Source organism: Urocampus carinirostris, chromosome 2, assembly GCF_059441175.1.
Source record: "Urocampus carinirostris isolate Australia breed hairy pipefish chromosome 2, RoL_Ucar_1.0, whole genome shotgun sequence".
Lineage (NCBI taxonomy): Eukaryota > Metazoa > Chordata > Actinopteri > Syngnathiformes > Syngnathidae > Urocampus > Urocampus carinirostris.
In genome coordinates this window covers 10,518,142-10,806,499 of record NC_142350.1, presented here as the reverse complement: position 1 = coordinate 10,806,499, position 288,358 = coordinate 10,518,142, and the positions used below count along the sequence as shown (strand labels likewise).

Below are 288,358 nucleotides of genomic sequence, written 5' to 3'. Positions count from 1 at the left end.
TTTGTATCGGGAAGGACAAAGAGTTTCTACTGGTCTAAAAAGCAAATCTTCTTTAGAAAAATATTTTTTGTTCAACAAATAATATCAGAAGCATAAAACAATAGACGTTTTTTTCCTCAAAACATTAATGCAAAAACTGTACATGTCATTGGGGCGGCAGAGGCTCAGGAGGCAGAGCGCTCGTCTTGGGATCAAGAGATCACAGTTCGAATCCCGGCTCCAAAGGTGTGATATCATCTTGATACAATATTTAGTCTCAATACACGCCCACCCAGTTACCACAATATCATAAGGTACCTAATCATACTCTCATAAGTGTTGTGGATAATACCTATATAGATGGCTGATATGACAAAAGTATACCTAGATGCCATTTTGATATTGATATTTAGTATCTGTACTAGCCCACCCAGAAATCACAAAATAAGACTGTTGTTGGGAGACATACGTCCCTAGTATTACACTTATAGGTGTGATACTAATATTGAAAACTGACATCACAGAATACAACCATACTGTATATCATCTTCATATGATAACTAATATTGGTACTCCACCACACAGAAATCACAAATTTGAAAGACTCACATGCCCAAATGCTGCGCCTGTAAGTGTTGTGAACTATATTGATAAATTATATCACAGAATATACACAGATATTATTGCGGTAACGAATACTAGTATCTGTACTCTCCCACCCAGAAAGACACAATTTCAAAAGATTAAAAATAGATTTTAAAAATTTTGTTTGGCACCATGTAATATTACACAATTGTTTGGTACTTTGATAGTACTGCCAATCCAATGTGGTTTGCTGTATACAGTACTCATTATCGCAACTGACAGTAAAAAAATAAAGTTTTACCTGACCAACAAAGGAAACGAAATAACAAGGAAAGCATTTGCATAAGCCCGAGGGAGAATACAGTGACAGTGGAACCGATACTCGGATGTGGACGACATCCTATTTGCGTCGAATACGAAGCTCGGATTAGCTCCGATAAATATATAATTGAAAGAAAAACACAGAGATGCGCCGTGACGTGTCTGATCCAGAGTCCGATTCTTTTGAAAGAGGCCTTCATTAGCTGCTGAATTTTGCTTTACTGTGCATACCTGTGCTGCATTTTTTTGATCTATGAAACCAGGATTATAAAGCCTCAAGTGAAGGATACGGGGGGAGAAGAAAGGGATATAAATAAGGGTTGATGGGATTTTTATGCGTAGGAGGAACTCCCCCGGGGCTAATAAACTCTGTTAATTATGAGCGGCCTTGTTAATTCGCGCGGAGGATCTGAAAATCCTGCAGAGGGAGTATCTGGATGTTCTGCTGAACTCTGCGTGGCCCCTTCTCCGAGTCCTCCCGAGTATAAGATTTATGGCCATGCTACGCTTTTAATGTGGTTATATTTTGAGGGCTTTGGTATTATTAGAGCGCTTGGTTACAAGGCTGGAAAGGTCAGGGGGAAAAGGAGAAAGATGTCACGGGTCCCAAGTTGTTGCAGTTGTTAACTCTTTCACAGTTTCAGTTTGACGCAGGGTTCATAACAGGTGCTTGAAACCCTCATAAATGCTTGAATTGTAATACTATGTTTTCATGTTTTGAAGAGTGCTTGAATTTTGGGTAAAGTTCTTGTAATTACGGAAAAATATTGCCATGTTTCTCAATAAGTCTGCTTAAAATTTTAGGTCAACAATTCTCTCTCACTGCATTATTTATTTCCTGGCGATTAACGGCAGCCGGCATTAGTTTTTATGGCATTGTCAGCAACCAAAAGGATGTGTGCATGCTACAACGAAACTGGGAACTATGAAACGTGTATTAATGCAAGGATTATCATTAATCACTAGTCATGCAAAAAACCTCAAAATACCTCAAATATATAGTGCGGGGGAGATTTGTCTATAAATATATATGTATATTTTTTTAATTTAATCAAAAAATCATATTTTAATGCATACACACGAGATCAAAAATCAATAATGCAAATTCCAGAAATATTTCTGGCTCTGCAAAATACAAGATTCACACCAAATTTCTGCATTTATGGATGATGGACAATATGAAACATTGGTTCTGAAAGTCCTTAAAATGATTAAATTTGGCCATGAAAAAGGCTGTCTGACATGTATAGCCATCTTTGGGAGCGGATGAGGTGATGCATTTTAGTTTTAGTCCATTTTGTAATCTCTGAGTGCCGTTTAGTTTGTATACGATCTGAAGAAGAATACATCAACCTATGTTTTCAAATGTAACTTGGTTTATCAGATTAAAGAGAATTGCCATACATTCCGGACTATAAGGTGCACCTAAAACCCCCACATTTTTCAGAAGTTTGATAGTGAGCTTTATCATCCAGTACAATAACCCCTCTCAATAACGCAATTTACTTTTCAGAGGTCATGGATTAGCATTGTGCATTATATTTTGCATTCTGATTGTCTAAACAATCTTCCCCCATATTATTTTGTCATGGCATAACAAACAGTTGAGCCTGTAAAAGGGTTTGTTCTTTAGTTTGAGTGTATTTAAATCTATAATAATTGTAAAGGTTTCTACTTCATAGATTCTGCCTATCACGGGTTATTTTTGGAACGTATGTCATGATTACCGATGTGAATCACCTGTGCCCGCTCTTTTGGCGCCAACCACTGATTGGCCCCCTGTCCCTATTTAAACCCAGTCGTGTCACTCTCCTGTTGTCAGTCCGTCTGCGAGCCTCTGTTGATACAAGGCAAGCCTTTTTGACCCTGTCTCCCGCCTGTCCCGTTTTTGCTCCCGTTTGTCTCCGGCTACGACCTGTTTTGATCCGGCCACGTCTGCTTCCCCGTCCCGGCTTACGACCCATTTTTGATCCTGACTACATCTACTCTCCCGTCCTGGCTTACGACTCGTTTCCAACCCCGACCACGTTTTTCCTCTCCCTCTCCCGGCTACCGACCTGTTTTTTCGTTAACTGACACCGCCATCGCTCGCTACGGAAGATTCACTTCCGTATTCGGATCACAATCCGAGTGCAAGAGCGACTTGCTTACCACGTCCTGCGAACACTGGATCGTGGGCGCAGCCCTTCCTCTTTCTTTCAATAAAACTTGTGGTAAACGTTACGCAATTGGGTCCTGATTCCGTTCTGGTCCTGACAACGTAACCTTCTCTGTAAACTAGGGGTTACTATAGTCTGGAAAAAAACACACTAGGTTTGAATTTGAATTTCAAGAATATAATTATAAAATGGGAAATGCAAAAGTAATCTACATTACCTCAGCAAATTACACAGTTTAAAAATCCATATGCAGTATTGAAACTTTTCTCTCATTTTCCAGACACTGTCTCTATTTCACTAAAATCACTGGAATATATTTAGCGTATTTTTCGGACTAAAATCCGCACCTAAAAACACAAAACATAATGCCAGAAATTCAAAAGTGCACCTGTACACTTTACAATCCAGAAAATATGTTTTTTGTTTTTTTTCAAAGTCCATTATTTATTGATTATTTTAATAATTGTTTTGTCATGTAAGAGCAAAATCAGATAAATATTTTTGGGGGTTATTTATATATAATCTTTGTCAAGTCAAGCAATAGATTTCTACAATTTTTTTAATTTATTCAACAAATCAATGTCAACGCTTATTTTAGTGTTTCATTATGAAGTCTTTTTTTGTTTGCTTATATTAAAGTTAATATTTATTATTATCTTTCAAAGGTTGTTTTTACATAATATTCTGGGCACAAATGAACGACAGACAATAGAAAGTCACAAGTGCACTAACCAAATGGCCTACTATCATTCTAATAATAATAGGGCGGTACATTAGCTGAAACAAAACCTAAACTAAAAAGAGTGGAAATATCCAGCTATAAACTAGCCTAAACTGGTTCTGTGATGACACTCATGCTTCTGGCTGCAAAATAAAACACAACTGATCAAAGAAGAAGCTAAATGAACGTGAATATTGGAAGAAGTTACACAATTTTGTCTACCTAAATAAAGATGTGTAACATTTTAAATGAACATGTCCTATAATCATTACTATATATGGGCAGTGACACATTTTGTTATTACACTAGTTAGAAAGTCGCCAATTATAGCAAGTGGTTATGATCTTCGCACTGCCAAAAACTTCTTCAGAATTGTCTTGCTGCTGTATTGACTCAAAATAAAGGCAACAGCTCTGTTATCGTCGAGACAACAATGCATATTATTACGTGGTAATTTTACCGTTTCCAGGGTGACTGCCAAAACCGAACATTTTTACAAACAAAGCATTTTAAGATAATTGACACTTTTTTATACCAGAGAAAAATCATTTTTCGACGAAGCAATCAAAGTAAAATACAACGCTGCTTTTGGTAAGTAATGGTTGAGTGACACATTCCAAACACTGTAAACTCCTCTCAGAGTTTAAAGTCTAAACATTATTACCGTATGTTGTTTTTTCGGAGGTCATTCATATTACGACGCATCGCTACACAAATAAAAACTGCCACAGAGGAAGCAGAGAGGCATTTAAAATATAGAAGGAGAGCCATTGATTAAACGCCGCAAAGTGAGAGTAATTTGGCGAGCGTTGGGAATACACACGCCGCGCTGCCTCCATTATTCATGCCGCCGCGTTCTCTTTCTTCGCCTGCTTTTGATTGGTTGGCGAGCAGACCGTCGATGGCCGATGATAGATGGCGGCCGGCTCTGAACTTGCGTTTAGTTGTGTCATTATTCAATAACAGGTGCGTCAGGAATCAAGGCGGCTTGGCAGTTATTGTGCTGCTGCCGGCGCTGCGTGATTATTCGCCATAATTCACTTTGGCGCTTTGCCCCCGTTGAGCCCGGACCGGCATACGTTGTTTGTCTAACGAGAGGGAGCGATGGTTTTCCCGCCACGTTTGACAGACTAAAAATACTCGGCGGGTTGCCAATAATGACGAAGTTTGCATCTACTTGGAGGCTAAATTGATTTTGGGTCTCTTTAGTGGAATCGGCAACGAAGTTACAACTTGCCAGACCAAAGACAAAACTTAAAGAGCCTTAAATAAAATGACATTTGAATTCCGTCAAATAGCCACAGTGTGGAGTTCCTCTAGGGTCAATCCTTAGACCCATCTGGTTCAGTTTTTACCATACACACAGAGAGTGTGAGAGTTTGTGTGAGATAGAAGGTGATTGATTGATTGATTGATTGATTGATATTAAAGAGTGGGGCATTATTGTACTGATGCCTACTGTAGAGTTTAAAATTAATTAATATTAATTGATATCCGTCTAAAAAAAACTAGTACTATTTCTATTAATATGATTAAAGAAATTCGTTGGAGCTCTAGCAGATATATTGATATATTATTTTTGGAGGGGTAAGGTTTTTTTTACTTGTGGTATCAGCCATGAAAAACCCATATCATTTAATCTCTAATCCTGATACAGTCACATATATATGGTAGGTTCGGTAGCCATGTATTTAAAAAGTATTTAGTTCGTGCATATAACTACTATTTAGCCAGATGGGTAGAGAACTTCATAGCTAGAAAGCTGTTCAATCAGCTAGATGTACAACTAGCCAGCAAGCTAACTAGGTAATACAACTAGTCGCTGCCTATTGTAGCTAAATTTATTTATGTAATTCATAGTTAGTTGGCTGGATAAGGGAGTTATATACTATTTTATCCGCTGATTTATTGCACTTATACTCAAAAATACTTGTCCTAAGTTTGACCTCAGCCTTGAGTGTAACTCTTCAGAAGGGTGTCGTAAACCGCGTTTGTTTTGGAATGTGTATTTGATTTCAGTCTGTGAAGATAACAATGACTTATCACCTCACCTGGGGGGTAGGGCGATGACCTATCACCCTTCTCCCAAGCTTCAAAGGACTATTGGGAAATTTGCATCGACACGGCGCGGAACAATCAGCCAGAGCCTTGGTCATGGGGCGTGAACGTTCCATCGGCATGGGTGATAAGATAGGGAGACCCCGGAACCTCGCCGTCTTTCTCCACACAATTGTAATTGGCAAGGAAGAAAGAACCGATTTGTTCAACTCTTTGATTCGACTAAATAAATTAATATGTGGACTATATTCGGCGCTCGGCTCAATAATTTCTCTGACATCAGAACATGCTCAAACTGTAAGGGATTACACAAGACACGGGAAGTGTCTTCGAAGTCAGATTTCTGTTTAACAAATGTTAATAACTGTACGCTTTACTCTTGGTATCTGTATTCATGACTACAGAAGGGTTTAGCATTGGTATTGATGTCCATGTCAAACATTTCTAATATTATGTTTACTGAATTTTGGTACCACTATCAGCAGCCATTGGAAGTGAATGAGTTAAAGTACCAAAGAAAGTTTGAAAAATAACTTTTTCTCTTATGCAAAATGGATGACATTCATCACCACATCTGATTGTGTTGCCTTGACAATCCCGGACACACGAGCATGCTTGCTGTAAAACACTTAGATATGTGAGGGGATTTCAGCTATGATTATCTGGCCAGTTCCGTCCTGTTGATTTAGGAACTGAGGACACCAGATTTGGGCCTCGGCTACTAATGGCAGAAGGGAGAGATTTATTTTAGATTTGGGGAAGGAATAAGGCTGTGGCTGTACAGTAGGGGGTGCTCGATTTGGGCCAAACGGGACAAAACTCTGAGATATTTAAATGATATAAATACATACAGAGACCCCTTGCTACTTCGCGCTTCTGTTATTGCTGGTTTACTGCTTCGCATATTTTGAATCTTGTGGTCTTTATTCTTATATCAATGTACCATGCATTGTGTTTGCAGCAGACAGCACACAGCAATTGCTGTAATGTGGGCAGGTTAGGGAGGGCTTTGTGTGCTGGGTACGCGTAATTGTCTGTGTGTGTGACTGTCATGGGCTGGTGTATGCAGTCAGTCAAACAGCGGAACGGGCGCACAAGTCAATATGTTGAACCCTTCTCCCCCAAAAAACTGCAGAGCACGGCTACTGCAGCCGAGCTAATGTTATAGAGGCTCGTTACATTGAAAATAAATTCATTAATTAAATCTGACTCTGAGGAAAGTCAGAGTGCAAAGAAATGGTTATTACCATTGGCTACTCCGTGGATTATTATCGGGTTTCGGAAGTAATAAAGGTGTGAAACTAATAGCGAGGCACCAGATTTATTACCGGTGGAACGGATGACCTAGGGCTACAACTCAAGGGGAACTGCTACATTCGTTATCGTTGTATTTTAATTATCACGAAACCTGGCTGGAAGTTAAAGATACCTGTTTCCCGCCTGCAGCTAGCCAGACACTTTCTAAATTGTTTTCTAACACTGAAAGGAGAAGCCTGACAATCCTGTTGTACTTTTTGTATAATGACAATAAATCCTTTTCGTTCAATTGAATTCTGTGTTTTTATTCGAGATCTATAACTGTTATTGTTTTAGTCATACACTCTCAGTCTGAGGACATCATTTTTGATAAGTTTGCATCTTGGGAGTTTTTTTTTTAACCTTCTTAGTGGATTTTTACTTTTTGTGGAGAGTTCTGGTCTCCATTGACCACGATAACCGAGGTATTACTGCATATTATTGATTCATTTATGTTTATTTTTATGCATTTTCCGATCCAGAGAACATTTTGTTTGTGTAAATTTAACCAGCACTTATTTGTGCCAAAATTACTGCCAAGCTTTTCGTCTAAAAATCATCTGAAACTGGAGGTCTGCTGTGGGGGTAGGCAGGTCCCTATCCGCAGGGGCAAAGTGAGACCGGTGTGGATAGAGGTTAGAGTGACAAAACAAATAATTAAAGTGACAGAGCCGCCAGGGTTTATCTTTCATTTTAATGAAGCCACTCCAGTAAAACAGCAGGGGGGTGCCAGGGCATCTGACGCCCCCGCTGGCACAACATGGATGGTTAGGTGAGTGTCGGAATTTCGGGCTTGACCTAGACGTGAGCTGTAGAGTAAATATGATCCAAGCATTTTCATCTTGATTAATTGAGATTAATGCCTGAATTGAGATTGATCTAGGTTGTACCCTTTAGTTTGTGTGGTTAAAAGAATAATAAGAAAAAAAAACAATGTTCTATGCCATGATTGGCCCAAGATTAATGTGGATGAAATATTTGACCAGCAGTGTTGGGTAGGGTTACTTTAACTGGATTACTTTCGATTACTTTTGGATTACTCCAATATCAAATATGCTAATAAAAGAAAAAAGAAACTAAATATGAATAAAATGATGACTCACAACATGTGGTAATCTTTCTCTCCTGGCTTTGATCTCTTTGATCTTCGGCAAAACTAACATAAAATGCGACAGATACAAAATGAAAATAAATCCAAACAGCTTGCCAACATAATTTTTGCCGTTCCATGTATTCCGTTACTCCCCAAGCCTGCACAAAATTTAGTAATTTTAACCATATAAATAGATAGATAAATAGATAGATACTTTATTCATCCCCGCAGGGAAATTCACATATGTAGTTTATTTTGTCTTTTATAAGCATATTTGGTATTGGAGTAATCCAAAAGTAATTGAAAGTAATCCAGTTAAAGTAACCCTACCCAACTCTGTTGACCAGTAATAGTAAATAATTTGTACAGTTTCACTTGTGTGCTTGAAGTAATTCAAAATCTGTGATCGAAGCATTTTATCTTCATTTATTTGGATTAAATCTAGAAGAGGCGCAAAATTATTCTAGATTAAACATTTGAAAGAATGAAACATCTCTAATCTAAGCGTTTCAAAATAGAAGAATCCAGACTATTGCCAGAATTTGAGTAATATTTATCTAGATTAAACATTAGACCACTATCAGTCTGTATAGTTTAGCCTATGTGGTTAAAAGAATAAACTATCTAGAATTTAAGCATTTTAGTGAAGATTATTCAAGATTAACGCTAGAATTGGTGTGAGAATAATCTAGATTAAACAATTGAGCAGCACTAGTAAATAATTAGTACGGTTTATATTGTGTGATTAAAAGGAGGAAAATGCTATGATTTTATCATTTTGATCTAGATTAACCATGATTAATGCCAGAATTGGCCTGCAATTCTTCTACATTTAAAATTTGACCAGCAGTAGGAAATGTTTTGTATGTTTTAGTTTGTGTGGGTGAAATAATGAATAATCTATGATCCAATCGTTTTATATAAAATAATATAGATTCATGTGAGGATTAGTGCGATATTAGTCTAGAATAAAAAATGTGACCCGCATTAGTTTGTTTAGTTTGTTTGGGGGCAAAAAATGTCAAATATGAGGGTTTTTTTATGTTTGTTTTAAGAGTTAATTCAGAGCCTCTCCATTATGCTTTTTGATTAACTCACAAAGTACATAAAATTCAACAAAGAGAAAGACAATTCATGGTATGAGATGAAGATTAAAATATTGTCACTGTTATGTGAAAACCACATATTCCTGTGAAGGGAAGATTAACGAAAATGAAGTGAAATCTTTCTTTGGATAGTCAGTGTTTTATTTTTGTGTGGGCGAAAATCGATTAAGCTATACTAAAAAAAACTTTAAGAAAAAAATGATTGTCACAAACCCTCACCTAAAAAGGGCATTCCAGTTGTTTTTTCAGAAGTAATTTTTAGTTGACCGCATGGACGAATTCCCGCCCTCCAAGTTGGATAAAAAAGTGTTGTATTTTGATAAATAATCAACATTAACAAAAAAAATAGTGTAATGTGTTCCCATTACGGCAACGTTTTGTTTTAATAAAAAAGTAACTTTGTTTAAAACGTATTACAAGGCTAAAAACAGACATACGTTTATTAAGAACCTTTCCACATAGATATATTGTGTCTATTTGAGTTGGAAGATTGCAAAAATAACAGTAATTCCAGGTTTTTCGCATCCCTTCAGCTTCTGCAATCTGGTTGTCATCAGTAGTCTCACACAAGAGCCGACAGAAGGGTTGCATGTCCACTCAATCTCCATCCATGTTGAAGGATTAATACGGCAATGTTGTACTTTTCTAAAAGTGTTTATATGATAAATAAACACTTCATCTTGTAATAGTTTAGATAGATGTTAATATTATGAACTTTATTTTTGTGAAGTTATTGCCACATGGTCCCAATGCATTGTTATGTACCTGCTCACTATCCGTAGAAGGAATTCTTCAAATACATATCCCCTGTGGCCACAGTTCTTTTTTGGTGGTTTAGCTCTGTGTTCGATGGTACACAAATACTATGCACAATTCTGTAAAATAACTAAGTAACCAGTTTTTGTATAACAAGCTAACATTCGGGCGGTGACATCAGGTAGCTAGCCTGTCCGGGAAGCAGGTTCATTTGTTGTAAACACGACTCGCTGATTAAGGCGTTGTCCCTGGTGATGTGGAATCAGCCGTGATTAGGAAGGATGTTACACACTTGTCATGGGCTCAAGGATCATTAACAGGCCAACACAAGCTCGAGCAAATTTGCCTTTTACGTTCTCAATTGAAAAAAACAAACAATAATTAGACAACTGGAAACAGACGTCTTTTGCAAAATTCAAATTTGGGCTGAATGTGGTCCAGTCGCTTAGATATTTGATTTGGTTAAAAATAGACCTATACAACTGGGTAGTGTTGAGTACATATCCAGCACAAACTTGTTGAAAATATGTTTTTTCAAATAGTCCTATGGACACACTGCATATCTTTAGAAGTCTTCTGGCCAATTTTAGACATTTTCTGGACGCCTTTTTAAATGCCTTTTAAATTATTATTTTATGTCTTGTCAAAATCATCTTTTCATATGTAATTTTTCCACCAAATAAAGACGTCTTTAGATGGCAACACTCTATTTTCAGACATCCTTAGTTTGTCCTTAAGATAAACATCTCTTAAACGTCTTTAGATGTGTTTTTAACCAGTTTTATGCTAGGTTATTTGCCTCATGCCAGCCCCCCCTCCTTGCCTGGCTGATAGTTTTAATAAAGAGTACATTTGTCCCACTGGTGCCCTCTACGCTTTTATTTTATTTTTATTTTTGCTAAACATACAATCATGCAGCTGACGATAACAAGGTGCTTTTGGGCAGTCTTATTTATCAATAAAACCATTTGCATCGACATATCCCTTTATATCTCTTTGCTCTAGGTCATTTTTACCTTCAAACCTAAAATATTCCTCCTTTTTTAGCCGACTGGCTGGCTATCAAAAGCTCTATCTTGATGCCCGGTAATGATGCACTAATGAGACGAGCTCCATCTTAATCTCGGGCTGAAAATCGGCGCTAGGAAATCCAGCGGGTTTACCAGGACGCCAGGGCGTGAGAGGGGAGAAAACAGGAATCTTGAGGGAAGCAAAGGTGAGAAGAAATGGGCGTCCTCCGCCTGTTTTGCGCTAATGACTGCAAAACAGGAGTGGGTGGCGGGAGGTGGGCTACGAGTGGCCGTCTTGATGGGAAACAAATAATGAGGCAGTTGTTGTGCTCACACTTAACACCCACGTTTTCTTATTGAACAGTAAAAAAGCCTAAAGTGCAGTCTTGATACTTTCAAGTCTGGTCTCATTTCAAGTTGACTCGAGTCCAGACTATGCATCTTCAGGCCATCTTTTCAGCGCTAGCAAAGATGAAAGGATGTCCTTTATCCTTCCAAATGAAATACTCACTTTTGATGTTCTATCACCTCTACATCTTCACCGGCAGGAAAACAATCAATCATCTGACTTTTTTCATAGAAAACACATATAACAGTTCTTAGCTTCAGCTATTTTGTGCTTTGAGATAGCATTGTTTTATTCAGTGCTAAAATCAAGTGTACTCTTCTATGTCAGAAATTAATGTTGTCTTTGTCGCTATTAAATATACAAAGATAAATTTGACTGCGCCAAAACTAACATTGTTTTTCTTCTATCCTAAAAATAAACTTTATCTTCTATGCCAGAAGCTAGCATGGATATATTTACCCAAATTAGGAGTTTTTGTTGTCTTCAAGGCCAAAATCTAGTGTATTTCTTGTCATTTAAATGATACATAGCCTATATCTAGCTTTGCTTTCCTGTATGCTAATGAAAAGCTTTATTTTCTATGTCAGGGTCTAGCATAATTTTATGTGCCTGAATTTAGTGTTTTTGTCTTCAAGGTAAAAAAAATGTCTTTTTCGTTCCTGAAAAATGGTGTTGATCAGTATCATTGTATTCTTCAATACTAAAAATGAGGTTAATTTTTTCTGTATTAGAAATTAGCATACTTTTTGCCTAAATTTAGTTGTCATTGTTTTTAACGCAAACAATGTGCTATTTTCCATTGCCCAAAAGTATACTGTTGGTGACTATCCTTTTTTTCTTAACTAAAAATGTGTGTCACTGTTTTATGTGCTGGAAGATTGCATATTTATTCAATTACGACTGTGCTGAAAACTAGCCTTGCACCAACCAAACATTAAGCATCATTTTCACATGTTTCCAAAGGGGACTTAGTCTTTGTCAATCAATAGACAAAAAAAGTGTCTTTTTCGTCTTTGAAAAGTACAGCCCTGTTTTTGAAGACATCAATTTTTAGCTAGTTTTCTCCTGCATTAAAAAACAAGTGTCATCTTCTTGTGGCGCCGTCGTGGGAACTCTAGCTACAGGCCGGGCTGGGTAGCAACCCAAAACCAAAGAAGGGCGAAAGCCTATCCAGGACGGAGTTCGTCCTGAGGTGGAAGCCAGCACTTCAGCAGAGCTCTGGGCATGAGCAAGTAAGGCGCCTGCACTGAGTGGGAGCACATTGCTGGCAGGAAGATCACCTGGACTGAACTTTGGAAAGCAAAGCCACACCACCTTAAAGTCCTGGTCAAATCGATGTCCTCCCAAGCCCTGCCAACCTGTTCACCTGTGTGTTAGCTTTGTCAGAAAAGAGGATCATTAGAACACATCCACAGCTGTTGCTCAAAGGCCTTGGGAGATGGCAGGTATCGGTGGCGCCACGACAGGGTCCTGCGGGCAATAGCAGACAAAATATGCACTGCCATCTACACCAGCAAGCAGCAACATCAAACCTGAAGCTCAATTTCTTTTGTCCGAGCAGGAGAGAAACCTAAACTCTCCAAGAAGACCCATGGGGGGCTGCTCACAACTGCAAGGGACTAGCAGCTTCTGGTGGACTTATGTAAGCAGTTGCGATTCCCAGACATCATCGCAACTACAACACTCCGGCCAGACTAGGTGCTAATGTCTGTAGCCAGCAAGAAGAATGTGCTCCTTGAGCTGAAGTTTCCCTGGAAAACCGGATTTATAAAGCGCAAGAGAGGAAGAGGGCAGAGTTTGCCGATCTAGTGGATGAATGGGAATGGGTGAAGGGCCCGCTGCGAGCCTATTGAGGTGGGCAGCAGGGGTTTTGCTGGCAGGTCCTTCCACCGTGTCTTTGGGCTTCTTGGTATTTGTGGACTGCATGGGCAAAGAGCCAACAACAAAATCATGGAAGCAGCTGAAAAGGCTTCATGCTGGCACTGGTTGAAGAGGGGAGGGGCGTGGCGTAGTGCACTACCTGGACCCAAGTCGAAAGCAATTGGGTCCAAGATTCCATTCTGGGTCGTGATCACCCTCGGGTGGGTCGCCTGGACGAGGGAATATGACTAAGACCTGAAACACCCGATGACACTGGGAGAGTCACCTTCTATGTGTCCAGGTTGCACCATAAGGCGTTTCATCTAAAAAACTATATATTGGCTCATTTTGAAAATGTTGACGTATCGAGGGGAAGGAATGCGTTGAAGGTCTTCCACTTAGAGTGACAAAAATAAGGGACATTTCTCCCTGTCCTCCCAATTTAAATGTGACTACATTTTCTCTCCACCCGTCCATAAATGGCTTATACTGTTTGGTGTCTTACTTTAAATTGCCAATTGTTAAAAACTGGCTTTATATTTCGATGACCTAGTCTGAACTGCGTCTGTCAAGTTTTTGTGTGTTTTTAACATATGCTAGCGCTGTTTTTAACCAAGATTTTCTCCACTGGGATTATCCGGGATTAAGTGAAAGTTCTCCAATCTCGGTTTTGACTGCAGACCTAAATTTGGAATCCTCTGTCAGCAGAAAGCTTGCTCCGGTTTTGAGTGTCTGTCCTAGTAACAATTTCTTTATTTATTTGGCATTTGCTTTTTTGTCATATTTTATTGAAATGAAAAAGTCCATAAAACGTATAGAGATTGTGCAAAAAGGCATCAGTTTATTAATGACTACAAGTCACGACATGCCACTCGGCATCGCTCGGATGGGTGTCACACTCTTCTGTGGTTTTCCTGCTGGAATATTTAGGCCATGCGCACGCCACAAATGGGATTTATGGCCGCTGCGGCGTGCATGCTAACGTGGAAATGCACGCGCCGCTGAATGGCTTTGGGGCCGTTGAGAGCAGATGCTTTCGGTACGTTCACTTTTTTTTTTTTTTACTTCCAATCACGCAAGTCGACCATCCTGCAGATCGTCCGGGCACTTAAGGGGTGTTTAGTGTAGGCACGCTAACCGCTACTCGAATTCACTCAGGAGATAAGTGACAGAAAACTCCACTGCAGATATAACTTGTATCTTGTTCCTTAAAAAATGTGAATGTCCTTATGCAATAAATGACATAAAATTACTTCAAAGTGAAATTTAGGTGTTCTCAGTTAAAAAGGGGAAAAAAAAAAAAAACAATCCTAGCATCAGTATTTGAGTCTTGAAATAAGTAACAACCTGATACCAGTACAATATAACTAATGTTTTTGAGATTCACCCATCACTATTTTTTTTACTAAAACAACTGAGAAAATTTATGTGAAAATAACTTTATACAGATTCTTGTTTTTTTCACTTTCACATTTTCTGTTCATATTTTTTTCTAAATTTGGAGTAGCTAACATTTTGAACTGTTTTACTATCAGACTTTTTTCATTTATTTAAATTATTTTTCTCAAAATTTGGAGCAGAGAGAATTAAGGGGAAATTTAAACTATATATTTCAATTTACTATAACACAATACACCATAACATCTTTACATTATCCTAGATTATACCTTTATATATATATATATATATATATATATATATATATATATATATATATATATATATATATATATATATATATATATATATATATATATATATATATATATATATATATATATATATATATATATATATATATATATATATATATATAAGGGCAGCACGGCGGTGCAGTGGTTAGCGCTTGTGCGGCACAGTTCATGTCATGGGAACCTGTCGTGGGTTCAAATCCAGCTCCAGACTTTCTGTGCGGAGTTTGTATGTTCTCCCCGTGCTTGCGTGGGTTTCCTCCGGGCACTCCGGTTTCCTCCCACATTCCAAAGACATGCATTTCAGGTGAATTGGCCGGTCCAAATTGTCCCTAGGTGTAAATGAGCGAATGAGTTGTCTGTCCCTGTGTGCCCTGCGATTGGCTGGCAACCAGTTCAGGGTGTCCCCCGCCCACTGCCCGATGATTGCTGGGATGGGCTCCAGCCCCCCCGCGACCCTACTGAGGATAAGCGGTACGGCTAATGAGATGAGATGAGATATATATATATATATATATATATATATATATATATACATATAATATATGTTGTGGATGTTGTTATATATGTTGTATATCTTGTGCCTAATTGGATTAAATTTAGATCAGCTCAAAAAAATAATAATAATAAAATAGAATAAAAAAAAAAAAAAAATAGGTTGTATATGTTGTTATATATGTTGTATATGTTGTACCTAATTGGATTAAATTTAGATCAGTTCAATTTGATTTGAATTAGTTTAATTTAGTATAAATATAATACAACATATAATGATAATAAGACATTATACAGTACGTAATATAATATTACACAACATAACATTGCACTGTATTATTTATATTATTATAATTTAAATTAATTTAACATAACCTGAAATAATATTGCAGGACTGTGTAATAAATGTTGTCACCTGGAATAGACATATCTCTTTTTTTTATGTATTCCATTTTTGACATGACAACGACAATTTTCTAATGTAATTTATCAAATGTATTCGTTATTTTGTTCTCATATCAGTGACACTGGTGTGTATCAAACATGAACATGAGTTCAAAATGAATAGCCACAAGAGTGTCCAGTTAGCTTGTGTGGACAACAGATAATTAACTCACAGAACATGTTAAACTGAGTCCCCAACACCTCCCCCTCCCTGCAGTTTGCTCTCCCACATCGGCGCTGACAGTCATTACACGTAAAGCATCGTAACGCAATATTCATCTAAATTAAAGTCACGCAACAGTTTATACCCAGAGCGGAACTAAGCGATATTTCACAGCCATCCATCCATCTTCTCTGCAGCTTGTCTTGTGCGGTGTTGCGGAGAGCTCATGCCCATGTCAGCTGACAAGGGGGTGGAGGGTCACCACTGAGGGGAATTTACATGCCGCTGCTATTCTGGTTGCTATGTATGGTCCGTCACTGATTATAAAAGTGGCTGTGGATAATCCTATTGTAATTGTTGCCTGTCATATACAGTGAAATAGGCACCAGATAACTGCTGTCGTGGCTTCAGAGGAAAATGACTCCAAGCTGTACATGTATTGTCCTAATTGGACACCATCATTGTATGTGTTGACCAGAATTTTAGACTCGGGTTAAAACAATAGTGTCAAATAAAACAAAATTATCCAAGTTAAATGTACGCGCTTTTTTCCGCATTATAAGAAACACTGGATTATAAGGCACACCTCCTAAAATATTACTTTGTCAAATATTTTTTATGCAAAAGGCGCATCGGACTATAAGGTGCATGAAATTGAACCATTCAACGGCTGGGTTCTTTGTACATTCATGGTATAATTAATGCAATGGTATTTAAATAGTATTTCCCCAGTATTATTATTGTCATACGCCACTGCTTATCTCTGAAGAGTAGGATGACATTTTACACTGAAAAAAACAGTGACCCGATGATGGTGCTGCATCTAATCCAAATCAGGAGGCTTCTCCTGCTACTGGTATCCATGAAAACAGTATTATCTGTTGTGGGAGGGGCAAACCCCTTCTCAAACCAGCCTAAGACACACGACAGGAAGTGGTGCCCTTACGCCTCTAGCGGTCAACGGATCCGTGGACTGTGAAATTTAATACAATGTTGATCAGAGTGTCACCAACCGAAATCGCAAAACATTGTGTGCAATGGGATTCAAATCAGAGTAGTGATGGTGAAGTCGCTGACACTTTACCACTAGACCACCAGTGGTAAAGGATATGTATCAAAAGGCAATAGAGCTTATCTCATTATAACACTCATTATTTCACTTTTACTGGTGCCACAAACATTAATTTGCATAGAGCATTCTGATGGTTTATACAGTCTCTGTCATGATTGCCAAAATGAAGACACCTGGGGCACTGGCAGGAGCACGCTCTCTGATTGGCTGGCACTCTCCTCCTAAGCGCCCAGAGAAGAGTGTCAGACCGTACTTGTGTCTCTGTGTGGTAGTATCAAAGACCTCTCCTGTTTGATTCCTGCCTGCCTCGGTTTTGACCTGTTTCTATCCCACGTTTACGGCCTGCTATCCTGCCCTGGCCATCGACCTGCCCGCCAAGCCGTATCGATTCTGCCTACCTGTCACGGAACTGCCATTTCGTCCAACGCTGCTAGCGACCGACAACCATCGGCTTCTAAAGCAGGTTCTGTCAGCTCAATCCTATAAAGATTCCTTTAAAACAAACGCAATTGGTTCCGAGATTCCATTCTGGGTCTTGACAGTCTCTCCACTTCTTTACCTGTGCGTCAATAATACTGTTGTTTAATATTTATACGTATGTAAAAAAGTATCAGAATCCAATATGAGTAAAAAACGTGTATTAATGAGTTGAGTTCTAATGCTTTTTGTATGTTACTCGTACCACTAGTGGTGAAGTGTAGGTGCTCTCACCTTCACCACTCTGGTTCAATTCCAGTTGCATACAATGTTAAGATGTTATTGATTGATCAATCATTGCACAATTATTGCTCAACTACATTAATATATGTCTACAAGTCTTTTATGCACATAACACAAACTTATGACTCCTGTATGCATTTCCAATTTTATTCAACACATTCTGGGGTATAGAAGGTAATAAGTCCCTTTTAAATTTCTTGCCAAATTGGGTTTTTTAGGTGCGTCTTATAGTCCAGAAATTATGTTGTTTGTGTATTATATATTTTTGCCCATTTCATACATTATTTTTCTTTTTTCGTAATTATTTTTCTGCTGTCTTCGTCACTACTTCAGTCAGCTGGGAGTTGCAAATACGCTGAAATGATCAACGTTCTAAAACGATTTATTGTGAAAAGCACGAACACACGCGCGCACGCACACACACACACACACACACACACACACACACACACACACACACACAGAAATAGGGTGCAACCGTGCTATGACAATTCTACATTTTTAACCAGGTTGTAAACATATAGTAAAAAAGATCCAACTCAACAGAAATTGTTTTTTCTCATATATATTTACCTATCTTTGTACAGTTCCACTTTGCTTGAAGTTTCAGTTGAAATCTGTTTTTCACTGCAAATATTCAGCTAAAATGTAAAAAAAAGTACGATTTACATTAGAAAAAAAGTCCAATAAAATTTTTTGAAGAAAATTCCTGATCTGTATCCAAATGTTTTTGGACAATTTTAAGAGAAATATTTTACATTATTTTATTATTTTTTTATTTTACGTATTTTCATACAGACGCCTCCTGACTTGCGTAAATTCAGTTTACGGATTCCGGCAGATACGATCATTTTTTTCGGGATGTCGCAAACTATCCGGACATTGCTGTAAGTTACATTTTGTATTGTGTGCACATTTAGCCGAGTAGAGGACAGTACTGCCGTGCTTCTTTCCGCAGTGTGGCGCTGAGAGGTCACCCAGCATCCACACCGAAGAAGAAATCTGGCTTCTACTTCCTGGTTCGTGTGTAATCATAACAACGTATACTGTATCGCTAGCGCGCTAAGAATGTTGACGTTTTTATTGTTTAATATCTCGTGCATCCATCCAATATAGTTCGTGTATAGTGTAAGGAACAGGCGATCTGTTTCCTTTGAAACAAAAGTGGAATAAGAAAGCTTGATGCGGTTGAGAAAATGGTGGGAATGTTTTTTTCTGCTACTTTTTACCACGGAGGAGGACCTCATGAAGGGCATGTCCCAAAAGTAAGATCACTTTATCTATCTTTATAGAGCCTATTATTTTATGAAATGTTTATTTTTTAGCACAAAACAATTCATGTTACTTTTACAAGCCTTAAACATACTTATACGAACCATAAACTTACAAAATATAGCACTGAAGCAACGTATTAACAAATTCAACTTACGATCGTCCGAAACGTAACTCTTTCGTAGGTCACGCAGCATCTGTATTGGGAAAAATCATGTTCAAATTCAAAGAAAACATTGATTGAAAATGTGTTAAATTAAAAAAAAAAATCTCAAATGATCAAAACAGCATTTATTTTTGCATATACAAATAAAAAATCCTGAAAATTATAAGTTTGTTGATAGGATCTTTGTTGCCAAATCATTTTGGTTATTTTACATTGTACTCATTTTTTTCCGCTCCACAAAGGAAAAAGCAGTTAAAATTTCTCGACACAACCGGTTTAAAAATGGAATACACTAAAAAAAAACTGCCCAAATAAAAAAATTCATATTTTAGAATTCAATAACAACATTAAAAAAATAACAGTGTACACATTCAACACCGTTAAAAAAAACTAATTAAATCGGACTTCCTTTTCGGCACACTTTGGGATTTTGTCCACACCAAGGCGAGAAAAGAATTATAACGAACGGCGTAACGATTTTCACCTTGCTGCCCTCTTGAAAACGTCCGTGTAGTAATGAAGGATTTTTCCTGTAAAATAATTTGGCCAGGCCCAAGGTAGACGCTCTCCGTTCTTGGGGGTTGCTAATTAAATACCTGTCTTATGAGCGCTGATTATGGTAATAGAGTGGCAAGCCAGCAGATCAGACTGCGGATGTCCTTGTGATTAGAAGTGTAGCAGAGTTGGAGAAAAACCTGGGAGCTGCTCATTAGTACCTCTAAATGTAGTCGCGGCACTCGGGTAGGCGGATTGAATGACTCCTGGGAGAGCGCTTGGCCGACAGAAAGCCCAAATATTCAGGTTCCTGCATGCCTTTTTTCCTTCTGCGGGAAATTAGATTCATTTTCACGTCGAGCGGATTGATATCCGGTCGTGGTTTGGTGAGACCTGCAATTTAGTTCAAAGCCGTTGCTAGATATTGGTAGTCGAGGTGGTCCGAAAGTGCCAACTGAAACTATTTTCTTTTCACCAAAAAACATATTATATACCTACTTAGTTATCTAGGTAGTATCTTGTATGTCTATCTAGCTATGTAGTTCTCTAGCCGTATAGATAGCTACTACTTTTATACCCAGCTACCCACCGTGTTGCTTTTGACTAATAGATGTCACTGTGCTGTATAGTGCAACTAAAACGAGTGCTACAAAGCACAAGGAAGAAATCAAACCAAAAAAAAAAAAGTAAAAATTAAAAAAGTTGATGGAAGATGGGAGAACCAATGAAGAGGTGCTTACAATAGTTGGCTGTTCAATTAGAATGATCACTAACGCCTTAAAATGAAAAAAAGGAGAAAACAGAATACGACTATTAAAATGGACCGGAAAAAAAACTGTAATGGCAATGGCTCAGCCAATGATCAGCTCCAGGACAAAAGTCAAACAAAGTCTCCAGTTTCCTGTAAGGGCTATGACAGTTACAAGACATCTGTGTGAAACAAATTTATCTTTAAGAATATCACGCAAAATCCCTCTGTTAAAAAAGGCATATACAGAAGAGGTTAGAATTGCCAGAGAATGCATAAACTGTTCTAAAGAGAAATGGAGGAACCTTTTGTGGACTGATGAAAGTAAAATAGTCCCTTTTAGGTCCAGGGGACGCAGACTGTGTGTGACACGACCCCCAAACTCTGAATTCTAACTTCAGTACACATTAAAGCCAGTGAAGCATGGTGGTGCAAGTATCATTGTGCGGGCATTTTTCTGGGCCCATTTATCACGTAGCAGGGATCATGGGTCACTTTGTGTATGTCAAGATATTTGAAGAGGTTATGTTGCCTTATGCCTTTATAATGGGTGTTTTAACAGGACAACAAACCCCAACACACCAGTAGATGAGCAAAGTCTTTGTTCCAAACTATACATTTTATGGAGTGGCAACCGCATTCCTAGATCTCAATCCGATCAAGAACTTGTAAGGTGATATCAAATATGCTTTTTGTGAAGCAAAACCAAGAAATATAAACAAATTGTTAAATGTTGTTAAGCAATCATGGAGTGAAATAACAACTGAAATGTGCCACAAGTTGGTTGACTCTGTGCCACACAGATGTGAAACAGTTATATAAAACTGTGGTCATGCAACTACATCTTAGGGATCACTAAATCCTTTTTTGGGGGAAATACAAAATAGTTTTGAGTTTGTACAGACAACAGCAGACACTGCTACTTATTTGAACACACCCCATTGAACTATTTGCCCAATTGCACAGCCTTCAGAGCGTGCCTATAATGAATGCTGGGTCTTGTTTGTTTTTTTAAGAATCTACTGTTAACTTGTCTGGCCTGTAACAATGAAAAATATACTCAAACCTGAGATATTTTGGTCAGTCAAATGGCACTGCCATTATTTTGAACATCACTGTATATTTTCTCACACAGCAATACAATAATAGGTAATCCAGGTTGCACTTCTTTATCTGACTTAAAACACATTATTTGTTCTTCTTAAAATAAATATCAGTCACTTTTTCCAATTTCCTTACCTGGCAATATGACGGTGTCTACACAGTGTCTTCTTGGAGTGTGCTCGGTGTCCGCTGAGCCATGTTTGACACCGTATTAAATTTGGCCGGGTTGAGGACGGGCTGTTTGCCGAAGCTAATTTACACGGGGTGGGCCTCACCAAAGGAGGGGCTGATAATTAAAATGGCCTGTTACTTCCAGGATAGAATATTCATGGGAGATTACTTCCTCTTCCTCAAACAACCCGCCACCACTCTGAGTGTGTGTGTATAGAGGACGGTGGTATTTCTGTTTGTGATTGTCTACACTCTTCTGTTCTCCCCCGTTACGTAAACTTGTCACATGCCGCAGGAGATATTTAGGTCAGCGGCAGGCCCGAAATGAGATGAAAGACAGGAAAGGAGAAGGGAAATAATGAAATTGACGGCTCCCGTGAGCCCCTGACAGCGGGCCGTCTCCTCTGCTTGACGGATGACAAATGCTCTCCGTCCGTGCAGATGACGCCTCGAGTTGAGGTGAACGTGACGGATGTTTAAAACCGCCGCGATCCCAACATCATGTTGAATATTTTGTTTTCAAATGACCTGTATTTGTCCACTACAGTTGACGCATAAGGAGGTCAATTTTGTCGATTTGAGTGAGTTGACTGAATAAGGTAAACAAAGTGCTGACAGTTTGCAAAAAGGTTTTTCAATTCTCAACCCGCAAAAAATGCATCTATTTTCGGCATTTAAATGTTCTTCTTATTTTACTTGATTTCAAGTAAAATATATCCATCCATCCATTATCTGCACCGCTTATCCTCAGTAGGGTCGCGGAGGTGCTGGAGACTATCCCAGCTATCTTCGGGCAGTGGGTAGAGAACTCCCTGAACTGGTTGCCATCCAGTCGCAGGGCACACAGTGACAGACAATTCACTCACACCTATTTGAACCAGCCAGTTAACCTGACATGCATGCTTTTGAAATGCGGGAGGAAACCGGAGTGCCCGTAGGGAACCCACACTGGCACAGAGAGAACATGCAATCTGCACACGGGAGGCTGCGGTAGCTGGACTTGAACGCTGAACCTCTCCACCGTGGGCTGCGCGCTAGCCGCCGTGCCGCCCAATTCTATAACCCCTCACTGATTTGTGCCTCATACTTCAAGACCTCAAAGTTTGATAAACAATCAAAAGAAAGAAAAAAAACAATCCTGCGATCCAGAGCATATTTGTCAGGCCTGACGACATTTTAGCTGGTCTGCCCACCAAAAAGTAAACTTTATTCGTGCAGCTGCATTCCATTATCCTTCATCACACTTTTGCTGTTATTGTATTTCCGCCTCAAAGGAACTGTGGTTGAAAGTACAGATCAATAAGCCCAATTTTTAGGATAATCAAGGACTTACCTTATAGCGTGCCAGAATGTAAAATATCTCTGCCCAGAACCAAGAACAGTTTGCTGCGTTATATTTTTTTCATTTTACTTTTCGTCAGTCAAAGCATCACATGGGGGAAAGGTCCCATATGGATAATAAAACAAAAAACAAAAAAAACATATTTTCTTTGAGCCGATGGAGAAGGAGAGAAAGAACCATGAACCATCCAAGCCTCGTGGTTGCACCAGGCTTCCTTGCCGAGGGGCCACGACCCTGAGCTTCAGCCTTATTCTTCCCTATTGTCCAAGGGGGTAAAGGCCATAAATATTGATCTTAGTAATTTTGGTTTTTAAAAAAAAACACATTTCACTGCTGTTTTTATTTTCTTAAATTGTTTTGCTCCATATTGGGAAAGGCGGGTTAAAAAAATTGTGGAGAAAATCATTTAAGATATCAAAAGTGAAAAACATACAAATAATGAAAATGCTTGGTTAAAATTTTATTTTCAAGAAAATGTTCATACTGCACCTATGCTATATGTATGCTGAAATAAACGAAAACCCAATTTCTCTTTTATTTTACTATGTTTGGGATTCTCGATTGTGAATCTGAAAGAGATATTGCCACTATGCATGAGTAAAAAAGAAAAACGACAATTTTGTGCTCACAGATTTCCAAAATAAATTTAAATTGTTGTGGATTTTTTTTTAAAAGCTGTTATGTCGTTATTGTGTGTTGACACCTCTGGACCACCAGTTGGCGCCAGAGATTATTTTGCAATCGTCACATTAACACCACCGGCTACTGATCCCGGTTTTACTTTTCACCCAGATACGGATACTCATTTGAATCTAATGCGACCTGTCTGCAAAACAGAGCAGATTTAGCTATTTGTTATCACAGTTTATCTCAGCACCAGGGATGCTTGCTATTTTCCCTGCCAAGCTTGCAATGGCGGGTGGGAAAAGGGATTCATTCCACCTCTCGCTTATTTTGACTGGATTAGACCATTTTCTCACCATTCTTCCCTGTGATGGAATAGTAATGCACCACCTCCCTCCCTGCTCAAAAATGTGCATTTTGCTAAGGTGATGGAGGCGAGGGCACCGATTTTTGAGCAAAGCGGTTAGCAGCGAGGTGGAGGTGAGGGTGCTTGACATGCCGATAGGGAGAGATAAGCATTTTTCTGCCGCTGTGTTCCTAGGTGAGCCAATGACCTCCCTGGCTCGTTGATTACAGTGTTTGGCCGAGCCGTTATCTCTCCGCCGCAGAGCCTGAGTGCGTACTGTCTGGAATATGAAACTCGTGTTAGCTAAACAAAGACAACGCATAAGTATGTTAGCATTTTTGTTGCCAGAAATGCCTGCACGTATTGTGTTGAATTGAGCGAGGTATAGGAGAGAAATTGTAGGCATTGTCGAGGTATAAAGCACGGTTGATCAACCGGTGTGACAGCACCCCTAAAGTGCCGTCAGACCTCGACTAGTGTGATGCAGGCAATCGCCAAAGTTCATCTTTCCAAGGAAAGCATGCCAGTGTTCATTATCTTTGCTTTCTTCCAGTCATCAGCCCAATAACTGTAACATTTATCCATATCAGTAGGTGGCAGCAGATCACTTTTTTATCTTTTTATATTGACTCCTTTATTATCTGCTAATGTATGGAGTGCTGATCTTGCCACATGTAGAAAAAAATGAATAAATACCTACAAATAAATGTCATGTAAATAATTGAGGCTGTTTTTTCATGTATTCATTTGTAATATTTTATGCCATTTATTTCGGTATATATTTCATCGTGTATTTCTGTTTGTGCTTTGTCATGTTTTTTTTTCATTTAATTTGCAATTTATTTTGGTTCTTATTTTGTCATTCATTTTGTCATGTATGGTTGTGTATTTTCTCATGTATTTATTTACTTTGTCTTTAGTTTTTTTAAGTTTTGCCTGTCATCTATTTATTTCAGTAGTTTGTTGTATACTTTGTCGTCATTTGTACTGTATTTGTATGTATTCTGTCTTGCATTTGTGTTGTATATTTGTTGTGTATTTTTGTCATGTATTTGGTCAGGCATCTATTTCAGTATTTATTTTATCATGTATTTGTTTGTATTTTTATTTTGTCATTTACTTATTTCGCTATTTCAACGTTAGTTTTGTCGTGTACTTTGGCGTTCATTTACATTGGTATTTATTTTCTCCTGTATTCTCGTGTTTTCTCATACATTTACTTCAGCATTTCGTTGAATACTTTATGGTGTGCTTTTTTTTGTCGTACAATTTGTCTTTTATTTTTGTGAATATTGATTTTCTTGTTTATTTTGTTGTTCATTTTGTCCTTTGCTCTGTCATTTATTTTAGTATTTTGTTGAATAATTTGTGGTTTATTTTTATACATATTTATTTTGTTGTGTATTTTGGTTTGTATTTGTTAAGGTATTTTGTTATATATTTGATCATTTAAGCTTAAAATATTAAACTGGCGCGAGGAATAATTTTTTATTGATCAACAAATACACTGTCATAATTCACTGGAATATGTCAAGCCACACATCCTTGGAAAGTATTTCCTTGGGATTCAAGCTATGCTGACTATTTAAACATGTAAATATCACAGTCACAGTCCGAAACAAGATACCTGAAAACTGTTAAGCCGCCCTAACTCATTATTTACATCCCCTGGCCATGATCAAATAAGTTGAACTTCCACCAAAATGGTTTTGTTACATACAGTACAATCCAGATAATCCAACCGTGTAAAATATGTACTCCATAACACATGGTGATTCTGACAAATAAAATAAAAAAATCCACCTAAAAGTATTTCTGCTTTGTTGGACAATCATGGTTGAATGCTGTTTGTTTCACTCCAAAACTCCCCTTTTAAAATTGTGAAATTATTCTCAATATGGTGGTTGGCCTCTGACTTTTTGATTGACACCAATGGCGGGCTTTTTTCACAGTCCACAGCACGCATTAGCCCATACAGGCCTGTTTGATAAGACAGATATATTCAGCCAGTAGTAATTGACTTCTAGCTATTGTCTCACCTGTTTTCCAGCTAAGATGCACATGCTACACTCATCTGAAGGCATTTAATTGCTGAACAAAATCAGGCAAGATTAAATACCTTCTATTTCTGTGTGTTCTGACCTAGATTACTCAATGTTTGTAGCACTTGCAACGATTATTTCAGTTTGGAATCAAACTTTAGAGTCCTACCTTTTAAAAGAGACCACTACTGTCCATATTCTCTTAAGGGTTGAATATAAGCATTTAATTTACTTTGGGTACGTCTTGATTCGCATTTTAGGCAGATTTAACAATTTCTGAGGACGTGTGCTTCAAGATTTCTTGTAAAAACAAGTGTGCCTTGCCTGAAAAAAAAAAAATGAGAATAGCTGCGATAACGTACAGAGAATTTTTTCTTTCTGTTGCACTGCTGTGCGTGCCTTTACCTCCTGAGGTCAGCTCATGGTGGGGGCGAGGCAGGGGATGGGGAGGCTCGGTTGCGAGGATTAAACGTAGCGTTGAAGTGGATTCATTATTCATCCATCCACTTTCACCTGCCTCCGCCACACCACTCACCTCCCTGTGGGGGTGTGCAAAGCAATTAGATCTCTGCAAATGAAGATGTGCGCCAGTTGGGACACAATATTAGGTACACATTTGACTCTAATGTGATCTAATGCGGGAGCTGCCACGTTGACTCATTCGCCTTCTGTTTGGAACGAAACTGAATATTTGGTAAGAGTCTATAACCATCAAGGAAATTCACAAGAAACATTACAATCAGATTCGTACGGGTACTTGAAATCCTTGAAAAACCTCAAATTTTAATGTTGTGTTTTCAAGGATGGAATAGTGCTTGAATTTTGTGTGAAGTGAGATGCGTATGAAAGGTTTAAAATGAAGAAAAGGTTGATAAAAGTGGTTGTTGAAGCAGCGAAAAGGAAAGCAAATGATGAATGGTGTCGAAAGATAGGAGTGAACTTTGAGAAAAGGAGAAAAGTGTTCTGGAAAGAAGTGAAAAGAGTAAGAAAAAGCGAGTCTGGAAAGGAAGAGAAAGTGAAAGATAGGGACGGTAGATTGCTGGTTAGTGGTAGTGCAGTCAGGACGAGATGGGCAGAGTATTTTGAGGAGTTTCTGAATGTGAAGGATGGGAGAGAAGTGAGAGGCGGGGCGATCGGTCGTCTGTGGAGAATGCCTATTGGGTGATTTAAATGTGAAGCCTGTGGAAACACGGGAGGTGCAAGAGGCAGTAAAAGAAATGAAAGGGGGGTAGGCGCCTGGGTTGGATGGTTGTACTGCTGAATGAAGAGCGTGTTATAGGTATAAGTTATGTGTGAATGTTGGGAAGAGTAAGGTGATGAATTGTTCACGGGATGGAGTGGGCATGGTGTTGGAAATAAGGTTGATTTGACAGGTGCTGGAAGAAGTTGAACGCTTTTTTTACTTGGGTTCTGATGTGGCTGCAGTTGGTGGAATGGAGTGCGGGGCACACAGTGAATCAGGAAGCAAGGTTTTGGGTGCTCTGAAGAGAGTGATGAGTATGAATGTGGATGTTAAAAGAGGACTGGCTGAGAGTGTGATTGTGCCGACTGTGTTGTATGGTGCTGAGACTTGGAGCCTGAACGCAGATTTGGAAAGTAAATTTAATGTTTTTGAGATGAAGCGTTTGAGGAGTATGTTAGGAGTGACACGATTGGATGGATTGAGAAATGAAATTGTGAGAGACAGAACTTGAGTAGTAGTGGAACTGAGCAAGTGCGTGGATATGAGAGTACTCTGTTGGTTTCGACACATGGAGAGGATGGGTGAGGAACGAATGTTGAAGAGTATCTACAGAGCAGAGGTAAATGGAAGGCGACCAAGAGGAAGGCCGCGATTGACCTGGACGAATGGTGTCGTGAGGAGGAAAGAGGTCTAAATGTAGTGGAAGCTAGTGCTCTTGTTGGTGATAGGAATGAGTGGAGAGGTGTTGTGAAAGGATAGTGGGATGTTTGGTAGCATTCTGAGAGATGGGTAGGGCACCTGTATGATGCGGCAGGGGTAAACCAGTGAAAGCTGTCAGGCCCTGCTGTTGAACAGAAGAGTGTGCTGTGTCACACTGACCCGAGTGACATGGCCGCTTTCTTGTGTCCCGTTTCACCTGGAGGGACGAAAGCATGACCAACATGGGTGCCGAGGTGCTTAATTTGTTTGTGTGTTTGGACATTTGGGTTGGCCATGGTCAAATTTTTTTGTGGTTTTTGCTCCTTATTCCTTTGTTCTTTTCTTTGTTTTTGTGTATGTGTTAGTCTTGCTGTCTGTCACCCCTCGCGAGGGATATGACCAGGGTAGATAGACTGCTGTTCAGAGTAAAATCAAATCCACATGGTATATACATTTTTTCAACATATGTTAATTTGACTCTAATGAGATCTACCACCAGACCAACAGATGCCATTGTATTGCGTGGTGCAACCGAAAATGAGTCCTTAAAGCACAAGGAAGAATACATTCTACGGAGACACAAAGTGACCAAACATTTTTATTTTTTACCAAGCCTTCCATAAGGTTTTTGGCTTTTCAGGTAGCAAACAATCATTTCACTTCTCTGCATTTCAAAATAAAAATACAGTTGTTTTTTTTAAACCAACAGTATTTTTTTAAAAAAAAGCATAATTGCATGATAGTTAATGTATTTTTGCAAATTTCCTCAAGGTTTTTTTCATCACTCAGAGTCATTGGATAACACAAACTGTCTCTTAAACAAACATCCCAACTCTTATTACATGTTACCAATACTAATGTATGAAAACAAACATTAAATCAATTTTCAAACAGTTATTGTATTTTTATTGGTGTTATCTAATTAATACTCTTTCCTTGTGCAATAGTTAAGAGACTTAAACATATTTAGGACCAAAACTGCTAAAGTAAAAGTAAATAAGTAAATACATACTGTAGATCAAAGTGAAAAACAGAATCCTATATATAATATTAATTCAGAAATTACACACACATTAACGTACATAAAGAACAATATTTCATCTCATCTCATTAGCTGCACCGCTTATCCTCAGTAGGGTCTCAGGGGTGCTGGAGCCCATCCCAGCAATCATCGGGCAGTGGGCAGGGGACACCCTGAACTGGTTGCCAGCCAATCGCAGGGCACACAGGGACAGACTAAACAACAATATATCATAATATAAATTAATAAATGAATCAATGTGAAAATAATTACTGAAATATCAAATTAATTTAAAACGTGTAAAATAACACAAATAATGCAATAAATATGCAATTAAATTTCAACTTGAGTTTTTATATGTTGAGCATACATGTACAAGAATGAAAAGTGCAGAGGGCCAAATCAACCAAAATAAAAAAAAAATCATGAAAGTGAAAATCTATTCCGATGTAAATGATTAATTCAGAAATTAAATATAAAAGAAAGGAAAATAAAAAAACAACAATATACTATTAAAAGAACCAATTAATGTAAAAATAAATACATGTATTTTAAATTAAATTCACAATCGAAAAAGAAACATCGAAGTAAGCTCTAAAAATAAATTCACATATGTAATTACTCATCAATCAGTAAATGTGTTCATTTCATGCTGCAAACTTGTTACCATAGTACGCTATTCAAATGAGGGGGTACTTTTAAGTGTTTTTAACTCTTCCCTTATTAGTTGATCAACTTGGAAGTACATGGATCGGCGTAGTGTCGTTGAATTTTTCAGTTTTGGTCCCTTTGGATAAATAAACTGAAGGAAACACATTTATAAATGAATTGAGGGTAATGCAAAAATGTATCAATAAAACAAAATTAACTGGCACATAAGTATGCCATTCTCACTGCAAATATTTTTGTTTGTTTATATTTTTTCCACTTTTTAAGATACAAATTAAGGAGTGTAACAGAATTGTACAAATAAACAAGGACCGATACCAGTATCAATACGGGCTGCTATCGACATCTTTAGATGAAAATAAAACTTACATTATTTAAAGAGCAGAAAATTTTCACTATTGACACTTTCAATATCAAAAGTACAAGTGATATTGGTACTTGCTTGTTAAAATGTGCGTATTGTTTTGAAAAAAGAAAAAAAAGGATCAAACGTGCCTAGCAACATTGCCTGGTATGTCACGATAAAGAAATGCAATACGTGCAGGATTTACATGATAGCGTGTTCTGATAGCGTGAAGGAGATTTAGCATGCGGAATATGCGTGCTTAAAAGAAAAACGGATGGGGGTGTTATGGAATAAAAAATGGCATGTGGATTTGTGTCATCTGTGAGTGGACTTAAAGCGTGTCATGATGGTCATGTGTGCAAGAGGAAATGAGGGCACATGTGCATTATTGCATGCAACCGTGGCGTCAGGGTATCTCCAGCTTGCGGTTAACACTAGACTTTGGTTGTATTACCCCCACACCCGTGTCAGCATTTTGGGTTCAGTTTGCAACACCCAAAAATCGAGGAAAAAAAACGAAACAAAAAACAACCATACCGCTCCTCAAACTGTTTGGCGATCGTTTTCAGGCTAACCTTTAAGCCAGCTTTCACCGAAAGAGCTAAAGTTAGGGGGTGGGTAGCAAGTGGGGGTTTCATGCGTGTAGAAGCCGTGACGAAAATACTGGATTGACAACAACGGGGATTTGCAGATGATTTGGAATAAAAGAAGCGATTGGGCGGGTTGTAACTGAGAGAGAGAATTGACGGGATAAATACAAGGGGGTATGTTGGCTGGAATCGGGCGGGGGGGGCCTTTTATGCTGATTCTCGTAAATTTGCATCATGAAATCTGTCAGGTTGTGATGACCAGATGTTTATAAAAAACATACAAAACACTACATTTGTTTGTCAATCTGGTGACGAGGTGCTGTTAATGCTAATTGCTATCTTGGTAATGTACAAAGATGCGTAATGCTGTCTTCGTCAATGATAAATACAATAATCAACTGCAATTGTGGGGCTGCCATCCATTATCCCCAATCTCATATTTCTGCAAGCGGGGACTGGCAGAAGGCACTTTTGTTGGGAAGTGTGCTGTTCTGCACCGGCTTAAAATAAATGCACGGTTGTTCATCCATAATCCCCGGGAAACTATTGCTAAAAGCCAGAGTGTATTTTTATGGTTTGTTTCTTTATTTTGAACTTGATTTCAAGTAAAATAATTATTCCCAATCGCCAATATTGCTTCAAGCTTGGAACAGCAGAACATAATTTTGTCAGCAATCGCACCATGGTATTCCATTGTGCTGCATTTGAAAAAAGTGAGACGTCTGTTTTTTTTTCACTCTCCGTCATCATGAAATGGAAAAACATTTGTGAGAATCGACTGTCTTTGTTGTTTTTACATTCGTCTTGAATACTTTGAGGTCAGAACCGGGAGACGCCAAGTGGGATAAATCCGACTTGTTATTGTCCTGACTTTATTTTGTGTGGTGAAAAAAAAAAGAAAAACAACACAAATTTGCGACATGAAAACATTCATGTTTTGATGACCAGATGTTCTAACTTAAAACACACACATTCACACACAGACACACATGCCACCACAATTACTTGCTAAACTAGTGACACGGTTCTATTTCATGCTTAATAGAAATAGCTTTCTTAGCTATATGAATTCGCAAATATGCTAATTGATATATTTGATTAATGCTAATTGTTTTATTGTCCAAATGAATATCCAATGATTCTGAATTTCTATCTTTCTTTTTTGCTCTTTTTCTTAATGCAAATTGCTATCTATCCTAATATCTGAATCGATCACATTTTTTGTAATGCATTCGAGGGAAGTGGCACGTCATTTCTTTTGACATATACATATGGGAGAATTGGCCATCTTTGTTGGTTACATTTGTTTCAAATGCTTTGAGGTCAGAACTGGGACATTCCAAGTTGGATAAATCCAACTTCCCACTTTCCTTGAATGCAGCATTACACAACACGGCTTTATGATTCGGGGGGAAAAAAGAAAAAAAAAAGCTTTTTATAATAAAGCAATAAGCGCTATAACTCGACAGCTTTAAAAAAGATTCCAAAAATGAAAAAAAGTGATTCATCTGCAATCATATCCCCCAATCTGGGTTCCTCTCCACGTAGTATTACATATTTAATGCCGACAGAGGGAGAAGAGAAGTTCAGAGAAAGTTTGCCCAACAATTTTTCATTTGTGAGATCCCAGAGTGAGGGACCCCGATAGGAGAACATGAATATTCCACTTTGGATTTGCATATGTTTAGCTCTTCATCTTTTGGCCTGCTCACCTTACATCACGTTTTTTTCCTCTCTTTTTTGCTCATCTGGCAGACGGCTTGCTAGAACAAATGTCATTGCGGCGCCCGTGTTTGCGCTCGTCTCTGCAAGAAGTCGGTCTAATCAATTATGTAAATAGGCGCTGTTGTCCCAACAAAATTGAAGATGGAGCATGTTAACGTTCCCCCTGCAGGAGGGGTGGGAATTCATGAAAATGACATTGTTTGATTTATAATGAATTAATTTGCAAATGATTAGAAAATTGAAGACTATCAAGATCCTTGATATCTCTTTCCATCTCTGTGGTGTTGACATGATCTCCAAAACGGCGAGCAAAAAAATCCTTGAGACACACAGTAGGCGCTAGATAATGACCTAAGGAGATTTGGGACTGAAGCAGAGGCGGCAACATCTAGTAACACTACCCTGCCCTTATGTAGTTTGCTAGAGAGAACTTGAATGATCCATCAGGAAACTAGGATCATTTTCTATGGTCAGAATAACCCATAGATTCAGATTCAGATTCAGATATACTTTATTGTCATTCTAGTATACGTGTATACAGAACGAAATGTCAATACATCTGACCCGCACAGTTTCCTTGAATGTACAGATATAAATAAAATGTTGTATTGAGTTGTAGTATGGAAGTACTAATAATATACTAAATAATTATGGCTATGTATAGTATCATACAGTAGTGCAAAGAGTGCAAGAGGAGCAGCTAACCAGAGTATAGTATAGCTCTGGGATACAATGTTAATTTGTTCTAATATAGTGATCGCAAAGTGAAATTGCCATATAGCGGGGGATAAAAACTAAAAATGTTATTTAATTCTGAACCACCTCTAAAATAGATAAAAACATTAAACTCACAAATTAGTTTATAAGTTCTTCCTATGTGTAATATACACACATTTGATTAATAACATTATAAATAAATATACAGGGAGAATGAAATATTATTTACTTTTGGTGTAACGTGACTTGGTTGGTTCAGATAAGTAGCGGGTAGATGCGACGGTGGGTTCCTTTTCATGTTAGGATCACAAAGTGAAATAGCTTTTTAGCGGGGGATGAAAACCTATATTAACTTGCTAATGCATTGCAAACCTATGGTACCCATAATAAAAACACTAAAACAACAAAACATAATATAATAACTACTTTTTTATATGTATAACATATGTGTATATTTCACTAACCTTTTGAATCAATATATCTGTAAAGGATAGATGGGATTTTATCATTGGTGTGACTTGAGCTGATATAGTAGTGGATGGCGAAGGGGGAGAGGCCTCAGACTGTGGCAGTAAATGAAAAATGAAACGTGTTGGAAAAAAAGTCTATGGCAGTTAGCTAATAATAATCACGATCTTTGGTTATGGCCATGGAACTAGCAGGGGTAGCAATGTGTTTGCCTTAGTCATATTCTTAATAAACACAATCTTTTTATCCATGGTTATCAGGTTTTTGTCTTTCCTCTTTAGCATCACTGCAAACCTTGGACCCATAGCAAATACATTACAAAAAGTATAGTATATTGCCAATTCGCTGCGTCTTCATGAAGTGCTCTAGATTTTGAACTGAACAAAGTAAAGGGCATTGTGGGCTGTAGTTAAGCCACCAATTGCAGACAATCGTTGTTCATTTTGTATGGTGGGTAAAATGCCGTAAAGAGGAGCCAAAAAAAACATCTTATTCCACACAGAAACGTAAAATCGTTGTAAGGCAGAAGAGATGGAATTTCCAGTAACCTGCTACCTCAATTGAACTTCCATAAAGCAATTGAACTACTTGAGCTACAACCCCCTCCGAGATGATCCAAAAGCTAACACGCGATTTGCTCTGGACCTCGAGTCGAATCTCCTCCCACATTTTTTTTTCTTTTCGTCTCTTTATTGTCTCTTCCTCGAGATTTCCCATAATGATGTTTTGCGAACTTATCAAGAGTTTGAAAAAAGAACGATTCATATCTGCCGAGGTTCATTACGCGCAGCGTTCGGAGGGTCGGGGAGTCGATTACTCGCCCGTCTCTATGACGACGGCGAATCATGCGGCCTAATTGCAACACAAGAGATATTATTAAACTTAGTTTGATTCGAGCATCCTTAATCTAATCAAAGCACCGTGTGCACTTTGTTGGTAGCTTAATTACGCAGCGCGCCAGACACGTAACGGGATGTGCTCATTAGGTTGTTTTATTATGACGGGGGGAGGCGATGACAAGGTGTCACACGGCGAGATGACAATTTCTAAAAATGAAATCCTGTCTTCTTTATAGCTCTAACAAGATGGGCGCCCTGAACTTAGAGTTACTATCAATCCAAGATGCTTACAGCCTAATTCTCAGAAGCAACCATTGACTTTATGTTAGCGCACTTTGCAGAACACATTTCCCTCGATTCCCCAGTCATGTTTGTGAAGCTCATCGGATTTTGCTTGCACGGAATGTGCAGTAGCTTACAGCTTTGAAGTTTGCAACTTGATCCTGATAAAAAAATGGCAAAATACGTTCTACGAACCTGGTTTTGTTTGTTTTATAAAGGGAAAATATTTAAACGGTTTGGAAAAGATGGCGCACATTTACTGACCTGTCTCAGTTACTAGTGCTCAAATACGCTTATATTATAAAGCAGTCCAATTTTCTTAGGCAGCAATCGACTTTATGTATGTAGTGCTTTGCCCAAAACACTACCCTTGATTCTCTGGTTGAATTTGTGAAGCTAATACTACCTTGTTTTGTGTTAGTTATGGGGAGGAATGTTTTAAAATTGACTCGGAATAGACGTTGCAAAATTACATAATATACACTGACCTGTTAATAGCGATCAGTTGATTTTCTGAGGCAGCCGTTACCTTCCTCTCGATTCCTCTATTGTGTTTGTGGAGCTAATACTAATTTGCTTGCGCAAAATGTACAGTTGCTTAAAGCTTTTGGGTTTTCTGTTTTTTTCCTGAAAACAAGCAAAACTTTAACATACGGTATAAATTGAGCTGAAATAATTTTTACTAACCTGAGTTTGTTTTGGGTGAGTAATGTGTAATAAATGTCGCAAAGGTGCTTTAAGTTACTGACTGTCGTATTTGTTGGCATTCGAAGACACTTAAATTCAAAAAACATTTTTTTTTCTCAGAGACAGCAATTGACTATGGTCACGTAGCACTTTGCCAAGAACACTTTCGATTCCATGTGTTTATGAAGCTAATGCTAATTTTCTAGCTGAAAATGTAGCTCGTAGCTTTTAAGATTTAAAATATTCACCGGGATATATTTCACTGGCCTAAGTTTATTTTGAATGATGAATGAGCGAAAACGCTATAAAACTTTTCAGAATGAGTCACAGATTTTGGGATTTCCACATGTTCATCTTGTATAATCTTGGAAATGGACCTTATTTCCTTCTCTTTATCACTGACCATGGGTCACCAACACCTAATTAGCCTGTGGACTGTTTATGAATATATCTCCCCATTGAATGGTTACTGTAATTTTTTTAGGAAATATGATCTCTACCCTATTTTTTCCTATTTTACCACATTTCTAATAATTACAACTTGGTATTAATATAATAGTAAAATAAAAAAAATGGTTATAATATTTTTATTTTAGAAATACTATGTAGCTATGTATTTCAGGTACAGTATGACCGTTGCTGTTTCTGTTTGTACAATTTGTGTGACCTTACAATTTATTTATAAAGGTAGACTTTCGAGCTAATAATTAGCCAAAAAGTATCTCTCGTCTTCAAGAAGGTTGGTTACCTAGTTACATACATTCTTTATAGAATAAAAGGAAAACATTTTTTTTTGTATCTCATATATGCAATATATTGGATTCAATGTGTGCGTTTCCATTACATGCTACATGAAGGTGATTGCAGAGGTTTGGATGACCTTGATGACACGCACCTAACCCGCAACTAATTTCATCACAAGGACTCATTAGCGATAATTTCCCAGTCGGCTCTTTAGCATTTTCACAGGACACGCCACACGGGCTCCTCACTTCCTCAAATGTGAAGAATACAAACAAATAAAGCTTCGATTTGAGGCTCCACGGAACAAACAACTTTCAAAATGTCGTCGTGTTTTGTTTTTTTTACGTATTACATATTAATGTCAGATTTATAATGAAATCCCGGGTAAAGGTCATAACCTTTGTTGTGATAATAAAGTGGAATCTGGTTGCATGTTTTTTGATGGAATAGCACATTATTTAATAAAAAAAAACATAGATACTGTCATCCCTCGGTTTTAGCGCATCGTACTTCATTGCATTGTGGGTTGAAAAAAACTTCCCGATACATTATCCTCGATTGCATGTACTGGAGCGGGGGCTGGCACAGCACATTTCTGTCGGGCCTGGTCTTAGTCTGTTTTGCCATTATGTTCAACAAAAATAAATTGTACTGCAATCTGTTATCACTGATCGAATATTTCTGCGAACTTGGACCAGTTGAGCACAATTTATTTTTCTTTTTTTCTTTATCCTTTAATGTATTTCCGCCTAACATGAACTGCACGCGTGTGGACGCAATCCATTATCGTCAATCCCATATTGTTGCCAGCAAGGACGAGCAGAAGGTACCTTTGTCGGGAGCTTCTAGTCCACCTAAAATAAAACTCACGGCTGTGGCCAAGATCCATTAACCTCAATTGTATAGTGCAAGCGGGGACCAGCACAGCACATTTTTCCTAGGTCTGGAAGATTTTTGTTTTTGTTGTCCACCATAAAGTTAACTTGATTGTTCAGCTCTGATCCAGTATCCCCAAACGCACGTTGTCGCAAAGGCGTACAGACGCTGCCCTACTTACGAACGATACTATATGCTGGGTGATTCCAGGATTTGCTATCAGGTTGATATGACATATTTTGAGGTATCAGTATTGATATTATTAACAGCCACCAATATATTTTTAGTTACTATCGATACTGTGTGTGCTCGGGACGATCGTTCGTAAGTTGAATTTGTTTGTAAGTCGCTTAAGTGCTATATTTTGTATTTTTAAGGTTTATCTAAGTATGTTTAAGGCTTGTTTAAGTAACCTGTATTTTTGTACTAAAAATAGACTTTTCATAAAATAATATACTATATAAAGATAAATTAAGTTATAGTGCATCTTCCTGAAGTAAATTAAACGTAAGAGGTCCTCCTCCGTGGTAAAAAGTGGCCCCGAAAAGCGTTCTGACCATTTTCTCAACTGCATCAAGCTTTCCTATTCCACTTTTATTTAAAAAAAGAATGGCTTGCCTCTTCTTTACACTTTACACCAACTATATTGAATGGATGCACGAGATACGAGATACGAGATAATAAACAATAAGTTCTTCTCATGGTGGAGATACAGTATAGCATGTTTACACACAAACTAGGAAGAGGAAGCGGATTTATTTTCCTCCCGGGTGGATGCTGGGTGACCTTTCACAGCGCTACCACACGCCAGTAGCGGCAGAAAGAAGCACTACAGTAATGTCCTGTACATGGAAAAAGATGCATACAATACAAAATCTAACTTGCAGCCCTGTCCAGGTATTTAACGACATCTCGAAAAAAACGTTTGTATCTACCGTTTTTCTTAAGTTAAATGGTTGTAAGTAGGGGAGCGTCTGTACTGACATTGCACACTTTTGTCCGGCAGCTCTTTTTTGCCTCTTTTTTTATTTTTGCCTAAAATCAACCGATTCAGACAGCTGCAACCTTTGTATTGCAGATAACTTATTTCCACCTAAAATGAAATGTACTCGTGCAGCAATTATCCCCTATCCACTATCCCATATTTGTGTCATGCATGGCAGATATTTTTTCTGTTTTTTTCCAGCTAAAATAAACAGCACCATGCAGCCGCGAACCATTATGTACTGTCAACTATTGCTGCAAATGGGGGCCAGTAGAGAGCTTTATGCAAATGGGGGAGGGGGTATTTAGTTACTTAGCGGAGTCTCATACGCCATAGGAGTTTCTGGTCTCCATTAACCGCGATAAATGAGGGGTTACAGTCTTTTCCAGAAAAAATGTTACATTCCAAAAGTGACCCTTAGCAGAATGAAGCAGCATTAATTAACAGGAGGGTGACTTGTACCACTTCACTTGGTTACCGTGTATATGTCAAATATGTCTCGTTATATTCCTGTGATTGACTGGTGACCAGAAAGGAGTGCAGCCATCTTGCGATGTCAGCCAGGCTTGCTTGGCCACAGCTCGCCAGCTGCCTCGGCCTTCCAAGCGAAAAAGCCCTCGGAAAAAAATTGATTGCCGTTGTCACAAGTATGCTTTGTTACTTCGAAAATAACATAAATGAATATACAGTAATCCCTCAATGATTGTGGTTAATGGGGACCAAAAACCCCCACTAAAAGGGAAAATCTGTGAAGAAACGTTACATCTCTATGAAATTCCCCAAGGTTTGAACTTACCTTGACATAGCCTCCTTACCAACTGAGCGTAAATGACTGTAACACAAAAAAGTAAATAGGACAGCAAATAAAACACAAAACTCCAGTTTAATGAATGTTCTTTACTGTCATTATACAAAAGTACAAATAATTCTGGCATTATTGAGATACAAGCTAGACAGGGATGGCTTATGAGGGTTGTTACATAGTTCAGCCGTAGCAGTAGGCCGGACTTGCAGCCTCCGTATTTCCTTGTCTGCCAACACCACGACTGTCGCTTCCCAGACCCGTTAAAGGACTATGGAGCACCCGCTGGTGATCACGATTTCTTTGCGCTCTTCTGACTTCCCTTGGTGTCCAATTTAATGGATACATTTCTTTTCTATGTAACAAGCCGTTTAAAGCTAGCTGTTGCCATATTGTCTAGTTTGTCTTGGGTTAACACATTAACTTGTGCAGCTGCCTCACTGTTCGATTCACAGCATACACCAGCTTATCACAGGCGTGCACACGGTCACGCCTACCCAACACACAAAGCCAAACCCTAACCTGCTCCTGTGATAGCATTTGCAGTGTGCTGTCTATCAGAACACAATGCACGATACGTTGATATCAATGACAATAAAGAATGTTCAATTAAAAAAGCAGTGATAATCAAAATAGCGAGGGGTCTCTGCAATAATATACAATTTTTTTGTTGATATATCCTACTTCACATATTTTTTCACAATAGCAGGTTCTAACCCACAATAACAGTGATGCACAAGGACTTTTTCCTCATCATAACCCTATCATACACAAAATATATTGCATGAACACACAGCAAGTCCCCCGTCTGCTTTTGACAGGTAAAAATGTGAGGGAGGGGCAAGGAAAGAACACGTGAGAAGTGAGGTTATAGTTGGAGCGTCCGTCGGAGTGCATAAGCATGAAATTGTCCCATAATGAAGCCCGAGTCTGAGCTGCATGTATATGTGCTGAGTGTGTGTGATGCTCGGGCTAGAATTGACATCTATTACTGCTTCACCTCTAAGCGCTGTCAGGCTGTCTTTTTTTTTTTTGGTCTGCTGTGGCCCCATTCGTTTCTTGTTCCATGTGATTATAACCACCTATTACAAATAACAATGCTAATAATAGGTTTATTAGTAATATAGCAATGACATATATGTATACTCATGAAACACTGTTGTAATACTAGCAAGCTGGTCATTTTAGATGTAATTGTTATTGATTTGTGCATTGCTCTACTATATGCTGGGTGATTCCAGGATTTGCTATCAGGTTAATATGACATATTTTGAGGTATCAGTATTGATATTATTAACAGCCACCAATATATTTTTAGTTACTATCGATACTGTGTGTGCACTTTGTTTTAGTTATCAATGTGTTCTCCCCCATGAAACATGGTCTATTTGATAATAAGTAGTGATACCAGAACTAGCTGATACCAAGAACTATTTTTGAGGTATTACTATTAGGGGGGTTATCGTCTATGTATAGTTACCATCGATTTGTGCATTGCCCTAATGCTGTACATACTGTATGTAAGGAGTGATAAGTGAGGTACTGTATTGATATTCTCTTTGCAGGTATTGTCTGCTTTGCTTGTGATTTTATGTTTAGAAACTGAATATTTTTGGGGGTAAAAACACTCTACTATATTTTCTATACAGAATACATCATAAAGTTATGTTGGAAACATAGAAACAAAAAAAACATTAATATGATATTAAATAAGCTTTTCCTATAATAGTATATGTAGATCTTTTTTTTCCTGAGATTTTATATATCAAAAATACCAATGATATTGCACGGTACAGTATCGACATGGCAGTGTTGTTAGCGTTTTTGCGATTTTCGTTCAACACAGTAAGACAGAGTGGCTGGCCTGCAAGATGGGCCACATGATGCAAACCTTTGCAACAACGTCCTCTCTCTCCAAACTGTCATGATGGGATAAAGAGATAGATATTCTCAATGATATTACCCTAATCGGTAATATGTTTCTATGTTTCACAATAGCAATAGTCTTGGGCACTGTTTTTTTTTGGTCATACATAAACATTATGTAACAAATTTAATATTTGTTATTATAAGCATTTTAGAATTGTTGTGACTCATGTGGATATTGCTGAATATTCACTCTCCTGATCCAACATTCAATGTTATCTTTTTTCAGGAACAAATGTATCCACATCCATTAGTTCATTTTCAGTTATCAGCTGTAGAAGTTTGTACCTAAAATATCTCACTAAATGATCACAAACTTTTTGCATCTTTTCTTGGGATAATTTACAGGAAACGGGACACTATGACCCAAATGAATAATGATACTGGAGTGTGAATGTGCCGTTCCCTTGAATACATAACAAAAAAAAATGTTTGCAGAAATATTTTGTTGGTATAGCTATATTTACGACAATTAAAAAAAATTGTCTTTCTTCGATGATTTTTGTATTTTTGCTTATTCATATCAAAATACCGTATTTTCTAGAGCCACACCACACATTTTAAGACACAATTCAACAAAACTGTTAAACCCGCTCTCCAGACTAAAGCTTATTTTTAACACAGTTTATTTCACTGTGTTTGATGATTTAATCAAATCTATGAAAGTGCGAGCAGATGTCTTTTGTAAAAATGTCACAACTTTCTGTAAACGAGGATCCAGACGAGCGATTGTGCTCTTTGCATAGCTCCACCCGTCCCTACCCAATTTAGTTACTCTAGCTAAAGGTAAAATGGGGGCGGCAGTGGCTCAGGAGGTAAAGCGCTCGTCTTGTGATCAAGAGATCGCATTTCGAATCCCGGCTCCTCCGTGTTACATGTCGAAGTGTCCTTGGGTAAGACACTGAACCCCTAATACCCCCAATAACCAAGTTAGCGCCTTACACGGCTGCACGGCCGCTATTGGGAAATGTGAAGCACAATGTAAAGCGCTTTGGGAAGTCTTGACTCGAAAAGCGCTATATAAATGCAGATCATTTCATTTCATTTCATTCTCCACAAGTGCATCACTGGCGTTTTGGTGTATTTACAGTTAGTCCTGTGGATTTTCATCATAAAGGTGCCTCAACAGTAAACATAGATTATTTGATAAGCTTCCATATAAAGGATCCCTTTGTGATGTACAGCTAAAACATTTTTTTGGGGTGTGACACCTTGAATGTAAACAGGAGTTAAAAATGTGCCCTAGAAATACTGCACAGTACCATTAACAAGTTTGGCGTTGGTTTGATTTTGCTTGCTTTACCATCATTTTTGCTCACACAAATTTGGGAAAGCATCTGCATGGAATCAATATTGTCTCTGACCGATGCGTACTCATGAAAAGAGCCATATTAGGCTCATGAGCCACCGGTCCCCAACCCCAGCTCTAGCATAATACCATGCATCAGCTTTACTCCAAACCATTAAATCCAATGAAATTTGCATAATCTGTGTCACTTTTACCGGTAAACAATTCCGCCAAGACCATACGCCGCACATCAACTTTCCGCTTCGAAAAATGTTCACCACAACAGGGCAAGGTTAAACTTATCAACACAGGCACAGAGTGCACTCTTTCATTTTAGTGTGAAAATAATACGTCAAGTGATATACAGTTACCGGTAACAGAAATGATCCAATAGTGTGGTAATATTTTCGCATATAAGTGTGACTGGAGTATATGTTCCACACCCAGCCCAGCTAGAAAAAAAAAAAAAAAAAAACTTCAACTTATGGTCCAGGAAAAAAAAAATTCTTCAACGGATGAAGGCTTTTTTTCTACCACTAGGATGTGCTGAATAATAGTCGAGTGATGTTTATCTGTATAGCCCAAGAAGCTCAAAGGGCTGTGCAGACTATTAATACACAATCCCCTGATCTAAAACCTAAACGAGGGCAAGGAAAAATTCAAAAACCTCAGCGTGAGAAAATAAGGAAACCATGAGAAGGGGCCACCAGGCTATTGTCATTTATTTCTCATCTCATTAGCTTCACCGCTTATCCTCAGTAGGGTTGCGGGGGTGCTGGAGCCCATTGTCACAATCACCCGGATCGGGAACACCTGTGTTCAGGATTTGGCGCCAACAGCCAGGACAGCTGATTGGCGCACCCTGTACATTTAAATCCCCAGCTTCCGGTAACACTTTGTTCGATTGTACTATGCGATCTGTTGCCATCTGCTCAGAAAGCCCGTACCTCCGACTCTTTGCCTGCCTCCTGTTTTTCTACCTGATCTCCGTTGCCGACCCGTTTCCGAATTTGCCTACGACCTGCCCTGCCCGCCTGACTCCTGATCTCTCTTCCGCACACAACGACGCCCTTCTTCTCCAGCCCCGGCCAACAACACGATTCCTGCCAAGCCTTCACCCGCCTGTCAAGTTCCGTCAATCCGCCAACCAACGGATCGAAGAATCCCACCTTGTCATTTCCTTCCTTTCAATAAAACCAAGAAACGAGCGCAAGTGATCTCAGTCTTCCTTAGGTCCTGTCTGACACCCATCCCAGCAATCATCGGGCAGTAGGCAGGGGACACCCTGAACTGGTTGCCAGCCAATCGCAGGGCACACAGGGACAGACAACTCGCTCGCTCATTCACACCTAGGGACAATTTGGACCGGCCAATCCACCTGAAATGCATGTCTTTGGAATGTGGGACGCAAGCGAGGGGAGAACATACTAACTCCGCACAGGTAGTCCGGTAGCTAGATTTGAACCCACACAGGAGGTTCCCAAGACCTTAGAACTGTGCCTGCACACGCACTAACCACTTCCCCACCGTGCTGCCCCTCTGTCATTTATTTATTTCAGTTTTTATTTTGTCATGTTTTTTGTCATAATACCGATATTACACATTGAAAACAATAGCACATACAGTTCCTGATATAGTTAAAGCAGTACTTTTGAATTTTATCAATAATTTTCCTAAATAGAGCATACATTTAATGTAGTTTCTCAAATTTAAAGTTCCCTTTGGTAAAATGGCCACTAGAAGGTTGCTGATGCTGGCTTCTGCCACTATCTCGAAAACTGACACTTGGAAAAAGCCGGTATCAGCAATGATACCTTCTTTTGGTACTCACTGATCATAATATAGTTCTACAAATACAGTGGAAACTCGGTTTTCGAACGCCTCTCAGTTTGAACAAATCGGTTGTCGACCAAAAATTTCGAGAAATTCTTGCTTCGCTTTTCGTTCAAAAGATCGGAGTTCGAACGACGGTACGCTCGGGTGCGATGCTGAGCGGCGTACGAGTGTAGATTGCCCCCACCCCTCGTGAAAAACTGTTATGACGTGCGCGCGCACTTCTTTTTGCTTTCGCTTTAGATATCGGTGAACTGAGTGTTTTAGCCCCTAATTATGCCTCCGAAGAAGGTCGGTGCAAGAGCAAAGTTGCTACAGGTGATAAAAGAAGGGTAGTGCGTACAACTATTGCATTTAAGAAAGAAATAATAGCAAAATATGAAGAAGGTGTGCGAGTTTCCGATCTTGCTATACATACAGCATGTATGGTAAGAAATCCTATTCATAATTATTTTCTTTATCCTTTAACCGCTCACCACTTTTTATGGAGACCCGGGTGCTAAATGACGTGTAAACGACCTGATTTTTTTTTAGTTGTACATGTTCATGTTAGCATAATCTTTCGTACAGAAGAGTGACATCTTTCGTACAGAAGATTACGCTAACGCGAATGTACGATTAACCTGGGTTAGCTTCATGTTTACGTTCATTGTAAGCGTTCAGGGTGTTGGAACGGATTAAAATGATTTGACATTACTTTTAATGGCAAAAACGATTTTCGGTCATCGACCAAATCGGTTTACGAACAGGGTTCTGGAACGGATTATGGTCGAGAACCGAGGTTCCACTGTAATAATATTGGTCACATTGTCTCTAAAATAGAAATGCTCCAAATTTGGATTAAGGAATCGATATGCTATTAAAAATAATCCTTAAATTGTATCTGCTTATAGGCTTTTTCTGTTGTTTTAAAATGATCCCGATGTGGGCATCGGTGGAATTTACGCTGCGCTTGATTCTTCCGACACCTGGCGCCGACGTAACGGCGCGCCTCCTTGCCATTGGTCTGTCACCCTTCCAAGCCCCGCCCCCGAGTTTACAAATAAGCCCCGCGCCTGCCTCACTGGAGCACAATTTACCCGGACGGCGACCGGGAGCGCGCTTGGAAGGAAGCTTTACGCGCGAGACATGACAAGAACCTCGCGGAAGCTTCCACACCGAAATGGATCTCCCTAAAAACATGATTGGGCTGCTATGGATTTTATTGCTCAACAATTTGGGGGACTCGCGCGCGGAGGAAGGTACGTGCACGCATGCGTTCGCGCGTGCTCGCCCCTCAGCTCCAAATCCGAAACCTGCTTAATTTCTCGAAGCGACTCGTACGCATTTGCGCTGCGCGTGCACGCGTTGTTTAAAGAGCATGCTATGAGTTCGATAGCAAAAGTGCACTGGAATTAATTTCCTGATTTTGTGTTTTCTTGTGCATCAGAATTCAACCAGATGTAAATCGAGCGTTTTGATTGAGTGAGAGCATCTTTTGTGCAACTGGTTTCTTTGTCTGCTTCTCATTGGCTGGTCTGCGTTCTTGAACGCTTGTCCAGTTTTTTGGGCATGGGGGCGCGTGGGTGAGGGTGGGGATGTGATGTTGTATTTATTATAACGCTTTTGTGGGTGTTTTTACGTGTGTTGTTGTTAAATGCTTGGTAATATGAGCACTTTGAAATGATCGATCAACTTGGTTTGTCTGATTTTGCCTTTTTGCTCTTCTACATACAGTACATACAGTAAAAGTAATACCCCTCCCTCGAATAAAACCAAAAGCTGACATTTGAGATCTGCGTATTCAAAAGTCCCGTCTCATAATTGTCCGGATTGTCAGAAAACAGATTCACCTACAGTACAGTAAAATAGTTATTTTGCAGATACATTTTGCTTATATCTTGCGACTTATGTCATTGCACTACATTTAATTGCACTTTTGTTACAGTATAATATTTTTCTTTGTGCTATTTTTCATCAGTTGGGCCAGTCTCTAAGCACTTTAATGTCATGTTTACCCTGGAGTGTCATGTTTAATCTCGCTGAATATAATTGATATGAACATTGATATCAACGACCATAAAGAGTATTCAAATATACAAAATGGTACCTGTTACCCCTTTTGTTGTTTGCAACTAAAGGAATCTTAGTTTGGAGGTCAACATATCAAAAATATCAGTGCTTAAGAGCTTGGTATTGATAGATAATTCATATTAAGTTTAGTACAGTAATGGTATTGATTTGGGAATAAATGAAATGTATTCCAGATACCAGTATCAGACGGATTCAATTTTTGTTGACAGCTCAACTATAACTTATATATATGGGTATTGAAAATATTTATTGAAGCCAATACCTGTGTTTAATATTGCTACTTACAAAAATGGCCGATACCCATGCCTACTTATTTATTTTCTTCAAGATGGTGCCCGATAATATCAACTGCTCTCCTCTTTTTAATCGTGTACAAATAAAATAATCATATGATTGGAGCCCACATTATAACAATTGAAGTGGTGTCAGTGTTAAGTGGTATTGGCATGAGTCCCATATTTTCTTCCCTGAGATATTATTCAGGGAAGAAAAAAAATAAATTTCTGGCACCTGTATCAGACAGACAACACTCATAGTTTTTTTGGACAACTCAACTATTAAGTACCGAAGTGGTATCAAGAAATACCACATATTGGCCAATACCATGTTTGATATATCTACTTGAACTGCCCGATACTTTTTTTCTTAATAGTCAGGAGTTAAACATTAGAAAAGCATATTAGCATCAGAAGTATCAGAATCCGTAACTATCAGTACTTTGGTTTGTTGACTACTCAAGCTGCTTAATGGCAATAGTTTCATATGGATAAAAGAAATCCTATATCTATATGATTATATAGCATTTATCCTAGTCATGTTATCAAAATGGTATCCAAACAGGCTCTATATGATTATCAAAGTATTTATACGCATTGTGGTGCCTAATATCATCCATTGTCCTATTGTGACTGTAATCTAATTAGGAACTAGAAATAATTATAATATGAGGTTAATATCAGAAGTAGATACTTGTGGGTTCAGTGTTTAGTAGGGTTTTCAGTTATTTTTCAAGAGTTGTGTACTGGTAGTAGTATCGGACTGAAATTAAATCACATATCAAAATCTTGCTTTTGAGTGATACTTGGCCTTATTTTAAGGTCTTGGTAATACTTAATTGGTAGCAGAAGTATCAAAATCATTAGTGGAAACTATTGAAGAGTGAGAACTCATTGTGGTGTGTTTCTGTTTATAATATTAATAATCATCATGCAGATTTTCCAGATATTTGGATGGCGGCGATACAAATACTTGGCATTTTTAAGGCGTACTGGTAGAAATTGTATCATGTGGGTTTTGTACAGGGACTCCATATTACAAGATCAGATTGTTTAAAGAAGTCGACTGCAACTGATATCAATATGCGATCATGCTTGTCTACTGAAGTTTAATTGTTTCACTCTGGGGGAAAATATCACACAGTATTCCCCTTGAATGTTTTTTTTTATCACAATCATAAAGTAGACGTTTGAGTAGTAGCTGAATAGTTTCTGATTCATCAAAATACAAAGCAGTATCCTTAACGATAATATACGGTATCATTGAAACTACTTAAGTGTGAATACTTTTGCTTTATCAGTCTGTAAATGATAATAGTAATCATAAAAGTTCCACATCAAATTATTAGTATTGGGTTTATACTAATATACGAAATGCATCAACATACTTAACAAAATCTGAACCCAGTATTTCTATTGGTGACTGTTATTGGTCTAAAGTAAACGGAAAAGTACCCCTGATATCAAACTTGTGTTACCAGTATCATTCACATTCAGGAAGTTCAAAAAGAGAAAATTGTGTTAAATGAATTGAAGCCTTATGGGAAAATGCTGTACTACTGTATTTTTTTCCTTATTGGGGATAAGGTTTTCATTTCAGTTATCATACTGGTATCATTCTGAAGAACCCAACAGTAACTTTGGACTAAAACCCTTCCTTACCAACGTCAACTATTTTTCTGATTGTAAAATTAAATCCCTCCGTTTCGAGCGGCATTTTTAATTTACTGGCCTTCTTTTTTCCTATCTGGTGCGTGCTCACGCATGCCTGCTTCAAGTAGCGTCGGACGTCTTAACTCAGGCGAGCAGATGCTAAAACATATCTACATCACTTGACAGCCGCTATACCGCTAGCACTTCAAGACGCACGTGCAAGCTAACGAATCCGCGCGCGTACTTGACACGCACAGTACGGCAAACGTGAGTACTACGAGCGCAATCGCAAGTGAAATATATAATTTCCGAGTGGACGCTGAAGTGACCTCTTGTTGGGAGGAGCAATCAAGCCGCACTTTTGCACGCAGTCGCTTCCGTTTGTTGCCAGATGGAGGCGTGCCAATCCCTGGAGGATCACCTCAGACTTTTTCAGCATGTGAGCTTCCTATAAAAATGACCAGGTCCAAATAATGTACCCACCACGCAACATAAAGATTCAAGAGCAGTCTACAGGGTTCTTACAGGTGCTTGAAATCCTTGAAAATGCTTAAATTTTAAAGTTTGGTTTCCAAAGTTTGAAAAGTGTATGAAATGCTTGAAAATATTGGTATGTTTCTCAACATGTCTGACTAAAAACAACGCCAACACTGTTCTCTGGTGGTTTTCCACAGCACTTATTTCCTTTTGATTAACTGCAGCTGGCATTGGTCTGTATATCCTTGTCCAATGAAGCATCATTGCCTCTTACGGGTCGCGCCCATAAGGATAGGTGCATGCTACACCTAAACGGAGCACTCCGAAATTTGTATTACTTTAAGGATTAGATAGCTTTCCCAGTGGTAAATTTTAATGAGTAGAACTTGCATCAACTGAAAATTTTAACTACATATTAATTTAATTTATACCAAACCATGAGAGATTTGTCTATATTTCCTCAAGATCTGAAAACCATATGTCTTTATGAATGCGTATGCAAGATTAAAAATCGTATTTGCAAATACATTTATCACCAGATTTTTTCTTTTAATGGGACTGGAGAAATTCGAAATTTGGCTTTAAAAGTCTTTAAAAAATGCTTGTACAGTATTTGGCAATGAAAAGGCCGTACAAACCATGTATAAGCCACATTGGATTATGTGGCGCAACCCCCAAACATATTCTTCTCATTTATTTTCTTATATGAGGCGCACTGGACTGTAAGGCGCATGAATTGAAACTACAGCAAAAGCTACCACATTTAATCATGAATAACCACTGCGCATTTTGTATACTTATTAGTGCTACGATTGATCAGTCGAAAACTAGCGCAAATCATAACCTCATAATATTGCATGAATCAGGGATCAAATCCAGGCCACCAGATCACATACAGAATTGGGATTCCATTTTATATCATTATCACACTGTTTTTTACTCATAGTGTCAGAAATGAATTTTAGAGCATGGAGAAAACAGAAAGTCTCCCTGAATCAATTATCCTTGATCACATATTGCTGCGAGTATAGACCTGCACAGCACCTTTTTTTTCAGCTTAGCGGTTCTTATTTTGTCGTTACCTTATTTCCACCTAGAACTTAATGCACTCGTGCAGCTATATTCCATTATCCCCAAACCCATATTACTGCTAGTGGGGACTAGCTGAAGGTGTGCGGCAGGTGGGCATTCTGGCCAACTGAAAACTAAATGCACATTTGTGGTCGTAATCCATTATTCCCAGTCTACTCTTCCTAAGAACAAGGGCTGCCAGAGCACATTTTTCCATTGTGGCCCGCCTAACATGAACGGCACTATTTTGGCTGCAATCCATTAGCACGAGTTGGCTATTGCTGATCGTGGTGGCACATAGGGCAATTTTATGTCATGCGTGTCAGCTCTTTTTTAAATTCTTTTTGCCTAAAATAAACAGCACTCCGTGGCCGCGATCCATTATCCCCGGTAAACTTTTGTTAAAAGGGGGGTGACTTTTCCCAGGGTCTGATTCAAATGATGACTTCATTTTCAATGTAACGAGCCACTGAAACACTAGCTCATCTGTATCTAGTCTCAGCAGATTGTTTTTTGAGGGGGGCGGGACTATACACGTTTCCTTGTTCGCATGCCCACCAAGGCTGTTTGACTCATAGCATACACTAGCCTATCACCCTTACGCACACACTGTGGCATAATTGGGCAATCCAACACACAAAGCCCCCCTAATCTGCCGCCGTGATACCACTTGCTGTGTGCTGTCTGCTCAGTGCACAATGCACAATACACTGATATCAATTACAATACGACGATTTAGTTTAAAATCCACAAAAGCAGTGAAGTAGCGAGGGGTCTCCTTTCTACAATGCTTCTAAGATGAAAATAGGTTTTTGTTTTTCCACCTTTTCCCTATTTATACGTTCCCCCTCTCCAACAAAATGACCCCCACGAAGTGAGGTGGCGTAGAACCCCCACAGAGTCGACCCAGCCACTCCCCCTCTCCCTTTCCGGCGGGCTTTTCTCATTCCCGGCGCTTCACCGCTAACACACCTTGGCATCTCATCGGGCTCTCATTTACTTCCACATGCCTCCTTGCTTGCCCTACTCCCCCCAACCCCCATCAAAATCCTTCGCTTGCAGAACAATAAATGCACAACCGAGGCGAGATTGTGACGTGTTTGCATGATGCCTGGCTTGTCATGCATTTGTGGGATTTTACCCGGCTTTGCATGCAATGCAATGGTGATCATTTCCATTGGGGATCTTTGATACCACTTTTCCAAACTGACCTCAATTCTATAGAACTGTAAATTCCAGACAACAAACCGCTACTTTTTTCCGACAAATGTATTCCTCACGGCTTTAAATGCTGCGCGGCTTGTTTGGTGGCGTGTCCCTGGCGGTTCATATCGTCTGCAGAGAGCAACTGGCTTAGAACTGGTGCGGACCAGGGAATCCGACTGTTTGAATAATACAAAGCATGTTTTCTGCCAAGTTCTCTGAATGTCAGAGTGAAGAAATTCAATGAAGCATGGGTGAACGCGAGTAACTATGTTGATAGCCAAATGCCTCCATCTAATTCGTGATGTGCATTAGACAGTCCACAAATGGGCGTCTTAATTTTTTTAATTTCCTCTTTTTTTTTTTTTAAATGTAAAACATGGACGTGAAGGATTTAATACTATGGCTGCTTAAGCCTGCAGCTTAAAAAGCATTGCTTCCTGTACAAAAACAAAGTTGAGTTTCTTCTGTATAATTTGCACATTCGACTTTTAATCGTAGTTTAGTCTGTAGTCCAGAATTTACGGTAATTGCTTATACAAGATAACAACGACAATAGAACCAAGATACCAAAAAACACTAGCAATAAATCAATAACAATAGAAAGCAAATAAATTATAACATTTCTCCTAATTTTTGCAATTGAAGTAAGATATGGCTGGTATCAACCCTAGTACCTGGTATCGTACTTATTCATCCCTAATTTCCACCAGGATATATTGCGGCGTCATGACCTATTATTCCACACGAGGGGTCTCTAATGTGGTGCCTATGGCCACCAGGTAGCCCCCTAAGAGCACCTCAGTAGCTCTGGGACCGCTTCTGAAAACAGCTCACGAGTGATGGGTCATAGTCATTTTGCAGGTAATTTGATTTCTAACCGGCATGATCAGTGTCTTTACAAACAATGTTTAAGTGTATTTAGTTTAACCCCACTTCTTATATTTACAACCAGGTAATAACATAGCAATAACATTATAAGAGCTAACTAATTATATGAGTTGCTAATGTATGCCCTTTGTGGTAATCAGTAACAAAAAAGTAGCTCTCAGCTTAAAAAAGGTTTTGCACCCACTGATTTGCACTATAACTTCTAGTTCCTGTTTGTAAATCGCCCCAAAGAGTTGCGAGTAATAATACTTTCAAATATGTTTTTGAACCGATGCCAACTTCTGGTAATGGTTTTCACTCATACGACACGACAAACTGGTATCGTTACTTGCCCATCCTCCCTTTAAACTAATGCTTATAATTGGTATTGGTTTCGGCCCTGAAAAAACTCATGTTTTTTGGGTCTGATACTGATGTTTGGTCTAAGTACTCACTCATCTGTATTCATGACTTTGAGGCATTGTGACTACAAATGAAGACACAAAGTATTCCTTTAAAAAACTTCCGCCAAAGTCCTAAAAGTCCAACTTGTGGGGTCAGGGGTTCGACCTAAAGCCGACTTGTAATTGTTTTGGCTGGCGAGGTGAGCCAGGCTGCTCGCTCTCACAACGGGGACATCTTTGCCGCAGCGTACAGTATTTCCATATAAGCCTCGCTATCGTGTCTCATCTGACAGAAATGATCCCACTGTGGGAATATTTTTAGCCCCGGAATATATATATTTCCTTCTTTCCTTGAATGCATCTTCTTGTTCATAAAAAAATCAAATAAATCAGTGGGGAAATAAGAATTAGTTTTGGGGTCTGTACATAGATTGAAATGTCCTTAATTTTTGTTAATTAAATACTTTTGGTGTGGATTATTCATATCTCTTGAAAAGGTTATTTCTCCTGTGGCAACCATTGAGTTTTTATAAAATATTTTATAATAACTTAGTAAATTTTATATTTTTAAATATCTATATAATGGTTAAGCAGCAGCACGGTAGTGCAGAGGTTAGTTCTGAGGTCATGGGATCAAACCTTCCTGTGTGGAGTTTACATGTTCTCCCTGTGCCTGCGTGGGTTTCCTCCGGGCATTCCAAAAACATGCATGTCAGGTTAATTGGCCGCTCCAAATTGTCCCTAGGTGTGAATGAGTGAGCAAACTGTCTGTCTGTCCCTGTGTGCCCTGCGAGTGGCTGGCAACCAGTTCAGGGTGTCCCCTGCCCACTGCCCGAAGATAGCTGGGATGGGCTCCAGCACCCCCGCGACCCCTCCGTGGGAGGAAACCGGAGTGCCCGGAGGACATAAGGATAAGTGGTGCAGAAAATGGATGGATGGATAAGCAACTTATGTGTGTACGTCATTTTGGAAATCAGCAATACTCAACTGGGTATACTGGATCACGGCTACAAACCGTACAGTTCATTTAAGATTGACCACAATATCACGCTTCAGCGTTTTAAACCAAAAAAAAAAACATCCACTGCCAGCCCCTGCTTTCGGCAATGGTTGAATGGTGATACTGTATTGTGGCCATAACAATGCAGTTCATTTTTGGCGGGCCACTACTCCACGCTTCAGCAACCTGAACCGAAAGCAAATGTGCTCTGCCAGCCCCTGTTCTCAGCAATAGTCGTATGGGGATTATCAATTGCGGCCAAACGAGTGCAGTTTATTTTAGGCGGGCCACAATGCCATATTTGAGCAACCCAAAACTGAAAGACACATGTGCCCTCAGTTCTCAGCAATAGTCGACTGTGGATAATGGATTGCGCTATAAGGAAGGCCAGAACAGCTTGCATTCCAACAAAAGTGCCTTCTGCCTTTTATTTTAAGTTGAACTAAAACTAGTTAGCTTAGCAATTAGCATTACTTCTCTATTTTTCCTAGTCATCCTTCGATGAATACGATGAATCGTTTTTATTGCCACATATGTTAATTTTTTACTGACTATTGACCTATTGTATGACATTTTTGTTTATTTTCTGGAATTTTAGCTTGCTAGCTAACAATTACCCACAGGTATCTACCACTGCACAGTACGGAATTGTATCTATGGCTGTTTAAAAATATTTTCATATAGAGATGACTAGGAAAGACAGTACTAGCTACTGCAGTGCACCTAGCCAGAACATCTTTGTCAGCCTAATTGTCTGTTTGCATTTTTTTTAAAGTTACTACTGTAATTAAGAAATAAAGAAAATCATTGCTTAGTAAATTCTTCTTTAAAGATGAACTTAGATTGTTATTTCAGCTCTATGAATTAGTCATTTAACTAGCTTTCTTCTACGTCAAAAGAACATAATTCCGTCACTGAGACTACTATTTTGTAAACTTAAACAAACTTAAGAAACCGGAGGCAGCAATACAGGATATCGATCCTGCACTTTTCAGTCATTATTTTCTTGTTCTAGCAGCTAATTGAAACCGTGATTGAAGCAGTCTTGCTCTTTCCTCTTTGTGCTGAGTTATTTTTTTTTCCTTCTGTACTTTTGTCGCCTAGCCTTCCTGTTCTTGTTGCTAAGAAATGCCTGGCTTCTTTTCTTGTAGTTTCTGTTTTTCTTATTAAACTTGCGTTGGTAAGATTTCTCCAGATCGGTATTTGAATTAAAAAAATAGTTAAACTGGAAAAAAACACAGTAAAATGAAGTTAGAAACAAATATTTAAGATGGTTTCAAGCTTCTAAGAAGTATAATATACGTTTTGAATGTTAGAAAAATAGAAAATTTAATACTTGATGTATACAATATAATTAAAATATATCAAGTATATTTTATATTGTGTTTTTTCGATATTATTTTTTTCAATGTTTTTTTATTTAACTTTTCACAATGTTTATCTGAGCACTAAAAATGAAATGAGAATGAAAACTCAGTCACTCTTCAATTTACGCTTCACCAATGATATTTCAAGGGCCAAAGTTAAGTTGCAGCAGATTTAAAGCTTTAACTTGAGTTAACGTAAATGTCACGGTTGCCATGGCGCCCAATTGGCCCCGCCCGTCTCGCGCCATCTGCGGCTCGTTGACGGATTGGCTTTCCGTCTATTTAAGCTCAGTGTTCTCACTCTTCCTTTGTCAGTCCGTCAACGAACCTCTGCCCCGCAAGATGTGGGTTTTGACTCGGTCCTGTTTCCTGTTGTTATTTCCTGTCCGGTATGGTTCCCGTTTATTTTGTCCTTTTTAATATAGGTTTCCAGTTTTGTTCCCGTCTAGTTTGTCCTGTTTAATTTTGATACCCTGTTTTGATATCAATCATGTCTTTTCCGTTGTTTAATATTGGTTTCCAGTTTTGTTCCCGTCTAGTTTGTCCTATTTAATTTTGATACCCTGTTTTGATATCAATCATGTCTTTTCCGTTGTTTAATATTGGTTTCCAGTTTTGTTCCCGTCTAGTTTGTCCTATTTAATTTCGATATCGTGTTTTGATATCAATCCTGTCCGTCCCGTCCTCTACGGTATCGACCCCATCCGTCTGATATCTGCTCGGGCAATTGGTATCGATCTCGTCGGCCTCTGGCTTCCTATCCTTCCACGCCAGACTGCTGCTTAACGTGGATGACTCCCTTTTACCCGTAAAATAAAAGGCTTTTGTGAGAAACGTCACACATTTGGGTCCTGATCCTGTTTCGGTTCTTGACAGTAAAGCCACTTTGAAGATTAACCTGCATAATGTTAGTCAAGTTGTTGTGTCTTGAAAGTTTTACCTGAAGTTTAATCCAAGTTGTTTTCAAGCTTTACCTAAGTGGCGATTTGTTAGTAAAGGTCAAATCAAAGAATTGTGACAGATTTAACTTGTGTTAACTTGAAGCCACTTAAAAGCTTTACCTCTGTAATGCCAATTAAATGTCCAAATTGAAGTCAAAGCAGCTTTAAAGCTTTAACTTGAGTTAACTTAAAGCCACTTTGAATCTTTAGCTACATAAAGATGGCTCCATGGGCAAAGTCAATCCAAAGTGTGTTGCAAAAGGTAAGTTAACTCAATGTTTTGTTTTTTTTGAAGCGTTGCCCGAAGAAACTGCTATTCAATGGCCAAAGTCGAATCAAATAGGCTTAAATGCTATAGCCACTTTCAAGTTTTACCTACAGTATGTAAAGCCTTTTCAAAGCCCAATGTCAAGTTGAAATGGCTTTGAAGCCCTAACTTGAGTTAACTAAGCCAATTTCAAGTTTTACTTCATCAAAGGTAATTCAAAGCCCAAAGTCAAGTCGAAGCAGCTCTAACACTTTAACTTGAGCTAACTCAAAGTACTGTAGTTTTTAAGCCTTATCCAATGATTTCCAAAGTCTAGTTAAAGCAACTTTGAATTGATGCAAAGCCACTTTGAAGCTTAACCTACCTAAAGCCATTTTTTAAGGATAATGTCAAGATGAAGCAGCTTGAACTTGAGTTAACTCAAAGCCAGCAACTTTCAAGCGTAACACAAGTCACCAGTAACTTAATCCTTTAATTGGCATTTCTGAATTAGTTTGGATATTTGTACTAGAGTGTAAGAAATTCTTCAAAAATGATTGGTTGTTGTTTTTAATGAAAAGTTGGATGAAAAAGAAATCCTAATTTTAGCAGCACTCCATGTTCAGCGGTCATGCCATGCCGGGTCGAAATGTATGCACACAGCAAAGCAAGGAGTTGCTTTTAGACACTGCCAGGAAAGGTTATCAATAAATGTGGACTATAGATTTTGGAGCACCGTATTGATTCGTGTAGGGTGACTAACGCCACGGCAATCTATTACTGTTTTTTTTGTAATCCCTACTAAATCCTGTCCAAAGGGAAAACCAAAATCGGAAATGTAGCAGACATATATGGTTGGTTGGTTGGTTCCCTTCAACACTACGGTCGTAGAGGCACCATTTACTGTGGTGTGTCTTGGGCAAGCACAGCCTGGGGGCGCCCCATCCCTCCCTGCTCAGTACACAATGCACAATACACTGATATCAATTACAATAAAGACAATTTATTCTAAAATCAGCAAAAGCAGTGAACCAGTGAAGACCGAAGCGTGAAGTAGCGAGGGGTGTCCTTTCTGCAATGCTTCTAAGGTCTTAAGCAAGGGACCTTTTAAGTGTTAGGTGAATGTCCTAATTCTCTCCCTCCCACTCTCTCTCTCGCTCTCTCTCTCTCTGTCTGTCTCTCTGTCTCTCTGTCTCTCTCTCTCTCTGTAACAATGACAATAAAGGTATATTCTATTCTATTCTATTCTATTCTATTCTATTCTCTCTCTCTCTCTCTCCCTCTCTCTCTCTCTCTCTCTCTCTCTCTCTCTCTCTCTCGCTCCCTCCCTCCCTCTAATCTTGTCAAACGTAAACAAAATCCTGATCTCAAAAAATGAAAGATAGTCTCTTGGGTCTCTTACAATTTCTGTTTTGTTCTGGCAATACTTCCCGAGATTAAGCTGATATTTACGCTGACACTGCCCCTAACCGCATCAAGCAATAGCATCATGTCGGTGGCTAGCTTAGCTTTTGCCACTATTATCACTTCAGTGGTTCATACTCGTGAAATTTATTTTATTTGACCACCTTTCTCTTACTGTTGTGTTTTTGTGTGTTCTTATGAGGAACTACATATTGCATTTAGCTTCTATCTATCTGGCCAGTTCCTTCTACCTTAACTATGTACGCTTGTGAAATTCCCTGCGGGGATGAATAAAGTATCTATCTATCTATCTATCTATCTATCTATCTATCTATCTATCTATCTATCTATCTATCTATCTATCTATCTATCTATCTATCTATCTATCTATCTATCTATCTATCTATCTATCTATCTATCTATCTATCTATCTATCTATCTATCTATCTATCTATCTATCTATCTATCTATCTATCCATCTATCCATCCATCTATCTATCTATCTATCTATCTATCTATCTATCTATCTATCTATCTATCTATCTATCTATCTATCTATCTATCTATCTATCTATCTATCTATCTATCTATCTATCTATCTATCTATCTATCTATCTATCTATCTATCTATCTATCTATCTATCTATCTAGTGCTAGTATTTTGGGCAAGATCACTTATAACTTTGCTTTCACATGGCAGACGTATTTCTGTTATTTTATTTTTTTGTAGTGTGTGAATTTTAAGCCCTGCCTCACTGATTAGCATTCATATCAACCTTGCACAGGCCGCACCAACATTTAAGCTCTTGTATTATGGTGGGGGCCCCAAACTATTGTCTTGAGGGCTGCGAGTTTGAGACCCTTCCTCTAAGGGATTACATGTTGAAATTAGTTTGGAGCTGACTAGTTTGTTCAACACATGGTTTCCATCATCCCTGTTTCATAAAGACATTGCAATCCAGAAACAATTAAGAAAGCTAATGCCAGGTTCCCGGACCTTAACTACTATTGCTAATGCTAACATTGTTGACTAGGCCGCTAACTGCTAATGGTAGCACTTTTGGCTTAAAAGTAATCATGCACATTTTCTCATCTCATCTCATCAGCTGCACCGCTTGTCCTCAGTAGGGTCGCGGGGGTGTTGGAGCCCATCCCAGCATTCATGGGCAGCGGGCAGGGGACACCCTGAACTGGTTGCCAGCCAATCGCAGGGCACACGGGGACAGACAACTCACTCGCTCAGTCACACGTAGGGACAATTTGGACCGGCCAATTCACCTGAAATGCATGTCTTTGGAATGTGGTAGGAAACCGGAGTGCCCGGAGGAAACGCAAGCACGGGGAGAACATACAAACTCCGCACATTTTGATTACAAAAAAATAAATAGTTGTTGTGTTTCCTCAAATGTCGGATATTTTTGCGATGAATCATTTTTAGGAAAATGTGAAATGAAAATGGTTGGAATGTGCTTCTTAGTCGTGATTTTTTTCTAAATTGAGAGATTTGCTGTATCTGCCCCCCTAATAATTCATTTTAACTAAATAGCAAATAGGAGTAGCTCGGCCGACACCCGTTGAGCATTTTGTAATCCCTCATCCCGTCTCCACCGTTGACAACCGTCGCTTCGGAAATTTATCCGACGGGGCCTCATAAACCATTAGCTTCGTGTCTTACAGACCCTATTAATCTTCCTGAGGAGGATTTGACCTTTCAAACTCATTAACCAGCAGACCGACGTGAAGGCGTGCATAAGCGACTCTACTTAGTCAATCTTGGGCGACCGCAAACTGGCCTTTTATCTGAGTTTCTGAGTATTGTGGTAAAACTATATTTTCTAAATGCCTACCATTCCTTAGCCTACCTAGCAAACAAAGTACCTAGCTTCCTTAGTAAACAAGGGCCTAGCTACTGAACAAACTAATGTTCATTGCTCATGAAGGACCTAGCCTTCATTGCTAACGGAGGCCCAAGCTTGGATAGCTGACAAATGACCTAGCTCCCCTATTTTATGAGGGACCAAGCTGCCCTGGCTAATAAAGGAACTAGCTTTCCTTGCTAATAAATGCTCTGGCTTCCCTAGCTAACAAAGTACCTAACTTCCTTACTTAATGGAGTAACTTGCTTCCCTTACCAATGAAGGACAAAAAAAAAATCACTGAACAACTTAGGCCCATGCTTTAGTAGCTAATGAAGTACCTAGCTTCCCCAGCAAATAAACAACCTAGCCTTCCAAACTAACTATTTTTGATTATTCTGTGTATTTTCAGCAACATTTAGCTTGTTTTACAAGACTCACATTTGTTTAATTTTACTACATTTTCTCCACAAACATTGCAGCCCTAGACTGTAAAAAATGAGTTGGTTCGTTCTCCCCTGAGATTCAATCTGCAACCTCAGTGACACTGTTTAAATCTAGGCTTAAAACACACACCTATTCTATAGCTCATGAATGACCTATATTTCATGTTGTGAATGTCTATGTATTGTTTGTTAATGCTACAGCCATTGCAACCTGGTCATCCTTTTTATTTGAGTTTTTATTTTTAATTTTATATTATACTTTAGTTATTTTACTTTTTTTAAAAACAATTTTCACGCTATATCCATTGCAGCCTGGTCATCCTGGTCTTTGCTAACGGATTCCCTAACGTCGCATGCTGATTGCTTATTATGCTACATGATACATATAGGCTATAAAATACAAGTAAAAATTGGGGAAAATGTTCTGAATACAACTTTGTATTTTCCATATGCTATTAATTTTCTATTCTAAGCAATATTTAAATCCATAAATATTGACCTTATTGACAGATAAAAACATCAACAGCACATGGAATGGTTTGGCATTCGGCAGTAAGCGGTGAAATGAAAACACATAGCACAGACTTTTATTTAAATTCAATGCTGCCACCATTTTGTATGGAAATTGAAAACATGACAAAAATGATAACAACCATTTCAAAAGCTTTATTTTGATTGGCTGTGGCCTCTCAACCTGGCAGGAAATATTTGTGTAGGCATACTAGGCGATGATTGCAATCAGCGCCAGGCGGTTTTAGGTCAATTGGTTTGTCAGATAACCTGGAGGTAACTTCGTCACCTTTGCGGGTCTAGAGGCCAGTCACAAATGCAGTCTATTAAGACGCTAGATTGCCAATTGGCCAATCGGAGACGATGATACTGATTGCAAGAAACAAAAGTCGGGGCGAGGAAGGGAGTGCCTCACTGCCCATTGCGTCTTGTATTTCTAATTGCTAAATGCGCTGAGACATCGCAGAACTGTGTTTACCTACATTTGTCATTATTATTCTGCAACGCTGTGGAACATGGAGTAGGGGATGCAGTTCTTATAAAAACGTATTCATGTAGAAAAACAAGTGGATCCTGTTCTATCATACCAGTAGAGCACAATACCAAGTGGTTGTTTTTAATTATGATACAAGTATTTGTAAACTAAGTAATTTTGAAAAGTAAAAATATATCTTATTAGCAAGGTCTATTTAGAACTAGTGAAAAAATTAGTTTTCCAAGCTATTGGAAGACTTAACTTCCCCAGTTAATGGGCGACCTAGTTTCTTTAGCGCAGTAAGAGCCTAACTTTAATAACTGAAAGGGGATGAGCTTCCCTGTCAACTAAGGACCTAGCGTGCCAAACAAAGAAAGGACTTAGCTAATAAAAGTAATGGTATTTATAGCTAACAAAGGACCTAGCTTGGGAACGACCTAGTGTCTTTAGCTCAATAAGAGCCTAGCTTTCCTAACTGAAAAGGAAGGATCTTTCTATGCTGACAAAGGGCCCAGCTTGCTTAGGAACATGCAACATATTGTAGATAGCTAACAGTGGACATAGCTTCCTATGCTAACAAAATACCTGTTTTTTCTCACTAACAAATTATCTGGCTTCGCAAGCTAACAAGGGACCTACCTTCTCTACCAAATGGAGGACATGGCGTGTCTAGCAAACAAAGGACTTAGTTTGCCTTGCTAAATTATATCCAGGTGTTTATAGATAACAAAAGACCTAGTTCAAGAATGACCTAGTTACTTTGGCCAAATAAGAGCCTAGCTCTCCTAACTGAAAATGAAGGGACTTGCTTAGCTGACAAAGGACCTAACTTGCTTAGTAACAGATGACATAGTATAGATAGCAAAACAATGGACATAGCTTACCAGGCTAATAAAGTAACTGTTTTTTCTAACTAACAAATTATCTAGCTTCTTAAGCTAACAAGGGACTTACCTTCTCTAGTAAACGCAGGACATGGTGTGCCTTGCAGATGAAGGACTTAGTTTTCCTAGCTAATAAATGACTTGGTGTTTATAGCTAACAAACAACCTAGGTTCTGCTCTCTAACATAGAAACTAGCTTTCCCAACTAATGAATGATATGGCAAAATACCTTGCAAAAGAAGAACCTAGCTTGTTTAGCTAATGAAGAACATCTCTTCTTAAACTAACGAAAGACCTAGCTTCCATAGCTAACAAAGGACCTATTTCCCTTGCTAAAGGAGGCCTTAGCTTCTGTTGGCGTAGACATTTCCTGTCTCGCTGCGTGTTGCACTTCTGGGATTCGGACCAGGTATTTAAACAAAAAAAGCGCAGGTTAGTTGAGCTTTTATTACACAGTTATGCAATAGAATAAAACCGAGTGCACTCCGGAACTAATGTTCACAAGAGCTTTCTCTTTCCAAAATCTACGGACACATTTTTGTATTTGCAAAATGGAACATGGAGCTCCAACACTTCTGGAACTCCCATTACAAGAACTTAATGTACAAATATTTAAAACTGCACACAGCTAATTCTTCAAGGTTATATGATAAGGCTAAAGTACAATGAAATGAAAGGATACATTCTTATGAATACAGTAAGTAAATATTTGAATAAAATATGTGGATAGATATGATGTGCCTTTATATCTATCAAATACATAATGTAATTATCAAAGTAATAATATGATATATAACTGAAAATCTCAAGCAATAATCAAAGCATACCCAGTGACACATTTAAATAATTGAACACCTTCCGAGATAGTGAAAGACCTAGCGCTCCCTTCCTTACACTGCCTCTTGCTTTGCAAGCCCAAAAAAAAAAATCCACCTTGCCTGGCTATTGAAAAAAACGGTGACCCTAGCTTACAAAGCGAAATAACTTAGTTTCTCTAGGTTACAAGGCACCAAGTTCCTCTTGCTAATGAAAGACTAAGCTTCTGTAGATGACAAAAGGCATTGCTTCCCTAGCTTCTGTAACATGAATGGGTAAGTGTGAAGCACATTGTAAAGCACTTTGGTAGGTCTTCAGTGACTTGAAAATCACTATATAAATGCAGACCATTTACCATCTTATTTCCCAGTTTCCTAACGGAGGCCATAGCATCGTTAGCTATTGAAAAACCTAGCTTCCTTTCCTAACAGAGCCCTTTTGCACAGATCTTAGATTTACTTGCTAACAGAGGCAAAGTATGCTAAACATAATCTAATTTCAACCAAACTCAAGTTTAAAATATCAGAAAAATTAGATAAGATTTGAAAAAAAAAACTACATTTGCAGATGATAAAGGTTATTATAGGCAATATTTACCAAAAAGTCAAATGAAGTTTGATTAAAAAAATGGTATTCACCTTTCATAATTTTTTTTTAATAATTTACATTTGTTACATGGAGCTTGGTTATATTGTGAAGGGAAATAAACAATACTTAATGCTGCGCTAATAAAAATTGAGTAGTAATCGCGACCTCCGGATTAACCTGCATAAAAATGAAATTACTCCTCAGATTAAATCAATAATTAGCCAATCTGTTGGACAAGAATAATGCATTTTGTCACGAAATATGACTTACCAACGAAAGAAACTTTTTTTTTACTCCGATGTTTGCCTTCGGGAGCTTAGCAGTAGTTCGTGTTTTCCCTACATTAAAAATTTGAAAAGAATCTTGTTAACCCAGATTTCTCCTGTCGCTGGACAGCATACTACCCAGAAAAAAACCCCAATGTTGTTTACGCGGTTTCAGCAAGTGCTTTTTTTCCCATGTCGCCAACAAAACAAATCTCTTTTTTTTTCTCCCTGCTCTTATTACATATTTATTATTCCTTTAACAATATGGACGGTGATTGCAGCATTTTGACCTGTATTGAGAATTAGATGGCATTTCTTCTTGCTAGAATTGCTTGAAAAAATTTGCTGTACTTGATTTAGCCTCAAATTTAATAGAATTTATTTTTCTATTTGTAGGACAGGAGGGGTGGCTGTTTACAGCTTTTTACATATAAATGCATTTTATTGGGGTTGATGGAGGTGGTCCTACTTTTTTATTAGACGTGTTTTTTTTTCTTTTCCGTCCATTCTTCGTCTTCTTCTAAAGGGACAGTGTGTAAAAAGAAATCATTAAAACAATAGGGATGGAAAAATAAGCAAAGATTGAATTGCTTGAAGAAAATGCATGAGCTGTCATGTAAAGGTTGCTTGAGAAATTATCATTCATTTTACATAACATGGGCCTCAACTTAAAGGGACAGTGTGTAATATTTAGCACCTCTTAGTGGTAAAATCTAAATTCATTAAAAACAACAGCATTAATATGAATAATAGGAAAACGATATTTGAACTATCATCTAAACATCATTTCTTCCATTATCTGCACTGCTTATCCTATGTGTAGAATTTGTCCAGACCTACAAATACCTGGGTGTGCAGCTGGACAACAAACTGGACTGGACTGCCAACACAGAAGCTCTATGTAGGAAAGGGCAAAGCCGACTTTACTTCCTCAGAAGGCTGGCCTCCTTCAACATCTGCAAAAAGCTCCTGAAAATATTCTACGAGACAGTAGTGGCAAGCGCCCTCTTCTATGCGGCAGCGTGTTGGGGAGGCAGCGTCAAGAAGAAGGATGCCTCTCGTCTCAATAAACTGGCTAGGAAAGCGAGCTCTGTTGTGGGCAAAGAGCTGGACAGCCTAACAACAGTAGCTGAGAGACAGGCACTGAAAAAGCTGAGGTCAATCATGGACAATCCATCGCATCCGCTTCACAGCATTATCTCCGGACAGAAGAGCAGTTTCAGTGACAGACTGCTGTCACTGTCTTGTACTACGGACAGACTGAAGAGATCTTTTCTTCCTCATGCCATGAGGCTCTTTAACTCCACCCGGCAGAGTAAAGGCCCACATTAAACCACACCACCTACATTGGATATTACCGAATCTTACTGCATTATGTATTCTGTGTAGCACTATTTAGTTACTCTATATAACATGCTAAAGTGGGCATTTGCACGTCACACTGGGTATTTGTATATTGTATTCTTTTGGCTTTATTATTGTATTGTTCTCAGCTCAGGGATGCTGCTGGAAATGTGAATTTCCCTTAGGGGATGAATAAAGTATCTATCTATCTATCTATCTATCTATCTATCAGTCGGGTTGCGGGGGTGCTTGAGCCTATCCCAGCTAGCTTTAGGCATGGCAGGACAGAGACAGATAACTCAATCGCTCATTCCCACAAATATTTTGGCCATCTTGTTGCTATGTGTACCTGAAGAGTCAAAAACCTTGTTAAAGGCTGTGTAAAAAAAAAGAAAAATAAAACATAAGAAAAAGCGTCACTTTTAGCCTGCATAGTGTATATTCTTTCTTGTTAGCACTGTTTTAGGTGCACTACAAAATACAGCGACATCTAGTAATCAATTCATACACAATGTCCCTTCAACCTCCCTCACGTTTAAAGCTAGTTTCAAGGATGGAGCGGACGGAATTAACAGCAAATTAGTGACGTCTGGATTTGATAGTAGCGCGGGAGTTAAAAGTAATGGACTTTGCAGGAAGGTCATTTGAAGAAGATTGCCGTTAAATGGCTAAACAGCGCTTAAAGCACTAAATAAATCGTATTCACTGGTCTAGGGATGAAGCAGATTTACACGAGACTGCAAATTGCCTAGCGGCTGGTTCCGTACAATTGTTTTTTGTTTTTGTTTTGTATCTTTAGCTCTCGAAATTTAAATAGTGACATCATTCAGTTACTCTTTTTGTGTCATGTTATAGCTTAGCTGCAAATGTGTCATCATTTGTGAATTCCCAGAGCTGTTGGAAGGGATTTAAAGATTACACAATGATACATAGCAAAGACACCTACTGTATGTGGTTGATTTTCTTTTTTAAACTCTCGCTGTTTTTCAGTATGTGAAATATTTGACAAATCCGACAGTTTTTTGTCCAATTTTTGAACCTGGTGTCCAAACTATGGCACGGGGAGCCATTTCTGGCCTGCCAATGATCATTTTGTTTACCGAAACTACCTCAGTTCTCAATACATTCTTTATATACACCCTGTAAAGTACAGGTGACCAAACTATGGCCATTTGATCCCTGCTGATTTTTTTCACTGGCCCACAGCATTTAAAGACAATTCTTTTAATATAAAAAAAAAACAATCTACTATTCTATATTTTATTATTCTTTATATTTCTTCATATAATTTATGGTAATTTACTGTTTTGTAAAAGTCAAGTCAAGTCATTTTTATTTGTATAGCCCCTAATCACAAAAAGTCTCAAAGGGCTGCAGAGGTTATTACGCGGACTATTTTTCAGACTATTATTACATCATCCCCTGATCTGGAACTTACATGAGGGCAAGGAAAAACTCAAAGACCTCAACATGGGGAAAATTAAGAAACCTTGAGAAGGGACCACACATGTAGAATCCCCCTTTCAGGATTACCAGACAGCAAAGGATGTTGCAAACACAAATAATACAAAGATAATGTCCACGAAAAGTATAGGTTATTCATATGCTATAGAGTAGAAGTGTGTTTTAAGCTTAGATTTAAACATTTCCACTGAGGTTGCAGATCGGATCTCAGGGAGGAGAGCATTCCACAACACCGGTGCCCGGATGGAGAACGCTCTCGAACCAGCGGAACACTTCTTGGCTCTTGGGATCACCAGAAGACTAGCGCTCTAAGAACGAAGGCTTCGGACTGGAACATAGGGGGAAATCAGATCTGAAAGATATGAGGGAGCAAGTCCATGTAGGATTTTGTATAATATTAAGAGAACCTTGAAATCACATCTTAGACTAACAGGGAGCGAATGCAGGTTAGCCAAAATCGCCGTGATCCGATCGGACTTTTTTGTCCTAGTTAAAAGCCTCGCTGCAGCATTTTGTACCAGCTGAAGACTCTTGATTCTGGACGGGAGACCGGAGAGTAGTGCATTACAGTAATAGAGACGGGAGGTAACAAACACGTGAATTATGATCTCCGCATCCGACTGAGACAGTATAGGACGAATTTTAGCAATGTTGCGAAGATGGAAGAAAGCAGTTCTAGTAATTTTCTTCACGTGTGTTTGAAAGGACAGATCGGGGTGAAATATGACACCTAAATTTTTAACTGAGTCACTCTGTGTGATGTGACATTTGTCAACGTTCACAGCAGTTTTTGAGAATAAGTCACGGCATTTAGATGTACCAATCACTAACCTTTCTGTGTTTTCAGAGTTAAGACACAAGAAATTGAGTGACATCCACTCTTTTATCTCCGTGAGGCAGGCCTCCAAATTTGCACAGTTTAGTGTGACAGATTCCTCCATCGGGAGATATAGTTGAGTGTCATCTGCGTAGCAATGGAAACTAATATTAGTCTTGCGAATGATATCACCTAATGGAAGCATGTAAATGCTGAAAAGAAGGGGGCCAAGCACTGAACCCTGCGGAACACCACAGGTAACACTAAAGGGCTCAGATGTCATTTCGCCATATTTAACACAGTGTGTCCTATCTGAGAGGTAGGATCTGAACCATGAGAGGACGGTTCCTGAGAGACCAATCCATTTTTCCAACCGTTCTAGTAGGATATTATGGTCCACTGTGTCAAAAGCAGCACTAAGGTCCAGCAGCAGCAAAAGTGATGAAGCGCCAGAGTCCATTGCCAGTAGGAGATCATTGATAAATTAATATATATTTTGAATAAACATTTTGGGTGAAAATATATAAAATTATTATTAGTATATTATTAATATATAATCAATATTATTATCTTTTATGCATTTTTATATTTCTTTTGGTCTTTTATCACAGTTTATGATTATTATGATTTTTCTTTAGCGTTTATGGTGATTTATGTTCAATTCTCGGAGTTCCTAGGGGTGTTTGAAATCCTTGAAATGCTTGAAGTTTAATGTTTTCTTTTCATGATTTAAAAGTGCTTGAATTTGGGTGAAGTGCTTGGAAATATTTTAAATTGTAGCCATGTTTCTCAACAAATCTGCTCAAAAATGACACTGACACTGCTCTTTGGTGGCTTGGCTTTGCCATTCCATAGCTATTTCCCTCCTGGTTAACGGCAACTGGTCTTATTTTGTACGGTGTTGTCCTATAAAGTGATTTGGTTGTCCTATAAGCACCCAATATGACCGCTGCATGCTACACCTAAATAGGGCACTATGAAATGTATATTAGGATTACGGATGGCCATGCAACAAATTGTGAAACTGAAAATGTAAGCTACATTTTATTATCAGGTATTGTTCAGATCCACAAACAGGGTTGGGTGGGGTTACTTTAACTTGATTACTTTCAATTACTTTTGGATTACTCCAATGCCAAATATGCTAATAAAAGACAAAATAAACTAAATATAAATAAAATGACTACATTTTGTGCAGGCTTCAGGAGTAACGGAACACATGGAACGGCAAAAATGATGTTGGCAAGCTGTTTGGATTTATTTTCATTTTGTTTCTGTCGCGTTTTTTTGTTAGTTTTTCCGGAGGTCAAAGAGATCAAAGCCAGGAGAGAAAGCTTACCACGTGTTGTGAGTCATAATTGTATTCATATTTAGTTTTCATTGTCTTTTATTAGCATATTTTGTATTGGAGTAATCCAAAAGTAATTGAAAGTAATCAAGTTAAAGTAACCCTACCCAACCCTGTCCACAAATATATCCGCAATTTACTCAATATCCCCAAATCATATTTCTTTATAAATGCACATGCAAGATAAAATATCACATATGTAAATCAGAGATATACTGCATTTGTGGCTCTGCTGAATACATGATTTACACGAGATTCTTTTTTCTAGTGGTACTGGGGAAATCGGAAAAAAATTGGCTTTGGAAATCCTTAGAAAGTTGTTAAATTTGGCCATAAAAGGTGTATGAACCCCAAATTTTGAATTGGAATGTTGTAATCTCTGATGTATTTAAGGTTATTTCTGAAATAAATCTGGCATTGCAGAGTAAAAAGGGCAAAAGGACGCTGATAGGAATGCAGTTTGGGGAGGACAGTACTGCATCTAATCTGTTTATACTAGCTCACCTACCGCCAGCCCACCGCCCGCCCCCCCTCTAATTCTAAAGCAGACAAACAAACAAATCTACACATTAATGCGGCGCACACACTTTATGAAGGCGACAGAGGTCCTTTTGCTTATCTGGCAGGCGCAATCTGCAAAAAATGGAAGCATTGCATTTGCATTTTAATTCGTCCTCAATCAGGGTCCCTGTTTGCCTCCTCGTTCTGTCCCGTCGGCGAGGGACCGGACAATTCAGAACTTGAGATGAGAACGTTTCTCACGCTCTGTTTTTCCACCTTCTTTGTTTTCTACCGCCGCTCTGCAATTTTATTACTTTTTGACGTTAACCTTCTATTTTTGTTGACTTTTTCTTTTCATTTCCTATCCCTTTCCTGCCAAGGCGATACCTTGGAATGGAATGAAAACAATCTTGGAATACTTTTTTTTTTATTAAGAATGCTTGATAACAGATTTGTTTCAGACTTATACCAATACCGATACCATTACTATAGTACCCAAAAGGACCAACCTACTCTCTGAAAATCTATATATACCAGTCCATACAGACGCTGCCCTATTTTCGACCGAGATGGGTTCCAGACGATCGTTCATAAGTTGAATTTGTTCGTAAGTTGTTTCAGTGCTATATTTTGTATGGAGGGTATGTCTAAGGTTTATATAAGTATCCTGTATTGTTTTTTTACTAAAAATAAACATTTCATAAAATAATATGCTCTATAAAGATAAATAAAGTGAGGTTTAACTTACTTTTGGAAGATGTGCTTCAAGAGGTTCTCCTCCGGGGTAGAGAGTGGACGAAATAAAGCGAACCATTTTCTCAACCACATCAAGCTTTTTATTCCACCTTTTTCAATAGAAATGTCTCGCCTCTTCTTTCCACTTTACACGAACCATATTGAATGAATGCACGAGATATTAAACAATAAAAATGTCAGAATTCTTAGCGCGCTGGAGATACAGTATAGAATATTTACACACAAACTAGGGAGAGGAAGTTAATTTTTCTTCCGGTTATGCTGGTTGACCTCTCACAGCGCCACCACGCCGGTAGCGGCAGAAAGAGGCACTACAGTAATGTCCTGTACTCGGAAAAAGGTGCACACAATACAAAATCTAACTTACAGCAATGTCCGGGTATTTTTCGACATCCCCAAAAAAATGTTCGTATCTACCGTTTATCGTCAGTCGAATGGTCATAAGTAGGGGAGTGTCCGTACATGTTTATAAGGAGTCACGAGCACTGATAACTCAAAATCGGCCAGTATCACCACTGGTATTAGCGTTCACTTATGCCTAGATTGCACATAACATTGTCCAGTTCTCAGGACAAATTTGGAACATTGAACAGTGGCTTTTGCCAAACGGCGCCTGCCAATCCAAATGATTGACAAGCGAGCATCCATTGTGGAGCATTTATTCTCGCCGCCTTGTCACCGTGCCTGGGAAATCAGAACCTTGGAAAGCGGTTTCAGACCTGTGGTTAACAGTTAGACCACAACAAGTAATTAGTCGCCATAATTAAATCCTCCAGTAAGCAAACCGTGCACCGTGGAAGCCGCTCTCGCTGTTTCTTTTGCTCCATTTACATAAACAGTCCAAAAAAAGAAAAAAAAGGAAAAGTGCGGTATTAGCAGATTAATTCTGTTCTATTATCCGCCAGCCGATAAGCAAATTAGCAGACGGCTGCGGAGAAAACGACGCGGAATAATGGCTGGTGCGAGGAGAGAGGGAGGAGTCAGGATTGGGGGCCTCCAAGGGGCCGAGGGGACTTTGTTAAGTTGTGTGTGTTTTGACTAAAGTGTGTTTGTCTCTTTTTATTTGCGTCGTTAGTCGTTTACCGAGGCACATTTGCATTATCCTGTGTTAGCACATAACAGTCTGGTCGCTCAAGATTTGTGTGAGTCACCTGCTTTTGTGTCAGTTACCGCTGCTTTAATGGTACATTATGTATTTGGCTTGTCGTGATTAACCGATGGCTCCTGAGTGTGGCTATTGTGTGAAATGCTGATTGGGAGTATTACTATGGGTACTTGCGGCGCTAAAAATATCCCCACAGTTTTTAATTTTGTTTGTCTATCCTACCTATCCACCTATTTCTCATTAACTCCTTCTCTCTCGTTCTCTATTTACATCTCTCTCGTTCTCTCCTTTTCTCTCTTGCTCTTTTTATCTCTTATTTCTCTTTCTCTATTTTGTTATCTATCTTCTTCTTTCTCTTTTTGTGATCTCATTCTTTTTTTAATTTACTTTCTCCCTCTTTCTCTCTGTCTGTCTCTCTCTCTCTCTCTCTTGCTCTTTCACTCTCTTGCTCTCCCTCCCGCTCTCCATTTATCATTGTCCCTCTCTTCTTTTTCCTCTCTTCCTCTCTTTATCTTTCTTTTCTTTTCTCTTTCTTTTACTATCATGATCTATTTCTCTAACTTTCTATTCTCTCTTTTTTTTTGATTAATCATTGGCTCCTTTGTGGCTAGTATGTGCAATCCTGATTTAGAGCATTATTACTTGTATTTGCTAAACAAAAACATTTTTTTTTACGTTTTTTTAAATTCATCTTGCCTATCTACCTATCTCTATTTATAAATCTCTCTTTTCTGCAATACGTTTCCTTGAAATCAGGGCAGCACGGCGGCGCAGTGGTTAGCGCGTGTGCGGCACAGTTCTAAGGTCTTGGGAACCTCCTGTGTGGGTTCAAATCCAGCTACCGGACTTACTGTGCGGAGTTTGTATGTTCTCCCCGTGCTTGCGTAGGTTTCCTCCGGGCACTCTGGTTTCCTCCCACATTCCAAAGACATGCATTTCAGGTGATTTGGCCGGTCCAAATTGTCCCTAGGTGTGAATGAGCGAGCAAGTTGTCTGTCCCTGTGTGCCCTGCGATTGACTGGCAACCAGTTCAGGGTGTCCCCTGCCCACTGTCCGATGATTGCTGGGATGGGCTCCAGCACCCCCGCGACCCTGCTGAGGATAAGCGGTGCAGCTAATGTGATGAGAGGTTTCCTTGAAATCACATGAAACAAAATCGAATTTCTTTTTTTAATTTAAAAGTTTCCTGATTGAAATAAGTTGGCTTAACAACACAATATCAATATCTAGTATCGGTAATTCTCATCCAGCACCTCACGTTTTTCCCTTCTATTTAATACACAGTTGATGTTGTATATGGATTGATGAGGCGGTTTTATCCGTCTCAAGGGTCAGCCATTTTGCCACTTAATGTCAAGACAGAAATACATCACATTTTAAAAAAACATAACTCAAAATTCCTTTGCGTCTTTACAGACTGTATTTGTTTATTTTCTCTTGAGATCAGCGCAACTTCTAAAAACTTAAATGTAGACTTTCCCTAAGGGAGAGCATTACATTTAGATGCTATTAAAGGATTTAGTGTACTTTGTGTACACCCTGTGTGTCCATAAACATAACGCGCGCAAAGCTCATCGAATATAAGCTTAGCCCTTAAAACGAAGTCCATCCTAATTTTTAAATGTGCAATAATCCACTCTTTTTGACACGCTCACCAGATGGCAAATGCTATGTATTAACCTTCTTTGACTTTCATTTTGACAAAATATGATATTGTTATTATAATATGGAAGTTATGGGGACTGTTAGCGGGTGGACTGCGGCCCAGCAGTCTGCCCATTGATAGCCAAAAGTATTATACATTACGGGCCAGGAAGGAGCAAGTAATGAAAAGCGAGTAATGATGCATGCATGCAAATATTAAATCCACATTTGTTTCTCCCCCAGGGAAAGGTTGCATCATTATTGTTAATGCTTGGGTTGGAGGAGTTGAGCAGCTCCTCTGAGGCTGAAGATAATTCGCTTTTGTTCATTCTAAAAATACTTTGGTTAAACAATTCCTCATGAAATGCATCACTTTGTCAATTTAACCACTCTTTCTGGACTCATTTGCAAAAAGAAACCCCACACACAAAAAATAAAGCAGTCACCCAAAAATACCAAAACAAACATGTTTTAAGCATACAAAATGTATTTTATTTGGTAGGGAAAAAAATGTAGAAATTATAATTGAATGCAATTTATCGGCTCAATCAAAAATACATAAATCGGGTTACTTTTTTGTATATTGTTTTTAGGAGTTAAAAATGTTTTCCTGTGTGCTTTCCCATTTTCTCCTAACATTTGGGTTAAAGGCACCGAAAGAGCTAACACAAACATTTGCTTTGGGTCCTCTTTGACATGTTTTCAAAACCAAAAAGAAAACAATTCACATCCTGTAGTTCTGTGATTGTTTATATTCACACACACACACACACACACACACACACACACACACACACACACACACACACACACACACACACACACACACACACACACACACACACACACACACACACACACACACACACACACACACACATATATATATATACTGTATATATATTTATATATACCATTATATATATATATATATATATATATATATATATATATATATATATATATATATATATATATATATATATATATATATATACATACCAGTATATATATATATATATATATATATATATATATATATATATATATATATATATATATATTTATATATATATATATATATATATATATATATATATATACCAGTATATATATATATATATATATATATATATATATATATATATATATATATATATATATATATATTATTTGTGAATGAAGGGTAAAGCTTAATAACCTAACCCAACCAACACCCAACATGTTTTGGACCAAGCAAAATAAAAACATAACAATCCGTTTCTTTTTCATTTTATTTTCTATCTTTTTATTTTTAGATTATTCAAGAAGGATTCAGACATAACCGCAAAAATCTTTTGGCCAATTCTCTACCTATTCCGGGTAATCTTTGACCCAATATTTTAAGGAAATGTACACAGACAAAAATGTAATACATGAATGCATCTTGACCCGACTTTTGAAAATGATCAAAAATAACCCAAAACGTCGCATTGGGCCTTATTCGACTCATTTGACGAATTAAACAAAACAAAACATAACACACATCTTGGTTCATCTATCCACCCATTTTTTGTGCCAAATATCCTTAGTAGGGTGGTGGGGATCTTGGCTTTTGTGATAAATTACCCATCGAACAACTAAAAGAACAGTTGAAGTTATGTTTGACCCAATTTGGTTATTAGTATTTTTTCAATTACTTATTTAATTGATAAACCAAACTCTGTTGACCAATTATCGACCCATGATGAGTTATACCGTAAATTCCGGACTATAGAGCGCACCTGATTATAAGCCGCACCCATCACATTTTAGGGGGTAAACCAATTTTGTCCATACACAAGCCGCACCTGGTTATAAGCCGCACGCACCCACATAAAAAAACCACGAAATTAATCCAAGCCAAACTTCAAGTCCCGCGATTGAAACTAAATGTCCTTCATTGAAGCACACAGTCCAAAGATCACAGCCGCCAAAATGAACGTAAAATGATATAGGGAATTAAAATTGGTTGCAGACCTGCAGATTTTGGGTGCCCGTTGATAGTAATCCAAGGAAAAAAAGTGTATATTTCCAAAGGTAAGGGTGGGAAAAATATATATCCATTATTGTCCGCCGTGTCCACAAAAACTCACCTTTACCGGTCCCCACTTTCCCATCAGCCTGCGTTTGCTCTGCCCCTCTTTTTTAATTTGCTCGTGAAGAATAAGTGTCTCAAATAAATACAAAAAAATACAATACAAAAACATACAGTTGCAAATACATAATACACATATTTACAAAGAAATACGGTACATCGAGAGAGTTTTCAAAGCTTTAATAATAATAATATAACTTTCATCCTAAACCGTGCCTTTGGGAGGTAGCCTCACGCTACTGACAACACGCTTGCATACCTGTATATTAATCTGTTAAGGGAATAGATGCCTTATTCGTTGGAATCACGGCAGACCAGCCGCTTTTTCCTCCTTGTTAATGACGTCTAAGTTGTCTTTCTCTATGTCAGAAAGGAACCTTATCGTGATGACGTCGTCCCACACTCCCTTACTTCAATACACCCCAGCAATATGCCCGTTTGCTTTTGACCTGAAAGCTGCGTCATGAGCCTTAGTTTGTGCAATTTGCACGATGAGGGTATGCTTACGCTCAGAAGTTTTGATCTTCCTCGGGGCATATATTCCACCGCTCTAAATCTTACCTTACATACTCGAGCGCCGCTGGCGGCCGTTAAAAAAATTACTTAAAACGCCTGCATCTCTGAATTTGCCGCAGGGTTGAAAATTTGGGGGAAAAGTAGCAGCTTATAGTCCGGAATTTACGGTATTTGACATTTTTTGGGGGCAAAGGCACACACAAACAAGTTGATTACATTAATTAATACCATTTAACTCCTTTTTGTCTTTTTTGTTTTTTTCCCAAACGCTAACCTTTTATTTATTTATTTATTTATTTAAAAAAAAAAAAAATTGGGGGGAAAATTTCTTTTAAATGATCAACCAAACAAATGTTATTATTTTTTAATTACTTACTTTAATGATAACAAAGACTTTGTTGAAAAATTATCGACCCAGTCTTGCTTGGTTATATTTGACACATTTTATCGTGAGAAAAGGTACACAAACGAAAACATTTATGAATGAATACATTTTAACTAATACAACTTTTGGGCAGTTCAAGCTTTGTGTGTCTCTTTTATGTTATTTTTTGTGAAACAACAAACAAAACAAAAGAAAACATACAAAACATCCATCCATCTATTATCTGCACAAGGGTCGCGGGGGTGCTGTAGCCCATCCCAGCTATCTTCAGGCGAAGGGCACACAGAGACAGAAAATTTGGACTGGCCAATTAACCTAAAATCCATGTCTTTGAAATGTGGGCGAAAACGGAGTGCCCGGAGGAAACGCACGCATGGGGAGAACATGCAAACTGCACTGGAAGGCCGATGACCTCAGAACTGTGCCGCTGGCACGCTTACCGCTCAGCCACTGTGCCACCCTCTTACAAAACATGTTTCTATCTATCTATCTACCTTGGTCATATCCCTCAAGAGGGGTGACCTACAGCAAGACAAACACATACAAGAACAAAGAAAATAAAAGGAAGAAAAAAAAATAGCAAAAAATACACACAAGAATTTTTGGATCATGGCCAACCCAATTGCCTAAACACCCAAACAAGTTAGGCATCCCGGTACCTAATGCTCATGCTTTCGTCCCTCCAGATGAAATGGGACACCAGAAAGCTGCCATGTCACTCGGGTCAGGGTGACACAACACACTCTTTTGTTCATCAGCAGGGCCTGACAGCTTTCACTGGTTTACCCCTGCCGCATCATACGGGTGCCCAGCCCATCCTTAAGAACGCGTCCACAATCCCACTATCACACTATCCCACTATCCCACTAACAAAACATGTTTATTGCTATTTATTTAATTACACACAATGTGTCTAATTTGGACCAAGGTTTTTTTTTCAAAGTAAAGGTACACAAATAAACATAAATTGAGCACAATAATGAATACATTTTGACACCTTTTTTCAGGGTTAAAGAAATAACACTTTTTTTTTAAGAACGCACAAACCTTGGTTATTGTTTTTAAATCAAATAACCCGAATAATAAACCAAAATGTTACCCAATTTTGACCTACTTGAGTTACCTTTGACCCAACCTTTTTTAGTTACACAAATATCAAAACAACACAGAAAAATAATCAAGCTAGAATGCAGAATATTCATTCCGACCGAACCTTTTGGCTCGAAAGACTTAACCCCAAATCCACGTCAGCTAAATTCTTTAGTGTCTGAACTCCAAGACACTTTGTGTTTGCCCTCTGCAGAGCTTCGGGCACTCCTCAATCACTTATCTGGTAGTGAATAAACATGGGAACAAAATTGATCTGGCGCAAGGGGGATGTTTGAAGGTGATTTTGGAAGAAGTTTTTTTTTCTTTTTCCAATTTAAGGTACAGAAAACTGGACAAGTTAGGATAAGACATTGTAACAACACTGTGGACGATAACAGAAGATGATGACTGTGTTGTCTTTGGGCCTCAGTAGGCTCTTGTCAAGATAGCGGCCCCGAACGAATGAGAGCCGAATTAAATAATGCAGTTCGCCGCCCGCCCGGTAGGTCGGACTGAAAATCGACTGCATCGGGGGGAAGTGCTGGCGCAACCAGAGTTGTATTATTTAACAGTTCCTCGTAAAGGTTGAGGAGTGAGGCTGCCCTGCTTGCATGGAATTTGGACTCTTTCCAAATGATGCATTCAGGGAGGAATTTGATTCTGACTGTTCAGACTCCAGACGGTGTTTTTTTTTTGCACCAGTAGCGAGCTATTTGTAATATTTTCATGTGTTACAGGTGCATCAAAGCAAAAAGATCTGAATGTATAACTGAATTAGCAATTATTTAGCTTTTACCATTGTTTAGTAAACAACAGTTTTCTCAAAAATACTTGGTCCCAAGAAAACTTCTGAGAAAAACAGCTTTTCGTGAAAGGATGGACTACAAGCAGAACTTTCACTTTGGTATTTTATTTTTATTTTATTTATTTATTTATTTTTGATATCTCCATTAACTAAACAACTAAACAATGTTGTTCATGAACACACTGGCAATTTGCTTGCAAAAAAAGATATGTTTGCAAGAACACTAAACTTATGCATGGACAATGCATGGAATTTGTAAGATCTTTTCAGGGCCCATTGTTTCTGTTGACGTGATCACACGATTTTGGTCACCATTGTGATCCTGTTCCTGTGACCTGCACAAAATGCTATCTCTTTCTGAGGAGACAATGGCAATGGGACATCATTATCTTTTTTAGAAGGAAAAAAAACACAACTGTTGAAGCCTTAACTGACTGTACTTATCCAGATCTGCGCTACTGTCAACTCCCTGGCCTCACTACGATTATTATTAAAATAATCGTTAGTTTCGGCCCTACTATAAATTTGCCTGTGTGTACTAGTTAAGCCCAAGTTGAGTACCCCAAGAGTCTCTTCTAGAAGGTCAAAACATTTTTTTTTTATTGAAAATGAACATCTTACCCACTTAAATGTTCATTTTCTGGTTAATAATATCCCTGTAATTATTCATTTTACCTTGCACAGAAGCACAGCCTCTTATCGTGTACGCCACACGAACCCGCTCTCTATTTAATTATGAATACACTTTGTATGTACTCCATACCCCTCAACACAGTAGTCCGTGTTCTGACATCCCGTCTCGGAAATGTAAGATTTTTTTTTTTTGCCACTGAGTAACGAACATTATTACGCAAGACTATTTCGAGCGGCCTCGCTGAGCTCGGTGACCGTGATTTCAACTTTGACTTCATTGCAATATGTACTCCAGCATATTTCAATCAAAATACCAAAGCAATTATTATTTTCATTAGATGATATTCAATTCGCTCTCAGCAATATGTGATCAGGGATCATGGAATGTGGATGCACGAGTGCAATTCGTTTTTGGTGGGCATAACGGAATAAAAGAGCTTCCATGATGAATACAAATGTGTTCTGCCTGCCCCTGCTCGCAGCAATATGTGATTGGGGACAATGGATCTCAAAATATGTTTGATTTGTTTCACTGAGGCAGCAAAGTACAAGAAAGTGAGGAATTTAACACAGTAATCACACAGTTATAACAGCAAGGCACTATCTTCCCCTATTCTGTCCATCTCTCTCTTTCCATCTCTTTCTCTCTGTCACGATCTCTCCTTCTCAACATCCATCTCTTTCCTCTTCTTTCTCTTCCCCTCTCTCTCTCTTAATCCCTCTCTCGCTTTCTTTACCTCCACCCATTTCTATCTCAGTCTCTCTCCCTATCCTTAGCTCTATCTCTACTTCTGTGCCCTCTTTCTGCTTCTGTCTCTTTCTTCGCCCCTTCTCTCACTCTTTCTATAGACCTACAGTGCATCCGGAAAGTTTTCACAGCGCTTCACTTTTTCCACATTTTGTTATGTTACAGCCTCATTCCAAATTGTATTAATTTAATCTCTTATCTCAAAATTCTACACAAAATACTCCATTATGACAATTTGAAAAAGTTTTTTTTTTTGTTTTTACTTTTTTGGAATTGATTAAAAATAGAAAACTAAGAAATCACATTTACATAAGATATGTGAATACTTTCCGGATGCACTGTATATCTCTTACTTTTCCATCTCTATCTCTTTTTTCTTTATTTCCCTTCATCTTTATTGCTGACTATCCCCCTCTTCCTCTATCAGTCTCTCTTTCAAGTCCTCTCTGTCCTTTCTCCCTCTTTTTCTGTCCGTCTATATCCCTCTCTCTTGGATAGCTAAAAAGATCTCTCTCTAACTGTGTATGTTTGTCTCTTTCAATATTTCTCTTTCTTGCTCTCTTTTTCTGTGCTTGCCTCTATCTCACTATCCCTCTATCTCTATACCCTGCTCTATTTCTCTTTTCTATCCCTCCCTTCCTCTCTTTCCTCTCCCTTTTTCCCTCTCCTCTCTGTTTCTGTCTTTCTCCGTCTCGCTCTCTCTCTCTGTCTTTCTCTCTCTCTACACACACATATATATATATATATATATATATATATATATATATATATATATATATATATATATATATATATATATATATATATATATATATATATATATATATATATATATACATACAGCTAGATAGATATAATTTATTTTTCTTTTTCTTCAGAGTGGTCTCCATTGTAAGTTACTTGACCCCAACTGCTAATTTTCCTCACGACGGGTTTTCAAACCTAATTGTGGAGCACACGCCAGGCTCAGAATTGTGCATTGTTCTCACGCGGCGCATTACGTCTCGCGCCGCGCGACGCCGTCCGTTTCCGTTATCCAGATAAAGAGGCTTACGGTGGACGCAGCCATTCATCACCTAGTTAATTGCATGCCCAACTCCTTTTACTGTACGTCAATTTTCCAGAGTTGAAAATTTAAGGACTCTTTTAAGGGCCAAGGCCCGTTTGGAAGTTAACACGATAGTCGGTGACAAAACGGCTTTTCCCGTCGCTACTTATCTGAGCAGATAGCGCCGCTCAAGCCCCCAATGTATTTGCTTTGGTTCGTGCCAGTGTCCGTTTATACGCAGCGTTTATCTTTTTATGTGCCTGTTTGTGTTTTTATGTGACACTTCATACCCCCCTACTTCCCGTCCATTTATCCTTTTTATCGGTTCTCGCCGCGGTACAGTATTGCTTTATTTGCCGCTCCGCCTTTGTCCGTCATCGGGAAAAGACGGTAAATCCGGCCGAGGCTCAAGGCTGATTTGTCTTCAATATTTAGGGGCCAAGTGAATAATTAGTGTCCTCGGGCATCAACAGTATCTCGCTGAAAATGTCTCGATTATTCATCTTGTGTGCATGTTTTTGAAATGGATCCTGGGAACACGTGGGTGACCCCCGGTGGAGCGGCGGTTCGACTGCTGATATTATATTTGACTGTGATTTTTTTTAAATTTATTTTAGATGATTATGATTATGTGATTCAGTTTGCCATCAAATGGTTCCTGGGAACACGTGGGTGACCCCCGGTGGAGGGGAGTTTCGACTGCGGATATTAAATTTGACTGAAATTTTCTAAATGTAGTTTTGATGATTATGATGATTTTATTTAGTCTGCCTTCAAACAACTACAAAACGGCACATGCTTAGGTTTTGTTTTTCTTCACTACACTTTGCATTTCTAATCAAACATCTCCTGCGCACACCTAAAGGGACAGTGTGTAATAATTAATGACTTTTAGTGTTAAAAAACCCCCCTTCATTCATTAAAAAAACAATATTGAAAAATACATGAACTATCATATTAATGTGCATTTATTTAAATACTCAGAGGTGGAGAAATGTGTATTTATTGTACATAAAATAAGCCTCATCTAGAGGGAGCTGGTGTAATTTTCCACCATCTTGCTGCTACGGATACCCAAAGCTCTCAAAAGCATGGGCAAAATCTTATAAGCAAAATGGTGCATTGTTGTCACCTTGAGTCTCCGTTGTTTGTGTTTTTCCTTTTGCTTTTTAGCACTTGTTTTCAGTTGTATGACACAATACAGAGACATCAAGTGGTAAAATATTAAAGAGTGTCCCTTTAACAAAACATAAATAAAGGCCATTGCAACCATGAACATTCCATTTCATTATTAACAGTTGCCAACATTATCGGATATCTGGAATATGGAAAATTTGACATTAAGACAAACTGTAATATTATTCTAAAGGCACTTTGATTACTTCAAATGTATTTTTTTTGAATTAGTGACCAGATGTCCATTTTTGGTGTGTTGTAAAATGACCGGAACTTCTAAATGAACTTTTTCATTCAATCAGGTGATCTAGTGCATTTAATGTCATTGAAAAATGCAGAAGACAGAAATGTCAATTTACAACACATCATATAAAAAACATCACACAAATGTAAGTATACATAAGTGGGGGCGGGGGGATTTTTTAAGGGTTATTGTTCTATCTTCTTTATTCATTATCCATTATCCGTTATCGGTCAGTTCATAATACGCTACAAAGCCTAGGAGCCGGGACTCTTACTCTCAGCCAAAAGGCCAAGCTAAGGTCCTAGCCCTAAGGCCTTGCTGCGATCATTGCGAATGCACCGTTCCCGGAGGTACTGCAATACCAGGCCAATGCGTGGAGTGGACAGAGCAAGCTCTTATTCCATCTCCGGATTGCAAAAATCAATGATCTTAGTCAAAAGGCCAGAACTAAGTAAATCTCATGGGCTACATAAGTATGATATATACAATTGTGTTTACATATGATTATAGTATTATTTCAGCTTGCTGTATGTTCATATTGTGATACCACAACACTAACTAAAGGTTTTGAGGACAATAGGAGAGGGAGTTTTGGTGCTAGGTCTTACTAAGGAGATGTTTGTCCAAAGAAGGGGCGTGGCTTGCGGTTACTGTCCTCCAACTGTTATATCAGAATATATGGCCACATTTTTTTAAGAAATAGAATGACATAATAATATTTTAGTTACTTACATGCAGTTTTAAAGCTTGGCCCCACTTAATATGGCATTTTGATTCCCAAAAGGGGTGTGGCTTCTGGTTATGATCCTTTAACCCTTATATTTAAAGCTAATATTCGGTTGGTTGGATCCTGTAACCACTGGGGTCGTAGGGGCACCATTTCCTGTAGTGTGTCTTGGGCAATTACAGGCTGGTGGCGCTCATCCCTCTCCAAAGTCAAATATCACAAAATACACATTGGTTTGGAAATGTAATTAACCCCCCAAAAAACTTACTGTATGAGTGGATAATTTATTAGCTGAAATATGGTCTAACTTGGCACCATTTAGTATGGAGATTTCTTTCCAAAAATGGGGTGCGGCTACTCTCCTACTACCACTGCAAGTTGCTCAATCTTTACAAAATATGCATTTCATTGGAAAAGGAATTTGTCGTGAAATGACCGTAAAAGCGAAACGGGGAAGCAGCATTATGCTTTTCCATTATCCTCTTTTTATATCACAGGCAGTTTGTTTTAATCATTCAAAATTGCCAAGCTTGTAAACTCTTTTCCCTTTAGAGTGCTAAATCCGCATTTATTTTTGCTTTAATAGCATTCGCTGTTCTCTTCTCATTTTTCCGATTTAAATGTAACCTTTGCGGTATTGATCTCCCTCCAAAAAGCCAACTCGTTGCAGTCAAAATATGAAGCCGAGTGTTAGTGCGCTGGTATAAATCACGTTCTTTTCCGTTTTTTTGCTTCAAAATGTCTGCTCTCTATTTTTGTGATGCCGAGGCCGGATAATACCTGGACATTATCAAGCCTGACTAAAGCGGTCGCATCCAAGTCTCGGTCTTTCTTAGCTCGGCGGTTCGTTTCAGTGCCGGCTGACTGATAAGTAGCTGGCGGGTCATGGGGAGGACAGCCAACGGGCACTAATCCCGCCAATGAAACTATATAATATTACCGAAGCGAATTCTAAAAATGAGCCCCTTTGAGTGGGATGGATTAAAGCCGTCTGCCTTTGTTGGCGTGCTCGTTATTGTGTTAGTGAGAACTCTGTTTTGCCATTTTGTCCACGGATGAATGTGGGGTTTCCTCTTTGTGGTTCAAAGCGTTCACCAACCTTAGTGAAGCTCGGAGCTACTTCTGGACTACTAATATGTGTCAGTTCTGAACTAAAAAAGAAAGTTTCATTATGTTCTGAGCAGGATATGTTCTGTGTTATTACTACGTTTTAACCTTGTTGTTACTAATTGTGTCGTTAATGTCATCCCTCACTACATGTTTCATTCCTTGCATCATGGGTTGAAAAATATTCCCCATTCATATATCCCTCTAAGTGACCAGCAGAGCACATATTTGTCAGGTCTGGTGACTCTTTCTTGCCATTCTGTCCACCGAAAAGTGAACTGCACTCATGTTACCGTGATTCATTATCCTAAATCTCGTATTGCTGCAAGCGGAGACCAGCAAAAGGGATTTTTTCAGGCCTTTTGGTTACTTTTTTTGTCATCATTTCTGCCTAAAATAAACTACACTTGTACAACTGGGATCCATTACTCCCAATCCCATATTGCTGCGAGTAGGTACCAGCCTAAAGTACTTTTGTCAGGCCGCTGGCTATGTGTTTGCCGTTATTTCTGCCTAAAATGAATTACAGTCGTGCAGCCACAATCCATTATCCTTTATAGCATATTACTGTGGAAGGAGACCCGCGAAGTGCACAATTGTTGGCCTTGGCATCTTTTTTTGTCGTTCTTTGTGAAGAAGTGTGCCATTGAACTGAACAATGCCGCCATTAGTACTAGATTATTTTTTTGTTTGTCATTGATTCCAGGCACTGATATCAATAGTACATAACCAGTTGAAGTTAATTAATGTGAAGGCACTGTAACATTCCTGGTGGCGGACACGCTGACATATCGCAATGAACTGCACTTTTTTAGCCTTGATGCATTATCCATGTTGATTATTGCTGAGAGCTGGGACCAAAAGAGCTCATTATCGTCATGTGTAGCTGCTCTTTTTTCCGTTATGCACCCATCCATCTGCGATCCATTACCCCAATTCCCAGGGACTGTTAGAAGTCACTTTTTTGGGAGCCGTGCCGCTCTGGATCACTTAAAATAAAGTGCACGGTGTTGGCCTGGCTCCATTATCCCAGTCGACTATTGTATTAAGCAAGGGTTTTAGAGCACATTTTTTTGGGTTTGGGCCACCAAAGCGTGCCACTGTGGCCTGCCTTAAAAGTACTGCAATGGTCTGTCTGCGCTCTATTATATATTGCTAAGAGCGAGGGCCAGAGAGCACAAATTGTGACAAGTTTTCGTCCCCTTTTCTTCCGCTTTATATTAACAGCAACCTTGTGGCGGCAATCCATTATCCCTCCTTGACTATTGTTGCAAGCAATGGGGAGGGGGATTACTGAGTGGATTTTTGCATATCGCTTCGGATTATGGACCCAATTAAACGTGATGGAGGGAGAACAGTATTACTAGAAGTTTAAAAAAAAAATGTAATTGTAGATTTTTGCAAACTAATTTTTCAGGGCATTCCTTCCACTATCAAGACAGCCTTGTTCGGCCGTAATAAAATGTTTAACGTTTCATTTGCAGCAAAATTCCCCCGAGAATACATGGTGGAAGACAAATAACACATACGCGAAGCTCACCTTGCGCAATGATAACAGCATAGCAAAGTGCTGACACAAACAATCCTGGAAACTTTTTAGCTGATGTCGAAGTCGCTGTATGCCGGAAAGGTCCCTAGGGTTCCGGAGCAGTCTCGCGCCGTAGTCCTCGTGGGATATATTGTTTAAGTCTGAGCACTTGATCACGTTTTTACCACTATATATGTATTCAGTGCTGACTGAGTATCATGTTTGGTTTTTGTAGGGAATTTTCTGTACGTTGACTTCCAGTTCTTAACAGAGGATAAAGAATTATCACGACTAACAAAGGCACAGATCCAACAAGGTTCTAGCAAGGATTTACTTTTTTCTAATTAAAGCTCCTTATTCTGTGTCAACGTAGTTCATTACCAACACGATGCCCCAAAATAGCAGCAAATTAATCCTTTTATATATTGATTTTAAGTCACAAACAAAAAACATATAAATCAAATATGTAAGGGTTCAGTTTAAGAAAACAGGAAAACTAATTTCACGATAATTTAATCAGTTTGAGACTCACTATTATTGTTTATTTTTATTTTATCTCTGTTTTTGAAACATGCTGTATTTTCTGCTAGCATGAAGCATTTCAGGTCAAAGAAAAATTTTTGTCTCCTTTTTTTCTCTTGCTGGAAAATGTACAAGTGTTAGCATAGATCTGTTTATTTTTTTCACTTTTTTACTGGGCTCTTTTTCCAACCCAAATTGTTGGGTCAGATGAATCACCCACGGAAAAAGAACATTTTCCAAAGACCTAGGATTCATGTAGTGACCTATGTCTACAAACTAAATGTTCTGCCTTAACAGGAGCCAGCTGACTTTTATTATGTGGATATATTTTAAGGGTGAATGATAAGGCTATTTGAATGTTAACGATGTGAAGTTAGCATGTAACATTTAATGTTTAAAGAAAAAACAAACGTTCCTAATTAAGTTTGCAAAATGCATTTCTACAATCCTATATTTCCTGCCATGGCTATAGTCTGATGAGTGTTATTCTATTATGTGTGACTATTATCACCGTGTATTTTAAAGCTGACTGCTAACTGTTGAAATTGTTAACATAAGGGCTGGTTGTTAAGTGTTGAGTCGTTAGCATATTATCCATGAATAGTTAGCATGTAGAATTTAACTTTTTAAGACAACAACCGCTTATTTTTTTATTGACTGGAAAATGCGTCCAAATTAGCAAACAGCTTTGCATTTGTCTTTTTACTGTATTCTAACAGGCTTTTTAACCTACCCAAAACGTTGGATCGGACAATCACCCACAGAAAAACAGTTTTCTCTAAAAATTTAAGTTAATTCTATGAAATGTATGAACACAGTCAAAAATGTTTTGCCTTGCCAGGAGTCCTATGACTTATTTTATAATGTGTTAATGGTTAATGTTATAGGATACGTACTAGCTGTTGAGGTCGTTAACATAAGGGTAAACTTTTAACTCTCCTTGCCGTTGGCGTGTTAACACCAAGACGTCAGAATGTAGCATATACAATTCAAAGAAAACATTTGCATGTTTCTTTTCCCAAGTTATTTTAACGCTAATTTACATCTGTCATCTGTAGCCTCATGTTACTAATTTCCTCCCGAAGGCCAAAACATAAATGTGTCTCAAATCCAAAGCGACCCTCTTAATGAAGAGCAATTATTGACGGAAAAAAGCCTTTGAATTAGTCACGGCTGTTATTGTGTGACCACTATTCGTCATCACTAATCGTGTGAGCGGCTACGTCCTTGTCCTATCTGTTTTGTTTTCCCTTCTCTTTACAAAGAACCCTCCAGTCTTTGTACTATGCCCCCCTCCCCAAAAGACCCATTAGTCTAACTAGGCCGTGATTACGCGACTTCTGTATTCATTGTCTGATCGCAGCGCCAAGTATTTCCTCCGAGTCGCCGACTTGACGTCTCACTCAGGGAACATTCATCCCTCGGCGTTGTTTCCTCTGCTCTCCGTTTGCTATTTTTTTTTTGGTTCCTTTCTCTCTTTTGCTGATTAGTTTCCCCCTCAGCGCAGCACTTTTCCCTCAACCTTGCCCTCCGACGCTCTAATCTCCTCCGAATAGCCGTCCGTGTTATCTACTAAGCGCAGAAGCCCGCTTTTGGGTGTTAACCCAAAAAACAATAAAGTTAAGTGTTTGGTAAATGATCTTTCGTGGCACGTCAAGGATACGGTTTCGGCGCTTTAGGGACGACGCAAAATAAGGGGACACAACTATTTTTCGAATGGTCTTGAGCGCAATTTGCCCTCCTGAAAGAGCATTCGTGTTCCTTTGTATAGATGGGCTTTTCTGACGCCTTTGAAGTATTGCAGTATGATTTTTTGTACAGGGGATAGCTTAAAGAGTTTTGGGAAGGACAATGTGGTGGATGTATTATGAGCACAACAATATACATATCTTAAAAGCCTAGTGTTTCATAAATAGCTCCTGCTTTACTTTTATGTCAGTTAATATTTCTCAAGGAGATAGTAGACAAGTTAAGGAGCCAAACCAAATCCAGCATACGTGCAATAGTGTTCTAAAATTTCAGTCCCTATGGATGGATGTCTTTAGGGGACATTTTTCTCGATAATGACAGGATGGACATTGAGGATATTTATGGGCCAACGCTATCAAATGCTTTTCAGAAAGCTAACTGGAAATTATTCACAAATATATGTATGAATGTATATTTTTTTTAATGTGAAATATAATTTTACTTTGACAAAGTAGACAAGTTAAGCATTACAAAATCTAACATTCGTGCTAAAATCTACTTTTTCAGTCTTCATAGATGTCTTAATGGGATACGTTTCCCATTGATGACAGGATGTACATAAAACAAATTTGAAACATTGAGCAGACTACTTGCAAAGTATTTATAACGATAACCAACTACAGGGAGTGCAGAATTATTAGGCAAGTTGTATTTTTGAGGATTAATTTTATTATTGAACAACAACCATGTTCTTAATGAACCCAAAAGTCTCATTAATATCAAAGCTGAATATTTTGGAAGTTGGAGTGGGGCTTTTTTAGTTTTAGCTATTTTAGGAGGATATCTGTGTGTGCAGGTGACTATTACTGTGCATAATTATTAGGCAACTTAACAAAAAACAAATGTATACCCATTTCAATTATTTATTTTCATCAGGGAAACCAATAAAACAGCTCAACATTCACAAATATACATTTCTGACATTCAAAAACAAAACAAAAACAAATCAGTGACCAATATAGCCACCTTTCTTTGCAAGGACACTCAAAAGCCTGCCGTCCATGGATTCTGTCAGTGCTTTGATCTGTTCACGATCAACATTGCGTGCAGCAGCAACCACAGCCTCCCAGACACTGTTCAGAGAGGTGTACTGTTTTCCCTCCTTGTAAATCTCACATTTGATGAGGGACCACAGGTTCTCTATGGGGTTCAGATCAGGTGAACAAGGAGGCCATGTCATTAGTTTTTCTTCTTTTAGACCCTTTCTTGCCAGCCACGCTGTGGAGTACTTGGATGCGTGTGATGGAGCGTTGTCCTGCATGAAAATCATGTTTTTCTTGAAGGATGCGGACTTCTTCCTGTACCACTGCTTGAAGAAGGTGTCTTCCAGAAACTGGCAGTAGGACTGGGAGTTGAGCTTGAGTCCATCCTCAACCCGAAAAGGCCCCACAAGCTCATCTTTGATGATACCAGCCCATACCAGTACCCCACCTCCACCTTGCTGGCGTCTGAGGCGGACTGGAGCTCTCTGCCCTTTACCGATCCAGCCACGGGCCCATCCATCTGGCCCATCAAGACTCACTCTCATTTCATCAGTCCATAAAACCTTAGAAAAATCCGTCTTGAGATTTTTCTTGGCCCAGTCTTGACGTTTCAGCTTGTGTGTCTTGTTCAGTGGTGGTCGTTTTTCAGCCTTTTTTACCTTGGCCATGTCTCTGAGTATTGCACACCTTGTGCTTTTGGGCACTCCAGTGATGTTGCAGCTCTGAAATATGGCAAAACTGGTGGCAAGTGGCATCTTGGCAGTTGTACGCTTGACTTTTCTCAGTTCACGGGCAGTTATTTTGCGCCTTGGTTTTTCTACACGCTTCTTGCGACCCTGTTGACTATTTTGAATGTAACGCTTGATTGTTCGATGATCACGCTTCAGAAGCTTGGCAATTTTAAGAGTGCTGCATCCCTCTACAAGATATCTCACTATTTTTGACTTTTCAGAGCCTGTCAAGTCCCTCTTATGACCCATTTTGCCAAAGGAAAGGAAGTTGCCTAATAATTATGCACACCTGATATAGGGTGTTGATGTCATTAGACCACACCCCTTCTCATTACAGAGATGCACATCACCTGATATGCTTAATTGGTAGTAGGCTTTCGAGCCTATACAGCTTGGAGTAAGACAACATGCATAAAGAGGATGATGTGGTCAAAATACTCATTTGCCTAATAAGTCTGCACTCCCTGTAGTACTGCTTTCAAATATCAGTTTCTTGGTCATGATCCATGTGAATTACTGGGTGTACAAAAGCTTAGGAACTTTTTGGGACGTGGTGAGTGCAAAAACATAATTATTAAGTAAGGTGACTTATACATATATGTAATGTTTTTGGGTTCACTGTGACTGAGTGGACAGGTGAAGCATCACAGCATCCGACAAATGAGCAACTCTGTAACTAGCTGGTATTTTTCAGTTTCACTAGAACTAAGAAAACATGGACAACATTTTTTAAAGCAATGTTCTCCTATAAATAGAAGGGTGAACAACACCATGTTTGACTTTAATTAGACAATGGTAGCCATCATGTAGTATTTTATAACTATCTTTCAATTTTCTTCATGATCATTTTAATTGATTTATTTAATTGTTTTTATATTTACCAGTGATTTTTATGATAGAGTACATAAGCTTAACCCCATACATGATTTACATTGTGCTACTAGCTACTTATTCATGCTATGTCAAACAACAAAACATGTTTTTTTTTCAAGGTGTTTTCTAAAACATGCCAGTCTTGACAACATCATGTCGGATTTTTTTTGTGGCAACTTTAGCTCTTTAGATCGCATCAATCTAAAATGCCTAGGAGATTGATATTTTATCTAAATTTATATTTAAAAAAAAACTATGATCTCTGATTCATTTAAAAATTAACGATGACAGTGTGGACATTATACACATTATGAGGTCCAATAGATGCAACAGTTCCAGTTCCCATTAAACAAACCCACCCATGTGGTTTGTAACACTAATGAAAACCTTGAAGGGTTTCTTAAGAAGGCAATCCCCTCGAAAATAGAACATAAAAAGGGTAGACTTAAATCTATGGTCTGTGTTAGGCGCTTTTTAATTCAACATTTAGAACATTGTGTACTGAATTACAATATATTTGCATCCCTTAATGTTTCTTTTAAGATGTCATTATGACTGAGTGGAATTGTTAAGGCCTCACAGCAACATGATTTGCTATTGATCCTAATGAGCTAGCTGTCCATGGTCCTGAAACGTGCTGCTGAAATTCAATTTTATAAACAAAGATCAATGGTAAAAATATTCTACAAAAGCTGATAAAACTTAATATTCACAACACAATATACCCACTTTTCTGAATCAATGATCATCTATTTGATTAGCTTGGATACCCTATGTCCGTTTTAATGTAGTTTCTGTTATTTTCATTCTTCCACTTTAGAATAGTTTGAGTTTTTCTGACTTGTCACGCGCCATCGGCAGACATATTTATCTAATCAGCGTGTTTTTCCTCCTGCAGTGGTGCTGCTGAATTCTAAAGAGACTCAGGCAGAGCTGGGCTGGACCTCCTACCCCCCCAACGGGGTAAGTTTGCCTTCTGAAACCTCCCCGGTTTGTGGACGAGCTCATTTAGTTGCCGCGTGTTTGGTATCGCAGCTGCTCGCTAAACATCTGGCCCACCGCTCGATCCCATCCGTCCTCACCTTGTTAGTCTCGGAGCTAGCGCACATCTGTTTGCAGCGACGCCATCGGGAAGAGCGAAGCCATAATGGCGTTAGATTTGTTGTCATGATATTGCAAAGCCGTCTTGCCCCATTTGTTTGATAAATACCTTTTGGAAGTTTGTTAACTTGTTTAGCGGAGTGCCCTGAAAAGTGTGCCCGTCTAGCGGCAAAACCTAATTAGAATTCAGGTTATTCAAAGAAAAGAAGAGACGGATAAAAGAGAAAAAAGAGTTAATTAAAATGAAGACAAAAAATATAATTCACATTGTTTTAGGACAATAACATTATAAGCTGTAATCCATTGCTACCTTACATGTCTTACTCTGCATCCTCAGTGCATCGCATATTGGAAAAATATTCCGCGATCCATTATCCTGGATTGCATATTGCGGCAGCTGTTTTATTCATTATGTCCACCAGAAAATTAACTATTCTCTTGCACAATTCATTATCCCCAATCCAATATACCTGCAGTCAAGGACCGGTAAAAGGCGTGCCGTTCTGGCCCACCTAAAATAAACTGGGTTGTTTTAGGTGCAATCCATTATCCTCAGTCGACTATTGCTTAGAGCCGTGTCCAAGAGAAACATTTTGTGTCTGGTGTGGTGTCTCTTTTTTGTGTTAGTTTCACATATATGAACAGCACTTGTGCGACTATGATCAATTATCCCTGGTGGACTATTTCTGCGAGCGCATGTTAAAAATGATAGATCCGCTTATTATATTAATACTTGAAAAAAAATGGGGATCTGTTCATTTCATTAACATTGTAAGGTTATTAATATTGGTCCTTTTCATTGGGTTTTTATTTTTTGGTCTTTTAGAACAAGGGTGTCAAACTCAGTTGAGCTCTGAGGCCAGATCAAGACTTTCTATTCTCAGGCGGGCTGGATCAGTAAAATAATGTCAACTCCAAGTAATTGTTTTTCAGTATTCTGCTTTATCATTCAGCTTACATTAGTCTAATCACAAAAGCAAACAAACAAAAAAATAATAATAATGAAATAAATGGAGGGAAAAAAAAACTCACCACGCTATATATACACACTGAACACTGCCCTGTAGCTGCTGGAAAAAAAAGCATTTGGTTTGTATTTATTTAAACAAATCATAACTTTGATACAAATTACCTAGTGACACCCTTCTTTTTTGACATACTCGGAAATTTATAGCGGCCTGGATTGCATCAGCCAACGGGCCTGATGCAGCCCGTGGGCCGGGTGTCTGACATCTCCTTGCTTTTTTGAAAATCATGTCTAGCTCTGGTTTTGTCCCCTGAACATGTTTTCCCTACTTTTATCCATCAACCTAGCCCCTCATGTCTTTCTACTCAGCCCCCTTGTCCTAGCGAATACTCAACATGTGTTTCTCATTGTCATTGGTTGCTTGGGTTTATTACCCCTGGCCAACTGAGGGTCAGTAATTGTTTTTCTCTTCCCCTCAGTGGGAGGAGATAAGCGGTGTGGACGAAAAGTACAAGCCCATCCGGACCTACCAGGTGTGCAACGTGATGGAGCCCACCCAGCAGAACAACTGGCTCCAAACGGGCTGGGTTGCTCGCCGGGGTGGCCAACGGATCTTCGTGGAGCTTCAGTTCACCCTTCGTGACTGCAACAGCATCCCCGGCGTTGCAGGCACCTGCAAGGAGACCTTCAACTTGCTCTACGTGGAATCGGACCGGGATCTGGGGGGAGTGACCCGGGAGGACCGCTACACCAAGATCGACACCATCGCCGCCGATGAGAGCTTCACGCAGGGTGACCTTGGCGAGCGTAAAATGAAGCTTAACACGGAAGTGAGGGAGATTGGACACCTCAACCGGAGGGGGTTTCACTTGGCCTTCCAGGACGTGGGGGCCTGCGTGGCCCTAGTGGCCGTGCGCGTGTACTACAAGCGCTGCCTTGCCACCGTTCAGAACTTGGCCATTTTTCCTGACACGGTAGCCGAAGCGGCTTTTTCTACGCTGGTCGAGGTGCGAGGCAGCTGCGTCAACAACTCAGAGGTGGATGCTGACAGCCCTCCCAGGATGCATTGCAGCGCCGAGGGAGAGTGGCTGGTGCCCATCGGGAAGTGCAGCTGCAGCGCCGGGTACGAGGAGGGGCACAGCAGCTGTGAAGGTAGGTTTGTGGAAAATGTGTTGCCCATTAAAAAAATAAATATTTATTAGCAGAACAAGTCACTATAAAACATACACTGATGTAAAGGGGACTTCCTCTGAAGTACAATAGTTTTGATTTGCCCTTAATATAGCTGTTGGTGTGTTATTTTTTTTAAAGGGAGAAAATTCCACTACAGTAATTCCTCTAAGAATCTTCACTTTTCATCAGTGGGTTCCATGAAACACTTACCCCCGGAATTTAAATTAAACCCTTTCTGAGATTGATATTGGAAAGTGAGATTGCCATATAACAGGGCATGGTAACCTGTGATAGTTAGCTCAAAGAAACACAAAATAGAATATAGTTAGTCCTACTTTTGTGTAATATACTGTATGTGTTTAGGATTTAAAAAAAACTATAGTACATAAAGGAGTAGTAAAGGAATAGGGACATTTGATTTACCTTTCATCTGATGTGACTTGAGCTGGTCGATTGGAGTAGCGGGTGAATGCAAAAAGGGGTGGAGATTAAAAATTACATTGATTTGAAAACTTCCACTTGTGATGATGGTCATATCCTTGGAAAATGTCCCTGTTTTAACTGAATTGTTTTCAATGATAATCGATCGTTGATTGGTAACAAAAATGCAACTTAGTGAGGGTAACCATTTGTTTGCCTTCTTTGTATTTCTTGAAAATTGCAATCTTTGTTTCCATGTTTGTGTTTTTACTTCTCACTTTGGCATTATAGCAAACCCATAGTGAACAGACCACGCGGTTCACGGATCCCTTAACCGCATGGGTCGTCGAGGCATCAATGAGCAAAAAATATAGTATTAATTCACCGACTATACCAGGGGTCAGGAACCTATGGCTTGTGAGCTATAAATTAGTATTTATGGTTCGGAGCTAAAATAAAACTTGTGGAATTTTTTCATGTGTTATTTTATGCAGAGCTAATTTTTGCACATGCAACGCTAAGACGATACCGATGGACAAAGGGTTTGGTCCAGTATTTATAGGACACAATTATAACTACAGTTTGGAGTCAATGTGTCACGCCAACAGACCCCATTGTGACTGCAAATCACTAAATAATCCTTTATATCGAAGCTGGTTAAAAAAAATCTACGTTCAATGTTGAGATACTTTGTGATGAAACGCCACAGAACAAGCTTTAATCCAAAACATAGGAGCTCTAGCAAATAATGTAGAGCAATTTTTTTGGGTGAGTGGTAGGAACGGGTGCAGATATACACAGCGTGCGCACACTCTTTCTCCTTTGCCCAATGTCGCCTGCACTTAAGGTAAATGTGTTGGTATCATCGATTGCAGTATTTTGTGACATTTTTACAAGATAACTTTGCTTGCACTTTGTTTTCAAACCATCATCTAGAACAAAAATGACAGTCAATATGAGCCTCAACACTCTTAACTGTGGGAAGGAGACTCATTTTAAGAGGTATATTTTTATTGATATGGCACACAGTCTGTGGCATGATTATTGTCTCATAGATTTTATAACATCATTTTATGTCAGACATAAGAATATGCTTTTTTTTCTGGAGAGCAGGTTTGGCGGTTTTGTTGTATTTTGTCTTAAAATATATGGTGTGGTTCTCTCAAAAAAAGAATTAAAAAAACAAAATAGTTTTGCTCTAACGGCTCTTTGGGTCAAAAAGGTGCCTGACCCCTGGATTATACTATACACGGATATGATTAAATGATTTAAGTTAATATGCATGTAAAAATGTTATTAACATTTGAAGTGTCAGGACTTGAGCTGGTCCAATGGAGTAGCGGGTCAATGCAGATGTGGCGCTTTCAAATTAAAACTAATTTTAAAATTCCTGCCAGGATACTCATGCCCTTTGAAGTTTTTCTTGCTTTAATCATTTTATGTTTACCCATTGGCCAGTTCATTGATTGGATAAAGCTGTGCAACCTAGTGTGGGTAAACATATGTGAGCTTTCTTCATATTTCTTGATCAATGCATGGTTATCATGTTGTTTCTTCTCCCTTTATCATAATTGCAACTATTGGAACCATGACAAATCAATACAGTACAAGAAATACAGTGTCGTAGAGCTGACTTGAAAAGTCTTCACTAACCACACAAGATTGTGAACCGGACAACGAGAGAAAAATGCATTGTGGGAGGTAGTTCATATCGGCATTTTGATGATGCTGTGACGCAAACCAATAGCAAAGCAGTATTTTGTATGACGTCAACAAGAAGCAGACAAGCACCTGAGAAGTGAAAGTTTTGATACCATTATACTTGATGTTTTCTGGCGCACAAAATATAATTTTTTGTTGATGTCGTTTAATAAGGGAAATGCGGTCCAAAAAGAGGAAACAGCGTACGGCGGGGATACCATACACGGGGGGTCTACTGTAAATCTATGTAAATGTTTCTCGATCTACATATTATCTATATGTATAGGCACGTCTGCATTCCATCAAATCTCTGTCACATGGACGCGATAAACGAGGGGAAACAGATGCAAATCTCCCTTCCACGTTGCCGCACATTCCATGAAGCGGCGCAATCACAACACTTCTGTTTCCGCGCTCGACTGTGTGTCTGCGAAGACGGTGACTAATGTACTGTGCCCTCATTCCCTCGAAAAGCGCCGTTTCACTCGTGACATTTACAAGCAGCCAAAATGAGACAGCGGCGTTCCCACTCGAGCGTCATGCGTGGTGGCGGACACGCTGACGTGACCGTCCGAATGGTTGTTGCTCATTGCCAGGCAAAAAATACAAAAATAAAAGCCGTGGCGCGGGGGAGGTTTCTTTTATTTTTGTAAGTGGGTTTGGACAGGGTGAGGCGATATGTATTGCGATTCATACTGGTAAGTATATCGTCTTGGTACCATGGAGATAGGGTGCCGCCGTTCCACATAGGACACACATGGATTTTGAGTTTTTGCAATGCAGGGACTACTGTTCTTCTTCTCAGGCAATAAACGGTAGACATTTCCTCTTACCTTTAATATTTTTTATTGTCTTAACTAAATGTTAATGTGACAATGGTAAGTGGAAGTAAAGTGTTGTTGGGGCAGTTTATACATCTAAGCATACAGATTGTTCCATGGACATGCTACCGTTCCTCATATGAAATACATTAATCCCTCGTTTAAAGCGGTGGATGCCTTCCAAAAAGATCCCGTGATTCTCAAACCGCAAAGTAGAAACATTTATTTTTTTTACTAATTCAATTATTTTTTTATTACTTAAGAACAAACCCGATTTAAAAGCTCATCTACTTATCAAATAAAAGCACCGTATTTTATTAAAAAAAAGGAAATAAATACAAAAACCATCTGTATTGTCAAATTTTAATTTTAAAAAAAATAGTCTTTGCTGTCATCATGTGGACGTTATGGGAAACTGCACAGTGTTTCCCATTCAATTTTGCAAGACCCTGGTGGGTGGACAGTCTAGGGGCGTGCTAGAGGCGCCTGGGGGACGCGTCTGGAGGGTGCCCACTGCGTAGGAGTAATTCAATATTTTTTCACATACAAACTTCTTATACACCGTACACAATTTGAAATGATGAAAACACGTGTAAAATATGGGGAAAACCTGTATAAATTAACTGGTATGTTATTGTAAAGCGCAACCTCCCTCAGATCAGCTCCCAAAAGGCTCTTAAGATTCGTTTGTTGCTTTAACCGATATACTACCAATAGTAATCAGCATGCATGAAATAAATACATTTGGATAATATGGATGGTTTTGGTTTCTTTTGAAGGATAAAATTCTGAGGTTTGGTCCTAATCTAAGATAACCGCTGCAAGTGCTACTAACATGGCGTGATCTACGTTCGAACACAAATGGAAGGTTTTTATTCATTTATTTTCTTCTGCAAATAAATGCCTGCAGATGAGTGTAACATGGGCATCTTAGCTGTAAAACAGGTGAGACAATAGTTTGAAGCTTTACCTGGTACCTTGTCAAATTTGATCACCATCTGAAAAACCAAACATGATTTTACACACTTTCGTTAAGGTAGGTTTAGGCGTTTCCAAAAGTGACCATTTGTAGACGACCAGTTTACAACACTAAAACATTTGCAAATGTGTATTTTACTTTTGCCATTCTTTTAAGACATTGTGAAACATTTGTAAATGTTTAACTTCTCTTTCCAGAAGTCAATCAATAATAGTGCACCCTTGCGCATAATAATGATGTGTAAAAATAAATCACGAATTGTGTTATTTTCAGCTCTGATTTTGATACACCCCCCGCAAAATGGCATATAATTACGTTGTGAAATTCATTGGCTAACCAACTTGTCAATCATCATTCAAATCAGTCACTTCTGGCTGAAGATATTCAGAGCTACAGGAGGCGAACTCCTTTTTATTAAATATGTTAACGTAAATAAGGAAGGTGCAAATCAAATATTTTTGGGCAATACCTGAAAGTTATATTGGTATGTATAGGGTTTTCATTGGTGATGCATCATGGGTGTTATAGTCACTCGGCAGACAATTGCCGTTGTCTATAAAGTTCACCGAATTATAAATCCTTTTTCATTCAGTGTGGGGGTTTTGGGGTTTTTAAGGGTTATTGTTCTATCTTCGTTATTCATTATCCATTATCCGTTATCGGTCAGTTCATAATACGCTACAAAGCCTAGGAGCCGGGACACTTACTCTCAGCCAAAAGGCTAAGCTAAGGTCCTAGCCCTAAAGCCTTGCTGCGATCATTGCGAAGGCCAAGCTAAGGTCCTGGCATTATGTACACAGTCTAAAAACCTGCAGATTCTCTGGGTGCCATGGGGAAAGCCTGCTGCCGTTCTATATAGGTAGTATCTGAAAGTTAGATCTAAGGTTTTATTTTATTTCTTTTTTCTTTTCTTTTTTTCGCAGGGCATCATGAGTTGTAGTCATTGGGCAGTGAATTGTTGTTGTTTTTAACTAGCATATGCTTTTTAAAAAATATATTTCATGTATTCCTTTTGATCCAGTGTTTTGCAGATAGCCGGCCGCCGTTCCTCATGGGAAATACCTGAAAGTTAAATCCTAGAATGAGTTCTTGCAATGCATTGTTGGTGTTGTAGTAACTGGATAGCTGTTGGATGTTAACTTTTTTGTATATTGGTTTTCATTTAGTGTCTTGTAGTTTTTATACCTTAGCATATAGTGCTCTGCAGATAGCCTAGCGCACATAGGAAATACCTGAAAGTTAGCTCTAGGAATCCTAGCAGGCTCGCAGTATTTTGAGGTATGAATAAAATGTTTATTCCAGCTTTCTTGGTAGTAATAATGATCACGCTTTATAGGCGATTCTCATTTTTATGAACCTCTGTGTTTGGTTATTTCTGATTGGTTCCTCAACGATTGTGACATATAATCCGCAAGCTTTTCTCATCAATCGTTATTCGGAATTGGCACGGCTGTACCTCATTGACAGAACTTCTGACGTTATCGACACACTGTCCTCTTCTCACACTCGGTTTTTCGATTACGTGGGAATGACATTAAAGCGCCTGAGGGGAATACATTCCGTGCGAGCTTATCGTCTCAAAAAATAAACACTTGCGATGCGTTATACAATAAAGGCAAATACCCGAATCTCTTCAAACTCTAAACAGTGTGTAATGATGCAAGAGCAAACGCACTAAGTGTCTCAACAACAGTCAATACTATTGAATAGCTTGTGAGTAGCTAGTGATAATGACACAAGTTGTGTTGTGGAGCAGAGGATTGTTAGCACATGCAATGGTCACTCGGTCTGTGGTAACACTGGATTACTGCAGCACCAGCAGCCGTTTTTACACTACAAAAGGTATGAATATTGAATAATTGTGGTCAATACAAGAAAAAAAATCAAACACTATTTAACATTAGCTAGTGTGTCCTTACTAAATGTTCTGATTTATGTCATACAACTTCAGACTGCGGAAGAGAGTACATTAATTACCCTGAACACTAAGATCTAGGTTAAATTCAAATTAAAATGAAATGTTTTATGCCTGTGGCAGTTATAGCTATGTCAATGTGTTATAACAGTGTTATAACCATGTTCTAACATTTTTTTAATCAACGTTTCTCAGTTTGCTGTGAAAAAGCCTCATACATTTAACATAAAAACTATTGTCAACAAAAAAGGTTGACGCCAGGGCCAAAAATAAAGCCTTGAACAGCAATCGCTCAGGGAAAAAAAGAAAATTGTAAAGTTCAATAATGAAACATGTCAGTGGCAGAGGTTTAACTGAACACATTTTTAATGGCATTCTAAATGTCTTATAACTGCCATGACATTTTACTTTCGTAGTTTTCAATACCTGGCAGCGATAAAAAAGCATGTCGAAGGGTTATGACTATGATAGGACATTCTAACTGCATTAAACTGTGTTCTAACTTTTTTTTTCTTAACATTTTTTTCTCATCCGGCAGCTAATAAAGCTAGTCCACTTAAAAAAAATGAAATTCTACCCATTATTTCTGACGCCAAGGCTGAAGCTAAAGCTCTCAACTCCAATCTCTTGAGAAACAAGGCAAATTACAACACTCAAGCATAGTTTTTTGCTCCCTCCTTGAATGGATGTCTAATTGTGGAAACTTCTCATGTTGGGGTCATTACATAATGAACCACGAAACTGAATACTCCCAAATTGAATGTACAGAACGTGCACAAGGCGTATATGGAAGCGATCTAGCGACCGTTAATGACTAAGGAGCACTTATAAAAACGTGGAAACAAATGCGCGGTGGGAGTCGCGAGCATATTAGCATATCCGCTCGGCGTCTCCATCTGGAAAGAATAGCAACATAAACCGAGTAGCAAGTGGAGCTCTTCGGCATTTTACCGACTCCTTATCACATATCTCTACACCGATGGCTGCACACATGTTCGGCACTCTCATTACGAAATGATGAAACGGCAGCAGTCGCTGACGTCTCGAGCCAAATGAATTATATAGTCATTCACCTCGCAAACGCCGCCTTTCGGTGGCACTTTCCCCTTCCTTCCTTTTTTTAATTAAGGCCGCGTGCCTTCAGCAAATTCTCTCATTGTCTTTCAGTTGTTTGCTGCTTAACAATCCGGCTCCCGGCGTTTTTTTTCTCCCCACCCTGCTGTTCCTTCCGATTTTTTTTTTTCCTGCGCTTCACTTCATCACTTCTCTGACCCATTTACCCCCCGTGCACTCCCAACGCTGCAGAGGCAGGCGCTTAATTTTACGTCCGTGGAACAGCTCTCAAACGCATCTGGGTTGTTTGATTACCAGCTAGCCGGCTACGCCACGTTGCTGACGTTTTGGGTGCCGATCCATCAAGCTGTTAGGCGGTCGGGCTCCCCGCCTGAGTGCCCCCCTGTTGGGACCAGGTGGCAGGGTGAGGCCGGTGGAGAAGCCGGTAAAGAGGCGGGTTAACGGGCTAAGATTTATTTGGATGCTTTTGCGTCATTAATACTTGGCGCATGATTCTGACTTCATCAATCCTGTCTTACTTTCAAGAACAAGATTCTCCAAATCGGTAACCCTGTGCCAAAATGGCATTCCTGTCAATAATGGCTTTTGAAAAAAGAGGCTAAAAACTTTTGGAAAATAATAGTTGCACTTGTGTTTTTTGAAATCACCAAGAAATTACTGGCTTGAAAATCTCTCACCTTGAGGAGAAACTGCGCGTTTTGAAGTCAAAAAGGCTGGACTGTGCGAATTGAATAAATCCGAGGAGAAAATGTTTTGAAGTGGGGAGGGAGAGGTGTTATTGTGTCATATCCCAGAGTGAATAGGGGTTTTGAGGCGGTGTGTTTGAATTCGAATCCGTGTAGTTTGGGCGGGCCGGAGAACTGTATTTATTCATGTGTAACGCACATTCGATATTATGCATTTATCATACTATTTTTATTGAAGGTATCAGAGACGATTGTTAGAGAACGGAAAATCAGACAGCAGAAAGTTGTCCTGAAAGATATCAATGAACAACTCTTTGGTGTATCTGATGACGAATAGAGCTTTGAAGGACGTTAAATAAATACATTGTAAATTCGATGTTGGTATGGCGTTCATAGTTGTAAATAAATGATTTGAATCCAGGCCACATGTATTCAACGTTTGTCACTTTCAGTGCTTAGTTTGAGCTGAGGAAGAGTGAAACACAATTTTATACTTATTTTATACGGAAATCAGCAGTGCACGTTATACACAAATATATTTTTTTTTTTCCCTACTCTCCCTTTTCACCTATTTAAACCCTGACGCATTTTCATGCTTGAATACAACTAAATGAGTTTTGGGGAAACTATCACTAATTAGCCAATAATTGATTATGAAATGTTTCCGTGCAATGGTCATCGTACTGTTTACATATGTCTCATACAATAGAGGCCTTACCAACATCTGATGAATTTGTAAGAAACTTTAAGGAAAAAATACTGGATTTCAAAATGATACAGTTGGCGATAATGGCCTCGCAGTATGTCAGCAAGGCCAATATTGGATACATGGTTTGTAAGCAGGTAAGGCCGTTATGACATGCCAACAGTCAATTATGTTTTATCATGTTTTTAAATAATTTGATCTAAACTATTAGTACAGAGTAAATTTCTAAAGACCAGTCCTATGGTGTAAATGTACTCATTTTTTTCAAGCAAATAGTCTAAAATGATATTATGGGGGTATTTTAAGTAACTTTAACCAAGTTGAAAGTCGTACCAGAAAACGTATTTATGTATTAATTCATTTATTTACGTAAATAACTGTAGTGATAAATATAATTGTCAGATTCCTATGATCATCCGCCACCGTTTGCTGCGCTGAATTTAAATACGAATGACGATTTAGAAGACATTTCGCTGAGCCTCAAAATATCCCGCCATCTGTAAACACAGATCCCTATCATTTTAATTTAAATTTGAAAGGAGACGAAGCGAGCAAGCAGCGCTCCTCGCCGACTTCTCACTTTTATGAAGTTCTTAACAATTACGTAAGACCCATTAATAATTCACTCTTCAATCCAAAGTGTTCATGACGCTCTCACATTTGTCAGCCTTTCTCTCTATATCAGATCGTTTTGGCGTTATGCCCGCTTTGCCCATCTGGTCCTCTGGCATATAACCCCCCATTCCTCTCACATGGTCCCCAACTTCTGTTAGTCATCTCTTCCACCTGCCTTCACTTTAAATAATTCACCCGTTCTCTCTGGGAAGGGCATCTGATATATTTGTTGGACTCTCCTGCTGAGCAACACGTGGCAAATAAACATTCACTCACTCTAATGTAAATGCCGTCGTCACATGGAGCATTTCACTCATTGTTCACCCTGTTGAGTGTTTTTTTTTTCTTCTACTCTTTTATTTACACGGAAGCGTCCGAGAAAGGAATGGAAGCGAGAAACAAAACAGGTCATTACCAGCCCAGATGAGACGAAGGTTGGCGAGGAGCGGTAACGAACTGTCAGGGAATTCTTGCGGCCGTGTTGTTTGCGAGCGGATTTTTGCGAGAGAGGAAACCGAATGCATAAAATATGAGTTGTAAAAGCGCTGGACGGATTCATATGCGGTGATGGCGTGTAGAGAAGAGGAGGAGGAGGTGGCGGTGATTGTGACTCAAAAGTGATGGGAAGCTGAGCAATGCGTGAGAGCATAGAATGAGGGCGGGATAAATTACAAGCTCGAGGGCACCTAAAATAGAGTTTTTTTTGTTTTGTTTTTTACTAACTATGTTGTATGTTCTTTCAATGTTTTTTTTCTTTTGGTTTTAGCAAAAAATAATTCACGAAAAGCCACACCCCAAGGCCGTAGAATACGTTTTTATTCACTATCATTACTCTAATTATTAGTATTACAGTGCTACCAAATCCGTTGAATCTCCCGTAGTTTACTATACCAGCTCATGTCAAATTACAAAATATGCATTTTCTATGAAAATTACAAAGACAATAAAATAGTGTTCTTTTTTGTATTGACAATGTTGTTTGTTCCTTAGTTATTTATGGTGCATTAGTGCCATCTGCTGGACATTTGCAGTAACAGTGGGTCTAGCAGTAATTTAGAAATGCATTTTTTACTTTTATAACCTCTAAATGGTGAAAAAGAAGAGGATCTAATGAGCAGAAGTAAATGGAAGGAGACCAGGAGGAAGGCCGCGATTGACGTGGATGGATGGTGTTATGAGTGCACTGCAAGAAAGAGGGCTAAATCTAGTGGAAGTTAGAGCTCTCGTTTGTGATAGGAATGAGTCTAGAGGTGTTGTAAAGGGATAGTGGGGTGTTTAGACGTGTTCCAAGGGAGGGGCAGGGCACCCGTATGATGCGGCAGGGGTAAACCAGTGAAAGCTGTCGTGCCCTGCTGTTAAACAGAAGAGTGTGTTGTGTCACCCTGGCCACTTTCTTGTGTCCCGTTTCATCTGGTGGGACGAAAGCATGACCAACGTGGGTGCCGAGGTGCTTAACTTGTTTGGGTGTTTGGGCATTTGGGTTGGCCATGGTTCAAAAACCATTTTGTGTGTGTTTTTTTGCTACGTTTTCCCTGTTTTTATTCTTTTGTTTTTGTGTATGTGTTTGTCTTGCTGTCTGCACCCCTCTTGAGGGATATGGCCAGGGTACATAGCTAAATAGAAAGCTAGATAGATAGATAGATAGATAGATAGATAGATAGATAGATAGATAGATAGATAGATAGAGAGAGAGAGAGAGAGAGAGAGAGAGAGAGAGAGAGAGAGAGAGAGAGAGAGAGAGAGAGAGAGAGAGAGAGAGAGAGAGAGAGAGAGAGAGAGAGAGAGAGAGAGAGAGAGAGAGATAGAAATGGTGAAAATATGAGATGTATTTTAGCTTTCTCTTTGATTTAAGATGTCGAAAAAGTAGTTTTTAAAAGCCCAAAACAGGACAAAATACTACCTAGGTCTTAGGGGTTGAACAAAGGTCAAAATAAGTAAGATGAACAAAGACTGTTCAGAAAGGCAGTACAAAGGATCGTCACAGGCAGCGAGACGACAACTTAAACATGCAAACGAGAGCGCATTAGCACGAGCCGTCCGCCCCACTTTGAACCCCCCACCACAGGTTCATAAATTAAGTAAACCCGACACGGTTGTGTCGGCGAACTGATCTGCTCACCGACTTTAATCACGTCCTCGTTTCCGTCAGACATATCTGAGCCGCATCAAACATTCAAGCAATCTGGGAAACATCGGTATATTTCAATGTTCTGCTTCTTTAGGTTTTAGTTAAGTGTGACCGTCAGCAACCTCGCACAGGTTAAAAAATGACCCGTTTTGCTTCGGAGGTCAACATGCAGCAATTGCCCCGCTGTCCCCTACAATCACTTCTTTTCATTCAAGCGCTGCTAATAACTTTCCATCTGTTGGAAATTGATGTGGGATCTGTGTTTAGAGCGATCTGCCCCCACTTAACCTCTGAGAAATGTTCCTTGAGAAGAACAGAAGACAAATGAAAAGATGGCGAACAGACGTCGGCGGACAAACAAGCTTATTAAAAAAGGGAAAATGACACTTTTTTTTTCTTCAGTGGGAGTTTTATTGCTGCACTTTAATAAAAAGATGTCGGGGCGTGAGGTATAATTGAATCGGCAGGTTTAGAAACATTGGAAAGGATCCCGAGAGCATGGCAATATATTCATTTCTGGGCAGTAATGGGTATAATTATTTCAGAGCTTATTTTATGGAATCAAACTATAAAGTGCATCTGATTAGAACTGGCATGCAATTGAAACTACAATTAGAGTGAAAAAAAATAAAAATCTTTGAAAAAAAAAAACATCAAAGGTTATTTTCTGTATTTCTGGTCCAAAGGATAAATTACATTTAAGAAATTCCGGCATTGGCATCATGGCAGTGCAGTTATTAGCACGTGTGCGGCACAGTTCTGAGGTCATGAGATCGAACCTTCCTGTGTGCAGTTTGCATGTTCTCCCCGTGCTTGCACTCCGGTTTCCTCCCACATAACATGCATGTCGGGTTAATTGACCAATTTTATTGAACCTCCTTTTACGAGTAGTTTGTCCAGCCCTGAACTAAGAAGCTTCAAAGAGACCAAACTAAGTTTGCAGAAAAATGACAGACAATCTTGTCAGTTCCCCTTAGGTGAGGCTCATGTTATGTAAAATGAATTATAATTTCTTGACATACCAGTATTTTTGAAAAAAAGTATGTTCATATGATAGTTAATATGTCAAGTCAAGTCATGTTTATTTTTATAGTTCTTAATCACAAAGAGTCTCAAAGGACTGCACAGACCACAGACTATTATGACACATACCCTGATCTAAAACCTACAAGAGGGCAAGGAAAAACTCAAAAACATCAACATGAGGAAAATGAAGAAACCTTGAGAAGTGATTGCAAATGCTTTTTTTTCTTGTTCCAAACAATATATATATATATATATATATATATATATATATATATATATATATATATATATATATATATATATATATATATGAAGGTTATTTTTACACTAGGAGGCACTCTCTAATACACAATGTCGCTTTAAACGTAGGTACAGTTGGATAAATGAACCAATAAAATCACTTTGTGTTCCTTGTACACTCACGAGAGCAAACTTTTTGTCCGCACTTACCTTCTGCTTTTGGAGCGCGTGTGCCGCCCTGGCATGGCGTGAGCACCTCTGTGCTTGCCGGCTGCCGTGGCTTGGCCGAGGGGGGCTGTCGTGAGAACGGTGCATAAAAAAAGCCTACCCCTCCCCCCCAGGCCAGGGCACGCAAGCCTGCGCCAGCTCGCTTTGCCTCGCCAAGGCAGCCCCCCTCATTTTGTTATCATTTGTTGCACCTTCCCTCCAACGCATCGATCCACCTGCAATCCCTCCCACGGTCGCGATCCAAATGATGCATTCCGGCGGACCTCGTTTTGATTTTCTTGAATGCAAATGCAACCAAGGGCTCAAAATGTGCTTAACTTAGTCATTACCCATCCATCTGTTTCTTCTACTGCCTCGTTTCAGAAATCCACATGCTTTTTTTTCTTCCATTTTTGCAATGTACAATCATGGATGGATTTATTAGCACCTAAAGCACTCACACATCATCGGGTGATAAATTAAAAGCAGACACGTTTTGTGGATTAGACATTTTCCCTACGTGTTATCCAAATGGCCTCTTTATTTTACATCGTTTGTCGTGACACTTCTACTTTTTCTCACACACTAATACAGCTATATTCACAAGTGATCGACATACTCAAGTATGTGTTACGGGGACATTTTCATTGTGCTACAGACATAATATCTGATACTATTGAGGAAACTCAACCTTCAACGGTTAAGCTAACAAATGCTGCAGTTGAATTGAATGAGTTTACGAAGAATACAGCTTTACCAAGAATTATGAGTTGCGTTAACTTTCCGACAGTCTATTAACTCACCCTTAAACATTTTTTCATGTTCTTTTTTTAGCTAGTACAATTGTCTTATGAAAAATTGATAGCTGTGAGTATGTTAACAAGACAAGCTAACATCAAAGTATCAATCCAGATACATAGGCCATCAAATCATGCCTTGCCTTAAGAGCAATTTATTTTGACAATTTTACACACCCCAAAAACAAAAAAATCAAACCCTTGTTAGACATTGTCAAGCAATTTTGATGTTTTAGGTAGTTTACTTATTGGTGTAATTGTGGCCTGTGCAGTCCTTTGAGATATTTAGTGATTAAGGGGCTATACAAATAAATGTGACTTGACTTACTTTTTTGCCGACTGGCCCTCTGAAAATAGCTAGCTGTGAATGAGTTCAGACTGTATCAAGACACAATTACATCATAATATCAATTCAGATACATGTGCCCATTTTTCATAACACCATACATAGTTGGGGATACGTATTACCTTGAGAGACCATTTTTTTGGATAATAAATTGATGCCAACACTTTATAGATGCCCGAACTTGCCCAGACCTTAGTAACTCACATATTTTCATCTTGTTTTGGTTTTCTAGCTAGTTTTGTCAGTTTTTCATTGACTTCTTTTCTCACAATAGTCAAACGAGCGAGTTAATGATTTATCATGGTTAATTTAAAATGAAAAATCCAATACATGTCCCAATTTTTTAATGAACTCGTACGTATTGCCTCAATGGCAATTCATTTTTATAATCTTGCACAGCAAAAATCAACTAAAAATATATAAGAGCTAAATGTTGTTCGGGGGATGTGAAGCAAATTTTACTTTTTTAAGCTATCGTGCATGATAAATTAACTTATTAAAAGGCTTATTAATAAAATAAATGAGAAAAGCACCTGATTGATCATTTTCTAAACTCTGCATTTATCTGATACATTATCCTTAAAACAATTAAAAAAAAAGGTTTATAGACTTTATATATAATCAAAGTGGAATTTGGGTCGCTGTTTTTTGCAGTGTGTATCACAATACGCGTATCATAATACACAACGTCATACTGTAATCACAGAGCAGTCAACCCATGTTTTTCCTTCACTTAAAGCAAGTAAATCTACTGTTTATTTTGTAATCTTTCCTCTTTCTCAACCATAAAACTGCTTTGACACAGCACAAGTAAGCATTTGACGATCTATGTGTATTTGCACAGTTTGAACAATTAAACGTGAGGGTCTTAAGAAGAGACTAAGGCAAGCATACGCGAGTTTGTGTGCATTTTTGCCTGGCAACAGGTTGTGTAAACGTTCACCCCATCATGTTCGGAATACATTGAATGTCCTTGTTATGTATGATGTTAAAATGTTCTCATTTACTACCATTGACATCAATTGCTGTCAAAAATCTCAAATGTGTCTGCAATAGATTTTGTGTGCTGTGCGCCGGTAAGCCCTATGCCGCCCTAGCCCGATCAATTGTGTTTGTTTTGGTGTTAGCGGTCCCCTCCGACTCTGATGGATGACGTATTTATGAAGCCTCTGTCCATGATTAAGGAGTGCAAGTATCATTCAGTTAAGACAAAGAGAAAGACCGGTGGATTAAATTGAGGATGGACAAAAGAACAGAGTATAGGGGGTATGATGGATGACTCTAGAAGAGAGTGACAAGCAAGGATTATCTGGGGGAGAAAACAGGGCTGGCTGTTCAGAACGGAAGGTCACAGGCAGCTGGAAGGGTTCTTCAATAACTGACTAACATTGGCTAAAAAATATAAAAAAGGAATGATGAGTCAGCTCGCTGTACCGGTTTGTTAACGATCAGTGAAGACGCCCACCTTAGGCGTCGCCGTCTTTACACATTCACATGCAAGCAGAGTTTTTATCGGTCTTCTCCCTACACTGTCATTATTCACATTTAGCACGTGTGTAAATCGCACACACGTTTATGTGGCAGCAATAGTAAACCAGCGGTAGATCGGCGTGGGGGGCTATCGGACGGAGAGATGGATGGACGGCGGGATGGCAGAAAGAACTGCAAGAACTGTGAGATAGAAAGGAACCCGTTTAATAGTCTGGAGATAAGAGGGGAACTATTTTGCATGACAATACAGAATGGGTGAATGCCGATGATCTAGATAAGCAAATGGTCTTTGCAGTGGAAAAAAACTGTCCTGTTTTCTGGGTACAATGGGACCCAAACCTTTGTAAAGTACTTCATTCTGTCTGAAATTAGGCCCAGTCTGAATCCCAGATGTACTCAATATGTCAGGATCTGGCACGCACTTTACTCTAGAGGGTGCCAACTGGGGGGAGAGGCGGGTCTGTGCACACCCCCCTCCAATCTCATCACACCTGACTCATCATCCCTAGCCATTATATTAACAGATCCAACAGTATAGTACTCTAGGTGGTCAGGTCTGTGCCATTCTTATGGTTTATTGTTTCTTATTTGGATATTTTGTTTATTGGTTACCTCATTCCTGGGTTTTAATGTTACACATCTTTTCTTAGCATGGCGGCCTCGTCTCCTACTTCTGTGCAAAAAGATCCACAGCTAGATTGTAACACAGTAGGTAATGGAAACAATCAGGCCAGTCCAGGGGATGGGCAATCCCCATTCCTTGAGTACTGCATGTCCTCTGCAAGTTTTTGAAGATTCTCTGCTCCAGTTCAGTTAATGATCAGGATTATTTAAGCTCTTGGAAAGCTTACTAATGATCTGATCATTGTATTATCAGTTGTCCACCCATAGGCTAGTCCATAGCATCAAGGACAGCTGACACATTTGAGAGTCTGGCATTGACTGACGTTACAAGAAACCCAGGGCTTACTGTGCTGGCATATGGTCTCACAGTCTGCCTCAGCATCTTGACCCGGTCCCTAATGCCAGTTGAAGAGGTTTGCGTCCTTCCAAAGAAATGAACCATAACTAATCCATCACCAAACAGGTCTCCACGGCGCTCATATGTGCTCGGAAGGAAATGTGAAATAAAATATTAGAGTGGACAATATTTACGAGGTAGTGCTTGTAGAATGGCCTAGGTTATAATTGCATCAGAAAATAGTGCATCCAAAAATAGTAGATTGGCATTTAGCAACAACATTTTGGAAAAATAAGAATAAGATATGAATACAAATGCTTTCTATGCACACAGTTTTGTTTAGGACAGTGACTGCTCAGGGTAAGAAGCTGCCTCTGAGCCTGCTATTTGTTGGTTTAACGGACCTGTATCCTCTGCCAGAAGGCAGTGGGTCAAGAAGCGGTGGCTGTGGTGAGAGGATGCCCTAATAATGTTGTGGGCAATGTCCTTTAGACTAAATAGAGAGCAGCCGAGGATTTTCTGTGCTGATGACCATTTGTAAGGTTCTCCTTTCTGCTGCTGGGCACCCAGCATGATGTGTTCAAGGGTTAGGCTATTAGAGAAGATCCTACTTATGGAGTTCAGGGATACAGATTTCTCTGTTTTTGTGGTTAATGGGAAACAGAATCAATCCTAAAAAGCAAAAACCTGCCAAGTAGCGTCACACCCTCATAAAAGGCCCCAAAGGGTAAACTTACCTTGAGATTACTTCATTATCAATTAAGAGTATACGACAGTGACAAAAAAAACATTTTAGATTTACAAATGATAACACACAACACATTATAGAAGTTAGATAAATGGTTTTATTTTCATTCTGCAAAATTAAAATCGAAATTGGAGGACATTTGTCAAAATGATATGCAGCTTCAGATATGAGTAAAGATCCCACACTTACTTGAACACGTAACACGTCCACCTTTGTGTGGTTCTGGAATTATTACCCCCTGACCCCAGAGCCCAAACCCATGGTTTTATTGTCATTTTACAAAGTATAACAGAATTGGAAGGCCTCTCCTTTTAGTGTAAAAAATCATGATGATTACAAAAGGCACCCCAGAATGTAGTGGTCCTACGAGTTGTGGCTCATCTCATCAGTTTCAGGTCAATGGATCTGGCGTTTGCAAGATACAGGGTCCGCAGCGGTGGCTTTGGAAAGTTTTTAACCTATCAGTTAGTAGTAGGTCGGACCAGAAGCACTGGTCTTGCCTCTCCCAAACGCCGCCCGAGTCGCTTCTGGAACCTGATAACAATCCACAAAGCACCTGCTGGTGATCAGCATTTCATTGCGTTCTTCAGACTTTACTTAGAGTCTGGTTCAATTGATGAATATATATGTAATGTGCCTTTAAAAGCTAGCTGTAGCCGTGCACCAAGATTGATTCGATTCAGAGACGTAGACTGCGCATGTTCACCCCAGCTGTATTACTCACAGCATACACAAGTCTATAAGGTCCGCGGACACGGGCAGTCACATTAGCCTATCACGTATAAGCACATACAGTCACACCTACCTAAACCAGATAGCCCTCAGAGAGCTCTCTACAATGCACAATACAATAATATTAATGACAGCAAAGGCAAAATCATGTAATTATCCGCTAAGGTGTAAACCAGCAATATACTGAAGCGCTAAGTAGTGGTCTCTGTACACCTTTTATTCATTATTCATTACTTTTTGGGGAGAATCATAGAAATCTCATTCGCAGGGTTCATGCAGTTCTCAAGAAGGTAGAGGTTGTATTCACTCTCCACACAAATGGTGGTCTACAGCCAACATCTTGCAGGCTTTAGATATGCCTGTCTCCTGGACCCTCCTGTTTCGAAAGGGTAGAATTGTCAACCTTTTGCAGAGCTCAGTAATGAGCTGGTGATATGAGCCAAGCGTGTTGCAGGACAGAATTATCTAAAATTTGAAGACTGCCGCTTGAGGACCAAATTTGGGAAAACGTGCTTTCGCCTGCGGTCTTCTTGTTTTCCACTACCATAAACCTGCAAAATGAGGTTCAGTCGATAATGTTTTTTGTTTACCTCTTGGTCGGCTGAATCTGTAATCTCAGCTATATGTATGAATCGATCAGATGTGTGGGAACCGGAGCTGGAGTTTTCATTGAGGGACTGCTGAATTATTTCTTATTGAGGGTATGAGGGAAATCAAGCCTGATCGGTGATGATTGGTCGTTGATTTTCCCTATAATCAGCCTTAAGATACTACTAACCTCGCATTGGCTTCTGAAACGGTAAAACACGTTTTACTCAGATGTGATTACTGTTTTTCTTGATTGTAAAGATTGTTTACTGTTGCTTTAGAGCCTCCATAAACCTTTTACGAGGCATCCATGCACTGAATGACTGGCAGACGCGAGCACAACTGATGGGTTCTTTCCCATCTTTCTTCCCGACTCTTGTATATCGAAAGAGCAATGTCGGTAGCAGCTCTGTTCACAATATAGATTTTATTATTTTTTCCATTTGTTTGTCAGACCCGACAGTGGAACTTTGCTTAGGTTGCCTCTCGTAAATTATTGATTCAGAGAAAGTGTCTGCCTCCAAGGCGCCGGCTCCGAACAGATACTGCCGATGCCTTTCGGTCTGCCAGCCCTACCTGACTGTCACGGCCCGTGATGTCCTCTATCGGAATAGGACAAATTGACTCTGCCCCCAGGCCTGCCTGAGGGGACACCGATGACTCTTCCTATGCCGGTGGTTTTCCTGCAGAAACAATTCAGTTAGCATGTCTTTGTTAAAGCATTGCAATTCGCGGAAAGCCATGAATACCGTGGGAATTAATATTACAGTGTTTCTTCGCCATATTGCGATTTGACTCCCTTTTTGTAGCGGATTTAATTTTTTCTATTCATTAGTTCCGCAGATTTTTGCCAACGAGCGCACGAGCGATGTCGTTACAAATGCGAATGCCATCTTTGCATTTAACTTTTGACATTAATCAAAAGATTTCATGCAGGCCCTTAACCAAAATGCATAGAGTCCCGCTCTTGTTTGGGCTCGCTCCAAAAGTGGGCTCCCTTTGTTGCATCCCTTCTACCTTATATACGATACATTAAAGACAATGCTATTCAATATACTTGCAAACAAATCAAATTTAGAAACATAAAATACAATACTGATACCAGGAGGTTCTGTATCTTTTCTTCCTGCTCAGTCAATTGGCGCTGTCCTTATAAGGATCACTCATTTTATTGTGATTTAGTTTGTTTTATTGCCTTTTTGGCCCATAATAATGTGTCTCAAGAAAATTAATTATAAGGTGAAGGAAAAGTGTAAAACAGTGACAACAAGGCTTTAGTCAAAGAAATAATTGATTTCAAAATGTGATAATAGTGTGGAACTGTCTGCCATTGAAACATTTCTTTGATCTACAGCATTTATTTTATTATTATTTTATTTGGATTAATATTACTAGTATATTATTCTTATTCCTATTCCATATGTACTCTAAGTAATAATCGTTGTTTCAATACACACATCATTAATGTTTTGTGTATGTATTTTGTGGTTACTTCAGAGCAGTCCTTTTTCTTTGAGAGAACCAGCTTTTTTGCTCGGATCACTAAAGAGCCGACTATTTCGGGTCCTAAACAACTCTTTGGGTCCTAAACGGCTCTTTGAGATGTTTGTATTGCTTTTATCCATGGGTCTCAAACTTTCAGCCCTGTGGCCAATTGCAGTCCCCAGGGGGATATTTTGAGGCCCCTACCTTAATATTAAAGTTAAAATGACAATGTGTATTATTTGACCACCAAATGTTGCTGCATTCTGTCGTGCCAACGAAATCGAGTGCAAAAAGCACAACGAAAAAAGACAAAACATGGTGACCAAAGCGCACCTTATTGAGAAGTAGAAAAAAAAGAAAATGAAAAATGAATTAAAAGATAATAGGAAAAAAGCTACAAAAAAGAAACAAAAGACAAAAAATAAAACTAGAGAAAAGATAAAAATGAAAACAAATAAAAAAAGAAACAAAAAGAAGAGAAAAAAAAGAAAATTGCATTTTTCTCTTTTCCCTCTAATTCTTCATTCTAATGTAATTATTGTCTTTCCTTTTTTCTACTTTTTTTGTGTTTTCCCCTGATTTTATTATTTTCCTATTTCTTCTTTCTTATTTTGTCTTCCTTTTAAAAAAAATGTTTCCCTTCTTTCTGTGTTTCTTTGAGAAAAGCTGGGTAAAAATTGGAAGGCAAACTGTGCTCGTAGCTTACTTTCACTATTTGTAATTTGTAGCCTTCCTTGGAGTCATTTTTGATTGCACCACACATTACAGCGACATCTAGTGGACAAAAATAAAACACTGGCTCTTTAAGAACAGCAAGATGAATTTTATCAGTACTGTTTATGTGGAAAGCCCCATTTGGCTCAATCTCACACAGATCCTAGCTAGAGCGGCCCCCAACTCAATTGAGTTTGAGACATCTGTGTTAATCCATACTTTACAAATTATTAAGTAACATTATGCACTAAATGTGGAAAAAAATAAAGGGAGACGACAAATATGGAAAATAAAAAAGGTAAAATAGATTTAGCTGCTTTTTTATTAAATATATATATATATATATATATATATATATATATATATATATATATATATATATATATATATATATATTTATATTTATAAACACAGTAACACTGAAAAACACATGCAATATAATTAACAAGAAAAAAAAAATACAAAACAATTTGAACCTTTTTGATGCTCACACAATTTAAAGTCAACAACACAAAATCTTCCCATAAAATGCATAAAGACCTATAGCAAGGGAAAATTCGTGGGGAAGTGGCTCCGTTTGTTAATTTCCAGGAGCCTGCACATAGAGATGTTTCACTCGCGAAAGACACAAGTCACGATGATGCCCTAATATGCCTTTTCTTATGATTCATTAATAGATACTATATTCGTAATCGCTATCTAACTTAATGGTTGTTGCTATTTTAAATGGTGACCCGATCTGAAAAGACGTCATATATACAATTCGAGGGAGAGCGGAAAACAGTGCCGCTCAAAACAGAGTCCGGAGTGCGGGTGGATGTCGCTGTTTGTGGATTGCAGCCAGTCAGTATTGGCATAAAAAATGAGTTACCCCGTTACTGACAAAAGAACGCCATCACATTATTCCCAACACTGCAAGTCCCACAGTGCTTAGCGACATAAAGTTGATGCCGGATGAGATAAACTGCTTTTGCGCAGTAGTGCGTACATGAAAACAGATTCCTTGTTTTGTGCCGGGTACGTGGTTCCGACATCCTGGAACTTCGCCTAATACTGGTGGTTATGGAACAGATTGAACTTGAAAATCGAGGGATTACTGCATTGTTATCGTTTATTGTTTGATTGACGTTTCCATCCGAGCGTTTTGAGGGAGTTTTGGATGACGGAATCACTCCGGCACTTCGTCCATCTGTGCAGTTAGCGCAACCGGCCCCCCGGGGGCCTTACAATAGTCACTGATGGCACGTGAGGAAGCTTCAAATATAAACACTGGCATCAATAACTACGCTCTCTCTCTCTAAGTCTCATCCCCTCTCGCTCTACGCTGACTGACCGTTGTTTATATGGCTGTAAAATTCAATTAGGCTGCGGGCGAGTAGGCCGGCCTGCATTACTGCCTGCCAGGGTGACATTTCATTTGCAATGAATCATGGCGCAGAGGAGAGTCGGGCAGGCGAGCAAAACAACACTTCTACCGCAAACCATTCACTTTTTTTCTTCTTCTTTTCTCCTCCTTTTGTTTTTCCGGTCTTTCAACGCTTTACACCCACTTCTTGTTACAGCGGCTCATTTTCTCCTGCTGAGCCGTGACGGAAACACTCAAAGCTTCCGCCTTTTGTACCGTGCTAATATAAAACGTCAGAGACCCTGTTCAACTGCTAAAATGAAATAAATATATTTGTGCGCACACCCTGTAATAACAGGTTGAGCAGTTGTGTTTGGAATGCTGTATTTTCTGGGTTATAGGCCAAATCAGATTATAAACTGTGCCCACAAGGTGTAAACGATAAATAAATAACAAGTAAATGTACCGGTAAAAGTTTGTTTACTTACTTTATTTTCAAACTGTGCGCATAAACACAAAAACAAATGTCGCCTTCCTCTACAAATCCAACTAGTGTTACCTTTATTTTTGTCGTTGACAAAAACCAGGGTCACAAACAGCTGCAACTTCTGCACTGAAAACCGCCATTGCCAAAACTTTGTTTTGCCAAAACCTAGCTATTTTTCCTTCGCACCATAACTGTCTTCATCTTTTTCTTTGTCCCACTGTTTCTGCGCTGACTTCTCGTGCTGTCCTTCAATTAAGGTTTGGATTGTCGTTGTCTTCAAAAATGTTTATTGTCAAAAAACTAGTCTTCTGCTCTGAAAAATAGCAATATCTGTACTTACACCAGCCTTATTTGAAAGTACAGTGGAACCTCGGTTTTCGAACGCCTCTCAGTTTGAACAAATCGGTTCTCGACCCAAAATTTCGAGAAATTCTTGCTTCGCTTTTCGTTCAAAAAATCGGAGTTCGAACGCCGGTACGCTAGGGGCGATGCTGAGCGGCGTACGAGTGTAGATTGCCCCCACCTCTCGTGAAGAACTGTTGTCACGGCAACGCGCACTCCTTTTCTGTTTTCGTTTTTCAAAAGCGGTGAAGGGAGTGTTTTAACTCCTAATTATGCCTCGGAAGGAGCACGGTGGAAGCAGCAAAGTTTGCTACAGGTGAAAAAAGAGGAGTAGTGCGTACAACTATTGCATTTAAGAAAGAAATAATAGCAAAATATGAAGAAGGTGTGCGAGTTTCCCTTCTTTCAGGAATACAGCATGGCCTCTGCCGACTGGTAAGAAATCCTATTCATAATTATTTTCTTTATCCTTTAACCGCTCACCACTTGTTGCTGAGACCCGGGTGCTAAATGACGTGTAAACGACCTGATTTTTTTTATTTTTACACGTTCATGTTAGCGTAATCTTTCGTACGGAAGATTACGCTAACGCGAACGTACGATTAGCCTGGGTTAGCTTAACGTTAAATTTTCAAGATAAACATTCAGGGTGTTGGAACGGATTTTACATTACTTTTAATGGGAAAAAACGGCTTCGGTGATCGTACAAATCTGTTTTCGTACAAAGAAATGGAACGGATTATGGTCGAGAACCGAGGTTCCACTGTATCTGAAAACCTGAAAGTAGCCAACATTGAGTAGTGCTGCCCTCTAGTGGCTGTTTTTTTCTGCCGATACCAAAAATGATGTTTGTCCTTGTTCACCTTCCCAAATATTTTATCTTATTTTGTACTGAAAACCCGCGATATTTGTGCAAGCGTCATTTTATGTGTCCTACTTCTTCTGTACTGAAAATTAGTGTTGTCTTCTTGTCAATCAAAAGCTCAGAATTTCGTGGACAATTTTCATCTTTAATTTTCTAGGAAGGAAAAAAAAATCTCCTTCTTCACTGAAAACTAGCAATATCTGTAGCAAAACCAGCCTTATATTAAAGTATCTAAAAACATGGCAGGAGCCAACATTGAATAGTAATCCCTTCTTAGAGGCTGTTTTTTATCTGTGCATATACCAAAAACTAGTGTCATCTTTTTCTGCATCCTACTTCTGCACTGAAAACTGTTGTTGTCTTCTTGTCAATCAGAAGCTTGGATTGTCATGAATAATCTTCCTCTGCACTAAAAACTAGCGGAATCTACTCACATACCAAAAACTAGCGTAATCTGTTTCCTACTTGTTCCGCACTAAAAGCTAGCGTTCCTGTTAGTCAAAAGCATGGATTTTTGTCCAAATATGTCATTGTCGTTGGTCAAAAAATGTATATTCCTCTGCACTGGCAATGTGTGGTACCTACGCAGATACATCTGACTAGCGCCATCTTTTTTTGCGTCCGACTTATCCACACTATTATTTCTGAACGGAAAACAAGCATTGACTTCTTGTCAAACAAAAGCTTGGATTATCGTCTTCTTCCAAACATTGTCAAAAAAGTATCTCATTCTCTCAAAACTACTATCTGTGCTGATACCCAAAAATAATGTCTTGTTTTTCCTTGTCCTACTTCTTCTGCACTGAAAAGTAGCACTGTCTTCTAGTCAATCCAACCATAAATTATGGTCAAATATTCTATTTTTCAATTTTTTAAAAGTTACTTCTTCTGCATCCAAATCTTGCAGTATTTGTGCCGTTACAGCCTAATTTTGAAGTATCAATATGTGTGACAGAGGCCAACATTCAGTAGTGCTGCCCTCTTATGGCTGCATTGCAACTGCCGAATATTGCAATTTTAGGGCAAATATTGTTTTTTGCCTATTATTTTTGAGCTGATGGGAAGCATTGCTCTAATGCTAAGTGTGTGTAATCATAACTGAATATACAACTTAATTACGCTTTATTACCATTACCGTTACTTTTTGTACAGTAAATGCTTCAAGAATCTGCAATTCGAGTTGCTCCAGATCACCAGCCAAGATTTTCTAAGCTTTAATAGATAAGATCAACACTGGAAAAAATAAATCAACTCTGCCCGTGTTCAGCAGGAGCAACACCGTGACCTTTAGGTGTTTCATCTGCATGTTCCCACACTGCGTTTGTGTGCGTGTGAAGTCCGGCATCTTTAACAATTTCATTTTCCAGTCTCGCCGATATGCCGCTTGAAGATAATAGCTTCTTTACCGTCACGGTTTTATCACGACGCCATTCACGGGCGCTTTTCTCTTGCTGCGAAGGCCTTCCAGAACGTCCGCCGACGCGCTGAAAAGTAGCTCAGCGAGTCCAGTCTGGAGGCGTGCCCCACGGAGAAGGTGATCTTTATTTAAATCCGGTTTGTCTCCACCGGCGCCTAATCTCCCTCAGCAGAATTTCCCCGGCTCTGCCCCGCTCACTGATGTGATTTACTCCAGGTGGGGGTTGAGAAACCGGATGGAGGGATGAAGGGGCGGCGGTAAACGTGAATGATGGGAGACGGATAGGACGCCGGGAAAACGTTATCCATCTTTGCAAAGGTGGCGGACATAAAAAGCGAGTGCAAATGAATGATCACGGGGGTTGCACAAATCCTCTCGGGTAAGAATGCTCCATGGCCTCGCATTCCCGGTCCTGTTTAAGTGAGATTTCCAAATACTTGGTGATTAAACGCCACGTCGGTGCGGTAATGAACGCTGGTTTCCTGATTTCCTCTGAGAAGATGAACATACAGTATATACCTCTTCCCAGGTCTCATTAAAACAGTACGAGATGATTTCACTCGATGTAAATCTTCCGTCGTCTGCGACACCAAAGGTGCCTTTGTCATGCTAATGGCAGGATTATGCAACGTACGTGTTATAACCATCAGATTCGATACACCTGAACGATCTAAGGAAATCCCCATCAATACTTCTCTTTAAATTTCCATTCTGATTCAGAGTATTAATTCCACCATGATTGTAAATGTTTTCAAGCTCTTTCCAAAACGGCATTAGTCTCGCATCATTAGATCGCATCGACCTCACGGCTGCGGTCGGACATGGTCAAGGTCATACGAGTGTAGAGCGTCACCCAAAGATGTGAAGAAGGTAATGAAGGCGAAAGACAATTCCAATGTCTTGCCGCGTGTTCTTCTCCTGGACCAGACCGAGTATTCAGATTTTGAAAAAATACAGCTGGAGTGATGCCAATGCAGTTGAGTGCATTTATTACAAAGTTTCAAGTAAAGACAAAAAACAGTGCACTCCGGATCAATGGTTGGAGGCACGACTCCCAGGAAAGTCAAACAAGAATGTTTCGACCCCCTTTCTCATAGGAGAAAGGCGTGGATCATGCAAAACATAAAAAATTAAACTAACAACCTCTCCTAGGAACTCACATTACAAGATAAAAGGAGGGATCTCAATGAACAAGTGACTTTTGTTAAAACTGCACACAACTGGATTTTTAAGGGTGTTTGATAAGATAAGGCTAACACATCAGAAGACCATTGCTGGGAAAATACAAAAAGAAAGATTACAGCAAGTAAATTCAAATATGTGGATGAAGATAAGTACATTTGTACCAAATAAATGAGTAATGTTAGCATTTAAGTAATACTGTGACGATTATATAATAAACTTAATATAGCTAGAAAAGTCGTGATGTAACAACATACTTAGTGACTTATTTTAATAATTTAACAATAATCAAAGCCAAAAAAAACGAGCTGAGGGCTGTTCGGCTGACAAGAGCAGTACCCCAGATCAAAACGTACAATTATAAAATAGATAGATAGATAGATAGATAGATAGATAGATAGATAGATAGATAGATAGATAGATAGATAGATAGATAGATAGATAGATAGATAGATAGATAGATAGATAGATAGATAGATAGATAGATAGATAGATAGATAGATAGATAGATAGATAGATAGATAGATAGATAGATAGATAGATAGATAGATAGATAGATAGATAGATAGATACTTTATTCATCCCCGAAGGGAAATTCACATTTCCAGCAGTATCCCTGAGCTGAGAACAATACAATAATAAAGCAAAAAGAATACAATATATCCATACCCAGTGTGACGTGCAAATGCCCACTGTAGCGTGTTATATAGAATAACTAAATAGTGCTACACAGAATACATATTGCAATAAGATTCGGTGATATCCAATGTAGGTGGTGTGGTTTACTGTGGGCTTTTACTCTGCCGGGTAGAGTTAAAGAGCCTCATGGCATGAGGAAGAAAAGATCTCTTCAGTCTGTCCGTAGTACAAGACAGTGACAGCAGTCTGTCGCTGAAACTGCTCTTCTGTCTGGAGATAATGCTGTGTAGTGGATGCGATGGATTGTCCATGATTGACCGCAGCTTTTCCAGTGCTCGTCTCTCAGCTACTGTTGTTAGGCTGTCCAGCTCTTTGCCCACAACAGAGCTCGCTTTCCTAGCCAGTTTATTGAGACGAGAGGCATCCTTCTTCTTGACGCTGCCTCCCCAACACGCTGTCGCATAGAAGAGGGCGCTTGCCACAACTGTCTCATAGAATATTTTCAGGAGCTTTTTGCTGATTTTGAAGGAGGCCAGCCTTCTGAGGAAGTAAAGTCGGCTTTGCCCTTTCCTACATAGAGCTTTTGTGTTGGCAGTCCAGTCCAGTTTGTTGTCCAGCTGCACACCCAGGTATTTGTAGGTCTGGACAAATTCTGCACATTCTCCTTTGATGGTAAGTTCTGGTTCTCCTGAAGTCCACCACCATCTCCCTGGTCTTGGTGGTGTTCAGGTGCAGGTGGTTTGCGTCGCTCCATCGGACAAAGTCCTGAATCAATTTCCTGTACTCCTCCTCCTGCCCATTTCTGATACATCCCACGATCACAGTGTCGTCGGCAAACTTTGGCACAAGGCAGGACTCAGAGTTGTACCTAAAGTCCGATGTATATAGAGTGAATAGGAACGGAGAGAGCACGGTCCCCTGCGGAGATCCTGTGCTGCTAACCACAGTGTCCGATGTACAGCCCCTTGTACATAGTAACTACTACTAATGTGCAATATTGGTGTATATGACTGAATAGCATAAGAAATAAATATGTAGGTAAAGTGAAAATTAAATTTGATTTGGATTTGTCTGGATGTGACCTGAGGTGGTCAAGTGGAGTAGTGAAAATGTCTTAAGAGGTGGTGGTGTCCCATTTGTCTACTGTAGATGCTTTGGTACATGGACTATATGACTAACCATTTCTACTTCTTTCTATTTTTTAATACCTGTCTTTGGCACAACTTTCACACTTGGCTGCTCTTATTCACCCTTGAAACCCTTCTTTCTCAAAGACAAAAGTTTTCCTCTCCCGTCAGAGGGATTGGATCGATCCGTTCTGAAACCTGCCAGTGTCCTGAACTGCTGGGCCAAACCATTCAACTCGGCATGTGGGGGGGATTACGTCTTGCTCTTCTCTCAATTCTCCTTGACTTGACTTCTCCCGCTTCCCCATTGTTCCCCTCAGGCTTTGATACTTTCGGAATCTCTGTTGTGTAAGCTTGATCTGTTTCTTTGATCGATACCTGTGCTTGCTCGCCACTTTTCTCCCAGCTTGTCGCCGCGTCGCTTGGGTGCCCTTGTGTCCTTCGCTTATGGGTAGTCTGTTTGAAAACTGTCCATTCTGCACGCAAAAGAGTGATGCTAGTGATGATGCATTTATTTCAAAGGTGCTACGCTCGTCTCATGGGTCTTTGTTAACGTTAAACAGTCATCTCCTGAAGTAGGTTTGTGTTTGTTTGACTCTGCACCCTGGGGAAAGCCCACCCCCTGATAGCTTGAGTCGATACACAGTATGAGAAAGGCAATAACCCCAGTGGCAAACCTCTTATCTCAAATCTTTCCCTCCCTCTTTTTATCTGTTTGCCTGTCCCTCTGCCATTTCCCCCCTACGTGTGCCTTTGACCCTGTCAACACACCCCTACTTCCCTGGTGCCTCACAAACTCGCACATCAGCTTATTACTTTTATAGTCACCATACTCAAGTTTGCTGTGAAAGGAATTTGATTATGTACGTCAGATTTTCTAAGACGCCCCTCTATCAAGACAAAGAATTAAGAAACAAATGATGAGTCGGTGTCTACAGTAAGTGGGTAAAGAGCACCATAACACAGTTTTTGAAGTGGTCATAATTGTGCAATGTCACAGGAAGTACCCTGGAAGTGTGCCCAAATAAACCGTAAGTGCCCCGATGTGATCATTAAAGACCTGGAAGTGACTTTATATTCGCTGGAAGAGGTGATGTGCTTCAAAACTAACAGGGGTGACCCTGAAGTCAAAATATACAGGAAGTGACTTTGATTGGATAAGAAGTGACTTAGAACTGCTCTAACTTGACAAAGAAATTACATGTAAGTGTCCTAAAATTATTGGTACGTGTCCTAAAATGAACAGGGAGATGTGTAAGTGTTCAAAAGTTAAAAGGAAGTGATCAAACTTGAAAAATGTTTTTTCCCTGAAGTCCAAAATGAACTTCATAACCAACAGGTAGTGACTTTGATTGGACAGGAAGTGGTCAGGTGTCCCTATTTGACAAAAAAAGTATCATGGAAGTGCCGAGCATCAACAGAAAGGGTCCCGAAATGAACAGGCTCAGGTTCAAGTGTTCAAAAGTTAGCAGGAAATGATCAAACTTGAAACAAGAGTAACCTCAATGTCTGAAACAAAATACAAAACTAACAGTAAGTGACTAAAATTGAACAGGGTGATATCAGGCGTCACAAGTCAACAAATAAGTGGCATGGAAGTGCCCTAAACATCAAGAGAAATGGTCCCAAAATTAACAGGTAAAGGTCTAAGTGCTTCACAGTTAACAGGAAGTAAGCCATCTTGAACCATAAGTCACCCTGAAGTCCAAATGGGCTTTAAAACCAACAGGAAGTGATCAAGTACTACCATAAATGTAAAAAGAAGTGTTTGGAAATGCATTTAAATCCACACAAAGTCTCCTTAAATACACTGGAAAAGCTCTGAGACCTCTAAAGCTAAGAGGAAGTGACTGAACTTGACCCAGAAGTTATCCTGAAGTCCAAAACAGGCTTAAAAACAAGCAGGAAGTAAACACCTGCCACAAATTGACAAATATATGACATGTAAGTGACCACAAATCAAAGGAAATTTTCCTAAAATGAACAGAAACTATTAGTAACTGAACCAACTTCAACATGAAAAACAAATAGGGAAAGACTCGGATGTAACAGGAAATGAACAGGTGTATTCTAAAAGGCAAGTTAGTCCCAATATTTTTCGTCATCTAGTTTTGTTTCATAGGGGTAAGACTCTTCTTGTCTGTTTTTGTATGTTTTCCTATTGGATCCGTGTTTCCCCTCAACCCGTACAGCACGTTGGATTCCTGCCGACCAGCTCACCGATGACACATTTGTCACTTTGTCATTTGTCATTCTTCCCTCCTTACGGCTGGCTGCCTTTTATCGTGTGTTTGTGTGTTTGTCCGGACACAACACAGCTGCAGCCCTCATTCCGGCCTCATTACTTCACACTTCACCCCTCTCGTCTCCTCACATCATCGCGCTCTCGCTTCCCTCTTTCCGCCACTCGTTTCTGACTTCTCAGGGTTGCTCTCTGTTTCTCGGGAAGATGTTTTTCTTGGCTAGCAGGCTAATTGTGTCCACTTTGCTTCTAATTGTAGTGGTATGAAACGGTCACTTGATGTCATGAGGTCCTTCATGTTATGCCGGAAGTGAAAGTGAAGCGGAACTTTGTCAGTTCATTATTTTAAAAAGGAATTTTAGAGATTGCTAAAACTGGCATCAAATATTTGGGAGAAGGATTTGGAACATTTGGGGAATAAACTTTACTTCCACGGAAATATTAAAGTAATTACTGCTTGCCGAATTAAGTGAATGTGAGTGCATGGGTGCTGCTCCGTGATGTGGTGTCAAAAAGGTGTACCGCAGATATATAATGCAGTTCCTGATTGTTAAATGGATACTAGAATGCTGCTGATACTGGTTATCTGATACCATGAGGAATACTGATGTCTTACAAATGGGCTGGAAATGCACTTATTTCAATACTTGTTATCACTATTTACCAATCCCTATTACATAGAGTTGCTGATATAGCTTTTATAAAAAATATATAGATTTTAACCTTACAAAAACAAGCTTAAACTTGTTTGCGAGCTGAATTGAGAAAATAAGAAGTTCATTCTAAATTGCTTGGAATTTAAGTTTAGAGCCCTGGTTGTTAAATCACTAGAATGCAGCTGATGCTATTTATTGGCTCCTGTCAGGAATACTGATCCTTGTTATTGGCACTCATGTTGATACCTGCTACTGGAACCCGCCTATCCCTCATACATACAGCTGCTGATATAGCTTTATTTTATTAAGCTTGAAAAATGTTTGTTTAAAAAAACCTGACACATATTTGGAAAACATATTTTAATGGAATTTCATTTCAGGTTCCCTGTTGTTATATGGTCATCCTAATGTAGCTGATACTGAATATTTATGCCTTATACTGATGCTTTATATTACCACTCCCCTATGCCCTATGAAGGTATGCTGATATAGCTTCATTCTGTTAAACCTTGAAACAGGCTTGAATTTGATGAAAAAAATGAGAATTGAATATGTTTCCTTGTTTTTAAATGGCTTCGAGAATAAAGGCAAAACTTCTAATCACCTATCATCGGAAGTACTTAAAATGCCTTAAACATTCTGTTTTTTGCCACCGATATCGATAACTTGTAATATATATTCCTAATAAATAAAGATGCGGATATGGGTCTACTTTATTTAGGGGCCGGTCACACAGACATTTGCGGCTGAATCACGGCTAAAATTTGGGGGGGTTTTTTTGCCCGTGGTTGCCCGCGATGGAAAATGCGCAAAATTGGCCAATCCGCTGTTCATCGGTGGTATGCCCGCAAAACACGCCGGCGACTGTTCCGCTTCCTCATCGCGTCATTTCTGTGTCGATTTCTCGTGTGGACCACGGGTATAAAAGCTCCCGAGCCGATGTTGTGCCCAAATCCGACTCCTACGCAACACATAAAGCCCCCCCCACCCCCTCGCGTGAACGCGCATTCTGCTGCGATCGCTTTTGTGGGAAGCGTACATTGACATTGGTGACTTTTGCATCCGCGTTAACAAACGCAATTTGTAGAATACGATCGCGCTTTATTGTTTAATAAACGCGTTATATAGACTAGGATCTCCCAATTGTTATAATTAGCTCGCTTTATTGTTTTAATAAGCGTTTTATATAGAATACGATCGCTTTTGTTGGAAGCGCAGCAGAATAGCAGAATGCGCGTTCACGCGAGGGGGGAGGAATCTGCACAGGAGTCGGATTTGGGCACAACACCGGGCTGTAGAAATCATAACCGCTCAAGACACAGTCCAGTGAAGATCAAGATTTCAAGCTATGGCATCATTTTTATTTTATTATCTTGAAAAGAAATGTCAAGAAATAAAAATGGATTAAGACGAGGTCACTACGCTGACGGGGATCCATGTTCACCCCCTTGACGTCACGAGGACAAATGACATGTGCTCGGCAAATCGCGCTGTATATACGCGGAGAAAGGCGTTTGACTGTCACACGCGTAACACACTAATTTCACGTAATAACACCGCGATACAGGCGCAGAACATGCTATTACCATGCTCCACCCACGATTACCCGCTGAAATTTCCCGTCCTACCCATGTGTAACCACGCCCTGGCCGTGGCCAGAGCACGTCGTTCCGCGTCATTTCCGCGTCATTACTTCGTGTTGACCACGTGTGCGGCACGCGGTTTAACACGTGCTCAAACTTTTGAGCAGCTCAAAAGTTTTGAACGCAGCCAACCACGTGAAAATTTCCGACCGCGAGTAAAGCACTGCTCTATCGCGTCTATATGGGGGTCCCAAAACGTCCAACAGCGCCCAACAGCATCTGCTTCACGGCCAGAAATTTCTGGCCGTGGTTCAGCCTCAATACGCTCGTGAAAGGCTGTGTACCCGCGCTCTGAAGATTTGAGCATCGCAAAACTTTTTCGCGCTGCCACCCGCGCGCGAATTTCCGACCTCGTGCTAAGCACCGCTGTGTCTCGTCTGAATGGCGAACTCAATGCGTCCGATAGCGTCCGCCTCAAAGGCAGAAATTTCCGGCCGTGATTCAGCCGTAAATGTCTGTGTGACCGGCCCCTTAAGATTTAAAATGGTGATCTTAACCAGGAACTGCTTTTTTAAAGATTTAGTCTTGCATGAATTACGGCTGGGCCCAATATATTTTCTATTCCCTTCTCTAAATCGCCATAGTCGAATTTTTAATTCATTATTGAACATTAACATGCGTGCGCTTGTGTCACATTTATTGCATTAGCATGAAGATGAGCTTGTGCTTTCATGCCTTGGGCCAACACAGTCAAAAGGGAATTGCGGCGAAGAAGAAATTGCGGAAAGCGTCCCGTGCTGACTGAAAACTATTCCTAACGGACACACGACTGTCACATGTCTTCCTATATCTCATCTTGTAGCATGATATGAGCCTGAGGCGAGCAAGCAAAGCAAAACTGAAGATGCACGAAAGGGACGCGCAGCTGTACCTTGCGTGTGTGCACTAGCGCCACATGCTAAAGATTAGCATGCGCGGTTAGCAAACGGTCTCCGCTTGGATATGGTGTAGGTGGTTTATAGACCGTGCCAAACGGCCCTGGCACGTGAGCCTGTCGCTCTGTTTGACTTTCCGTCCGATTGGCGCGGCCATGCTAGCATCAAAGCGTGAAGATAACAGTGGCGCTAGTCAAGGGCACACTCATCGCTCTCCCTGTCGTTGTCCTGCTGTATAGATTGCTATCGTCCCTTTGCCGCATCCCTCATCGGCGCTTTCTTCCCCACTAGCGTTGTCATTTTTCAGCTTTGTACTTATTTTTCTCTTACAAAGTGAATGCCTCATTTTCATTCAGGTCCGATTGATATGAAATTCTTCAATAGGGTTTTTCTGTACAATTTTTCAGGCTGATACTAACATGGATACATAAATATGAAGTACTGTAAAATTCGGACTATAAGCTGCTACTTTTGTCACAAGCTTTCAACCCTGCATCTTAAGCAATGTTGCGGCTAATTTATGCATTTTTTTTTATGGCCCCGGGGGCCTCCGAGCAGTAAAGGTAAGCGTGAGACAGGTAGAATATATGTGTTGAGGAAGACTTAAGTTTGATGCAACTTTGCGCTTTGTGCATGAATAAAATGAGCATGAACAGACCCTCATACTGGAAAAAGTGTCAATCGAAAGAGGAGCGCTAACTACCATATAGGAAAGCATTGTACGAGTCTGTTTATTTGTAAATGGAAATAATGTGGTGAAATAACCGCATTACAAGACGCAAAATCCAACAAAACAGAAATGTTTAAGGTGGATTCCCATTTATCTATCGGCGTTATTGTGTGATTTGGATTAAACATTTTAACGGCTAGATTATATGGATAGTCCTTGTCATGGCGGAGCCATTTTGGGACATTCAAAGAGGTCAAGGACGGCCATGGGACGTAATGGTGAGTTACCTTTGCTTTATAGTTTTCGGCATCAGACTGATGGTGATGTTTCTGTGATGAATACATTCGAAATGGTCATCAAAACCTTAATCCCAATAGTTTAAGATTTCTAATGATACTATTTTAGTGACTGGTGATATCGTAAAGAGAGATTTTTTTATCATGGAACGTTAAGGGGTTAAGGTACAATATATTTTTTAAACTTTTTCTGTGTACAGTCTTTCTTTGCAAATATATCATGTTTCAATGTGGGGACAGTCACTATAATCAGGTGTCCTATAACATGTACTGGGTGCGGCTTATAATTAGATGCGCCTTATAGTCATTATTAGAGATGCCATTAGTGTATAAAATTTCCGTCACTTTGAAAAACTCGTGTTTTTCTTTAATACTATTTTATACCATTCATTGCAAATTCTTAATTAAAAGTCACTTATATTCTTTTTTTCCTGTCGGTTTTTCTTTTGTTTTCTTTTGTTTTATTCATTTATATTAATTTTTATGTAATTTCAATTTTAACACTGATACATTGTTTTCACCGATATGGCTATGAAATATTGCGACAATAACATACGTATACACACACACACACACACACACACACACACACACACACACACACACACACACACACACACACACACACACACATACATACACACACACATACATACATATATATATATATATATATATATATATATATATATATATATATATATATATATATATATATATATATATATATATATATATATATATATATATATATATATATATATATATATATATATATATATACAGGGTTGGGTAGGGTTACTTTAACTTCATTACTTTCAATTACTTTTGGATTACTCCAATACCAAATATGCTAATAAAAGACAAAATAAACTAAATATGAATAACATTATGACTCACAACACGTGGTAAGCTTTCTCTCCTGGCTTTGATCTCTTTGATCTCCGGCAAAACTAAAATAAAATGCGACAGAAACAAAATAAATTTAAATCCAAACAGCTTGCCAACATCATTTTTGCCGTTCCATGTATTCCGTTACTCCCCAAGCCTGCACAGAATTTAGTAATTTTATATATAGTATATATATATACAGGGAGTGCAGAATTATTAGGCAAGTTGTATTTTTGAGGATTAATTTTATTATTGAACAACAACCATGTTCTTAATGAACCCAAAAGTCTCATTAATATCAAAGCTGAATATTTTGGAAGTTGGAGTGGGGCTTTTTTAGTTTTAGCTATTTTAGGAGGATATCTGTGTGTGCAGGTGACTATTACTGTGCATAATTATTAGGCAACTTAACAAAAAACAAATGTATACCCATTTCAATTATTTATTTTCATCAGGGAAACCAATATAACAGCTCAACATTCACAAATATACATTTCTGACATTCAAAAACAAAACAAAAACAAATCAGTGACCAATATAGCCACCTTTCTTTGCAAGGACACTCAAAAGCCTGCCATCCATGGATTCTGTCAGTGCTTTGATCTGTTCACGATCAACATTGCGTGCAGCAGCAACCACAGCATCCCAGACACTGTTCAGAGAGGTGTACTGTTTTCCCTCCTTGTAAATCTCACATTTGATGAGGGACCACAGGTTCTCTATGGGGTTCAGATCAGGTGAACAAGGAGGCCATGTCATTAGTTTTTCTTCTTTTAGACCCTTTCTTGCCAGCCACGCTGTGGAGTACTTGGATGCGTGTGATGGAGCGTTGTCCTGCATGAAAATCATGTTTTTCTTGAAGGATGCGGACTTCTTCCTGTACCACTGCTTGAAGAAGGTGTCTTCCAGAAACTGGCAGTAGGACTGGGAGTTGAGCTTGAGTCCATCCTCAACCCGAAAATGCCCCACAAGCTCATCTTTGATGATACCAGCCCATACCAGTACCCCACCTCCACCTTGCTGGCGTCTGAGGCGGACTGGAGCTCTCTGCCCTTTACCGATCCAGCCACGGGCCCATCAAGACTCACTCTCATTTCATCAGTCCATAAAACCTTAGAAAAATCCGTCTTGAGATTTTTCTTGGCCCAGTCTTGACGTTTCAGCTTGTGTGTCTTGTTCAGTGGTGGTCGTTTTTCAGCCTTTCTTACCTTGGCCATGTCTCTGAGTATTGCACACCTTGTGCTTTTGGGCACTCCAGTGATGTTGCAGCTCTGAAATATGGCAAAACTGGTGGCAAGTGGCATCTTGGCAGCTGTACGCTTGACTTTTCTCAGTTCAAGGGCAGTTATTTTGCGCCTTGGTTTTTTACACGCTTCTTGCGACCCTGTTGACTATATATATATATATATAGCGGCCTTTTTTAAATTGTGAAAAATTGCCCTTATCATTACATGCATAATTAATTTAATTATTATAATTTAAAAAAAATGTGTCGTACCTGGTTGACTATGTAGTTTTCTGGCTTTTTCTACGTTACTATTTTTTTGGGAGGTAAAAAATGCAGCCACACTTCATTACTATACCGCATGTAGTTCCTTAAGTAATAATTTCAATGTGAAATATGATATTGATCTCTTAAGAGAATTTCCAATTGCAGGGCATAGGTCAGGGTTAGCATTTTGAAGTGTGAGCGATCCACTTTCCCGTCCGGCTTTTGGGGAAATATTGACCGATTGATCTGTTCATGTGCGTGTTATTGTGCGAGAGCTGGCAATTTGATGGAATTGTGGCGTATCCGTGAGAGAAAGCAGAACCCTGCTGCTACTCTCAGATGGTGCCTCCATTGTTCTCAATTTCGCTTTGTTTATATCAGCGCATGTTCTTGGATGTCAGGGATGAAATAAGCATAGAATATGTCATTTTTCAGATGATACAATACGTTGTAATATATTGGTTCAAAAGATTCACTGGAGGACTTCAAAAACAATATAATAATTATGAGTCTTTGACACATGTGTTGATAAATGCTTACCAATTTTTTTTCAGTAGCAACGAGGAATACTTTACTTTAAAATACAGTAATAATTTTAGCAATTTTTAATCACTATATATGTATATATATATATATTTATAAAAATGTATATATATATATATATATATATATATATATATATATATATATATATATATATATATATATATATATATATATATACGCACACACACACATAACTATTGCACTATTGCACTATTGCTTATAGTGGTGCGTTATAACTGTGTCTATATAACTATAGTTTTAGTTATAAATATAACTAATATTTACTATACTATAAATGTCTCGATGAGGGTTATATACATGTTAAGATTTTTTTCGCTCTTACACTTTTCAAAATACTCCAAATACTAATAAACCTCTACTTGAACAATGATAATAATTTAAATATGTAAATAATTAAGATTAAATAAAATAAAGATAAAATACCAAACAATTTTAGGGCGGCGTTAGCTCAGGAGAGCACTCGTCTTGGGATCAAGAGGTCGCAGGTTCGATTCCTGGTTCCTCAGTGTTGTATGTCGAAGTATCCTTGGGCAAGACACTGAATCCCCGATAGCAGGTAGTTGCCTTGCATGGTTGACGTTGCTATCGGTTAGTTAGTGTATACAAGAGAAAATTGTAAGCGCTTCGGGAGGTCTTCATTGACTTGAAAAGTGCTATATAAATGCAGACGATTTACAAACCATTTTAAGCATTTACTGTGCTTTTGAGCAGTGATGGAAGACACTCGTAAACTATTCCCATATTTGAAAAATATTTCCTCCTTTAACTCCATCGTTGTTCTCACTGATTTCCTCTCGTCCTTCTCTGTATAACTAAATTTCTCAAAACCCATTTGCCCCTGGAAAAAAAAGTGATACAACCTACAAAATGACAAGAAGGTTTTCAACATGTGTTGTCGGATTGGCAATCTCTCTCGTTCGAAATGATGCTACCCGGCTGGGCAAGAGTATCCATCAAATACGTCTGTGTCCGGGTTTGTTTGAGTTCCGATTTTCCGTTTGAACCCCGAAGCAAAACTCAAATTTTTGGGTCAAATCCTTATATGTTCGGATACAGAGTCGTTTGAGTACGGAGGTATCACTGTATATTAGTACGGGAATCCTCGATAACGACTTTTTCTTTAAAGGCCTAAGGAAGACCCTTTCATTGATGTTTCTGATCTTACGATAGCACATCCATCGCCCGGTCTTGTCTGCCCCCAAAAACCTCCAAGACATCCGGCGCCGATCCAGAGAACAGGCGCGTGATAAATCAAGCCGAATGCGGGAAAGTCACACAAACAACGAGAACGAAAGAGCTAGATGTACCGCCTCCGCTTACTTCCAAAAGCGCTGGTCCCCCTGATGGGGTTTTCCACGCTTGCCTTGCATCCCCCTTTTCTCCTTCCCCCGTTTCTGTCTCTTCTGCTGCGCCTGAGGTGCTTCCTCTGGATCAGACGCGACTTGTCACGAGAGCGCCGTAATCCCTCCATTACAAAGTGACCTGTGTGTGTGTATGCGTGTGTTCATGTGTGCGACTGTCTCTCGGGCTATGGCCTACATTGAATTATTCATGAAGCATGTTTATGCCTTCTTCTTTACTGCCGCTTTCTCATTTGAGTTTTTCTATCCCCGCACTCTCGCCCTCCATGCGTTGGCTTCCTCTCTCCTCGTTCGACCCGGCTTGTAGGTGCTAACTGACAGTGGCTCTCACGCAACGTCAGGCCGCTTTAACGCACTTAAGCGTGATCTCCGTGAGCGTGCCATGAGCTAAACGTGGCCCGAGTTCATTCTGCATTTGCAGTCTGCTTTTTTTTTGTATGTTTCGCAGGCCTGTAAAAATTCAAGGGGGCGGAAGTTAGCAGACAGTAAAGAGACGAATGTGTCGGAGTGGGTCCACCACACTCGCCGACTGTATTTTTAAACACTCATCGAGTGTTATTACGTGCTAAAGTCTGGAAGGAACAAGGCGACGTTGTCTGGAATTCTTTTAAATTCTCTTTTGACATTTAGAACGCGAATATTGTATAATAATATAAAAAAATACTGTAACTACGACAGAATTGAATCAGTCCACTTTCATGATTAACGTGTAAAGATAATAGCGCATTTTGAAAAAAAATTGTAGGCCATTAAGAGGCGTGTATACAATAGATATAAAATGACAATATGTTCAACTGAATCAAAATCCCACTGAGTCAAATTGAATTGTATCATTCCTTTGCCAATCAAGTGTCGTCTTTTGTGAAGAGACGCCCCTTAAATGAAAAAGATACGTTCAAAATTGTTGCTCATCCGTCTATCTATTGAGCTATCTATTTATTTATCTCCCTCCATTCCCCCATTACACAACTATCTCAACAACTATCTCTCCAGTCATATCTTCATCTATCCATTCATCCACTTATCTATTTAGCCCTCGCTCTTTATTTCTGTCTCTCTATCTTCATCCATATATTATTCCGACCGATCCATCATCAAGTCAGTTTGATTCAATACAGTACAGCTCAGATGTATAGCTTTGTGTCATGTTTACTCAAATTGTATTTTGGTGAAATTGTTCACAATTGGTCAATTTCAATGTGTTACGATTACATTTGGTTCAATACAACGCACTAAAATCCATCCTATCTTGTCTTCGAAGAAAGGACCATTTGATACGATTTCAAATTCATTTGGGACCACACGAGGTAGACTGGAAAGATTGGAAAGATTTGATTCAATTTGACGCGATTCGATTGAATATGGTACGGCTCGGTTTGTGAAATTAGATTCTAAAATATGTCTTTCGGAAAAAAGACCATTTCAAACACATTTAATTTATTTATAATTTGCGAGAATTCAATATGTACCCATACCTTTTCTAATTGAAAACGTATTCTACATACTCAATTCAGAGGAGATGATAGATTTATAAATGACTGAAAAAAGAAAAACCTTACCATTAATTATGGATCTCTCTGCATTAAAAGGAACCCGCCACCAAAAACAGCAGAGACTGACGTCTGCCGCGCTTCCTGATCAAACACAATAGGGTATGGACTCGCCAGATTGGATCTGGACGACATTGTGTGTACACACGTTAGGAATCGATATTATGAGTAAACAAACATGCTGATGCTCATTTAAAGCTTTATATAGATTAGAGCGCCTGCAGAGTTAATAGATAAGACGCAGTTGCATAATTTGGTTTACATTTTAATTAATGTGTGTTTTAACGATTTAGTAGCCCGGATAACATATTCTTTTTTTTCTGTTCGACTAGCGCATAGCCCTGGAGCATGTTGAATTGTTTACCTGGCCATCCTGAAGTCAATGTAATTTTCGGCCTCACCAACCAATCGCGTTCAAAACAGGAGCGTTCATAACCAGGAGCCTGGCACTAATGAAAAGAAGAATGGATGCCGTGACCAATAACTATCGTCATTTATCGACCTTGGTGAGTCGTGACACTTCCAGGTCATGCATTTTTCAACGACGCCACTTCTTCCGTTGTGATCATTTGCGTGAATTTGAGATCCTCATAACTCAGCTTATTTGTTCTTGCTCGAACGCAGGGCATTAAGATGGGTGGCTCTGATGGGACGGCCTTGAAAAAGAAATTTCAATAAAGGTTTGTTTGCCAAGCTGAGAAAGGCAGGACTTGTCGTCATTCAATCGGGATTCATTGGAGATTACAGGAACAAGTAATATAAGGAGATGGCTGACAAAATCTCGTCCATCTGGTTGCAGGCAAATTACAACTTCAGCATGCCTAAAGTCCAGACTTGAACACCCAAATTTGTTTTGACCCGAGCAGATGCTTAAACTCCCCCTTAGTCCAACTCCTCTGAGAAACCTGAGCCTTGTGTCTCATCTATTCCGACCTTTACTGATTCAAATGAGGGGTGTCCAGACTTTATCTTTGAGTCACGTATTGAAAAAATGAACAAAGCAAAAGCCATTGGATTATTTTTGTATTTGTCAAGATCCCTATTTTTGTTTTTAATATTCTTTTTTGTTGTTTTTTTTAAGAAAAAAAGAAAAGGAATACAGACACGCGGGGCACTTAAGCAATTACTGCCATATATGGTTAGAGACAGAAAATATTTATTCAGCTAGGCTGCCATTTACAGTAATAGATGTTCAATGTCTATTCTATATAGGCTAGGCTACCATTGTTGGCCCTAGACATTAAATATCTACTTTAGCTAGGCTTATATAAACAGCTATATAGCCATTGATCCATTCTAGTAAGGTTGCCAATTAATGACTAGGGTTGCTAAAGATCAATTTGAGCTAAGCCCCATGTATGGGTCTCGACATCTACTTTGGCTGAGCTGCCATTAGATGTCGAAGATCCCCGTTCTAGCTAGGTTGATATCCTCAAAGATCTATTTTAGCTAGAATCCTATAGAACGTCTTAGACATTAAAGATCTGCTTTAGCTGGGCTATCCAAAATGGCTATATCTCATCTCATCTCATTATCCGTACCGCTTATAATAATAATAATAATAATTTCCTTTGTATTGTCATTCTTTGTTACAATGTACACAGAACGAAATGTCGATACACCTGACCCGTTGTAGCGAGCCGATGCAGCCGCAGCCAACAGAGGGCGCCGCCATTTTTACCAATGTTATAAGTCTTAGGTATGACTCGGCCTAGGCGCGAACCAGCGACCTCCCAGTCTCAAAGCGGGCGCCCTACCATCTAGGCTATCCTCATTAGGGTCGCGGGGGGGCTGGAGCCCATCCCAGCCATCTCCGGGCAATGGGCAGGGGACACCCTGAACTGGTTGCCAGCCAATCGCAGGGCACACAGGGACAGACAACGCATTCGCTCATTCACACCTAGGGACAATTTGGACCGGCCAATCCACCTGAAATGCATGTTTTTGGAACGTGGGAGGAAACCGGAGTGCCCGGAGGAAACCCACGCAAGCACGGGGAGAACATACAAACTCCGCACAGGAAGTCTGGAGCTGGATTTGAACCCACGACAGGTTCCCATGACATGAACTGTGCCGCACAAGCGCTAACCACTGCGCCGCCGTGCTGCCCAAAATGGCTATATATATGTAAAATATCCATTTTAGCAAGGTTGGCAGTGAAGAGGATTAAGTATTATGTACCGTAAATTCCGGATTATAGAGCGCACCTGATTATAAGCCGCACCCACCACATTTTAAGAAGAAAACCGATTTTGTACTTACACAAGCCGCACCTGTATACAAGCCGCATGCGCCCACATTAAACAAATTTAACACAAACACAAAATTAACCCAGACCCGACTTTAAGTCCCGCAGTTGAGACTGAATGTCCTTCATTAAAGTACACAGTCCAAAAATCACAGCCGGCAAAATTAACGGAAAATGTTACCGGTACTTAAGGTTTGATGCAGACCGGCAGAGACCGGGTCCCGTTGAAAGTAATCCAAAGAAAAAAGTGTATATTTCCAAAGGTAAGGGTGGGAAAAATATATATCCACTATTGTCCGCCGTGTCCACAAACACTCACCTTTACCGGTCCCCACTTCCCGTCAGCCCGCGTTTGTTACGCCCCTTCTTTTTAATTCGCCCGTCCAAAACATATCAGAATAAGTGTCCAGAATAAAAACAAATAAATACATTACATAAATATACAGTTGCAAATACATATTATACATGGTTACACATATTTACAAAGAAAGACGGTACACCGAGAGAGTTTTCAAAGCTTTAATAATAATAATATAACTTTCATCCGGGCAGATAATGGTAGCAACACGCTAGCAACACGCTCGCAACACAGTAAACGGGTCTGTTAAAAAAAACATACCGTACTTGTAAAAATCACGGTAAACCATCCTCATCTTCTTCCTTAGAACTGAAGCCATCAAAGTCGTCTTCCTCAGTGTCGGAAAGAAACTTTGTCGTATAGACGTCGTCCCACGCTCCCGCGGCCGGTGTGCGCGCTCCAGCGACAGGGGATGCAATTCTCGGCAGGGATGCATTTCTCTGCATAACACCGGCATTTTGGAACCCGTTGGTGATGGTGGATTTTTTGATGCTGCCCCACGCTGTCAGGATCCACTGGCAGACTTGCGAAAAAGTTGCCTTTCGCATGCGGCCAGTTTTAGTGAAGTTGCAGTCTTCCTCGGCGCATATATTCCATTCTAAATCTTACCTTTTGTACTCGAGCTCCGCTGGCGGCCGTTAGAAAAATTACATAAATTGGCCGCATCACTGAATAAGCCGCAGGGTTTAAAGTTTGGGGAAAAAGTAGCGGCTTATAGTCCGGAATTTACGGTGTATTTATATACCGTACTTTCCGCACTATAAGGCGCACATAAAATCAGATTTTTTAAAAGAAAGCTGACTATGCGCCTTATAATCCGGTGCGCCTTATATATGGATCAATATTGAATTGCAAGATCTCGCAACTAAGAGAAGCAGCCACCGACTCCATTTTTCGTGTAGAAGAAGTGCGCTGTGCATACTGGGAAATATTAAACAACGATTCTCTTTTATTTGTGCGTTTGTATAAAGACCCTGAAATGGCTCCTATTAAGAGACATGCTTGCAAAGCAGAGTTTCAACTCAAGGCGATCAGTCACGCAGTAGAACATGGAAATAGAGCAGCAACAAGTGGAGGAAACATGAGGATAAGCTGCGCCAAGTAAGGAGGACTAAACAAAGTTTCCGTGGCAATAAAACCAAGATGGCCACAGTTAGAGGGCACACTTGAACAGTGGGTTGTTGAACAAAGAGCAGCAAGTAGAAGTGTCAGTACAATAACTATTCGAATGAAGGCAACAGCGCTGGCACGGGAACTTAACATTAAATAATTCAGAGGTGGTCCTACTTGGTGTGTGTTTACGTTTTACATTTTACAGTTATTATGTTATTGCATTATTGTTATTGTTTTGCACTTGTTTTTTTTGCACATTACGAGTGTCACTATATTGTAATTGTTTAATTTACCATAACAGTATCTGACGTTTTTTTGCGTGTTGACTAAATGAAGGAAAAGTAAAATGTTATGCCTTGCTGTTGTTCAAAGATGTTAAAGATGTGTCACGATAATGCTTTGCCTCAGAGAAAATAATAAAACAGCTGTTTATTCATTTTGGGAGTAGATGGAGTTTTGGAAAGCTTGTTTGTTATCTATTAATAAAGTTTGACTGACTTATCTGACTGTTTTGTTGACATTCCCTTTAGCGCGGCACCATCTAACGGTTGCATAACTTAACTACATCCTCTACTGTAGCCAAGTCAAGTCAAGTCACATTTATTTATGACGCCCTTAATCACAAAAATGTCTCGAAGGACTGCACAGGATTACAATTACAAAATTGCACAATTACTTGATCTTAAACCAGCATGCACTTATAGCGCCTTATAATGCGGTGCGCCTTGTGTATCGAAAAAGTTTAAACATATATCATTCATTGAAAGTGCGCCTTATAACACGGTGCGCTTTATAGTGCGGAAAATACGGTGTGTGTGTGTGTGTGTGTGTGTGTATATATATATATATATATATATATATATATATATATATATATATATATATATATATATATATATATATATATATAAAATTGTAATATTCTTGTAATATTCTTTTTTTAACCAAAGCTTTGATCTGCTGTACAGTTAGCTCAGGATTTTAGAATATTCGTATGTGGTGAAATACAGTCAAACACCAGATCAAGTAGTATTTATTCATATTTTTTTTCCAATTGAACACATGAAAATATCACACTCCCACCCACAAAGTCAAAACCGGTGTTGACTAGTTTTGAAAGCAATTACCTGGGCATCCTTCTTGTAATTATCTTTCCAATTCGAATTTTATCTGGTGAAGAAAGAGCATAACTTTTTTTATTATTGAAAAACGAATCCTGTTTTTAATGAGGAGGAATATATAATTGTCATTTGCATTTTTGATTATTTATGAAATGCCTTCCACACGATCTAAAGCGCTTTTATCAGTCGTATGCTAATATCAACACTATTATGCATGCTAACATCGATATAAGAATACGCTGCTAAAACGGTTGCCTGTTCACAAATGTCCTGTTTGGACACCCCTGACTCACGGCATCGACATTAGTAGCTTTACCGGGATTTTATTTGTTGCGACTTGACTGGTGCGCGAAGGAACACTCTCCTGTGTTTAAGCTGTGCGGGATGTGAGCGGGATGTTTTGAAGGCGTATTGCGGCGAACGTGTTGAGGATAAGAGGACTTGGCTGTCCTCGCTCTCGCCCGTGCCACTTCCTCTCTGATAAAGTGTCACACAAGTCGCCTCTGTCCAGCTGGCGTGGTTAGAACATGTCAGGGAGCAATGGATAGAGGCGCTGTGTGTGCCGCTCCGGAAGAGGTTTGTGCGCCCAGTCTGGTTTACAAGGCAGCTGAAGGCGAAGTTCATTAATAAACAATACATTTAACTACGCCAATCTTCATGACTGTGGTATATTCTTTTTAGAAATGATTGCTTTTCCCAAGGTATGCTCCAGTAAGCTCATTATTTCATTATACACTGACAATAAGCGTAATCTCCCTCCTTACTGAAATGTTTTTTTCTACAACACACCCTTCTCGCCAAAAACGAGTGGAACTGTTTAAATCTAGGCTTAAAACACACTTCTATCATATAGCTTATGAATGACCTATATTTCATGTTGACAATATATGTTTATTATTTATTATTGCAACATCCAGTGGAGCCTGTTCATCCTAGAAGGGGGATTACCTCAAGGTGTTTTCATTTACCTCATGTTGAGGTTTTGAGTTTCTCCTTGCCCTCATGTTGGTTTTATATCAGGGAATGGTGTAATAATAGTCTGCGGTTTGCAGTAGCCTGTGGTCTGTACAGCCCTTTGAGACTCCTTATGATAAAGAGCTGTACAAATAAACAGGACTTGACTTGTAATGTTTTTTTACAGAAAGTTAGCATCTTTTTAAAGACGGTTTGCATTGCTTGAGGTGTTCTTAAAACGTTAAATATTTTCTCTATTTGGTATTTGTTAACAATGCCCAACTGAGTTTAATGAGCCCCAATGTTTTATCGTACATTGCAACATTTATCTTTTACCTGCTCTGTTCGGGCGGTACACATTAGGTTCGAGGAATGAGATAGTAATGGAGTGTTTGACCAACCAGAGTTGACACAGTTCGGGTTTTAACAGCACCATCCAATCAGAGGCAAGTTTTACCAGCACTAGCCTATAAAGGTGAGGCAACGTTTGCTTGCAGCACGCTATGCCCCAAATCGACTGTGTCATTATGTGAAATCCCAAAACAAAATGTTTTTTTTAGTTTTAAAAATTGAGTAGACTATACAACTATATTAATGAGATTTAAGTGCTATACGTTTAATTTTATTTGGAGGTACGTAGGTACTTACATCGATTAAGGAATAAAAAAGTAAGTAATGGTCAGCAGATAGCAACCTAGAAGAGGGCGCTGCTTTTTTTAGATTAAAGCATGTCACTATGGTTAAGTACTCAGAAAAAAACGAAACTAGCACATAAATTGCACTTCGAAAACATCGAAATTGGGTAGCACGGCACAGTGGTTAGCAAAGTTGGACCTCTTCCTCCCACATTCCAAAAATATGCATGTCAGGTTAATTGGCCGGTCCAAATTGTCCCTAGGTGTGAATGACCAAGTGCGTTGTCTGTCTCTGTGTGCCGTGCGACTGACTGGCAACCAGTTCAGGGTGTCCCCTGCCCACTGCCTGAAGATAGCTGGGATGGGCTCCGGCACCCCCGCGACCCTAGTAAGCATAAGCTTTTTTTACACCGGAAACTAGCATCTTGTTCTCAGTGTCCCTAATCTCTCAGACCCAGTGCTGTCATATTTTACCTTGATCACAAGAATCGTTTTCTTCTTGAGCAGAAATTATTTTTAATGGCAAAAACAATCTCCTTCTGTTATGGGTGAAGATAGTGTCAATGTCTTTTGTGCTGAAAATTTGCGGATTCTTCTATGCATAAATCTGGGACTGACTTTTTCTATAAAGCTTTTTACCCTTGAAACTAGTATATTCCTCAATGTCAAAACGTCTTTCATTTCCCCCAAAACTAGCGCTGTAATGTTAATCATTTTCTATTACACTAAAACGCAGTGTCTGCTTCTTTAATGGTGGAAATTAGCCTTATATTTTTCTTTGCGGAAAACAAGTGTATTTTTGTTTGCCAAAATCTAGCGTGTGTGTTTTCTACACTAAAGACAAGCATTGTCTTGTTCTACCCTGGGAACTAGCATTTTTGTTCATGACGAATGCTTGACTCTTTGATGGCAGTTTAGTGTCTTTTGTCTTCTCCAAAATCTAGTGCTATTATATTCTACCTTGACCATAAGCAGTGTCGTCTTCTACATTAGAAATCATTGTATTTTTTCTTCTACGGCCAAATCCGGCTCATTTGGTTACTAGCAAATCTAGCTTACAACATTGTTAATGATGGAAATTAGTGGTTCCGTCTAGGTCTAAATCTACCACTGTCCTTTTTTAGCCTTGTCCACTCTGGAGACTAACCTCTTTGTTTACACCAAAAAATTCGAGTCGTCTTCTACGGAATATTATAGCGTCTTTAATCTTCTCCCAAACTAGCCCTGTCATATTCTACCTTGATGACAAGCAGCATCTTCTTCCAAACCAGAATTTTAATGTGTGCTTCTTTTACACTGCAAATAGTTATTGTCTAAACTAACGTCGTCAACTCCACGCTAAAAACTAGCTGCCGGTTCGATACAGAAAACTAATGCTGCTTTTGCAGTTTCCAGAGATCCTCGAAAAGTCTTGAAGGGCATTGAATTCATTATTCTAAATTTAAGGTCTTAATTGGCATTAAAATGTCTTGAATCCAGTTTTCAAAAGTCTTAAAAATATCAACTCAAATATTTAGTAACAATTATCAATTGTCTACATCCAGGGAGTACACTGTATTTTTCCAAGCATGTGTTTTTATGATGTTACACTTAAAATTGGTCATGAATATAGCAGTGTTTTGTTTTTCAAAACGATTTTACACCAGACCAAAAAAAAAAAATTCATTTTTCAGACTTCATGATAAAGATGCTTCATGCATGTTGCAAAAGAGTTTCTTTTTTAATAGTAAACATAGGTTCTATTTATTGTTTTTGTTTTGCTTATCAGTTGTTTTTTTCCCCCCGACCTAGTCATAAATTTGATTTTAAAAGGCATTAAAAAGTCTTGAATTTAACTTGCCTTAAGCTGTCGGAACCCTTTTTTACAATGACACCCAAAGTTTGTATTCCTGTACACTGGAAACCAGCGTGTGGAAAACGAACATCGTCCTTTCCTACCGAAACAACTAGCTTATGCTTCTCCTAGGCAGAAAAAAAACTAGCGCCGTCTTCTTTTTTTAAGGCTCAAAGTCCAACCTGGTTCATGTGATATGACCCAAAAGTCTTTTTTTTCAACCCCCCCCCCCCCCCCCCTTTTTTTTTTTTTGTTTTTGGATCGTTGTTTACCTGCAACAGCAGTAATAACGTCATCAAAATTCATGCATTCACGTCCGGTGTTTGTTTTTGATCCGAGACGGCGAAGCGTACCGCAGCGTCTGATGGCATTTCCTAACCTTTTTAGTGGCCGCTATTGTGTTCACTGCTCTTTTTGCCCTTTCAGTCGCTGGCGTTCATGTTTAACAAACAGTGAAGTGCGTAAAAAGGGAAAAGGGAGGGGAGGGAAAATAAAACAAATGCCACTGAGCTTGTGGGCACTTAACGTCTTTATGAGTGGCCCCTCGATGTTCTCATGGTGGCTGTTGCGTTTGTGTACGCGTGTTTTTTTTCCTGCGCTATTGACCTTCGCATGACAATGTTGTCCTTGTTAGCAGTGCAGAAGTCTCCTCCCGTCTCCTCCACTTGGCTTTAAAGGGGCAGTGTGTGTTATTCGGTCCCTCCAAGTTAAAAAAAAAAATCAATTATTAAAAAAAGATAATTATTCATTTAAATAATGAGATAATGTATGCAAACTATGAAGTAAACAGTTGTTTTGATTCAGAAATAAACCGTAGCTGTATAAAAAATGATTAGATAAAAAAAAACATACAATACATATCGAACATAGTTAGACATTTAAGTATAAATGTGAAAGAACATACTAAATTGAAAAAAAGAAGAATTGTATTAGTACATTTGTAATCTAAAAAAAGAGAAAATTGTATTTAGTGCCTCCTAGTGGTTATCATTAAAATATTACATAAAAAATATTTAAAAATAAGCAACAAAACCATCATACAAAACCACAGGACCAGGTATCCTTCCCGTGTACCTGAAATGATAAAATTATCAATAATAAAATGTTTATTTGGATACATTTGAAATAAACATAAAAGAAATATCACATATTTTAAAAACTATTTATATATATATATAATTATTAATAAGTATCTTGTTCAAAAAACAATTCATATATACTTCATTTATTTTCAAAGGTTATACTGTGTTATTTCACACTCCCTGGTGGTCAATAAACGTCATTAATTTAATCAAAACAATAATTTGAATAAGCAAAACTACATATTATATCAGCAAATTATTTTATATAACTCCCAGAATGGGAAAATAATATAAATTTAACATAAAATAAGCCTCCCCTAAAGGGAGCTTACATCATTGTCTGCCATCTTAAATTAAAATAGTTTTAGTCACCGAGTCTTCGTACTTTGTATTCTTCCTTTTGCTTTTTTGCCACTCGGTTGCATCATCCAGTGATCAAACAATACAAACTATCCCTTTAAGACAGGGGTCTTTAACATGGTGCCCAGGGGCTCCATGTACTCCCTACGACCACCTGAGTAGCCTGCGGACTGGTACTGAAACATATATCGTGGGTCATTGTGATTATAAATACAACTTTGTAATAACAATAACAACATAGTAATAACATGTTATTTTAGAAATGCATTTGAAACAGCTAGCCTTTCGCGCTAATTAGTACGAAAAATAGCACTTAGGTTAAAAAAAGTTGGCGACCCCTCCTTTATGAGAACCGTACTAGAACCTCAACTCATTCTTCCCAGTGACGACTGAATACATCATTAGCAGTCCCTGAGGTAATGCAAAGATATGTCTGTAGCCGTCATTCCTTCACTCTTTAAATCCTTTATTTTCTCCATGACTCTTTTCCTCTTGGACAGCGCTCATTCACCTCCCCCCATCTCATAAACCCATCCACCCATCATGTGGACAAGCAGCTCAGCTCTAGTTCCAGTCCACTTGGGCTCGATTCCCTTTGGTCATGTCGCGGTCATGTCACATTAAGCGCCAACAATTTTCGTGTCAGCTGCTTCCATCATGGCTACGCTTTAGTTATGGCGCTACCGATAGCCGAGCCGGTTGGCCGTGCTTGTATTTCTCGTTGTGACGTGCCCTCCATGCTCCAGACGCTTTGCCCCTAAAGAGGTTTGACTCTTTCTTATAAATGCTGTTTGTCATTTTTATTGCGAGAATCAAGGACGGCCGGGTTGCAGTGAATGCACTGCTGTTTTGACGTATATAGCCGTCGATGGTGACTGATGAGTTCATGTTGCCCCATACGGATGAACAAATAAAGTCAATTCAAGTATCTTTAATGTAATAACATATTTTTTTATTTACTTCATTTCCTGGTTCTGTTATTGCAATTTCGCTCAACCTTGTTTTTTCAATGATAACCATAATGCTGTGGCTTTTTATGAATTATACAGTACGTTATACGTTTTATATTTTTAACGTTATTTTTTTGTGCGTGATTCCCGGATTCTACAACAATACGATACCTCATTTATAAGCACTCGAACGAAGTTTTGCATTTTTGCATTCGTTTAAACAAATAGCAAAATGGTCAGGTATTACCTGGCACGGGAGAAGACTGGATTCATCTGCTTGGAGTGGTCGGTGGTTGGGAAGTGCAGTACCCAATTTGGTTGCCAGAGAGTGTTAGAGACCCCACGAGAGTTGTTGTTTTGGGTTTGTTTGGGGGGGGGGTAATTTTTGGGGGATGCCTTGACAAGAAACCAAGTTAAAGACACTTGCGGAGGCCTAAAATACACATGGGTGAATGTTCACCAATATTAGTTTAGCCGTTTCGGAACCTACACATACAAACACACAAACACAAATCGGGAATCATAAAGTAACTTGGTTACAGACTTCAAAACAGTAGTGTTTATTTCATTTAAATAATTGTAGTGAGAGTTACATTAACTTCTAGACAAATAATAAAACACTCTGATTCTTACAAGTAAATAAAGCCTGAGTCTGAGGATTCACAAGGTATCCTGAGGTCTTTTTAAGCCTTCTCGCAGAAGCTCAAAGATCTCATGTTTATTGGCGAGCCTCACTACTTATGAATTCTGGAATATTTTTCAAAGGTGACGATCCTCTTATCAGTCGGAGTCATCCCGGCGTCGTTCGACGTTAGCTTTAAGCTCCGGCGCTCTCGTAGCTACGTTTCCGTGGCAACCCTGTGCACAACACCAAACTCCACTTGTAATCATTAAAGGCAATCGTTTCCACAACAAACGATCGCGCCGTGAATACAGATAGCGGCTCAAGTTAGGAAAGAACTGCGAACTCTGCGTAAAGTTGTTAGCTAGCAAGCCGGAGGCATCTTTGTAGTAGTATCGGCGGTGGGTGTTTGCACCCGGGTCACATCACGGCATCTTCTTCTCGTCTTCCCTCCGGGTTCGGAGATATATTAACGGCGAGAAAAGGAGGCTGGCGCGTTTGAATGGGGAGGAACGATGCGAGATGGATGGATGGAAAAGAGTAGGCGGACCGGGTCAGCTCTGAGCGAGTCGTTAGGGTCAACAGCAGACAAGAGGGAGAGCGCTCGAGTGTTCTGGCGGGTAAAACCGCTAGCTGGAAGTGAGCCGAGCGCGCCTGAAAAATAATCAATAGTTTTATCTGCTTTTTTGGCGCTGCTCTTCTTTCTCCAAGAGAGGATTTGGTCACTTTCTCGACCAAGAAGCAGCAATTCAGTCATTTATGCAGAATACATGAAGTCTAATAATTATTTTGATGCTAGCATTATCGACTACAGCACTACTGGTGAATAAAACGTGCTTAAATTGATAACTGGCGGGTAATGTGGAGAACATAGCCACTCTCTATAGCACATGAGTCTTTAATGCTAGACACTAATTTTACTAAGAGGGCAAATGACTTTAGCAATAATTCAGTTCACCTCAGCCTTTTCTTTACAAACGACAATCACTCTTCTTTGGGTAATGTGTTCTAGAAAATGTAAACTGTCTAAAAAAAATAACTTCATCAAAATCAAACCCTAATTGCGTGTTAAAGCACTGCTAGCATTTCAACTTAGCTGGTTTGACAAAATAAGACAGCCTTTGTTGCATACAGAATCTTTTTTAAAAGGTATTAAACATAACTAATTAAATTAAACCACAAAGGCTAATATAGCGAACGTGTTTAAATCACCGGCAACTACTATCAGCGCTTGCGTCAGGAATACGTTTAGAGTGCTAATGTTAGCGGTAAATGAGGGGAACAAGGTTACTCTAGTTATGAATGCTAACGACTACTTTTTACAGAGAGGGCTGCTAGCTTTATCGCTTATTCAGTTCACCTCAGCCTAGAGGCTAATATATGTGTTTATCTGTGATTAAGGCACTAAATATCGTGGTCACAGACAGGGACCCAACCACTATCATTCTAGAATGCTAACGCTATATACTGTGGTATCGCTACTTACGAATGTCTCTACGTACAAAGGTTTCAGGTTACGAAGTACCCAAATGGCAAACTTTTCCCTTTAACAACAAAGGTCTTTCAGGATACAAAGTCAAAAATACAGGACACTGCAGTGCGCGCTGCTATTAGCCGCTCCCAGAGTTTCCCGGACGTAAACAAATGGGCTGCCTGTATCCCAGCATGCTCTTTGTGACATTGTGGCCAAATTTCCATGAACTCTCAGAATTTGTGGGGAAAAAAATGTCTTGACAAGTCGGGCTATCCTTCATTATGATGTCTAACTCCTGCATTTCTGACATATTGTCAATACTCAATAAAAGCAGACATTGGATAAGTTTTCAAGAAACGCGAGGCAAAAAGTTAAAGTAATATTGTTATGATATGCTTTTTGTTTTTCTACATAATTTGCCTCTCATTTTCTTTATTGTGCGCTAATATAATCCTAGCGTGCAATTGTTTCATGTTTTGATGCTCTTTTATGCTTCATTAAATAGAAAACATACTGTACTTTTTGCAAGGCTTGAATGTGTCTCTACTTACAAAGTTTTCAGGTTACGAAGCTACTCCCAGAACGAATTAAAATCTTAAGTAGAGGTTAGTAGCATCCGCTCTCTAGTCACCAACACGACCGGGTCATGTGAGTAACGCATTTAGAGCGCCCATGCTATTGGCGAATAAGTGGAACAAGGCCACTCACATGGGCACTTAAGTTCCTCATGCTAGCAACTGAATTTACAGAGACGGACGGTAGCTTAGCACTTTAGACTTTCTTTTACACAATAACAGACAAATTTTGTTATTTACAATGTGTTCTACATGCATATTAAACAAGGCACGAATAAAGAGTTGATCATAAATGCTTATGCTAGTGTCGGTAAGGTGTTTAAAGTACTGGTGTTAGCGATTATAGTCAGGGGCACAGGTGTTAGCTCTGGCTTTGTAGTCGCTAATGCTCAGCGTTCCAAATCCTTCCCAAAAACGCAATCGTTTGCGCAAACAGCGGCTCTGCAGACGACGGCCGCTTAACAGCGTCTCTTCTCGCCGTGAGGCGAAGTTAAAAATACGAAGCCCAAGTTTTATCGACTGGCAGCTCGCGAACAGGCGCACACCTCCTCTCAAAAGTCCACTTTGGCTCGGCTCCTCCGGCGCTGGCCATCGTGAATTCCGAGGGAGGAGGCTTTTGGTATAGCGGTGGGGGGAGGAAACGGAGCGTGTGTGTGCTGCCGAAAAGCTCGAGGGGAAGGGTGGATCGATGCGTCGACACACGAGCTAGCATACGCACACTCACACTAAGTTAAACTCCTACGCAGCAGCTAAATAGTCTGCCAGTTTTTACAGCTTCCATCATCTTGTTTTTCCTCGCTTGGACTATTTTTCCCTTATTTTAAGCACACCGGGCAGGGTTTTCTTTTCACAACAAAACGTGAATTTTTCTTAATTATCAAAATGTCCGATACCACCCGCAAGAGTGCTCAATCGTTAGCCAGTCAACAAATGCTAATCATGCACCAATGCTATTGTATCTTGTCACTGCAGATTTCACTGATTTTCACTAGTAAATCTACTTTTCCTTGAGTAGTCACTGATACCATGCATTGATACCACTAAAATTGTCCATTAGATTAATATATACCACTTTTTTTCAGAATAATAAGGGGACTCAAATGCTGTGCAAATACTACTATTACTTTTTATTTTGTATTTCATTGCATTTTCTTATTCTGATATTAGTAAATCCACTTGCCCTTGAGTCATCACTGATACCATGCACTGATGAATATTTTCCCTTAGGGTGTTTGATACCAGATTATTTTTTTAGAACAATAAGCGAACTCAAACACGGCAAATTGAGTACTTGTACTACTGATATTTCTGTTATGGATTTCACTTTTTGTGATGTGATATTAGGGTCGTCACTGTTACCATGCACTGATACTACTAATATTTTCTATGAGGGTATTTGATCCCACCTTTTTTAGACTAATACGAAAACTCCAAACATCGCGTAGCCACCATTATTGGAGGATTTCACTGCTTTGTTCCAATATTAGTAAATCTACTTATCCTTGAGTCCTCACCGATACCATGCACTGATACCACTCATGTTTTCCATGAGGGTTTCTGATACCACATCTTTTTTAGATGGATAAGGGAACTCAAACACTGTGCATATTGAGTACTTATACTACTAATAATGTGTTACAGATTTCACATGCTGTTTTTTGTTCCGATATTGGCTATCTTTTTATCATGGACGTCACTGTAGATCAGGGGTCAGCAAACTTTTTGGTGCGAAGTGCCACTTTCAAATTTCCTTGTAAATCAGTGTGCCACACCAAGATTAATGACTCGCACAACATTTTTTTAATATCTAACAGAGCTGTAATTTTACAGCAGTGTAGAATTTGTCTAGACCTACAAATACCTGGGTGTGCAGCTGGACAATAAACTGGACTGGACTGCCAACACAGAAGCTCTATGCAGGAAAGGACAAAGCCGACTGTACTTCCTCAGAAGGCTTACGTCCTACAACATCTGCAAAAAGCTCATGCAAATGTTCTATGAAACTGTTGTGGCAAGCGCCCTCTTCTATGCGGCAGCATGTTGGGGAGGCAGCGCCAAGAAGAGGGTGCCTCTCGTCTTAATAAACTGGTGAGGAAAGCGGGCTCTGTTGTGGGCACAGAGCTGGACAGCCTGACAACTGTAGCTGAGAGAGGGGCACTGAAAAAGCTGCGGTCAATCATGGACAATTCACATCCACTACACAGCATCATCTCCAAACGGAAGAGTAGCTTCAGCGACAGACTGCTGTCACAGTCTTGTTCCATGGACAGACTGAGGAGATCATTTCTTCCTCACGCGATGAGACTTTAACTCCACCCGGGGGAGTAAAAGCCCACATTAAACCCCACCCCCACATTTGCATATTACCCTATTTTTATTACAGTGTGTATTTTATGTAGCACTATTTAAATACTCTATGTCAACACGTTACATTGGGTATTTATGTATTATATTTGTTTTCTTTTATTATTATTTTATTTTCAACACAAGGATACTGCTGGAAGTGTGAATTTCCCTACAGGGATGAATAAAGTATCTATCTATCTATTTATATATATATACAGTATATATCTAGTTCCTCGTCTGAAGATTGCAAAAATACTGAATAATGGCCTGATTTTTTGGAAAGATAAAATTTGGCAAATTCCAGTGGCACACTAGACAAGGTCTCACGGCACACTAGTGTGCCCCAGCACACTGGTTGAAAAACACTGGTATAACTGACCAATTTATCTTCCACTATTCTTATTCATCAATCAACTAAAAAATGAATGTGAATAACAAGTGGAAAGGCCTGTTGCCATCCATGACCACAACATTTTGCCACAAGAATTAACCAGAATCAACCATTCTTCACTAATAATGAACTACAATTAAAAAACAAGGGCTATGGACAGCTCCCATACCATTCATCAATGGTATCTTGTTGCAGAAAATATCAAAACTTGAAATAACAGCGGCAAAGCAGAAGGCACCCGCGCGCACACACACACACTTCTTAAAAATATTCGCCATCAGTAAATGGTTTTCTGTGCTTTGGTATGCAGTGAGCAATGTGGTAGCTTGCTTCAGTGGTGGCGTTTTTAGCAGTGACAAAGGTCTTCAGGGTCTGTGTTTGTTTGCCGTACCTGGACACAGCGCGTTTTAATGTCTCCGCCTTGTCAGACTCATCCTTGAATTCATGTTCAGGTATCGTCTCATAATGACGTTTAACACTTGCTGCGCGAGGTACAACGCTCTCGAGGCTTAAGAAAGAAGAAAGAAATCTGCATTTGTATAGCGCTTTTCAAGTCAATGAAGACTTCCCAAAGCGCTTTACAATGTGCTTCACATTTTACCAATAGCGGCCGTGCAGCCATGTAAGGCCTATTGGGGGCATTAGGGGTTCAGTGTCTTACCCAAGGACACTTCGACATGTAACACGGAGGAGCCGGGATTCGAAATGCGATCTCTTGATCCCAAGACGAGCGCTCTACCTCCTGAGCTACTACCGCCCCGTAATGCAGAAAACAGCACGGTCATTTTTTGCACAAAGCCTCATTCGTCTGTCCATGCTAGCTGGAGAGAACAAGATGTTTTCGCTCGAGAAGCCGTCATGATTCGTTCATTTATAGCGCGCATGTGTTTTGTTGGCTGGGTTAAAACACGGATCTCTCCCCTGCAAAGCGCCGCACAAACACACACTGGCACACGAAGCAGAAGAGGAGGGGCGCTAACGTAAACACAGCGCGCAACTGAAAATGTCCAAATTCCAGGTAAAAATGCACATTTTTAAAATATAATAATTATTATTTTGCCGGGTGCTCGCGTGCCAATGGTTAACCCCCGCGTGCCACTGCTGGCACACGTGTCATAGGTTGCCGACCCCCTGCTGTAGATGTTACATTTACGGGTCGAATACAGAAATCAAGCACCGATTCCACTTGTATTTTAGATAGATAGATAGATAGATAGATAGATAGATAGATAGATAGATAGATAGATAGATAGATAGATAGATAGATAGATAGATAGATAGATAGATAGATAGATAGATAGATAGATAGATAGATAGATAGATAGATAGATAGATAGATAGATAGATAGATAGATAGATAGATAGATAGATAGATAGATAGATAGATAGATAGATAGATAGATAGATAGATAGATAGATAGATAGATAGATAGATAGATAGATAGATAGATAGATAGATAGATAGATGGATAGATACTTTATTCATCCCCGCAGGGAAATTCACATTTCCAGCAGCATCCCTTCGCTGAGAACAATACAATAATAAAGCAAAAGGAATACAATATACAAATACCCAATGTGACGTGCTAATACCCACTGTAGCGTGTTGTATAGTAGTATCTAAATAGTGCTACATGAAATACACACTGCAATAAAAGTACGATAATATGCAATGTAGGGGGTGTGGGTTAATGTGGGCCTTTACTCCGCCGGGTGGAGTTAAAGAGCCTCATGGTATGAGGAAGAAAAGATCTATTCAGTCTGTCCATGGTACAAGACAGTGACAGCAGTCTGTCGCTGAAGCTGCTCTTCTGTCTGGATATAATGCTGTGTAGTGGATGTGATGAATTGTCCATGATTGACCGCAGCTTTTTCAGTGCCCGTCTCTCAGCTACTGTTGTCAGGCTGTCTAGCTCTGTGCCCACAACAGAGCTCGCTTTCCTCGCCAGTTTATTGTTTTTAAAATGTCATATACCATTTGTGCTTTCGGAAAATACGTAAATACATACAATATTTAATATATAACAATAAGGGGAAAATACCATTTTGTAATATGTACATATTTTATCTGACTAATCACTAAAGTTATCAACCGATGAACTGAATATTACAATAATTATATTTATAAGTCAAGGTACTGCCACAATAGTAACAAATTGTCAAAAAATGACGGCTATGGACGTCAAAAACAATTTGCATTGACTTATTAAAAGGACAGCGGACAAAATCTAATAGCGAGCCATGGAACAAATAAGGATATTACTTTCTTCACCTCGTGTCCTCTGATTGCTTTTTGTCCATCACGCACAAATCCACCCCCATCTCCCTTCAATCCTATTGGTTTGTTTTCTCAATCTCTTAATTGCTTGAATTCTTTCCCTCGAGTCCTCAGGACGCCATGTTGCATGTCTTAATTAGACGTGCACTTTGACGTTGCGGGAAGGGACGAGTGATCGGGATTAAAAAAAAGGGGGGGGGGGTGATCTGGTAATTACACAACCCTAAGGACGCCATCTGATAGTTTAGCAAAGGCTTTGTTTCGATGAATTTCTTTATGTATTTATGCTTTCCGAGCAGCAGGTAATATGAATTACAATAATTTCTGAGTGAATCGAACGCATCACGGGAAACATTTAAAAGGGGGACGGTGGAAAGAACTTTCTGTTCTTTGGAATATTTTTGTGTCAGAGCAGAAGAAGAAAAGAACTAAGTGTTCTTTCTTTTCTATTTATGCAATTGAGTTTTGATCCCTGACACCAAGCTTGGCCATTATACCCGGCGGGGGGGCCGGAGGGGTGGACGGGAGGATCGGCCCACCTCATCCATCTCCTTGATGGACCAACTGTTCTTAATTACATTGCTCCTCGAAAGCGAATACTCCCACGCCCCCAAAGTATTTGACGTGCTTTATCACGTGATGGGAAAACACTTCATCGGCCGTATGGTCGAAGTGACCCCTGCTGACATCGTCGCCATCCATCTAGTAGTTTACGGTTTCTATAATTTTATGGAGCAAAGAATGCATGGGGCCCATTTGGATCTCCATAGGTAATTGAAAAGTGGTATTTTCAAGGTTACGGCATATTTTGTAATACATTATAGTAAACCATGAAGGTTTCGTCACTAATTACTATCAACCTTTATTAACGATTATCTGGTGGATTTATTTTATTCCCATATCTGTTTATGTACAAATAGAGCACTTTTTAGTGCTACCTTGGTACTTGACCTTAAGCTGTTCAGGATCAGTGTTCCAACACCAAATTGCTTGGGTATCTGAACATTTTTCCTTTATTGAGTAATGTTTTTTGTTAGTTTGTTTGGATCCCTTAACCACACGGGTCGTAGGGGCACCATTTCCTTTGGTGTATCTTGGGCAAGTACAGCTTGGTTGTGCCCATCCCTCTCCAGGCAAACAAATGTTTCCACCAGGCCTTGAACCAGGGACCGTTAGCGTTCGTGACAAATGTGCTAACCACTGCACTATGGAAACACTATGGTATTATTTTTTTATATGTTTCTAAGCGTTCCAAGATAATGATAGAATGTGTAAATAATAATGCAGGGTTCTACGGGGCATGGAAATCCTTAAGAGTGCTTTCATTTTAATGCTTTGCTTTAAGGCCTGAAAATGCTTGAAATGGTTGCCACGTTTCTCAATAAGTCTGTTTAAAAACTACACAGACACTGCCCTCTTGTGGTTTTGGTTTGCCCTTGCATTTCTACTTCCCTCGTAACTAATGTCAGCTGGCATTAATTTGTATGGTATTGTCCCATGAAGCGTCATTTTCCCCTACGGCTCGCGCCAAATAGGACAGGTGCATGCTACATCTAAACAAGGCACTATGAAACGTATCATTTATGGAAATTTATTATGGGCCGTGCAAAAATAATTAGTGTTTTCCAGTGGTAATTTGAAATGGGAAGAACTTATCGCAACTGGAAATGTAAGTTACATATTACTGTCATTTTTACCCAAACCCTCCAAGAGGAGCAGTCTTAGGCACATTATTTTGAAAAGGTAATTAGGTATCATTATAAACTACTTCTTCCCCTAAAAAAGAAAAATTATGATAAACCAAAGAAAACAATAACAAAAGCAAAAAAGAGAGACTACTAAATACGCATTTTAAATAACAAACAAACAGACAAAAATTGAAAAAACAAATCAAGTGATGTTAATTTTTGTATATAAAATACGTGGGGCTCGCGGGGCAGAACATTGGTGACCCCAGGTTTCTACTATTTGGTAATAAATTTCCAAAAATGAACAATCTGATGAGTCAAATAGCTTTAAAGGGACTGTGCGTATTATTTAACACCTTCTAACGGTAAAAAGGTAGTGTTTCCCATTGGTTAAGTGGAGAGGGATGAGCGTCACCAGGCTGTACTTGCCCAAGACACACCACAGTAAATAGTGCCTCTACGACCCTAGTGGTTAAGACATCAAACCAACAAACCAACCAGCAATAAAAAAACACTCCTTCATTGAAACAAAACAATAATATTTTTAAGAAAAAAATAAAATAATATAAATGCAAGAATTATCATGAATGCGTGCATTTTTTGAATACTCGTAGGTTGGGAAATTTGCACTTATCTCATAACATGAGCCTTACCCAAGGGTACAGTAATTATCCGCCATCTTGCAGCTACGCGTACCCAAAAGCCTAAAAAAGGCTGACCAAAAACATGAGAAATAAAACGGTGCGTTTTGGTCACTTTGAGTCTCCGTAGTTTGTACTCTTCCCTGTTTTCTGGCGCACTCATTCCTGATTGCACTCCACATCACAGCAGCATCTAATCGTCAAATAATACATTCTGTTCTTTTTACATTTGTGCCGGTGCGTTAAAATATCTGGCTGGAAAATATGACTTTGTATAAATAAATATTGACCTGAATTTATTGGCGTCATATAACTGTTTTACTCGTATTTTGTTTAATTTCCTCAATCAAAGTAAATCCCCGCCCAGCTCACTTCATATTCCCCCACTTGATAGAGACGAATGATCATCTTTTTCCACCCAGAAAACTGGCGAGCACATAATCATACTGGTGCCATTCTCATAAATCATCTGCTAATATGCTCTAATAGATGCACCCGGACCTTTTACGTGAGCCGTTAATGCATACGAGCACCAATATGCATCATCTCTATGTTGTGACTAATCGGCGTCTTTAAAAGAAAATCCTTGACCTCGTTTCACGTGTTCGGTTTACAGTACTTAGCCGACGCGGGGTTTTTCCATAACTGGGTCAACATCCTAATGAGGAGAATGCTGATTTGGAGGCCAGTCTTGCATCTCGCAGTCCGATTGGCCCGATTCAAAAGGAATCAAATAAAACGGCCGTGTCACAACAGAAGATAACGCGTGTTCATTTCCATAAGCGGGTTGTATTCCACACTACTATGCAAATTTGGAGCTGCGGCAATAGAAATACTCCCTTCATATTTGGCCAAATGCCTTTTCGGAAAATCTGATGACTAAACGTCCATGTAAATATTACGGAAGGTTGTCGGAATTAATGGATCTAATCGACTCTGTCACAGTGCATTATGGACTTTTTTTGTTCGAGGGGAAAATGCACAATGGTTTTTTTTTGTACTTTACAAATACGATGATCAATATCATTAAAAAAGCAAATCATTTTACTTAAAAATCACAATGACCCAGCACCTTAGTTTAGGGGGCACCATGTTGAAGACCCGTGTCGTAGATTGTGCGTTTCCGTATAAGGATTTATTTACGTGTATATTTTTATATACTACTACACATTGCAAAAAAAATAGTAATAAAAAAATCATTATGTTTGATTAGTTTTCTTATATTTCTTAAAAAGGTTCGTCATACATATAAAACTATTCAATATTAAACATATTGAACTTTACATAGCAAAATTGGAAAACACACATCCTTTACTAATAATTTAAAGTTTTACAGTAAAAGAATAACAATTTTCATATGAATACAATTTAACAAAAATAATAAATAAAAGAAACAATTGAACCTACCATAGCAAAATAAGAAAAATCTTACTTCTATGTCATTTTACTATGGTTTAAAATTGCAAAATAAAATAGAAAAATATATTATATTTTTAGATGTTTAAAAGTAAAACATACGAAAATATTTCTCACTGTGTTTTAAATACAGCTATTATATCTCAAACGCTATTACAATTTACATTTTCACAGTATGATACAAAACATATTCTACTATAGCCTACAGTTATTTTTCTAGTAAAGTTCAAAAAGAATAATGTAAATAAGAATATGAACCATGGTTTACCCATGTGTATCGTAAAATAATGAAAAATACAAATAACTTTTTATGCCAATGGGGTTATAATATCAAATCATTAACATATATATTTACATATATAGTATGTAAATTATATAAATACTGTTTAACTGTTTTAATCGCTTTTTACAAAGAAATATTTTTAAAAATACCATTTCAAACTTGGTCCTTTGATTAAAATAAGGGTTATGTTTTGCTTATCTATAATTCTTTTAAATATTATTCGTATTTTATTACCACTATTGGGTTTATTAGTCGTATCATTTTCAATTTGTATTTTCATATTTTTAATTGTAGCACATGCCTGAAAGAGAATTATAGTGTGTCTTGATAAATAATATATAGATAGATGCATGGTTGAATGTATCTTATGTCATTTTTTTCTCTAAATAAGATCCTGATAAATATGCATCCCCGAATGCTTTTCAATTTTACAGTTTTGTCAAGCTCGCTCCAAAAATATAAACGAGTGCTCCTTTCATGTTGAGCTTATTGTCTTTATGAGTGTGGAATATTAAATAGCGGCAAAGCGCAAACAGTGTGCGCTTTCGGTAGGTCGGCCTCTGATCCATTTGATGCATGGAAAATCGCAAGTAGTAAAGGGTGACATTACCCCGCGCCTTTGCAAAGCAGCGGCGCTTTTTAAAAGGCCGCCGGCGTGGCCAACCTTCGGCAGCATTACCAATCAATATTACTTCTCTTACCCAAGCTATCGGCGCTCCGAAGGAGAAATTGTGCCTTAGTGAAATGTGACAAGGCGGGCGCGTGCGTGCACACGCGTGTGCTGGCGTGACTGTCGAAAAGAAGCAGAACATTGAATCTCATTTCTCAAAGCGCACCACCTGAAATTGCCTGACATTGTCATGCAAACATGTTTGCCGACGACCGCCGCCGCCATGATAGCTGCGGTGATGAGGACTCACCAATGTGCACACTTGAATGGTGTTACACACTTGCTCATGTGCCGGTCCGAAAATCTGGCTTGCAAAGATGTCACATCTCCCTGCACCTTCAAATTTGGGCTACCCGTCTGGTATACATTCCTAAAATGTCATTATTATACTATTGCCTGGTTGTAATAACCGTATTTTCACGACCATAAGGCACACATACAATGCTGTTCAAAATAATAGCAGTTCCATTCGACTAACCCGGACATCTTAGGTTTTAATATATTTTTTATTGTTACGTGGCAAACAAGTTACCAATATGTGCAGCCGAGTCTCAGAAAAAACACGGGACCCGGCATTCATAATGGGCACGCTCCGAAGGCTGTGCATTTGGGCAAATAGTTCAAAGGGTTGTGATCAAGATAATACCGGTGTCTGCTGTTGACTGTACAAACTCAAAACAATTTTGTCTTAAAAAAAAAAAAAAAGGAAGGAATTTTCAATCCTAATATTCAGTTGCATGACTACAGTCAACCAACTTGTTGCACCTTTCAGTTGTTATTTTACTCCATGATTGCTTCACATCATTCTACAATGCATTTTCATTTCTCAGTTTTGCTTCACAAACAGCATATTTGTACCACCTCACAAGTTCTCGATCGGATTGAGGTCTGAGGGTTGGGCTGGCCACTCTATAACTTTAACCTTATTGTTTGGAACCAAGACTTTGCTCGTGTACTGGTGTGTTTGGGGTCATCGTCTTGTTGAAGCACCCATTTCAAGGGGATACGGCAGGGGTGGCTAACCCGGTCCTGGAGAGCCGCATGTCCTGCATGTTTTGGAGGTTTCTCTGCTCCAATACAGGTGATTCCAATCACCTGGATCATTATCAAGCTCCCACAAAGCTTGCTAACAAGCTGAAAATTGGCGTCACCTGTGTTGGAGCAGAGAACCTCCAAAACATGCAGGATGTACGGCTCTTCAGGACCGGGTTAGCCACCCCTGGCATAGGGCAACATAACCTCTTCAAATATCTTGGTAGAACCAGAGTAGGCGAAACATGCCCATACAATGATACTTGCGCTACCATGCTTCACTGTCTTCAATGTGTACTGAGGTCAGTATTGACAGTTTAGCGGCCGTCTCACACACCTTGTGTGGCCCCTGGACCCAAAAAGGACAATTTTACTTTCATCAGTCCACAAAATGTTCCTCCATTTTTCTTTAGGCCAGTTGATGTGTTCTTTGGTGAATTTTAACCTCTTCTGCACATGCCTTTCATTTTTAACAAAGGGAGTTTGTGTGGGATTCTTGAAAATAAATCTGCTTCACACAGACGTCTTCTAACTCTCACACCACTGACAGGTAACTGCAGACTTGGTTTGATTGGCCTGGAACTGATCATTGACTAAGTCTTTGCCATTTTGTTTTTTCTCCGGTCCATTTTAAAGGGTGTCTTGCATTTTCTTCCACGTGTCTTTTTTTTTATTTTTATTTTTTTACCTATTTTAAGGATTTGGAGATCCTTTTAGCCTTTTATAGCTTTTTGTCTCTCTAATCAACTTTTTAATCAAAAGAACGCTGTTCTTCAGAGCAGCTCATTTGCATGTTCAACCTGTGCTTGCTACATCATCCTTAAAAGGCACCACCCAATTCACAGATGGGTCAAGCCTGGGAGGTCACAGTTTCGAGCCTTGGCCGAGTCATACCTAAGACTTGCAACATGGTTGGGTGAAATCCGAATTTTTTGGGGTCGGAAATTGTTCACATCTCCAATTAAATAGGACTGTTATGTAATCTCCTTTGACTTCTATGTGTCTCCTATGTGAGCCATTAAAAAAAAAGGTTCACTGTTGTAGCAATCATCAGTAAATGGAAGAAGCTAAACATGAATGTCAATCTCAATCGGAGTGGAGCCAAATGCAAGATCACCTCGGGGCGTCTTAATGATTCGAAGAAAGATGAGGAGTCATCCCGGAACGACACCACAGGAGTTGGTCAATGGCCTGAAAAAAGCAAGAGCCATCGTTTCTAAGGCTACTGTAGGTTGTATACTAAGACTTCATGAGTTGTAAACATGCATGGCACGAAAGGTTCCGCTGCTTAAATCAGTACATGTCAAAGCCCGTCTTAAGTTCGCATATGACCCTTTGGATGATACAGAGGATTCATGGGCGAAGGTTTTGTGGTCAGATGAGACCAAAATATAACTTTTTGGTCATAATTCCACTAAGCGTGCTTGGAGGAAGAAGGATGAAGAGTACAATCTGAAAAACGCTATCCCTACTGTGAAGTATGGGGGTGGTAGCATCATGCTTTGGGGGTGTTTTCTGCACATGCGACAGGACGAGTGCACTGCATTAAAGAGAGGATGACTGGGGCCTTGTCATCCTCTCCGTGTTTCTCAGCAAAAAGCACAGAAACCTGACTGAACTAGAGAAGATCTGTGTGGAGGAGTGGGCCAAGGTCCCTCCTGTAGTGTGTGCAAACCTGGTGAAAAACTACAGGGGACGTTTGACCTCTATAATAGCAAGGCCACTGTTCTAAGTGGGATAAATAGCAAAAAATAGCATGGTGTTCAAATACTTATTTTCTTCTATGTATGTGTATATATATATATATATATATATATATATATATATATATATATATATATATATATATATATATATATATATATATATATATATATATATATACCTTTGTAGCATCTTACATAGCATGTTGGTAAAATATGGTTGGTTACACACGTAGGAAGTATTGTAAACGTTTCAATTTCTTTATGCCTGACAAGCTTGTTTTCCCTTCTCCCTTCAACCCTCTCGAAACACATCCTGTCAGTCCATTTTACAGTCTGATTATAGCTCCTTAGTGTCCCTTAAACGGATTTGAAAGAGGGATTCTTCAGCACATATCACAACCAATCACTCCTATCTTCAAGCTTGCTAATTATATTGTCGGTGGCAGCGGCATCAGGAGCGAGTTAAAATGCTACTCTCAGCTCATCACGGATTTAAGGATTGATATTTAACATAAGATCTTGATACTTCCCCAAGTATCTCCATCATCAATGCTAGTGATTAAAAATGCATATGACAGGCCGTGATTTTCATTGTCGCACGGGAAAGTGGCAGAACATGGCAGCCACATTGCGGGAGATGAATTTAGTTCGATAAAAGTAAAAGCTTGTGATTGGTCATTACATAATATGTGGGCAATCTTTAGTGGGACTAATAAACATGTTACAGCGAGTTAGGTGCTAACTTAAGTGCAACAAAGTTGTACAGTAGATGGCCGATTTGTGTTTTATTTTATTTGTTTAATATTCAGACCAACATAGTTACAATTTGAGCATCAGACATTGGGGAAAAGTTTCCTCATTTGAAGGAATTTTCTCCCATAAATCATAGGAAAAGCTTTCAAAAAAATTAAGTGAAAAAAATCTGTTAAAATTAACATATTCTGCCAGTCGGTTGAGATTCCACTCCCAACCCAGCACAGATTAATAATAGCCAACCCCCAAATAGTCTTTGATCTGTACAGCCCTTTGAGACTCTTTGTGATTAAGGGCTATACAAATAAACATGACTTGACTTGAGTAAATATTATGCAAATATTTTATTCTATTTAATGTAACACAACATCCCAGCTACAATAGAAATGATCTTTGTTTTGTTTCCGACGACATAATGAAAAAAGCTTCTCCCGAGATGAATTACATAAAGGTTTGGTCTGTAGAGATAGAAGAGCCAACCCGTTGGGTCAGGGTAGCTAACTATTAGCAGTCAAGCAGATGGAAAAAGGGTGGAAGGCAAACATTCAATCGGGCTCGCGACAGAGAGAGAATGACAACAGAGGACAAATAGGAGACAAAAGCTCCGTCAACAGTCCTCGCTTGTCTTTGATACCTCACTTCCAGAGTTTATTTTCTCAGACGCGATATTATCATTTGGCCGATTTGCCTAATTACGCCCATCGGCGCTATATTAGCACCTGCGCTAGCTAATGACTGAAGCGGTTTTTGAAACTGTTGCTTATGATGCAATTAAGTTCGGTTTTAGGGGAGAGTCATGAGCTTGTGTTTATAGTGAGATTTTTTTGTGTTATACAGTACATTTGCAGATGGGGTATGAGTTCCTTCAGATTATTGACCCTTTGCACACCCGTGTCATAACCACGTGACGACACCATGGCGGATGGCAGTAAACTGTAGTAAACAGTGGGCGAAGCCAGTAAACCGTAAACATCAACACCGACAAAAAGCTATACTATTCAACATCAGTGGCAATGACTAGTCAAACAAACATTGTGCAGCTATCAGATGGGGAGGCACACCTTGTCAGAATGCATAAAGAGTGCTTTATAGAGAAACTGCAGGGCTAACTACAGACCCATACAGTCTTTCTCCTGATATATTTACACATATAAACAAATCATCCAGTATTTCTGACTTCAGTCCATATAAATGGAGTATCCCCATACACTGGTCCTGATCTAAAAGCCTAGATGCTTACTGCTCAGTGGATGGTTAGATTAGCAGTATCTGTTGGGGGAAAACCCTCATTATTGCAAAGGTAAGACACGGACGTTAGCTGGGTATAATGATGTGTTTCATCCACGGTGCCATGAAATCTCAAATCGACTGAAATGAAAAGCTGCTCAAATTCTTGATCATTTTTATTTTAGCTAAAGTAGCTACAATGAGTGTATTTTGCGTGACTGGTTTTGGGTAATGTCTACTTCCTTGCAGAATCTCAACCCCTTTTACGTGCCCTTGTTTATTTTGTTTATATCATGCCAATCACTATTCCTTAATGAATGCATTATACAGACTACAATTGTGACACTCGTTCTGTCACAAACATAGCGTTAAGGGGAGTGAGTTCTGTCTGCAGGCGAGACAAAGTTAGCAACAACCATTGTACCTTTGTAACATAAAATTCATCGGAAATACACCACACGTAGCTTGTTACATTTTTTTTGCTGCAAATCCTGGAACTATCTCAGGGCTGCGAGTCCCTCTGTTTAATTTGTAGATAAACATCGTCGTCTTTATCAAAACGGGTATGATACATTTCCGAATCGGGCAAAGAACCTTGTCTGTCGGCACAGCCCACCCCACAGCAATAAATCACCATCGTGAAATGTTGTAGTTGGATTATTTTGTTGAGGTTATTGGTATTTCTTTCAAGTCAAATGCTCATTCACGAGCTGTCGGCTAGGGCGCCTAATGCCGTCCGTCATGGCTCTATGCCAGGGAAAGCAACCTGATGTCACTTGCAAAGGGTCAATTAAGGAATATGTTACCTTAGTGTACTGATGGATATTTATCCAAGTCATCATTTATATTCTCTTTTTCATGAGACATAAAAATTATTCTAACACAACAACTAATATGTACAAATACATAAAATTTCCTTAAATGTATATGATTTTGATATCACTAATTTTGGTCTAACTTTTCCGCATTTGATGACTAAATATTGTAATGAATGAAATTGAATAAACTTTCATGGACTTGCTTACCAATATGAGATACCTTAAATATTGGCCTGGTGGCCGCCTGATACAGGTACGTAGTATCGCTACTCCTCCTTTCTACGTACCTACATACGTACACACCAACCCAACCAAGCCAGCCCACCCATACGCCGACCAAACCACCTACCCACCCAACTACCTACCAACCTACCTACCTACCTACCTACCAACCTACCTAACTATACCACACACCCACTATCACCAGTTTTTCATCTTACTTCTTCATTCCTTATCCCATACAGTAATGTAATATTAAATGATTAAAAAATGCTGAATATTGATTTTCAATGCCACTTTTTACCTCAGGTAGACACCAGTCCGAGTACTATTTTTACATGTAGTCTCCGATAATAATAGAGAATATATTATTTGTCATTTATATATAATTATTTCATTTAATTTGCATGGAAATATGGTATCTATTGACGCAATTTTTGAAAATGTAGTTCAATACAATGCTTTAAATATCACTTGGTGTCCGTCTGATTTAATACCTGGTATCGCTACAAGCCCATCCTAATATTAAGCGAATAAAGAAATGTTGAATACCGTAGTGGCCTGTGCAATTCTTTCAAACATTCTGTGATTAAGGGTTTACAAATAAATGTTAAGTGACTTGAGTTAATGTTCAATATCACTTTTTTCAGATTGATACCAGCCAGAGAAACCTTTAAACCCGTCTCGGGTAGTTATAGAGATAATGATATTTATCTAATTTTAGATTTTTTTTTTCTTTAATTGAATGCCAGCATTTTCTTTTTTTAACTTATTATTTTTAAATCTAGTTCATGGTTGAAAAAGGAGTAGCCCTCATAAATAGGATATCATTGATTAAGGCTACGTATCGGCCTGATGACACCATGTATCGGTGTCTACCCTTCTTTACTGATATTTTTACAATAGGTACTATCTATGATATGATTGATAGCACTATTGTTTGCCATCTCGTTGCTATTTTACTGTTAGTAACTAGAAAAACATTGGTTATTGTTAGTTAATCGTGGCCATGAAAAAAGATTGTGTTTGGATATAAAAATATTGATTTTAATTTATTTGGGTGGTGGTGGTATCAGTATTGATGACTAATCAAGAGGTTTCGGTATTGTTCTAAAAGAAGATGTATTGAACCTCATTTATATTTTATCTTTATAATCTCTTTTTTGTTTTTTGTTTTTTTGGGGGGTGGGAGGTTTCTAGGTTGTGTATCCCTAGCCACTAGGGGATTGTGGGGGACCATTTCTTGTGGTGTGTCTTGGGCAAGTACAGCCTGGTGATTTTTACGTGTAATCTATTTCTTGCAGTATCTGTACCCGGCACCAGCATCAGTGATGATTGTAATTTAAAAACAAAGCAACGCCTACATTATTGCTACATTTTATTCTCGTTTTTTTTCCCCGAAAACCCCCTGAACTGAATCCAAAGCAGCCATAATGACACCCCCATCACTTCCCATTTTTAATAACAATAATCCAGCCGAGCGTGCACGATATAAACGGATCAGTCATTTTTCTCCCGCGCCTCCTACCTGTCTGACACTGAGGACTGAAATCGGCGTGATGCAAAAGCGACCTTCCGCTTAATGAGTATTCATTTGGCGTAACTTAAAGCTGCCGTACCGCGAAAAGAATTAGCATCGGAATTGAAGCGCTCTGAATTTTTAATTTCCACCTGCCGGAATCGTCTTCCTTCCACGCCGGTTATCGTACAAAACATCCCAACATTCCAAATCAGTGTTGAGCGATACCGAAAAGGATGACATAATTTATGTTGTATTTTTTCTCGTGTTACCAACGAGACCTGTGAGTTGTTTACGTGAGCGGTCCTCTTTTATGGCGATTAATATTAATCATTGTGAGCAATCAGCGGCGCTCGCATTTATTGTGTTAAGTGCTCCATGATTTATTAATGTTCATGTTTAAGGTTAATTGAAGCGAGAGAGGTTCCAAAAGAAACTTTAAATTAATTCTTTTCGCAAAGACGTAAGTCTTTGTCAGGAATTGGTATCCGTTGACCTCGTTTTAGTATCTTCGAGTAATGTATCAAAATAAAACAATTAGTGTGATGTGAAAATGTACACGTTGAGGAAGGTTTTAGTACCTTGGGGACAACTAAATATGAATCAAGTGTTGAGGAGAATGTTTGATACTAGTTTTTTTTTTAGAAAGTTACTATAACAAACTCTTGAGCAGTCATCGATACATATTACACATATGAAGTAATACCAGTAATACTACATAAATAATACATATAAAGAAGAGAATATTATAAACAAAACACCTTAAGACACAATATATATTTGTCTGGAAATAGCAAAAATATAAGCTAATTTCTTACTACACTAATTTCTAGTGTTTGATTTGTTAAAAACAAATACATAAAAAAGTAAAAAGAAAACATTTTACCAGTGGTATTAGTATCATACATTTGATGTTGTAAATTTTGATTGGGTATCAGTATCAATGAAAAGAATGTGTGCATCACTAACAGATGTATCACAATAAGGCTGATGTTGAGTTTATCCCGGTTGCTGACTTCAGTGTTCACCCATCCAGCTCAGTAGCCTAGATGGTAAGGTGCCCGCTTTGAGACTGGGAGGTCGGTGGTTCGCGCCCCGGCCGAGTCATTCCTAAGACTTAAAAAGTGGTCGGCGGCGCCCTCTGTTGGCTGCGGCTGCATCGGCTCGCTACAACGGGTCAGGTGCAATCGACATTTCGTTCTGTGTACATTGTTACACAGAATGACAATACGAGGAAATTATTATTATTATTATTCATAGGTGATAACAATAAAAGAATAGCAAAAGATTTAGATTTGGGTTTTGGTCTGATGCAATTTTTGTATCGTGCAATCATATCAGATACCATGCTCTACCATTCAAATGTATTGGTGTCAGGTATTGGATGTTGATATGGTCTAAAAGGAGAAGCGGTATTGTCCATCCCTAAGATATACAATAGAAAAAGGTTGACATTAGCACTGATACTGGTAGCTGCTTTCCATACTTGTACTTCCCTTGGTATTGGTATCAGATATTTGATGTTGATGATTTGGCTATCTGCCTGAAATAAAAATGGTAACGTTGCATCCCTAGGAGGTACAGTGGAACCTCGGTTCTCGACCATAATCTGTTCCAGAACCCTGTTCAAAAACCGATTTGTTCAATCACCGAAATCGTTTTTCCCATTAAAGGTAATATAAAATTAATTTAATCCGTTCCAACACCCTAAATGTTTACCATGAACGTAAACATGAAGCTAACCCAGGCTAATCGTACGTTCGCGTTAGCGTAATCTTCCGTACGAAAGATTACGCTAACATGAATGTGCAAAAATAAAAAAAAAAGGATTATGAATTGGATTTCTTACCTTTGTGGTGGACAGTGGGGAGAGAAAAATCATCAAAAGTTTTTCAACCTCTTCCAAAACTTGCGGCAGTTGCTTGCTTATAGCGCTAACTTCCTTAACCGCATCACTCGATTTCACAGCCTCCTTATTCTTTACTATCGTACTGATAGTAGATTTAGCCATGCTGTATTCACTAGCAAGATCGGAAATTCATACACCTCTTTCATATTTAGCTATTATGTCTTTCTTAAAGGCAATAGTTTTACGGACAACTTGTCTTTTTTCACCTGTCCTGCTTGCACCGACCTTCTTCGGAGGCATAACTAGGGGCTAAAACACCCGTACGCCGCTCAGCATCGCACACTAGCGTACCGGTGTTCGAACTCCGATTTTTTTGACCGAACAGAGAAGCAAGAATTTCTCGAAATTTTTGGTCGAACACCGATTTGTCCGAACTGAGAGGCGTTCGAAAACCGAGGTTCCACTGTACTTTAATTTCAGGCTAATATTTGCAATTATACTAGTAGGTGGCATCCATACATGTCCCCCCTTAGGTCACCTAATGACTCCCAACACAGCAGTTGGGTCTAAAAACCCGGCGCCGATCGAAGGCGACGAGTCACGTCGATAGCTTCGCGTGACAAAATGATTTCCGGTAGATATCATGTTGATGGTTGATACTGGCTGAATAATAATAAATAAATAAATACTAGTATCAGATGTTTGATATGGACTAATTTAGATCTGAATATTGTATCATTCTGTAGGAAAGTGACATTCTTTATCCCTAACAAATACTTTGAAAGAGGCTGATTTTAGTACTGTACTGATTCTGGTTGCTGGTGTCCGTACTTTCTTTGGCATCAGGATCAGATATTTGATTCGATTGACTGTTTGAAATTTGGGTAACAGAAGGAAACAGAAAAAGCACGCATCACACATACCTTACAATAGGACCGATATTTGTACTGATTTGAGGAGTGGGTATTCATACTTCCATACACACTTCCCTGGGTATATGTATCAAATATTGAATGTTTTAGATTTGGGTAAATTCCTAATATTTTCACCGATATCTATAGATGGTCATTTTTTTGTTGTATTTATATTTAACAGACAGAAATTAGGTATTGTACATCCCTAAAAAATGCTTTGAAATAAGGCTGATGTTTGCACTGTTAGCAGTAGCTGGTATAAATACTCCCTATTTTTTTGTATCTGCCATTCGATGTCAATGACTACTTTACAATTTGGTATTGGCCTGAAGAAACGTGATAGAGTGCATCCCTGTCAGATACTTTAATATAAGGGTGATGTTTGCCAGTGGCTGGTATCAGTATTTGCCAACTCCATGTTTCCTGTGTCAGCTTTTTGATGTCAATTACTACCCTATATGTGGATTTGTTCCTGGATCTGAAGGAAAAGTGGTATCATGGATCCCTAACAGACAAATTGAAATAAGGCTGAAATGTGCCCTGGTACATGGTATTCATACTTCGACATCCTGAAGTGTTGGCATCAGATATTTGATTTTGATGACTATTTTAGATTTGCATATCGGTTTATACAAAAATCGGCATTGTGCATCGCTAACAGATACTTACAATGAGGCTGATATTTGCAATGATACCGGCAGCTGGCATCCATACTTGCACTTCCCTGGGTATTTGATATTGATGGCTTTGTTAGATTTGGGTATTGGTCTAAAAGAAAACAGGTCTAGGCCCAGGGGTGTCAAACTCATTTTAACTCGGGGGGCCACACGATAGAACAAATATTATGTCGGGGGCCGGACTAGTAGATTAAAGAGAAAGAAAAAGAGATAAAGAAATAAGAGAAAGAGGGAGGGAAAAGGAGAGAGGGCTGGACAAAGAAATAAAAAGAGAGAGAGGGAGAGAGCGTGAGAAGCAAAAGATAAAGTCGTGAGAGAGGGGGAAAAGAAAGGGGGAGGAAGAAAGAAATCCAAAGAGAAATAGAAAGACAGAAGGAGAGAAAAGAGAAGGGTATGAAGAGAGAAAGAGAAGTGAGAGAAAAGGAAAAAAGGAGGTTAGATCAACAGAGGTTAAAAAACACAGAGAGAGAAAGATACAAAGAGCAACAAAGAAGGAGAAAAAGAGAGACACAGAGAGTGAAAGAGATGGAGACGGAGTGGGAGAAAAGGGGTGGAAAAGAAAGAGAGAAAGAGAGAGAGAGAGAGAGAGAGAGAGAGAGAGAGAGAGAGAGAGAGAGAGAGAGAGAGAGAGAGAGAGAGAGAGAGAGAGAGAGAAATGAATACAAGTACAGTGTCTTTGTGAGAGGCACCTGGCTTTGGCAACATCAAGTTCACATATTTCAACCTGCCACTTTGTTTTTCTCTTGCGCTTCTTTGAGTGTTGTCTCGCGGGCCGGATTCAATCCCTCAGCGGGCCTGATCTGGCCCGCGGGCCGCCTGTTTGACACCTGTGGTGTAGGGCATCCCTAACATACCTTAAACAAGGCGGATATATGCATTAACACTGATAGTTGGTATCAGTACTTGCACTTAAGTGCTGGCTTCAGATATTTCATTTGGATGACTATTTTAGATTTGGGATTTGGTCTGAAGGAAAAGTTGTATCGTGCATCCCCTACCTCAGAATAAGTCTGTCATGTACACTGGTATAAGTAGCAGGTATCAGTATTCAGCCATAAAAGCAAGGAAATAATAGCAAAAACAAAATGTTTAATGATGTGCTGAGTACAACAGAGTAAAAAATCCAAAGAGCGCGAGTCCATCAAAAATGCAAAAAGCGTCCTCTTAAATTAAAAGTGTGAGCGCGTCCTCACTCCCTTCCGCCCCGAAAGCGTTTGTAGACGCCGGGCCTCGTCTCGTCTATTTTGGCTAGGCGAGACCTCCGTCTCGCCGGACGGCTGTCAGCTCCAAGGCTTCTTTCTTCTCATCTGTATGCGCCGGACATTCGCTTATCTTCAGTCGGATTCCGTCTACGTGTCAAAGCCAAGGTGTCCATTTCCCCCGCCTGTTTATTGTTCTCCCTCCGCACATCTCGGCGTCTCGCGCCCGTCCATCGGCGGCCGGCTGCTTTGCCAGCTGTCCTGGCAGACTTCTGTCTCGTTTCCCCCAAATTGACAGTTAACGCCTACTTAGTGACGGGTAAATGAAGCTTTACATGTTCAAGATACGTTAAGAACCATATAGAAGGCTTAAAACACAGTAGATCGTAAGTAATTCATTCAGATTCACGAAGTTTAATTTTTTCCGTTGTTGCATGCTCAGGAAAATTTAAAGGTTGAGACGATGTTGTTAATAACGAAAATAAGTCAAAAAAATACATCGATACATTATATAATATAATCGTTAGCATGATGCAAAAACTATTATACATAATTTATTGTTATAGCATATCATTTATACAAGTAATAATAACTGTATAAAGTTTATTGTGTGTGTATATATTATGCAGTGTTCTGTATAATTGTATGTACTTTTTATTACTTATTTTTTATTAATAATATTTTCTTTAAATACCAAACTGGTTTGGCTAAACCTTGATAAAAATGTTAAGTTCAAAACTAATTTAAAAATATGAAAACTATTCTTCCCCACTAAAACCGAGTTATCCAGATGTTTTTTTTTTTAATTCTGCATTTTTTTTTTTACTTTTTTTTACATTTTCCTTTTTGAATAATAATAACAATATAAAAAGCCCCATGCTTCAAAAAGCATAGCTAAACATTTTGAAAATAATTTTATAGATAAAGTAAAATATATTTTTTTAAAAATTCAGTTCTCTTGTAATTCTTAATGTATGTATTATTTTTATTTATCCAAATTATTACAAATGTTTTTTAACATTACTGTTTTTATGTTACGATATCTTACTATGTGTTTTTGTTTCTATTGTTTTACTTATTTTGTTATATTTTTATATTAAAATATCCGGTAAAATGACAATATTGTAAAGGGTAAATGGACAGCATTTAGAGTTAGGGTTAGGCTTTAAACCAGTCACTGAAGACTTCCTAAAGCACCTTATATTATACTTCATACTTACCCATTCAGACACACACACACACACACACACACACACACACACACACACACACACACACACACACACACACACACACACACACACACACACACACGCTCTCATACCAATAGCAGAGTCAGCCATATAAGGCGCCTACCTATAGCGTATATTCCTATATTGGCGGCATTAGGGGTTCAATGTCTTGCCCAAGAACACTTCCAAATATAACCCGGAACAGCCGGGATTCTAGCCTGCAACCTCTTGGTTGCAAGGCTAGCACCCTTTTAAGCTACTAAAGTTGATCAAAAACAAGATTTATAATAGGAGTCAATGTACCCAAAAATATATATTTTTTACACTTATGTAGTTTAAAACTTTCTCAAATGTCCTTTTTAATATTAAACAATGGAAATATACATGTATATAAACATTAAAATGCATTTATAGGACCAGGGTTGTACAGCCCTCAAAAACATTTACAATCAATGTGCCCAAAAATGGCTTTTTCTGTACTTATGTAATACCTTATGTAGTACCGTTTTGAACATCAGCACGTCTTGACAATCCACATCAAATTTTAGCTCTCGATCCGTCTGAATATCAAACCCTGCTCACGTTAACCCGAGAAGAAGTAACATGTTGTTTTGACGGAAAGCCGGCAGAACGTGAAGAAAGCCGAAATGCAAATGCATTGTTTATAATGTAGTCTCAGAAGAGAGATCAGGCAGGAGCTGGCATCCCCATTTCACACCCATTATCACCTGCTCCGAAGGCACGGGCGCTAGAAAATGAAAAAGGCGTAGCAAGAGTGTCAAATAGCCACGTTTTGAACGCCGCTAGCCGTTGTGTCACTTCGTTAAGCGCTAGCACGTGGGGTCGAAATTGGATAGCTCCCTCGGAATAGTTCAGGTTTTTTTTGTTTTTTTTTGTCGTTCCGGCGGGATACCTCAAAACTTCTTGCTAATAGAACGGAACAGCTCAAAACAACACCCGAAAATTGAGTTTGGGGAATATTACTTTTATTTTAAGTTGCTATTGTTTCCACCCAAACAGTCGTTATTCGTGATAATATCAGATTGTTTCTTTTCCTTACCTATAAACTCTAAAATACAGCGGGGAGAAAACGCCTCAAACTAATTGTTTTATTTATAGTAAGCATTTTTAAACAATAAACCACATATACTGGTATTTAAATGTATTGATATTGATTAAAAAATAAAAATAAGCAGGAGGAGTTTTAGTCAAATAATACAAAACAAAATTGCAATGGTCTGTTAATATTCATCCATCCATTATCATCCCAGCTATCTCCGTGCAGTAGGCAGGGGACACCCTGAACTGGTTGCAAGTCAGTAGAAGGGCACACAGAGACAGACAACTACCTCGCTCATTCACACCTAGAGACAATTTGGACCAGCCAATTAACCTGACATGCATGTATTTGGAATGTGGGAGGAAACCCACGCAAGCACGGGGAGAACATGCAAACTCCACACAGGAAGGTTTGATCTCATGACCTCAGAACTGTGCCGGTCTGTTAATATCATTTTTTTAAACTAAAAAATTAAACGTATATTTTAAAAAAACAAAAAACGATTATCACCTGTATAAATTGTCTATTCTAATTTCTTAAATCTGCTTTAATGGAAAGTTATTCGTCAAAGTTCTACCAAAACCCCCCAAAACTACCCAATTATTGTCATAAATTAACATATTAACTATTCTTTCATAATCAACTCCAGAATCAAATTCAACTTTTAAGTTACTAACCTAAATTTCACCAATCATCACAATTTCAAATTGATGTTTTGAAATGACAAATTTATCAGATGAATGCACTCTAAAAATTAGATTTTTGATAACAGGTTTTCTCAGATACCCTTACTCAACTCTTGAGTGGTCATTAATACCGATACAAGCTACAGATAGTATATAAAAGTCTCTTAATTCTATTACATATATTTTAATCATTTTAAATCCCAACATGTTCCCTCAATATTTATTCATTTTTTGGCAACTGTTGCAAGTACTGATGCAATATATATTGCTGATATCGGCAAGGAAGTAGGGAATGAGACAAGTGAGTGGTTCCCTGTGTTGACTGTTGTGAGACAGGGGTGTTTGATGTCACCATGGCTGTTTAATGTGTACATGGATGGCGTGGTGAGAGAGGTGAATGCAAGAGTATTTGACAGAGGTGTAGAGCTGATCTATAACAATGTGGCAGCTAAGTCAGTTGTTGTTTGCAGAGGACACAGCGCTTGTGGCTGATTCTGAGGAAATATTCAGAAGGTTGGTAATGGAGAGTGCGAGGTATTGCACGAAGTGAATCAAGGAAGCAAGGTTTTGGGTGCTCTGACGATAGTGATGAGCAAGAAGAGTATGAGTATGGATATTAAGAGGGGTCTGTATGATAGTGTGATTGTGCCGACTGTGTTGTATGGTGCAGAGACTTGGAGCCTGAATGCAGATTTGAGGAGTATGTTAGGAGTGGCAAGATTGGATAGATTGAGAAATGAAATTGTGAGAGACAGAACTGGAGTAGTAGTGGAACTGAGCAAGTGTGTGGATAAGAGAGTACTCGGTTGGTTTGGACACATGGAGAGGATGGGTGAGGAACGAATGTTGAAGAGGATCTACAGAGCAGAGGTAAATGGAAGGGGACTAAGAGGAAGGCCGCGATTGACTTGGATGGATGGTGTTATGAGTGCACAGGTGGAAAGAGGTCTAAATGTAGTGGAAGCTAGCGCTCTCGTTGGTGATAGGAATGAGTGGAGAGGTGTTGTGAAAGGATAGTGGGATGTTTGGTAGCATTCTAAGGGATGGGTAGGGTACCTGTATGATGCGGCAGGGGTAAACCGGTGAAAGCTGTTGGGCCCTGCTGTTTAACAGAAGAGTGTATTGTGTCACCCTGACCCGAGTGACATGGCCGCTTTCTTGTGTCCCGTTTCATCTGGAGTGATGAAAGCATGACCAACTTAGGTGCCGAGGTGCTTAACTTATTTGGGTGTTTGGGCATTTGGGTTAGCCATGGTCCAAAAATGTTTGTGTGTGTTTTTTGCTATTTTTTCCCTTCTTTATATTCTTTGTTATTGTATGTGTTTGTCTTGCTGTCGGTCACTCCTCTTGATGGCAATGACCAAGGTAGATGGATAGGCAAGGATCTCATCACCTGAATCTTAGATCTTGAACCTGGTATTGATACTCGCCTCTCCCCTTTTCTCAACTATAAAGCCAGGTTTGAAACCCGATTTTTGTGGCCCTTCATGAGGTTTCCTGTGTTTTGCATTTTGCAGCGTGTCCTCCTGGATCTTACAAGATGTCCTCCAGGCAGCAAGAGTGCTTCCCCTGCCCCGCAAACAGTGTCTCCGAGGACGACGGCTCAGTGGCGTGTGTGTGCGCCCCGGACCACTTCCGAACCCCCCTGGACTCTCCCTCCTCGCCATGCACACGTAAGACTGATTCTTTTCTTACCATATTTATTTGTGCAGAACGTGCACTTGTTTGTACCCCCAAAAAATAACAAAAAAGTTCTGGTGCGGGTTATACTCTAGGTTTGGCGGCAGAACATTACCCTATTCCAGCAATGATTGATCAGTCGAAAAATATCCGTGACCACATTTGCACAACATTTGATGCAACGGGATTCAAACCCCGATCCCAGAGGTGAGAGCGCTGATTCTTAATCACTAGATCCCTAGGGTTATAGATGACATAAGTAAAGGCTTTAGTTTGTATCTATTCATCACACAAATTTTACTCACGTTACTTTTTTTTAATATGTGGGGCCATGATTAAACTAATTGACTCCGTAAACTCTTAAAACAATACCAACATAAAATGTACTATATGTTCATGTCCATGTCCTTCAAAGTTTGATTTATTATCAGATACACCAAAGGGTTTTTTCCCTCGTCGTGCTTTTTTGTGTTTATTAATATACAGTGCATCCGGAAAGTATTCACAGCGCTTCACTTTTTCCACATTTTGTTATGTTACAGCCTCATTCCAAATTGTATTAATTTAATCTCTTATCTCAAAATTCTACACAAAATACTCCATTATGACAGTGTGAAAATGTTTTTTTTTAACTTTTTTTGAATTTATTAAATATAGAAAACTAAGAAATCACATTTACATAAGTATTCACAGCCTTTGCCATGAAGCTCAAAATTGAGCTCAGGTGCATCTTTTTTCCACTGATCATCCTTGAGATCTTTCTACAGCTTAATTGGAGTCCACCTGCAGTAAATTCAGTTGATTGGACATGATTTGGAAAGGCACACACCTGTCTATATAAGGTCCCACAGTTGAGTGTGCATGTCAGAGCACAAACACCAAGCATGAAGTCAAAAGAACTGTCTGTAGACATGCGAGACAGGATTGTCTTGAGGCACAAATCTGGGGAAAGATACAGAAAAAATTCTGCTGCTTTGAAGGTCCCAATGAGCACAGTGGCCTCCATTATTCGTAAATGGAAGACATTTGGAACCACCAGGACTCTTCCTAGAGCTGGCCGGCCTTCTAAACTGAGCGATCGGGGAAGAAGGGCCTTAGTCAGGGAGGTGACCAAGAACCCGATGGTCACTCTGTCAGAGCTCCAGCGTTCCTCTGTGGAGAGAGGAGAGTCTTCCAGAAGGACAACCATCTCTGCAGCAATCCACCAATCAGGCCTGTATGGTAGAGTGGCCAGACAAAAGCCACTCCTTAGTAAAAGGAACATGGAAGCCCGTCTGGAATTTGCCAAAAAGCACCTGAATGACTCTCAGACCGTGAGAAACAAAATTCTCTGGTCTGATGAGACAAAGATTGAACTCTTTAGTGTAAATGCCAGGCGCCATGTTTGGAGGAAACCAGGCAACGCTAATCACCAGGCCAATACCATCCCTACAGTGAAACATGGTGGTGGCAGCATCATGCTGTGGGGATGTTTTTCAGCAGCAGGAACTGGCAGACTAGTCAGGATAGAAGGAAAAATGAATGCAGCAATATATAGAGATATCCTGGATGAAAACCTGCTCCAGAGCGCTCTTGACCTCAGGCTGGGGCGAAGGTTCTTTTTTCAGCAGGACAACGACCCAAAGCACACAGCCAAGATCTCAAAAGATTGGCTTCAGAACCACTCCGTGAATGTCCTGGAGTGGCCCAGCCAGAGTCCAGACTTGAATCCGATCGAACATCTCTGGAGAGATCTGAAAATGGCTGTGCACAAACGTCTCCCATCCAACATGATTGAGCTTGAGACTTATTGCAAAGAAGAATGGGCACTCCTGCCTAAAGATAGGTGTGCTAAACTTGTGGGATCATATTCAAAAAGACTTGAGGCTGTATTTGCTGCCATTGGTGGATCAACAAAGTATTAAGCAAAGGCTGTGAATACTTATGTAAATGTGATTTCTTAGTTTTCTATTTTTAATAAATTCAAAAAAAGTAAAAAAAAAAACATTTTCACATTGTCATAATGGAGTATTTTGTGTAGAATTTTGAGATAAGAGATTAAATTAATACAATTTGGAATGAGGCTGTAACATAACAAAATGTGGAAAAAGTGAAGCGCTGTGAATACTTTCCGGATGCACTGTATTTCAGGACAACTTTGCGTTTTTTTCCATTGTCTAACATTTGTCTGTGGTACCATGAATGAAACAGTTTGATAATGAGTTAAAATCGATTGACAAAATAACATTTGCAATGTCTTTATTTAACCTTTTTCAAAGTTCAATTCCGTGTCAAGGAATAGTTTGAATCACGGCTCCAAGTATTTAGTAACATGGCACCATGAGTAAAAACAGTGTGATGGTGAGATAAAATGCAATGCCTTTTCCCTTGCCATCTACAGTATATCCATAGTCAGTAAGGCCTAGTAGTAAAGGATCGGCGCTCTTTCAGTGATCTGGGTTCAAAGTCAAGCAAGTCCCATCTATTTGTATGCTCTTTAATCACATAATGTCTCAAAGGACTGCACTAACCATTATCACACCATCCCCTGATCTGAAACCGGCATGCGGATAAGGACAAACCTAAAAAGCTCAGCATGAGGGAAAGTAAGAAACCATGAAAAGGCGTCAGATACGAGGTGTCTGGTGACCAGCCTGCAATAGATGTTGCATTCGGCAACACAAAATACACAAACCATAGTAAACATCAACAATAAGCATGGGCAATATCAGTGTCTGAAACAAAGTCTGCCCGGGGCGTGAATCTTTTACGTCGGGCGTACAACTTACACAGAGACGCCCGAGTGACCGACAACTTTTTCAGGAAAGAAAAAAAATATATTTTGTTTTCATTTATTTTTTTACTTTTTTCAAATCAAACGTTTGCTTTATTCCGAAATTTGAAATCTTCATTCGGCTTGGAAATTTCGGAATTTCGGTTCGTTTGGCAATTTGCACACTCGGCAGCCAATTGGAAGTCTGCATCGAATAACTCGCTTCCGGGCTTTCCTGAGCGTTATAAGGTCCTGCGTTTGCATATCATTTTCCAAAGTAGACGCACACAGAACACAAGAAAAATCGATAAGTGGTTAGGAATCGAGCCAAAACCTCAGCCCCAGAAGAAAGATTCAAAGGAAGCTAACAAAATGTATGACGCTACAAAACGTAAACATTCATTAAAAGCATCGCGGAAAGAGGAGTTCACCTGGCTTGTAGCCTGCACTACCTCTGCCGCACGCAACTGCAACTGGGATAACATTTCCTCCCAAATCCTTCATTTTTTAACTGAAGTCCGCGAACAATGTTTATCCGATGCAACAGAAACATTGCATGAATGAAGATAAGTTAATACAGGTACATGCTGATGGCAGATGAAAAACAGCCATGTCCTATACATGCAATGGATCTTATGAGTAGATTTATAATAAACTTAAATTCAAAGTGTTTTTCTGTTATTTATTCTGATGATCAATCCTTAATACTTTGCAACAATGTTTTTTTTTTTCCCCATTAGTCGTCTTATTGCGTTTGAAGTTGTGAAAAATGGGGCAGGCAACTTTATGGCTGGGCAGGCAACTTTTCAGAGTTGTCTGCCCTGGTGTCTGGTAACTTTTCGTCATGAGTTTCTGACGCTGGTAATATGTAAAATGGTTTAAGAGTTCCAATGCAGCGACAACGCGGCTTTTCATACAATCCAGCTGGTTGATGCTGATGATGACATGCTTCAGGTCCATTTATTGGTCTGCTGACTCATCCCGGTTTGTCTTTCTCCACCAGCCAGGCAGCTGGTAAGGACAGGAAAAGAAGAGTATGAGGTTGGCATCAATTATAAGCTATAGAACAGAAGTCTGTCTTAAGTCTAGATGTTAACACTTTCGCTGAGGGGGCAGAGCATTCCACAGCACCGGGGCCTGGATGGAGAATGCTCTCGAGCCTGCAGAATTCTTCTTGGCTCTTGGAGTCAGAAGCCAGATAAAAAGGGGGGAAGTCCATGCAAACTTTTCTATGTTGCGATCATTTTCAACATAGCATTTGTTAAATATTATATTTTGAACTGAGAAAAAGTGAAACAAAACACTAGTAATGATTCCTCATCAAAAACTACGAGTGTGTTTTATTCACGATTGCGCATTGTACACAAATAAATAAATATGGTATATTTGAGGAAAATTGGGGCGCTACTTTCTGGACCTAGAGACCTCGCATTCTGTCTGATATATTTTGGGAATATCTCGTGCCGTCGTCAGCTGGTGAACATATGTGGCTTCTCCGTTTAACAGCGTCGCCTCGGACTTGTCCTTCACCGTGCAGCCTTTTATTCGGCGTGGCCCCCCACCTCCTCCTGACCCTGCGACCTTCCTACCCGATCCCCTTCTGGAACATTCATTTTCATCCTCCACTTCGTCCACCTTCATCCCTTCATTTCCCATCTCATCCATCTCACTCCAACCTCTACCTTCACCTTCTATACCTCCTCCGCTATTGAATTATTTTGAAAAATTGCCAAGATAAAGACGGGTTGGTTTTTTTCTGCATAAAACTAATGGAGATGTTTTCCCAAGCTTATTTCTTTATTAAAATGACGTTTTGGGGGGCTGGTTTCATTTTGACAAGATTTACCTGGGCTGTAATATTGAAGATGGAAGATACCAGCTGGATCCTGTCCTCATGTTATATGATTTTGCAGGTGATGTTCTCCCTAGAGTGAAAAAAAAAAACAACACATGTTTCAAGTTTTGTGTACCACATTTTAGGTTGCGTCGTGTGAAACAAACACATTGTTGTTATCGTTCAACTGACATGTTATTTTAATACAAATCTGATTTGAATACCCCAATCTTAACATTTTAAAGAGGCAACTCTCATACAGCCTTGACACTAAATCATTATCTTTCATTCATAGGGTGCATTTAAACTATACGGAAAAAGTAAAAAATATTATATAAATTAAAACTTTATTTAACATGAAAATAAAAACAGGACAAAAACAAAGACTCAACAACAAAAATAATGTTATCATAACATGTTCAAAGAGGGTTAGTAAGGAGCAGATGCTTACTTTACCTACCCCTTCATCTCCCTTTTCAATATTATATTTTACAGATAGCTCTTATTTTGTGTCTAAATATAACAAAATCTCAAATATATACATATTACATAGGTCGGTTATCAATAATAATGATAATTACAATAGTCACATATGTTATATACTAATCAATAACTGATTGCTGGAAGGGCACGGCTGAGCAAGATCCTGGTAAAGACCTTGCCCGGGATGGAGAGTAAGGTTATACCTCTGTGGTTTCCACAGACAAACCTGTCACCCTTGCATTTCCAGAAGGGCATGATGACTCCTCTGGTCCAGTCGGTGGGTAGCTGCTCCGATTCCCACACCTGGTTGAATAGGCAGGTTAGCCACTCCACCATGCCATCACCGCCGGCCTTGAGCATCTCACCGGTAATGGCACAGATGCCGGGGGCTTTCTTGGTGTTCAGCTTCTTCAGAGCAGCTCTCACTTCCTCGGGTGTTACAGGGTCTGTGCAGCAGGCGTCGCTAGGAGGTGCCGTGTTTGCAGCCACTAGGAGGGTGGGGTCAGCCGGGATGGTGCTGTGCTGCAAGAGGAGGCTAAAGTGCTCCTTCCAGCGCGCGAGGCAGTTGGCTTCTGTCATGATGAGGTTGCCGTCTGAGTCTTTTACCAGGGCTGTTTTCATGTGTGGGCCGCTACGGGCTTGGCGTAGTAGACTGAATACGCGGCTCATGTTGTTGTTGTTGGCCGCGGACTCAAGCTGTTGGGCTTCTGCCTGCCAAAACCTCTCCCTATCTTCAGCGATGGCCACATTGCGCAGGCGGTTCAGTCTCCGATACTCCGTGAGGTCGCCTCGGAGCCGGGCCTCACGCCGCTGGTCTATGATGTTGAGTGTCCTCTCTGATATCCAGGGCTTTCTCGGGGAGGATCGCGGGCGTCCGAGGACATTGTGAGCAGACTGGAGGACACTTTCCTTGAAGGCCGCCCAGTCTGTCAGCTTGTCACGAGCCAGGGCATCGAGAGTGCGGCGGATGGAGCAACTGAAGTTTTTGGCGATGTTTGGGTCGCTGAGTCGGGAGGAGTCGGGGCGAGGCAGAGTCTTGTGCTGGTTGGCTCGGAGCTTTAGCTTGAGCTGGGCCACCAGCAGACGATGGTCTGTGTTGCCAAGCTGTGCTCCTCTGAACACCCGGCAGTTGGTTACAAACGACTTCCAGCGTCGTGATATCAGGATGTGGTCCAATGCCTTCCTGGTTCTGCCATCTGGGCTGCACCACGTCCAGTGATGGATGCGTTTCCGGGGAAACCAGGAGTCAGCAACACAGAGGTTGTTTTGGTGGCAGAGGAGGAGGAGGCGGTTGCCATTGTCGTTTGTTGTGCTGTCAACGAAGGTGGTGCCGACAGGTGAGCCGGGGGACTGATCATTGCTGGATAGAGTGGCGTTGGCATCAGTGAGGATGATGGTGACGTCGTGTGGTGGGGCTTGGTCGACAGCCTGGTGGAGTTGGTCAAAGAACGCGTCCTTCGCATCCTCATCAGCGACATCGGTGGGGGCGTAGGCGACGATCACTGTCATCTTGCCGTGATGGTGGAGGAAGCGAGCAGACAGTAGTCTGTCGCTTATGGGTGTCCAGCTGATGAGGGACCTCCGGAGGGCTCTTGGAATTGCAAGAGCCACACCATAAAGGCCGGTCCGACTCTCGGGGCCACTCCAGATGTAGCAATGGTTGCCAGCTGTTGTTTCACCATTGCCTTGCCATCGTACTTCACAGAGCCCTGCCAGTGTGATATTATAGCGACAGAGCTCTCGGGACAGCAGGGTGGCAGCTCCAGGGCGAAGGAGTGTCTGGACATTCCAGGTGGCGACACGGGCCTTATGACGAAGGTCGATCCGTACTCGTTGGTCGGGGGCAGGCTGGGGTCCGTTACCGTGTTGGTCAGTCTGGCTTCTTTCTCTGGTCAGTTTCATAACAAAGGGGGTTTCTCCTGGGTGAGTTGTTAGCCCTCCTCAGGATAGTCGGTTGGTGGGGCTGCCACCTGACAGCGTACCGACACGCTGGGGTCTTTGTTTGTCTGGAACCTACCCCGGAGACCGGCCCGCCATGGGTGACCCTACCAGGAGCAAGCTCCCGACGGTATCGCTCTCCAGGGTCACTGGAACACGCAAGCCCCCTCGCCGCATCAAGGCCAGACCCATCCGAGGGGGAAGTCCTCATAGATTGATATAATAGTCTCTTCAGTTCTAACTGGTTTGTAAACATATTCCATAGTTGATTCTTGTCTAGTAACCTTTTCGTCATACACTGTAAATACTAGGAGGTGATCAGAAATGTCACAAACCAGTAATCTGCTGATGTTTGTAAATTCAATAATATTTGTAAACATATTGTCAATGAGTGTTGCACTGTGCGAAGTAATTATATTAGGCCTTAATATAGTTGGGCACAAACTCATACGGTTTCATTATATTAATATAGTCATCAATGTTTTAATGTTTGATTGGATTTGTTGGATTTATGTTGAAATCTCCACAGATGAATAGTGTTTTGTTGCCTATTGTTGAATATGTTTTTTTCAGCCCAGTTTGTGAAGGTTTCAAGATTTGAGCCCGGTGATCTATACACAAAACTGACGATAACATTTCTCCTTTTTTCATTTAGAATTTCTATTGTAAGGCATTTAAGTGAATCATCGATTACAAATGACGTGTTTTGTATTATCTTAGATTGAAATCATGTGTGCACATATATTGCTACTCCTCCTTGTTCGTTCTATTTACATAGTTAAAATGATAGTCATTCAATTCAAAATCAACTCCCTTTTCCTCATTGAACCATGTTTCAGAAACTGCAATCGCACTAAACGGGTTCTCAAAGTGCTGTAAGCATTCTGTAATGTCCTCAAAATATATGTACATGCTTCTACTGTTGAGGTGAATTATTGATAATTTCCCTTCAGATTTAACTTAACTATTGCATTCATTTCCAGTATAATATTTGCAATTGTCTGAGCTAGTTGATATATATATACACACAAATTATTTTAGTAGCCATAAATACAACATACCAATTCCACTAGTAGGTACAGTTGCTAATAAAATCACTATCAAATTATTATTGATATTTATTTAAAGTCACCTACACAAAAACGTGTTTGTTAAAAAAAAAAATCGCTGTTAATATATTTTAAAATAGTTTTCTATGTAATAGAATTAAAATGATTTCAAATTATGAAAACTTTAATTTGGTCCTCGCAATTAGCAATACCTTCAAATGCGCAATAGTATTGACCTGTTACCCATTTGGTTCCAATTTCTAAACCATGATTGTAAATAAAGGCCACGAGGGCAGCTGGTACCTTTGTGAGTACCTTGAAATCGGGTGTGGCATCAACTCGATAACAGAAACTTAGCTTTGTACGTGTTCAGTATCTTGCTTAACCTGAACAAAAAAAATGAACTAAAATACTTAACGAAGCGCATGACTTCCACATTTCAGATTCACATATTTTATTTCACTTTCATAAATCTTTTTTTCATGACTATAATATCATGTAGCTAGCCTTGGCAGAGGTCCGCTTTGAACTCTGAATTATCTCAGTCCAGCCAGCGAGCAAGCTCTTGAAATGAGCATAATAGGGTCCCCTTTAACTCATCAGTAGCACTCAGCGCTCTCCTTTGTCGCCTCTCATTTCCTCTTCCCTACGCCGGCTCATCCGTTTCATACTGCCGAGCAATTTTTCATCCTTTCTCTCAAAGTGAAATTGTCCTCCCAGCAACAAGCTACAATCTGCACATTATAATACCCCCCCCTTTTCATCGCTTCTCACAAATAGCACAACTCCCCAATAACGATGCATTACAGGGCCAATAGGACAAAGACCATACAGGTGGGGTTTTATTGATCGCTGCATAGAGAACAGCCTAGTAATTAGATGGCAAAATAATGGGCTGTATATCCTGGGGGCACTAAAACTACGAGGTCACGGGGTCCGTGCGTACACGTCAGTTACGCCATAGCGCCTTTTATGGCCAAGTTTTAATTACAATATTGATTGCTGAGCTCTCCGATCCGCCGCGCGATAACATTTATAGCGGCCTAATGACCACATTAATTACACAATTGATTCGGTAATTATGATCATCCACAAGATTTGGCTAATCCTACACAAGGCTAGAGAAACAACTTGCGGTGTTTTTGTTTTTGTTTTTTTAATGGTGGCAGAATTAAATGAATGTGAGTCAGGAGTGATAAATAAACAGGAGGAAGGGAGTGATCTCACTGTTTTTTTCCTGCGTTTGTCCCAATAGAAAATAAATTATTGGTAGAATACAAAGGACCTGGTAAAGAGCATTCGAATTAAGGTCATCCGGAGGCAATATATTAGGAATTATAGCAGTTATAGCAGTGTATTAATTTGTGTTAGCTCGGCTCTGAACCCAAGACCCTATGTTTGGAGTGCTTAACCAGGTGAGCTACTGCGGACATGAATTCAGCAGGTAAGGATAGCAAAATATAGTCATCAAAAGGTGTAGACTCATTAGCTATAGTTAAGCTAACTGATGAATTAACCCACAACTATGTGTATGAAAGTAGGTGAGCTAGTGAAGATGTGTGAAGAACTGGATTCAGGATCAATTAAAAGTAGATTTAGGGTTTTAGCGTTGGTATGGTAAAATATAGTCAGTAAATGAACTTTATTGATTTTAGTTGACATAACTGGGGATCAAATCTACAACACTGTATGATGGATACAATACATCTTAACCATTTTAGCTACTTGGGACATGGAATAAACCTAATTGAGGATTAGGCTTTCAGTCAAAACTAGATAGCGGGCATCAGATTCAGATTCAGATTCAGATTCAGATCTACTTTATTGTCATTCTAGTACACGTGTATACAGAACGAAATGTCGATACATCTGACCCGCACAGTTTCCTTGAATGTACAGATATAAGTAAAAGTTGTATTGTATTATGGCTACGTATAGTATTTTACCATAGTGCCGATAGTGCAAGAGGAGTAGCTAACCGGATGTGCAAAATGGGCAGTCAGGTTAACAAGTCAGGTAAACAGTAACATTAACACTGTAACAATAACGCTGTAAGTACAATAGTGCAGAGAGCAAATGTGCAAGGAGTGGCAAGCTATAAAGAACTGCCAGTAGTGCAAAAAGTCAGATTAGCAGCCTTTTAGATTTAGGTTAACTATATGTTAGATTGACCATTTAACAGTCTAATGGCCAGGGGGACTAGACTACTGCGGAACCTGGTGGTCCTGCACCGCACACTGCAGTACCTCTTCCCAGAGGCTAGCAGAGTGAACAGAGTAGAGTTTCTATAAATATACCAGCTAAAATGACCATGCCCAATTTAGTTGGTTTGAAAAAAAAAATAATCGAAAGATGTGAAGTAACAAGTCAATGCATGATTTTTTTATAATACAACAGAACCTAAAAACTACATCTTAAGCCAACAGTGAACCAATTCAGGTTCGATAAAATCGGGGTAATGTGATCAAAATACTTTTCAGAAGTTAGTATAACAATTAGTTTTTTCAAACTTTTCAGTACTTTTTCAAGCTTTTCAGCAGTTTTTGTATTTTACTTTGCAGTATGTTTTCATATAATATATATATATATATATATATATATATATATATATATATATATATATATATATATATATATATATATAAGTGTTTTTACTGAGCATTTTTCTTCTACCATGTGGCCCATAAACAAAATTAAGTAGTAGTTTCCATATTTAAAACAAAAAATATTGTTGGCTTGTCTGGAGTCCAACCCGATCATCCCTAACTACAGTTTGGAAGTAAAACTGGGTTTCTAAAGTCAGGTTAGAGTTTGTGTTTAACCTTGATTTGGGGTTTCAGAACAGCGATTATGGTTACAGAGTAGGGTTAAGAAAATTAAAACAAGGATGGTAAAATATAGTAATAGCAAAACACCTTAATACATTTTGGTGCACTTGACTGGGAATCAAATCAGCTACCATGTCTGCTACTGAGGATGCGAAATGAATTGTTTTAAGGATTATGGTCTCAGTGAAAAGTTTTTTTAGGGTTTTAGAATAGGGTTTATGTAATTCATACATACAAGTCTAGCAAAAAAGTCTTTATAACCATGAAAGATTGTTATAATTTACTGTTGTCTTGTGTGGGTAAAAAACCCACCACCCTGTGTGTTGAAGGCAAATGCTTAAACAGGTGAGGTACTAAGGGAACAATACAAATTGCATTGAGGATTATCGTCTCAGTCAAAATTCGGGTTTCAGAAGAGAGCATGCATTTTGAAAACAATAGGGATAGTAAATTAAAGTCTGTATTTATTTTGTTTTTATTAACGTGAATGGAGCTCTAACCCATGAACCTGCATTTTTAGAAAAGCGATTAACCAAGTGAGCTGCTGGGGGTTTCGAGCTGAAGGGAATTATGTAAATCCACACGAGCGAAAGTTTGTTTTTGTTTGCAGAACTGCAACGTCATGTATTTTAACGCAAAGCACTCCATTTCCAAATTAGCAAAGTTTGCGCCGTACGAGGCCACGCTAGGCCAAGCAAAAAGCGAATCGTGTCCCAGCTGGGGCGACATCAAACGCACTAAAATGCTCTTCTGATCTTACATAATTTCTTTCTCCACGTGGCTCTGACCGAGTCGGGGACATCTGCGGTTTGCTCACGCACAAGCTAGCACACCTTTACTTATTCATCACGCACATGAACGTGCACGCACATCCAAAATGCATGCACTTTAATGGACCTCAGTTCTCTGGAGCACAGGTCAGTCCACACTCGACGGGGATTAAGTTGCCCGCACTCGATTGTATTTTTAAGCACTCCGGGGTTCGGAATGACATGCGGAAATCTATGCACGTACAAGTTAAAGTCTTAATGACTTTGTATTCTCTAGAGGATGTTCCAACAAGGCTTTAAGTATAACCCAAAATTGTATCGATCGAGAGAAGACAGTCGGATAGAGTTGATTTATGTACGGGCAACGGTGCAGTGATTATTAAAAATTATGCAAATTGTTTTAAGACGCTACAATTATACTAAATAAGTAGTTTGGAAAAACAGACAGAACTGAAAGTGGACCATGCAGTAACCTAAAAAACCGAGATGCATATTTCAGAGTGGATTCATTTTGTCATCATGCCCCTTTTCTAAAGTAACACTCTTGTAGTTACTTCTAGGCATTTTTATAAGAAAAAAAAAGGTTAAAAAAATGATTTTGTCACAGCCTTGCAAGTATATTCAAATGTATTACCACTAAAACCAATGAGAAAATGATATTTTCAAAAATAAATATACACTACCTTTCAAAAGTTTGAGGTCACCCAGACAATAGTGTGTTTTCCATGAAAAGTCACACTGTTTTCGTTAAAATCAGTACAAAATAAATGGAAATACTTATCGAGACATTGAGAAAGTTAGAAGTAATGATTTTTATTTTTAAAAATAATTGTATGCTTCAAACTTTGCTTTTGTCAAACAATGGAAATTTCCAAGTGACTCCCAACTTGTGAACGTGAGTGTACATGGATAATGCATATGTAATCGTCAAACAATACTGTAAATAAAAAACGAATGTGTTGTGCTTTTATTTCGTAATCATGTATTTATCATATGGTGTGAAAAAGATTAAGTTTAATGTATTTTCCAAATATATTTTTACACGTTTTTATTTCAATTCACTTATATATATGTATGTATTATTCTGTTTGTGTTTATTTTGTAGTAAATTGTTTTTGTCTATTAATATTGCCGCTGTCATGTAAAAAAGAAAGCTATATTGCCCTCAATGGTTTATCAGTTATTAAGTTATGTTAGTGTAAATAAAAATCTCAAATTCAATTTTGGGTGAATTAAAGACATTTGGAGATAAGTATGTTTCGTATGACAGAGAAGATAAAACGAAAGTGGAAAGAAACACACAAATATATACCTGAAATTAAATATTGTTCCACATAAAAATGAAAACATTTTCAGCTTTGGTCTTCATTTATTGAATGGATGTGTTCAATAAACAGTGTATGTACTGTATATTCTGCTTTTTTAATAGTTATGTACAGTATACATGTTCAAGGGCGTAGGTTTGGTCCTGGCATTGGTGTGTACATAGTGCATTTTTTTAGGTGATCACATAAAATTGGTTTGAACAAAGCAATGACTGTTGGCTATTTCGGGACACTTCCCCCACTGTCCATGCCAGAACTACGCCCTTGAGAAAGATTCATTCATTTAACTCACTTACATGTTATATGAGGTTTCTATTTTTTATTATTTAATCTTTGTATCCATCTGTATAGATTTACTTGATAAATAATGAGGAAAATATATTTTGTTCCAACTTGTTGTCTACATTTTAAAACCTGAAGTATGACGAGGTAAATCAGTTCACTTTCCTTTGTCTTTTAGGGCCCCCCTCACCTCCTCGAGACTTGGTCTACACTGTCAAGCAGTCTACTCTAATCTTGGAGTGGGACGAACCATCCGACACGGGCGGCAGAGCCGACCTGACTTACAGCGTGGGTTGCCGGCGCTGCCCGGGCCGGCGGTGCGAACCCTGCGGTGCCGGCGTGGGTTTTGTCCCGCAGCAAGTCGGATTGACGGAGAGAACAGTGACCGTGGTCAATCTCCACCCCAACGCCAACTACACCTTCACCGTGGAGGCTTTGAACGGAGTGTCCGAGCTTCTACCCAACAAGAGGTTCTACACGCAGGTCAACGTGTCGACCAGCTTGCCTGGTGAGTCATTGCTATTCTCATTTCTTATCTGAATTCCTCATTTTGGTTGTCGTACTTATACATGAATGTTTGTCAAAATGAAGGCTTTAAAATTCTTAAGCTTTGAACGTGACTTAACATGTTGCAAACAGGTAAAGCTCATGAGCTAAATCCGCTGCAGGGCTTTAACTCATGGACTAAGGCTGTTTTAACTCTTAAAGTTTAAATCTGAATTAACTTTCAGTTCATTTCAAAGGCAGCTTTAACTCAATTTCTAAGTTACTTCAACCTGACCTAGTAAGTTAAAGCAGGTTTAAAGCTTTAAATTCAGTAAACAATTTAAAGCAGATCCACTAATGAGTTATGTCGTAAGAGGTTAAGTTCACAATTCAGACAAACTTTACCTCATGGGTTAAATTGGCTTCATAGCTTTATTGGGTCAAAGCGGTTTCACCTATGAGGTGAACCCATAAACCTTGCTTTATCTCGAGCTTAAAATAATAAAACTCAACCTAGTGAGTTAAAGCAGGTTAAAAGCTAAAACTCAGTGTTGAAGCTTTTAGGGGCCAGTGTGTAATAGTCAGTGCCTCCTAGTGGTACAATCCTAGTGGTACAAAAAACTTTGAATCAACAGAAAAATCATTGATTTTAATACTAGGCAAAATACACGAACTATCATACCAATGTTAATTTTTATTTAGAAAAAAAAAAATCTGAGTTCCAGAAATGTGTATTTCGTGGAATCCCTACTTAAGTCGCCGGCTTGTTTGTATGCTGTCTTGTTGCTTGCAGTGGCACTAGTTTTCGTTCGCATTAGACAACAGTGCCATCTAATGGTCGAATATTACACACAGGGGCTTTAAAGAAAATTTAACTAACGAGTTAAAGCATGTTGTAAAGAGGTAAAGTTAAAAGCGCTGACCATAATTCGACCCATTAATTCAATTGGCTTTAAAGCTTTATCTCATATATTAAAGCTGTTTTAAATCGGAGTTGAACATTTTAACCTGCAATTAAAAAAAAACTGCTTCAACTAAATATTTAAAGCTCTAACTTTATTTAATGTATTGTGACCTAGTGAGTAAAGACAGTTTAAATGTGCTAGTTAGAAATTAAAAACACATTGTGAAGAGATAGTTTTAAGAATGATTTAACGTGTGAGTCAAATCTGCTTCAAAGCTTTATTTCTTAAGTTAAATTTTAATAGTAATGTTTTAAAAGTCTTTTGTAACATTTAAGTGTTTGGCTGTACTTTAAAATTTGATTTATCACAGCCAATCATTACAACAGTCATGCAATTAATCACAATATATATTCTTTAATTTTCCCAAGCTCTAATATACACTGACACACATCCATATTTTCTATCAAACTTGCAGAGCTCTGTTCTTAATTTGTAGAAACTGCTGATTTAAATGGAAATCTCTCTCAGAAAACCAAAACGTACCACTTCAAATATAGCCAATCTAATTAGAACATTGAGAGTGTTGCACCACGACGAAGCTGAAAACAATGCCAAAGTAGTTGTTATTGTTTGCATCGTGCTTTAATTTTGAATTTTCGGAAGAGGTGACATTTCATTCAAAGCGGGTGTTAAGATGAAACCAGCCGGCGCTATGTTCTGTCGACTAATCTTGCTCACATTTTCTTGTATATGTCAAGTGGCGAACGTCGTGTCAGGCATTGTGGCGCTAACACGCAGGAAATTATCCCCTTTAATCATCGGCTTCTTCCTGATTTAGCTTCGGAAAGTTTTACAGTTTTATGCCACCTATTTTCTACTGAATGATCTTGATACGGGGGTATTTTTATTTTGGCATTCCTATTAACTCTTCTACCTCTGATCGAAACATCCGTACTACAGATATGGTGAGTAATATTTAATTTGGTTGATTAATAAGAGTCACAACCACCATGGCAAAACAGTCCTACATCAATTTAAACTGCAGTAATAACCAGCAGAGGGTGATGGAACTTTACAAACAGAATCCCCCTTAAAAATGTGCGACTTTAATTGATATGTTGTGTCAATTTTAATGTCATGATATCACTAAAGTGCTGTTATCATCACATGAAACGGCTTCCGATACTGGTATCGCCTTTTTTTTCTTGCAGTCATACGATCAGGTAATAAAGGCATCTTGAATATTTTGAATATTTTGTAAATAAAAGTTAAAAGTTACTAGTATAGTACCATTCCCTTCATATTTTTTGGCAAAGTACTGTAATTTCTGCACTAAAAGGCTCAACAAAAATGATCTTCTATCATACATTTTTCAAGGCGCACCGGACTATAAGGCGCTACAGTAGGAACGTCAACAAAACAGTTGGATAGGTCAATCAAACTGTATTAACCCTTTACTGTTCCGACAGCCCGCCGAAGGGCGATTGAACTGTTGAGAAGCATGTACGTGTCTCAGACACATATACATGTCTGTACGATGCCATCAGTCACTGAAATAGCTCATGCCAGGTATCATTGTAAAGAATACATTCTTGGAAGTCAAGATATGATAACCACTTCAAAATACACCTATCAGAGAAAGATTACAGTCTGAAACAAGATCCCTGAAAAATATAAAGCCGGGTTAGCTCACCAAAGACGTCGTCTTTCAGCCATCACGTTCGGTGATAATACGCAACCATGGTCCCCTTATATCTGTGAGTGTAGTGAATCCAACAGTGTTAAATATGTACGTACTCCAAAACAAGTGATAATGCCGACAGATAAAGAAAAATCTGCCGAAAAGCATGTCTGCATCAATGGATGATGCTTGTTACTAGCTTTTTTTAGCCCCATTAATATATTTTCTTCGACCAAGGTAACTTGTGATTACCAACTTTTTCGGCCAATCGTAGGCTTTGTTTTACCCGCTTTAGCCTATATGAGTCTGTAAAGGGGGCAGCACGGCGGCACAGTGGTTAGCGCTTGTGCGGCACAGTTTATGTCATGGAAACCTGTCGTGGGTTCAAATCCAGCTCCAGACTTCCTGTGCGGAGTTTGTATGTTCTCCCCGTGCTTGTGTGGGTTTCCTCCGGGCACTCCGGTTTCCTCCCACGTTCCAAAAAACATGCATTTCAGGTGAATTGGCCGGTCCAAATTGTCCCTAGGTGTGAATGAGCGGATGAGTTGTCTGTCCCTGTGTGCCCTGCGATTGGCTGGCAACCAGTTCAGGGTGTCCCACTGCCCACTGCCCGGAGATGGCTGGGATGGGCTCCAGCCCCCCGCGACCCTAATGAGGATAAGCGGTACGGCTGATGAGATGAGATGAGATGAGAGTCTGTAAAGGCTGAAAAGGACCTGCTTCTTCTACCGTTGAATAACTTGAGGCAGTGGTGACCGATTCAAATTATTATTTACACATTGATTATGAAATGAAACATCGGTGTGTGTGTGTATATATATATATATATATATATATATATATATATATATATATATGTATCCCGGGATGCACCGTGCACTACTTCTTTTTCAGGGGAAAATCAAGTCAGCTGCCGCTCACCGTAGAGGTAGACAACCGGTCTACTCATTATTGATCCATACCTAAGGTGCACAGTATTATAAGCCGCATGGTCAGCTTTTGAACAAAATGAAGGCTTTTAGGTGCGCCTCATACTGCGGAAAATACGGTACTTTGTATCAGTGAGTACTCTCACAAAAATTGGTATCGTCCATCCTTCAACGTCAGAGAAGATTTGGACTGACGTTTGCTATTTCGAGTGATTAATGTTCCGTCTGTGTCTTGACAGTCGGCAGAACGTCGGGTGAAATTATTTGCACAAAGAAAAATTGAGTTGCGCAACAAGGACCGTTTCGTATTTTGTATTTTTTGTTTTGTGACAAGGATACTTGTTTACATGATCTACCAATGGACTTATTTATCAGAAGAACTACAAATAAACAATAAAATTCCTGATACCGATAAAATCTCCCCCCAATTTTGTTTTGCAAGTAAGCCTAGTGCTGCTATCTCAATTTTAATATTTTCCACCCTAAATCCGTTGCATCTCTCTCGCTTTTTTTTTTTGTTACCACATGTCTGCGCATGATAAGCTTATTAGCCCGGAGTGTAGTGTTTATATCGTCTTTGCCACAAGAGATTTGAAGGCCGCCGACTGAGTTGAGTTTGACACATGGACAGAATTTGAAAATGAAACTGATTCGACCCATTGCAAGTCATTCAATAAAGTTATGTTATTCTATTAACACCCATAAACTAGATCTTTAAAGTCTACTTCTGTAAATAGCAGATGTTAGATTTCTTTTACTTGAGATTGACTCAATAAAATACATGAAGCAAATCTAATCATATCATTGGAGTGAATGCTGTCAGAGAATAGTCATAATACTGTACTGTAGAAATTACCAAAAAGAAAATTAAATTGTATTGAATTCGCTGGAAGCCTCAGCCAAGATATTTTTTGTGGGTTTTGATTTGCCTGAATTGATTTTGTTGCTGCAACAATTCCACCTAAGATACACCTTGACCTAATCGTTTGGCAGATTTGTTAAGTAGCAGAATAAAAGCCACCATATTTGATTACATTTATATAAATACAAATGTGAATATGAAATGTACAAGTTTCATCTGACTTAATAACGGAATCAGTTCTGACCAACCGTCCGCGATTACACTGGTGCAATATACTGCAGAGACGGGTTCTAGTTAACTAGTGTAGTGGTAGATTGCTGCGCCGGCTGGCTGTCAGAATTGTCATACACTTGCCAGGCTGCTACGTGCTGCTGTTGTGTTAGATATTAAAATAAATGAGCATCTGCTGGGCTTGATTGTAAGTAAAAGTAGGTAGATAGGGGGTAGAGTAGGTCAAATGATATATGTGTGTGTGTGTGTATATATATATATATATATATATATATATATATATATATATATATATATATATATATATATATATATATAGCCTAGATGGTAAGGCGCCCGCTTTGAGACTGGGAGGTCGGTGGTTCACGCCCCGGCCGAGTCATTCCTAAGACTTAAAAAGTGGTCGGCGGCGCCCTCTGTTGGCTGCGGCTGCATCGGCTCGCTACAACGGGTCAGGTGCAATCGACATTTCGTTCTGTGTACATTGTTACACAGAATGACAATACAAGGAAATTATTATTATTATTATTATATATATATATATATATATATATATATATATATTTATATGTATATATATATATATATATATATATATATATATATATATATATATATATCCGGTCTAAATTGTCCCTAGGTGTGAATAAGCGAATGAGTTGTCTGTCCCTGTGTGCCCTGCGATTGGCTGGCAACCAGTTCAGGGTGTCCCCTGCCCACTGCCTGGAGATGGCTGGGATAGGCTCCAGCCCCCCGCGACCCTAATGAGGATAAGCGGTACGGCTAATGAGATGATATATATATATATATATATATATATATATATATATATATATATATATATATATATATATATATATATATATATATATATATATATATATATCTCATCTCATCTCATTAGCCGTACCGCTTATCCTCAGTAGGGTCGCGGGGAGCGTATAAGTGTATATATATATATATATATATATATATATATATATATATACATACACATATACGATCATGTTTACGGATCTCTTAATCGCCTGGTTCGTCAGGGAACCACTGAGTACGCAACTCTGGACAGCTTTCTCCATTGCTGATGGTTCCTGTTGTGACAAACTTGTCATCAGTCCTGTTATTTTTCTGTTCTCTTCTTTTTCTGCTCGCTTGACTGTGCCCTGCAGAATAATCTTGGCCAGTCCTGATGATTTTGTGACGTGACCATACCACTGCAGTTTTCGGCTGCACATTTTGACAACAAAATTAATTTTCAAAAAGCAGCGCTCCCAAACAGATGGAATGTATTCCCTTTTCTTTAATCCAATCCTCTAAGGCCATTGGGAGCACTGGGGTGGTAGTTTTGCATGTTGAGGCGGATGTACAAATTGTAGGTTGCGGATAAAAAGCTAGCAGGGGTTGCCTGACTTTATGGGGCACTGAATGGATAAATGGGAGATCAGAATTACCTACGGCTCTTTATCTAGTGTTGGATTTTGTGCATGTGGTAGCATTTTTCACGCTTCTGCTTCACCCGTCCAGCATGCCGCGCTAGCGTGTGTGCGTTAGCCCTGCAAAACACACGCGGGTTGAATGTCTCGCCCCCCCGGCGCTACTTCCAAAGCCCTTTAGCTGAGGCAGAGGAGTGGAGAGGAATGCAGGACGACCGCAGTGACGGGGTGGGTCAAGGGAGGAGGAAGGATTGGCATTTCAATATCCTGAGAGGATTACTGGCTCTGCTTAGATGGCCGGTCCCCGCGGAGTAACAAGGGGTCTGGGAGACGCGGGAATAAGAGCGAAGAAGGCGATTGAATATAGAAGTCGAGGGGATGAGGGTGTAGGGATGTGAGCGGAATGCCTTAGCGCAGACACCTGTGCGGACGAAGGCAACCTTTGTCTGAACCGGACAACAAGGAACTCGCTGATGTTAGCAAGTACAAGAACTAAGATTAGAGGCCGGTGGGCATCGGGGGCGCTCTCTGACCTGGAATTGAACCTATGCCATCTGCATGAACTGCAGTACGTCAAAAGTGAAGCCAATAACTGCGTCCAAACGCTTCTATAAGCACATACTGTGTTTTTTGACCAGAATTAACCGCTGTTGCCAAGGTAATCAATTGGGTCATTGTGTATATCCCTTGTAGTATTTAAGCCTAAAATGGGCCAATTGGAATATGTAACTGCAGATGTATTCTTATAATATTATAATCAAAAAATGTTAGTGGTATACGGATTAAAAGGTCTACGCACACTATTCAATTTGACATGAACTCACATTCTTGTAAATGTAGTAATGAATCTGGGTCACAGTATATCAAAAAAGGGGATTTATAACGTGAGTCAATGTGACAAAAATCGGCATTTTTACATTTATGAAGTATAAATCTATCTAGCTCACTCTCGCTCTCTCTTGCATTCTCTCTCCCTTGCTCTTTCCCTTGCCCCCTCTCTCTCTTTGCCTCACTCTCTTGCGCGCTCTCTCTCTCACACTCTCTCCCTCGCTCTCTTTCTTTTGCTTTCTCTCTTGCTCTTTTTCCCTTGCCCTCTGTCCCTCTCGCTCGCTTTCCCTCGCTCTCTCTCCCTCTCGCTCTCGCTCTGTTTTTTCTTTCTCTGTTCTCTTTCTCTCTTGCTGTCACTCTTGCGCTCACTCTCTCACACTGTCTCTATCTTTCTCGCTCTCTCACATTGTCTCTCCCTCTTGCTCCCTTTCAGTTGCTCTTTCCCTCCCTCTTTGCTTTTCTCACTCTCTTTCCCTCAGTCTTTCACTCTCTCTATTTTCCTCACTCTCTCTATTGCTCTCCCTCTTGTTCTCTCTCTCCATCTCTGTCTCTTGCTCTCTTTCCTTTGCTCACTCTCTCTTTCTCTCTCTCTCTCTCTCTTTCGTGCTCTCTCTCTCCCTTATGTGTCTGGTGGTATGTAAGTCCAGACAGGGTAAATATGAATCTCTGTACCATTTTAGGACTTAATATGTTGTAATAATATGTGTTTACCCTCATTTTTTTTATTTAACACATCAAAATGATTGACAAGCCAGAATTGGAACATAATACAGAAATGATGGTTTTTGGTTGGTATTATTTGCACAAAAATGTAAACTACTGTAAACCCACATGTATCGAACCCCATGCGATAAACGATAATTCACGAAGCTATAGTCGACAAGGGATAGAGGATTGCGGTCGCACAGGTGCTGTTCATTGCAGGCCTAAAGGGCAGGAAAAAGAGCCAGAAACATAATAACTGCTTTCATTGCCCCTGCTTTTAGTAGGCTCAACTGCAGATAACGAGTCATGGACAAAACATAGCAGTTCATTTTAGGCGGGCCGCAATGGCATGCTTCAGCAACCGGAACCAGAAAAAATGTGTGCTGCCAGCCCCTGCTCTCAGCAACAGTCAACCGGGGATAATGGATCACAGTCACAACTGGGCATTTAATTCTAGGCGGAAATCCAGTAACTGTTAAATAAAAAGCCACCAGGTCCAACAAAAGTGTGTCAGCTGGTGTCTGCTCATAGCAGTATATGACTGGGATAATGGATGGCGAAATAATTTCTGACCCACGAAGTACAACTGTGAAGAACCAAGGGATTAGAGTAATTGAACATGTCGTTATTCATACTAATTCACTTCTATTTAGCATGTAGATATTAATCGCAAAATCAATTCAGATACATTCCGGTTAGCAGTCTGACATACTGGTTAAGAATGGGAAAAAACCCTTTGACTTGACTCAAGTGAGATGGAGGAAGATTTTATTTCTAGAAATAAACAACGCCGATGTTAACGCATGACCTTGCAACCAGTGTTTTTTATCATCCATCTACTGGATTAAAAGGAACATGACTCAGACTCAACACAAGCCGTTGACGTATTAACATTTACGAGCTTGCAAGTAATAATCTGGCTCCATCTCCTTTTTGACATTGGTCCTTTGTCTGAATGACAGCTCACCGGCTGTCAATAAACAAAAGTTTGCTTTTCTTTATCAAACCTCAGTTCCAAAATTGGTTTCCCCCTCTTGATCCACTTTCACACCTCTCTACCTTTTTTCCGCCTACTGCACTCTGCATGGGAGCGTTTGAATGTTTTTTATTTTCTTTTTTTTTTTTGCCTTCTTAATTAGAAGTGATGGGAAGGTGAAGCTTCAGCAGGCACTAAATAAATAGAGTCATCAAGCTACTTTTCAGGACTATAGCACAGCCACTTAAGACTCTTTGTCAGTCTGTGATGGGAATTTTAATTGCCTGCCTCTTGGCCTATAATTGGAGTCCACGAAGAGCTACTTTGAATTTTTGGCCACGTGTGCTTTAAATATTGTTTTTTTTTTTCTATGGCGCGAGAAAGCGTGACAGTCACTTTGATGCCCATGCTCAGGGGAAGGTGACTACATGATATAAAAAAAAGATGGAGTCTTACCACGGGAAATAGCGCAGGGCATTAAAATAGAAATGTTCTATACATTGTCAGGTGATTCTCGAATCCTGCTGTGTGAGAGCGAGAGACTGGCAGCTAAATTCTTCATGATCCAACCCGGGAGGTTGCTGACAGGCTAATTAGCTTGTCGCGGCCGACGGCTAACACTTGCACTAGCTTGTATGTATGCTCGTGTGCACAAAGTCGATCTGCCACTCATCACCTTCACGTGCTGAAGTTCTAATTATCATACGAAGCATGATTACAAGTCATTAATCAGAGTGACTGGTGAGTGATTATTTCTGTAAGATCTGCTAACAGGAAGTAATCTAAAACTTGAATGTCAAAAGTAAATTAATGAATGAATTCTAATTAAAATGACACCATGATCCAATATTCAGTATTGACTGATATCGTTAGGGGTTATTGTTGACTGAATTCTCAAAAAGGTCAATAAGCTAATGTTTTTGTTTTGCTTTTGTTTATTAAAAAAGACAGTGAGTATTGTCACTGCGCCCTCGTTAATGTATGACAAAGACAAGTGACTGTGGTGTAATTAAAGTAAAAACTTGTCATTTATGGGATAGATTGGATGTGCGGTATTTGATCCGGTGTATCGGGTTTGAGGATCCTGATGTAGTTTCCACTTGTTCCTCACCAGAGACTCTGAACGGGTGGAGATGGCGCCACTTGTTTCGTGAATCTGATATGATGGGTCACTCATTTGTATATCCTCTTTATATATATCTTATATATCTTTTCGATTTTGTATTTAGTATGGCTTCTGATTTCCTCATAGGTCGCCAAGATTTTGCATCCACCCTCTAAAGATTATTAACATCTTTGAATACCTTGATTCTTCGAATATAACTATAGGAAAGAAATGATACAGCTATGCTATCAGGAATGGCGACTAAAGGGTCGCTTGCTGTTTTTTCGGACGCTTTATTTGCTCCGTGTATGATACAGGGATACCGTAACTATGGTGGCAGTGGCTTAGCGATCTCTGTCAAATCTATTGTCTTCACTCCAAAAACACTTACAAGATTAACCACTGAATCAAAGCTAATATATAATTGTATTCATGCATGCAGTTTAATGTGAAAGGGTGCTAAAATGAAAAATAAATCCTCTGCTCCAATATTTTTCTTAATTGTTAATATAGCTATAATGTAGTTGACGATTTATTATATATTTTAAGTGCACAATAGCTGAGAACGGGAAAAAAAGGTAAAAAAAAGGTAAGATTTTTTTGTATTTCTTTTATCCATCTATCCATCTATTATCTGCACCGCTTATCCTCAGTAGGGTCGCGGGGTGCTGGAGCCCATTCCAGCTATCTTCGGGCAGTGGGCAGGGGACACCCTGAAATGGTTGCCAACCAGCCAGAGGAAACCCGTGCAAGCACGGGGAGAACATGCAAACTCAACACAGGAAGGTTTGATCTAATGACCTCAGAACTGTGCCTCACACGCGCTAGCCACTGCGCCGCCATGCTGCCTATGTTTCTTTGTTTTACTTATTTACTTTTTTTTTAACTAGAAAAAAAAGAGAAAAAAATCCCTAAAATCACCAAGAATATCTGCTATCACTCGACATGTTTTTATAGTTTTACTCAAACTAGTTTTTCTTGTAAAATAAGAGGGGGTCATAGATTTAAATACATCATTAAAACTAATGAGAAAATAACGACAATCCTGCAAGATTTAGCCCTATTTTTTCCTCACATGGTTACTCTGTTCTCCCATTTTTTATTATGACAGTGAGTTATTGAATTATATGAGTTATTTTTATGATACCAAGCAAATAAGTTGCCTTCCTTTTTATGGAAAAAATGTTCCTATTTGAATAATGTTTTATTGTGTATGTAGTACTTTTGATTTCTTAAGATAAAAAAACCTAATTAAAAATAATGAATTGGTTTCGAATCAGTATTAAAATGTCACCATTCACACTATTGATTCATAGGATTTTAAACAACATTAGCAATTATTTTAATCCTGGCTTGTCCAATAGCGATCATTGACCATAAAATGTATCGCCATGACAACACCAATGCTGATTATACGCCTATCATCACCGAATCTGCCCTCGAAATGTGTTTTTTCCTGAACTGTCATCATAAATTAAGCAAGATCTTTGTCATCGCCGGCGATGGCTCGGCAATTGACTCGGTGTCGTACTAGCTTGTTTGCGTGGCGCTCTAGGCCAACACGCCCACTGACTGACACTTTTAATTAGGCCGTCACTGAGACGCTTTCTCCTGGTGGCGCTAATAGACAGCCGCTTCTTCCTCTGACACGCCTGAACCCAATCGCAGGGACGCATGGCCAATATGGCCGCTCAAATCAGAGCAATATGTAATCATGAGTTTTTGCTGGAAAACGTCCAGGTATCTTTTTCAGAAACAGAAGTATCGGAAGTAAGCATGTGTGTGTGTGTGTGTGTGTGTGTGTGTGTGTGTGTGTGTGTGTGTGTGTGTGTGTGTGTGTGTGTGTGCAGTCGTGCATGCGTTTGTGTGTTTTAATATCCTCCCTCCCTTCCCTCTTTCCCCCCACTTTCACTGATATGAACCATAATAACCACAGACGATTTATATCAGCTCCCCCTCACTTTTTTATGATTTCAGAATCATGGTGTGTATTTGCATTGAAAGCTGCTGTATCGGATGCCTGATAATTCGGTCATTAGCATGCTAGCGAAGACATTCTTTGGTTAGCTTAGCAATAAGCACAACTGTTTTGTCCTTTTACAAGATATTTCAGTGAGAGCGATGGATTCTATTTACTGAATAATAAATTACGTGCAACCAGCCATTTTATTCCAAAGTTTCATGATAGCTAGCTAGATAGCATCGAGCTACTCAACTGGTATATTGCTTAACTTTATTTCGGTTGTATTTCAGGTTTTCAATTAGTTTAATCGACTGTGTTACTTTCTCTGATTGAAAGACTGATCGAAATAACAATGTTTTATGTTACCATTTGTTATTCAATGTGTACTTCATTCACAGTATTTACAGTCTGTAATTTGCTTTATAGTATATAAAAACACCATTTTAGTCAATGTTTTAAATTGAAAATGAAACGATTAAAGATATTTTACCTAATTTATTTGTCTCAACTAGAAATCAGTTATGGATCTATATTTCTTGCTCATCGGCAATTCATTACACCATAAATTGAATAATCTGTCATTATTACAAAATGTACAATATGGAATTTGCCATAAACATTAATTTTTCTTCCATTTATTTACCAATTTGAATGAACATTTTTATTTTTCTACTAAAACACATTTTCAAAAAAAAAGCAGCCTTCTGCCATATCAAACACGTTTGCTGCTTCAATGCAGCATGGCATGGAGGTAATCAGCCTGAGGCACTGCTGAGGTGTTTGGGAGGCCCGGCATGCTTCGATAGTGGCCTTAGGTTGATCCACGGTGTTGGGTTTGATGTCTCTCAACGTCCTCTTCACATCATCCCAAAGATTCTCTACGGGGTCCAGGTCAGCAGAATTGGCTGGCCAATTGTTCACAGTAACACTATGGTCAGTAAACCACTTACCGGTGGTTTTGGCACTGTTAGCAGGTGCCAGGTCGTGCTGAAAAATAAAATCTTTATCTCTATAAAGCTTTTTACCTGATGGAAGCATGGAGTGCTCAAAAAAATCTCATGATTGCATGCTGCATTGACCCTGCCCTTGATAAAACCCAGTGCACCAACACCAGCGGCTGACATGGGGCCCCAGACCATCACTGACTGTGGGTTTGTGACTCTGGACTTCAGGCATTTTGGCATTTCCTTCTACCCAGCCTTCCTCTTGACTGTTGATGACGCTGTTTCTGGTTCAAAAGTGGCTTGACCTGGAGAATGCAGCACCTGTAGCCTATTGCCTGCACACGCCTGTGCACTGTAGCTCTGGATGCTTCTACTCCAGACTCCGTCCACTGCTTCCTCAGGTCCCCCAAGGTCTGGAATCTGTTGTTCTCCACAAATTTCCTCAGGTCACCCTTTCTGGTTGTGCAGCGATTTCTGCCATACTTTTTTCTCCCCACAGACTTTCCACTGAGGTGGCTTGATACAGCACTCTGGGAACAGCCTGTTTGCTCAGAGATGTATTTCTTAGTCTTACCCTCTTGCTTGAGGGTGTCAATGGTGGCCTCCTGGACAGTAGTCAGGTCAGCAGTCTAACCCGTGATGCGGTTTTGAGTAATGAACCAGGCTGGGAGTTGTAAACAGCCTCAGGAATCATTTGCACGTGTGCAGAGTTAACTCGTTGACTCGGATGATTAGGTCATAACTCATTTAGAGCACCTTTTCATGAAATGTTAATTTTTTTTGGGACAGAAATTTGGGGTTTGGATGAGCTGTATGCCAAAAACATTCATAATAAAACAATAAAAGACTTGAAATATTTCACTTCATGTGCAATAAATCAAAAATATGTGAGAGTTTCATTTTCATCATTACCTTTTGGAAAATAATGAACTTTACCACATTATTTTTTTTTAGAAGAACCTGTATGCTAAATGTCTAATTTTATAATGTGATACTGAAATAATTTAGGCAGCCATCTTATATATGCATAAACACAATGACCACTTGGCATTGGGGGTTATAAGACATAATCACCATTTGACCCAGAGCCGTGAGGTGTCCTCATAAATCTCTGCTTGCCTAAACTCGTTTTCTCTCATTCAATCATTGTCATCCCAATTAAGTGTAAGAAGGACCACGTCTCATTTCATTGTGATCTAGTGCATTATATTGCCTGTGTGCCATAAATGATGAATCCCAAGCCTAACCCTAATCCCAAGTGATAATGACAATTGGAAAACAGTGTCAACAAAGATTGAGTCAAAAATGGAAATGAAGTTATAGTGAATGATTTAAAGTAGTTTTTGCTTTTAGTTTTATTACTGGTGTATTAACGTACATTTGAATAATTATTATATAATTATTGATATTTAGGTACAACATTTTGTATGTGATGTAAGCATATGTGCGAGTATATACACTAATTGTATTTATTTTTATTATATTTAATATTTTATGCACTTAGTTATTTGGTCTGTTTTTTGTACACTTTTTTTATTATTATTATTTTGCTAGAAACTGTTGCTGTTCTTGATGTGAAGCTTCGTTTGGGTTTGGGGCAGGGGAGTCCCTGTTCTCTGGCGTCTTGTTTAGTCCTCAAGTTCCTTAATCATATCCTCCTATCTGTCTACCATCCACTCACGATTGTTTCCCTTTGAAGTTGTCTTCTGTATGAATGATTGCAACGCGCAAGCGCCAAAGTGTCCATTTTGCAGAGCTGTATGTCTTTGACAATTGCCTCTTGGTGTCTCTTGGATGTTGTCGGCACTCGATGATGAGGGTTTGAAAATGACTCGCCGTGGCGAACGGAGGACGTTTCTGGCCGAAGAGGCTGCCAAATTGCGATCGGAAATACTTCTTCGTCTGGCGGTAATCATACGCCGCCGCCATACTCATTTCGGATATCTGCTTTCTGTCGCAGTTTTTTAAGTGGTTTTGGACTGTATGGCTCCAGTTTGATTGGCGTGAAGGAAACTTAAAATCAAAGATTCACTATGGCTTTTGCATTAGCTCATTTAGCATCAGCACACTTTGACGACCAAAGCTGTCAATGGGAGTCAATGAGTTAGGTATTATCTCATTCTTTTTTCTTGTAGAAAATAAAAAAATGAAACTTTAATCGTGTTAACATACATGTTAAACAAAACTAAACAACACATTGTTAATTAAATGGGAATTGGATTAAGAATAAATTAATACAAGTAATATATATGCTTGTTTAAAGGGGCGGTGTATAATATTTCGTGACTCCTATTGTTACAACAAAATCTTTCATGAAGTAAAAATACAATATCCATCATACCAATGTTTTTTTTTTAAAATGATAGGTCAAGAATTTTTTATTTATTTTACATAGTGGAATGCATACCTAGAAGAAGCTTCTATGTTTATCTAGCAACTTGCTACGACGCTGTACTCATTTGGCAATAGATTATGTTCGCATTAGATAATACACGCCATCTAGTAGTCAAATATTATACCCTGGGTCTTTAAGATGATTGATATACACACACACACGCACACACACACACATGTACCGTATAGTGGTCAACGTACAGTGTTTGTGTGTGTGTGTGCGTATATATATATATATATATATATATATATATATATATATATATATATATATATATATATATATATATATATATATATATATATATATTCAGTAAATGAATAAATATTTGAAAACCTTGCTATTTTGCTTTTTCTCCCACTTAGAGATCTTGGAGTAGTGTGAAATTTTTATCGTCGGTTCATGTCCACTGTGAAAGATAAACTAAAAAGAATCCGAAAATCACAATGCATGATTTTTTAATGATTTATCTGTGTGATACTGCTGCAAATAAGTATTTGAACACCAATGTATCATCTAGAATTCTGACCCAGAAATGCCTGTTAGTCTGCCAATTAGAGGTCCACCTGCACTCCATGTAAAATCCTGAATCAGATGCACCTGTTTGAAGTCATTAGCTGCATAAAAACAACTGTCCACCCCATACAAAATCAGTAAGACTTAAACTTTTAACATGGCGAAGACCAAAGAGTTGTCCAAAGACACCAGAGACAAAATTGTACACCTCCACACGGCTGGAAGGGGCTACGGAGCAATTACCAAGCAGCTTGGTGAAAAAAGGTCCACTGTTGGAGCAATAATAAGAAAATGGAAGAATCTAAACATGTCGGTCAGTCTCAATCGGAGTGGAGCCCCATTCAAGATATCACCTCGTGGGGTCTCAATAATTCTAAGAAAGGTGAGGAATCAGCCCGGATCTAAACAACAGGAGTTTGTCAATGACCTGAAAAGAGCTGGGAACACCGTTTCCAAGGTTACTGTAGGTAAATACACTAAAACGTCATGGTTTGAAATCATGCATGGCACGAAAGGTTCCCCTGCTTAAACCAGCACATGTCAAGGCCCGTCTTAAATTTGCCTATGACCATTTGGATGATACAGAGGAGTCATGGGAGAAGGTTTTGTGGTTAGATGAGACCAAAATAAAACGTTTTGGTCATAATTCCACTAAGCGTGTTTGGAGGAAGAAGAATGAAGAGTACAATCTGAAGAACACCATCCCTACTGTGAAGCATGGGGTGATAGCACCATGCTTTGGGGTTGTTTCCCTGCACATGGGACAAAACAAGTGCACTGCATTACAGTGAGGATGACTGGGGCCGTGTATTGTGACATTATGGGGAACAACCTCCTTCCCGAAGCACACAGCCAGGAATACATAGGAGTGGCTCCATAAGAAGCATATCATGGTTCTAGCATGGACCAGCCAGCCTCCAGACCTGAACCCAATCAAAAATCTTTGGAGGGAGATCAAACTTGCTGTTTCTCAGTGGTAGCCCAGAAACCTGACTGACTTACAGAAGATATCTACAGTGTATGCAAGCCTGGTGAAAGACTACAGGAAACAGTTGACCTCTGTAATAGCAATGGCTACTGTACCAAATTATTATTATTATTTTTTATCCATTATTTTTAGATATTTTGTCCTTGTTTTAGTAACTGATCAAGTCTTTATTATTTTCTCATTTTTGAAATTGTATTTGTTATTTTTTATTAACTGATCAAGTCTCGTCTCAACTCACTCAGTGCCAATGACGGATGTAGATGTCAAATTTCAGTTTTGCATTTAGAACATTATTTTTTTCTAAATTGTATTTGTTTTAGGATATTAACTGATCAATTATTATTTTCTTTCTTTTTTGATTCCTTTTTTTATTTTACTCGTCAGTTCTCGACTCATTTAGTACCATTGAAATTTCAGTTTTCCATTTAGTTATTTTTATTATCCATTTTCAAATTTTTATATTTTACGGACTGATCATGTATTTGTAAAACCGTTTTATTTATTTATTTTGGTCTATTCTTTGGTTCATTGGCCTTGCTGGTTATAAAGTCAAACTTCTGTTTTCCATCATTTTTAGCCGTTACTAAAAAAAAAAAAAAAAGGTTTCTTGTATTTGAGATTGTGTATACAATTGTTAGTAAAATCCAGATATAAAGCTTGAAAAACGCAGGGCTGCATTTCGGACCTAGTGTAGCGCACCGGGACGGCTTCTTCTCAGGCAGGTGATTGCGGACGCAACGTCTACGGCAAAATCATCCAAATGTGTTCTTTGGCGCTGAGATTGAGCTCTAATGTGTTGTGGGATTTGGGGGTGCGAGAGGCACTCTTATGCATAATTCAGCAGCGGGCCAGCAAAGAAGCGCAAACAACGGCCTGCAGTTAAAGGTGAGGCGAGCAGATTTACTCTACGTGTTTCCATTTAGTGTACATAGCGGCGTCTTTGGGTCTCAGGAGTTTTGTTTGTCTTTGGAGAATGTTTTTGTGAAGTAAGTGATTGCTTGAGTTTCTGAGGAAGGGCCCTACATGCGTGATCGTGCCCATGCATGACATATCTTGCTGCGTTTATAAATACGGACATTTGGGTTCCTTTGTGTGCACTTTGTGTTTTTCTTTTTGCCTCTCGGCCTAGCATGGGAAGAAAGCTCTCATAATTATTAATAATTAGGATTATTATTTTTATCTCATTTTACTACTTCTTTTTCACACCATAATCCCCTGTTGATCGTGATTTATGGGTACCAGAATCCCCTGGGATATGAAAAAATCAGCGAGGTACCCTCCCGTCATTTGTATCATGTGCTCTGCCAGCCCCTGCTTGGAGCAATAATTGACTGGGGATAATGGATCTTGATCAAACAGTTGCTGTTCATTTTAGGTGGCCAGAAAAGAGAACAAAGCCAAAACACAAGACAAAAATGAGCTCCCTCGGCCCCCACTCTCAGCCATAGTTGACTTATGGCCACAATGCTATGCATAAGCAACCCGAACGGGAATAAAGCACTCTGCCAGCACCTGCTCTCAGCAATAGTGGATCGGGGATAACAAATCTCAACCGCAACCATGCATTTTATTTTAAGGCCCGGTCACACAGCCTTTCACTGGCGTATCGAGGCTGAATCACGGCCATAAATTTCTGCCCGTGAAGCAGACGCTGTTGGACGCTTTTGAGATCGCGATACAGACGAGAAACAGCCGTGCTTTACACGCGGTAAGAAATTCACACTCGGTTGGCCGCGCGAAAAAGTTTTGCGCTGCTCAAAACTTTAGACCACCGCAGGCGGCACAGCGATGCAGCCGCGGTTACCAGCGATAAGGACGCGGAACAGTCGCCGGAAGGACGCGGAACAGTCGCCGGCCAATTTTGCACATTTTCCACCGCGAGCAACCACCGGCAAAAAAAAAATCGCAAAATTTTACTCGCGATACAGACGCAAAAAGCTGTGTGACCGGGCCTTTAGGCAGGCCAGATTGGCACACCTCCCAACAAAATATGCCTTATGCTGGTCCCTGCTTGCAGCAATATGGGATTGGGCATAATGGATTGCAGACATGCAAATGCCGTTTTTTTAGGTAGAATTATTGTCTTGGCAGGCTCGGCAAAAGTGAGCTCTACTGGTCTCTACTCTAATCTATATATATATATATATATATATAATCTATATAATCTAATCTATATGCGATCAGGGATAACGGATTGTGGCCATAAAAGTGCAGTTCACTTTGTGGTGGACCAAACGTCAAAAAAGAACCGCCAGGTTTGACAAAAAAGGCCCTCTGCTGGTGCCCCTTTTGTCACAATAAGCGATCAGGGATAATCGATCTTGGCCGCAAAAGTACAGTTCATTTAAGCCGGGAATACAGTAACAGGCAAAAAAATAGCCGCTAGGGCCAAAAAAGTGCACTCTGCCGGTCCCTGCTTACTGCAGTAAGCGATTACGGTTAATGGATTGCAGCCGCACAGGTGCACGAAATGGCTAAAAGAGCTGTCAAGCCTGACATAAAGGCATTCTTCTCTAGCAGGATTTTTTTTTCTTGTTCTGTTGACATATTATTTCAGTTTTATTTATTTATTTATTCACATTGCTTCCCTAAGTGTGTTGCTCACAATTTTTAGTAGCGTGGAGCTGCAAGAAATAGGGATATATATTGTAAAATGATAAAGGATATTACGTTGATAAAAAAATATCTGTCAACAGAACAAGCAAGCTTCACTTCAGAAATATTTGATGAACTGTATTTCTTAAAATTGTTCTCACTTTTCTTCAGCTTTTTTCAAGTATCTATCGAAATCAACAAATTTTACCTGGCCAGCCGTCATCGAGTCAATCAGTTAGCAGTTATCTCGAATATTAAAAAAGCGTGAGCGCGTTTCTCCAGATTTCTGTTTGCGGACGACAAGCGTTTGTCTGGCGATTGAGTGACAGGTGGAACATATTGAAGTCGGGCAAAATAGATGAAATGTCGGTGAAAGGTCAGGTGAGAAGATGAGCCGGGGAAAGGACACTAGAGCTGTAGGAGGGGAGTTCACGTTTGAGGTTACGTACTGGAGCACCAGAGAGAATGACGAAGAAATTGTTTCTGGTATAGGAGATGACAAAATCCTGAAAAATAATTCATGTTCTTCTTGCAAATTGAGTTCGGGTGCAATATGAACTATACAGTCATATCCACCAGTCTCAAAACAGAAAATGGTGAGGTAAAAAACACAAATAAATGATAACAAGCCAACATCATTTTACGACTTTAACAAAGTATCCGTAGTTAGCCCTTGAGTCAGAAGACATGAAGTAAAAAAGATACTAAACAAAACAAACAAGCCTAGGTGCAGAACTAGTTCACGTGTTTTTTGTTAAAATTGACGCATAAGAAACAATTGCATTTAAGTGTCTCTTCCCATAGAAGAATGGATTTGGCTGCTTGGAGTGGTTGGTGATTGAGAGCTGCACTGCCCAAATTAGCCACTAGATGACAATAAAGACCCTACGAAAGTAGACCACAAGAAAGTAGATGTTTATCAATTTTGTTGGTATTTATTGGGGGTGCCTTGACACGCAAGCTAGCTAAAGACACTCGCGGATGTCAAAAGTAAAATTGTGTAAAAATCAGTTACAATGTTTTAAAGCTTTTAAGCCACATACAAACACGCATACCTACACATTTATAAAGTGGTTAAGTTAGACTTACATTCGGATAGATAATGTGGTGGGAAACACGGCAGCGCAGTGGTTAGCGAGTGTGCGACACAATTCTGAGGTCATGAGATCGAACCTCCTGTGTGGTGTTTGTATGGCCCGTGCCTGCGTGGGTTTCCTCCGGGCACTCCGGGTTCCCTCCCACATCCCCAAAACATACATGTCAGGTTAATTGGCCGGTCCAAATCGTCCCTAGGTGTGTATGAACGAGCAAATTGTCTGTCCCTGTGTGCCCTGCGACTGGCTGGCAACCAGTTCAGGGTGTCCCCTGCCCACTGCCCGAAGATAGCTGGGATGGGCTTCAGCACCCCCGCGACCCTACTGAGGATAAGCGGTGCAGATAATGGATGGATGGATGGATAGATGGATGGATGTGGTGGGAAATAAATGATAATCGTAAGCTCCTCTTATGCAGCTGTCATATTTGTAAATCTTGAATATGTATATCTTATGCTTGATTAATCAATATAATTTAATTTTCTTTATGTAATTGTACACGTAATATTTTTCCAGGAGTGCCATATTCACACAAAATTTAGGTTTGTTACTGTGAGCTATAAATAAGAAAAGGAATTTGCTTTTATTTTTGGCACAATTATTTAAATTCTAAAAATAGTAAAAGGACAGTGTGTATTATGTAGCGCCCAGAAAACCTCATTTAAATTACAGTAGAATAATGAAATGAAACATCAACATTTATATAAATTTGCATTTTTTTTTAAATGATTATAGGTATAGAAAAAAAATCCTTTATTTTAAATACCATGAGCCTCACTTCGAGGGAGCTAACGTGATTATCGGGTATCTTGCTGCTTTGGGGTAGTAAGAAAAACAGTCATTTTTGTTCACTTTTGAGTCTCTGTAGTTCGTATTCTTCCTTTTTTAAGCACTTTTTTTAGTTCCACCACATACTACAGCGACATCTAGTGGTCAACTACACACTGTCCCTTAAAACTAGGCATTTTGGGGGGGGTAACGTAGTAAATTAAAGCCATGATACTTTTAGGTATTAGTTTTTGTAACCACTTGTAACCACTAAATTTGTCATAAAAAGTGCCAAGTGTCTGGATCAAATCTTGAACGATAAGTTTTGATGGTAACCTCCTCTTTAGCTCGCTAACCATACATTTGAAACCTTAACTGTATGCTGTCATGACTTATATAATACTGCAACATATTTTTGATCATTTACAGCCTTTAAACAAATCCCCAAGATGCAAAATTGTAATAGTGACCTGGCATGACCTACATAAAAAAGATAAGAATAATTTAAAAACAGCAGGGTACAAGAGCTGCTGCATGACTGATTGCCAATTAAAATCCAAAATATGAAATTGTTTTTTCCAAACAAAGAAAATAATCCATCCGGATTTTACCTCAAATGCACGCAGTCGATAAAAACAAAAATGATTGAGGTGGGATTAATTGAGACTCCGAGTTGAAAAAATAAAGCTGCTTGGATTTGGGACTCTCAATCCTTCTATCTATGTCAATGCCAACTTGTCAGTCAATCCATATCTTTATTGATCTATTGTCAGTCTCGACACACGCACACACCCTCTGCAACAAGGTCTCCTGAATGACTAATCCATTACTGCTGTCCCGCTCACTTTTTTCTACCCTCCTTCTCCCCAAAGTAGAATATTGGCGGACACTCCCATCTGTCCTTAAATATAAACCGCTTTTTCTTTCGAATCTGAACTGAAAATACTGTCGGCTTGCTGAATAAATCAATAGCCCTTTTTTGAAAGGAGGATAGAGAAAAAGGACTTTTGTTATGCTGTTTTGCAGAAACTGCGGGACCAAGTGTTCTAAATGTCCTTGACAAATATGAAGCTATTGAAAGTGCCACGTGAAAAGTTTTTTTAAGCGACGACGCGTTTTTTTTTTTTTCTAATACACGTATTCTTCTCTCTTCTCACTTTTTAATGGTGTAGCCTCGTCTCTGATCAGCGAGCTCCGAGCCGAGAAGATCGAGGAGAAAAGTATCACCTTGGTGTGGAGGCAACCGTCCTCCCACAACAGAAGCAGGACGGAATATGAAGTTAAATACTATGAGAAGGTAAGCTGGCTTTTATTCAAATATTTTTTGCAGAGGGAGTTTTATTGTGAAAACTCAGCGTTGTTAAGCCAGAAAATAATGATCACAATGGAAGCCATAAGAATGAAACTTATGTATTTCACAATTTCTAATTTACGCTATTGGATTTTAGACCTTCACCTCAGAGTTAACACCTGCATAACTAATCTTACATTCATGTGTAAAATGCTTTTAGGGATTCATTCAGACACTTTTTGAACATTGTTATTCCAAGGATTAAAAGTATTTGCAGGGAATTCCAAATCATTTAGAGCTTTAACCATAGAGGTAAAGCATTAAAGGCGCTTTATATTAAGAGTTAAACTGCTTTAAAAGGTAAAGCTTTAAAGGTTGTTTTGCTCAAGAAATAAAGCAGCTTTGATAAACTTTATCTTAAAAGTAAAGCCATAAATTTTTAAATAAACATTGAAAAGTTAAAGCTGCAAATGTCAGAGACCAGAACAGGAAACAGGACCCACTTGCATAACGTTACTCACAGTTTTATTGGGGAGAAGGGAAAGGAGACGCTAGTCGCGGGGAGTAGGTTGCTCAGACGCAGAAGTGGCACTTGGGCGCCATGGCAACCGCGACAGTAAAGTTAGTTTTAACTCCAAAAACAGCGCAGCGAGTTGAAGTGACAGGGCATGTAAATCAAGAAGTAAAGCAGTTTATAGCTTAAACTCATGAGTTAATGATATAAAAGGGGCCAACTCAAGAAATAAGGCAGCTTTAAAGCTTTAACTCAATCATAAAGCAGCCCCAAGAGTTAAAGCAACTTTCATGTTTTAACTCATAGTTAAGCAGCCTTGTTGCTTCAAATCAAGAGTTAGACCATTTAAAGGGATCTAAATCAAACGTTAAACTAGCTTTTAAACTTAAATTCAATAGTTGAAGCTTTAAAGTTGGTTAAACTCAGGAAATAAAGCAGCTCTGAAAAGCTTTAACTATAAAAAGCCCTGTAGCTTCAGTTTGAGATTTCAATCATTAAAGTTGCTTTAATTCAATAGTTAACACTATGTAATGTAAATTTAAAAGTTAAAGCTGTTATATTGGTGTAACTCAGGAAAAAAAACTGCTTTGAAGCTTTAACTCAAAAGTAAAACCATCCCCGTTACTTCAACTCAAGATTTAGAGCATTAAAGTTGCTTTGAATCAAGAGTTAACAACATTTACATTTATATTAAAAAGTTAAAGATATAAATGTGGTTTCAACTCAAAAAATAAAACAGCTGTAAGTCTAAAGTTAAAGTAGCCCTGTTGCTTCAATTCAAGAGTTAACTGAAGATGGTACGCAACCTTAAAGCTTGAATTGAATACTTATATCTTTAAAGGGGGTTAACTCAAGAACTAAAACGGTTTTGAGGCATTGACTCAAAAGTTAAAGCAGCCCTGTTGTTATCAAGCTACAATTTGATAACAAGCAGTTTAATTCCTACATTCAATTTCACCATGTAGCACATTTTGAAATGACTAATTAATCTTATTAATTGGATTAATTGCTCAGCCCTATTTGAGAGGGTTTGTTAAGCTGTATTTTAACTAAATCCACAGTCAGTTTTTGCCCTTTTCACGCCTCGTTGGGAAAAGGGGGCCGGGCCTGCTGAGATGCCAAGGCGGCGAATATTGGCTAAGATTGAGATGGCAAAAACAGCGAGTTAGATAACGGGTTATAGATTAGATGACACGGCTTTCTTTTTCTTTTCAGCGGGAGAGAATTGAGGGGAGAAGCTTTGGGAGGTTGAAAGATAAAAAAAACAAACCAAGTCAGACAGGAACATTGTGGCCGAGCCATGAAATGAAAAGGCAATACAATTACACAGCAACAAAAGGAGCACCAAGTGTTATTTCTTTTTTCACCGATGAGGCGCAGTATCATTTTTCCCGGGCTAACATACCAGCCCCAAAAATAATCCAAAACATTTTTCACACTTATGTTTGGACATAATAATTCCCACGCAGACGTAAGCGGTAAATAGAAGTCATATTTATTATTTTAAGAAAAGTTTTCCGTTATGTCAGTCAACATAAAGATGAATGGATGACGACGAGTGCGGGTAGCGGACAAACGATGCCAGCAATTACGCTAATGGATGTTTTTGTAGGATCTTTTTTTTTTCAAAGGGAGACATCTGAACAACATATACTCAGAGGAAAGAACGTTATGTGCACCTGCATAATGTAATGAGAGATGTTGTTTAGTATTGTAAAGCCTGTGTCAAAGAGACGTCTTGGACACATTAGTGCAGAGTCCTTGCTTGATAAACAGACATCTGGCAGGGAATATTTGCAAGATCAGAGTTGGATTATTGAGTTGTTGCTCCTTTATCCTCTGACATTTTGAGGTTAAGAACAAAGGAGAAAATCACAATATATATATATATATATATATATATATATATATATATATATATATATATATATATATATATATATATATATATATATATATATATATATATATATATGTATATGCCATATATACTAGTATACTGGACTGTCTCAGAAAATTAGAATATTGTGATAAACTTCTTTATTTTCTGTAATGCAAATAAAAAAACAAAAATGTCATACATTCTGGATTCATTACACATCAACTGAACTATTTCAAGCCTTTTATTATTTGAATATTGCTGATTTTGGCTTAAAGCTGAAAAAAACTCAAAAATCCTATCTCAAAATATTAGAATACTTCCTCAGACCAAGTAAAAAAAATAATTTTATAATAATAATAATAATAATACTAATAATAATTTCCTTGTATTGTCATTCTGTGTAACAATGTACACAGAACGAAATGTCGATTGCACCTGACCCGTTGTCGCGAGCCGATGCAGCCGCAGCCAACAGAGGGCGCCGCCGACCACTTTTTAAGTCTTAGGAATGACTCGGCCGGGGCGCGAACCACCGACCTCCCAGTCTAACAGCAAAACTAAATCAAACATTTGAAAATGTCCATTGATGCACTCAGTACTTGGTTGGGAATCCTTTTGCACGGATTACTGCATCAATCCGGCGTGGCATGGAGGCAATCAGCCTGTGGCATTGCTGAGGTGTTATTGATGCCCAGGATGCTTCGATAGCGGCCTTCAGCTCATTTGCATTTGTAAGTCTGGTGTCTTTCATCTTCTTCTTAACTATACCCCACAAATTCTCGATGGGGTTCAGGTCAGGGGAATTAGCAGGCCAATCAAGGACAGTGATGCCATGGTCAGTGCACCAGTTACTGGTGGTTTTGGCACTGTGGGCAGGTGCCAGATCATGCTGGAAAATGAAATCCTCATCTCCATAGAGCTTTTCAGCAGATGGAAGCATGTAGTGCTCTAAAATCTCTTGGTACACAGTTGCATTTACTCTGGACTTGATGAAACACAGTGGACCAACACCAGCAGCTGACATGGCTCCCCAAACCATTGCTGACTGTGGGAACTTCACACTGGATTTCAAGCAACTTGGATTTTGCTCTTCTCCAGCCTTTCTCCAGACTCTGGCGCCTTGACTTCCAAATGAAATGCGAAACTTGCTTTCGTCTGAAAAAGAGGACTTTGGACCACTCTGCAACTGTCCAGTGCTTCTTCTCCATAGCCCAAGTCAGACGCTTCTTCCGTTGTCTTGAGTTCAGAAGTGGCTTGACCATGGGAATACGGCTATTGTAGCCCATTTCCCGGACACGTCTGTGAACTGTGGCTTTTGATACCTGGACTCCAGCTTCAGCCCACTGTCTTTGAAGCTCCCTCAAATTCTGGAAGCGGCTCTTCTTCACAATTTTGTTAAGGCTGCGGTCATCTCTCTTAGTTGTGCAGCGTTTCCGGCCACATTTTTCCCTTCCAACAGACTTTTTGTGGATATGCTTTGAAACTGCACTCTGTGAACAGCCTGCTCTTTGAGAAATTTCTTTTTGTGTCTTACCCTCCTGATGGAGGGTATCAATGATGGTCCTCTGGACAGCAGTCAGATCAGCAGTGATTTAGTTTACTGAACCAAGCTGAGTGTTTTTAAGGCTCAGGAAACCCTCGCAAGGTGTTTCGAGTTAATTAGATGATTCAGGTGATTAGTTGAATAGCCTACTTGTATACTTTTTCATGATATTCTAATATTTTGAGATAAGATTTTTGAGTTTTCTTAAGCTGTAAGCCAAATTCAGCAATATTAAAATAATAAAAGGCTTGAAATAGTTCAGTTGATGTGTAATGAATCCAGAATGTATGACATTTTTGTTTTTTTAATTGCATTACAGAAAATAAAGAAGTTTATCACAATATTCTAATTTTCTGAGACAGTCCAGTATATATATATATATATATATATATGCCATATATATATATATATGCCATATATATATATATATGCCATATATATATATATATGCCATATATATATATATATATATATGCCATATGATTAACTACTTATAATCATTTAAGATGAATTTAATTTATTTTGTATATTTTCAGAAAAAAATGAATAAAAAATGGCATGCCATTTTTTTTGACAACAGAACAAAATGATTTGAATGACTACTTTTATATTTGCTGCATAAATAAGTCCAAATAAGAAAGTTATAGTAAATGTAAGTGGATTACAAAAAAAAAACTTCAATAAGCAACATTTCTGACAACACAACAAGATTCATTTTAGTATTTGTTTTATATTATCTTAAAAAAACAGTTAAAAATGAGTCCATTTTAAATTAAAGAATAAGAATTAAAATGAAAAAAAATCTTCTGACAACAGAAAAGTAATTTCATTATTTAATATTTCCTGCAAATAAATTCTGTTAAAAAAGAAAACCTAAATTGAGTCAAATTTTTTGACTACATTTAAAGATTATTTTTATATAAACTATTTTGTACAAAAATTACAATAAAAATGTGAACAAGTATATTAATTCAACTAAAATTACCTAAAACTTGCTTGTTTTTTCTGACAACAGATTAATATTATTTAATATCTTCTGCAAAAGGTATAGTCAATTCAACTATGTTTTATATCACCTAAAATGTGCCAAATTTTCTTGAAACAGAAAATAAATTTTGATATTTGTGGCAGAAAACTGTTTAAAATGTGTAAAAGTGTGTAAATAAGTAAAATCAAAAAATAGAAATAAAATAAGCCAAATGTTCTGACAAAATGAAACTAATTGTATCATTTGCTTATTTATTTTTGCAAAATTTTTCTCTTCAAACACAACAACCTAAATTGAGTTACTTTTTCTTACTAAAAGTTACATTCTGATAATAGATTACTATTATTTTTTCTTTGCAAACAGTAAAGTTAAGAAATAAAAAAGGGTCAATGTAAATAACTTTCTTTTAAATATTACTGTGTTTTTCGGATTAGGAATCGCTCCAGATTATAAATCACACAAGCCAAAAAAGGCATCTTTAAGAAGAGAGAAACATAAAAGCCGCACTGGAGTATAAATTGCATTTATGCTTTATTCCTGGACCCTGGCTATTTCAGCTGAAAATGAAAATCTCCATTCTGATCCCTGAATTTAGTGTGCTACACTGGCTTTTTAGTTTTCAGGTATCTTGTTTCAGACTGATAGTTATGTTCCTGTGAGGAGTGCATTTTGAACGCATATCTCGTACCCCAAGAGTTTAAGCTTTCCAACGATACGTGTCATGACATATTTCAGTAACTGGTTACATCGTACAGAAACATATTTGTCTATCAAAAGTCCGGCAGTTAAAATTAAAATAAAGTGGAGAAACACAGCCTGAATAAGTGTATGGTTTACAAATGTTACATGATTGACGTGCCTAGTAATGTCAGTAATGGCAAAACGTTTTAAGAAGTATTCCGAGAACTTTAGCATAAAAAACATGCGAACAAGTTTGCCAAGCTATGTGTTTCACTCCAAATCAATACATTTAATGAAAACTTCATTCTCAGTGTCACTTATGAACAACCCCCGCAACCCGGGAGAGATGGTGCGCCGCTTCCTCTTCTACGTCGCTTACGTATGACACATCGTTGGTTGCAGTTGCAATTATTCTACCCTTTTCTGAATTCTGACAGGATGGTGTTAATTTTCACTGAACCCTACTACTTTTTCAATGCATTTTTTAATTCAATAAATTCTAGGAACGTTGCATGGTGCATTCTTCCCAGGTGCCACTTTAGTTCAACCCGTCTCGGTTTTATTTATAAATTACCTTGTGAAATTCGATAATAAAAATGTAAAAGTCAATTATAGAACATTATGTTAATAGTTTCGTATCGCCAGTGATGAAGCAGCTTGAACCAAACATTGGTGCTGATGTAGCCATGATCTTTGATTTTTGCAATCCGGAGATGGAATAAGAGCTTGCTCTGTCCACTCCACGCATCGGCCCGGTATTGCAGTACATCCGGGAACGGTGCATTCGCAATGATCGCAGCAAGGCTTTAGGGCTAGGACCTTAGCTTGGCCTTTTGGCTGAGAGTAAGTGTCCCGGCTCCTAGGCTTTGTAGCGTATTATGAACTGACCGATAACGGATAATGGATAATGAATAACGAAGATAGAACAATAACCCTTAAAAACCCCAAAACCCCCCTTCACGCCTAAGTCGCACCAGAGTATAAGTCACATCCCCATACTATGAAAAAAACCTGCAATTTAAAATCCCCCAAAATACGGTATTGTTACTTGCATATTTGAGTTATTATATTGTACAAGTCCTTAAAACGCAACTGCAATATGATATGGCTCTTTTTATGAGTGCAACTGGCTTGGAGATCAGATTAAACTAATATTATTGAAATATTCTCTTCGTGATTAAACTTTAATGTTTTCGAAACGGATTTTAGCACATGCATAGCCAAAGAAACCCTGAGAATTGCGGGTCTTTTTTTGGTCAAGTTTTAACTACAGTTTACAGTAAGGGTGTCACACCAACAGACCCAATTTTGGCTGTATGTTGCTAAGGAATCCTTTTTATGGAATCTCATTGATTAATGTATGTTCACTGTTGAGACACTTTATGATTAAAACCAACAGAACATACTGTTAACACTAATTTGATTGGGTGAGCATTAGGGATTGGTGGAGCTGTGCACACATGGGGTGCACACGCCCTTGTTTCTCTTGCTCAGCGCCATCTGCGGCGAAGGTAAAGTTCAGTATCCTTTTCGTTTGCAGAATATTGTGCCATTTTTCGAAAATAACTTTGCCCGCACCTTGTTTTGAAACACACTCTTAAGAAACTGTGGGAGAGAGACACATTTCACGTGGTATATCTATTTTGATATGGGACACATTAAATGTCACACAGTGGAATTAAATGCGCTAAAGAATGGTCAGGGTTCATATGGGGGCTTGAAATCCTTGAAAATGCTTGAATTTTAATGTTGTGTTTTTAAGGATTGAAATGTGCTTGAATGTTAGTTAGAGTGCATGGGAATGCTTGAAATTGTTGCTATGTTTGTCTAAAGGTCTGCTTAAAAACGACGCAGATACTGTTCTCCTTGTGGCTTCGCTTTTTGCTGCTGCATTTCTTCTTCCTTTGCGATCAATTGCACGTTGTGTCTTGACAGGAGCAAAAGGATCAAAGCTATTCCACGGTGAAGACGTCGGCCACGCGGATCAGCGTCAATAACCTGAAAGCCGGCACCACCTATGTCTTCCTGATCCGCCCGTTCACCACCCTGAAACCCTCCTCTTCTCTCTCATCCTCACCTCTGTCCTCCTCGGCATCCTCATCATCTTCCTCCTCTTCGTCCTCCTCCTCTTCATCGTCCTCCCCTTCTCCGATCGACTACGGGGCTTACAGCGCTCCCCTGGAGCTGCAGACTCTCGGAGAGTGTGAGTTGTCTTTCAACGCCTCCTTGGGCCGGACAATGAGAGAGTCGCAGTGGCGACAGTGCATGAGATAACGCGGCAAGATCTTTGATAACACCTCAGAGTGTCGTTTTTTGCCTTTGTGCGCTTAACGCCTCCATCTCCTTTGTACGGCTCATTTAGTTTTTTTTTTTTTTTTTTTATTCTGGGCCAAAAAAAAAGATGTGTATCAAGAGAAAAGTATTTGACCTTTTTTTGTGTTTCGCAAGAGCGGCGCAACTTTATGGATGATGCCTGCTTTATGCCGGGGGCCAGCGGAGAAGTTTCGAACCACAGACGACCTCTAAAAGTTTGCGAAGAAGTCAGTCAGGCATACCAAAATATAAATATTATTTGGCAATTCCGAGTAGTTTTTTTTTAAGTACGCTGGAGATGAGGTGTTGGTGTTTGATTTCTTATTTTCTCGTACATTGGAGAGACATAAAAAAAAAGTGACTATTACTTGTAGTTTACAACACCAGTATATTGAAAATTACAAAAGCCGCGTCTTTAAATGAAAATTGAAAATAAATTCCTGTTCATTTTATGCCTCTAGATGGTGATCTTGGTTTAAATACAAAGGCTAGTTTCCAGTGCATCTTTAAACAAAGACTGTCATCATAAATATTGCATTTTTTTTAAATCATAACATTGTCTAAAAAAGCATTTTAAACCTGCACTGACAGAAACTACAATATTTTTTCCAAATCTGAAGTAGATCTTTATCCATTCTGAAAATACAGGATTAAATTAGGCTATTCTAATATCTGGTATCCTTCATCTCCACGGTTATGTTTCATGAGAAGAGAGAAGTAGGGGTAGAGAGAGAGGTTGGGGCAGGGGTAGAGAGGTAGGTGTAGAGAGAGAGAGGGGGTAGAGATAGAGGTAGGGCTAGAGATAATGGTAGACAATGAGTTATGGGCCGGGAGAGAGGTTGGGGGTAGAGAGAGAGGTATGGGTAGGTGTTGAGAGAGAGACGGGGGTAGAGAGAGAGAGAGAGAGAGAGAGAGAGAGAGAGAGACTGCATTAATTGGTGGCTATAAGTGGCATTGAATTTTTCCACCAATTCTGAAGGATTGGCGCCATTTTGAGTTGTGAAAATGTCTTCAAAAGCTAATACCACCTAGTGCATTATACTGTATGTGTTGGCATCTCCGCACACTAATTAAATCTGGCTGTTTATATTCCGATGCACAAAATTGAAGGTCTCAAACTCGGATGGAATAACCTGCTGGCCCAATTAAAAGTATTTTCTGACGTCTTTGTCACCGGCATGGAATGAGATCAGATAATTGATGGAATTTGTTTTGTAGCAAAAAGATATGGATCGTCTTTGTTTTTACTTGCAGTGGCACTGGCATCCAGTGAACAAAGTCCTGTGGTGATCATTGCCGTTGTGTCCGTAGCTGCTCTCGTCATGCTGCTCTCGATGGGTGTCGGCCTGCACATCTGGAGGAGGTAAAGCGCTTTAAAGAGACTTACGCATGTATTAATACTACAGCCACCATCGAATATGTCACACAAACCCGAGCTTGGTATACACAAACAAAGGCCCATCCACTCAGTGTGTAATCCAGATAACACTAATCCATAAATAAAAGGATTCCTTCTATTGGAGCATTTGCAAATAGTGCAGTGGCGTTTCGATTCATAAAAAAAGGATTATTTTTCTTCGGAAATATGTGCAGAAAAACATTATAAAACATGTCAAAAACATTGGTGCAGAGAAGTGGAATGTCGAAATAAAAAGGTCAAATAAAGTCAAGTGGATGACTTTTAAGAGGATTTTGGGGACTTTTAAAGACACACCCACTCGCACACACTGTACAAGGTTGTCATAACTGTCACAAGATAAAATAGATCATTTTAAGGACTGTTTTTAATCTTCTATGTTTTAATTTCATTATTATAATGAGAACAATTAAATTATATCTTATGCGTTTGTATTTTTATTACTTTTTTCTTAACCCTCGGTATTTTGAATATCTGTAAGACACAATTGTCTTAAAGAAACGTTTGAAGATCATAACAATTTTCTTTTTCCTATACAACACTCACTATTTTTCAGTAAAATATATAAAACAACAATCCATTTTATATATATATATATATATATATATATATATATATATATATATATATATATATATATATATATCCCCGCGACCCTAATGAGGATAAGCAGTACGGATGATGAGATGAGATGAGATATATATATATATATATATATATATATATATACATACAGAACTGTCTCAGAAAATTAGAATATTGTGATAAAGTTCTTTATTTTCTGTAATGCAATTAAAAAAACAAAAATGTCATACATTCTGGATTCATTACACATCAACTGAACTATTTCAAGCCTTTTATTATTTTAATATTGCTGAATTTGGCTTACAGCTTAAGAAAACTCAAAAATCCTATCTCAAAATATTAGAATATCATGAAAAAGTATACAAGTAGGCTATTCAACTAATCACCTGAATCATCTAATTAACTCGAAACACCTTGCGAGGGTTTCCTGAGCCTTAAAAACACTCAGCTTGGTTCAGTAAACTAAATCACAAGTATGGGGAAGACTGCTGATCTGACTGCTGTCCAGAGGACCATCATTGATACCCTCCATCAGGAGGGTAAGACACAAAAAGAAATTTCTCAAAGAGCAGGCTGTTCACAGAGTGCAGTTTCAAAGCATATCCACAAAAAGTCTGTTGGAAGGGAAAAATGTGGCCGGAAACGCTGCACAACCAAGAGAGATGACCGCAGCTTTAACAAAATTGTGAAGAAGAGCCGCTTCCAGAATTTGGGGGAGCTTCAAAGACAGTGGGCTGAAGCTGGAGTCCAGGTATCAAAAGCCACAGTTCACAGACGTGTCCGGGAAATGGGCTACAATAGCTGTATTCCCATGGTCAAGCCACTTCTGAACTCAAGACAACAGAAGAAGCGTCTGACTTGGGCTATGGAGAAGAAGCAAAGGAGAGTTGCAGAGTGGTCCAAAGTCCTCATTTCAGACGAAAGCAAGTTTTGCATTTCATTTGGAAGTCAAGGCGCCAGAGTCTGGAGAAAGGCTGGAGAGGAGCAAAATCCAAGTTGCTTGAAATCCAGTGTGAAGTTCCCACAGTCAGCAATGGTTTGGGGAGCCATGTCAGCTGCTGGTGTTGGTCCATTGTGTTTCATCAAGTCCAGAGTAAATGCAACTGTGTACCAAGAGATTTTAGAGCACTACATGCTTCCATCTGCTGAAAAGCTCTATGGAGATGAGGATTTCATTTTCCAGCATGATCTGGCACCTGCCCACAGTGCCAAAACCACCAGTAACTGGTGCACTGACCATGGCATCACTGTCCTTGATTGGCCTGCTAATTCCCCTGACCTGAACCCCATTGAGAATTTGTGGGGTATAGTTAAGAAGAAGATGAAAGACACCAGACCTACAAATGCAAATGAGCTGAAGGCCGCTATCGAAGCATCCTGGGCATCAATAACACCTCAGCAATGCCACAGGCTGATTGCCTCCATGCCACGCCGGATTGATGCAGTAATCCGTGCAAAAGGATTCCCAACCAAGTACTGAGTGCATCAATGGACATTTTCAAATGTTTGATTTAGTTTTGCTGTTATAAAATTATTTTTTTACTTGGTCTGAGGAAGTATTCTAATATTTTGAGATAGGATTTTTTTTCAGCTTTAAGCAAAAATCAGCAATATTCAAATAATAAAAGGCTTGAAATAGTTCAGTTGATGTGTAATGAATCCAGAATGTATGACATTTTTGTCTTTTTAATTGCATTACAGAAAATAAAGAACTTTATCACAATATTCTAATTTTCTGAGACAGTCCTGTATATATGTTTGTGTGTGTGTGTATATATGTAATATATGTATATATGTATCTGTATGTGTATGTATATGTGTGTGTGTACAGATGTATATATATCTATATCTATATATATATATATATATATATATATATATATATATATATATATATATATATATATATATATATATATATAGTTATAGATATATATATATATATATATATATATATATATAGATATAGATATATAGATAGATAGATAGATACATATATATGATCAGAGATAATGGATTGTCGTAAAGTAGTTAGGGATTATGTATAGATATATATACATATATATGTGTATGTATATGTGTCTGTGAGTGTATTGTGAAGCACGGCTGCTGAGTGGTTAGCGCGTCTGCGGCACAGTTCTGAGGTCATGGATTCAAATGCAGCTACCAGATTCCCTGTGTAGAGTTTGTATGTTTTCCCTGTGCTTGCGTGGATTTCCACTGGGCACTCCGGTTTCCTCCCACATTCCAAAAACATGCATGTCAGGTTAAATGGGTGGTCCAAATTGTCCCTAAGTGTGAATGAGCCCTGCGACTGGCTGGCAACCAGTTCAGGGTGTCCTTTGACCACTGCCCGAAGATGGCTGGCATGGGGTCTAGCACCCCTGCGACCCTACTGAGGATAGTGGGTGGATGGATATTTAGATTTTGATGCATTTGTAAATGAATAATTAATCGTCAATGACAACTTGTTTTTATAGCTAAATAAGAACAAAAAATATCCTCAAAATGTTAGAAATGGACCAATACGGATGATGGCAAATGATTGGTTTTTCCTGTATTTTTCCAAAGGCTTGACTAGTAATAAAAAGGAAAAATATTGATTATTATACTGTTCTATATTTTGTGGTATCTAACTTGTTTGGGTGTTTGGGCAATTGGGTTGGCCATGGTCCAAAAATTTTTGTGTGTTTTTTTTGTTGTTGTTGTTGTTATTTATTTCCCTTTTATTTTCTTTGTTATTGTATGTGTGTGTCTTGCTGTTGGTCACCCCTCTTGAGGGATATGACCAAGGTAGATAGATAGATATTTTGTATTTATTGTCACATATTTAAATCAACATTAATCTTATTTGTTATGCTTGATTTTATTTATGAATTTATTTATTAATTTGTTTTCTTCTTGGTTTGGAATCAAATAATTTAATAGTTTTAGAAAGTAAATAATCTGCCTTACAATTTTGCTAAAAAACTTGAAAACACTTCGTTTTGCCAGAAAAACGATATAGGAATATAAGGAAAATTGTAATATTTATTATGTCATGTAACGCAGATAGACATTGTATTCATCTTGCTTGCCATCATTATGATATTATTACAGTTATCCCATCTAGCATTGAAGTTCTCCACTTGAAGAGTCCATTTTAACTTGATCAAATGTGACTTTCGAAGGTCTGAATTAATCATAAACTCTCTCATATAATTCATCCAAAGTTTTATTGTCCCTGGCAGTATATTGAGAGTAGCTGACTGTCAGCCGTTTCCATTAAGCCATGCGATCTTGATATCGGCTATCGGTGACAAACGCGAAGGCGCGACGACGGGGTCAGCCGGGTGGCGAGCCGGTGGCGACACCCACAACGGCGCTGTCCGTCAAACGCACAAAGGATCTCATGACAGTTTTAAGTCACTTACAATTGCTCCTATACAATATACTTGCATTTGCTTTGAGTATAGAACATTCACGGCACCTCTCACGTTTTATTGAGAAATAACGCTTATCCCCTTTTGTCCCCTCCGCCCACTCTCTTCTCCATCGGGTTGTCTATTGTTCAGGACGACAGCGCTGTTATCTCGCTCCGTACGTTTTGTGTGGGGACAAGGACTGGGCCGGCCTAATGCTTTAATTATCAGGTTGTGTGTTGGCTCCAAGTTGCGGCTGGAGGGTGGCTGATGTACCCATCCGTCGCTGACGTGTGAATATGCAAATGAAAATAATAGACTTCATCATCAGAATTGTATTTCATGTTGGATATTTGAACCGCCCTCTATTATAAATTGGTAAATATGTGTACATATGTTTGATAACACATTTAAACATACTTTTTAAGCACACATATAACTTGCAATTAGCATAATCCTTTATTCATCGGGGTCCATAAATCTATGCTAAGGATCCCCCTCACAGCAGTAGTGGACTGGGGATAATGCATAGCTTCCCCATGAGTGCATATCATTTTTGGTGCGAAAAAAAAAGGAAAAAGGCGCCACATGTGAACTAAATTTCCTCTCTCACCCACGGCTCTCAGCATGAGTCAACTGGGGATAATGGATTGCAGCCAAAATAATGCAGTTCATTTTAGGTAGGCCACAATGAGCATTTCAGAAGCCCAGACAAAACACAAAATGCTCTTTGGCACCGCCTGCTCTCAGCAAGAGTCAACTGGGAATACGTTCATTTCTTTTTAGTAGGGTCAGAATGGCACACGTTCCGACGAAAGGTCTTTCTCCTAGTTTCTACTCACAGCAATACGCGACCGGGGATAATGTATCGTGGCCACATGGGTGCATTTCTTTTTTGGCGTGGGAAAAAGGACAAAGATGCCACATGTGACACAAATTTGCTATCTCAGCGACAGCTCTCAGCAGGATTCAAATGAGGATAATTAATTACAGCCAAAACAATGCACTTCATTTTAGGTAGGTCACAATGAGACAACTGAGAATGGCATATATTCCTAAGAAAGTGCCTTCTGCTGGTTCCCACTCGCAGCAATATGCTATCAGCGATGATGGATCGTGGTGGCATGAGAGCAGTTCACATTTTGATTGACATAACGGTAAAAAAGAGCCACCGGGCCCAACAAAATTCTGCTCTGCTGCGTTTGATTGCATTAATATATGATCAGAGATAACGGATTGTCAGATATCGTTTAGTATGCAATGCACTGAGGCGTAAAGTAGTTAGGGATTACAGTATATTTAAATGAGATTACTCGTATGTTTCAACTCACTTGTAGAGTCCTTTAAATATAGTTGCAAGGATATAAAAATGTACTGTGTTGTATATTAAAACGTACTAATACATAAGTTTGACCGTGCATACAAATATGTCAAAACATACTTGTAAATCATCCGGAATAATATGTTAAAACAAAGTTGCAAGTATATTTAAACGTACCTCTAAATACATACTGATTCAATTCCATTTCAATTTTACGTGTGAGTGTGATGAAGTGGACAAATGTGGGCAGATACAGGAAGAATGGATGATTTTTTTGGTTGCGTTTCTTGTTGCTATTTACGTCTTTGTCTCTTTGTAAGCTCCTGACTGCTTGTGATTGCTCAAGTACAGAAACATGGTTTTAACATTTTACAAGGTTATTGACATAGATGCTATATATTAGCAGACCGGCTAATGTTAATCCATGATTAGAATTAGTGCACGTGGCCAGGCTGTTTAAAGATGGCACTTTAACAGTTGTTTCCCTTTTTTGCCCATTTTCTTATACGTTTGACCATCATTGTTCTATAATTTGTTTGGTTTTTCTGTCATTGTCACCAAACATCACTCCATCTTTGACGTGGTTACCCGTCAATGGCACCGTAATGTGAGATTTCTTTTTTTTTGGGGGGGGGAGCTTCCTGCCTAGTTTGTTTTGGTTCCGAGTTTTTCTTTCTATTATTTAGCAAAGCATCCGCTAGGGCTGAGATAACGGCAGCGGAGTTGGCGAAGTAATTCAGCGAATTGCCGGCCATATTTATCTCCTATTCACGTGGGCGCGTGCTGTTTTTTTGGTTCCAAATCAGATAAATGGATGTTGTCGTCCAAATCAGGCTCCCAGATTATTATATATTTTTTTCCTGACAATATGTAAATAGTAAATCCAAATAATGGCGTCCAAATGCTTTTTGCTTTTGCCAGCCTTACAAAGTAATGAAAAGAGACCCCCTGGCCCTCCCCCTTGCGCTCCTCACCTCCCTCCCCCTCATCCTCCCTCCCCTCCTCTCCTTGTCTTGTTCCCAGCAGCGTCTGCTCGAGCTCCTCCAATGTAACTCCTGCTAGCGTGGTGCTGCTCTCGACATCCTTCTCCACTCTTCCTCCTCCTCCTCTCCTCTCTCCTCTTCCTCCCTTCACACAGCTGATGCCCAGGTACACTTACTTGGCATGCATTTCCCTTTCCCCTACCTCCCACTTCCCCTAAACCCGGGATTCGGGAAACTTTTGGAGTTGCGGGTCACATTGGGTTCAAAGATATGGCCAAGGGGCCCATCCTGGAGACCTATGCAACTTTTCACATGTTCTGTTTCCTTTTGCGTTTGCTTTGAAATGATTGAAATCAAAGATTTGTTTCATCGAATTTTGCGTTGGGAAAGCTCACAATTAGCCAAATAATATAGTAGGTCCCTGTTCTGAGCACCGAATTTCATATCTAGTTAGTGTAATTGTAATTTTGTGGTGTTTTGTTGTATTTATGTAGTAGGATTTTTGTAGTATTACCATAGATGTCTTTTTGTTTTATTTCTGAATTTCTGTTGTAAAATTTCTGAAGTATTTTTCTAGGATTATTGTTGACCTATTTTTGTAGTATTTCTGTAGTATCTTTCTAGTACTACTGCATCATTTGTGTAGAATATCCGTTTTAATTCTGTGATTTTCTTGTCTGTACGGCCCTTTGAGACTTCTTGCATTTAGGGGCTATATAAATGTAAGTGACTTGTATTTTTGTAGTGCTCCTGTAGCATTTCCAAAGTATTTTTTTTATATTACAGTGGATGTATTTTGTCGTAATTCTGTAGTAGGATTTTGGTTGTGTTTCTGTAGTATTTTTGTCGTGCTACCGTAATAATATTATTGTAGTATTTCTGTAGGGTTTTTGTAGTAGTACTGTAGATGCCTTTTTGTTGTAGTACTGTAGATGTGTTTTTGTTGTAGTAATTGTGGTATTACTGTATATGTATTTTGTAGCATCTCTGTAGTATTTTTGTAGTATTACTTGTTATACTGTAATTTTTGTAGTCCTTCCTTTGTAATGTTGTAGTGCTACTTTAGTATTTTTACTATCGTAGTTCTGAAGTATTTCACTGGTATTCTTGTAGTATTACTGTGGATGTTTTTTGTAGTATTTTTGTAGATGTATTTTTGTAGTATTGCTGTAAATCCATTTCCGTAGTATTTCTGTAGAAGCATTTCCGTAGTATTTCTGCAGTATCATTGTGCTATTGTTACTGTCGTATTTATGTAGTGGTGTTTTTATAGTATTACTCTCAATGTAATTTTGTTAATATTTCCGTAGTAGTATTTCTGTAGTATATTTGTAGTATTTTTACAATATATATAGAGTATTTTTGTAGTATTTCTGTCATATTTGTTGTATTTCTGTATTAGTATGTGTGTTGTATTTTTGTAGCAACATTTATCTATTACAGTATTGCTCGAATAGTTCTGTTGTAGTATTTCTGTCACATTTCTGTATTATTTTGTTATATTTCTGTAGTAGTATTTTTGATGTATTTTTGTAGTAGTATTGGTGTATTACAGTATTACTCTAAAAGTATTTTTGTAGTATTTCTGTAGCATTTCTGTAGATGTCTTTTTGTAGTAGTATTTCTGTATTACAGTATTTTACTCTAATAGTATTTCTGTAGATGTAATATTTGCATTTTAGTATTTCTGTAACATTTACTTACCTTTTTAAAATAAAAGCAAAACAATTTACTCAGTCACAGTTCTTAGGCACTAAATTTAATATTAGTTTTGTGGCAATTTTATAGTAGCATATTATTAGTAGACACTAACAGGCAACGCTAGTAGTACATTATTCACTATTATATCTGCCATTTTCGCACAGGACAGATTAAAAAGCCTGACACATCACATGCTGTCCGCCGGCCTTAGTTTGCCAACCCCGCTTCTAAACCCTCCTCCCGCCATTGCACCCATTCTGCAGAGGGGTGGTGTGTTCCTCTTTCATTTTTACCAGCCTTACACAAATAAAATGCTAAAGAGGTTTTTTCTTCCCTTTTCTTTTTTTCCTGTCGAGCTGTTTTGGCCCACTTCCTTTTATCATCGGCGCCCCAGCATGTTATGAAACACATTTAAAAAGCCACTGCTAGTTTTTTGGGAATTAATATCCCCACAGAAACTCTTCTTTGCTGCTGTTTCTTCTTTTTTATCACATTTGAAGTATTCAAAAGATTTGATGGAGGATTCAAGCTAGGCGATTTAACCCCGCTGTGATGACCCCCCTTTCCCACTCGTGTCTTTTTGTATTTTGTTGTCGAACACACGCTTTGTACGTGGAAAACAATCTCTCTTTGAGGAAACGTGAAGTCAAAGTCAATCGCATTCTCTTTGACTTTGAAACAAAATGCATAGTGTAGCAGCATTTCTTCGAATAACCCGGAAGTCCTCATGTTTTGTTCCTACGATCCGAAACAAAATTCTCATAAGATTTTACAGCTTGGGTCAAAATGTGTATCATTTAAATACAAACAATAGAGGAATAGTGGATGGTATTTTCGGACTGTGAATGTTCTTGAGTAATAAGCACAGCATAAAATGTATTATTTGATGTATGAAAAAAATCACTAGTCGCACTGAAGTATAAGTCGCGTGTGCTGTTGCAGGAACAAGACAGCTACACTGCAATAAAGGAATTGGCATTTCTTGTTTTGCTAGTAAAATAATTAAAAACATGTAGAGAAATGAGCAATATTATCCAGAATAGCTAAACTATACTTTGTATAGTAACTAACTGCTCCGCAAAGCTACACTTAACAATATATGATAAAAAATATATAGTGTATACACAGTTTGTTTATGAAGTTGAATATTCCCATCTCCTATGGAGCTGTCCTTAAACTGTTTATCATAATTTGCCGTTCGGATGAATTGTGGCTAATTAATTCCTATTCTACCTATTCTACTATATTGGAAGCAATAAAGGAAAAAATACAATGTTTGGACCTACAAAAAAATAAAAGCTTTATATAAGCCCAATAAGGAAGGCCATACATACTTTTATTATATATATATATATATATATATATATATATATATATATATATATATATATATATATATATATATATATATATATATATATATATATATATATATATATATATATATATATATATATATCTATATTCATTGGAAAACTTTAAGAATCTGTGTCATGTTTGTCCTACTACTCTATCATTTTCCATTATCAAACATTTTTAAAAAAGTGCCAGGGAGCGCCAAAGAAAGGCATGCAGTTTTAGAGCCGCTTCTTGCTGACCCCTTACCTAGTGTAATGTGGTTTAAATGACTAATCCATATTTAAATGACTATTCCATAGTGAATGGTATAAGTCCATCTTCCTATTATCACTTATTAAAATGTCTTATTAATTCAGATATCTTAATATCGGATTTTTTGAAACACACAATTATGATGATACTATCTATTTACCCAATAGCATGAAAAAAAGCCAAAACTCCAAGCTCCCTTAAGTTCCTTGAACATGTATCACTCTAGTTTTTATTCACTGATGTCCCTCTCCGTCACGTCCCTGATCCGTCCCCTCGCTCCCGACCATCTTTCTGATCTTGTTTTTCCTCCGTCCCATTATTCCCCCGCCCCTTCGTCCTCGTATCCGTCCTCTTGTCCATCAGTTTTGTTGCTCGCGTGTGCCCCGAGGATGTGGCTTGCATGTGTCTGCCGGTGTGTTTTGACAGACGGGGCCTTGACCTTGTCTCAGACCTCGCAGTTACACTGGCTGAGGGATGTGTCAGCCTCATCCTCCATCACGTCTCCCCACGAGAACGCTCTCACGGGGACTCGCCAAGATGCCCAACAACGAGTAAAAAAGAAAATGTCGACGTCTCCAAAGAATCGCACTCTCGAAAAACTTTGTTTTGTGTAGTCAAAAATGTTTCGGCCTGTAAACAACTAAAACAAATTTACTTGTTACCATTTTGTTTGGAAGTAGAATCCGAATCACCTTTATTATAATTGAGTTGCTACCACAGGGTTCCAGCGGATCTTTAAAAATTTTGAAAGGCATTGAATTCATTTTTCTAAAACTAAGCCTTTAATTGACATTAAAATGTCTTATATGCAATTAAAAGCTTTAGTAGCATTTATCAATTGTCATTTTTAATAATTCACCAATTTACTTTTGTGGCAACATGGCGTGACAACATTAATGGAACTATCAAAACCGTGATGTGATTTCAGTCGGGCCTTTCAGAGACGTTTACTCACTACCATGGAAAAGGGTTAATATAATGAGAAGTAGCTGTTCAATTAACGTTTTTCGCCACGGCTAAAAGCGGTGCTGGGTGATGTATACGAGGCATGATGCATTGTGTGCAAGAAATATTTTTTGGGGTTTCAATTGTGTTTTTGGGGTGGCCTTTATCTGGAACTTGATTTCAAAAGGCATTAAAAATATTAAATTGAACTCGCCTTAAGCAGTAGCAACCCTGCATCAGCCTCACCTAAAGCAGGGATCTAAAACTCTTTTCTCGTTTTGGGGGTCGCCATACTTTGAGATTGGGCTGCTTCAGATGTTCCATTAGAAAAGACCTGATTAAAAATACCACTATTCCTCATTACATTTTAAAAACGTTTTTCTATAGGAACTAAGTTCTAAAAATAGATAATATATGTAAATAATTGATAAGATTATCAATCAAAAGACCACAGTAATGAGTCAAAAAATTGATTTATTATATTTCAAAGTCTTAAGCTTATTTTCTGAACATGAACTGTTCTAAACATGCCTCCTTGCAAAATAATTGATCATAACATTTAACTTTTGTGACATTATAAAGCAAATACATACATATATTCATTTGTCCAAATTGTCTTTTATAACTATAGTCAAGCAAATAAAGCATGTTCAATACGGAGCAGAGACCCACCAAAAGTTAGTTTTGGGGTGTATCCACTGTCCTTTAAGCTTTAGTTCAACAGCGATGACAATCTACTCCCGAAGGAAACATCCATATCGAAATCTTACATTAAATTTTCATTTAGGCCTTAAAATATCATTCCGCTGGTCGTAACTAGCTTTGGGCTGCATGTTTGATACCCGGGATCTAAAAGGAGCTGATATGATTTTCCCTCATCTTGCTGCTATTGATACCTAAAATATATAAAAAAGGTTAGTCAGAAAATGAGAAGCTTAAAGGTGTGTTTTAATCACTTTTAGTCCGTAGTTTGTATTCATCCTTGTGCCTTTTGTTTTCAATTGGACTACATGATACAACGAAATCCAGTTGTCAAATATTACAGTGTCTCTTTAGGTTAATATAAACTCCTATTAATTGACTGGCCGTAGCGGACCTAATCTAAACTGGCTTGACATCAAAATCATTCATGGAGAAATTGTGTCCTTGAGTTAAAACAATATTACACCTTGGGTTAAAAAAAACATTTTTTTGTCAAGATGGAACGAACTTAGGTTGGTGTGACCTAACTGAGTGTTATAAATAAATGCATTGAAACAGCTGGCTCATTTGTTTATACAACCCAAAATTATAGTTTTGTACAAAATAATCCAGAAAGCTGGATCAAATTGGTTGAGGACTATTTTTGAGCTAAATTGATTTATCTTATTTATTTATTTTTTTTAGCTAATCATAGTTAGCAACCAGTCAAATCAGAGATCCTTTAACAAACGCAAGAGTTATCACTCTCATTTTGAATTCAATAAAAACTAACTTTAAAAGAGTTTTTCAAACTCTTGTGGATGATTCAATGTTTTTGAATTGTTTGCTTTGATCTATAGCTAAGCGCCCGTAAGAAAGACCCTAATTTACTCCTAGTGGGACCCCATATTATATCAGCTTTTATTATTTTTTCTGCTGTACACAGAAGCACAAGCTTTACTGCTATTGAAGTTTGGTTTGTTTTTCAGGCCAAGTGCAAATGTGTCTGGTGACTTTGGAGTAGGCTGAAAAAACGCTTCAAATTTGAGTGCAAGCTTTGAGAGGATTCTGCATCAAGAGGTTCCCGGGACTCGAGCAGATGTTAAGAAGTCACTAACAAGGCACTTTTTAGCAGAAGCTTTCTAAATCGAACGCCTGGATTTTCTATTCATATTTAACGTTCTTTTTTTTTCTGTTTTGCAAGTCTCTATTAACGCCTTTCATCGGCATATACGCACATACAGTATATACACACACACACCAGCAACTTTATCAGGTACACCTATCCAACTACTCGTTAACACTTCATTTCTAAACAGCAAATCACATGGTGGCAACTCACTGCATTTAGGCACGTAGACATGGTCAAGACAATCTTGTGCAGTAAAAACCAAGCATCAGAATGGGGAATAAAGTAACTATGAGTGACTTTGAGCATTGCATGGTTGTTGGTGCCAGAAGGGCAGTATTTTAGTAACTACTGATCTACTGGGATTTTCAGCCACAACCATCTTTAGGGTTTACAGAGAATGCTCTGAAAAATAATAATTATCCAGTGAGCAGCAGTTCTGTAGTAGGAAATGCCGTGCCGATGCTAGAGGTCAAAAGAGAATGTCCAGACTCATTTGAGCTCACAGAAGGGCAATAGTGACTCAAATAACCATCTGTCACAACCAGGGTACAACCACAAGAGTATCTCTGAATGCAGATGTGCTACAGCAGTAGAAGATCAAGCCAGGTGCCACTCCTTTCAGCTGAGAGCGGAAAACTGAGGATAAAATTTGAACAAGCTCATCAAAATTGGACCACAAAAGATTGGAAAAATGTTGCCGTGTCTGATGAATCTAGATTTCTGCTGCGACATTCAAATGGTAGGGTCAGAAAATTTGGCTTCAACAACATGAACAAATGGATCCATCCTGCTTTGTATCAACGGTTCAGGCTGATGGTGGTGGTGTAATGGTGTGGGAAATATTTTCTTGGCACTCTATGAGCCCCTTGGTACCAATTTAACATTGTTGCAAAGCCACAGCCTACCTGAGTCTTGCTGCTGACTACGTCTATCCTTTTATGACCACAATGTACCCAATATCTGATGGTTACTTTCAGCAGGATAATGCACCATGTCATACAGCTGAAATTATCTTGACTGGTTTCTTGAACATGACAATGAGTACTCAATGGCCTCCACAGTCACCTAGACTCAATCCAATAGCGCATATTTTGGATGTGGTGGAACGGGAGATTCGAATCATGGATGAGCAGCTGACAAATCTGTGCTAAATGTGTGATGCCATCATGTCAATATGGATCAAAGTCTGAGGAATGCTTCCAGCACTTTGTTGAATCTATACCATGAAGAATTAAGGCAGTTCTGAAGGCAAAAGGAGGTCCAACCCGTTACTAGCATGGTGTAGCTAATAAAGTGGCCGATGAGTGTATAGCGATCCAATTTCTGCGCTGCTTATCCTCACTACGATGACGGGGGTTCTTGAGCCTATCCCAGCCGACTTCGGGCAGTGGGCATGGTACACCCTCAACTGGTCAGCAGCCAGTTGCAGGACACCAGAGACGGAGAGCTTACCCGCTCATTCACACCCAGCGCCATGCATGTTTTTGGAATGTGGTAGGACTGCCTGGTGACGAAACCCACGCAGGCACGGGAAGAACATGCAAACTCTGATGTTCTATAAATAAGTGATATTTTTAGGTTTATTTATTCATACTGCTCATAGTTATTTATACACTTATTTCTACAAATGGCAGGGACCGATCCTCCATAGCCCAGGAATATACAGAATACTATGTAAGATTCTAAAATGATCATGGCTTTTTTTTATTATGTAAACCCAAGAAATGCCTAAAAGTTTTTAAGTCAATTATTCAATCAATTTATTCAATTCAGTGTTAAAACATGTCAGTGAATCGTGAATATCTTGTTGACATCTTAGCCTTCACTAGGATATCTATCGATCTACCCTGGTCATATCCCTCGAGAGGGGTGACCGACAGCAAGACAAACACGTCCCTCCAGATGAAACAGGACACAAGAAAGCGGCCGTGTCACACAACACACTCTTTTGTTTCGCTGGTTTACCCCTGCCGCATCATACAGGTGCCCCGCCCATTCCTTAGAGCGCGTCCAAACATCTCACTATCCTTCCACAACACCTCTCCACTCATTCAATGAAAACACGTCAGTGAATCGTGAATATCTTGTTGACGTCTTAGCCTTCACTAGGATAGAATGAGTGAAATAACAGCCCGGGAGCCTCGAGTTTGACACTAATGGTCTAGAGATTCTTTGCTTTTATTTAGGATTTTATTGAGAATTTCGGCAAGTAGTAAACACAAAATAATGAAAAGCGTCTCGTTCGAGGATGCTCCTGATAACGGCTCCGCCGGCTCGGTTTAATTTTTACCCTTGGACGATTTACGCTTCCCTTTTTAGTTTTGTTGTCCCATGAAACGCGCGTAGCTGACACGATTATGATCCATGTCAATGCAGGCTGTGATTGCGACCATAAAACAGTTTTGATTTGTCATATGAGGCCCGATCTTTGACTTTGCTTACCTGAAATATTTGTTACCTTTTTGTTCATCACAATATAGTTTTTGAGGCACAATGGCGACTCGATCCCCGTCCAACCTTTTTAAATAGCTGCCCCTGCATCACGGGGGGGCTCCCGTCGCTTCCATCACCGCGGCCGACGCTCTCATCTTTGCTTTTTGCGACGTGTCAACGACACGGTGGCGAGATAAACGGCGTCTGGCGTCTTGTTTGTGTCTGGCGACCTGCCGTGCGACACGCACTCATGTCTGTCTCCGTTTGGCTTTACAGGCAATGCGGCTACAGCAAAGCCTCCCAAGAAGGAGACGAGGAGCTTTACTTCCAATGTAAGTGACGCTTGGATGACTTTCTTTTTGTGTGTGTATCATACAGTGCAGAGGTGGCGAACACGTGGCCCTAGAGCCGCATGCGGCCTTTGGCCAATAAGAATACGGCTCTTTGCCTCATCATATTTTCTATATACTGTGGCTCTTTGTCTTGTTTCATGTTTGTTTTTTTTGTGTGTGTATTGATGGTGGGCACTTTCCTTGAAATCAACACAAGAACAGGACTTGTTGTATTGTAAGGAGAGGAGTGTGTTATTGGAAATAATGTTTTTAATTGTGTGTGTTTGTGTCTGTCTGTCTGTCATGGTTGGTGAGAGCGTGATGTGGCTCTTTGACTCTCACGGTTAAAAATGTTGGCTCTTTGTGTCAAACTTGTTCGCCACCCCTAAAATAGTGCCTCTTAGTGAAAACAAATCTTCATTCGTTTAAATAGGCAAAATAACGGGAACTATCATATAAACGTGCATTTTACCATATGGTCATATACTTTATATATGCTGCTTCAGGTGTACCCTCTGCTTTGTAGCACTCATTTTCAGTTGCACTACACAATACAGCAACTATTTAGTGAACTAATTTTACACTGTGTCCCATTAAATATGAAAGGTAAACGTTATTGTCTTTGAAACTCAAAGCTATGAAAACGATAGCGTGAAAATGATCATATTTAAACATGTGACATGTTTCGTAAAACATAATTATTGAAATGACAAATTAGCTTACACCTGCTATATGATGATTAAATATTGATGATGATTTGTTAGAAAAACAAGTTATATAATTATAATCAATTATAAATGCGACTTGTGTAAAAAAGTTATCATGTATTTCTATTGTTGAAATCCCAAAAATGTATCGCGTAGAAATGGGAAATTATTGTCATCATTAGTAAAAAACTAGGTATGTTCGATCGATAGCACACCAAATATTGATCAGTTAGCAATACCATACGTACATGACAGTTTTGTTGTTGGGTTTTTTTCTAAAATGATTCATAGGTTACTGCCTTAACAATCATGTTAAGACATGATCTGGCTTGATCTTTTTCTGTGTCCACGCGTCAAAAGCATGACGCCAAACAGGCGGATTTACTTGCTCCTTATCAAAATGCCTGCTCACTTCACTCCTAATAGTTTTCTCTCTTGACGGACAGCGACCAAATGGAGGTATTCTGACATATCTCCTCCCGTTTGTGATGTGCGCGTCAAAGCTTTGCTTAAGTGGTAATTGTGCGCTTAGAGTGTTGCTCGTGCCCGCGCGCAGTTTTGCAAAATGTAGTCGACACGTGCGTGCTCATTTGCGTTATTTAATCTCCCAGCATGCCGAGCCCTCGGGAGGGGTTTCGCTGCGCGGCGCTTGATGAATAATGAGCCAAAGCCGCGCGGCCGGGAATTAAATCTGCCCAAACAAAGACATGCCAAGAGCCGAAGCGCTAGCGTAAATTTGGCCCGTGTTTCAGAAAAAAAAACAAGAAAAAAAAAAACATGTTGTTGTGGGTAATGCAGACACACATAAAAAGGCTCTAAGATGAATTTTTGTTCTCTTTAACACTCCCATGGGTCCTTTTTCGGAACTGTGATGGAGCAGGCCAAATGAAAGTTTGGATAGTTGATTGCGTATCATTATACCAAATAAAATATTGGGACACACATTTGTTTTTGTCCCACCAGATTTTGGCACCAACACAAGAACGTGTTGTTAGTGGGCGGAGGGGCTGAAAAATGTGGCATCATAATCTGCACTGAAAAAATGGGCATTTCTCCATCTATGATGAAAAGTAGTCTTGTCTATCATGTCAAAAACGGGTGGTCTCGAAATCTAGTATGGTACTGTATTCTCTTTACCATCTCCAAAAACAAGCATCAGTTTTCTTGACATATTCAAACAGTGCACCCTTTGCAAACGGTAAAAACTAACATTGTCTCCTCAAAACATGTAACGTATATTTTTTGTACACGAAAAGTAAGGTAGTCTACATCATAGCCAAAAGCTATTGTTGTCTTCTTCGTTAGACTGATGCTTTGTGATTGTCGGTTACCAAAAACTAGCCTCGTCTTTTCCTGTGTCAAAAACTAGCATCGTTATGTACAATCTAAACCACCGGTGTCAAACTGCCGGCCCGCGGGCCGGATAAGGCCCGCTAAGGGATTGAATCTGGCCCGCGAGACAAAGCTGAGGGAAGCGCAAGAGAAAAACGAGCTGCAGGTTGAAATATGTCCTCTTGATGTTGCCAAAGCCAGGTGCCTCTTACAAACGCTGTACTTGTATTTCTTTCTTTCTCTCTCTTTCACTCTCTCTCTCATCCTCCCTTCTTCTCTCACCTATCTCTCTCTCTTTCACTCGCTCTGTCTCTCTATTTCTTTCTTTGTTCCTCTTCTTCTCTGTCTTTTTACTCTCTTTGGCTCTCTTTTCCTTTTCTGTTTTTTCTCTCTCTCTTGCATCCCCCTCTTTCTCCCCTTCTCTCTTTCTATTTGGATTTCTTTTTCTCTCTCTTTCTTTCCCCCTCTTTCACAATTTCTTTTTTCTCTTTTGTTTCTCATATTATCTCTCTCTTTTTTTACCTCTCTCTCTTTCTTTCTCCCTTTCTCTTTTTTATTTGTCCCACCCTCTCTCTTTTTCTCTCCCTCTTTTTCTCTTATTTCGTTCTCTCTTTTCTTTCTCCTCAATCTATTAGTCTTTCATTCTTTCTTTTTCTTTCTTTCTTTTTTTCTTTCTCCATTTCCTTCTCTCTTTCTTTCTTTTTTTCTTTCTGTCCATTTCATTCTTCCTTCCTCATTAGTCCGGCCCCTGAGAGAATGTTTGTTCTGTGGTGTGGCCCCCGAGTTAAAATGAGTTTGACACCACTGATCTAAACTATCATCAGCATCATTATCGGCCAAAACTAGCGGTGCCTGTACCGAAATCTAGTTTCTTCTATGCCCAAAGCCAGCATCATATCAAAAGAGAACATTCTCTTTTTCTAAAACATATACTAGCTTCTTTTACACCCAAAGCTAGCATTATATAAGAATTCGGTATTTTATTTTTCTATGCTGAAAATTAGTGTCTTTTGTTACATTGTAGCATTGTATCGGTAGAGAGCATTCTCTTTTTCTATGCCAAACACTTATTCTGTTACACTTCATATTGGAAGATACAGGATTTAATGTTTTTGTGCCAAAGATAAGTGTATTATTCTACACCCAAAGCTAGCATCATATCAGATGACAGCATCCTCTTCTCGATCTTAGGGGCCGGTCACACAGACATTTGCGGCTGGATCACGGCCAGAAATTTCTGCCTTTGAGGCGGACGCTATTGGACGCATTGAGTTCGCCATTAAGACGAGATACAGCGGTGCTTAACACGAGGTCGGAAATACGCGCGCGGGTGGCAGCGCGAAAAAGTTTTGCGCTGCTCAATTCTTCAGAGCGCGGGCACACAGCCTTTCACGAGCGAATTGAGGCTGAAATTTCTGGCCGTGAAGCAGATGCCGTTGGGCGCTGTTGAACGTATTGAGACCGCCATATAGACGAGATAGAGCAGTGCTTTACTCGCGGTCGGAAATTTTCACGTGGTTGGCCGCGTTCAAAACGTTTGAGCTGCTCAAAAGTTTGAGCACATGTTAAACCGCGTGCCGCACATGTGGTATACACGAGGTAATGACGCGGAAATGACGCGGAACGACGTGCTCTGGCCGCGGCCAGGGCGTGGTTACACATGGGTAGGACGGGAAATTTCAGCGGGTAATCGTGGGTGGAGCATGGTAATAGCGTGTTCTGCGCCTGTATCGCGGTGTTATTACGTGAAATTAGCGTGTTACGCGTGTGACAGTCAAACGCCTTTCTCCGTGTATATACAGCGCGATTTGCCGAGCACACTCAGTTGTGCTCGAGACGTCAAGGGGGTGAACATGGATCCCCGTCAGCGTAGTGACCTCGTCTTAATCCATTTTTATTTCTTGACATTTCTTTTCAAGATAATAAAATAAAAATGATGCCATAGCTTGAAATCTTGATCTTCACTGGACTGTGTCTTGAGCGGTTATGATTTCTACAGCCCGGTGTTACCCGAGAAATGCATCCCTGTCGAGATTCGCATCCCCACTTTTACCTCGTTTTATCTCACTTTTAGGGAATGTAATGGCGAACATATAACCAAAACCACTTCGTCTTGCATTTGTTGAGAATGTAATACAACTTAAACCATTCCGTCTTCGTTTTTGTTGTGAACGTAATCGAACGGTAAATCCCCCCCCCCCTCGCGTAAACGCGCATTCTGCTGTGCTTCCAACAAAAGCGATCGTATTCTATATAAAACGCTTATTAAAACAATTAAGTGAGCTAATTATAACAATTGGGAGATCCTAGTCTATATAACGCGTTTATTTAAACAATAAAGTGCGATCGTATTCTACAAAATGCGTTTGTTAACGCGGATGAAAAAGTCAAAAGCGATCGCAGCAGAATGCGCGTTCACGTGAGGGGTGGGGGGGGGGGGGTGTTGGGGGTGTTGCGTAGGAGTCGGATTTGGGCTTAAACACCGGCTCGGGAGCTTTTATACCCGTGGTCCACACGAGAAAATGACGCAGAAATGACGCGATGAGGAAGCGGAACAGTCGCTGGCGTGTTTTGCGGGCATACCACCGATGAACAGCGGGTTTGCCAATTTTGTGCATTTTCCATCGCGGGCAACCACGGGCAAAAAAAAAAAACGCAAAATTTTAGCCGTGATTCAGCCGCAAATGTCTGTGTGACCGGCCCCTTAAAAACGAACGTATTCCTAAAACTAGCATAATAACGAAAACTACTGTCTTCTTTTACACCCAAGGCTAGCATCATATAAGAAGACAACATTCTTCTTTTCTATGCTTAAAACGAGTGTCCTGTACAATTCATTGAATGGGATACGTGGATACCCAAGTTTTTTTAGGATGGGGAAAAAACTGAATTCGATAGAAGACTCTGCAGCTCCCCAGAGACAGAAGGGGGCTGGCTTCATCAAGCCATTAGGAATACGCGGCACAATTTAGACCACTGATTCTTTTTTTGTGTGTGTGTAAAGGTAGTTATGTTGCAAAACAGAAAAGTATAGAATTAAGAACTGCAAACACACAGGTATAATATTTAAAAGCATAGAAAAAAAATGTTCAAAAGTTAACTGAACCAGCTGGGAGAAATAACTAATAATACAAAAGGAATATTGAATAATAGTTAGGAAATGAAATCTGGAAAGGGAGGAAAGAAATCTAAGCTGGTTTGTCTTCGATAACAGATTTACTTACGGACAGAATGAATAATGATAAAAGGTTCTAACAATGGGCATGCAAAGTTTTTACAGCAATATATATGATTGTTGAAAATAGCAAGCTGCAGAAATCTGCGGAATTAAAAAAGAAATTCGGGTCACAGGAAAGTGACTATTTTCGTTACCTGGACTTGAACATGGAAGATATTCCCCATCACTGCAATGTTGTTTTGTTTTTACCCCTTGCCCCTCTTCCCCCCGCAGCCCTCGCCCTTTGTTTTTTTTTTTGTGTGTTCAACAAAATAAGATAAAAAATAAATTTAGTTCCCCAAAAATAAATGTAGTAAACTTTTTAAAAAAATATATACAAAAAAAGTGCCCTCCTCTATTTCTACTGCTAGAGTGATTATCAAAATATAGCAATGTGTTTTTCTATGACACTTCTACACCCAAAGCTGCATCGTATTGTAAACTAGCTTTCTCTTTGATACTCTTCTTCTACATATAAGCTAGCATCATATTGGAACAGGGTTCCCGCAGATCCTTAAAAAGTCTTAAAAGTCATTAAATTCATTATTCTAAAAAAAAAGGGCCTTAATTGGCATTCAAATGTCTTAAATCTAATTTTCTGAAGCCTTAAATTGTGAGTACAACAAGATTTTATTTTTGTTTGAACTAAAAATATTTAGTCACATTTATCAATTGTCTTTTTTTTAATAATTCACCGATTTACTTTCCTGGCATCATCCCGTAACCACGATAACTATCCAAACAATGATGTGGTTTCATCCGGGCCTTTCAGAGCAGACGCATGTCTTAGGTCTACCCACGATATATATATAGCAACTTCGGACAGAAACTTTTACTTTGGATGATAAGAAAGAGTCCATTTGATGAGAAAGGGCTGTCAGACGAACGTTATTCGGCTGTGCTAGGTAATGTGTACGAGGAACAATGTATTACGTGCAAGAAATATTTTGATTATTTTGTTTTGTTTGTTTCATTTGTGTTTTGTTTTCTGTTTTTTGGGGTCTTAAATTTGCTTTCAACAGGTATTAAAAGGGTCTTAAAAAGTCTTGAATTTAACCTGCCTTAAGTTGTGGGAACCATGTGGAGGAAAACATTCCCTTTCTATGCTAAATACTATTGGAAGAGAAGCTTCGACATTGCATAGACCTGCAATGTGAAAAAACAGCACTTGTGTTCTTCTAGCTATTATCTACATGTTGGATTTTTCGTTTGTTTGTGTTCTTCGACACAGAAAGCCAACATCAGTACAATCGTGTGGGTTGCTCGGACAGGATCGAGGCTCATCTGCAGATTTAATAAACAGAGTTTAAATATTGTTCGGCGCCGTTGCATGGAAAAATGCAAGCGCAACACAGAAGGGAAAGCATCTGGGGAAATCAGCGGGAAGATGGGACGGAGACGGCACCGCCGAGTGATGCTATTTCATTTTGTCTTTTGGTCCGAAACAGTCGGCGGCCCCTGGTGGTCCACCGGCTGCATATGCGCTCTCGTTGTCGATTGGGTATCGTTTTTAATCATTGGAAATGTTCCTTCAGATCGGATGACATGATGGGAATTGGCGCAAACGTTTGACTTTCAAGAAAAGGAACCAAGACAGGGATTTTGATACCCAAGACGGGTACCGGTGCTCGACTCTTCTGCGCTCACTGATACCAAGCGCCGAAACCATACATACTATATATTCAGATATATAAAACCGGTTTGAAAATATTTTACAATTAGGATATACTTCCCTGTCTGTTTATAGTACTTTATCTGCAAATAATCCACAAAAGAATGTTTAAAAAAAAAAAAAAAAAAACTCAATTGATGCTTTAATTTCTTAAAAGGTGAGATATTTTTTAATACAATTTAGATAATTTAGCTTATTTTGATTATTTTTTCTGATAATGCAATTATACATTCATTTTATGAAGTAACTGAAAGATAACTGCTGACATTTTTCTCCCATCTAACTAAAGTATTTTTTAATTGTTTTTATTTTGGTAAAATAAGATAATACAAATGCATATAGAATGGGGAAAAATGTGGTTTTCGTCAAATAAATTCTAAAATTGTCAAAACTTTCTACCTTTACCAAATGTATTTAATTTATGAAATAATACTTTTAATCATATTTGTATAAGCAAAAATATCTGGAAATCAGAAAAAATAAACTAAACAGGTTAGGATATAAGGAAAACATAGGTAAAGTAATATTGTTGTTTTTTCTGGGGGGAGGGGGTTTAGTGACAATGTATTATTTGACCACTAGGTGTTGTCCTATCGTGTAGTGCAACTGAAAACCTGTGCTAAAAATCACAAGGAAGAATACAAACTATGGAGACTCAGTGACCAAAACACATCATTATACTTCATGTTTACCAGCCGTAGCAGCAAAATGGCAGACAATTGTGTCAGCTCCCTTTAGGTGAGGCTCGTTTTATGTAAAAAAAATGCATAGTTCATGTATATTTGATTATTATTTATATTCAAGTCAAGTCACATTTGTTTGTATAGCCCTTAATCACAAATTGTTTTTTTTTTGTTTAATATTTTTTTTTAACTACTAGAAGCACTAAATAATACACACTGTCCCTTTAAGGATAGAGGTCCACAGAGAGGCCAATTTTTTTTTTTGTTTTTGGGGTATTTTTTGGCACACAGTAGCGTGTGGGATCGGTATGGGGCCGCAAGTATTGGATCCCCCACGCGGGTCAATCCGGACCTGTAATCACATTTCAAAGCTTTTGGAGACCTTTTCCTGCAAGATTATCTTTAACAGGCGCTAACAAAAGCTTGTCTAATTGAGAGGCGCTCTCCCCAGGTCAATGCTTATCGGCTCGCCCGCCGGCCGCTTTATTTGCCGCTCGTTAGCGCTCGGTAAACACGAGCGCCGGTCAGTGACTGAAACGCCAGCAATCCGCAAAACTGACGTTTTTTTAAGGTCGGAGAACAGTCGGGGTCGATAGCGCTGTTCCAATTATCCGCGGAAATGATCAGCGCTCTCGTTAAGTCGGCAGCGGTGAAATGATGCAAGGCAAAAGTACGTGATCTAGCTTCGGAACGGCGTAATACTTCAGCAACAGTGTCATTAAATAGCATCATGTACAGTGCCGTGAAAAAGGATTTGCCCCCTTCCTGATATTAGTGTATTTAGCACTCGCAAAGGTTTCAGATCATTAAACCATTGTATTTGCCCTATGTGAAAAAGTCATAGGCCTCTGAACCTAATAGTAACTTTGGCTACCTAACAAATCAAACGTTTGGGACAATTGGCAACGAGTCTTTCACAATGCTTTGGAGTAGTGTTTACCCACTCTTCTTTGCATAATTGTTTCAAATCTACCATATTGGAGGGTTTTCTACCATGACCTGCCCGTTTAAGGTCATGCCACAGCATATCGATTGGCTTTAAATTCGGACTTTGACTTGGCCACTCCAGAACCTTCATTTTTTTATTTTATTTTATTTTTTTTAAACCATTCAGACGTGTGTTTCAGGTAGTTGTTTTGCTGTGTGACCACCATGCTTCACTGTTGGCATCGTGCTCTTTTTGTCAAATGCGTTGTCATTTTTACACCAGATCGAAAGGTCTTGCACATCCTCCAAAAAGTTCCATTTTTGACTCGTCAGTGCACAGAATGTTTCTCCAAAGTTCAAGCAGATTTTTGAAAAGTCTTAAAAGGCATTGAATGCATTATTCCAAAAATAAGGCCTTAATTTAATTAAAATGTCTTGAATTCAATTTTCGAAAGTCTTAAAAATGTGAACACATAAGATTCATATTTGTTTGAACTAAAGGATTTAGTTACATTTTTATCAATTGTTGTTTTAATGATTTGCCGATTTACTTCCCTGGCAACACCGTGTGACCACAATACCGTAAATATAAAAACGGTGATGTGGTTTCAGTCGGGCCTTTCAAATCAGTTGTCGACTTGGTAATAAAGTTGAATTCAAAAGACATTTGAAAAGTCTTGAATTTAACGAGCCTTAGATATAACAAAATTGTGAATATGCTTGTTTGATGTTGAGATTGTCGTGTTTGTTTGCTGCTGTTGGTGTCGGTGGATTTGTTCAGGGCAAAAAACAATCGATTTTGGACTGGACGGATCTATTGAAACTGACAAAGATGTTATATAACGAAATTGTGAATATGCTTGATTGCTGTTAAGATTGTCGAGAAGGGTTGTTCAAATCTCACATTGTTTGTTTGATGTTATTGGTGTCAATGAATTTGTTCAAACTGGACGGATCTATTGACACTATCAAAGATGTTACATAACAAACTTGTGAATATGCCTTATTGCTGTTAAGATTGTCGAGAAGGGTTGTTAAAACTTCACATTGTTTGTTTGCTGTTATTAGTGTCAATACATTTGTTCAAACCAAAAAAAAAAGCTATAGGACCCTTGTTCTCCAAAAGTCTTGAGGATAATCAAAATGCTTTTTGGCAATTGTGAGACGAGTCTTTGTTCTTTTGTGACAGCAGTGGTTTTCGCCTTGCAACTTTCCAATGTATGCCATATTTGGTCAGTGTCTTTCTTATAGTGGAGTCATGAACACTGACTTCAACTTAGGCCAGCGAGGCCTGCAGTTCCCCGGATGTTTTTCAATGATCTTGTTTAACCTCCTGGATGAGCCGTCGTCACACTCTTGGAGTAATCTTAGTTGTCAACCACTTTAGGGAAAGTTTACCACTGTTCCCAGTTTTCTCCATTTGTGGATAACAGCACTGACAGTGGTTGGTTGGAGCCCTACGGCCTTGTAAATAGCTTTATGACCTTTTCCGGGCTGATGGATTACTTTTTTCCGAATTGCTTCTGGATTTTTTAGGATTGTGGCAGGTTGATTGTATTATTAAAATTTGTTAGCCTACTTCAGTCGATGTATGTGATTTATTGATTCAACACAGGTGGTGGATATCAAATTTGGGTGTGGCCTGTGGAATTGAGCACAGCTATCCCTAAACAGTGGCTTTGTCACAGTTAACTTGTCATCTTACAAGGGGGGGTGACAAATTATTTTCCACATAGGGCCAGATAGATGGATTCTTTTGTGCCTTAATGAATGGAATCAACATTTTAAAACAGCATTTTGTATTTCTTTGGGTTGTCTCTGTATGGTATTAAACTTTTGAGAGTGACAAATAGGCTAAAAACAGAGAATTCAGGACACTGTAATTAGCGTTTTTTTTTTTCCGGGACATTTTCTGCTGACGTTCATTTTTCGCGCGGTCATCAAAAAGTCCCTTTACCCTGGTTTCAACAAGAGATTATGCCGATGTTGCGTTTGTGTCGTTTTTCGAGCGATAAGGTGGGAAGACATAAAGCCAGCTGTCTGATCTGGCCAGCTTGGTGGAAGCAGGCCAAAGTCGGGGAGAAGTCGTCTGAGCTTTTCAACTTGCAACCTCCGCAATTTGGCAAGGTCACATCAAAGAGATTAACATGTGTGTTTCAATTATACAAACAAATCAAGAACTGTGGTTCGAAAAAATTATGTTTTTTATAGGGTGTGTTTACGACTATATAATATGCACACTGATCGGTAAATTGGACTATTTGGTTAAGCGGATACTGATAGCAATTAGGTATTTAAAAGACACTTAACATATGTGACCCAATTACATTGGAAGTTATAGAATAACTCCCCAAAAATTGGATTTTCCTTACTCAAAATATGCAATAACAAGACAATCATTCAAAAAAAATGTCAATGCTTTTTATTTTTGACACAACAACCTTATACTCAACTGGTAGCTAGACTATATAAAACTATTTTGTTTTTAAATGCAAAAAATGGGTCCTATGTTTAGGATGGGCCAATAAAATGAAACTGAAAAAATAATAGTAAAAATAATCTGTTTTTTAATGAACATACAGAAAATGTATATAATCTATAATCTAACAGACGTATCATACAAATAAATTAGCCCTATAACTATAAAATATGGCCCCTCAAAATAGTTAATTCTTTTTTATTCATTTATTTTGTCAAAAGAAAAACCAACATTTACTGGTAGAAATACATATTTAGTTTTTATTTCAATAATACAATATATTACAAGGCAAGTTTAATATAGATATATATATATATATATATATATATATATATATAGAGAGAGATATAAAACAAAATTGTATACAATCGCCTAATCTCCGTGTAGGCCTATTAGACCCAAACAATTAAATGACCCCTAAAAATTGGTATTTTTATACACCACACCACTCAAAATTCTTGTCTTTTCAGTCAAAACAACCTTAAACTTGTACTAATATTACTAATATGTTTTCTCTAAAAAAACACCTTTTTTTTTTTTTTTTTTAACTAAAAGAAGTCTCTCAAAGACTGGATCGTTTTGTTTTAAGGCGCCTGACTTTGGTCAATTTGTGTGTAGTCGCAAAAAAATGAATGCATGTTGTCCTTTCAGTCAAGATCCCCACACGGAGGACCTACATCGACCCCGAGACGTGTGAGGACCTGCTGCAGGCCATTCATGCCTTTGCTAAGGAGTTGGACAATTCCAGCATTAAGATTGAGAGGATTGTGCACACAGGTAAGGCTGCCAAGAAACCCGATCAACATCTACAGTGGTATTTCTTCATAAGAGCTTAATACGTTTTAGGATCGTGCTTGTAGCTCAAATTGTTTGTGTAACGAGTGACTTTTCGTAATATGAAATAATCAAAAAGTAATTGGCCTGTTACTGACCATCTAAAAGCATTCTGGTGAACTCTTGATAGCTATAAAACACATCTTTCTGATCACTCAAAACACATTCATATGATAAACGAGATGATATTGACAAAATGAAATGCAAGTTCATTATGAACACTTACCATGAACGTTACTAATGTTATGGAGGGAGAGGTGTGCAGGAAGAGTAATATACGATAGACTGCTGTTGGGGGCGGCAGTAGCTCAGGAGGTAGAGCGATCGTTTTAGGATTAAGGGATCCCAGTTCGAATCCCGGCTTGTGCGTGTTACATGTCGAAGTGTCCTTGGGTAAGACATTGAACCCCCAATTACCCCCAATAAGCAGGTTAGCGCCTTACATGGCTGCATAGATCACAGCCGCTATTGGGAAATGTGAAGCACAATGTAAAGCGCTTTGGGAAGTCATTGACTTGAAAAGCGCTATATAAATGCAGATCATTTCATTTCATTTCATCATTTCATTGATACGTAAGCACTTATTGTTTACTTTGAATAAACATACACACAAACATTTTACAGCATACCATCTCTTTTATTTTTATTCCAGTGCTGGGTCATTGTTATTTTCGTGTAATATTATTTTTTTAGTGTTTGACAGTCTATTTAACCCTACCTCCAATAATTAACCTGGTATAGCATAGTAGTGACATGGTAATAAGATAATCTATTTTAAGAATACATATCAAACTGGGTGCCCTTTGTGCTAATTAGTAACAAAAAGAAGCTCTTGCCTTGAAAGAGGTTTAAGACCCCTGCTGTAGATAGATGGTGACTTCTGCTCTTTGTGTCGCGATTTCTTGCGAGCTACTTGTCGCGTATACGGGTAGACAGTAATTAAAAACGTCGCCCTTTTGTCATGAATAATGGTTCGTAATTTTAAAGGAACAGTCACGCTACCGGTTGGTTTAATATCCTTTGACATCAGTCATTTCAACAAGGTACAATTAGGAGATATTGACCGATCATTCTCTTTAGCTAGGTCAGTCACACTAACACTATTACTTCCTGCTGTTTTAATTGACATACTTCTCTTTACTTTCTCAGACAACACCTTATTATTACCCTTTGCGGAACTCATGGCGAGGGTCACAAAAAAGAGATGTAGTACATTAAAGATAAACCTGCCTTGTAAAATAAATAAGTGGGTGGCATCATGTGTCACATGCGCCAACAGGGACAAGCTGAGGCTGGCAATAAGTGGTCTCAAGCGGTCTCTAGTGGTAGCCTCTGGGACTGCTTGGAATCACCCTTGTATGTATTTTTCTCCCAGAAAAGCTTGTATACTGAAATAATCACTGCAAGTGCTACAAACAATGAGTAATCGGAGTTGGAATACAGTACACAGAAATGGATGGTTTTTTTCCTCGCCTGAATTTTATTTTGTAATTAAATGCCTGCAGACGATTGTAGCATAAGCATTTTAGCTAGGAAAGAGCTGGGACGAATGAATAAAGCCTTACATGGCCCCAGGTTGAATTTGATCACAATCTGAAAAACAAAACATTAGTATTTTGCACATTTTTCTCATGGTAGGGGTTCGGCGTTTTCAAAAGTGGCCGTTTGGAGACTCCAAAAGAAGCAGTGACTGGTGACATCATTCAGACACGTTTTTGCTTCTCAACAGTCTGACGGCCCTGTCACTCGTAAAAAACGCTGGATGCATAAGTGAGATCAAAAATGACCTCATGGGTTGTTATTCTCAAAAATATTTGAAATTTTTCCCCAAAACCGCGCAGCCCTATCGTATACCAAATCATCGGTGTTAAGAGGCCCTCGTTTAAAGATGTACCACTGTCTTAACCTCATTCTAGACGTCCGTTTGGTCATTTCATGGAAAAGGCTTACTTTGCGGTTTCTGTGTCCCCCCAAGGCGACTTTGGGGAGGTGTGCCGCGGCTGCCTGAAGCTTCCCAGCAAGCGAGAGTTGCCGGTCGCCATCAAGACGTTGCGTGCCGGTTGCTCCGAGAAACAGCGGCGGGCTTTCCTGAGCGAAGCCGCCATCCTCGGACAGTTCGACCACTCCAACATCATCAGGCTGGAGGGAGTCGTCACCAGCGGTGAGTGTCCGAAACCGCTGGGACACCAAGAAAGAGGAGTGGGGAGGAGGGGCAAACATGCCTGAATGAATACATGAGGAAATACAAATCTATCGAAATCAAAGACAAAACAACATAAGATACAACACTAAAAAAAGAAATGCAAAAGGAAACTATGATTTCATTAAATTGTATGTGATAATTAACAAAAATTCAAAATATAAAGACTTAAAAAAATATCCATCCATTTTTTGCCACACTTATCCTCACTGGGTCACTGGAGGCCGTTTTTGGCCAGTGGACACCCTAAACTAATTGCCAGACAGCCGCAGGGGACACAGAGATAGGCAACTCACTCGCTCATTCACACCTAGGGACACAGAGACAGGCAACTCACTCGCTCATTCACACCTAGGGACAATTTGGAGAGAAAAAGAGAGAGGACAAAAGAGAAAGAAATAGAAAAAAAAGACAGAGGGAGAGAGCAAGAGAAAGAGAGGAAATGGATATATAGGGAGAGAGTGAAATTGAAAGAGAGTAAATAAGAAAAGATAAAAATAGTGAGAAAGAGAAAAAGTGAGAGAGAGAAAGAAACAGTAAGTTTCGGGGCAGTGCCAAGTGTACATATAAAAGTGTAGCTCGTTTTTTTAGCGCTTCTCTTGGCGTTGCCTCGTGGCCGGATTAATACCTTTGGCAGGCCTTATCCGGCCCACGGGCTGCAAGTTTGGGAGCCCTGTTCTAGAGAATTCTAATTCCCGCATCTTTTTTTTCTTTACCAGAAAGTCAAGGGTCTTTTTTGGGTTGGAAATAGCATTTATATCCATGGAAATCAAGATTTACGGGGAACCAAACAAATAGATAATATGAAAAGGCAATAAAATAAAATATCAAGAGCTTATATAACACTCAGCACCCACATTTTATATTAAAGTCCGTCATGAGGCTAGGCCAGAATAGCACTCCCCCTTTGTCTATAGTCTATGTGTCTTTCCCTCAGTCTCTCTATTTCTCCCTTATTCTTGTTTTTCTCTCTCTCTCTTGTTTCATTCTCTTTCTCACTCTCTCTTTATCACTTGTTCTCCCTTTTACTCATTTTCTCTCTCTCGTTCTCTTCGTTTCCCTTTCTCTTATTTTTCTTTTTTCTTAATGTCTTTTTCTTACCCTCTCTCACTAGTTCTCTCTTTCTCGCACTCTTTTGTGTGAAATATATATATATATCTTATATATATATATATATATATATATATATATATATATATATATATATATATATATATATATATATATATATATATATTCTCACTTTCTCTCTTTTTGTGTTTTTCTTCCTTCATTTATCTCATGTTCTCTCTCTTCCACTTTTCTTTTTCTCTATTTCTCACTCTTTTTATCTCTTTCTCTTTTCTCTCTCTCTTTGTTTTATTATTTCTCTTTCCCTTCCTCTGTCTCTCTAACTCTTTCTCATTTTTCTTTATTTTCTTAATTTTCCTCTCTGTGTCTCTCTTTGTCTTTATTGTTCTCTCTTACTTTCTCCCTCATTCTCTTTCTCTCACGTTATTTCTTTCATTCGCTCGATTGCTCTCTTTCTTTCTTCTCTTATTAGTCTGGCCTCCACGTGAGTTTTTTTTTTCTTCTACAATGTGTCCCCCGAGCTCAAATGAGTTTGGCACCCCTGCTCTAGAAACACACTCACACACCGCGGAGGGGAATCAACACTCACAGCGAGGATGTCCGAAATAGGAAGGAGAGGCGGAACGAACGGCCCCCGCGGCAGCCGAGCGACATAAGGGCCCGGGTAGATAGCGGCCGAAGCCCCGCTGAGTTTGCGGGATGGGAAAAAATAAACTTGAGACGCTAAGGACGGAGACTCTCGACCACAAGTCGGAGGTTAATAGCAAAGGCAGGTGAGGGGAGTCGCTTAAAGACTTTGTGGAGTTTGGATTTTTTTTTTGTGTGCGTTTGCCCGGACACACTGCGCTCGGCGGGTGGGCAGCAGATGTGTCGGCTACAGTAATCGGTGCTGGAGACTCTGCGGGACCCCGAGACGCAAACTCACAATTGGCGTCAATGTCACACAAACACAAGGCTGGCTTACGAATCACCCGGCGTGACGAGACTAAGTAGCGCTAACGTCAAAGTCATTAGCACGGCAAACACTTTGCTAAATCTACTTACACAAACAAATGAGCTTCATAAAAAGCATTTTATTGTGCCGGTGCCCGTTTCCCCATGCTTTATATTCGTTTATATTACCCGATGGCCGACCGCCATATTTCATTAGCCAAATAAAAGCCTGTTGGAGGGATTGAGCCGACGAGAATTTGTAGTCATACGATGGGAAGATGAACACTTTTAATCATATGTACTGCGTATGCGGATAGACGAGAAATTCGAAGACTAAACGATCCAATTTTGATAAGTTTAAAGACAAAATAAGGAAGAAAAAACATCTGTGGATTTTAAACTCTTAAGGAGATCTAGAGCGAGCCCGAAGAAAATATTCCAACCGCTCCTAAAAACCCCTCCGCTGAGCCCTTCCTTTTGATTAAATCTCCTAGGTTACGAAAGGGTGTGGGAATCAAAGTACAGAGACATGATTGGTCGACAGTGACAATGATGCGAACCAGGCATGTACATACTCCGGCTCAGGGGCGAAGTACGGCCCGAGATAATTTAATATGTGGCCCGCCAGTAATACTGACCGGAGTTTAAAACACATGTCAAGTCAAGTCATTTTTATTTGTATAGCCCTTAATCACAATTAGTCTCTAAGGGCTTCACAAGGTATTACATATAAGAAGTTTAGGTTTTTCGTATGCTATAGAGTAGAAGTGAGTTTTAAGCCTAGCTTCAAACATTTCCACCGAGGTTGCAGATCAAATCTCAGGGGGAAGAGCATTCCACAACACCGGTGCCCGGATGGAGAACGCTCTCGAACCAGCGGAACACTTCTTGGCTCTTGGGATCACCAGGAGACCGGCGCTCTCAGAACGAAGGCTTCGGGCCGGGACATAGGGGGAGATCAGATCTGAAAGATATGAGGGGGAAAGTCCATGTATGATTTTGTATAGTAGTAGGAGAACCTTAAAATCACATCTTAGGCTAACAGGGAGCCAATGCAGGTTAGCCAAAATTGGGGTGATGTGATCGTACTTTTTTGTCCTTGTTAAAAGCCTCGCTGCAGCATTTTGTACCAGCTGAAGACTCTTGAGTCTGGTCATCGGGAGACCGGAAAGTAGTGCATTACAGTAGTCGAGACAGGAGGTAACAAACGCGTGAATTATGATTTCTGCATCCGACTGAGAAAGTATAGGACGAATTTTAGCAATGTTACGGAGATGGAAGAAAGCAAATCTAGTAATTTTCTTCACATGTGTTTGAAAGGACAGATCGGGGTCGAAAATGACACCTAAATTTTTAAGTGAGTCGCTCTGTGTGATGTGGCAATTGTCTATGTTCACAGCGGTTTTAGAGAACAAGTCACGGGACTTAGATGGACCAATAACTAACATTTCAGTCTTTTCAGAGTTGAGACGCAGGAAATTGAGTGACATCCACTCTTTTATCTCAGTGAGGCAGGCCTCCAAATTTCCATTTTAGAGTACAGGACCAGTCATTTTTTAGTGTGGCAGATTCCTCCATCGGGAGATAGAGTTGAGTGTCATCTGCGTAGCAATGGAAACTGACATTATACTTGCCAATAATATCACCCAGTCGAAGCATATAAATGCTGAAGAGAAGGGGGCCAAGCACTGAACCCTGCGGAACACCACAAGTAACACTAAATGGCTCAGATGTCAATTCGCCATAATTAACGCAGTGTGTCCTATCTGAGAGGTAGGATCTGAACCATAATTGGACGTTTCCTGAGAGACCAATCCATTTTTCCAACCGTTCTAGCAAGATATTATGGTCCACTGTGTCAAATGCAGCACTAAGGTCCAGCAGCAGCAAAAGTGATGATGCGCCCGAGTCAATTGCCCGTAGGAGATCATTGGTTACCTTAATCAGAGCTGTCTCAGTAGAGTGGTTAGCCCTGAATCCTGATTGCATTAATTCAAAGAGATTGTTCTCGGACATGAAATCATTCAGCTGCTGTGCCACTACTTTTTCAAGTATTTTAGAAAGAAACGGTAGGTTTGACACAGGTCTATAATTACATAAGTTTTCTGGATCAAGGTTGGGTCGTTTCAGTGTGGGTTTAATGACTGCGGACTGAAAAGCAGCTGGAACTACACCTGAGGAGAGTGATATGTTTAAAATATTTAGAACTGAAGGTGCAAGCACGCCAAAGAGACCTTTTAATAAGTGAACCTGGAAGCGGGTCGAACTGGCAAGTCGTCGGTTTGGCCGTATTCACCAACTGTTTAAGATTATCGAGTGACAGTTACCTAAAACGGGACAAAATCCCTGGACAGCCACCATGTCGTGCATCTATAGATTTGAGTGCTTTAGTATGTGTTGAATTAATACTGTCTTTAGCAATTTCACACCAGATTTGATAGAAAACTTCAAGCTTGGTAGCGCGCCATTTTCTTTCAGATTTCCTGCATTCTCGGTTAAGGGATCTAGTTTCATCATTAAACCAAGGTGTGCGTCTTTTAGGTCGTGATTTATGCCGGATGGGCGCTACTGAATCCAGGGCATTGGCCAGGGTAGCGTTGAATTAATTTAGGAGTGGTTCGATGGAGCCTATGTAGGAAGGAAAGGACGCAACTGCTCCTGGAAGAATATCGGAGAGCTCAGAAACTGTGCCCGTGCTTATATTGCGTCCAGTGAATCCTTCATGTGTAGAAAAAAATTATTTAGCATTTCACCAGATGATGGCCGCAGCCCTTTGGCCACCTTGCCCTTGGCTTTCTATCAGAATACACGCCCACCCCATTTCTGACATGCTGACTGGAAAAAAAAGTTAACTGCGAGGGTGACCTCTTCCAGAACAAGTGATTTTGGAGTGATTTTTTTTTTCATCAAATTTCAAAACAACTGCTTCTGTCTAATCTGCCAAATGACTGTTTTCGAAGACTAGAACACCAAGAGGCACTCCCAGACAAAATATGCCGACTACAAAAAGCTAACTGAAAACAAATGCTGTGAAAAGGTTAAGCAACTAGAAGCTCTTTCTTACGGCACAGCAGCGATTCTTCCGCAAGACCCTGCGAGTCTAATACAAATTCTACAAAGGCAAACTAAGAGGTAAAACACTGATTGCTTAGTGCTGCAAACCTTTCACAAAGGGTGAATTTATTAAAGACTGTCAACGATTGTCAGGCTGAATAGCTGGCCTTCACACATTTTTAGCTTACCAAATCTTGTTTGGTCACCCCTGATGTAACTAACGGGCATTCTGTAATAATGACAAATGAGCTTCATAAATAACATTCTATGTTTCCCTGTGCTTTATAATCACTCATATTATTTGATGGCTGTCCGCCGTTTTTCATTAGCCAAATAAAACTATGTTAGCGTTATTTAACCGAAGAGCGTACATCTCCATACCATTGCAAAATGAATACCTTCAATCATCCCTACTGCATGAGCGGATAGACAGGAAATTGGAATATTAATCAGATACAGTAATCCCTCCCTGTATTACGGTTTACTTATTACAGTTTCGCTACTTTGCCATGTTTGCATTGTGTTCAGCTTTCTGATTGGCTAAACACAGAAAAAAAATTCCATCTCCAACAAAGTTGGACCTCTCCACCGGCCAAACTTCCTCTGTAGCCACATGTGGGTCTTTGCCGCTCCAAGTGGCTCCATGCCACTGCTTCAAAAATGTTTGATAGTGGAAAAATATATGGTCAGATAGAACCGGAAAGTAAATGCAGTTTTCCATAATGTCCACATAATGGGGGCAAGTATCATGTAAATTAAAGTGGATCAAGTCCTTAGTCAATAATTGTGCAATAAAACAGCAAGATTATTTTTAAAGTTACAATTAGACAGTACAGAAATTATTTTTAGGGAGGAAAACAAAATGTTTATAAAGTACAATACTTGACAAACAAATGCATGAGCCTGTATACTGGGTTTGTTCTTGAGTAATAAATAAATAACTAATTGAATAAACTGAGTTTTTTCCTTTGCGGGTTTTGACTATCGTGGCACATTTTTGGAACACAAGCCCCACGAAGAACCAGGGATTATTGTATTGATAGTTTAAAGTTTAGTAGACACTCAAAATAACTTGCAAAAAGAACAGGGAAGCGAGCCCAAACTATAGATAAGAAACTCCAACTTGTTTTAAAGGCCTTCCTGTGAGTTGTTTTCAATTACCGTATTTATTCGTGTAAAACACGCACCCCTAATTCATCACCCAACGCTACCTCAGTCCCTTCCCGGACCCGGTAACAATCCATGGAGCACACGCTGGCGGTCAGCATTTCTTTTAGCTCTTTCCTCAGAATCTGATTTTGTTAAATGTAACAAGCCGCTAAAATACTAGCTGTTGCCGTGCTTTGCAGTTTGTTTTGGGTGGACTAGTGCGCCTGCCCTGCTCTTTGACTGCCAGCATACACCATCACAGTCACGTCTACCCAAAACACAAAGGTCTCCCTAACCTGGCCCCGTGACAGCATTTGATGTCTGTTGTCTGCTGCAGAATACAATGCATGATGAAAATTCGAAAAGTATCGAAACCGCGAAAAGTAAACTGCGATAAAGCGAGGTATTACTGAATAAGACAACCCACAAAGTGTCAGTCGATTGCAAAAACGGATACCTTGAAATTAGTTCTGGTGATGTATGTTGCACTTTTGATTTTTTTTTTCATATACGACTCAACAGGTCGATGTAATCTTTCCTGTAAAGAAATAATATTTTGAGTCTTCTAAAGCCAAGGTGTCAGACTCATTTTAGCTGGGGGCCACATGCTAGAAACGAAAAATCATGCTGGTCGGACTAGTAAATTTAAGAGAAAGGGTGACAAGTAGAAGATTCAGGGAGAACACAAGAGACAAATTGAGAGAGAGAAAGAGCGAGAGATCTCTACTAAAGTCACTTTGCGAGTGGTGCATGGTTTGGGTGACATCAAGTGGACATATTTAAAACTGGAGCCATTTTTCTCTTGCGCTTCTCTGTGTTGTCTTATGGGCCGGATTAAAACCCTTGCCGGACCTGATCCTGCCCAAGGGCCACCTGTGTTCTAGAGACGCTAAAGACTGGTAAAAAACACATATGTATTTTTTTTTAAATTCTGAAACGAATACTTTCTTCTCTACTCTGTAGCTGCCTTTCAAAGCCCAATATTCAATTTAGGCGAAAAAGTTTGTTTTTTTTGCTAACGCGCCTGCCAGCTCCCTGCCCCATTTGCTCCGCCGTTTTCCAAAAGGCACCCAGATTTAAACGTAATAGGATTAGAGAAAACGCTAAAAGTTGTTTTGTTACCTTTTTGAGGGAAAGCGCAGAGGGACCGGTGGCAGTTAAAAGCGCCCCTCGTACATTTGCTGATTGCCGGCGGCTATTTTCGACCTTGCCTGCCGTGATCCGAAATGTATGATCCCATTATGTGGGTGCAGGTGTAGCTCGGCCTTTTTAATCTTGTGAAATATGAAAGGTAGATGGGGATGGTTGAGTGCAGATACATGGAATCGATACAGAGTGGTATCACTTCTTTTTTTATCACGTCAACTGATTTCATTTGGCCCGTGAGACAAACCTGACAGAAGCACAACATAAAAATAAGCCCCTATCGTGTCAAACGATGACCTGCAGTTTTAAATATGTCCTCTGGATGTCGCCAAAGTTAAGCGCCATTCCAAACACTGGAAAACAGGAAACAGCCATCCAGATGTTATTTTACAGAAAATTGTAGTCACGGACATGCTGGTAAAGGCAATACGATTGCACTCACCTGGATTGAAAAAAAATCATGTTTAAAAGAATAGATTTAGCTCATTTCTATAATAGATATGAAATCTTAACAACGAAATTCTCATATTCAAGTAAACATTTTTATAAAAATAAAAAGCAGAAAAAGACTTAAAAATCATAAAATCAATCATTCACTTATTCGTTTTAACCCGGCCCTTTAAATGAGAATGGTAAAGATGAAATGCAAACAAATATGTTTAAAAAATGTAGTACTCAAAAAAGTTTGAATTTGGTCTTTATTGTCCTGCTGTGAGCCCCCATAAAAGCACATTTTTGTATTCAGCTCATGGCCAACATTCAAAGAGCTGGCTACATTTTTCTGTACTTGCTATTTTCATTACATTTTAATCAAGATGTTGATTTTCATGCAACAAAACATCTGGAATAGCCCTACTGCTATCAAATTTTGTGTTTGAAAAAAGAGATATTGATTTGCTATTACTTTTAATTCAAGTTTTTATTTGTAAATAAATATATTTATTTGCTTTTTTCAGTGATTCAAAACAAATTGAATGAAATTGTCCCATCATAAAAAAGTAAACAATAAAACATAACTTGTACAGGTGAATGCAAACGAGATTTTTTTTTTTCACTCATGTATTGCCATGGTAGACTATCAGCATATACGAAAAATAAAATTCATCGATCAGCCATTTTTTTCTCTATTCTACTGTTTTTAAACCAATGTGGCCCGCAACCCATGGTCTACGCTCAAAGGTCTAGCTGTCAAAGCAAGTTTAATTGTCTAGGTTTATTAAATGATCAACTTTAAACTTTCATGACAAATGATTCAAGCGTGATGAAAAAAAAAGTGCCAAGCGCTAAACTCCCAGTAGTGAATTCCTTGGGGCGTTTAAGCAGGCAGACTAATAACAATAGTTTGACAATCTGATGAAAGAGAAGGACAAATCAAAACTAAACTAATAGCCTGAGCGGAAAAGCCGATTTAGCCCGATTGGTGCAGCTTTGATTTGAATAGCAATGCAGCGTACTGCCAATACTGCTCGCCATTCAAGGGAGTAGATTCAATTAAATATAATTTTAAAAAATGAGAGTCTTGATTGTTAAAACTCATGGATTATTAATTCGAACACTCACAATAACATCCCTGAGGGCTCCCTGCTTTAATCCATGCGGTTTTATGATATACAGTACACTGTAAGTCATTGCTAGTTGTGAAATGATTGTGCAAGTCCAGGGGTGGAGTTAATGTTAGGTCTATCCTCCTACATCTTTGGATGAATCACATAAGAGACAAGCGACATGAATTTAGCTCATGAAGATGCGTAGTCAGTTCTAGCCCTAATTGCCAACTTCAACAATTCCCTATTTCCATCACAGAATTGTTGTGGAAAGCATGAAAGGGACACTCCTTTTGTATACAGGCGAAAATCGAACTGGGGAATTCAGCTTTACTTTAACTCCCCAATAGGTGATAAAATTCTTCAAAGCAAGTAAAATACTACTTAATGTGTGCAAAACTATCAGATAATAGAGAAATCATTTGGTGAACGGTGATATTATTTTTACAATGTTGCAACATTACACCAAAGTGAAGATATTTTTATGTTGGGCAAATGAAGTTCTATTTTCAAAGGAAATAAACAAATTTTCATTAAAAAAAAATAATGATCAAATTAAAAATGATGTACATCGGTAGCTCTTGGATAGATTTGCAATTCCCTGTTGCAACAAAATTTTGTATGAAAAGACCTCAAAGATATCATCATAATGAGTGTCGATAGCCAGTCTTTCGGCATTGCTTACTGTGGGCAGAACAAGCACTAGTAAGTAGGCGACAGACAGAACCTGGTATCATGATAGCACAACAATGCTTAGAATTAAAATGAAACCAAAAACAAATCTCTCCTTTTCTTCGTTGACTCAACCTGTGACGGTATGAGTCATAATGGTCAAAAAACCTGATCTAGACGAGTTTTGATTCCATTTCTCTTTGAAGTATTGAAAGGTTGCTTTGAGGCACTAAGAAAACATTGCGTGTGGTAACATTTAAATCCAATTTGAGATCTCCACACCAAGAATCCTAGAAAGATCTGATTGATCATAGAGCTTCACATCAAAGTCACGGTGGATATTGGATTATTCTTTTGATCTTGACTGTGGACTCATGAACTTCAAGAAAGCAACAGTACCCATGGATTTGGGATCCCCTGAGTTGAAAAACACCAGAATCGTATTTGATTTGTCATTTACATTTGAAGTGATTTGTGTGACTTAAAATTCTGACATAAAACAGATGCTAAAACCTCATCAGTGTGCATCAATGAAAATTTTGTGGTTATGGACCAAAATTAGAGTACAGGATCAGTCATTAAATTGAAATAAAACTGGGTTAGTAAACCATATTAGGCAAATTTATGATATCTCATCTCACACCTTTAACCAAATAAAAGTGTTATTTTACTATAGTTTTTACCCACGCTGCCAAAATATTTGCACGTCACACTGGGTATTTGTATATTGTATTCTTTTGGCTTTATTATTGTACTGTTCTCAGCTCAGGGATGCTGCTGGAAATGTGAATTTCCCTTCGGGGATGAATAAAGTATCTATCTATCTATCTATCTATCTAAAATGTTCTATTTTTAGCTACATGCTGAGAACTAAGGGAAAAAAAACGACAAAAATAATATTTTGCTATTTGGTAAAATATGATATACGAAATGAGATGAGTAACAAAAACATCAATTAGGTTTCAATATTTCCGTTTGTAGAAAACATAATGAAAGTTCTTTGAACATCCATTTAAATACATATGTGCTAAATTTGTCTTTCAGTCTGGTCTAATTCTTTTCCAATGTGTACAATTGCCTTTGTTAAAATTAGACTATCATTTAATGAAATCACACAAAAAAAAAAAACAAATTAAAGGTGATTTTTTTCAGGTTTTTCATCAAAAAAGGCTGTAATTCAAAAAGCCATATCTTCAAACGAGCCCATAATAAAGCTTTGACTATGGTATCATTTTAAAGCTCATTTCTTATACTTTCCATAGATACTTTCCAAATTTGATATTTGCCTGACTGCGACTCATTTCAGTAGATCAGGTCACGTTTATGTTATATGTTGTCTATTGAATTTCTGGCCGGCTTTTGTTCAAAAGAATTTTGGCTCTGATCTTTCCTCTTTACCACTCAGCCAACAGATAACTAGTCAAGTAGCTTTTCTTCCCTCTGCCTAATAGTACAGGTGCTTCACTATGTTGCTGTTTTCGTAAGATCATAAACAATGTTCACGTCGTCGTTATCAATGACAATAAAGACGATGTTCTTCCTAAGTATTTTTAAAAAACCCTCGTTACGCATCTACAATTCATTTAAGGCAACTGCATGCATCAGAAACATTCACAATTGACCTGAGCTGAGAAGTCACATGACAATAAAGTGCAAAATAATACACAATTTTGTTTTTCCTAGGTCCAGACGAAATTCTGGATGGCAGTATCGCCAATACCGCTACCGATATCCATCCATCCTTTATCTGCACCGCTTATCCTCAATGGGGTTGCGGGGGTGCTGGAGCCCATCCCAGCTAACTTCGGCTAATGGGCAGGGGACACCCTGAACTAGTTGCCAGCTAGTCGTAGGGCACAGAGACAGACATCACACTCGCTAATTCACACTTAAGGACAATTTGGACTGGCCACTTTACCTGACATGCATGTTTTTGGAACGACGGAAGGAAACTCGCACAAGGAGAACATGCAAACTCTGCACGCGGTAGCTGTAATTGAACCCTGGATTTCCGCACCTTGGGGCGGCGCGCTAAACACCCATCCACCATGCTGCCCGAAATAATGATATAATATTTTGCGAATTAAAATAAGTTACAATTTACTTGTATGGTGAGGCATTTCCTACCAAATTTTAATATTTTGTTTGAAAGTTGAATTATTCTTTTATCCAACTCGCTTTTCAACAGGGGATGACATCAGTTTGTCACAGAGAGTAACCATTGTTTATGACCTTACGAAAACTGCAACATTGTCACACAAGTTTTAAAAAGAATCATCCCCCCAGATATCAGAGTGGCCACCCTGTAGCCCTGCCTCAAAAGCAGTTGCAGTCCTGTCAAGAATTGTAAAGACATTATTTTTCTTCCCTCGAAAAATATCAGAAAATACCTTTACATCTAGTTTGCGAAGCGCGTGGCCGGTGTGTAGTGAGTGTTTAAGGGCACTTAAAGTTGCTGAGACAGGCAGGGCAGCAGGCAGGTTCTTGTGCCTTGGCCACAGTTGAACGAGTGAAGAATGATTGTGCAGCAAATCCTGCAGTGCAGCCAAGGGGGAAAAGCCTTCCTTTATCCTCGCAGCGTGCTCGTGTCTCTATTACTTTAGCCGCAGTATGCACCGTTTCCCTTCAGTTCAATGTGTCCTTTTTTTCTCTTTATGTGTTCAGGGAATACTATGATGATCATAGTGGAGAGTATGTCCAATGGGGCCTTGGACTCTTTCCTAAGGGTGAGTCCGCTTCCAGTTATTTATTTTCATTATCCTGAGATTATCTTGTTAGTGTGTAGGATTCCCTTTAAAATAATCCATTGTGCTGGCTTTAAGCCACCATTAATGCTTCAGGTATTATTTTACATATTTTCTAAATATGTATTGTCTAATACAGGGGGCGCAAAAAATAGCTTTTTGTGGTTGACTGAGGTTATTTAACCCTAATTCCAATTAACCTGGTAATAATATAACAACTCTCGGCTTGAAATAGGTTGGAGAACCCTGGTGTATAATGTTGAAAAGTAAATGTAATACTGCACGTGTTGTATTCTTTTTTTAATGCGTTGTTGCGTTTTTTAAATTAAATTCTATTCCATTTTATTTTCTTACTGAGGATTGTAAGGAAAAGAAAGTTGTGCATGAATGCAGTCAAAGTAAAGAAACATTCTCTCTGTATTTGAAGATGTATTAACTCTGTAGTTAACTTGTTTTATAATAGCTTATTTTTGAAAGAACTGTCCAGAACACCTGTGCTGCCAACTATTGAAAATGTAGATGCAAATGCATTTTTTTCTCCCTAATTTTAATGCCTTGGAATTCCAGTGTATTTTCGTACTGCAAATTATGGAATAAAAAACAAAAGCTTTGCGCCTGAGTGAAGTCAACACATTAACGCTGTATTTAAAACATAGTGCCACAATTAACTAAGGAGTTAAAACTTGATTTATAAGCCTATTTTTGAAATCCCTGATTATAACACCAAAGTTGCCAAATATTAAAAATAGTACTTCAGTAAGTATTAAAAAAATCTATATATCTATTTTTACATTCCCCCTAGTACCATTTAGGCATGACCTTTTTAGCTTTGAAGTGGTTTTTTTTGGACAATTTTATCAGAAATACAGTCCAACAACAAAGTAGCAATAATTTTAAACCTCATTGGACAACTTTGGTATGAATATAACTGTTTAACACTTCAATCAACGGATTAATTATTAAATAGTGATAGAAAACTAAAATTTCATAAAGAATCTGTGATATTCATTCCTCTATATCAGGGTCTCCAACATGTGATGAAAAAATGTAATTGGAATGTTGTTTAGTGGTGACTGGGAATATTCTAACATCTAATAATTACAACCTGGTAAAAACATTTTATTTTTGAAATGCATATCAAACTGGTTGCCCTTTGCACTAGTTAGTGACAAAAAGTATCTCTCAGCTTCAAAAGGTTGGAGACCTTTGCTGTAGATGGCACTTTAGTAATGCACTTGAAATGTAATGAATTAGCTTTTAAACCTATTGTCTAAAACATCTAAAGAGGAGCAAAAATGACTATTGCTTGTTTTTTTGTTTCTCAGTTTTTTACAATATTCTTAAAAAATGTGTATTTTGATATTAATAGGTAGTAAACTAGAGAAGATTCTTAGTACCTCTAGTACATGTCTCGCTGCCAAAATTTTTGCATTTCATTAAGGGAAACAAACTCAAGGATGTACAGTGAGAAACTAGAGCAAAAAACGATTCCCAACCTCCAGAAACTGGGAAATGTTCCAGCCTGGCAATGACCCCAAATACACTTCTAAGACGACCAAGGCTTTTCTAAAGGGGTAAAGGGGATGGACTGACAAGCATGTCTCCAGATCGAAACCTAATAGAACATCTTTAGGGAATCTTTAAGCGGATGGTGGAGAAGCACAATATCTTAAATATCCTCCAGCTTAGTCGTGTTGTCATGGAGGAGTGGAAGAGCATTCCAGCGGCAATTTGTGAGGCTCTGGTAAAATCCATGACCAGGAGGATTAAAGTGGTTCACTGAGGCTACACAAAATATTGAACTTCAGGAACATTTACTTCAGGGTGTACTCACTTTTGTGACCTGGGGTTTAGCTATGTTTATATTTTGAGTATTACAAGAGGGAAAAATCAATTCACACTGCTATATAAGCTTTACACGGACTACATTTCATTGTGTCAAAGTGATGTTTCTTCAGTGTTGTTCAATTATAATCTCTGCACTCCCTTTTGTGACCGCTGCCTAGCCCATGATAACTCAGTAAGAAATGGCAGTAATGTTTTCATCTCTCTTTTCTATCTGCACTCTCTCTGCACTTTTTCAAAATGCAGAAACATGAAGGTCAGTTGAGCGTAATGCAACTGATGGATATGCTGACGGGCGTGGCGTCAGGGATGAAGTACCTGGCTGAAATGGGCTTTGTTCACAAGCGGCTGGCTGCACACAAGGTAAGCGAGCAGGTGGCGCGGTGGGTGCTAATAGACCGCATGCCCCCGTGTAGGTCCACGCACGTTTCAGGCTTGCTTTTTCTGTCAGAGGGTTCTGAAAATGTGATTTGTTCTCGTCTGGAAAACGTGTTTGACAGTCGTTCGTCAGCGGCTCCTTTTGAGGAGTACGCCCAGCCCAAAATGACAAGACAATGTTGTCAGTATCATTTTGTCACCAGGGTTCGCTCTGTCAGTTTGTTACTCTTTAGAAAAAAAAAAGGAGGTAAGCTGTCAAAACTCTAAATGCTGGTATCGTGCTAGTTTTGGTAAGGACAGCTTTGGCATGCTGCTAAGAGTTTTTGTCCGCCAGGTTGCGGAAATTGTGACGCCCTTTATCACTGGTGTCATGTATAATTGCCTACTAAGTAAATACCAATCATATTACTGAAACGTGCTCATAAAAATATTGCACCACCACTTTAAATAAAAATATTCTCAATCAAGACCGGTTTCTTAAATACAGTGCCGTGAAAAAGTATTTGCTCCCTTCCTGAATTCTGTGTTTTTTGCACATATCTGATTGACAATAGTTAAAGATTATCAAAGCAATTTTAATATCACACATAGACAACCCATGGAAATACAGAAGGAAGTTTTGAAATGTTGATTCCAATGATTAAAGCACAAAGAAACGGCTGTAAAAAAGTAATTGCCCCCTGAACCTTATAGTGAGGTTGGCCACCTTTGGCGACGATAAAAGAAATGCAACACAATAATTGGCTCTGTATGTTAAGGTTACCGCTCGAAACAGACGCTATTGCACATGTGCGGCTCTCAGCAGAGATTACTGTACACAGATGTAGTGATATCTCGCTCTGCTTGAAAAATGTGTCATCAACAATAAAATTCATTGTTGAAAATTTATATTATTGATTTTTGTCAAATCATTGCAAATACAATGACTTGCGAAACTATTTGGCCCCCTGAAACTTTGTGAATTTGCCACATTTCAGACTTCAAACATGAAGATATAAAACTGTAATTTCTTGTGAAGAATCAACAATAAGTGGGACACAATCATGAAGTGGAACACAATTTATTGGATATTTTAAACTTTAAACTAAAGTGGGTGTTCAAAATTATTCAGCCCCATTGACTTAATACTTTGTAGCGCCACCTTTTTCTGCGATTACAGCTGCAAGTCGCTTGGGGTACATCTCAATCAGTTTTGCACATCGAGAAACTGATATTTTGCCCATTCCTCCTTGCAAAACAGCTCGAGCTCAGTGAGGTTGGATGAAAAGCGTTTGTGAACAGCAGTTTTCAGTTCTTTCCAAGGATTCTCAATTGGATTGAGGTCTGGACGTAGACTTGGCCATTCTAACACCTTGATATGTTTAAAGGTGAACCATTCCATTGTAGCTTTTGCTTTGGATCATTGTCTTGTTGGAAGAGAAATCTCCGTCCCAGTCTCAGGTCTTTTGCGGACTTCCATCAGGTTTTCTTCCAGAATGGTCCAGTATTTGGCTCCATCCATCTTTCCATCAAATTTAACCATCTTCCCTGTCCCTGCTGAAGAAAAGCAGGCCCAAACCATGATGCTGCCACCACCATGTTTGACTGTGGGGATGGTGTGTTGCAGGTGATGACCTGTGCTGCTTTTATGCCAAACATAACGTCTTGCATGGTTACCAAAAAGTTCTATTTTGGTCTCATCTGAACAGAGCACCTTCTTCCACATGTTTGGTGTGTCTGCCAGGTGACTTGTGGCAAACTTTAAACAACACTTTTTTATGGATATCTTTAAGAAATGGCTTCCTTCTTGCATTCTTCCATAAAGGCCAGATTTGTACAGTATACGACTGATTGTTGACCTATGGACAGAATCTCCTCTGCAGTTCATCCAGAGTGATTTATCATCCATAGTCATTTAGATCATTTAGAGATCCTCACTGAACTTCTGGACATAGTTTACTGCACTGAAAGTAAAGGGGCTGGATAATTTTTAACAGTGTATTTGTTAAAAAAGTTTAAAACATCTAATAAAGTGTGTTCCACTTCATCATTGTGTCCCACTTATTGTTGATGCTTCACAATAAATTACAGTTTTATATCTTGATGTTTGAAGTCTGAAATGTGGCAAAAGGTCAAAGTTCAAGGGGCCAAATAGTTTCGCAAGCCACTGTATATTGAAAAATGCACTACTTAAAGATACATTGTGTATTATATAGCCCATCGTAGTTGTAAAAAAACAAAATTGAGTTTAGCAATAATCGTGAATACATGAACTATCATATATATGTGCATTTTTAAAAATACTCATAGGTAAATAAATGTGTATTTGTTTTACATAACATAAGGCTCACTTAGAAGAAGCGAACATAATTGTCCATCATCTTTCTGATACGGGTACCCACAAAAACAAAAACTGTGAAAGGCTAGATCGAAAAATAAGAATAACAGTGTGACTTGGTCACTTTGAAATTCCACAGTTTGTATATTTCCTCTGTAGCACTCATTTTTGGTTGTACTACTCAGCGACATCTAGCGGTCAACCATCACACAGTGTCCTTTCAAAATTTTCAAAATAATTTGCCAATGGAAATAGTTTTGCGTGTTATTTTTAGTCAAACTGGCCTCATGTTTTAATGTTAGCAGTAAAAACACACTTCCAATAATGGTGTATATTCTTTTTTTGTATTATTCAATACAAGTTAGATATTGTTCTATTCGTGTCCTTGTGTGGACAGGTTTTAGTGAACGCAAACTTGGGCTGCAAAGTGTCCGGCTTCAGGCCTCTCCAAGAGGACAAGATCGAGGCAATCTACACCACGCTGGTAAGAATCCCGCAAAATAAGGAAGTATCAATTCATCTTCTCATTAAATATGCCAGGATCAGGCGCACGGGATATGTTTATTTTAATAAGATCCCGATCGCGTCATTAGCTATAAGGTTTGTTTGAGGTCACTCAATTTTGCTGTAATTAAAACGAGAGAGTTCATCAATAGGTGAACCTTGAAGTCTTTTGTATTTTTGGAAAATACGCGCCTGTAACTTTAAATCCGGTGAAAAAAATGACACGCTCAACTTGTTATATCCTGTGTTTCTAGCACGGAGGGAAGAGTGTGGTTCTGTGGACCGCCCCGGAAGCCATTCAGTACCATCGCTTCTCCTCCGCTTCGGACGTATGGAGCTTCGGTATTGTCATGTGGGAGGTCATGTCCTATGGCGAGAGACCCTATTGGGATATGGGCAACCAAGATGTAAGTGGAGCTTGCCTTTTCTCTTTTTTTTTTTTTCCTCATAGTCTAGTGAATACTGGATGTTCCTTGATACACAAAGCATTAATAAATCCTCAATAAATTGATGGGAATTTTTCACCTTTTGACCATATTGTAGATACAATAAGGTACATTGAATCATGCGGCCCACCCGCAAAAAAAGTCTTGTCATATTTTTTCATACAGAAGGTGCACTGGACTAAAATGTACGTTAAATTAAGTCTACAAAAAAAGCTACCGTGTGCATTCGCGCATGGACGTTGGGCTCTTCATAAACTTGGGGTGGGGTTTAAAAAAAATTGGCTCAGACGCTGACCCGATGTTTTCATTTATGAATACAAAAAATGTTCAGAATTTACATGTTATGTCTCTTTAGATCAGTTTCATTAAATTCGTTTTAAATTATTCACAATCAAAGCATGCAGGACAACCCGTCTAAAGAACTCTTTTTACCCCTCTGCCATCAGACTCTTACAACAGCTGCTGATCGAACAATACACCACAGACACATTCAGCACACTATATAGTGCAGGAATAGTCCAAGTATGGTCCCGTTTAGTCACTTTCAACTGTGTTTTATCTTATTGCCTTAATTCATCTCGAGTTAATCTTGTATTTTTATCTTTTTAATATTCTTTTATGTATACATGTAAATAGTTTCTTAGTTCTGTTACGCTGGCTAACTCTATGGACAGCAAAGTAAGAATGTCATTGTGCAGGGAATTGTGGTTCTTTTCTGTGCATATGACAATTAACATTTAAATTTGAATTTGAAAAAAAAAAGTCTCTGTTTCAAGCACTAAATTTGATAATTAGTTCTGTAGTAATTTTGTCGTCTATTTGTTGTAGACTACACTAAGTGTCAATAAAGACGAAGTTTGCACCCAAAGAAATATTTTATTAGTAGTATTATATTTCTGCCATTTTCCTTTGGTGGGCCAAATAAAAAAGCCTGTTGAGCTGCATCTGTCAAACAGTCCTTCCACTTCTTCACCTGCATACATTAGTAAAAGAGCTCGTATTTTGTTGAAGATGTCGTTTTCTCGATGCTCTAACATATGTGGAAGTGGAAATATTTTAACTATTGGAAAGCACTGTGCAAATCAGTGTGTTGAAATGAGGTCTAATGCCTTTTTCTATGTTATCTGTACCACTGGTGCACTAGTGGTAAGGTTTTGGCGCGCACACCACCACTACTTGGGTTTGATTCCTGTTGTATAGAATGTTTAAAGTTTTGGTCAATTATTGCCCAACAATAGTCTCAAAACCTTGTATGGTAACACACACCTATAACTACTGTAAGCATTTCCAATTTCATCCACGGTATTCTGCGTAATATTAGGCACACCGGATAATATGGTGCACTTTTACATTTCTGGGGTTTTTAGGTGTGCCTTATAGTCTTCCCATCAATGTTTCCATTTAAATTCCTTGCACAACGTCTCAGTGCAAATACATAGACTTTTCTCACTGTACTTTTATTTCTCACCTCCGTCTGTATTCATGAACGCTTTGTCCACTCGGATCTTATTAACAGAAAGCAAAGAAGCTGCGGTCGCCCAGAAAGCTTTTTTCCTGGCCTAAGCTTCCACTTTAAGTGCACGTCAGCTCCGTAACCAATCCTGTTTTCTCCTAAGGAAGCAATGACCTCTTTCCAATGGCCTGCACTTTTCCCTCCTCCAACTGCCATCTTCTTAAAGCCTCTCTTTTGCATTTATCTTCTTCCGGAAAATGTTCACTTTTTTTCCCCCTTCAAGGGTTGAAAAGATTGCAATCGATAAGGCTCCACTTGCTGCTATTATTTACGAGTGAATAGAGAGACTTGCCACTTTTTGGCCTTTGAAATTCTACTGATGGGTTTTTAGACAATATTCTCGGTGTATTTGAGCCCAAAACGGGAATACCAAGTCAGTTTTTAACATTATGAGTAGGGTATATTAACAGAACTTACCTTGCAAGCATAAAAAGTTGCTAAGTACAGACGCTCCCCTACTTACAAAAAACGGTAGATACGAACATTTCTTTTGGGATGTTGAAAAATATCCCGACATTGCTGTTAGTTAGATTTTGTATTGTGTGCACCTTTTTCCAAGTACAGGACAGTGCTGTAGTGCTTCTTTCCGCCACTACCAGCATGTGGCGCTGCAAGAGGTCACCCAGCACCCACCCCGAAGAAGAAATCCGTTCCCTCTTCCTAGTTCGTGTATAAACATTCCATACTGTATCTCCAACGCGCTAAGAACTGACATTTTTATTGTTTAATATCTCATGCATCCATTCAATATGGTTGGTGTAAAGTGTAAATAAGAGGCGAGCTGTTTCATTTGATATGAAAGTGGAATATGGAAGCATGATGCTGTTGAGAAAACGGTTGGATTGCTTTTTTGGGCCACTTTTCACCACACTGTTGTAGCTCGTCTTCCAAAAGTAAGTTAAACTTATCTTTATTTATTTCTATCGAGCATATTTTTCAATTGAATTATTTTTTTAGGACAAAACAATACAGGTTACTTATACAAGCCTTAAACATACTGATATAAACCTTAAATATACAAAATATAGCACTGAAGCAACTGACGAATGATCGCCCAGATCTTGTTCGTAAGTAGGGCGTCTCCACTGCCAAACATTATTTTTGATGATGTCATAAGCTACCATGTAGCCCCGCCACCCTACTGAGGATAAGCAGTCCAGATAATGGATGGATTTAATGCAGCATATTTTAGTTGAAGTCAGTCCTCATTGAATGATAATATATTCCAATTGTATTAAAACACAAATGAAGCCGGTATCTGATAAACCTCAAAGATCCATCTTGCTGATGAGTATGCAAATTGCAGGCTCAAAAAAGCAAGCCATTATTACTGTGTTCCAATTTTTATTGTCCAAAATTAATATGCATGAGGTAATCAGCAGGTGCAAGCATCTTTCCTTTTCCCTTTTAAATAATCTTTTTTTATAATGGCTCTCACAAAATTTCTCCCTGGTCTGGTGAATATGATCAAACTATCCATTTGCAGGGCCAAAAGGCCAATGGTTGTGGAGCACCCGGAATATTAATCTGCATTGAATTGATACATGATATCATAACGGGACCGTTGCTTGGCCTGTCCACCTGTAATTCATGGCGCCCTTTACCTGGCTGGCTTTGATTAAATGGAAATGTCAAATGCTGAAATGCATTTTATGCATGCTCTTTAGAGAGGCAGGAGTCCAGGGAGACCAATGGGTGGGGCCACATTGGCCAGATTAAGAGAAAAGTGTTGTAGGAAATAATGTGGCTGATAGATGTAATTTTTATGAGTATAGCCTGACTTTTGTTTCCTTTTCTAGAGAGGGATAGACAGATAAGACGAAATCCCCGGTGACGTGTTACTGCGAATAGTTTTTCAATGGGAACAGCGCAAGCTCTATTGAGGAGAAAATGGCCATATAGTTGGTCTCAGGGGAGACCCAAGTCATTTGATTCTTCTCTTTTAGACGAAGCAGTGTATCACGGACCGGATTGTAGAATCATTTTGAGCGGAATAATTCTGATTTTTCCAACTAAGACGATTACGGCATGGTAAAAATGCATTCCTGTTTTTCAACCCAGGCTTTGTAATGCTTCTAAAGAAAACCCAGACCATGAATTGTTATTTTTCAAAATACGATATTTTCCAGACTGTAAGACGCAAATGGGAGCCTTAGGCCTGAAAAGTGTCCATGTATTTGCACTGAAACTTCCGATTCAAAAAGAAAACTTGCCAGAAATGTAATGATCCGATACGCCTTATGTACTGCAGAGTTTGGTGGATCAGATTGGAAATGGTTAAAGTATTATTAAGTGTACATTACTACACAATGATTTACGGTATACTACTGTATTTGATCAATTGATGATCATCATTGACTCAAATGGCAATACATTGCATGCAATAGGATTCGACCCTGGGTTATGGCAGTAAGGGCGCTGATACTTTACGATTAGCCTACCAGTGGTACAGATGACATACAAAAAGGCATTGGCTCTTATCCCATTTTTACTCACAGTGGAGAGTCTATTTAACCTATCAGAATACAGAACAAAATGCAATGTTTCTTGCACTGTGAGTAAAAGTAGTATGATAATGAGATGAGCGCTAATGCATCTTTGTATGTCATCTCTCAGACACTGGTGGTCAAGTGGTCAGGCTCCAGTGCCCTGACCACTGTGACCTGGGTTCTATTCCTGTTGCAAACAATATTTTGCAATTTTGATTGTTAACACTTATCAACTGATTAATAATTGCATAACCGATAAACACGCATAACCATGGTTGCTCTTACTGTAGTCTCAATTTTATGGGCCTTATAGTCTGATGCACCTCATGTATGAAAAATTTGACACAAGTTTTAGAGAGTCCGCTTTATAATCTGTCAATTCTGACTAATTCAATGTGTTTATCTTTTTTAGGTGATCAAGGCCATTGAGGACGGTTTCAGGCTGCCTGCGCCGGTCAACTGCCCAACGCATTTGCATCAGTTGATGCTGGACTGTTGGCAGAAGGAGAGAACAGAGAGGCCTACTTTTAGTCAGATTCATTCGGCGCTCAGCAAGAGCATTCGTTCTCCAGACGCCATCGGCTCATCCACGTTAGCACGAAGGTCAAGCACTGTCAAAAGTCCGGGCGATTGTCTGCTTTCGCCTTCTGTGTATTCATTAAACGGGCGTTTGGCTTTTCTTGCAGGACCCTGACTTCCTCTATAACACTAACAGAGCGACCGCTGCCCACCTTCCCGTCCTTTAACTCGGTAGGGGAGTGGCTGGATGCCGTGGACATGGGACGGTACAAGGACAACTTCACCGCTGCCGGATACTGCTATTTGGAGTCGGTGGCACGGATGACAGTACAGTGAGTAGCTTACTTTTTTTGTCTATGTGACGACAATTTAAGACCTATGTGTTATACCAGCGTTTCTTAAGTGGTGTGTTGTGGGCCATTGCCTTGGCAAAATACCACAGTAATCAACCTCCCTGTATCGCGACTTTGTTGTCATGCATCATGTTCCGCTTTCTGATTGGCTAAACAATCGCTTCCCCTCTGTTCAGTTTAAGCTGCACTCATAAAACAAGTTGATTAACCTATATTAAGTACGTGCAAATCTGTTTCTGTTTCAAGCTTCTCTGAAAGCCATCATTGTCAACAGAACACTTTTGACCCAAAAAAGCACCAAAAGGCAAAGGGTGCTTTGCATTGCCAAAGAGGGTGGACAATTCGACACGTAAAAAGACTGTAAAATCAGTTTTCCATCATGTCCACATGATGACGAAAAAAATATAGAGTGAAATGGATAGTTTTGAATTTATCTTTATCATTTGATACGGTCTGTCAAAGAAAACTGTTGATTATATCAGCACCCTTATAACAGAAGTGCATAATTCACTTGTTTTGGGCCAAATTGAGATTTTTGCCCAAATCATTTTCCTAATAGAACGTTTTTTTCTTTCTTAATGAAATTGCCATCAATGTCAATGTTGTGAAACATTGTATGCAACTAGATGAGGGAAAAAACTGTCAGGATAAATAGTCAAAAATATTTTCAAAGCATTGCTTAGACTGGTTTAAATCATAATAATAGTGCAATAACTTTTAGCGGGAACCAAAAAAAATAAATAAATAAGTCGCAAGATCGATATTACTGGAAAACAAAGATGAGGCCTGAAAAAGACAAACAACAAATGAAAGTACCTTATTTATTAGCATGTAACACACAATTGTTTTCAACTAATAAAGAACTCAAAGCTTGGGTGTGCATTACCACATGAGGTATTACGGTAGTATAACCGTATTTGTACAATGATTGATCAATCCATACATATCATTGGGCAAAATTGAAACACATTGTAGCAACGGGAATTGAACCTGGGTTGCAGCGGTGAGAGCGCTGAATCCTATTCACTAGTCATATAGACGACATAAGTATATTTATTATACAAAAACATATTTATTTAATGCGTTTCAAAGTCCGATTCATTATCAGATATATCAAAGAATTGTTTTCTCCATTCTTACATTTGTCTCTGGGACTGTGATAATGACCTAAAATCTATATCTATATCTATATCACTGGTGGTCAGGATTTGTTGTTCTAACCGCTACATACAATGTTTTACAATTTTGTTCAGTGATATATTTCAATTGATCAGTTATTGCACAAATATGGTACCATATACAGTACAACCCTAGTGTATAAGTGCACCCGAACATTTGGTTCGTTTTAGGTTAAAAAAAACAACAATAAATATGGTAGTTTGAGCCAAGAGAAAGTGAAAAAAAATGTATATCAATGTATAATCAAGAATTAGGGGTGCGCTTTATACATGAGTGCACAATATACACAAATAACGTTTGTACTCTCAAATCCTAATCCCGATAAAAATAACCTTATTATATTGAAATATGATTTGTTGACTTACTTGGACATTTGTTCAGATAAAGCAGTTTTCTTTGGGAACCAGATTTAGGCAAAAATATCCATGATGCTCTTATTAGTGTGACGATATTATATTTTTGCCAGGTTTGTTATGCAGGCCGTATTGAAAATTAAAAATTAAATCTGATCATTTATTTCAAAACTTCCACTTCAGATGATATTTTTGTTTGCCATCATGTGGACGTTATTGGCAAAACAAAAATGTGGAGTGGAAATGCTTTTACCTTCATTTAGCATGTGGAGAAGTCCAACTTTGGGCGTGATAGAAAGCATCTTCCTTTATCTGTTGGTGTTTTTGTGTGTCCAGAGTGTTTTGTTGACATGATGGACTTTTGAGAAACTGAAGATTGAAAAGATTTCTGCGTAGGTTGGTTTTGTTGTTTTACATACAGGTATGTGTACGACTGCAACGTTATTGACGCACATGCAGAAAAAGGGCGTGGTGACTGTTCATCTGATCAGAATGCAGAACACAACGCATAATGAAAATGCGTAAAATATTTAAACCGCAATACAGTGAGGGATTATTGTATACAATTAATGTGCCATGCTGCAAAATGCCTTTGATTTGTATTCTAGTGCATACATATACTGTACATATGTTAGACCTAAACAAACTCTGTATCCCTTTTTCAGGGATGTACTAAGCCTGGGCATCACCTCCCTGGAGCACCAGAAATTGATCCTGGCCGCCATCCAGAGCCTCAGAGCGCAGGTCATCCAAATGCACGGACGCGGCGTGCAAGTGTAACCAAGGGCATCTCACGTACAACCGGATTGATGGGGTTGGAGACGAGGACGGGGACCTTGTTCACCTCTTACTCCTCGTTCACCTGCGATTCCTTTCTTATTACGCTCGCCCTCCCGGCGGCAGAGGAGTGATGTCATGTGACGTTTTTTGTGACCTCTATCTGCACTTTGACCTTCAAAAACTGTCGCTAAAACAAAAGGACTTGACTACTTTTTTCCCCTTTATCACAATTTAGATTTTTCTTTTCAACAACCTGGAGTCAAGACTGACAAAGGCAGTTCTCCACTGGTTGATTTCACTTGAAATTCAAAGGGACGTCACAACGCTATGCCAGGAGCGATCTCATATCAGATGGCAAAAGGATTTCTACAAATAATAAGAACGACAGGCTCATAATCCGCAGCGGCTGTCGATACTTGAGAAAGTGTCCAACGAGCCTTGCACGCAAACACGAAACAAAAAAAGGCCAGCAGGGGCACGTCGAGTCGTGCGTTTTATCACCCATAATTCAAGTCTTCTGTGCCCATCGAAATATTTAATTTCCCCTTTTGATCCGGGATGTCATCTTGTGATTGTTTGCTAGTTGCTACTGCAAGTAAAACTCAGGTCAACTCTGGAAGATGACCCAAATCTCATATTTATTTGTTAAAGCCTAACCTCGTTCAAAACGATTCCAAAAAGAGGTTAAAGTATTTAATGTAAATGGGAATTTTAAAAAATCAGATAAAAAAGTTTGCTAATATGCGAGTGGGACACGTTTCATATGAGACTACCAATGTTAGCTGTCGGCACACAGTATCTGTGTAATCATGAACACTTTAGTCTCTTAACACTGGATGTGGCGTGTGTGAATACAGTATTAGAATGTCATTTGATGTATTTTTTTCCCCCCATAACTACTGTATATGTTTTACCCTTACTGTTGGGTCAAAAATAATAGCCCAGATTGGGTCACTGGATTTTAGGAGTTATTGACCCATAAAATCAGGTGTAATTAGATATTTTTTATTACCAGATTATAAAGGCACACACTCAAAATTGCTTTAACTTTTTTTTAGGCACATCATACTAAAAAATGTAGAAGAACAAAACTGTAGTGGGAACAAGGTTTTCATTAAAAAAAATAATAATTTCATTGAACACAAATATTGGGAAATCTGTTTTTGAAACTAAATTAACTCGATGCATTCCATTTTAATTATGCATTTCTGTTTTTTAGGTGCGCTTTATATTTGGCAAAATGCAATAGCTCAACTTTTGTAGACTGTTAAAAGTTCAGTCAGTTTTTCAATGAATCGACATTTTTCAGTCAAACTAGTGTTATTATTGAATAAATAGAAATATGAACATGTCAATTTTTAATATTTGTGCCCCTTTTTTGCTGCATAAGCTCTAACATCCTTTACAAAAATATTTGCTTGCTGCACAGGAAAGGACTTATAATTGATTGTTTTCCTTTTTGCCCACACAATAATTCAACATGTCATACTATATCTGAATCAAATGACTCAACACACAAGGCAACCCAATTGAACTAGTTTCAAACCCAATTAGTGTTATTTTTGACCCAACCGTTTTTAAGGCGCACCAATTGTTTGTGTACAGTATCAACCCCAGCACATTTGAAAGCGAGCCTTTTTGTGAATGACTTATTTTTAAGATTTTTAGGATGCAACCGGGCTTGTATTTGCTTCGGGATTGCATTGTTCTGCTTGTTCTAGTCTCTTAGTAATTGTCCAAGAAACTTGGGCAGGCAGCTGACCAATTAAAAACGTGGGGAAATAAACGAGAATATAACGACGGGACTTTTGTTGCCACAATGATCGAAATGTAATACGATTCCCCTCCCCTGTCTTATGTTGAATACTGTAAATATGTACTTGAAAATGCTAAATCTATTTTTATAATTTGTTTGAAGAACAATGTGTTGAATATAATATCTGCTCACTGTGTACGGGGTTATTCGTTTGAATTTAGGGCCGCTGCCGACCAACTCTGGTGTTTGGAATATTTAAAACTACAAACGTCTTTTTGTTAGTTTTTGATGATTTTTACCCATCAGATACAATTCTGATGGTTGTTACAAATATGAACTGTGTTATTAAAAAAATCTACAAGCAAATGTATTATTCACGTCTTGGTAAATCTTTGCTTGTTATTATGATTTAAGGCAAAGGAAAGACCCATTGTGTGCAGTAGTAGTATCAGCTTTAAGAAATGCCATTATTCAAGTTATGACCAATTAATATTAGTGATAACTACACTTTACAAAACGATCACTAAAAAAGCATTCAAACTCCGTGTTTACTAACTTAACACTGTTAAATATCATTTCCAAAATAATTGAGTCCAATTGCATGTCCAAGTACTGTACCTAGTCCAGCCAAGCCGTATCTGTTCTCTTGTGGTAAATGGTGATATTGCAATCAAATACACTAAATCTGTGTTTGGCAACCAGTAAGCCGCAAGTTATTGTCTGAAAATTAAAATACTTGAAACTACACACTTAATATTAATAAAATACATTTTTTTGGGCCTTTTTGAGTAATTTTCCAAGACTCCAAAAATCAGTACTCACACATGCAAACGTCAATTGGACAGCGTGTATTAGCACCCCCCCCTTGTTTTTTTTTTTAATGCAGGGACATGAATGACATCCCTCTCCAGCACTCCCCCATTCCTCGCATATAATGTGTTCCGCCCTTAGCAGCTCTTCTGAAAGTAGGATGAAAGCAGATAAGCGCAGTGGAAAATAAAGCATAGGGGCTCTTTGCCATTGTTAACACATACTTAGTTGAGAAAACTTTTTAAAAGGCACCTGAAACGATGCACTCCACCTTAAACGCAAATATGGATTGATATAAATTCTCAAGTCTTCTATTCTCTCCAATTAAAAGCCGATGGCCTTCACAAAGAGCTCATTGTTCAGCCATTAAGTCGACCTGAGCCGCTTGCGCTGGTATCGGTTACGGGGTTAATGCCGCTAATCCGCTTGACTCCCCGATTCCAACTTGGGTTAGTCGCTCGGCCCCGGATGCTTTGACGAGTCCATGCTTCTCACGCTCGGCATTAACACGTGAACGCGGCAAGCTCCTCGCTCGGGGGCCAAGGGGGTTGGGAGGGTACACAACTCGCTGGTTTATTATGGAAATGTGGGTGATGTGGGCGGCGCGGATGCTTTCAAAATCGTGCATGTTCTGACAGGGAATTTGATAAGGAAGAATCTGATTCTGTATTTATTTATACGGCACGGCGGCAGTGGCATCGGCGAATCCATACTGGTAATATTGGCTTTGGGATCTGAGATAATGAGTTTCATCTGCCTTTGTTTTCAAACGTCTGAGTGCGGCACTGACAAATAAAATAACGCATTCTGATTCTTTATATCGAAAGATTAGATGAGATTTGCAGTCTTGGAATATTGTGACACTTCATTAGCACGATATTATCTCGTCCACTCCCGTGGACGGCAATAACCATCCAACAGATGTTTTTTTTTCACTATGTCTCCATTTTGGATAAATACCTTTTCTTTAGTTGTACCACCCTACAAATAATTTCATACATGTCCAGCTTTTCACTTTAAAAAACAGTTGTTATCACGCACTCTGTTTTTAGGTGCAAAACACAGTCCATCAAGAATGTAAAACAAAAACATGTGCATGTTTAAAACCAGTAGTGGCAAACTTTTAACGAAACCGAAATCTAATCAGGATCTGTACACCTTTTTAATAGACAAATCCTTCTAGAATGAATCAATTCACTTTTGTTGTGAAACCAACATTTGTTAATTGACGTTTGTGTTTGTTTTAGCAACCCATGCAATTAATATAATTTAATTTCATGTGCCCTAAACAAACATTTCACATAAAAAATATTTATGAGAGTGCGCCTTATCGTGCAGATAATGCGGTGGTAATATCAAACCAAACATTTTTTGTTGACTTTGCAAACTTTTACCAAAACCAAAATGTAATCAGGATTCAGACACCTTTAACATGGCCAAATCCGAGCAAGTTTTAAAGATTTCCAAATCCAATTTTCCAATTTCTCCACCATTAGAAGAAAAAATCTGGTGCAAATCTTACAATTCACATGTCAAGTCAAGTCAAGTCAAATTTATTTATATAGCCCTTAATCACAAAAATGTCTCAAAGGACTGCACAGGATTACAGTTACAAAATAACACAATTACCTGATCTTAAACTAGCAAACCAGCATGCGGGCAAGGAAAAACTCAAAAACCCCAGTGTGAGGAGAAAAAAGAAACCTTGAGAAAGGACCTCACATGTGGTAATCCCCCTTCCAGGATTGAACAGGGTGAATTACAATTAGCATTACTGTACACAGAATAGTAAACACTAGGTAAGATGCTGAAAATGTCCGGAAAGAGCATGACATCAACGACGACGCCGGCTGGTAAATGCAGGGGTTGGCGTGCTGCAGGTCAGACCCCGGTCCGTTGACCCGTCCCAAATCATCCTTCTCCTTCGTATCAGCCAGGCAGGCCTCAGAAAAAGACAGGACAAAACAGAATACGAGGTGGGCATCAATCATATGCTTTGGAATAGAAGTGTGTCTTGAGCCTCAATTTAAAAACTTCCGTTGAGGTTGCAGATCTTATCTCCAGAGGCAGGGCGTTCCACAACATCGGGGCCCGGATGGAGAACGCTCTACATAGTTTATCTTGCTTGAACATTTATTAAGACAAATGATTTTTAGCTCTTTAGTAAATTGCAAATATCTTTGTTTTTTTAAACAAATTTCTTCCCATTAAGGTGTTGGGCAAAAATTACAGTAATATGTAGCTTACATTATTTTTCTGTGGCAGGAAGTTCTTCCTATTAGAATACACCACTGGGAAACACTACCTTAATTTATTTTGCATGGCCCATAATTTTTTACTCCGCTTATCTTCACTAGGGTTGCAGCGGTGCTGGATCCGAGCTATCTTCGGGCAGTGGGCAGGGGACACCCTGTCCTGGTTGCCAGCTCTGTCGCAGGGCACACAGGGACAGACAACCATTCACACGTTGGCTCACACCTAGGGACTATTAGGATTGACCACTTAACATGCCACGCATGTTTTTGGAATGTGGAAGGAAACCAGAGCGCCCAGAAGAAAGCCACGCATGCACGAGAATAACATGCAAACTCCACACAGGCAGGCTGGTAGCTGGATTTGAACCCATGACATCAGAACCATGCCGCAGACGTGCTAACTACTCAGCAATCATGCTGCCCATGGCCCGGAATAAATGTCCACGATTGATACATAAACCTTGCACTGATACATGCGCATAGTGCCCTATTTAGGTGTAACATGCAGTTGTCTCATTCGGCTTGACCTGTGGGGGGTGATGACACTTGATAGGACAATGCCATACAAACTAATGCTCCTTTTAATTGTGGTAGAAATGCAATAGCAAAACGCCGCCACCAGAGAGCATTGTCAGCATCATTTTTTAAGAAGACTGTGAAAAACATGGCAACAACTCTGAGCATTTACAGGTGCTTCTCATTAAATTCAAGAACTTTTCAATCATTGAATACACAAAGCTAACATTCAAACATTCTTTAAGGATTTCATGCACCCATACGAACCCTGTCTCAGCGTATTTCAAAACGGTATATTAAAACTCATTAGGTGTCTTTAGGGGAGAAAACGCAAATATTGGTAGAGTTAGTGTTGGTGTTCTCGACTTATTACTTGTACAGCACTTTTGGCCGCAGCTATAGTTGTTGAAAATCGCTGTGAAAATAAAGTTAGGGATTAAGGATGAGGTGAGAATATTTCGCGTAAGATTAAGCGGATTAGGCTTTTCATTGTCGAGTCTTAAAAACGACATAGGAGTAAGAAAATTCCCTATTTTCTTGCACTATTGTTACGATGCACTTTCAACTTAGGTCAGTCTCCAAGCACTACCATTCACTATATTTTGCCAATTATCCTGTCATTCTTTTTATCTTATTTCGTCTTTTCAGTCTTTATAACATGTAAAACTCATCAATTTTAAGTATGTTGTTAGCAATGAAGACAATTCAAATTAACAGGAAATAAGTTACCTTATTATCCAGACCATAAGGCACACCCAAAAATAAAAATACAATTGCAGAAATTCAAAAGTGTGCTTTATTATCCAATGTGCCCTGTGGATTGGAAATACGCTAAATAAAATCGGAAATGCATAATTTTAAAAAATACATCTACACACGGTTACCCTTTAGGAAGAATCAATTACTTGTTGTTATGAAACCAACATTTTTTTCCGGCTATTTTTTTTTAATGCTCTGCCCTCTGAGATTTGACCTGCAACCTCAGAGGAACTGTTAAAATCCAGGCTTAAAACACACTTCTATTCTATAGCTTATGAATGACCTATATTTCATGTTAACAATATCTGTGTATGTTTGTTAATGCTACATCCATTGCAACCTGGTCATTCTGCAAGGGGCATTACCTCATGTGCGGTTTCTTTTTCAAGGTTTCTTCATTTTCCTCCAGCTGAGATTTTTTTTAGTTTTTCCTTGCCCTTATGTAGGTTTTAGATCAGGGGATGGTGTCATAATGGTCTGTAGTTTACAATAGTCTGTTGTCTGTGCAGCCAATTGAGACTCCACATGATTAAGGGCATCACCAATAAACACGACTTGACTTAATGCAACCCACGCACTTCATGTACCGGGTAGTTTTGATTTCATGGGCCCAAAAGTCCAGTGCACCCACTCAACAAACTCAACAGTTTGGGTTGAATAAGCTACTAGCCCTGATAAAAAATACAAATTATTTTGTGCATTTTTTTATTACAGGACTAGGAAAAAAATTAAAAATAATATCTATACTTCGTATGAGCTCTGGACAAATGGTTTAGGACCTTTATCCGCCAATTGTTGTCAGAGATGAAACAATTGGACTATTTCCCGATGTGTAGTTCTAAGTTGACTTATTTTTAGTGAATTTTTCTATACCCAGACTAGTAAAAAAAATGCAGATGTTTCCCATACATTGTATGAGTTCAGGATACACCATTCAGGGTTTTTGTAAGCCAATATTTGTTAGAGATGTAATAAATTGTACTACCCCCCGCCTAGTCAAAATGAAGTAACACTAACATAATTCTCCATACCTTTGGTGGCAGTTATTCTCAAAAAAGTCCGAGAAGTTGCAGTCATCTATACGAGTAGGCAAATAAAGTGTTAATAACATAATAACACATGATTAAATAATTTTAAAAAACTGTGTTATGTATAGCAATCCCTCGCCGTCAGACAGTTCACCTTTCACTTGCTGATTCACAGATTTTTATCATACATTGTATTATGCATTCTGGCGGGCTTAACTGTCCCTAGGAGAGTATAGGTAGTGTAAAGTAATTTAATCTGTTAAAGGTAACGTGTGTCATTTGAGGTGTCCACAAAAAAAGTGCAAGTAGAATATTTTCTCTTTTACCGTTTGTATGTGTTAACAATGTCTAACTGAGTTGAAAGAACCCGTATGCTTTTGTTTTGTCACGGCGCCTATCTGTTTTTATGTTGGCAAAGCCGTTTGGGTTTGGAACACATTCAGCAGTAGCCGTGAAGAAGCGCTCAGCTTTTTTTTTTTTAAAGAGAAAAAAGTGAATAACCCCTGCGGTAATCCCTTAAACAGATTCCCACAACAGGAAAGGGGAATTGAATACGATAGAAGGAAATGTAAGGCAAGTATTTAAAAAAGCCGACGGGAAAGTCAAGATGTAACCGCGAATCCCCGGTTGTGTTTCCTCTCCCGTCCCCTTGGATTAAAACCGGTGTCATAAAAAAGGGCAAAAGTGTCTACCTCTAAACCTGTTTGAAGGAGGAAACTCCCCCCTCGCCGTCCTTTCTTTCCCAAAGTGTCCCGCGGCTCAAATCGGCTTTGGGAAATTAATCCCTGCATTACGACGGCGTTGGGTAAACAAATGTGAGGTGAGGAATTGCCATGCTTTTCTAGGTGAAAAACTCTTTTTCCTCCTCGGGGAGAAGGATGAAGGTTACGCCAGTACGGAGACACGAGAAACAAAGGCGACGAGACCCCTTGGGGAAAAGAGAAAGGCAGTGGTTTTTTTATTTGTTTTTGAGCAACTTCGTTTCAAAATGCCAACTCGCTCTGAAGTTGGCAGAAATGCTCCAACAAAGCATCTTGCAACCCACATTAATAGCCTTTATGTGATCTGGCGGGTATCAGGATTCCAATCTTTACTGTATCAATTCTTCAAGATCACAAGTCATGGCTACTGTGACTCAAGAAAACCAGATTGTTGTTTCCTTATGATTGGCGGCATTAAACAGACTGACTCCTCACAGTGCCACAGTGGCACCTAGTGGATATTGGGAAGTACCGCAAATGTATACTAATATCACTAGAGTAGATTTAGATTTCTTTTACATTGTTGATTAATATATCACTTATAGTTTTAATAATTACAATATACAGGGTGCTTCAAAACATTTATATCCCTCGAATATTCATAATTTTATAATAAATGTATTTATTTCCCTGTATTCACTCACAATCAGAATTGTTAGAGATATAGTAAGAAAAAATAGTAATCTGCTGGAGACTCATCTCATCAGCTGCACCGCTTATCCTCAGTAGGGTCGCGGGGGTGCTGGAGCCCATCCCAGCAATCATCGGGCAGTGGGCAGGGGACACCCTGAACTGGTTGCCAGCCAATCGCAGGGCACACAGGGACAGACAACTCACTCGCTAAGTCACACCTAGGGACAATTTGGACTGGCCAAATAATCTGAAATGCATGTCTTTGGAATGTGGGAGGAAACCGGAGTGCCCGGATGAAACCCACGCAAGCATGGGGAGAACATACAAACCCCGCACAGTAAGGCCGGTAGCTGAATTTGAACCCACGCAGGAGGTTCCCACGACCTCAGAACTGTGCCGCGCACGCGATAACCACTGCTTCGCCGTGCTGCCAACTCTGCTGGAGACTGTTACCCAAAATATGCTCCAGCGTGTTTGGCATGAGCTTCATTACCGACATGACATATATTGTGTCACAAGCATTGTGCACATTGAACACAAGCCACATGCTTTAGAATGTCTCATTAATTTTCTGAAGAATAAATCTTATGATTTTCAACGGTAATACTTTTTAATTTCATTTGGTTGAATCATGTACGGAGATATTTACATGGTATATATATTTTTGAAACACCATGTACATATCCAAAACGAATTACAATTGAAGAAAATTTGAGAATATGTTTTTTTATATTTATCTGGAATATACTAGAAACTAGACTGTATTACATACGCTAATGGCATTAAAACGGTATGGCACCAAGTGGTGATTTTTTTTTCACATGTATTTCTATTACAAATGTGTCTTTGTACTTTATGCAACGACTTCAAAAAATGCATGTCTGTTAGCGATGAACAGAAGCTATTGACTTATAATAAATGCTTAATGTCTGATATTCGTAGGTACATTAAAAACGAGAAAAAAAAGAATGACAGGTTGGAACCACAGGCTTATTAGACCCGCCCCCTAAATAAATTTAGATGCTTCTTCAATCATTTCAACTAATTATTATGTCTTCTGTCCGAAAGTCTTTCTTTTGTTTTAAGTATGAAAACAGTCCTATCTCATGTGACTCCCGAAGTGTGTTGAAATGTAAATATTTTTTCTTTTATTGTCTTGTCATCCAAGGATCAATATTAGAGTAAATGACTGAAATTCAACCCAAAGTTATGTTGGATTTTTTTCTTGAGTAGCTTTTAGCAGAAAATTATGATTACACAGTTAACGCTAAAAACTATTACTTTTCAAAATATTACAAAGAACATGGTACTGTAATAAGAATATATAAGCCAGGGGAAAGAAGCATAAATAGAGCAATATTGTACTACTTGGTAGTATAATTCCTCCTAATAAGAGTGAACTCATTTAGTATCTAAAGTATAAAAAAAATACCAAATATACACCTTCAAAACAAGGATAAATGGTAACTGATAACCAAAATAATTAAATGTATATGCATGATTTGTTCTTGGAATAGTAAATCTTACCTGAAGAAAAAGAGAAAAATCCTGCCATCTCTTGTATTCAAAATTGTCGCATTATTCTCTCTGAAAGTGGGGAAAAACAAAACATAAATTTGGTTACCCTCAAGTTTATAGAACATTATCATTGTTCAAATCCATACTATTTGTACAGTACAGATGCAACTTTATCTTTTAACATTCACTTTTTGGGCAGATTGAAGAAAACAATTTATTCAAACCAATACATAAAATATGTTATGTTTTATGTGTATAGTTTTTGCGTAATTTTTTTTAATGAAAGTGGGGCTGTTTGGGGGGGGGGACTAAAGCACGGTTTTATGTTGTTAAATGAAAATAAATTATGAAATAAATTCAAAAATAATTACACTGTATAGTTAAATCTACGTCTGAAAAGTGGGAGGAAAAAACACAGAAAATTGACAGAAAAAGAAAACGCTAACATTTGACGGAGAAATAATGCATGAATAATAAGTTAAAATGTGCTATAAGAGAAAAAAATATACAATAAAACCAAAATACATTCTGTTCTATATTCACGTAACATTACAAAAAAGGGTGGTTGCGATAGCAGTTTAAAAACAAAAACGCTTGAAACACTGAACATGAAACTAGAACTCAATGTGTTAGAAAAGTGAACACGTATTATGAATTCGCCCAAACCTTAAAAGAAGTCGTTTGACGAAAATATTGGACGAAAATGTCCCTTTTTTAAAAACTCAAAACAACGTTTAACGCTGGACGTCATCTTGCCTCACCTAATTAATTTCAGCTAGTTACGGTTGACCCACTAACCCAGCGTCCACTTTTCAAACTTCACAAGTTGTAATATATATACTGTATATAGACATACTGTAAAAGCAACGTATACATCTAAATCATTTTCATTTTCTATCGTATTTCCTGAAACAGCAATATAACTCTGTTATCAGTGAAAGCATTTCTCATACTCGCCGCAAGGAAGCAGTAGTGTAGCACCTTAATACGATCGTGTCTGAAGCATAGACTACATTTAAACCTCATCGCAAAGATTACTTTGTCAGCGTGTCTGCCATAATTGAGTAATATATACATAAATTAGATATATGAAGATCCAACGTGAATCAAATTTAAATTGTAGTATAATACACTTCAAAGTGTGTAATCTTGCATTCAATACGTTGGTGATTATCAGATTTAAGATTGGTGTGATCTGAATTATTACGTTATCGTGCTATTTTTTTTACGTATGATCAGAAAATTAAAATACAAAATTAAAAGTGTAGGTTTGGAATTATTTTGTGTAGGTTTCTACTGCTGTAACATGCCTGCAACACCATTGCAAATGTAAATTTAAAAATACACCAGTTTGTTCTCTGATACAGTAGGTGAGAGGGGTAAGTAGTGCCAAATTTACTTAAAGTGCCTTTTAGACAAGGGAATAACAGGAATGCCTCCAACTCAAATTCAGTCGTATGCAAAAGTTTGGGCACCCCTGATCATTTTCAGGTTTTTCATTTATAAATCATTGGTTGCTCGGATCAGCAATTTCAGTTATATGTATATATGTCATATAGCAGACAAACACAGTGATATCTGAGAAGTGAAATGAAGTTTATAGGATTTACAAAAAGTGTCCAATATCTACTTAAACAAAAGTAGGCAGGTGCATAACTTTGGGCACCCTTGTTGTTTTATTGATTTAAATACCTTTAGCACTAATTATTGGAACACAAAATGTGTTTGGTAAGCTCATTGACCCTTGACCTACATACACAGGCGAAGCCAATAATGAGAAAGGGTTTGTAAGGGGGCCAGATGCAAGTTGTTCTCCTCTTTGCATCTTCTCTGAAGAATGGAAACATGGGAGCCTCAGAACAACTGTCAAATGACCTGAAAACAAAGATTGTTCAACATCATGGTTTAGAGGAAGGATACAAAAAGCTAGGTCAGTGATTTCAGGTGTCAGTTTCCACTATGAGGAACATAGTGAGTAAATGGATGAACACAGGCACAGTTCTAGTTAAGGCCCGGAGTGGCAGGCCAAGAAAAATCTCAGATAAGCAGAGGCGAAGGATGGTGAGAACAGTCAAACTCAAACCACAGACCAGCTCTAAAAACCCACAACATGATCTTGCTGCAGATGGGGTCACTGCGCATCGTTCCAACTATTCGGCGCACTTTACACAAGGAGAAGCAGTATGGGAGAGTAATGCGGCAGAAGCCTTTTCTGCGCACATGGCACAAACAGAGTCGCTTGAGGTATACTAAAGCACATTTGGACAAGCCAGCTTTATTTTGGAATAATATGCCGTGGACTGATGAAACTAAAATGTAGTTATTTGGACATAACAAGTGGCGGTATACATGGCGGAAGAAGAACACAGCATTCCAAGACACACATTTGCTACCCACAGTAAAATTTAGTGGCGGTTCCATCATGCTGTGGGTGTGTGGCCACTGCACGTACTGGCAATCTTGATTAAGTTCAAGTTCGCATGGATTCCAGTCAGTATCAGCAGATTCTTGCGAACGACGTTCTAGAATCAGTGACAAAGTTCAAGTTGCGCCGGGGCTGGATACTTCAACAAGACAACAACCCCAAACACTGCTCAAATTCTACTAAGCCGTTCATGCAGAGGAACAGGTACAGTGTTCTGGAATCGCCATCTCAGTCCCCAGACCTGAATATTATTGAAAATCTTTGGTGTGATTTAAAGCGGGCTGTCCATGCTCGGAAACCAATCAAATCTGACTGAAGTGGAGATGTTTTGTCAAGAAGAATGGTCGAAAATACCTTCAACCGGAATTCAGACCCTCATTGGAAGCGTTCAGAGGAGGTTATTTCTGCAAAAGGTGGCTCTACTAAATATTGATGTCATTTTTCTGTTGGGGTGCCCAAATTTATGCACCTATCTACTTTTGTTTAAACAATTATTGCACACTTTCTGTAAATCCTATAAACTTCATTTCATTTCTCAGACATCACTGTTTTTGTCTGCTATTTGATATATTTAACTGAAATTGCTGATCCGAACAACCAACGATTTGCACTGTAAAGGAAAATCTTGAAAATGATCAGGGGTGCCCAAACTTTTGCAAACGACTGTATGTACATATAGTTTAGGATGCTGTGCATTCCTGGGAACAATCACTTTGGATCTTGAATAAACTGTTTGAGAACTTTAACTTTAGAAAAAAATGTGGTTTTGTGGCACAACTTGCCCCCAGTGCTGGGTAAATCATGCCATTAGTCAGAATACAGTAGGGCAAATTGTGCCGTTGATAACTGAAGTAAAAAAAGATCATTATAATCTCAGAAACGATAATGCCATATAAAAGCAAGACAATTTCAATGCAAAAGTACTCGTTTAATGTTTATTTAAAGTTTTAACATCATCATGAGTCGATTTGCTTCAACAAGGCCTAGCGCAATAAGAACACATGCTCAGAACAAAATGAAAATGGAAGATTCAGCCAACTAATGGTCATTCCACTGTTCAATTCTGCAGGGGAATGTTAACTTGTGCTCCCTTCTGGCTGTACCACTAAGCTTTTGTGGTGTGGGCAGTTTCTTGAGCACATCACCTCTTGGGATGACATCTTCATAATTTGCTCTAAATGTGAAGATGGGGTTTCCGTCAGCAGGCCTCTTACAACATTGCTTCGGAAACTTTGCATTGATCTCGTCCCCTTCAACATTCTCTACCAATCCAACATAGTTATGGGTTTTGGATTTTTTACCTGCTAAGTTCACAATGACAAAGTCACCAGCAGACAGATCCCTGTCACTATCATCGTCGTTTTCATAGTTTTCTATATTTGTACAAACACAGAAATCAAAACACCCTAATCATAGAAATTTTACTTCGGAGGGCGAAAAAATGTTTTTTGAACTTAAATATTCTTAACTCTCAAGAAACCTGTCTCCCTTCTTTGCCATCCATCCATCCATTATCTGCACTGCTTATCCTCAGTAGGGTCACGGGGGTGCTGGATCCTATCCCTGCTATCTTCGGGCAGAGAGAAGGGGACACCCTGAACTGGGTGCCAGCCAATTGCAGAGCACACAGAGACAGACAACTCACTCGCTCATTCACACCTAGGGACAATTTGGATTGGTCAATTAACCTAAAATGCATGTTTTTGGAATGTGGGAGGAAACCGGAGTGCCCGGAGGAAACCCACGCAAGCACGGGGAGAACATGCAAACTCCACAAAGAAGGTTCGATTCCATGACCTCAGAACTGTGCTGCACACGCGCTAACCACTGCCCCGCCGTGCTGCTCCCTTCTTTGCATGATGAGTATAATGAATGGCTCTTTGAAAATATGTGGTCACATGACCAACTTCTTCTATGGTTTTCTAAATAACCGGAGTGGCACTACTTGCCCATGGTCACAAATTACCCCACTCTCCCCTAACACATAGAATTATCGTACTAGATTACATGAAAGGAGATTCTAATACACTAGAATACGGCAAAAATCTAATAAATGCTTTTTATTTATGGACAAGTACATCCAACAAGGGACGCTGTTTTAACAAACACCCAAACACGTAAGAAGAAGTTATTCAAAATATGCAAGCTCAAGTTTATATAACATTGTCCATCAGCTTTGATGTGCACAGATGTAACACAATTTTTATCATTAACAATCGCCCTTTAGGCTGTTACAAAATCAACGACTTAATAACCAGAATACGTTTTTCAGGAAGTAAGTTTTTATTGAATTAAATGAAAATAACAAGCCCTAGAAGTTACCGGTATGTGCTATTTTAGATGACTGCAATGCAATTTTGGACGTTCCTAAAGCAGATATATAAATAAATAAACTGAATAATTCACAGTTTATTCTTGAGTACGGTAACAATTTGTATTATTGAAGTAGATAAATAAACGGCGATAAGTGAACACTAAAATGTAAAAAGTCAAATAAAAACAAAGTTTTATTTATAGACAAGTATGTACAGCAGGTAACGCTGTTTCAACAAAAACCTAAGCGCATGAAAATAGCTCAATCAAATAATATGCCAATGTCACCACTTTTTTTTTACTCATTTAGTGTTAAATGTTTTATTCACTTAAATCCTGTCTCATTATGTTCGTTATTTTTCAAAGAGTAAACAAACATGTATATGCTGGTGGGAAAAACATAAAATAAAAACAAAACAATACACAGATGTATACAGTGGGACCTCGCTACTTCGCGGTTCCACGTTTGCGGGTTCAGAGCTTCGCGGGTCAAAAAAATTATGATAATTATGACATATATATATATATATATATATATATATATATATATATATATATATATATATATATATATATATATATGTATATATATATATATATATATATATATATATATATATATATATATATGTATATATATATATATATATATATATGAAAAATAATATGAACAGAAAAATCAGAGCAAACTTGAAAGTGAATTATCCCCAAAAGGAATATCGACAATAAGATAGTAAACAGTAAGACATCTATGTGTATTTTAGTACTGTAGGTATGTATTTCATAAAAACAATTTTTCATTAAAAATGTATAAATTATTCCTATGAATCAACGGTGAAACTAATCTAAAAGCTCACGTCAATCAATTATGACCTGACGAAACTGTTTTATTATTACACATCCAAAATTACAATAAATATCGATACCTAAAAACTGCTGAGCCATTCTGACAAGCAGAGGCCCTCGACCTTGACAAACCAGTTTAGTGATGTTTCAATCATTAGCTGAGTGGAAACATGATTATCGCTCATTAAACCCACAAACAAAAAAGAATGATGGCAACAAGGAGCTTAGCATTTGAACTGGAAGAGAAGTTCAAGCAATTGAAAGAACAAAAAGAGGGAATGATAAAGATCTATGGTTTGACGAACAAACCCGTTAACGACACTGAACGAGGGGGGGAAAGACGGAATACAATTCTGCCGTGACTAGGGTTTCTATCATACCTATCCGAAAAGCGCTAATGCAGTGGACACAAAAGATAGTAATATTTGTAATGGTAGAGCTTCCCTTTTTTCATACTTTAGCTTAGTTTGGGCTAGGATGTAATGTTGCAAGTGAGCAAAGATATGGGTTGACATAAAAAGCTGTCAATGCCACTGAAAAAAAGAGGCAAAGAGACAGAGTTAGTCATTGCTGTGAAAGTGTTAGCTATTTTGGTTATTGAGCATTCGAAAAGCACAAGGGCAGTGGTAGAAAAAGATAATTATGGTAATGGTAGCGCTACATGTTTTTCCCAAAGTTTAACTTAGTTTTGGGTAGCATGTTATGTTCCAAGTGAGCTAAGCTGCGGGTCGACGAATAAAGACGTCATTGGCACTGAGCAGAAGGGGAAGAAGACGAAGTAAATCTTTGCTGTGAAAGTGTTGGCTATTTTAGCTATCTGAAAAGAGCTAGCGCAGCGGTAACAAAAGGTTATAATGATAATGTAAGCACTTTCGTCAAAGTTTAGCTTATTTTTAGCTAACATGTATTGTTGCAAGTGAGCTAGGTTTCAGAAAGACAGTGAGACCGACAAAATACAACAAAAACCGAGATCCAGACAAGTAATCTGTCTAATCCACAAAGCTGTGAAAACCACTGGGGAGGGAAAAGGGGGAGAGAAAAACATTAGAAGGGGGTTAGCAAGAGGGCTAATTTCAAACTAATTTGGCTAAGGTGATTAAGTGAGACTGGCTTGAGGATCAAATAAGTCATAACCAGACCTGTGATACAACTTATTTTGTTTAAATAAAAAGCTACAACTGATAACTCCCACCTTACAGAATTGGAGATGGGCTGATATAATTGTTAGGTACTGGTAGTAGGCTGATACTATTGTAATTTTGATGTACCGGTACTTGCAAAAGCAATAATATGCCAAGGTTTTAATTCACAAACCAAAAGGTGCAAATCCCCATAACTTGCTTATAATCTTAAGAATCTAAATATTTCATGTATCAAAAGCACTAATTGTCTCAGCCATTGATATCCATGAGATCTCGAGAGTTCAGCATTTGTATCATAGGAAAAGTGATATTAAGCATGCTTATGACAATCTAAAAAAAGGGAAATTATCTATATCTTAAAGTAATTATTTCCTGTTTCGTGTTAAGATCATTTTGCCCTCTCAAGGATTGTTCTTCTGATTATAACACGGTTTTATTTTACAAAATATTTTAACTTATTAATTGCAGCTAAACACTCTCAAGAAAATTTTAGGGATTGGCAAGTACCGAAACCCGGTATAGTTTCTGACACTGATCTTTTTTAACGGTATCTGTACTTTGTAATGGTTGCTGCTACTAGTAATGGCTAATTTTAGCCACATGGCA

General features: G+C 38.9%; 1 protein-coding gene, 1 long non-coding RNA gene and 2 pseudogenes across 3 annotated transcripts; 2 read left to right on the top strand and 2 right to left on the bottom strand.

Annotated features, from left to right (window-relative positions):
• Positions 1-44,954: 44,954 nt before the first annotated feature.
• Positions 44,955-273,116, top strand: epha10 (EPH receptor A10). 2 transcript variants are annotated; one of them, XM_088328869.1, is made up of 19 exons: positions 44,955-45,109; positions 89,552-89,616; positions 91,201-91,873; positions 171,369-171,524; positions 184,971-185,300; positions 207,369-207,493; positions 215,031-215,298; positions 216,663-216,771; positions 223,159-223,281; positions 231,895-231,950; positions 243,619-243,744; positions 245,777-245,962; positions 258,235-258,296; positions 260,406-260,522; positions 263,252-263,338; positions 263,613-263,765; positions 268,219-268,409; positions 268,493-268,657; positions 270,876-273,116. In XM_088328869.1, the coding sequence occupies exons 1-19, from the start codon at positions 45,031-45,033 to the stop codon at positions 270,988-270,990; spliced, it is 3,186 nt and encodes a 1,061-aa protein (XP_088184995.1). In that variant the 5' UTR covers positions 44,955-45,030; the 3' UTR covers positions 270,991-273,116. The 2 variants fall into 2 exon arrangements, with proteins under 2 accessions (XP_088184995.1, XP_088184996.1); XM_088328870.1 differs by lacking the exon at positions 223,159-223,281.
• LOC148371018 (U2 spliceosomal RNA) lies at positions 80,762-80,885 on the bottom strand (annotated as a pseudogene).
• Positions 213,723-213,884, top strand: LOC148371017 (U2 spliceosomal RNA; annotated as a pseudogene).
• Positions 273,117-278,144: 5,028 nt separating the features above from the next.
• On the bottom strand, positions 278,145-281,821 carry LOC148371015 (uncharacterized). The gene is made up of 3 exons (XR_015849747.1): positions 281,693-281,821; positions 281,036-281,095; positions 278,145-278,163 (listed from the first exon to the last, which is right to left on the bottom strand). It is a non-coding gene; the product is annotated as an uncharacterized LOC148371015 (long non-coding RNA).
• Between the last annotated feature and the right edge of the window lie 6,537 nt (positions 281,822-288,358).

Coding starts and splice junctions, on each gene's coding strand:
- epha10 (XM_088328869.1), top strand. CDS start 45,031: ATGGATCTCCCTAAAAACATGATTGGGCTGCTATGGATTTTATTGCTC. Junction 216,772..223,158: donor GGCCTGCACATCTGGAGGAG/GTAAAGCGCTTT, acceptor TGTTCCCAGCAG/CGTCTGCTCGAGCTCCTCCA. Junction 258,297..260,405: donor CCTTGGACTCTTTCCTAAGG/GTGAGTCCGCTT, acceptor TTCAAAATGCAG/AAACATGAAGGTCAGTTGAG.